At 59.3% G+C, this 268,863-nt stretch overlaps 14 protein-coding genes across 44 annotated transcripts in view; 9 read left to right on the top strand and 5 right to left on the bottom strand.

Annotated features, from left to right (window-relative positions):
* Positions 1-16,049, top strand: part of SCRIB (scribble planar cell polarity protein) — a 20,778-nt gene extending 4,729 nt beyond the window's left edge. Inside the window, exons 14-37 of one of the 7 annotated variants that reach the window (XM_044380217.3) lie at positions 236-379; positions 602-1,009; positions 1,714-1,758; positions 2,206-2,295; positions 2,787-2,864; positions 3,493-3,816; positions 3,914-3,994; positions 4,079-4,333; positions 4,628-4,738; positions 4,837-5,130; positions 5,237-5,425; positions 11,494-11,604; positions 11,689-11,736; positions 11,965-12,039; positions 13,131-13,193; positions 13,898-14,005; positions 14,094-14,253; positions 14,332-14,467; positions 14,569-14,760; positions 14,857-14,999; positions 15,076-15,113; positions 15,225-15,299; positions 15,541-15,592; positions 15,670-16,049. In XM_044380217.3, the coding sequence (XP_044236152.1) occupies positions 236-379; positions 602-1,009; positions 1,714-1,758; positions 2,206-2,295; positions 2,787-2,864; positions 3,493-3,816; positions 3,914-3,994; positions 4,079-4,333; positions 4,628-4,738; positions 4,837-5,130; positions 5,237-5,425; positions 11,494-11,604; positions 11,689-11,736; positions 11,965-12,039; positions 13,131-13,193; positions 13,898-14,005; positions 14,094-14,253; positions 14,332-14,467; positions 14,569-14,760; positions 14,857-14,999; positions 15,076-15,113; positions 15,225-15,299; positions 15,541-15,592; positions 15,670-15,815 (3,366 nt within the window). In that variant the 3' untranslated portion in view covers positions 15,816-16,049. Of the gene's footprint in view, positions 1-235; positions 380-601; positions 1,010-1,695; positions 1,759-2,205; positions 2,296-2,786; positions 2,865-3,492; positions 3,817-3,913; positions 3,995-4,078; positions 4,334-4,627; positions 4,739-4,836; positions 5,131-5,236; positions 5,426-11,493; positions 11,605-11,688; positions 11,737-11,964; positions 12,040-13,130; positions 13,194-13,897; positions 14,006-14,093; positions 14,254-14,331; positions 14,468-14,568; positions 14,761-14,856; positions 15,000-15,075; positions 15,114-15,224; positions 15,300-15,540; positions 15,593-15,669 lie in introns of all 7 variants that reach the window. The other 6 variants (XM_044380218.3, XM_026488902.4, XM_044380219.3 and 3 more) reach the window with 6 other exon arrangements.
* Positions 16,050-16,148: 99 nt separating this feature from the next.
* IQANK1 (IQ motif and ankyrin repeat containing 1) lies at positions 16,149-39,793 on the bottom strand. Its single transcript, XM_044380228.3, has 14 exons — positions 39,700-39,793; positions 38,169-38,257; positions 34,684-34,773; positions 18,901-19,034; positions 18,652-18,816; positions 18,380-18,571; positions 18,184-18,309; positions 17,573-17,729; positions 17,446-17,498; positions 17,217-17,309; positions 16,912-17,020; positions 16,725-16,818; positions 16,515-16,649; positions 16,149-16,452 (listed from the first exon to the last, which is right to left on the bottom strand). The coding sequence occupies exons 2-14, from the start codon at positions 38,251-38,253 to the stop codon at positions 16,149-16,151; spliced, it is 1,737 nt and encodes a 578-aa protein (XP_044236163.2). The 5' UTR covers positions 38,254-38,257; positions 39,700-39,793.
* On the top strand, positions 36,413-49,574 carry FAM83H (family with sequence similarity 83 member H). Of its 5 annotated transcripts, XM_057307927.1 has the most exons (6): positions 36,414-36,803; positions 43,354-43,815; positions 44,640-44,804; positions 44,874-44,998; positions 45,208-47,085; positions 47,119-49,574. In XM_057307927.1, exons 1-6 carry the CDS (start codon positions 36,495-36,497, stop codon positions 47,975-47,977), a joined length of 3,798 nt encoding a protein of 1,265 aa, XP_057163910.1. In that variant the 5' UTR covers positions 36,414-36,494; the 3' UTR covers positions 47,978-49,574. The 5 variants fall into 5 exon arrangements, with proteins under 5 accessions (XP_044236161.2, XP_057163910.1, XP_026344691.1 ...); XM_044380226.3 differs by having other exon boundaries at positions 36,413-36,803; positions 45,208-49,574; XM_026488906.4 differs by lacking the exon at positions 36,414-36,803 and adding an exon at positions 40,054-40,197 and having other exon boundaries at positions 45,208-49,574.
* Positions 49,575-51,008: 1,434 nt separating this feature from the next.
* On the bottom strand, positions 51,009-56,928 carry MAPK15 (mitogen-activated protein kinase 15). The gene is made up of 14 exons (XM_044380203.2): positions 56,860-56,928; positions 55,607-55,705; positions 55,321-55,350; positions 55,121-55,211; positions 54,493-54,623; positions 54,242-54,405; positions 53,878-54,017; positions 53,076-53,133; positions 52,534-52,671; positions 52,289-52,394; positions 51,957-52,160; positions 51,732-51,845; positions 51,527-51,655; positions 51,009-51,395 (listed from the first exon to the last, which is right to left on the bottom strand). Exons 1-14 carry the CDS (start codon positions 56,926-56,928, stop codon positions 51,207-51,209), a joined length of 1,662 nt encoding a protein of 553 aa, XP_044236138.1. The 3' UTR covers positions 51,009-51,206.
* A 14,540-nt stretch (positions 56,929-71,468) lies between these two features.
* Positions 71,469-72,856, top strand: CCDC166 (coiled-coil domain containing 166). The gene is made up of 2 exons (XM_026488878.2): positions 71,469-71,948; positions 72,023-72,856. The coding sequence occupies exons 1-2, from the start codon at positions 71,508-71,510 to the stop codon at positions 72,854-72,856; spliced, it is 1,275 nt and encodes a 424-aa protein (XP_026344663.1). The 5' UTR covers positions 71,469-71,507.
* A 19,142-nt stretch (positions 72,857-91,998) lies between these two features.
* Positions 91,999-116,132, bottom strand: ZNF623 (zinc finger protein 623). Of its 6 annotated transcripts, XM_057308002.1 has the most exons (3): positions 104,105-104,172; positions 99,277-99,469; positions 91,999-95,847 (listed from the first exon to the last, which is right to left on the bottom strand). In XM_057308002.1, the coding sequence occupies exon 3, from the start codon at positions 95,769-95,771 to the stop codon at positions 94,260-94,262; it is 1,512 nt and encodes a 503-aa protein (XP_057163985.1). In that variant the 5' UTR covers positions 95,772-95,847; positions 99,277-99,469; positions 104,105-104,172; the 3' UTR covers positions 91,999-94,259. The 6 variants fall into 6 exon arrangements, with proteins under 6 accessions (XP_057163985.1, XP_057163984.1, XP_026344715.1 ...); XM_057308001.1 differs by lacking the exons at positions 99,277-99,469; positions 104,105-104,172 and adding an exon at positions 116,003-116,132; XM_026488930.4 differs by lacking the exon at positions 99,277-99,469 and having other exon boundaries at positions 104,105-104,201.
* Positions 116,133-116,348: 216 nt separating this feature from the next.
* GFUS (GDP-L-fucose synthase) lies at positions 116,349-121,852 on the top strand. 3 transcript variants are annotated; one of them, XM_026488941.4, is made up of 11 exons: positions 116,350-116,765; positions 117,711-117,867; positions 118,199-118,313; positions 119,490-119,618; positions 119,704-119,777; positions 119,971-120,104; positions 120,203-120,267; positions 120,675-120,741; positions 120,900-120,979; positions 121,144-121,243; positions 121,503-121,852. In XM_026488941.4, exons 2-11 carry the CDS (start codon positions 117,722-117,724, stop codon positions 121,556-121,558), a joined length of 966 nt encoding a protein of 321 aa, XP_026344726.1. In that variant the 5' UTR covers positions 116,350-116,765; positions 117,711-117,721; the 3' UTR covers positions 121,559-121,852. The 3 variants fall into 3 exon arrangements, with proteins under 3 accessions (XP_048068450.1, XP_026344726.1, XP_026344725.1); XM_026488940.4 differs by having other exon boundaries at positions 116,351-116,765; positions 117,702-117,867; XM_048212493.2 differs by lacking the exon at positions 119,490-119,618 and having other exon boundaries at positions 116,349-116,765; positions 117,702-117,867.
* Positions 121,853-124,690: 2,838 nt separating this feature from the next.
* PYCR3 (pyrroline-5-carboxylate reductase 3) lies at positions 124,691-130,003 on the top strand. 3 transcript variants are annotated; one of them, XM_026488939.4, is made up of 6 exons: positions 124,691-124,823; positions 126,538-126,602; positions 127,133-127,312; positions 127,645-127,857; positions 128,174-128,266; positions 128,726-130,003. In XM_026488939.4, exons 1-6 carry the CDS (start codon positions 124,727-124,729, stop codon positions 128,777-128,779), a joined length of 702 nt encoding a protein of 233 aa, XP_026344724.1. In that variant the 5' UTR covers positions 124,691-124,726; the 3' UTR covers positions 128,780-130,003. The 3 variants fall into 3 exon arrangements, with proteins under 3 accessions (XP_026344724.1, XP_026344723.1, XP_026344722.1); XM_026488938.4 differs by having other exon boundaries at positions 128,486-130,003; XM_026488937.4 differs by having other exon boundaries at positions 124,697-124,823; positions 128,872-130,003.
* A 743-nt stretch (positions 130,004-130,746) lies between these two features.
* TIGD5 (tigger transposable element derived 5) lies at positions 130,747-135,041 on the bottom strand. Its single transcript, XM_026488879.4, has one exon. The coding sequence runs from the start codon at positions 135,039-135,041 to the stop codon at positions 133,092-133,094; it is 1,950 nt and encodes a 649-aa protein (XP_026344664.2). The 3' UTR covers positions 130,747-133,091.
* A 319-nt stretch (positions 135,042-135,360) lies between these two features.
* On the top strand, positions 135,361-149,700 carry EEF1D (eukaryotic translation elongation factor 1 delta). 4 transcript variants are annotated; one of them, XM_026488919.2, is made up of 8 exons: positions 135,361-135,647; positions 144,708-144,831; positions 145,217-145,288; positions 148,452-148,551; positions 148,639-148,739; positions 148,911-149,129; positions 149,302-149,496; positions 149,604-149,700. In XM_026488919.2, the coding sequence occupies exons 2-8, from the start codon at positions 144,715-144,717 to the stop codon at positions 149,640-149,642; spliced, it is 843 nt and encodes a 280-aa protein (XP_026344704.1). In that variant the 5' UTR covers positions 135,361-135,647; positions 144,708-144,714; the 3' UTR covers positions 149,643-149,700. The 4 variants fall into 4 exon arrangements, with proteins under 4 accessions (XP_026344704.1, XP_026344705.1, XP_044236198.1 ...); XM_026488920.3 differs by having other exon boundaries at positions 135,528-135,647; positions 144,711-144,831; XM_044380263.2 differs by lacking the exon at positions 135,361-135,647 and adding an exon at positions 141,889-142,985 and having other exon boundaries at positions 144,711-144,831.
* Positions 149,701-150,824: 1,124 nt separating this feature from the next.
* Positions 150,825-154,318, top strand: NAPRT (nicotinate phosphoribosyltransferase). 6 transcript variants are annotated; one of them, XM_026488922.4, is made up of 13 exons: positions 150,826-151,101; positions 151,319-151,446; positions 151,542-151,624; positions 151,882-152,012; positions 152,120-152,235; positions 152,498-152,694; positions 152,775-152,915; positions 153,223-153,307; positions 153,412-153,492; positions 153,584-153,686; positions 153,759-153,913; positions 154,017-154,124; positions 154,206-154,318. In XM_026488922.4, exons 1-13 carry the CDS (start codon positions 150,876-150,878, stop codon positions 154,266-154,268), a joined length of 1,617 nt encoding a protein of 538 aa, XP_026344707.1. In that variant the 5' UTR covers positions 150,826-150,875; the 3' UTR covers positions 154,269-154,318. The 6 variants fall into 6 exon arrangements, with proteins under 6 accessions (XP_026344708.1, XP_026344707.1, XP_044236199.1 ...); XM_044380264.3 differs by having other exon boundaries at positions 151,319-151,407; positions 153,584-153,913; XM_048212658.2 differs by lacking the exon at positions 152,498-152,694 and having other exon boundaries at positions 152,875-152,915.
* An 88-nt stretch (positions 154,319-154,406) lies between these two features.
* On the top strand, positions 154,407-161,610 carry MROH6 (maestro heat like repeat family member 6). Its single transcript, XM_026488910.3, has 14 exons — positions 154,407-156,454; positions 156,570-156,722; positions 156,869-157,023; positions 157,621-157,738; positions 157,931-158,115; positions 158,212-158,349; positions 158,465-158,579; positions 158,685-158,828; positions 158,901-159,074; positions 159,223-159,390; positions 159,642-159,761; positions 160,016-160,118; positions 160,231-160,296; positions 160,455-161,610. Exons 1-14 carry the CDS (start codon positions 156,209-156,211, stop codon positions 160,685-160,687), a joined length of 2,118 nt encoding a protein of 705 aa, XP_026344695.1. The 5' UTR covers positions 154,407-156,208; the 3' UTR covers positions 160,688-161,610.
* Positions 161,611-163,901: 2,291 nt separating this feature from the next.
* GSDMD (gasdermin D) lies at positions 163,902-168,841 on the bottom strand. 2 transcript variants are annotated; one of them, XM_026488925.4, is made up of 11 exons: positions 168,203-168,841; positions 166,993-167,214; positions 166,640-166,832; positions 166,014-166,182; positions 165,820-165,922; positions 165,485-165,547; positions 165,130-165,186; positions 164,839-165,014; positions 164,613-164,754; positions 164,439-164,512; positions 163,902-164,268 (listed from the first exon to the last, which is right to left on the bottom strand). In XM_026488925.4, the coding sequence occupies exons 1-11, from the start codon at positions 168,495-168,497 to the stop codon at positions 164,026-164,028; spliced, it is 1,737 nt and encodes a 578-aa protein (XP_026344710.1). In that variant the 5' UTR covers positions 168,498-168,841; the 3' UTR covers positions 163,902-164,025. The 2 variants fall into 2 exon arrangements, with proteins under 2 accessions (XP_026344710.1, XP_026344711.1); XM_026488926.4 differs by lacking the exons at positions 164,613-164,754; positions 164,839-165,014.
* A 6,330-nt stretch (positions 168,842-175,171) lies between these two features.
* ZC3H3 (zinc finger CCCH-type containing 3) lies at positions 175,172-264,364 on the top strand. Of its 3 annotated transcripts, none has more exons than XM_026488907.4 (12): positions 175,172-175,274; positions 176,935-178,252; positions 179,375-179,571; positions 210,261-210,414; positions 236,329-236,516; positions 241,944-241,986; positions 242,071-242,232; positions 242,344-242,413; positions 244,603-244,734; positions 261,021-261,193; positions 261,790-262,169; positions 263,886-264,364. In XM_026488907.4, exons 1-12 carry the CDS (start codon positions 175,187-175,189, stop codon positions 263,915-263,917), a joined length of 2,937 nt encoding a protein of 978 aa, XP_026344692.2. In that variant the 5' UTR covers positions 175,172-175,186; the 3' UTR covers positions 263,918-264,364. The 3 variants fall into 3 exon arrangements, with proteins under 3 accessions (XP_026344692.2, XP_048068416.1, XP_057163982.1); XM_048212459.2 differs by having other exon boundaries at positions 175,185-175,274; positions 262,103-262,169; XM_057307999.1 differs by having other exon boundaries at positions 175,185-175,274; positions 261,790-264,364.
* The last annotated feature ends 4,499 nt before the right edge of the window (positions 264,365-268,863 follow it).

Here is a 268,863-nt window from a genome sequence, read left to right as displayed (position 1 = left end):
GCTGCCGGCCTTTCTCAGGCTGGCGTTCTCCTGGGAGCTCGTCTGGTCCTTGTTCTTCAGTTATTTTCAGGAAGATCTTTGAGGAGCTACGCCACAGAACTGTGGTTTTGCACAGCCTCTGTCGAGTTAGAGGGCAGCGTGGCCTCCCCGTGGGCTGGGATGGACTGCCCCCACCTGTGCAGGGGTGAGCCCGCCAGGGGCGCCGCAGACTGACCTGCTGCCTGCCCGGCTGCAGGACAAGAGGCTGAGCACCGAGTCTGGTCTGAGTGAGGACTCGCAGGCATCCGCCGGCACAGCCTCCCAGGGTGAACCCGAGGGGCCGCTGACGGAAGCACAGGAGCTGAGCCAGCAGGAGGCCACGGAAGAGACTTACGAGGAGGTGAGCCTGGCCCCAGGGCCAAGCAGACGCGTGGGCGGGACCCGTCAGTGCGCGGCTGGGCCTCCGGGGCCGGGGCCGGCTCTGCCCCCTGTGTTTGGCACCACGCATTTCTGGGCGCTGAGCACAGTTCGGCGCCGTGCTGCTCAGAGCCTCCGTCCCTCTGGGACGCGGGGCTCCTGGGGGTGCAGACCCCACCGCCCTGCTCACACCGGCTTCATCCAGCCCACAGTGCGCTTCGCGGAGGACACGCTGCTGCTGCCCCCTGGGGACGACGGCGAGAACGAGGAAGGGCAGCTGGAGGCGCCCTGGCCCCTGCCTGGCGGGAGACAGCGTCTCATCCGCAAGGACACACCTCACTATAAGAAGCACTTCAAGATTTCTAAGCTACCCCAGCCCGAGGCCGTGGTGGCCTTGCTGCAGGGAACACAGCCAGATGGTGAGAGCCCTGTAGGGTCCGCGGGCTGGCACAACGGCCCCCACACGCCCTGGGCTCCTCGGGCCGAGGAGGAGGCTGAGGAAGAAGAGGAGGAGGCCGAGGAGGAGGCTGAGGAAGAAGAGGAGGCGGAGGTGGAGGCAGCAGTGGCCGAGGAGGAAAAGGAGGAAGCCGTGGTGTCCGCACCGTCCATCAAGGTGGGTTTCTGCTCACAGACCCACTCGAGCAGAGCTGCCCCGGCCCCTCCTCGTCGGGCCGCACTCCACGCTGAGGCCTCTGGCAGTTCGCACAGCAGCTCTGGGCCCCCCGTCCCAATCTTGCTGCCAGGGGAGGGGCCCACCCCCAAGGGCTGCTGACTCTCCAGGGTCCTCTTGGGCTGAGTTCAGACTGGGGCGCTGGGGTCTGGCGGCTGTCCCGTCGCTGCCTGGACTCTTCCTTCCTCTCGGGTCCTCCTCAGAGCTGGCCTTCGGGCCCACTGTGGACCCTCATGTGAGTCCTGTCCCCAGCCGTAGGGTGGCTCTCAGGCCCACACAAGGTCCCGTCTGCTCCCTGGGGCCGTCTTGCCCCCGCAACACTCCTGTGTATCTGATGTCGAGGTTCTGTCCTGAGCATGAGCGCAATGCCGTGGCATCTGAGGGGCCTGGGACAGCCAGACGTGGCCTCAGCCTGCTGGGGGGTCCCCCCCCCGACCAGCCGAGCCTGCCCCATTTGACGGTGCAGCGGCGGTGGTGGCCACCCTTCTGGACTGGTGGGGAGGGGCCGGTGGTTAGGCTGCGGGAGCTTGGTGTGGTTGCTGCTGTCCTTTCTGCTCTCGGCAGGGCCGGGTGAGGCGGTGGCGGGGCGGCGGCTCACCTGCATGCCCTCGCTGGTCCTGTCCTAACAGGGGGTGTCGTTTGACCAGGCCAATAACCTGCTGATAGAACCCGCACGCATTGAGGAAGAAGAGGTCTGTACTCTCCGCTTTGCGCTCCGTGTCCCGGGCTGCTGGCCTTGCTTCCGGGGCTGTGGGCTCTCGCGCCTCCTTCCCCCGCCCCGCACGCCTGTGCAGACCCCTGCCCCGTAAGAGCTTCTGTGCACCTCCTTCGGGTTGGGGCCTGCTGGCCCTCTGACACAGGTGGACAGATGCGGAGTGCAGGCCTGGGCAAGGCGGCCGGGCCTGGTGGCAGGGGTGCTGGGGCGTTTCAGGAACCGCGGGGCTTTGAGGCGGCACCTGCAGGTGGAGGCAGGGCAGGGCCTCCATCCAGGCTGTGCTCTGTCCTGCGAGTGTCCATCCCTGTGCAGCCCCTCTGTGTTGCCTGGGGCCGCCCAGGCTGCTGGACACGACGAGGCCCTCCCCATCCCCTGCCAGGCCCACAGGCAGCCCCCAGACAGCAAGCGTCTGTTCTGTTTCTAGCTGACGCTCACCATCGTGCGGCAGACGGGGGGCCTGGGTATCAGCATCGCTGGCGGCAAGGGCTCTACACCCTACAAAGGGGACGACGAGGTGAGGAGCCGTGGCCACCTCAGGGACCCCTCTCCCAGCATCCCTGCCTTTTCTCCAAGAGGCTTTCGCGGTTTTGAGGGTTGTCGTGCTGCCCCTTCCGACCTCACAGCCCACTTTGTTCTGGGCATCTGCTCGTGCTCAGGGCTCCCTGCTCTCCAGGTGCCTGGCCATGACTGCCGGCCCAGGACTGACCCAGGGAGCTTAGTTAGAGACGGGAAGCGTGCCGGAGCGCTCCTTGGCACTCTGCCTTCCCTCCCGTGTTTACCCCTATTGGATGTGGGGGTGCAGATCGTCCCAGGAGGTCGGCCTATGCCTTCTGGCTCTGCAGCGGTGAGCCTAGCGCCTATGACGGCCCCAAGCCCGGTTCTCTTCTTCCCGTGCCCTTGGGCATGTTTGTAGGCCTTGCCCCACTCCTCCCCAGCAGGTCAGGCTAGGCAGGCCCTCCACGGCCCCTGTCCTCTTTCTTCGCTCAGCTCCTGCTTGTTTCCCAGGGCATATTCATCTCTCGGGTGTCCGAGGACGGCCCCGCAGCCCGGGCGGGCGTCCGAGTGGGTGACAAGCTCCTAGAGGTGAGTCAGTGACGCGTCTCAGGCTCCACACGGCCCCGCCTGTGTCGGGAGCAGAGGCCGCCCTCGGAGGCTGGCCGGGGAGGTGGTCAGCCCTCCAGCAAGTTGGGCGGGGGATTAGTCCTGCCTCGGAACCTTGGCACGTGTGTTGGGGGCTCCTGGGAGACTGCGCTTGTGCTGATTACTGACGCACCAGTTTGGAGTCTGAGGGCCACCGACCCTCTCTCTCTGCGGGGCCTGGAGAGGCTGTGGACAGAGGCTGTCAGGCCAAGCGGGTGTTGGCCCAGGCAGGGCTGAGGGGAGGGAGCCTCACTGAGCCGGGGTCAGCGTGGAGGCACAGGGTCAGACGCCCGGTGACCCTGGGCGTCCTCAGTTGTGGGACTGCTCGGATGAGGGACAGGTGGAGGGGGGTTGCAGGGCTAGGGACCCAGGTGCGTCCCCTTGTTCCCGTCAGCCTGGCTCGTACCCTTCCCCGCCCCCACCCCCAGGGTCACACAGGGTGGTTGAGGGGGTGGTTACCCCGCCAGGAGTTCTGTGGCTCGTTCCTCTTCTGTCTCCCATCTGTGGCGGCGGTACACGCAGAGCCTCGGCGTGGCCGTGGCCGTGTCCTGACGGGTGTCGCGCGCTGCAGGTGAACGGCGTGGCCTTGCACGGCGCCGAGCACCAGCAGGCTGTGGAGGCGCTGCGGGGGGCGGGCGCCACCGTGCACATGCGGCTGTGGCGGGAGCGCATGGTGGAGCCAGAGAACGCAGTCACCGTCACGCCTCTGCGGCCGGAGGATGACTACAGCCCGCGGGAGTGGCGGGGAGCTGGCCTGCGCCTGCCCCTGCTCCAGCCTGAGTCTGCGGGGCCTCCGCGCCAGCGTCACGTGGCTTGCCTTGTGCGCAGCGAGAAGGGGCTGGGCTTCAGCATCGCGGGCGGGAAAGGCTCCACTCCTTACCGGGCTGGCGATGGGGTGAGGCTGATTCGCGGGGGCTGCGGGGGGTGCTTCAGGCAGGGGGAGCTGGGCGGGGACGAGGACTCACTGCCCCGGGCTCTGCTTTTCCCCGCAGGGTATCTTCATCTCCCGCATCGCAGAGGGGGGCGCTGCCCACCGGGCGGGCACTCTGCAGGTCGGCGACCGTGTCCTCTCGGTGAGTGGGGGTAGTGGGGCCTGCTCACTGCCCCATCCGCTCCGCTCACCCCACAGGGCACCCTGACTGGCCGCACTCTTGCAGATCAACGGGGTGGACATGACTGAGGCCAGGCACGACCACGCCGTCTCCCTGCTGACCGCCGCTTCCCCCACCATCGCCCTGCTGCTGGAGCGGGAGGCCGGGGGGCCCCTTCCCCCCAGCCCTCTGCCACACTCCCCCCCACCCCCCATTGCAGCCACCACCGCCGTGGTCACTGCCACCCCTGGGGAATCTGGGCCGCTGAGGCTGGCCCCTAGCCTGCTGGCTGCTGCCTTGGAGGGGCCATACCCTGTGGAGGTAAGATCCTGGGCCTCTCCCTGCCTGTCCCCTACTCCCCCCATGCCCCCCGTAAAGTTTTAGCTGCGGGGTGCCAGTTTCTCCAGGTGGGAAAGTAGGTGCTCACGCTCTCTCTGTTTTGGTGCCGGGTCCCTGGGGCTCTGTGTCATGGTCACTGCGTCCCCGTGTGGTGTGCTTGTGTGCTCTGACGCAGCAGGGACCTGGGGCGCGCACACTCTCTGGGCTGGAGAGGCGCCCCTTTGCTGCTCCAGCGGGTTCGTTCCAGCAGCCCCTCGTGCCCCTCGTTATCCCCAGGAGATCTGCCTGCCGAGAGCCGGGGGCCCCCTGGGGCTCAGCATCGTTGGGGGCTCTGATCACTCCAGCCACCCGTTTGGTATCCAGGAGCCTGGCGTGTTCATTTCCAAGGTAGAGCGGGCCCTACAGGCGTCTCTGTGCTGGGAGGGCCCGGCCTGGGCACGGGGCAGCAAGGTCCCCAGCCCTCTGAGCATCGTCGCCCCCGACAGGTGCTACCACGGGGCCTGGCTGCACGCAGCGGCCTCCGGGTTGGGGACCGCATCCTGGCGGTGAACGGGCAGGATATCCGTGAGGCCACGCACCAGGAGGCAGTCAGTGCCCTGCTTCGGCCCTGCCTGGAGCTGGTCTTGCTCGTGAGGAGGGACCCACCACCCCCGGGCATGCGGGAACTCTGTATCCAGAAGGCCCCCGGGGAGAAGCTGGGCATCAGCATTCGAGGGGGCGCCAAGGGCCACGCAGGGAACCCCTGCGACCCCACAGATGAGGGCATCTTCATTTCCAAGGTGAGGCCTCTCCCCTGCCAGACCCGCCCCACTGGGTTCCTGGGGGAGGGGACGAGGGCCCAGACCCTGGGCCAGTCCTGAAGTTGGAGGCCCCGGTCTCTTGCAGGTGAGCCCCACGGGAGCAGCCGGGCGTGATGGCCGGCTGCGGGTAGGGCAACGGCTGCTGGAGGTGAACCAGCAGAGCCTGCTGGGCCTGACGCATGGCGAGGCCGTGCAGCTGCTGCGCGCGGTCGGCGACTCCCTCACCGTGCTCGTCTGTGATGGCTTCGACGCCAGCACCGCTGCCCCCGCTGAGGTCAGTGTCTGCCCCTGTCAGTGCTCCACCGTAGGGACAGGGTCCTGTCCGCGGCTCGGCCTAGACGTGCGACGAGGGACCGTGTGCGGGCCGGGACAGCTGCTCTGTCTCTAAGCCGTTGTGAGGTGGCATGCGAGGGTGCCATGGGCCATGGGCCACTCCAGGCTGTGCTCCTGGCCGCCTGCTCGAGACAGTGTGCGGAGGCTTTGGCCCGGGAAGAGCAGTGCACGATCGTGCCACGCACCTCCAGGCGGGCGGCGCCTACAGGGCAGGGCCACGAGGCCGGGACGGGGGCGTTGCTCTGAGCCCAGCACACGGCCCCTCAGGACTGTGCCTACAGACACGCACAGGGACCTCCAGCCCGTCCAGGCACTGTCCTCTGCTGGCAGTCCCTCAGCAGCCAGCTTGCTCCCTGGGAGCGTCTGCCGCAGAGCAGAAGCCGGGGGTGGGGGTGGTGGGCACGTGGGGGCCCAGCTGTGCTCCTGCCCGGCCCCTCAGGGCAAGGGCTGGCGGCTAGGACCAGGACTGGGCTCCCGAGGCTCAGCCCTCAGCCTGGCCTGCGTGCTGAGCGACTCTGGCTTCCGAGCCTCTGCGTCCCCACGCTGTCCTGCCTTCTCCCCTGCTGTCCCTGGGGCCCCTGGGCGTACACTGACGCGGCTGTGCCTGCCTGCAGCCCACGCGGGCCTCCGAGAGCTCCTGACCTGCAGAGGGCCAAGGCGGTCCCCGCGGGTCGGCCCGTGCATCAGGTGGGTCTCTGGGGTAGTGACTCACTGCCAGCGAGGGCTCGCCCCTTGTCGCGTGTCGTCTGCTGAAGGGAACAGAGCCTGTGCTCGTGCGCCTCACTCCAGGCCCGGACCCTGGGCTGGGGGCCCCACGCCCACATCTTCCTCCGTCTTTGTGGGAACCCTGGTGGTTTCCAGGGAGGAATTTCTCTTAGGACTTAAGGCTAGACCGAGTGGCCCCAGAGAAGCCTTTATTTTTTATTTATTTCGTATGTGTGTTTAGAGGCGTTTCAGCCAGTATGTTTGCCGATTTTAAAGAGAAAGAAGAAAACAGCTGCACAGGGAAGGGCGTGAACGTGCAGCGAGTCACAGGTGGGGTGCACACCCTTGGCTGTTCCTGGCGGTCCCTCCCCGTGTCACGTGTGTGCTTCCTCCTGCGGGCGGCTTTCCGGGGCTTCCCAGCGCACCAGCCAGCAAGCCTGGGAGCCTGTCTTTGGTTTTTGGGGCGTTCGTGCAGGAAGGCGCCCTGGGGGTACCGGCGGTGGGCAGATGGGCAGGCCTGCCCTGCGGGGCCTCCAACCCCAGCCCCCAGCCTGGGCACTTGGACTTGTCTGTCGTCCCGTAACTGATGGGCGCTCTTTCACCTTCCAAGCGTTGGTACCTGGTTTCGTGGGACGTAAATGTTTTTGTCACTTTCACTTTTTAAGAATGGTTTCGTTGAGATTTTAGAAATCTAAGTTTTCTATGAATTACGTCTTCGGATCTTTTCCTTTGTGTCTTCTGGATTTGGGGTTTTGCTTAGGAAAGTCTTCCGCATCCTACGCTGTCTCACGTTTCCTTGTTGTACTAATGTGACTGTTAAAAGCAGAGCTCTGTAACCCCCCGGAATTGCTTTTGGGTGAAATGATGTGTCACGTCAGCAGCGGGCACTGTGCACCTGTCGTCCCCGCAGGTTGGGGAACTTGGGGCCTGCCTTACCTGTGTGTCCTAAATACGGTCGCTTTCCTGTGTGCTTTGATCCCTAGTTGGTCACATCGCCTGTTTTTCCTATTTTAGAGAAGTTCTAGAGAAGTGTGTCTTCTCTTCCAAAAGAGCCTGCCGAGCTCTGTAACAAGTTGGTTGGGACCCAAGAATTAGCTCTGGTTTCAGAATTCTTTCACCGTGTGATTGCGTTTTTTTCCCTGAGCACGTTCACGATTGCTCTGGTTTCCTTACTAATTCTAATCTGGTCGGAAGCCCTGTGTCCTGTGGACCTGGCTCTCCTGGTCAGGCTCTGCCGGTCTGCTCCGGGACCCCTGGTGCTCGGGGTTGCAGGGGGATGGCGGCCAGCTGCCCCGTCTTGTGCCAACTTGAAGGGGCCGTTTCAACTTGCACTTGGATGTTTGCTGTCATTTCTGAAGGCCCCAGGGAGTGGGGCAGGCGCTCACAACTCTCTGCTTGCCACCCCCCCCCCCATTTTCCTTAAACTCAGTCTGCTTCCTCATCTGCATGCGCGTGTCTGACCCCTGTAGGAACCAGGGCTCGCCGAGTGTCCTCTGAACTTTGCTTGGGTTCTGAAAACCAGGCTTGCTGCTAGCTCGTGCCCAGGCCACGTCTCTCCCCCAGCACTCTCCATGGCGGCGGGAGGCGGGACTTGTGCAGACTTGCCGGCCTGTCCTCTGGGCCCGTGCTTCCTTGGGCGCCTGCACAGTCTCATGGACCTCGGTGTGGTGCTCGGGCAGGTGCCGGGCTTCCAGGGAGGCTCAGACCGAGGAGACAGCACCCACATGCCCGCCAGTCTGCCCGCATGGCGACGCGGGAGCACACTGCGGTCACGTCCCTTCTTGGCCTCCGGCTCACGCTTGCCTCGAGAGCCAGCACTTGGGCCTCGTCCTCGCTCACCTTTCCTCTTCGGCCCTCCCTTACCGCCTGCACGAGGGGGCGGTGCTCCCATCTGTCCTCTGCGCATCGCTCTTCCGCCTTCTGCAGACGGCCTGCGGGGAGGAGACGCCCCCCACCCCGAGCCACGCCACCCCGGACACACGCGATACACGCCAGCTCCCTTCCCTTCATCTTGTCCGTGTTTTCGGGAACAAGCTGCAGCCTTGGAGATCTCCAGAGATGGCAGCTGACGTGTTTTTCTCTTGTTGAATTCACGGGGCCGTGTGTTCTTGACGTTTGTGCCCACACTGTGCCCTCGTCGGGTGTGGGGCTGTCTGTCCAGCCTGATACCTGTCATTCGACAGCTTTCTTGCTCTCTGGAGTGAGCAGGTATCCAGGTGTTTCCTGCCCCAGTCCTGGAGTCGGCTGTTTCCAGGGGCCGCTGGCCCCAAGAGCCCAGCCGGGGCTGGGCAGCACTTGGAGCCTGGGATGTGGATATTTCTAGGAAGAGAGAAGCCATGAGTTTGTACTGGTTTTTTAAGTAGGTTCCACACGCAGCGTGGACCCCCAGATCAAGAGTCGCAGGCCCCTCTGACGTGGGCCAGCCAGGATCCTCCATACTGGCATTTTTATTCATAGTTGAGATTACAGGTTTTTTACTAACTTTTGATTTTACATTTGTATCTTTTTTCTTGTACTGAAATTTTTTTTAAGTAACAATATCGTAATTAATAATTCCAAAGTGCAGTACCAGTATTGCCGTTAATAACAGGACGTATGAGAGCAAGTTAAGATTTCCCTGTGCCCGTAAGTTTTGTTCACTGGGATGTGTAATCAGAATACTGTGTTTTTAAGTCATTTGAAGTAATTCTTTGTGTCATTATGCTGCCAACTTGGTATATGGTTAGGCTTACTTGTTTTCAGTTTTTAGGGATGGTTTTAAAAGATCGGTTTCATGCTAGTGTTTGCGTTTATGCGGTTCCAAAGCCAAAACTACAAACAGTTCCTTTGAGGAGTCTGCCTTTGTCTCCCTGCCCCCTCTTCAGTCCACCATGTGTGTTAGCTTGGGGTTATCTTGCAATTGTATCTTTTTTTTTTAACATTTTATTTATTTGAAAGAGCGAGCGCACGCACAGGGTCAGCAGCAGAGAGGGAGGGAGAAGCATGGTCCCCGCTGAGCAGAGAGTGGACATGGGGCTCAATCCCAGGACCCCGGGATCATGATGCCTCACTGACGGAGCCACCCAGGGGAACCACCCAGGCGCCCCCCCCGCATTATGTCTTTTTGAAAAATAAAACAAATACATAAAATAATGTTAAACTTGGAAACAAGTGGCAAGAACAGGCCGCAGACTCTGTCCCTCAGAGGCCCTGCGTGCACTTCTCCAGCTGCCCACGGCATCCTTCGTAGCAGAGGGTTCGGTCCGGGGGGTGCGTGGGCGTCCGGTTGCCCCGTATCCCCAGTCTCCTTGACCCTGACCTTGTGCAGAGTGTCCCGTGGCTGCTCGAGACTGGTTTCAGTGGGTGCCCCTGTGATGGATCACCGCAGTGGTCCCCAGAGCCTCCCGACCGGGCGCACACGTGGCGGTGTGTCCCGTCACCGACAGCCTCCACAGCGCTGTCCCTGGGTTTCCCCATCGCGAAGTGGCTCTTTCTCTTTTGTTTTGTTTTGTTTTTTAAAGAATTTATTTATTTATTTATTTATGTGACAGAGAGACAGCCAGCGAGAGAGGGAACACAGGCAGGGGGAGGGGGAGAGGAAGAAGCAGGCTCACAGCGGAGGAGCCTGATGTGGGGCTCGATCCCAGAACGCCGGGATCACGCCCTGAGCCAAAGGCAGACGCTCAACGACTGCGCCCCCCAGGCGCCCGGCTCTTTCCCCTTTGAAATCTGTATGTGTTTTGTGCGGGATACTTTGAGAGTGTTTGTGCCATTCGTCCTGACATCCTCACCCGCCAGTGCTGGCACCCGTGGGTGTTTCCAGCATTAGTACCGTGGTCGCGGCTCGCAGCCGTGTTCTCAGTTCATGGCTCCTTCTGCGCTCGGCAGTGGGCTCTGTGCCGCCGCCGCCGCCCCCTTCCCCGTGGTGAGATACTCACCTGTCTGCTGTTACCGCGCCTCACCGGCCTCTGTGTTCTTTCACGGGTGACGGTTTGTCGCTGTGGGTGCCGGTTTCGTGCCCTGACTCGGCTGATGGAAGGGCTTCCAGCTGGCCCTTCTCACGTGGCTCGTCTCACCGTGGGCAGCCTCCTTCCTGGCACAGCCCCGGCCCCCCCACCCCGTGTGCCGTGTCTCCAAGGAGCGCTGGTTCCTTTTAGCGGAAAGCGGTGTTTAGAAGCCAAGATCTGGGCCCTGGGTGTGCTCGCGACCTCAGGACTTCTCAGGGCCGGGCTGTCACGTGTGGGTGTCTCCTGCTGTGGAAAAGCATGAGTTCACGTCCTGCCCCACAGGCCAGCCCTTCCCTGTGCACGTGGCCTTCTCAGACTCGGATGAGAGAAACCAGGCGGCGGCCTTGCCTCTTATGCTTTCCGCTCGGTCCCGCCTCTCTGGGACCTGCCTGTGGTCTTTGGACAAACGTATCCCAGAAGTTGGGAAGGTGGGCTCCTTAGTGTCCGTCGTTAAATCTTCCACTTTTGTCAGAATCCCGGGGCTATTTGGGCCTCCCGCGAGTTCCCGCCAAGCCCGCATCTCGAGTCTTTGCCCGCAGTCGTTGTGTCCATCTTGCGAGCGACACCATTTGTCATGACAGCATCCCCATGTCTGCTCAATATTTTCAGCCTTGAGCTCCCTCTTCCCTGCTGGGGGCTCCCCTGTCCTTGCTTTCCGGGGGGCTGCTGCCCCACTGACCCTCCGCTCATTCATTCTCCCACTCGGCCTTTCTGAATGACGTCTGCGCTGGGTTTGTGTTTCAGCCACACCGACAGCCCCCGTCAGTGGGGGCTGTTCACGTCAGGGGTTCTCCTGTGCTGCCCCCACTCTGGTTCCTGCTGTTGGTCAAGACCGAGCTATCCCCCTCGTGTCTCGTGGGGTTGCAGAGAGAGCCATTCCGTGTTTCCGTCTCTCTGTGTTCACCCTCGGGGTTCACGGTCAAAGCCCAGTTCGTGACCAGACAGCAGGCTGTCCCCTGCTCAGAGCCGCTGGGTTTCTCCTGCATCGTGGCCTTGATTTCAGAGTCCTTGCTGGGCGCTCGTGCTGCAGACTTCAGAAGCAGCCACCAGGCACCCCACGGCTCAGTGTGCACGGTCGACCTCCCCTGCCTCCCGCCACGTGTCAGAAAGGCCCCCAGTGCCTGTGATGTGCATCCGTGACCTGGGGCTACCCCGTGTCGCGGATGGGGTTGATGGCACGGCGTCCCGGGTGACCAGTGGCGCCAGTCCCAGACCTCCACGACCCAGGAGGCTGCCTCGGCTGGGGGGGTTGCCAGCAGGTCCTTAGCTAGGGATCTTGAGGCCGGGGACCCTGCCCTTAGCCTGCTTCTCTCCTCAGGTGTCCCCTGGCGTCATTGCCAACCCTTTTGCGGCAGGCCTCGGCCGCCGGAACAGCCTGGAGAGCATCTCCTCCATCGACCGGGAGCTGAGCCCCGAGGGCTCTGGCAAGGTCAGAGCCACCTGCAGCTGGCGGCCCCCGGGGCTGGGGAGCCTGAGGCTGGCGGTCCCTGACTGGCATCCTCTCTGCCCACAGGAGAAGGAGCTGCCGGGACAGACCCCGCAGTGGGGACTGGAGGCTGTGGTGAGTGTCCGGGCGCTCCTGCCCTACACGCCGGGCTTGTCTTCATGCTCAGGCCCCGGGGCTCTGGGCTCCAGCCGCCCCCTACCCGCTGGGGTGCTGCAGGCCACCAGGGTGGACGCAGCACACGGGGCGGCGGGTGGCTGCAGCCCACGCTCGGTAGCGTCTGCCAGCCCCACACTCAGGTGCAGACACGGCCTCTCGCGCCACCGTGTTGACTCTGCTCCCCAGGGTCGGAGCTCGGAGAGCCTCAAGCTGGATTACCGCACCTTAGCCGCCATGCCCGGCACCACCAGCACGCAGAGGGTCAGTGTCCAAGTCACGTCCCCGGCCTGGTCTCTGTCTGCCCGTCTTAGCTCTGTCCTGCCCCTGCCTTAGCCCCCACTCATTACTGAGACCCCAGGGCACAGAGCTTGTAGGCGGGGCCTGCAGGGGACACTGGCCATGAGTACCCACGCTGGAGCTCTGCCTCCTAACCCGGCACTGCCCGGCCTCATCCTGCAGACAAGCCCAGCAGCGGCAAAGGGCTCAGGGCCGGCTCCTGGGAAGCCCCCCTCCCCTTCAGGCTTGCCAAGCAGGCTGGGGAGAGTGGAGGCCACTGGAGCCTTTGGGGGTCCTGGTGGGATTGGGTTTGAGCCACTGTGGATGGGAACAGCGTGGAGCAGCCTCGAGAAGCCATGGAGACCGGGGCGGGGGCGGCAGTGGCCCAGTGCTGACAGCTGGGGGGCAGGCACTGGGCAGGACGGATGTTTGGGCCTCACCCCTCCCCCAAGAGCTATAAACAGGCCTCCCAGAGGCTGTGCGCAGCCGGCCGAGGCTCAGAAGCCCTACAGGAAGGCGAGTGGTCACCGGCAGGGCTCCAGGAGGCACGAGTACTGCCGAGGAGGGGGGTGCTTGTGCTGGGGGAGGGCCTGGGGGCTGCCAGGGGCTTTCGTGTAGACCTTCGCTCCTGAGCCACGAGCAGCTGAATGGGAAGCCCCCAGGGTGGGGGCCCAGTGTCCTTGGACCAGAAAGGGGCCTGGCTGTGGGGTGGCCAGTGAGAGGCAGGGCCTTCCTGGCTCACACCTCTTCAGAGTACATGGGGAGGGTAGGTGGGGGGGGCTGCTCGTGGAACAGCTGCCTCCCCCCTGCCACCCCCCCGTGTGGGAAGACCCTCCCTCCTGTCCCCCTGGCCCTGTGGGGGCAGAGGGGAGCCTGGCCAACCGGGTCATGGCCTTTAGGGGAGAACTCCATGCTGGCTGAGCGGTGGTTTAGGCCCATCGGGCATCTCCCCTGGGCTGGCGTCGGGTCAGGGAACAGAGAAGCAGCTTTGGGCAAGCACCCATTCCCCAGGAGCTCCTCCTGGTGGGGCCCCAGCCCTGCCTGACCCTCACCCCTGCGTTGCCTGACCCCTGCAGGTACTGCCTGGGGCGACAGGAGGGAAGATGGCTGAGGGCCCCTGCTCCCCCAGCTGCCAGCAGGTGAGTGCCCACCAGGTGGGAGTGAAGGACAGTGCCCCCTCCTCCAGGGAGGTGGGGCCAGGGCATAACGCCTTCCCCCAGCTGCCACTCCTCACCGTGAGGGCACAGCTCACGTGAGCGGCTCCCTGGCCAGGGGTGGTTGGCGATGGGCGGAGGGGCTCCCTGCGGCCCCTGGGCAGACAGAGCTGGGTGGTCAGGGCTGCTTCATCTCACCTGCCCGCCTGTGTATGAGTCCCTGGGGGCCAGCTTGGTCCTACTGAGGCTCCCTGGGTCTACTGCATGGGAGGGCCAGGCCATGGGCACCCCCACTCTTGCTACACTGCAGTGGGGGTAAGCACTGGCAGGGCCAGCTTGGAGGCCAGCTCCTAGCGTCTTTCCCTGCAGATAGCAGACAGGCGAGTGTGGGCCCCATGCCCCTGGCTACCCACCCAAGCCACCCCACTGGCTCCAGGTCTCCTTCCTCCACCGACCCCCTCATCCCCTTACCCGGACCCCAGTCCCTCTTTCTGGCCTTCGTCCCTGCCCTTTGCTGAGAAAACTGGCTTGGGCCTGGCCAGGGGGCTCCGTGGCCCCACTTTGTGAGTGCTCAGATCCACGGGGCACGGGAGTCAGCGGCAGCTGGTGGGGACAGCTGGGGGCTGGCTGGGTGGTGGCTGCAGCCAGGACAGCTGTCCTCGCCCGGCTCACATGCTTCCCCACCCCAGCCCCCATCCCCACCCTCTCCCGACGCACTGCCCACCAACGTGAAGCAGGCCTACAGGACCTTCGCTGCTGTGCCTGGCCCACACCCCCCGCAGGACACCCCTGCCCAGGTACGCGGTGGGCGGCCCGCCCTTCTGCCACGTGTGCCTGTGGGGCGTGCGCCCAGAGAGCCCAGGTCTCAGGACCCGCTTCCCACAGCCCCCCACCCCTGGGCCCATGGCCTCCCCGGAGCAACTGTCTTTCCGTGAGCGGCAGAAGTATTTTGAGCTAGAGGTGCGGGTGCCCCAGGCCGAGGGCCCCCCCAAGCGCGTGTCCCTGGTGGGTGCTGACGACCTGCGCAAGATGCAGGAGGAGGAAGGTAGGTGGCCAGCTGCGCAGGCGGGAAGGGCGCGGGAAGGGGGGCCGGGCCGGGGTCTCACCTATCCCCCCACCCCAGCACGGAAGCTACAGCAGAAGAGGGCGCAGTTGCTGCGGGAGGCCGAGGACAGCGGGCTTACTCTGGACCTGGACGGGGAGGCCCCCGAGGAGGAGGAGCCCGAGGAGCCGCGGCCCTGGGCCGGCCCTGCCGTGGGGTGAGGGACACCCCGCACGTCTCCCTGGATGGGGGTGGGGAGGCACCGCCCAGGGGTCCCTGTGCCGGTGGCACCCCACCCACCTGGTCCTCCTGTCCCAGGCTCAGCCCCCAGTCCCCCCAGCCCCTCGGAGGCGGTGCCCCGGTGCGCACGGCCAAAGCCGAGCGGCGCCATCAGGAGCGGCTGCGCGTTCAGAGCCCGGAGCTGTCGGCGCCTGTGCCCGATCGGGCTCTGTCCCCTGCCGAGCGGCGGGCCCTGGAGGCCGAGAAGCGCGCGCTGTGGAGGGCAGCCAGGTGAGGCCCTGCTGGCCCGGCGAGGCCTTTCCCCCACCCGTCACCGCACCCGCCCACCCGCCCACCCGCCCAGCACCGCCTCCCCTTCGCCCACAGGATGAAGTCCCTGGAGCAGGACGCCCTCCGTGCGCAGATGGTCCTCAGCAAGTCCCAGGAGGGCCGGAGCAGGCGCGGGCCCCTGGAGCGGCTGGCTGAGGCCCCCTCGCCCGCGCCCACCCCATCGCCCACACCCGGGGAAGGTCTGTGGCCAGGCCGGGGGGGCGGGTGGGGCACACAGCCCAGACCTTTCCCAACACCCGCTTCTTGTCCCCCCAGACCTGGGGCCCCAGACCAGCACCTCCGCTGGACGCCTGGTGAGGAGCCTGCAGCTGTTGCCCGCCCTGCACCCCTCCCCAGACTCAGCCCGCCCCTCCCCTCCCCCTCTTCACACTCTCTGCCTTTCTCCCTCACGCTGTCCTTTCAAGGCCTTATCTGGGAGGAAGTTTGACTACAGGGTGTTTGCAGCCCTCCCTTCTTCCAGACCTGTCTATGACATGCAGGTACCAGGCCCGTCCGCAGGACAGCCGCGCACAGCGCCTGCCGCCTTTCCACCTGCGCCTGCCAGCCAGGCTTGTCCCTCTCACTCTGCCTGTCTCGAGTCCTGTTCCGTGGGCGCGGGGCCTCCCCAGCCAGCTGCCATCCTTGGGCCAGGGCTCCGCGGGGACCCCCACCCAGGCTCTGGAGGGTGGCTGCAGGCAGGCCTGGGGTGCCGTCCTGACCTAACGCTTCTTCCCATCGCAGTCCCCAGATTTTGCTGAGGAGCTGAGGTCCCTAGAACCGTCTCCCAGCCCTGGTGAGTTGGCAGGCTGAGCCCCGGGGGTGCGCGCAGGGAGCCGGTCAGCTCACTCCGTGCCTTGCTCTGCCCACTAGGCCTGCAGGAGGAGGACGGAGAGGTGGCCATGGTGCTTCTGGGCAGGCGCTCGCCAGGCGCCGTGGGCCCCGAGGAGGTGACCCTGTGCAGCAGCCGCCGCCCCGTGCGGCCCGGGCGCCGGGGCCTGGGGCCAGTGCCCTCCTAGAGGCTCGGTGCCGCCCTCGACTTGGGGGAGGGGCCCTGCCAGCTGCACCGCACCCTTGACCCAAGTCTTTTAACCTGGGAGTTAGCATTTTAAAGAGACCCCTCAGGCGTTCTGGCCGCTGACTAACTGCCCCCCCTCCCAGCTGGGACCCGTTGGCAAGACTGTAACTAGTGACGTTTGTACAACCAAAGACTCTATTTTGTGGTTTCAGAAGAATAAAATTGACTACGTTTTACTTCCTGCGTGTGCACCTGTCTTACCCAGGGGCCCCTCCCCCGCTCCACGCTCTGCCTGCAAACCCGTGCCCTCCAGCCGGACCCCCACCGCCCGGCCCTACAGGCCCCCGCTGGGGAGCAGCACCCGAATGGGGAGCAACACCCGCAGCTGCTCCGTGGGTGGCCACGGGGCCTCGGTGACGAAGACGACACGGAAGTGTCGCAGGCGCGCCGCCTGGAACCGCGAGGGGTTGTACTCGGGCCCGTCGGCAGGTCGCAGCAGCGACAGGTACCGCTCCTGCTCCAGGAGCTCCTGGCTCAGCAGCTCCTGGGCCAGCCCTGGCCGCACGGCCTCCAGCTGCTGCCACACCACGGGGAACAGGTCTGCCTCACGCAGGTCAAACACCAGCGGCTTCCCGTACCTGCGGGGTGGCCCGGTGGGTGAGGCGCCCGGGGGAGGGGGCCCCGCCCTCCCCCGACTTACCTGAGCGCCCCCAGCAGCGCCAGCCGGATCCTCTCTGGCCGCAGGTGGGCAGGGTTCGCGGCGTCCACGTAGTTGCTGTCCTGGTAACGCAGGAAGGTGGCCGCCAGGCCCGAAGGGTCGATGACAAGAGGCCACCTGGGAGTGGCCACCGGGTCACTGCCGCTCACCCAAATCCTCTTCCCACCGTCCCACCCAGCCGTGACCACCCACCGGCCATCGGCACGGATGCGGTCGCCCACGTCCTTCATTAGTACGTCGTGCAGCTCAGCGACCCGGCACTTGAGCCCTGGCACCTCCTCTTCCCCTGCGAGGGCGTGAGTGGGGCGGGCACCGACGGCAGGACCCGGTGCCCGACCCCTCCCTGGGCCTAGTCCCCCTGCCCCCCAGCCCCACCCACCCTCCTGGCTCTGCTCCCGCAGCTCCAGCCTGGCCATGGCCAGCGTCTCCTCGGCCTCCTGGGCCTCCAGCCGCAGTCTGTCCACTTGGGCCTCTGCGTCCTTGACGGCCTACAGGAGAGGAGGGGCCCCGTGCTCTGTTCAGAGCGAGGCTGTACTCCCTCCTTGTGGAGTGGTCCAGACAACTAAGGAGGGGATAGCGGTCCCCATTCCACTCTGCCAAGAGGCTGCTACTGGAAGGTGACACCCACGCTCGGGAGGGGGACGCAGGCCCTGCAAGTCCAGGCGTGAGAGGGAGAAACCCCACCTGTAGGGTGAGCTCAGCCTGGCCCGGGCACCTCCGTTCGAACTCCTCGTGCTCCGTGACCCTCTGGTTGAGCTCGCAGTAGGCCTGCTGCAGCTGGGCGTGAGGGCCCGGGTGGGGCTGGCCTGGTGTCCTCCGGACCAGCTCCACCCCGCTGAGGGCGCCTCCCTGCCTGTCCCCACCACCCATCCCCCAGGAGCCTCGGCTCCCCGGCAGCCAGGGGGCGGCTCACCTGTGCTTGCCGCTGCTGCTGTGCCTTCGCCAGCTGTTGTACTTTGAGGTTCACTCTGGGGCCGGGGGGGGGGGGGGGAGTGGCCCGGTCATCAGAGGCCCTCCCTGCCACCCCCCACCCCACCCACCTTCCCCCCGGCCGCACCGCTTGGCCTCTGCCTCCTCATGACGCTCAGCCTCCTGGGCCCGGCGCTGCCGCTCGGCCTCCATGTTCTGGAGCATGGCCTCCGTGAGGCTCAGATCCCATGACCGCAGCACAGTAGCCACAGCGTCCAAGGAGGCCACCTAGGGACCGACGGCACTGGCGAGGAGCTCAGAGCGTGGGTTCCATGCTCTGCTAACCTGGGAGGAGGCTCTGTTGCTATCCCGTGTTACGGAAAAAAGGCGCCAACGGGCTGAAACACGGCCCCAAAACCTTGACCATCCTGCTGCAGCTGCCCCCCAAAACGAGACACCCAAGGGTCCTCTGGGCCTCTCCCTACCAAGACCAAACGGTCTCCACATCCGTTTCCGGGATCCCCTCCTCTCCACCCCGACTGGCCAGTCCCTCAGGCCCCCGGCAGGTGTCCACTGCCCTGTTTGCACACCCCGGTCCCAGTCGGCCCTCCCCTTCCCTGGCCGTCTGCACCTGCAGGGCACAGCCAGCCCCCGCAGCCCAAGCCTCCCCACCCCTCCAGGAGTGGTAAGGGGCCCGCCGTCGCAGGGGAGGGGGTGCTCCCGGCCACGCTCACGCACACACCTGCTCCGGGGTGCTGCCGTCTTCTGCGTACACCCGGGGGTCAGCTCCGAGCTTCAGCAGCACCTCCACGGCTTCCAGGTGCCCCCCGAAGGCCGCTCGGTACAGCGGCGTCCGGCCGAAGGCGCCCTGCGCGAGGGGCTCCTGAGCCAGGCTTCTTGGGGGCGGCCGGCGCCCCCCGCCCCGGCCCGACGCCCACCTTGCTGTTGGGGCTGGCGCCCTGCTCGGCCAGCAGCTGGATGGCCAGGGGCTGCCCGCCGGCCGCCGCCTCCGACAGCGGCGTGTTGCCGCTGCAGTCCTCGCTGTCCACCAGCGCCACGCGCCGCCGCCGCCGCCGCGCCGCCCCCGCCTCGTCGTGGCCCACGCCCTCGCGGGTCAGCAGCTCGTCCGCCTGCGCGCAGGCCCGCCGTGAGCGCCGTGAGCGCCGTGACCGCGCGGGCCCCGGGCCGCCCGCCGCCCGCCGCCGCTCACCTCCCGCAGGACGGCCTGGATCTCGCCCACGTCGCCGTCGAAGGCCGCCTCCCGCAGCCGGGCCCCGCGCTGCCGCTCCTCTCGCCGCCGCCGCTCGGCCTCCTCCGCCGCCTCCCGCCGCCGCCGCGCCGCCTCCTGCTCCCTCCGCACCAGGGCCACGAAGGCCTGCGGGCAGACCGGGCGAGGGAGACCCTCCCCGGCCCGAGTGCGGGGGTCCTGGCGCCCCCACGGCCGCGCAGCCAGCCTCACCTCCCTCTGCAGCTGCTCCATTTGCCGCTGGTAGTCCTGCTGCTCCCGCTGACGGCGGGCCAGCTCCTTCCTGGCCCGGAGCCGCCGGAAGGCGCACTGGAGGACAGTGGCCGCTCGGTCCTCCGCAGCTGGCCCTGCGGGGTGGGGGGAGAGGGGCTCTGGGGTCCCGGTCCTCTCCGAGCTGCCGTCCAGCAGCCCCCGGGGCCTCCCGCACCAGGCGCACCGGATCTCCAGGTCCACACGGCGAGCGGAGCCCGCACAGGGCTTTCCACCCAACCGAAGGCCAGAAATGTTCTAAAATCCACAAAGGCTGGGGCACCGCGCGGGCTCAGTCGGTGGCGCCTGCGACCCTTGATCTGAGGGTTGTAAGTTCGAGCCCCACGCTGGGTGCAAAGATTGCTTAAACCTAAAATCTTTAATATCTGCAAATGAGGCCACACTGCATTAATCCACTGGCGGAGAGCAGGGGAGGAGGTAGGAGAACGGAACCGAGAGCGGACGGAGGGCCCGGGCCTCCTGACCCTCCCCAGCCCAGACACAGCTGGGACCCCGGGAATCCCCAGCTGCGGACCCGCTGGAGGAGCTAGCAGGGAGCCTGAGGGATGGGGAGGAAGGTGGCCTCCAGCAGAGAAGTCCCGTGCACCCCCCCCCAGGACCCCTCCCCCTGAAAGCCAGGGGGCCCCCCTCAGCATTCAGGCACTCATGTGTGCAGGCTGGGCTGGCCAGGCTGAAGCAGGGGTCCCAACCCACCAGCCCACTGGGACTCGGGAGAGGGAGCCCAGGGTGTCGTCTCCCTGCACAGCTGCCCCCTGCACAGCAGCCACAGCAGAAGGTCTGAGCAGGACGCCAAGCCTCAGACCCCGCCTGCACCGGACAAGGGTCTGCACCTGGCCCTGCAGGCTCTCTGCCCACCTGAGGTCGGGTCGGTTACCTCTCTGGGCCTCCATGTCCCTTTCTCGGAAACAGGGCACTGATGGCAGTCACACCCCACGGGGCTTTTCAAGTCTAATGCTGGTGCACTGGTGGGCTCCGGAACGTTCCTAACTGCTCCGCGGGCTTGTGGAGTTCTCCGGGCATCACAGCGCTAACCACGCTCAGCGGGAAAAGAAACAGCCAGGGCAGGCGAGACAGACTGCAGGGGACAGCGTGGTGACCGTGTGGTGGCCCCAGGGACACAGGCCACGAAGCCCGCTCTCTGAAAACACCACAAGCCACGGAGGAGCCCCAGAGGGACTCAGTGAGACAAGGGGTCAGAGACCAGGCTAAGGCGGCAGGATGGCACTGGCGCAGGCGCAGAGACAGAGGGAAGGGACGCTGAGTCCCGCAGGCCAGTGGCGGTGTGGCGGGAAGTGGGGGTGGTGACCATGGGTGAAGTGAGCGGAGACGCAGCAGAAGGGGGGACAGGGACGCGAGAATAATTCGTGTCTCTGGGACGCAGAGACTAGCAATGGGGAAAATACAGATGAAATACATAAAAAATTCCTGAAATAAATCTTAAGAGTGACAAAAAATATGCCAGGAATCAAAACCACTAGCATCGCTCACATCCTAACCAGGTTGTTGCACCTTAAAAAAAAAAAAACAAGAAAAGCTCCTCAAGGTCCCAGCTAGAAAAGCAAGCAAGTCGGGCTCTCCCGAATCAGAGCGTACGGGATTCTGAAGGGAAGCAGTAGCTGGAGAAGATTCCGTACGTGTTCTCCTCCCAGAGTGACGCCACTATGACCTGGGCGTGCAAAGGCGGTCGGCGAGCACGGGCGGGCGGTCCCAGCCGGGGGCGGGGGGCTTCACCTGGCAGCACCCACGGGAGGGAGGCGAGGCCGGGGCCGACCACAGCACCAAGCAGACAAGACCTGTGTGTGATGCGGAGCGCTCAGTAAAGCTTTGGGTTTGGGCTTGCCAGCGTGAGCTAATAACAACACAAAACACAATTTTGGAGATGCGCACGGAAAAAAAAAAGGATTTGTTGTTTATCTGAAATTCACATTTAAATGAGTGCCCTGTATGTTATCTGGCAGCCCTATTGGGTAGAAATCCTGAAGAACTCCATTCTTTGGGAAATGAAGAACCCTCGTGGGAAAGGAAGGCCCAGCTGCAAATCACTGAGTCCTTGATGGGCTCAAGGCGATCTGGGGGTCCCCCTCGCCTTGACGCCCGACAAAGACAAAATAAATCCTCTCTGGAGGAGAAGAACGTCATCCAGAACTCGGGCGTATCTCAACAAAAATTTTTTTTGAGAGAGCGTATGCACGAGTTGGGGGAGGGGTGCAGAGGGAGAGGCAGAGAGAGAGTCCCCAGCAGACTCCACACTGAGCGCGGAGCCTGACGCGGGGCTGCTTCACCGGCTGAGTCACCAGGCGCCCCTCCAAAATGTTTAACATGCAATGTGTGGCACCCGAAAGATAATCAGGCAAATGAGGAAACACAATATGGCTGAAAAACGAAGAAAATGGTAAACAACAGAAGTAGACCCAGACAGAGCCGACGAGCGGCTCCGGAACGCGGACTTCCATTGACATGTTCAGGGAATTGAAAGACAGATTAAAAAGTCTGGGCAGAGAGCTGGAAACAATAATAAAGAACCCAATGGAAGTGTGAGAATGTAAAATACAAAACCTGAAACTGGGAGTCCGACGGGCAAGCCTCACGGCGTAACGGACACGGCCGCACACAGAACCTGTGAGCTGGAGAGCGATGCGAATGGACACGGCCGGGCTCGAGGCGCAGAGACGAGAGGGAAGGTCTAATGCCCAGGTCACTCGAGTTGCAAACGGAAAGGGCAGGGAGGAGGGAGCAACACCTAAAGAAAACTTTTCAAAACCAACAGACATCAAGTGACAGCGTTGACATGGGCTATGAATTCCAAGTGGGGCAAGTATGAAAACAAGCAGGGAAACACACACACCCCCCAAAGCACAGCCGGGTAACACTGCTAAAAACCCAGCAGAGCAGGAAAAGTCTTCACGTGAGTTAAAGGAAGGGGCACCTCGGGGGCTCAGCCGGTACAGCATCCACGTCTTGGTTTCAGCTCAGGTCATGATCTCAGGGTGATGAGATGGAGCCCCGTGTTGGGCTCCCTGCTCAGCGGGGAGTCTGCTTCTCCCTCCACCTCTTCCCCCGGTCGTACGTGCTCTCGCTCTCTCAAATAAATAAATAAAATCTTTTTAAAAATTTAAGGTGAGATAAACACACCTTCGGGCAAACAGAACCCAGAGGGGCCTGGCAGCCAGCCTCGCTTGCGGAAGGGACAGGAGGCTCGCTGCTGGCGGGATAGAGCCGCCGAGCCCGGTGCGCAGGTGCGGACAGGGCTGAGGTCCCACAGAGAGAGCCGCACAGACGCACGAGAGCTCAAACACACACAGAGTAAGAGCACGTACGTGGGAAGAGGGTAGGGGTGGTGAAGAGTGCGGAAGTCCGTGCGATGTCAGGACGGCGGGCAGTCACGCTAGACTTGAAAACTCCAGGGCAGGAGGCCGCGAGCTGCTTGCCGTAGAAACGTCGTGGCGGACAGAGCGCGAGGTGGCGCCCTCTCCCGCAGCACAGGCGACGCCCGTGACTTGCTTCTAGCCGCACCAGCACGGCCACAGCGATGGCGCTTCCCGGGCTGACGCAGACTGACTGGCCGTACAGCGGCCCGGGGCCAACCAAGAGCCAGGAGCCAGGCCTGCAACCGCGAGACACGAACCCGCCCATGACCCGAGAGACCCTGTGGTGCGCGCCTCCCACGCGAGCCTCCAGACGCGACTGCGGCCCTGGCCAGCGTCCAGATCGCCACTGCAGGTGCCCGAGACGGGGCGGCCCGGGTCCCACAGGACTGTGCGGCCTTTGGTTGCTCAGTGTAGGCCCGCTCGCCGGGCAGCAGGAAACAGAAAGGACGCCCGACTGTGGGTGGCAGTGAGCCTCGCTGGCACTAAAGAGAAGCAGCGCAGAAGAGAGGCGGCCGCCGCCAAGACAGCCGGGCTCTTGCCAGGCCGCTGCCGTCCAGAGACACGGCTCCAAAACACATCAACACCGCGGAGAGAAACCGAGGGATCTGAACACGTAGCGGGAAAGGTCAGCGCAGGCCTCTTGGTACTTGGCAGAACAAAGAGCGCCGCAAGCCCATGAGGACACGGAAGCCGCCACGGTGTGGCCGGCACAGCCGCCCGGCGGGCAGGGTGAGCGCCGAAGCCAGGCACCGCGGGCGGCACAGACTCGCCGGGCGCACAGGGAAGATTTACCGAAACTGACCAAAACCTGAGCCGTAAAGCACATTTAACAGACATCACGTACTTGAAATCACAGATCACTTTCTGAATGTAGCTGCATTAAGCTTAAGATGAAAGGAAAAATTAACTAGATACCCATATAGTTAGAAATTCTGAAATACATTTTATAACAAGCCCTGTGTCAGAGGAGAAAACACACAAAAAACGATAAAGGCCATGGAAGCGACCGTCCCGGCCACGCCCCGCGGGAGAGCCGCGCGGCACCTGGAGAAGGGGAGGGCTCGTCCGCGGACCCGGCCCGGCAGCACAGCCCGAGAGGGAAATAACCTTTTCTTATTTTTTTAGATTTATGTCTTTATTTTGAGAGGGCCCGGCAGAGGGAGAGGGAGAGAGACTCTCCAGCAGACTCCCCACAGAGCGAGGAGCCCAATGCAGCACTCGATCCCACGACCCCGAAACCACGAGCCTGATGCTTAACCAACGGCGCCACCCAGGCAACCCTAAGCTTTTGTTATTTTAAAGCAAGAAACTTGTGACTTGGAGGCCTGGGCTCTCCCGACCGACTCAGAATCTGGTAGCAGGAGGTGGGCGCCACCACTGCGAGCACCGGGCGGAAACCGGGGCCTGGGCTGCGGCAGGGAGGGGGTGGCGCTTGCAGGCGGCAGGCGGAGCGGCGGGAGGACGTCCTCCAGGCCAGACCGCAGGCGGAGCGGGCATCTCGGGAGCCTGTCGCTCTAGGACGCGGGGCAAGAAGGTGTGCGCAGCAGGCATCAGAGATGCTGGCCGCTTTCCACGAGTTTCTTCACAAAGACGAGCTCAGAATACAACTGGCTTGTTTGCACGGAAAATGGAAAAGCAATCGTGTTGGGAAATTCAAGGACCCCCTGGGTGGAAGCCTCAACTCTCTCAAATCAAAGAGTAAAGGACACAACTGACAAGATCTTTGAGGGCCACGTGCAATGAGAACTCAGCCTCCTGTGGGACAAAGTGAACGGGCTGGTGCCACATCCGCCTGGTGCCTCAGGGGAAAGCCGCCGGCTCCGTAAGCCCCGGGGCCCACACTCAGTGACCGGGAGGAGACAGAGCAGGGGACGCAAGGAGCCAGAGCGGCGTCTCCAAAGCCATGCGGGCGCAGCTGCAGGAGGAACCAGGACACGGAAACAGCAGACTGCCACGTGTCCGCGCGGCCCTGTTCCAGATGGTGAGATAGTGGCTGACTTTCTGTCACGGCTTCACAGTGTTACAAGGCACCGGATTTTGGGGGTGCTGTCTAGTGTCGTGCGTCTGTCCTGTGCTGGCGGAGCCCCACCCCCGCGGGTGCTTCTCTCCCTGTGCTCTTGCTGCTAAAGGGTCAGATCCGCTGCAGGGCCCCCGGAAGACAGCGGCACGTGAAACACCCCTAAATTCCCAGATCAAAGCCTGCGGGGCTTTTTTTGACCTTGTGAAAACCATCTCTTATGGTACAGACGCGAGACTGAGGCAGACAACGCAAAATCCAGGTGTGACTGTGCGTCAGGAAACCATGTGAGCCCCCAAAATAGGGAAAACCACCCCACCTGCTCCCCAGCGTTTGGGCTTGGGCTTGGTTTTCTGATTAATCAACACAAAATACGTAGAGCGGGCTGTGGCGCACAGTAAGCACGCAGCCAACGCTGCTCTCGGGACCCTCATCACCAGGCTCCTGCAGGAAAGGCCAAGCGGAAGAGCCACGCTCTTCCAATCAGAAGAGGGAATCAAAGAAAACGGAGTGCAGGGAAGAGCCTCTGTCAACCGACAGAGAGAACTAACTTCTTCAGTTCTGTTTCTGCCGAAAATGGGTAGTTTTTGGAGGGACTGAACTATTGCAAATTCAGTCGGAAGGCGGTTCGAATCCCAGCTGTGGTCCCCGGGCCGTTTCTCCTCAAAGGGACGCGGAGCACCTGTTACGCCACGCAGCTCTTGGTCTGATCCATATGTTGATTCCATCCCAGGAAACATTCACCACAAGTGGCTACTTTGGTGCGATTCGAAAGATCCAGTTGTCTAGGGGCACCTACTGGGCTCAGTCGGGAGGAAGGACGTGCGGCTCTGGATCTCAGGGTCATGGGTTCCAGCCCCACGTGGGGTGCAGAGATTACTTCAATAAATAAACTTTACTTTTTACAAATATTTATTTATTTGAGACAGCACAAGCGGGGGAGGGGCAGAGGCAGAGGGAGAAGCAGGCTCGCTGCCGAGTGGGGAGCCCAACACGGGGCTCGATCCCAGGACCCTGAGATCACGACCTGAGCTGAAATCAAGAGTCGGATGCTCAACCGACTGAGCCACCCAGGCGCCCCAGTGCAATAAACTTTAAAAAAATAATCCAGTTGTCTAGAACCCAGTCGTCAAACTTGCATAACTCATCTAAGAATGCAATTGGGGCGCCTGGGGGGCACAGCGGTTAAGCGTCTGCCTTCGGCTCAGGGCGTGATCCCAGCGTTATGGGATCGAGCCCCACATCAGGCTCCTCCGCTGTGAGCCTGCTTCTTCCTCTCCCACTGCCCCTGCTTGTGTTCCCTCTCTCGCTGGCTGCCTCTCTCTCTGTCGAATAAATAAATAAAATCTTAAAAAAAAATGAAGTTGACATTTAAAATTTCTCCTAACAAGTTTGAATAGTTGCAAAGGATCCGCTCTCTGGTGTAGTGATGAAATGTTAAAACACTTACTTTACCAATGGAATACGGATGCTGTGGCTGAGCTCCTTGCCACAGGAAGCGAGCTGCCGGTAATCCACGGTGAGAGACAGTATCACAAGGAGCCACATCAGCACCTGGGGCTGAGCGGGAGGCCTGGGTCCCGTCGGGAGGAACCAGCGGCCTGCCGCAGTGTGGACAGTAAACCTGCCTCCGAGCCCCACAAACAAGCTTGTGCATGGACACGGGTGACCGTCCCTGGAGGAAGGGCAGTAGCGACTCCCGAGAACAGGCACTGGGGCCCCAGACACCACGCTGATCCCCCAGTGGGCAGGAGACAGTGGGATTCGGGCCCCAGCTCACAGACCAGGCCTGGTAGTTCTGCGGGACCCCGTGTGGCCATTCCCTCAGCTCCTCAATGTGTAAACTGGATACTGTAGGACGCCCGCTGGAGAGACCCACGTGGCAGGACAGCCCAGAGAAAGCAAGGGTCTCACCCGACGGCCCACGAAGAAGCAAACCCTTCCCCAGCCAAGCCTCGGGATGAGACCGCAGCCCAAGAGAGACCCACGTGGGCTGTGCCTGGACGCCTGACCCGCAGGACTGAGAGAGGACCCTGGAGCCACAAGACTGTGACGCGTGAAGCAGCAACTGAGGACCAACACGTGGCTGTTCCAGCCACAGCCAACACACACGTGTCCGGCCACCAGGAGGCAGAAGCAGGAGCAGCTTCTGCCCCCATCATCCCCAGCGACCCCCCAGCGGTCTTTCTGTCCCTCCTCTCCAGGGCTCGCACCTCTGCGGGGGGAGGGCTCGGCTCCCAGGGAATGCTTCCACCGGGCGACGTAAGAATGGCCTGAACCGCAGTTGGAGGCCTCCGCCCGAGCACGAGTCTGACACACAAAGAAGGGCATTTCTACACCAACGGGGGTGACAGGTTCTGACCTCCCGTGGGGCAGCTCCCTGGTCCTCACGGGGGCCAGGAGGGCGATGTCTGGAACCCGGGTATCCCCTGCAGTGTGAGAACCCACGAGGATTCACACCCTCCAGGTAGGGAACCCAGGCCCACCGACGCCCTAGCTGAGGGCGAAGGGCACGGGGTAGGGGCAGGGGTGCTGAGCAGCAGCCGCGGCCACGATGGGTCTCAGGGACAAGAGTGGGGGTAGCAGGTGCACAACTTCCTGCTTATTTGTCACATACATTTATAGATATTAACTGATATCTTTTTCTACTCTATTCTCTAATTTTTAAAAAAGATTTTATTTATTTTTCTTGGAGAGAGAAAGAAAGAGGGCACGGGAGGGAGGGGCAGAGGGAGAGAGTCCCAAGCAGACTCCCCACCGAGCGCAGAGTCTGACACGGGGCTCGATCCCACCACCCTGAGATCAGGACCTGAGTTGAAACCAGGAGTCAGACTCTTAAGTGACTGAGCCACCCAGGCGCCCCTTAGTCTCTCATTTTTTTACATAAGACTTGTTGATACCGGTAAACTTTACAATTTAGTATTTAAGCTTCAGAAAATCCAGGTTCCCGGAGGGATGTGAAGGTGATGCTGGACTGCTGGAAGGACCCTCAGAATGTCTTCACTCCTCCAGAGGTTGCAGTGCGTTAGGCAGAGGCTCTGCGAGGGCGCGTACGTGTGAACGGCGGTGCGGAGGCCGCAGCCCGAGGGCTGGAGCACGTCCTCCTCGGTTCCGCTCTGCAGTGCTGGGGCCGCGGCCAGAGTTTCCTCCCCTGTTCTGCCAACAGGGGGCACAGGAGGAGGGTTGGAAGGCAGGATGGGGCAGAAGGGATTTCCTCTTTCCCGCCTACACGTTCTCGCGCCTCAGCAGCGACCATGCGGCTAGCTCTCTGCCACAATGCGAGCGGTCCTTCTGAACCATGTCACGACCTCACCCGAGCTAGGCGCCTGGAGAGATGGGGCCCCATCACCCCCCGCTGCACCCAGGCAGGTAAGCAGAGTCAGGGGTTACAACAGGTTGAGCAGGGAAGTGCCAATCGGCTCCAGGAAGAAATAGCCTGCTTCCAAAAAACTTTTTTTTTTTTTTTGGCAGGAAATGGTTAATGTTAGTCTGGAAACCTTCCACCTGACCAGGGTCCTTGCAAAGGGTCAGAGAAGACGCCCTTCGTAGAACCGTAGAACGAGAAGAAAGACACTTGTGAGTGAATGCAGAACTCACTCGGCGGGGGGGGGGGGGGGGGGTGGCCAGATTCTAGAAGAGAAGAGGTTAAGTGGCTGCAAGATGGTGTTGGTGTCCTGAGGGGCAGCAAGCCAGAGTGGCGGTCAGGACGCTCAGGAAGAGCCAAGCGGGAGCTCATGGAACTTCCTCATACCCACCAAGACGGTGAACAAGAGAGAAACAGTACTTTCCTAGAGGAATTGTAGATTTCCACAGCAACGTGAAGACTTGAGGGACCCACATACATATAGTCAGCTCGTCTCTGCAAAGGAGCAAAGAAAACACAACGGAGCACAGACAGTCTCTTCAACAAACGGAGGTGGCACAACGGGTCACCCACACAAAACAACAGTGACTCTGGGCACACACCTTACAGCCTTCACAAAAATCAACTCAGAATGGATCACAGACCAGGGGCACCTGGGGGACTCAGTCAGTGGACTGTGCAATTCTTGATCTTGGGGTTGTGGGTTCGATCCCCACGCTGGCTATAGATATTACTTTAAAACTGAAATATTTTTCAAAAACTGGATCACAGGGGCGCCTGCATGGCTCAGTCAGTTAAGCATCTGACTCCTGGTTTCAGCTCAGGTCATGATCTCAGGGTCATGGGATGGAGCCCTGTGTTGGGCTCTCTGTTCAGCAGGCAGTCAGCTTGAAGATTCTCTCCTTTTTTTTTTTTTAATTTATTTATTTGACAGAGAGAGACAGCCAGCGAGAGAGGGAACACAAGCAGGGGAGTGGGAGAGGAAGAAGCAGGCTCATAGCGGAGGAGCCTGATGTGGGGCTCGATCCCATAACGCCGGGATCACGCCCTGGGCCAAAGGCAGACGCTTAACGACTGTGCCACCCAGGCGCCCCTGAAGATTCTCTCCTTCTGTCCCTCTCTCCACTTCTGCGCGCTCGCTGTCAAATAAAAAAAAATTTTTTAAATGGATCATAGACCTAAATGTAAACGCAAAACTATAAAGCTCCTAGAAGAGGACATAGGAGAAAACCGAGGTGACCTTGAGTATGGTGACGATTTTTAGATACAATATCAAAGGCACCATCCATGAAAGAAATAATTGATACACTGGGCTTTTGCTCTGCGAAAGACACTGTCAGAGAGTGAGAAGACAAGTCACAGCCTGGGACAAAGTATTTGCAAAAGCTGCATGTGATAAAGGACTGATATCCAAAATATACCAAGAGCTCCTGACACTCGACAGTGAGGAGACAAACAACACAGATAAAAACTGCGCCGGAGACCTTAATAGACACCTCCTCAAACAAGATAGACAGCTGGCGAATAAGCATAGAAAAGATGCTCCGCCGGGTGGAGGGAGGGGTAAAAGGGTGACGGGTATTGAGGAGGGCAGCGCGGTGATGAGCACTGGGTGCTGTACGTGACTCGTGAATCGTGGAACACGACATCGAAAACTAACGATGTACTGTGTGTGGCTGACGGAACATAATTTTTAAAAAATATGCTCCACATCGTATGTCATCAGGGAAATGCAAATTAAAACAACGAGATTCCATGACACGCCCGCTAGAATGGCCAAAATCCAGAGCGCCGACGACACAGATGCTGGTGAGGACGCGGAGCGACGGGAGCGCTCACCCGTGGCTGGCGGGAGAGCAGAACGGTGCAGAGACTCTGGAGGAGAGCGTGGACATGTCTCACAAAATTAGACTTGCTCTTGCCACGTGTTCCAGCAACCGCGTCCCGTGGTATTTACCCCAAAGAGTTGAAAACTTACACCCACATCGAGACCCGTGCATGGATGTATGTAACAGCTTTGTTCAGAATCACCAACACCTGGAAGCAGCCGAGTCGCCCTCAGCAGGCGGACAGATACGTGAACCGCGGCCCCTGCGGACCACGGAATGTTTCAGCGTTAGATAGAAATGCGCTCTCAGCCGTGGAAAGACGCGGGGGAACCTGAAACGCACGTTGCGAAGTGAGAGAAGCCAGTCTGGAAAGGCTCCACCGTGTGTGACTCCCAGTCTCCGACGTTCCGGAAAAGGCAGAACCCTGGAGACCGACGAGTGGTTGCAGGGGCTGGGAGGCGGGAGGGACAGTCAGAGCACAGAGGGCCTAGGGCAGTGAGACTGCCCCGTACGACGGTCTGCTGGTGGATACACGTCGTTCCACGTCTGTCCAAACCCACAGAAGGTCCGGCACCTGGAGTGAGTCCTGAGGTCAACTAGATGCTGGGTGATGAGGCTTCATGACGTGTGCCCGCGTGGGTCCATCGACTGTGACGAATGCACCACTCTGGTGGGGATGATGATGATGGGGACATTGTACATGATCGCGGTAGAGGGTATGAGGGAAAGCTCTGCACTTCCCCTCAATTGAAGGGAACCTAAAACTGCTCTTAAAAAAATAAAGCCTTAATTGAAAAAAACAAAAACAAAAAAACCAGACAAACAGTTCTGAGGAAAGCAGGAGTAGTGGTTCCCATCCTATCTGCACGGAGTTCACCTGTCTGGCCTTTGCAGAAAACAAATGAATAGTGGAAGAAGACGGACCACGGTGAACTTGGACAGGTGGCGAACCGCTGTCTTCCCTGGAGCAGACCGAGCCGGCCCCTGGCGCCGTGCTGTGGGTGGTACAGACCCGTTGATCCGGCAGGCGCTTTCCTCCGCATCCTCGCCGCGGACCACAGTCTCACCCCCCTCATCTGGCCAAGACAGCAATACACCTTCACCGTCTTCTCTCAAGAGGACGGCCATGTTCTGACTTCCTGCAATACTACGGCTCATAGGGACCGCGGGAGGCCAAGGGCCACCCCAAAGATGTCCTTGTCGTGTGCCCTGGAGCCTGGGAATGTGCTGTGTGACATGCAGGGGGGATTAAGGCTGCTAATCAGGTGACCTTAGAACAGGGTGATCATCCTGGACTATGCGGGTAGACCCAATGTAATGACAAGGGTCCCTCAGTGTGGGAGAGGGGCAGAGGAGCCCGCAGGGAGCTGTTGCAACAGTGCTGACCTGGAGGCGGCGGGGCCACAAGCCAGGGGACAGGAGCACCCCAGCAGGCGGAGAAGGGCAAGGACACAGGTTTCCCTCTAGAGCCTCTGGAAAGGGTCGCAGTTCCTAAGGCCTTTTCTGTGAGCACTTGGGCCCGTGTCAGACTCTGAACCCATGTATGTGCAGGGGAACGAACAAGCGCTGCTGCAGACTGCTGAGTGTGGGCTGCTCAGCCACAGGAAGCTCACCCGGGAGCCCAGATCTCCCTGCCGTCACGCGGGCCCTCAGACTTCCGGACGGAGGGGGACAAAACCACCAGCCCGGGGCAGCCTTCGGGGTTCATAAATCGAGGACTTGCTAGGACATCGAAAGGTCAAAAATAAGTGGTTGTGCCTCGTACCTCCTTCCATCAAGAAAGCAGCCCAGCGGTGGGCAAGCGCGCCAGGGCTTGAGAGCAGCTCGGCGTACCCGGGAATACCGCCCCGCCCCATTTACTGAGACCCAGAAGGCTAATGGTCCCCGCAGGTATTTGTGGGGGAAGGATGCCCTGTGGAACCCCTGGCAAGCCCCCACGGGACGGGGCGGCATGGACTCCACGCTTCTAGAGTAAGGCTGTGCCTGTCACGGCAGAACGCGGTTCCAAGGCCCTGGTGGAGACTGGGAGTCCAATCGGGGCGAGAGCACGTGCGTCAGGGGAGCCCATCACAACCTGCGGTCCTCACTCCGGGGACTCCTGGCATTGGGCAGCCACAGCGGGAACCCATCGCAGGATAGACATGAAGCAGACAGCAGGGCCACGCTCTCCTCTCTTCTGTAGTATCGATGCCTCTCCTCAGCCCACAGCCACGGCCTCCTGGGACGAGAGGTGGTGGAGGAAGCCTCGGCACGGACGCGCGGACGCGCGGACAGCTGAGTCCACACGGCGGCACTAACTCAAACTGACCGCTGCCACATCACAGCTCCTCCGTCAGGGGACCCTGCAGGGCAGCGGTGCGGGCAATTGCCCAGGGGCACCTGGTCATCTGCTCCCTGTGGATGCGAAGAGTGGCCTGGGGTGCACAGAAAACCGGCCCCAGGACAACGGTGAAAGGCTTGGCTGGTTCATCGGGAGCCGGAAGCGAACCACGGAGACAGGCAGGGCTGGGAAAGGCATGCGCGGGGCAGGCGGCAGGAGCAGGCTCGGGGCGCCAGCGCGTGGGGCTGGCTCTGCCTCTCAATGGGACGGCTGCGGAGAGAGTCCACCGCAGAGGAGACATCGGACACCCGGGTGTATGTCACAAGTGTCCTATGGATGTCGGCCAGCCTCTCTCCCCGGCCACCCAGTGCTGCTGCGAAGGCCAGTGCACGGAGCGGCCGAGGTGGCAGGGATGCTGGGGACACCGGGGCCCAACAGCACGAGCCGCTCTCATCAAGGCCGATCCAGATCAGACACTGCCCAGTGACCTTCTCGTGCCGACCCCTGGGCTCCGGCTGATGCTTTGGACCCGTTGTCAGAAACGCAGGCATTGGCGAGGAGACTGGGGGAGACGCCCTTTGAACGGACTTCTCAGAATAAACCCAGAGTGTGAGAACGGTGTACCCGTGTGATGCTGGCCAGTGTCTCCACTGCAAAGAAGGCTCTGGGTCAGCAAATGGACACAAAGACTTGTTCCCAGGGCTTACAAGCCACGTGGCCATGGCAGCGGGGTGGGGCCCACACACGTCTTCATCCTCTGGGTGTCCAGGCCCGAATGCAGCCGTCCTACTGGACCCCTTCCATGCGAGGCCCACACCCTTTATTTTGGCTGACGTGGGTTCCTACGGGGAGACTCCTACTGGCTTGGCTGTTCACGCTGCCATCTGCACAGACCTACTAACCCCGAATGCACAGTCTGAGCCCCCACCTCGCAGCAGAAAGAGGCAGGGCAGTGGGGCCTGTCTAGCCTCATGCCACGGTCCAGAACAGCTGGCCTTAGAGAAGAAAGGACGGGCCTGCTGTCCTCAGGACAGGACTTGGGACTCCCACCTCATCAGCTCGGGTGCTGTTCTGAGGAATTCGGTGGGAGCCCCCTGTCCAGTACAGAAACTGAAAAAGGGGCCTGGGGACAGATTCTGTCCCTCCTTCCCCAACAATGAGAGGGTGACCTAAGTGTGGACGGCTTCTTCCCGGGAGTAACGGCAGGTCGAGACGGTTCCTGGCGGAGCTGCAGTTGAGGGTACAGCCAGCACTGGCTTCTAGTGACAGATGGGACTTCCCGCTCAGACTCATCTGGGGCCTGGCCTGTGCCCTGCACTCCCTCTCACGTCTGCCTCTTTCCCAGACCAAATCTCCACCTACTGAATATCCTTCCAGCACATTCCATTTCTGCTTAAATTGCAGAGAATCAGGGGCGCCTGGGTGGCTCAGTCATTAAGCGTCTGCCTTCGGCTCAGGGCGTGATCCCGGGGTCCTGGGATCGAGCCCCACATCAGGCTCCTCCGCTGGGAGCCTGCTTCTTCCTCTCCCACTCCCCCTGCTTGTGTTCCCTCTCTCGCTGGCTGTCTCTCTCTCCGTCAAATAAATAAATAAAATCTTAAAAAAGAAAATTGCAGAGAATGAGTCCTACTATGCATAATCCAGAACCACGATTAATACATCGTGTGTAGATAACTTTTCTAAAACCCGTGGGCAGGACTTTACAAACCATCTGTGGTCCACCCCTGTCCTCGGGACAAGGTCAGGCTCCTTGTCCTGGCTGGCAGCGTGTGGGTGGGGTGCTGGGAGTTTATCCTGGGGCAAGGCCAGCACCACCCACACAAGACCAAGCTTGTGTGAGGGTTGAGACCAGCCACTCTGTGGGGGACAGGCCAGAAGTAAAATGGGAGTCTGGAGGTGAAAAGACCAAGGCCAGGGTGGGAGGGGCGGGGAGGAGGGAGAGAGAGAACACAAAGACCTCTCTGTGGGCATGAGGGCTTGGGCACATGATCACCAGGGTGCAGTGGAGAGGAAGGGGATGAAGGGTTTGCACTTGGACGTGCTGGTGAGTGTGAAGACACCCAGGACAGGGCTGGGGGTTGCAGCGGAATATGGATTCAGGGCACAGGACGATGGTTTGCTAAAGACAGGGCTCTGGAGGTCAGTGTCCAGACCACAGTGGAGGACGCCAGCCCGAGAAGACAGCTTGGGGAGCCTGGGGGGCTCAGTCTGTAAGCTACCCACTCTCGATTTTGGCTCAGGTCATGATCTCAGGGTTGTGAGATCAGGCCCCACCTTGGGCTCCCGGCTCGCTCTCTCTCTCCCTCCCCTTGCCCCCCCCCCAATAAACAAATACATAAATAAAGGACGACCACCACCTGCGACAGAGGCCCTGGGCACAGGCTCCCAAGAGTGGGTGGGAGAGGCACGGTGGGACACCAAGGTGGCACCCCCTCTCCAGTCCCCAGGACGCCCGCCAGCGCCCCGCTGACGACCGGAGGGACGCAGCGGGAGGGGGAAGGCCCCCTACGACCACGGCGAGTTAAAGGCGCGAAGGAGAGGGACTCCCGGACAGGCCGCGCCCCTGGAAGGCGGGCACCGGACCAACCCCGCCCAGCCCTCTCCGGGAAAGCACGGAGCTGCAGCCGTCAGAGAGGGCCGGGGTTCGCTCCACCTGCTCCGGGGAGGGCCGCGCGGCTCCGCGAGCACCCGCGCGCGTGCACGCGCACATGCCCATGCACGCACACCATGCGAGTCCTGGCCCGGGGCAGCCCCCTTCCTGCCAGCATACCCCCAGGCCTGCCCATCCCCTCCCGCCCCGAGCGGACGCGGGGCGCGCAGGCTCTCACCTGCGGGGGCCTCTGGGCACTCAGGGGCCGCGGGCTGCTTGGCCGGCCGGGCGGTCTTCCTCGGCGGCTGGCGGGTCTCTCCCGGCTTCCCTGGGGGAGGGGGCGGTCAGTGCGGTGGAGGCGTGGGGCCACCCCTTCCCATCACCCTCGGGAGGCGTTTCTGGGCTACAGGGAGGACAGGTGCTTCTTAGCTGTTACGGAGCGCGCACCCGGGGCGTGTCCTCCACGGCAGTCCGGCGTCGCCCCTTGGGGTGCCGCGCGGGGGCGCCGGTGAGCCCAGCCGGCGGGACAGCCCCTACCCCTGGGCGCTGAAGCCCCAGCTCTAGCGAACGCAGGTGTGGCCAAGTCCCCGGTGGGAGGACCTGCCGCTGCTCTGCCCCACCCCTAACGCGGCCCGCCGTCCTGGCCCGTATCCCTGTGTGTCCGCCTGCGCTCCCCGGTGGTGGCCTGCTGTCGACCACCCCCTGAAGCTTCAGGGACAGGGCTGAGTGGGAGGAGAGGAGGGTGCTCTCAGCAGGGCTGTGCTGGGCAAACCAGTCAAGCCAGTGTGGCAGAGCTGGCTGGGATGGGGCCCTGGGCGTGGGTGTGAGTCAGCGGCCCCAGGCTGGGGAAACGCTGGGGAGGAGGCTGTCTGGGGCCTCCTCCCAACAGGATGCCCAGGGACGCCAGCACTGGGGCCGGCCCTGCACCCCCCCCCCACCAAAGGCCTTTATTTCTGTGGGCAGGGCAGGTGGACCCCCAACCAGGAGGCATGGAGAGCCCCTGCCCCACTCTAGAGCAGGCTGGACTGTTCCTTGCTGCCCCATCTCAGTCCACAAAATGCCATCTGGGTCTCAGGCCCCGTCTCTTCCACCAGCCCCCGGCAGGAGGCCACCAGGCTGGGCGAACGGTTTGGTCCTCTCCACAGAGCACCCCAGGCAAGCCTGGGCCCCTGTGCGGCTCAGAGGAGTGTGCTGGCTGGGGGGCTCCCAGGCTAGCTGGGTTGGGATTGTTGTGGCCAGTGAGGGTCTCTGGATGGTGTGATTGGGATGCCGCTGCTGGGCCCGTGGGCTGGTGAGTTGCCCCGGACCAGGGGCGGGGCGGGGGCGGGGGAGGAGGCGCTGCGGCCCGCCCAGGGCAGGACCAGACTCGTTGCTATACACAGCTGGCGATCTGGTTGCCGAGAGTCACCTCCTCCAGTTTCTCGGTCTCCCTCCCAGTCTGGCCAACGAGGCCCGTGGCCTGTAAAGTCCTGCGCCCTGTGTCAGCACGTTAGTCAGCCCTCGCGCCTGGGTGAGCCACCACGCCGCCGAGTCCCTATAAACTCCCCAGCGTGGCCCAGCCCAACGAGTGGGGCCCGTGAGGCCCACAGGCAGCACCGGGGCCCGGAGCGGCTGCGCCACAGGCACCAGCTGAGGGGCAGGGCAGGAGCAGAGGGCCCACTGTGGCCTCCCAGGGATGCCCGCTGTGCCCGCCTGATCACGGCTGGCCAGCGATGAGCCAGGGCCCCCAGGGAGCTGACACCTGGTAAAAGGCGCCGGATCGGGGCCATGTCGGGGAAACGAAGTCGGGCTCGAAAACCCCGAGGCAGGAGGGCCGGCAAGGCACAGCAGGCCTTGGGTCAGCAGGGCCCTGAGGCCGAGCCCCCGCCCCCCGCCGCAGGGGGCCCTCAGGACAAGGTGGGGGTGGCCCCTGCAGAGCACGTGACCAGCAACAAGCCAGCTGCCCAGGGACACCCCAGGGTGGCCAAGCCAGAGCAGCCACAAGCAGCCGAGGGGCCAGTGCAAGCCACTGCTCTGGGGTCCGAGCTGGTGTTAGTCCCCCCTGCGGACATGGAAGGCTGTGGGGCAGGGGGCCTCACACCGGGCCTGGGTCCCGAGCTGCTGAGGCTCCACGAGGTCCAGCTGTGCCTGGCCCAGGAGCAGCGGCTGCTGGAGGACCGGCGGCAGCAGGTCCAGCTGCAGATGCAGCTGTGGCAGGAGGAGCAGCTGTGGAGGGAGCAGCTGTGGCAGGAGGAGCAGCTGTGGCTGCAGCAGCTACAGGAGGAGCAGGCCTGGGTGCGCGTGGAGGGGCTGGAGCTGGCCATGGCACTGGAGCAACTCCGGAGCGAGGGCCTTGAGGTGCTGCAGACCCAAGGCCAGGTAAGGGGGTGGGGGAGGCTCCGCACAGTCTGTGGGGGTGTGGTAGCCATGCAAGCAACCTACGGATACCTGCTGGACCATGTGCTGAGGCCAGGGTGGCTGTGGGATAACTGTGGGTCCATTTTCACACCGCACAGGGTGACCATGTGACAGCAAGCCCTCCCAGGCTGGCCCAGTGTTTGGAGGGTAGAGAGTGCCCAGAAAGGATAATAGTTCAGGAAAATTGAGGCAGAGGTATTCCTACAAAGGACCCAAGCATCCTGGCCAGGTGGGCCAGGGCAGGGAGCTGCTGGAGCTGTCCAGGGCAGTGTTTGGGGTGTGTAGGGGGAGGGCTGCAGCAAGGGCCTAGGTGGACAGTCAGCAGGCAGCAGAAGTGAGGATCGTGCCCACCCCCCCACACCCCCAACAGGGCTTCCCGGCAGGCTTCCTGGCCACCCACCCCGTCTCCACTGTTTATTGCAGTCTGTGTTCCCAGGGCTTGAGATCACAGAAGAAACATGCGGCCCTGGGACCATCATCCTCATTCCAGAAAGGCTGCTTCCTCAGACGCCGCTGGGGCTATTTTGGGAAACCAAACCGGGTCTAACCCCGGCTTGGCATGGAAGAGTAGTCACCGTCACCCCAGCTGGGCGCGTGATCTGCGAGCCCTCTGAGGTCCAGGGACTTGGGTCAGCCCCCCTCCAAGCAGAGGGGCTGCATCTGGGGAACAAGCTAGGTGCTCCGTTAGCCAACACAGACCCCGGCGCAGGCCTGGGTGCTGGAAGGACCCAGAACTGCAGCCTGGAAGGTGTTGACAGCTTCACAGAGAACTCCTGAGTGCCACGACAGAGAAGAAGTGGGACTCAGAGAAGGGAAGGACAATGGGTGGGGGTAGGAATGAGAGGAGGTGCCCTTCCTGACCCACAGCAGGACTGAACCAAGGGCGAGCTGTCACCATTCACTCTGGGAGTGGCTATGGAGAGGGTGGCCTGAGAGAGCAGCCGCAGGCAGAGAAAAGCAAGGGGATGGCCCAGGTGGAACAGAGGGTCAGAGTGGACCACACACACAGGGCCTGAGAACCCCCAACATGCATTCTGAGTGAGCTCTGTCTCAGAACCTGTGTTCAGTCCACATGGGCCTGCACTCCATCTCCATGTGTTCTAACGCTATGCTCCTCCCAACACTGCCCCTGGTCCCCGCCCAGGGCACAGGTCTCAGGGTCAGGGTCTGGAATGGACTTCTGAGCCTTGAATCCTCAAGATTCAGAGATCCCCTGAAAGCCACTCTCAGAGGGAAGGGTCTTCTCAGAGCACCCCTGGCAGCTGCAGCGAGGGTCTCACAAGTCGGTGTTGGAGTGGAGGTGCTCTGGGGGTCAGACGTACTTACCAGCAACAGCTCTTGGCTCGGCTCCAGGGAGGGATGTCTGCCACTTCCCTGATGCAGCTCTGGGCCCCCCTTTCTTGCTGCTCATTTTCCTGGGGGCAGGTAGGAAAGGTCAAGGGGTGTGTGCTTAGAGTGGCCTGTGTGGACAGATAGCCTCATGTCCTCCCCCACCCCCCACCCAGCTTCCTGCCAGCTTCCAGACCCACCTGCCTGTTCCTGCTTTTTGGCCCAAGTGTGCCCAGCAGCTTCCGGGGGAATGCTTGCAAGGACCCCCAGGGCTGGGTGTCTGGTACCTACTTAGCTGCTCCGAACCACCGGGCTACCAGCTGAACAAGCTTCGTCCTAATACACAGCGCCACCCCGCTCTGCCGAAGCCGCCGCGCTTCCCCACTGCCCACAGCCCACCCAAAACACCCACACTTCTGTGCCCCCAACCTTCTCTTGTTCCAGCCTTGACGCGCGTTGTTGTCAGGGCCTGGAAGCAATGCCTTTCTCCCTAGTCCAGGTGGCTGACCCCAAAGTTTATTTCCCCTGAGAGGCCTCCCTTGGCCCAGGTTGGGCTGGGTCCCCCTGCCTCCCCCACTGCACAGGTGCGGCACGGCAGCATGGCCTGGGCCCCGGTGTGATCCCTTGCCTGTGTGCCCACCACCTTCTGCTGGTGGGGTGTCTCAGAGCGTTTCGGGGAGGAATTAACAAAACAGAAAGCAACCCTGGAAACCTAGAAGATGGGATCATGTGGCAAGAGGGACAAGGAGGAAGGGGACCAGAGACTGACAGGAAGAGTTCTCCAGCATGGACTGGGGAGGGAGAAGCCTTGGGCAGGGGACTTGGCTTGGACACATGGTGGACCGCAGGGTAGGCCCTAAGTGGGATCCAGTGGGGAACTGAGGTTCTGAGCAAGGATCTGAAGTGTTTCGGGGGGACTGAGGACTTCTTGGGGGGGTCAGAGTGTGCTTACAGGGTCCCCTGTCCACGTGGAACGATGCTAGCAGGGCATCGTGAAGGACTCTCCGAGTTCGTGAGGGGTCATGTACATGGGCATGGTTCTGTGGGGGAGGGGCCTGGTGCTCGTGGAATCCTGTGCTGGGGGGTCAGCGACTGTGGGCTTCCCTGTTTGTTGTGTGGGGTTGGTGTGTGTCTGGGTGATAGGCGTGTGGGGCTGCTGTGCACGTAGGGTCCCCTACATGTGGAGGCGTTGGTGTGTAAGGAGGCAGGTGTGTGTGGCAGCCCTTGTGTGTGTCTTGATGTGCCTGTGGGGTCCCATCTACGTGGGGGTATTGGCCTGGAGGGGACTGGTGTGTGGGACGCTCCCTTGTGTCCCAGGTGTGGGCAGGGGGTCTACGGGCGCAGTGTCTCTGTGTGTCAGTGGGGTCCCAGGTACTTGTGAGTATTGTATGCAGAGGTCGGGGGTCCTCTGTGAGGGCATCGGCTTACGGGGTGCCCGGGTGTGGCGGGGGTCCCCGGGGCTCGCGGGGTCCCCAGGCCCTGGCCCGCCACGGGCTCGACGCCGCCCCCGCGACCTCACCTGCCTCACCTGCCTCCCCCAACTCGCCGGCCGGGCGAGAAGTCCCGCCCCCGACGTCGGGCTGACCCGTTTCCTAGCGACTGAGCCGGAACTTCCGAGTCACCTCGACTTCCGGGGCGAGGGTCAGGGGTCAGGCATAGGGACCTTGAGCTTCGGCGAGCGGATGGGCGCCGGGGGCGGCGGGCCCCGGGAGGCGGGGCCTCGGCGGCGGCGGCGGCCGGGGACCCGGGGCCGGGAGGCGCGGCGGGGGCCGGGGACCGCGGGGGTGCGGGCGGCGGCGGGCGGCGGAATGCGGGCGCGCCGCGGGTGGGGCCGCCCCGCCCCCAGGTGCTGCCCGGGCAGGCCGGCGGCGGGAGCGGCGGGCGGGGCGGGGGCGGGCGCGTGAATCAGGCCGCGCGGCGGGCGGGCCGCGACAGGGAGTGGCTGCCGGACCGACCGGACCGCGAGGCCGCTGGGCGGCGGTCGGCTCCTGCTGCCCTTGTCCCGAGACCCCGCGCACCTGGCCAGGTAGGGCCCCCTCCCCCGGCTCGAGCGGGGCGGGGCGCGCCGGAGGGGAGGCCGCGGCCGGGCCCCCTGGCTGGGGCGGGGGCGGCGCGCGCGGTGCCCCTCCGCGCGGCCTCACCTGGGAGGCGCTCCCACCCGCACCTGGGCCGGGAACGCGCGGCGGAGCGCGGGGCGGTGGGGGCGCGGGGCCGGGCCGGGGGGAGGTCGCCGGGGCCGCGTGTGCCGCCGTGGACGCGAGCGCACTCGCACGACGCCGGCCCGGCAGGAGCCGAGTGGGAAGGGGCCCGGGGCCCCGGGGCCAGCCTGCCCGGGCCGTCCTTACTCGCTCCCGCCCTCGCGGCCTAGCTGGAGCCTGGGGAGAGTGCTGGGCCCGGCCTGGACCCCTCCCTGAGGGGACCCCGCCCCGGGCTCCTGGGACCGGGGGTGGCCGGGGAGGCGGAGGCGCAGTCTGGCGTCCTGCGTGGAGTGCCCGGAGAGCGGAAGGCCCTGGTTCCCTCGCGCCCAAGTCCCCGAACGGGGGCGGGTGGATGGGACACCAGGCCCAGGCAGCCGCTAGCTCCTCGGTGCACTAAGCCCTTTTGGCCCCGCGGGGCACGCGGCGAAGACTACAGCTCGTCAGCTTCGGTCTGTGCGTCCCAGCCGGCCGAATCCCGCCCCCCAACCTCGTCCCCGTTGCCCAAGGCTTGTACAGGCCTCTGCGGGGAAGCCTGCGCCTGGCTGTACCCGGTCACCTCGCCTGGTGCTCCTTCCAGTCACTTAGGAAACCCACCTCCTACCCAGGTGGGAGGTCCCTAGTTAGGGGCCCACTAGAACCCTGAGGGCCCTGGAGGCTTGGTCTGCCTTGTGTCAGGGGTCAGAGGTCAGCAGCAAAGGAGCAGATTCCTGCTGAGTCATCCGCCTGGGTGGGATAAGTGCCCCTCCCTCCCTTAGGGCAGGCGTTTAGTAGGCAGATGTGTGAGGAGCCACACTGTTGGGGCCCTGTCCACTGCCCAGTCCACAGTTGAGGGGTGAGCAAGGTGAAAGGAATAAAGGCAGTGGGGGCATGGGGATTACTGTGTGAGGCCATGCAGGGCCACCTGGTGTGGGCACTCAGGATGGCCCCCCCCTTCCTGACGAGTCCTGTCTGCTGAGGTGGTTCCTGGGCACCGTGGCAGGCGTCCCCCCTCCCCCACCTGCCAGCTGGGACAGTTTCTGCTGATTCCCCTCCCAGTGAAGTGCAGGGGACTGCAGGGTTCCCCAGCTTGGGAAGGCTCCCTCTCCACCGTAGGATAGTGCCCGCAAGCCTTGCCTTGTCTGACGCTGACCCCACACAGCCAAATTCCAGTGTCTTCCCGCCCCCCACCCTCTGTGGGACACTGTGGGAGACACTCCCCACGGTGACCAGGTACAGTGGGAGACCCCGCTACAGACAGACCTGCACCTTGTGCCCCAGTGTGGTCCACCCCTGAGAGCAGTGTGGGCATCTTGTATGTAACTGTGTAGGGGATGGTACCCCGATGAAGGAACGGCAGAACAGCTTTCCCTCAGACCGTCCAGCAGGTAGCCTTGCCCAGCCCCACGGCATGTCCAGTCAGCCTGTCACCCCCCAGGGAGAGTGGACAGGAGAGGTTCCTCAGGTCGTCATACACAGCAGTCTTGGCCCTGACATCTTCCCGTTCCCAGCTGCCTCCAACCACCCAGTGACCCCAGCCAGTCCAGCAACCAGCTGCCCCTGCGGACTGGGGCACACTGTGCAGTCTGGCAGGACCAGCATCCGGGAACCCGTGAGCTAGGTGGGATCTGAGTCCGGCTCAGTCCCAGCCCCGAGCAGCAGCTGGGGTGGGGTGGGCAGTGCCTGGCTCTCTCCTTCCAGGGTAGGAGGAGGACAGGTATCCAGGCAGTTCAGGGATTGGAGATTGATGCCCCCTGGGAATCTAAAAGAGGCCCCCATGTGGCCTTCCAGAGCTAATGGCAGCTTCTCCCAGCCTAGGCCCCCTCACAGGCCCTTGGGAGGCAGGTGGACTGGAGCGGACGAGGTGGGGCTTAGGTGTCAGTGTGAAGTTGGGATAAGGTGAGAGGCATATCTGGAGCCCAGGAGGAGCCCGATGGCCACAGCCAAGGATTCAGGCTTTATCTAGAGCACGGGGGGAGCAGGACATGACCAGAGACAGAAGACCACCACTGGCACACAGGGCTGGCTTTAGCCATGCAGGACTCTAAGCTTGTGGAGAGAGGAGGCTGCTGCCCGGATCTTCCAGGGGGTGTGGCCCGGAGAGTTTTTATCTAAGGTGGCACGGTGGCTAGAGAAGTGGAGGGATGGGTCGGAGGGAAGGGAGTGGTCCTGGTGGACAGGGACAAAGGGCAAAGGTCAGAGTTTGCAGGGCTGTGAAGTCCGTGAATGGGTTGTGGGGCTCAGAGTGTGTGAGCCCATAGAATGGGTGCAGGTGTGGCCAGGGACTGCGGACTTAATGGTGAGTCCTGGGACAGAAGTAGTGCCAGGTTTTGTAAGCTGAGCTCACGTTGGGCCAGGCATGGTAGCAGGTCAGCCCTGACAGCTGTATTTTACAGTGAACCAGAGAGGCACAGTGAGCGGCCCTGGCTGCCCCCCCCCCCCGCCCCTGTCCTGTGGGCAGACACACAGGCGGGGGCCACCTGACTTGTTCAGTACACACAACTTCATTCAGGGCCCATGAAAATGCGTTCATGCCAAAATCAGAAGAAAACGAATGTAATAAAGAACAGCCTGGATTATATTTTCTTTATACCAACAGTCATAAAATACTGGTTTTTTTTTATGGAGAAAGGGGCCCACAAAGAAGTAACTGGGTCACAAGGGCCATAAAGAAGCCCTGAGTGGGGGCTTCGTGCAGCCAGAACCCCTGCCTGGAAACCAGGGTGCAGGCGCTCCTGAGGTCCTGGGGAGAGGAAGGGCCCTGCCAGAACGGAGCAACATGAGACCCGGCCAGGGCACCTGTGCCTGGGTACCCTGCTGGCATCCCCCAGCTAGGGGGCATTCTGGGGTCCAGGGGTGCCCAGAAGGCCTCCAGGCATGGCCTGCACACCACAGCCCACTCAAGGTCACAGACAGCCCTTGCTACAATGTGTGTCTACACGTGGTGGGGTGGGGGGAGCGGGCCCAGTGCCACTGCCCCAGTAATGTGTCTCCCTGCCCCTCCCCAGGCCCCTGGCCCCGACATGGCCCGTCGCTCCCAGAGCTCCTCGCAGGGGGACAACCCACTGGCACCCGGGTACCTGCCGCCTCACTACAAAGAGTACTATCGCCTGGCGGTAGATGCCCTGGCCGAGGGAGGGCCGGAGGCCTACAGCCGCTTCCTGGCGTCTGAGGGAGCACCTGCCTTCCTGTGCCCCGAGGAGCTGGAGCACGTGAGCCGCCACCTGCGGCCCCCACAGCATGTTGCTCGCGAGCCCCCGGAAGGCAGCCCCCCCAATGTGGACATGGATGGCTCCTCGGGCACCTACTGGCCCATGAACTCAGACCAGGCAGTGCCCGAGCTTGACCTGGGCTGGCCCCTGACCTTCGGCTTCCAGGGCACTGAAGTCACCACGCTGGTCCAGCCTCCACCACCGGACAGCCCCAGCATCAAGGATGAGGCTCGGAGGATGATCCGCTCTGCCCAGCAGGTGTGCTGATGCGGGCTGGGTGGGCCGTGGGGGAAGGGCTGCCTGAGCTGGACCTTGAAGCGTGAGGAGGAGTGTGCGGGTGAAAGAAAAATACCAGCATTTCCGGCTTAGGGGGCAAGGGTGAGGCTAGGGCCAGCTGGCCACGCCTCTCCAGCCTTGAAGCTACAGCACGGGCTCCCTGGCAGCCAACTTCTGGGGTCACAGAGTGTTTGGTTATTGCAGGCTGTGGGCTCACTGCACAGTTCTGCTTGCTCTTGGTCATGGCCGGTGCCCAGAAACTCAAGGGCTCTGGGGTGGCTGGGCCCCCCTCCTGGTCTGGATTTATGGTTCAGAGGATCCCCTCATAGTCGAACCTTTGACACAGGCTTGACCCCACCAAACAGGTGGCAAATAGCAAAGGGAACCAGACATGGATGGAAGCTGAGGCAGCAGGTCCAGAAGCTAGAGACCCCCAACTGCCCTGTGCACCCTTGACAGCAGTCTCCTCCCAGGGGCAGGGCTAGAGCCTGGGCGGGGCCATTCGAGGTGCGTGGCAGGGTCCTCGTTTGCCTTGTCCCTTCCCCAACAGGAGGTAGGCCCCGTGCCTGCCTAGGGCTCCATCATGGGCCACCCACCAGCCAGCAGCCCCACACCCCCTCTGGCAGGCCTCTTCCTCCTGACTCCCCTTCCCTGGCAGGACCCCTGTCTCCCCTGGGATGGGCCAGAGGGCGATTTGCAGTGTTTGTGGGTGAGCCCGAGGCCCCAGCTGGGCCAGGCAGGAATGGCTAGAGAATGGTGGGGACAGAAGAGGGGTGTGTCCTCTGTCCCTAACGCGCCCCCCGCAGGTGGTGGCCGTGGTGATGGACATGTTCACCGACGTGGACCTGCTCGGTGAGGTGCTGGAGGCAGCCGCTCGCCGCGTCCCTGTCTACATCCTCCTGGACGAGATGAACGCGCAGCACTTCCTAGACATGGCCGACAAGTGCCGCGTCAACCTGCACCACGTGGATGTGAGTGACTGAGGGGTGTGGGGAGGTGGAAGACTCCTCCGCGGAGACCTAATGCCGCTCCCTCCCCAGTTCCTGCGCGTGCGCACTGTGGCGGGCCCCACCTACTACTGCCGTACTGGGAAGTCCTTCAAGGGCCACGTGAAGGAGAAGTTCCTGCTGGTGGACTGTGCCGTGGTGATGAGTGGGAGTTACAGGTGCGCCCAGCCCCACAACCCCGACACCTCCCCACCTAAGGACCCCCTCTGCCCAGGCGCTGGTCCAGTAGCCCCAACACAGACCCCTCCCCGCCCCTCCACCTTGCAGACTTGGCACTCAGAACCACTGGTGTCCTTCCGCGCCCCCCTGGGGCTACTCAGCCCCGCCCCCTCCTCGACTCTGATCTTGACCCCCGCCCCACCCGCAGCTTCATGTGGTCCTTCGAGAAGATCCACCGAAGCCTGGCGCACGTGTTCCAGGGCGAGCTGGTCTCCAGCTTCGATGAGGAGTTCCGCATCCTGTTCGCGCAGTCCGAGCCTCTGGTGCCCTCGGCGGGGGCGCTGGCCCGCATGGACGCTTACGCCCTGGCTCCGTACGCGGGAGCTGGGCCCCTTATGGGCGGCCAGGTGACCGGGGCACCGACGCCTTTCTCCTTCCCCAAACGAGCACACCTCCTGTTCCCACCGCCTCGGGAAGAGGGCCTGGGTTTCCCCTCCTTCCTCGACCCCGACCGCCACTTCTTGTCGGCCTTCCGCCGGGAGGAGCCAGCGCGGATGACCGCGGGAGCCCTGGAGCCGCACGCGGGGCTGCGGCCGCTGTCGCGGCGGCTGGACGCCGAGGCAGGACTTGGGGGAGAGCTCGCGGGCCCGCGGGGCTTGTTCCAGGCCCGGCATCTGGAGATGGACACCTTCAAGCGACACAGCTACGCGGCCGCCGACGGCACCGGCGCGGTGGAGAACTTTGCGGCCGCGCGGCAGGTGTCACGGCAGACGTTCCTCAGCCACGGTGACGACTTCCGCTTCCAGACCAGTCACTTCCACCGTGACCAGCTCTACCAGCAGCATTACCAGTGGGACCCTCAGCTTGCGCCGGCGCGCCCGCAGGGCCTGTTCGAGAAGCTGCGTGCTGGCCGCCCCGGCTTCGCGGAGCACGACGACTTCGCGCTAGGGTCCGGGCCACGCTTCCCCGAGCTCGGTCCCGACGGACACCAGCGGCTGGACTATGTGCCGTCCAGTGCGTCGCGCGAGGTGCGCCACGGCTCAGACCCCGCCTCAGCGCCCGGGCCCCGCGGCCTGGAGCCCAGCGGGGCCCCACGCCCCAACCTGGGCCAGCGCTTCCCTTGCCAGGCAGTGGCAAGGCTGGGCCCAGACGCCGCGCCCGACGCTGAGCAGGAGCGCAGGGGCGGGCCCGAGGGGCGGGCCGGGCTGCGGCACTGGCGCTTGGCCTCCTACCTGAGCGGTAGCCATGGCGAGGACGGGGGCGAAGAGGGCCTGACGGCACCCATGGAGGCTGAGGCCTATGAAGACGATGTTCTGGTGTCCGGGGGCCGAATGGGCCCCGGGGACCTGCTCCCCTCAGCCTCCCGTGCGCCCATACCCTTTCCAGCCAAGGGCCTGGTGCCCTGCCCCGGCGGTGGCGATAGCCCAGAGCGCGAGGGCCTGGAGGAGGCAGGTTTGGCCAAGCAGGACTCCTTCCGCTCGCGCTTGAACCCGCTGATCCAGCGCAGCTCGCGCCTGCGCTCCTCCCTGATCTTCAGCACTTCCCAGGCCGAGGGCGCCGGTGGGGCCATGGGGGCCACCACAGAGAAGGCGCAGCTGCTGCACAAGGAGCAGGCGGTTACCGAGACGCTGGGCCCCAGTGGCGAGGCCATGCGCTCCGCTACATCCACCAAGGTGGCCGAGCTCCTGGAGAAATACAAGGGCCCGGCGCGTGATGCCGGAGGGGCGGGGGCCCAGGTCACAGTCGCCAGCCATAGCAAGGCTGTAGTGTCCCAGGCGTGGCGGGAGGAGGCGGTGGCGCCGGGTGGGGCGGGGAGCGAGCGCCGCAGCCTCGAGAGCTGCCTGCTGGACCTGCGCGACTCCTTCGCACAGCGGCTGCACCAGGAGTCCGAGAGGCAGCCTGGAGCTGCCACGCTTACTGCCACCCAGCTGCTAGACACGCTGGGCCGGAGCGGCACTGACCGGCTGCCCTCCCGCTTTCTCTCTGCCCAGGGCCGCTCCGCCTCCCCACAAGGGCGGGTCAGCCCCCCGCTGGAGGGGCCTGGGCCGCGCCAGGCACCTCACCCTGAGCCAAAAGGGAGCCCCACCTCTGCCTACCCTGAGCCGAAAGGGAGCCCCACCTCGGCCTATGCCGAGCGCAGGGGCAGCCCGGTCCCCGCTGTGGCCGAGCGCAGGGGCAGCCCGGTCCCCCCTGTGCCGGAGCGCAGAGGCAGCCCGGTCCCGCCTGTGCCAGAGCGCAGGGGCAGTCTAACCCTTACTTTCTCCGAGGAGTCTCCCAAGACTGGGACCGTGGAGGAGGCGGCCGGCGGCCCCATGGAAGTCCTGCGCAAGGGCTCCCTGCGCCTCCGCCAGCTGCTGAGCCCCAAGGGGGAACGGCGCACAGAGGAAGAGGGCGGCTTCCCAGCGCCGCAGGAGAACGGGCAGCCCGAGAGCCCCCGGCGGCCGTCGCTGGGCAGGGCTGATAGCACTGAGGCTGCCGCTGGAGACGAGCGGGGCCCGCGGGCGCGCATGGCCTCCGCCACGGCCAACGCCTTGTACAGCAGCAACCTGCGGGATGACACGAAAGCCATTCTGGAGCAGATCAGCGCCCACGGCCAGAAACACCGCGGGGTCCCCGCCCCGGCCCCCGGCCTGGCTCACAGCAGTCCTGAACTAGGCCGCTCACCAGCCGCTGGCGGCCTGGCCCCTGACATGTCCGACAAGGACAAATGTTCCGCCATCTTCCGCTCGGACAGCCTGGGGACGCAGGGTAGGCTAAGCCGTACCCTGCCCGCCAGCGCAGAGGATCGCGACCGGCTGCTGCGCCGCATGGAGAGTATGCGCAAGGAGAAACGTGTCTATAGTCGGTTTGAGGTCTTCTGCAAAAAGGAAGAGGCCGGAGGCCCAGGGACAGGGGAGGGCACAGCAGAGGACGACACCAGGGACAGCAAGGTGGGCAAGTTCATGCCCAGGATCCTGGGTACTTTCAAAAAGAAGTGAGCCTCCTGGCCCCCCAGCCCCGGACCGGGCGCCTGCCTCACTGCCGCCACCACCAGGCAGAGCACCTGGCTCTCCCATCAAGGCAGCGTGCGAGCGGCTGAGCACAGCCGGAGCTCGGCTCCGCCTGGAGCTCTCCCAGTAGCTGCCTTGCCTTTGGTCCTGGCCTCTCCCCGCGCGGGCGCCAGCCCCTCACTGCCTCTAGCTCAGTCCCTGCCCCTGTGTCCTGAGTCTCCCCCTTCCTACGCATCTGCCTCCATCTCCTCTTTGGGCTTCAGGTCCCCTTTAGACCTTCATTCACCTCAGGGCCCCATCTTTTTGTGCCTTAGGGCCCCCACCTTTGGGGGGGCCCATCTCTGTGCCTTGGTCCCCCACCTTTGGGGGCCCCACATCTCAGGGCTTCCATGTCTCAGGGTTCCCCTCTGCTCACTGCCTCCTGGCTCTGCTGCTTCCTCGCTGCTGCCTCTTTTCTGTGTCCTGGCAGCCCCAGCCCCTCTCCCTGGGCCTCCCACCTCCCCTGGGGTCTCCCCCTCCACCTCAGGGGGCTCAGGGCTCACTTCCTGCCCTGCTTGCATTCCTCCTCACTGCCTCCTGGCACCCTCTTCAGTGGCCCGTCCTTTCACTGTGGGGGGCAGGGCTGGCGGCAGGCCATTCGTGCTGGCGGTGGGACCAGACCCAAAGGTTGTTCCTCTCGGAAGTGCTGTCTGCTGGGCTGCTGCGGGGGGGAGGGGGGCCCAGAGGACCCCTGAGAGACTGTCCTGCCAGGAGAACTGAGGCCAACCTGGGCCCCTTCCTGCAGGGCTCCAGCCAGCACCCCAGCACCCAGCAAGGGGTGAGAGCGCCGGGTTTTGCAGCACAATAAAGCCAGGGCTCGATGGATGCTGGGCCTCGGCCATGCCCTGGAAAAGGGCTGGATGGGAAAGCTTATGAACAGGTGAGGGTAGGGGTCCAGTGGGGTGGTGCCTGAGTCCTAGCCCATTGCTCCAAGGGTCCTGACCCTTCAGGTGCTCAGCAGACCCTGCCTGACTCCATCCTGTTCTGGATCCCTCCCTCTTTGTCACCAGCCTGCAAAGTCGAAGTTTCACCACCTATCCTTCCTCTTTTTCACCTCTGGAGAGTGACTTTGATTTGAATAACACGTTTGACACCTGATGCTTAGGAAGTGCCCCGCTGTAAGTGCTAGCATTGTGGAAGTAGTATTTCTGCAACTGTTTGTTTTTTGTGGGGTTTTGTTTTGTTTTGTTTTGCTTTGTGTTTAAGAATAAGAAATCACAATCACTCAGACTGGGAAAGGGTTTAAGGAACAAGGCCGCGGAGCAAAGGCAGCAGTCTGACTCCAAACAGCGGGAGAAGGGAGGGCGGGCTGGGGGCTGGGGGTACTTTGGTTCAGGTGGAAAAGGTCACCGAGGAGCCAGATGTGCTGGACTGTTCCTTGGCCTTGAGGTGCTTGCTGACACGTGTGCTATTGCGTGGCTTGCCGTGGCCCCGTTGCTCAGGGGGAGCCCTTGCAGCCTCCTGTCTGCGTCCTCCACGTCGTGCTGAACACCACATTTCAGATGCGAGTCTGCACATTTTGGTGTTAATAAAACACAACAAAATACTCCAGCACATTCCTATACATATATATGTATGTATGTATGTATTAATCACCCAGTTTATACATTGCCAGCGTTAGTCGGGAACTCACGCTTCCCTCTGGACAGCACCACCCATCCCTGTGGGGGCCACCAGAGACCCCACACACGTCTGTGCTGCCAACACCTGCAGCCACATCTAACCAGGAGACTCCTTCCACCGCAGAGCTGCCCGCGACCCGCTCCCTTCACAGGCAAACTGCTTTCCTCTGCTACTCCCACTCTTCACCCCGCCCGCGCTCCATGCAGGCTCACCACACGGTGCTCCCCTGGGGGCTCCTGGTCACAGAGCCCAGAAGACACTGCCCAGCCGCCCCCCAGACACCGGTGCCCCGGTGTCCGGATCCCTCTCGGGCCACACTGCCCCCCCCCCCCCCGTGTGTGCGCGCAGGGCTGGGCTTCCTGGGGCCCCACCTGCTCCTCTCTGGGCTGTGGCATTCCTTCCCGCTGCCTCATCCGTCCTCCTCCTCAGTCCGTGTTGCCCCCATCAACCGACTACTCCCTCGGCAGCCCAGTCTCCTGACTGGCTCACCTCCAGGCCAGGATTGGGGCATTTCCTCTTGCCTCCTTTCTGGGCCTCCTCCCAGTTTTCTGCTTTCTCCATCTGTCTCGCAGCCACCGGGTCTGGGCCCACCCTCTGCCCAGCTCTCCCTGCCCTTCCCACCTGTGCCTCTCCTAGCAGCCAGCAGCTTTACAGGTGAGCAGAGTTCCTGCTCCCGGCAGCCCAGCCCCCAACACAGCACAGGCCACATCCTTCAGACGCTGAGCTCCAGCCCCTGCCCAGGGTCAGGTGTGGTGCAAGGCACACCTGGAAACCATGAGACAGGTGCCTGTGGGGCCCTTGGATCTCTTCAGCTCCTACCCCCCTGGACCCACCCCCTATCGGGACAGACCAGCTGCCAGTCACGGTTGGCGGCCAGGAGCACAGTGACCACAGTCAGGGGCTGTGCCCTGGGGCCCATCATCTCTTACACTTTTACTCTGGCTCAGCGTCACAAATGATGTCATGTGATGACCGCACTGAGGCAACAGGTGCACAAGTCCCTGCCCACCCCCGGAGCCCCTTGGGGGACAGCCTTGTCCCTCTGATGGTGCTCCTGCACCAGGCAGGCTCCGGAACCCTTGTGGAGAGGAGGGGAAGCTAGCCCCGAGGAGCCCCCAGGCCAGGCATTAGCACTGAAAGCCTCCAGGGAAAGCACTGGGCACTGGTCAGACAGGAGCCACACAGGGACAGCAGAAAGGGTCCACGCAGCTTCTCATGGGCTCTGTACTCGACACGGGGGTCCTCTGAAGGGGGTGGGCTCCAGGCAAGGGGTGGTGTGGCCTCAGAGGGAGTCCCTCACTGGGAATAGAAGATAGGCAGGCAGGCTGGGGATGGACAAGACTTTATTGGAGGAAGTGATTGGGGATGGGTGGGAACCTCATTTACTCCCCCAGAGAGGCCTGGACAGGCTCCCGGGATCTCATGAATATAGCCAGGCAAAAGGGGGAGCAGGTAGAAGGGGGGTGAAGAGCATGGGGAACTTGGGGGCAAATCCGGGGCTGGGAGAGGGGCGAGGGCTGAGCAGAAGAGCTGGGTTGAAGGCGGGTAGGGCAGCTTATGCGCGGGGCCCCGGGAGCAGGGGCAGGTGGCCCAGCGCCGAGTGACAGACGGTCCCGTAGGCTTGAGAGTAGCCCCCGAGAGCAGCCCTTGCGGCGCCCTGGGCCCCCTGCGAGGCCGAGGCGTTGAACATCCTCCTGCCCGGCCGGGGCGCGGGCCGGGCATCCGCAGGAAGCCCGCGAGGGACCTGCACACGGTCGGTCGAGGGGCCGCGTAAGGGGCGGCCCGGGTGGGGGCCCTGCCCCGCGCGAACCCAGCGGCGGAGGGGGCGGGGAGGATGGCAAGGGAGCCGAGAGCCGGGGATCCGGGCGAGCTCACCCGTCGCGCGCCGGTCGCCCTCACCCCACGGCCCGGATTCCAGTCGCTCCGGATGAGGGCCTGGATGGCCACCTGGGCGGCGGCCTGGGAGGCCAGGGAGGGCGCCGGCCCCTTCCCGCTGGGCTTCACCTGGGAAGGGGCGCGTCACGGGGTCACTGCCGGGCCCGCGGAAAGGAGTGAGAGGGACGCGCCCGGGCCGACCTACCCACGAGGGTGCCGAGGGGGCCTCCGCCGTCGCCCCAGGGAGCCTCTCCCCTCTCCCGAGACCTCCTGGGGGTGGAGGCTGGAGCAGGGGGGCCGAGCTCTGCCGCGGAAGGTTCTTGGCTCCGCAGGCCACGCCTGTGGGGTCGCAAGATCAACCCCGGGGTTAGTCCCGCGCGGCGGACGCTCGGTGGCTCCACCCAGAAGGGGCGGCCGTCGGAGCTCACACACCGTGCGCGCGCTGGTAACCGGGGCTGCTCGGAGGTCTACGTCCGGAGTTCTGCGGGGGCGAGCCCGGGGCCGGCTGCGGGACGACTCTGGATTTGAGCAGGGGCGCCTGGGGCCGGGGGGCACTGGGCTGTGCCCCGGGGGCTGTGCCCCCCAGGCCCTTCTCTCTGGGGACGCGGCTGTTGCCCCTGCGCTCCAGGACCATCTGCGGGAAGGGAGGGGCGCTCAGAGGCTCACGGGTGCGGGTGTAGAGGGTCCTGGGGGTCGCTGAGGCAGTGGGAGGGGTCGAGGGTGAGCGTGGGTGGGGGACGGCGGTGGTCGCGGCCGGAGCACCTGGTAGATGCGGCTGCGATACTCCGGGGCTGAGAGCTGAACCCCTTCAAGCACCGGGAGCTGCACAGCCGAATCCAGTGCCCACTCACGGGCCGGGCAGTGGAACCTGCGGGGAGCCGTCGAGGCGGGTGTGGGAGAAGCGAGACTCGGCTGCGGTCCAGCGGGCCTCTCCGACCAAGCCCAGAGCTGCGACCCAACACCCGGCCCCAGCAGGGGAGGAGCTGGTCCACGGGACCCCGCCCTACCTCTGCACGTAGGGGTGCTGCAGTGCCTGGGCCGCGCTAAGCCGCTTGTCCGGGGCAAATACCAGGAGCCTCCTGAGGAGATCCAAGGCCTCCGGGGGTGTGTCTGACGGCAGGAGGGTGTCCAGCGTCTGCCGTGGCCTGCGGGCGCCTGCGTTTTGTCCCCTGTCCAGGTCGGGGGCCCTCCCCACATCCTTATCTGTGGCAGCTCTGCTTCCCACCCTGACCCTCGGCCCAGCACTACTTAGCTGTCTCGGTGCCTCTCCCCTCCCCATGCAACACACTCAGGTAGCCTGGGAGGGTGGCCAGACCCCTCCCTGCCTTGCCTTCTGGTCCTTTCCTCTCCGTGCCCTGCTCGGTTCCTGTGGGCCTCCCACACCTCAGGCCATGCTGGGTGACGCTGGAGATTCCGTATTTTTAGCGTCATCAAATTGCTGGGTTTGGGACCGTCATCGGAAGACCAGGGCCCAGGTCTGGACTGGCAGACCGGCCAGCAAGTTGACAGGAAGAGTGCCAGAGCCAGGCTCCTAAGCAGCCCCACTCACCGGGACCCCAGGCAGGGCAGGATCGAGGCACTGTAGCTTGAGCCAAGAGCCAGGAGGTCTGTAGGGTGGGTGGACGGAAGGAGGTGTGTGATGGGGAGAGCCTGGTCCAGCGGGGCAGCTCGGGTAGGTCTGGGCTACGTCCTCGTCTCCTCCTGCCCTGTGGAGTGCCTGTCTCTCTGCAGGGCTTGGGCCATCTGGCAGGACTCCAAGCTTGACTACCTGGATGTGTGCTATGTGTGCGTATGTGCACGTGTGCCTGCCCTGGCACACTCTTCCACTCCCACTCCCGCACACGCACTCCACGTCTGGGCATCCCCACCTCCCTGGAAGAGTCCCTTCCCCCTCCACCCGGGATGACAGTAGGGCTCCCCCCACCTGGTCCTTCCCCTCACTTTTGCCCTGCTCCTTCCCCCAGGGAAGAGGAAGGACTCCCTAGACTACCTACCCCCATGGCTATCTTCTTCCACCTCTTCCCCCATCTCTGCAGCCCCACTCCCAGCACAGCTGCTGGACCTGCTCCCGCCAGTCCCAGGTCTTGTCCTGCTCTTGTCCTGACCCACCCAGCACTGGGTCACCCAGCAATGGACACTACTTGGCCCTCAAGGACCCGTAGCTCCTCCCTGGGCCTATCATATGTAGGGCCTGCCCTTTCCAGTCTTTCTGAGGCTCTGGACCCTTCCCCCTCGCCCTCATCCCCAGCCTCCTTCCCACCAGTCCTGGCCTGTCATGAGCTGTCCCCGTACAACTGTGTGCACTGACCCTCAGACTCCCTGATGCCCAGCAGGTCCCTGCACACACTCACCCTCCTTGGATGGCGGTGGGATGGTCTCCAGGATCAGCTCCAGCTGGTGCAGCGTGGATGTGCCGGGGAACAGGGGCCTCCCCCGAAGCATCTCCCCCAGGATGCAGCCCAGACTCCACATGTCCACCCCAGGGGTGTACCTGGGGCAAAAAGGGATGGAGGCATGGTGGGGGACACTTGAGGCAGAGGTGGAAGGAGGAAGAGAGACATTCAAGGGGGCAGGGTCTGGGGTACTAGAAGGGAGCCAGTGAGGATGCACGTGGGGGCACAAGAAGGCCTGGGGGCCTTGGCTGAGCAAGAGGTTATGGGGGGGGGTGTTGGGCAGAGGGGGAGGGGAGGGTTGAGGGGGGAGTGGGGCTCTTACCAGCTGGAGGACAGCAGCACCTCGGGAGCCCGGTACCAGCGTGTGGCCACGTAATCTGTCAGGGCCTGGCCCTCAGGCCCCTCAGGGAGGCCACTGAGGGAGCGGGCAAGACCAAAGTCACAGAGCTTCACCAAGCAGCTGGAGTCCAGGAGAATGTTGGATGGCTGCAGGAAAGGAGGTGGACTGAGGGCTCTCAGGTGTGGGTCCCCACAGTGGGGGGACAGGGCCCACGAATGGAGCATGGGCGGCACCTTCTGGTCCCGGTGGATGACACATCCTGAGTGGATGAACTTGGTGGCCCGTAGGAGCTGGTAGATGATGTAGCGTTTGTGGACGTCCCTCAGCAGTTTGCCCTTGCAGATGACGGCGTTCAGGTCAGTGTCTAGGGGAGCATGGGAGTCAGCCTGGGGGCCTGGGCAGAGGGCTTGGGGTCCCGCTTTGGAGCCCTTCGGTGGCTGCAGTGCCCAGGTCCCACTGGCCGCCCTCGAAGCCCTGTCCCTGACCCTGTCCTGGGCACACACACTTCCCAGTGGTCCCAGCAGGCTTCTCAGGCCTGCTTGCTGCCTTTGTTGGTACGGTAGTAAAAGTCTGTGGGATTATTTTTAATACTTTATTTCCTGTTGCCTTGTTTTATAAAATGGGTAAAAAAAGGAAAATACAGCTGTGAACAGTGGAGAAAGCAGGAGCCTTGTGGAGGTGGGCTCAAGGTGGTCACTGCCAGGCCCCGGGGCGGACACACGCCCGCTGTTTGTCCTTGCGCACCAAGGAACCGCCCTAGCTGAGGGCTGGCCGCTGTGGCGACCCCAGCAGCAGAGGGCCATACAAGGGAGGCAGGCCACTGGAGGGTCCTGCACCAGGACTGAGCAAGGCCTCACTCACCCATAGACTCAAACACCAGGTAAATGTCCCTGTCATTCTCCGCCCGGATCACATCCAGGAGGCGGATGATGTTGGGATGGTCCCCAAGTTCCTAAGGAGAGAGCCAGGGGCTGTGTGCTTTGAGGGGCAAGGTCTGGGCCTCCCCCCTTGTTTGGAGAAACTGCACCTGGGGAGGTGGTCAGATAGCCCTGGCCACTCACCTGGAGCAGCATGACTTCCCGGAACGTTCTCTGGAATGAGACGGAAACATGTGTGGGTGTGGGGGAGGAAGGAAGCCCGCTTCGTGAAAGGGTGCGTAGGGATTGATGCTTGTCACCCACATCCACTGGACTATAGGGTCACAGAGCAGACGGTGCTCTGAGCAATGACAGAACCCTTCTGGGAACGGCTTTCAGAGTAACACCAGAGCTTCCAGGCACCAGGCAGCAGGAGTCAGCCCCACACCCCTGCCCTGGCCCCTCTCACACCTCTTCTCCACTCACTCACCTGGGCATCCGTCTCATCTCTAAAGGCATCGAAGATCTTCTTGATGGCCACGACCTCGCCAGTCCTCCTATCCACTGCCTTCCACACAATGCCATAGGCCTGCGAGAAGGGTCGTCAGCTTGCTGGGCGCAGGGCCAGCCTCCCGCCCAGCCCTCCCCTGCCCACTGGACTGCTCGTGGTGCCTGCTCTGGCTCCTGGGAAGGAATGAGGGTGTGGGGAGGGGCTGCGGCTCTGGGTGAGGAGGTCCCTGCAGCTGCAGGCTGCTCAGTCTGTTGCCCAGGCCCCCGGCGTCTTCCAGAGAAGGGTGATGGGAAGCAAGGCCCCAGGAGGAAATAAGGTCACAGATGGGAGAGTCTGGGTGGGAGATGAAGCCTGTTCTGGGCACCGCTCCCGTCTTCCACATCCCCCCTCCAGCCTATCAGCAAATCCTCTTGGCTCCACATTCCGAATTCGTTAGGATCTGACCACTTGCTACCATCTCTGCTGCCCCACCGTCTGAGCCTCTTGCCTCTCGCACATCCACCGTCCCTCCTCTACAGAGCAGGGCGAGTCTTGTGGCACCAAAGCCTGCTACCACCCTCTGCGTCATGCTCACTAGAAGCCCTTGCAGCTTCCCAAACCCGCAGGAGATCGGAGCCCTCCCCCTAGTCACTCCTACCCCCTTCACACAAACTCTGATCTTTCCCCACAGCCAGCAGGTCCTTGCCTCAGGGCCTTTGCGTTTGCTGTCTGCACTGTTTGGAAGAGTCTTTCTTTCCTCCCCCATGACACACCCACACGGTCACACACCCTCACATACACTCTTAAAATCCCACAAGCACATTTGCTCACACAAGGTTCTGGCTCTCGCTTCATGCCCATTTACCCACTCAGGCCCTTCCTGGGCCAGGCTTGGGATCCGCCCATCGCCCTCAGCCACTGGAGTGTGGGCCCGGCCTCCTTAGAGTGTCGTATGGGCACCAGAAGAGGCAGCTGGGAGCAGGGGACGCCGGGTGGGGGCCGGGGAGGGGATTTGTCCGGGATCCCACCGGCCTGAGACCACTGTGGGCCCAGAGCCAGGCGACAGGCTTCCTTGGAGTAGGCGCTGTTAGAGCCCTGCGCAGGACGCTGAGGCCCGAGGGACTGGGGGGCTTGCCCAAGGCCACCGTCCAGTCCGTGGAGGAAACAGGTCTTGAGCCCTGGACCCCAGGCAGTGTCGGACAGAACAGACCTCCCATTGGACCTGCCCCCGCCCTGCAGGTGGCCGGGCTCACCCCCTTCCCCAGCCGCCGCTTAAGCAGGTATCGCTGGGCTACGTGCTGGTCCACCTCCGCGGCGCACATGCCGGCGGGCGGGCAACGAGAGGCCTCCACACGGCCGCTGGGCTGGGACTGTTGAACCCGGTTGCCTGGGAGACTGGGCCGCCCACCCTCTCCCCCGCGCGCCTGCGCGGCGCCGGTGTGGGGCGGGGTGTGAGGCCCAAGCCCCACCCCGCCGCCTCGCCCCCGGCAGCGCCCCACCCACTCGGCTCCAGGCCCCGCCCCTCCCGCCGCCCCGCCTATCCCGCCCCCCCAGCGGGGCCCGGGCCTCTGAAGCCAGGCTGCAGGCGCGGCGCGTGTGTCCGCCGGGTGCCCTCGGCCGGGGTGCTCTTCCCGCTGCCTCCCCGCTCCGCCGATGTGGTGCCGGCGGTCAGGGCGGTGCTCGCAGACCGCCCCCCACTACCGAGCGGGCTGGGGCGGGGGCCGGGCCGTCCCCTGCGGGGGCAAGCGCCAGGGCGAGCAGGTGTCGAGGCGCCCCAGGAGCTGGGGAGTGGGCTCTCAGGGCGGGGGCGTCTCCCTAGCAGCCCAGGGCGGGCCGGCAGGAGGCGAGTTTGCACACACTGTTGGTGGGAGCGTAAAATGCTACACCCTCTTTGGAAAACAGTCCGGCAGTTCTTTTCTTTTCTTTTTTTTTTTTATAAAGATTTTATTTATTTATTTGACAGGGAGAGACAGCCAGCGAGAGAGGGAACACAAGCAGGGGGAGTGGGAGAGGAAGAAGCAGGTTCCCAGCGGAGGAGCCTGATGTGGGGCTCGATCCCATCACGCCGGGATCACGCCCTGAGCCGAAGGCAGACGCTTAACCGCTGTGCCACCCAGGCGCCCCTGTCCGGCAGTTTCTTGAACAGAAATTTACCATGACCCAGGCATTCTTGAGCTGGAGAGTTACTCAAGAGAAATGAAAACAGGTCCACACAAAGAATCATACACGAATGTTCATAGCAGCTTTGCTTCCAGGAGCCCCAAACTGGAAACGACTCCAATGCCACTTCCAACATTTGACACAGAGGAACGGATAAACGAAACGTGGCCTAGGCGTCCAATGGCACGTTGCTCAGCAAAAAGGAAAGAAACTACAGAAATACACCACATGAATGGATCTCAAAATCATTATGCTAAGTCAGACCCCTCCTTAAAAGAATACACTGTATGAACCCATTTATATGGAACTGTAGAAAATGCTACTTACAGTCCAGGGACGGCCGCTGGGGGGAGCAGAGGGAGAGAGGCATTGGAATTTTCAGAGGTAATAGAAATGTTTAATTGCGGGGAAGCTTTCAAGGGTGTATACTTCTGTCTAAGTTAATTAAATCATACACTAAATACGTGGTTGTATTTCGATATAAAGTTGGAGGTCGTGCAGAATAAGCAAGGGAGAGAAGCCAGGTGGGAGAGACTGGTCTTCTGGTCCCCAGAGAGCATCCAGGGGTGCCCTGGACATGATGCCCTCCCCCAGTAAACAGTTGGAAAACTGGACAAAATACTCGAAACAACTTTCTGCAAATTGGACAACAAGCAGTGCAGGAAACCAGGAACAAACAACCTGTAGACTCCAGCGCCAGCAATGTGTCAGGGACGGGTGGGGGGGGAATTTCCACTGGTCCGAGACAGAGAAACTCGAAGATCCGTAAAAATCTGCTTTTTACTCCTTTTCCCGCTTCAATTCTTGCTAGGACCTGCACCTCCACTTCACACAGGCCTCGGAATACACGTAGTGTATGTCCTCCTTGTAAGAGACAAGGAGTTAATGATTTCTCTAGAACAGATAGCGTCTAAGGAAGGACCAGGTAAGAATGACCAGACAAGTCATCATATGCATATTCCAGACCACCAGTGCTCCACACCTCCTGGCTCCCAGGAATAACACCTGAGCTCTCATCTATGATGAGAGCTCCTGGATGCCTGAGGGGACAAGTACACCAGACCACCATCCTCGATAAACACCCCATTCCCCAAAGACCAGACTCATGCTCCTTTCCTTCCGGAGTCTCTCAGATGCTCTGTCTGTATCTGCTCTCTCTATATCTTCAATAATCTCTGCTCTCGCTTCCTGCTGGCTCATGGTTGATTTCTATCCTCCATGAAGCCAAGGACCATCTTGGCTGGTCCTGTGGGACCCCCTGGGTTCTCGGACCTGGCCTGCTGGCAGCGAGTCCATGGAAAGAACAACTTGGTGGCAGGGGGTGGGGGATGGTGTTGCTGAATAATTTCCAGATTTCACTTCAGTAGGGGGGTCATTAAGTGCCGAGGAGCCAAGTGCACACCATAGCATTCAGGAGAGACCCCAGACATGTCACATCTCAATAAAGTGACTAAGCTAGCTCTAGACCAAAGCTTACTCCACACCCATCACGAGTGTGGAGAACAAGCCTTAAAAGGAACAAGATGCTACAAACATAGCTTGACTGCCAGGCGAAAAACTTCAACACTCTTTCAAAGGAAACGCCAACAAAACAACACTCAATCACACAAAATTCAAAATACCCAGCATCCAGAATGTAATAAAAAGTTACTGGATTTGGGGCCCCTGGGTGGCTCAGTAGGTTAAGCTTCCAACTCTTGATTTCAGCCCAGGTCTTGATCTCAGGTTTGTGAGTTCAAGCCCTGCACTGGGCTCCACGCTGGGCGAGGAGCCTACTTTAAAAAAAAAAAAAATTACTAGATTTACCCAGTTAAAAATATGGGCAAAGAATTTGAATAGACACAGCTCCAGAAAAGATACACAAACGGTCAACAGCACATGAAGAGATGCACATCGTTATCATCAGGGAAATGCAACCAAAGATACAGGAGATACTGTCAGGTGACCCGATCAGGTGGAGGCCGGTGGTGTGGGTGGGGAAAGAATTCACCAAAAACAGAACAAAGGAGATAGAAGTCTATTGAATATACCACAAAAGAGCAGCGGGCAGGACAGCAAAGGAGACACCATCTGCCAGGAGGCGGGTGGGAGAGTGGGGGTGCTGTATTTACTGCAGGGGAGTGAGGGGGTACAGGAACATATGGAATTTTCTTTTTTGGTACATGTTCCTGGTTGTCAGTGGCCCATTGGTCAGGGCTAGAGCCTATGGCTATTTTGAGGTAGGTCACCTAATGAGCCTGTTTGCATTCAGCCCCGTGGTCGCAGTGGGCCCTGTTATCTCACTCAAGTTTCCAGTGCTCAAGCCTGTGGCCTAAAAGCAGCCTCTACAGATACTACTCCACATTCACTAGGATGACTGCAATAATAATAATAATAATAATAATAATAATAATAATAGCCAAGTCTTCACAAGGTTGGAGAGAAATTTGAACTCTCATTGATTCCTTGTGGGCATGTAAAACGGTACAGCTGCTGCAGAAAACAGTTTGGCAGTTCCTCAAAACGTTAAACATAGAATTAGCATACAATCCAGAAATTTCACTGCTGGTATGTGCCCAAAAGAATAGAGAACAGGTATTCAAACAAATACTTGCATACAAGCATTCATAACATTCACAGAAGCCAAAAAGTGGAAACAACCCAAATGTCCACCAATTGATGAATGGATAAACCAAATGTGGTCTATCCATACAGAATATAATTCGGCCGCAAAAACGGCTGAAGTGCACGCTACTTGTTACAACATGGTGAGCCTGTGCTGTAACTAGCGTGAGGTAGTGGTTACATAACACTGGGAATGTGCCAAATGCCACTGAAGGGATGCTTTATTGTAGTTAATTTTATGTGAATTTCACCTCAATAAAAAAGTTACAAGGCTTGTGAGAAAGCAGGAACACATGACCCATATCCAGAAAACAAATCAGTTGATAGAACCAGACCTGTAAATGACAGAGACGACACAATTGGCAATGACTTTAAGAAACAGCTGTTATAAGTATGCTCATGGATTTAAAGAAAAATATGAATATGATGAGATGAGAAGTTATAAAGAAGAACCCAATGGAATTTCTAGAGCTGAAAAATAAAGTATCTGAAGTCAAAACTCATTTGATGGACTTAGCATCAGAAAGGATGTCAGTGAACTTGAAGATACAGCAACAGGAACTATCCAAATTGAAACAGGAAAAAAACCAAAATGAAATTAAAAACCTGTGAGACAGTATCAACATAAAATGAGTGATGCAGAAAGTATATTTGAGAGAGTAATGGCTGAAATTTTTGCAAATTTGAAGGAAAAGTAATACACTCTCAAATCCAGGAATTTAAATGAAACCTAAGTAGGAAAAACACAGAGGAAGCCATAATGAGCACATGATAACTAAATTGCTGAAAAAATGATAAAAAAAATACTAAAATTATCCAAAAAAACTTACAAACGGAGGAACAAAAATAAGTATAACCACAGAATTCTTGTCAGAAGACAGTTTCAAGGCAGAGGACAAAGCTAGGACATCGTTAATGTGCTAGAAACAAAAACAAAAGTATACAAATCAAAACAAAAACACTGCCAATCTAGAGTTATATACTCAGAGAAAATATCCTTCCAAAATGAAGACAATACTTTTTCAGACAAACAAACGCTGAGAGTATGTAACATTGTAGACAAAATATATGTATACAAAACATATATTTTTTAAAGATTTTACTTATTTGGCAGAGACAGAGAGAGAGAGAGAGGCAGGCAGAGGGAGAAGCAGGCTCCCCACTGAGCAGGGAGCCTTACACAGGACTTGACCCCAGGACCCTGGGATCATAAGCTGAGCTGAAGGCAGACGCTTAACCGACTGAGCCACCCAGGTGTCCCTGAACTACAAAAAATATTAATGAAATTTTCCTTGGATGAAGAAAAATGATTCTGGATGACAATCTGGGTTGACATAAAAAAAATAAAGAACCCTGGAAATGGGATATAGTAGCTAAATATATAAGACATTTTTCTTATCTAGTAAATTTCACTAAAAGATAGCTGACTGCCCTAGCTAGACCAGGTAACTCAATGATATGATCAAAAGTCTATCTCAAATCCAACCACAACCATAATGAGATACCACCTCACGCCCATTAGGATGGCAAGAAAACCTCAAGAAACAAAAAACAAAAACCCAACCCAATCCAAACAAACAAACAAAAAAAATGGGGGAAAAAAGTGTTGGTGAGAATGTGGAAAAATTGGAACCCTTGGACACTGTTGGTGGGACTGTAAAATGGTGTAGCCAATATGGAAAACAGTATGGTGGTTCCTTAAAAAATTAAAATTAGAATCACCGTATGTTTCAACAATCCCATTTATCAGTATATACCAAAAGAGTATTGAAAAAAGGGTCTCAAAGAGATATTCGCACATCCTTGTTCATAGCGTTATTCACAATATCCAAGAGGTAGAGATAATGCAAATGTCCACTGGTGGGTGGGTGGGTAAACAAAATGTGGTCCATACATACAATGGAATATTATTCATCCTCAAAAAGGAAGGAAATCTTGTTACATGCTACAACATGGATGAACGTGGACATTATGCTGAGTGAAATAAACCAGTCACAAAAAGACACATACTGTGTGATTCTTCTTGTATGAATATCTAAAGTAGTCAAATTCATAGAAATGGAAAGTAGAATAGTGATTAACAGGGGCTGTGGGGAAGAGAGAATGGGGAGTTATTGTTTAATGTGTATCAAGTTTCAGACTGCAAAATAAAAAAGTTCAGGAGATCGGTGAATACGTGACTATACCTAACAATGTAAATATATTTAACACTACTGAACTATACACGTAAAACAGTTAAGGTGGTAACACTTATGTTGTGTTTCTTACCATGATTAAAAATAATTTTTAAAAAGATAGTTGACTGTTTAAAGTAGATATAATGACAATATATTGTGAGGTCTATAACCTGTAAAAGTAAAATGTATTATGCCAATATGCAAAGGAGGAAAATGGAAATATTCTATTGTAAGGTTCTTATATTACATGTGAAGAATGACAATATTATCTAAAGATAGATAAAATAAAAGTAAAATAAAAGTAAAAATAAATAAAATAAAAACAACGAGACATAGTTAATAAGCCCATATTCTAGATAAAATGAAATAATTTTTAATAAGCCCATAGTCTAGATAAAATGAAATATTAAAAATTACTCAGTTAATCAGAAAGAAGTCAGAAAAATAAAGAAACAGAATAAGAAACAGATAAGACAAATAGAAAACAAACGGTAAGATGGTACACTTAAACCCCAGCATCTCAATAACTACATTAAATGTCAATGGTCTCATTACACCAATTAAAAGGCAGCAATTACACAACCTTTATTTTTTAAAAATCAAAATCCAAGAATATGCTATCTACAAAACATGCACCTTAATTATAGAGACATACATAAGTTAAAGGCAAACAAATGATGCCATGGTCTGAATACTGGTTCCCCCCTGCCCACATTTGCATGTTGAAACATTAACTCCTACCGTGATAGTATTAAGAAGTGGGGCTTTTAGGAGGTGCTCGGGTCATGAGAATAGAGCCCCATGCTGGAATTAATGATTTTATAAAAGAGGCACCAGAGAAATCCCTAACCTTTCACCATGTGAGAACACAGACAGGAGCTGGCTATGAACCACAAAGATTGCAACCACTCTGGCTCCTTGATCTTGGACTGTTTTTAAAAAGTAAACTCCACCTCCCAAAGTAGAGCTCAAGCCCATGACTCCAAGATCAAAAGTTGCATGCTCTACTGACTGAGCCAGCCAGACACCTTAATCTTGGCCTTCTCAGCCTCCAGAACCATGAGAAATAAATTTCTGTTGTTTATAAGCCCCCAGTCTATGGTATTCTGTTATAGCAGCCTGAGTAGGCTAAGACAGATGGGAAAAGATACATCACGCAAATAGTATCACAAGAAAACTTCAGCGGCTATGTTACTAATAGACAAAGTAGACTTTAGGACATGGAATACTACCAAGGAGAAAGGGGGACACTTCATTATGATACAAGTGTCAAGTCATCAAGCAGATACTATAGTCCTGAGAGTGTATGCGCCTAATAACAAATTCTCAAAATACATAAAGTAAAACCTGAGAGAACTGAAAGAAGAAATAATCAAATCAGTTGAAGAATTTACACTCCTTTTTCAATAATTAGTAGAGCAAGCAAGCAGAAAATAAAGATGTAGAGACCTGAGCAGTACTGTTGTCCAACTTGACCTCATTGACATTTATTTATTTATTTTTAAAGACTTTATATATTTATTTGGCAGAGAGAAAGAGCACAAGCAGGGAGAGCGGCAGAGGGAGAGGGAGAAGCAGGCTCCCTGCTGAGCAGGGAGTCCTATGCGGGACTCAATCCCCAGGACCCTGGGATCATGACCTGAGCTGAAGGCAGACGCTTAACCCGCTTAACCCGGCGGAGCCCCCCACGAGTCCCACCTAATTAACATTTATAGAACAATCCCCACCACCATCAGAATACACACTCTTTTCAAATGTATATGAAAGTCACCAAGATATGGGGCACCTGGGTGGCTCAGATGGTTGGGCATCTGCCTTCGGCTCAGGTCATGATCTCAGGGTCCTGGGATCAAGCTCCACACCAGGCCCCCAGCTCACTGGGGGGTCTGCTTCTCCTTCTCCCTTTGCTGCTCCCCCTGCTTGTGCTCTGTCTCTCTCTCTCTCTCAAATGAATAAAGTCTTTTTAAAAAAGAAAGTCACCCAAGATAAACCATATTCTAAGTACCATAAAACAAAGATCAACAAATTTTAAAGGACTGAAATAACACAGAGTATGTTTTCGGATCCCACAAAATTGAATTAGAATTAAAAATCAGAGAGATATTTGGAAAATACCCCCACAGATTTGGAGATTAAACAACACATATAAATAAACAGTGGGTCGAACAAGAAATTACAAGGGAAATTAGAAAAAAATTTGAGCTGGAAGGTAATGAAAACATGACGTGGGAATGTGCAGGGTGCAGCCAAAGCTCAGAGGGGAAATTACAGTTGTAAACGCTTATATTAGAAAAGACAAAAGATTTCAGTTTTCACCTTAAAATGCTAGAGAAAGAAGACAAAATTAAACCTACAGTAGGTAGAAAGAATGAAGTAAAGACAAGAGTAAGAATCATCAAAATGCAAAGTGTATAAGCGGGAGAAAAAAAACAATAGTTAAAAGCTGATTCTTGGAGCACCTGGGTGGCTCAGTCCGTGAAGCGTCTGACATAGGCTCAGGTCATGATCCCAGAGTCCTGGGATTGAGCCCCGAGTTGGGCTCCCTAATCATGACCATCAGAGAGTCTGCTTCTTCCTCTCCCTCTGACTCTCCCCCAGCTCCTACTCTCTCACATGCATGTTCTCTCACTCAAATAAATAAAATCTTTAAAAAAAATTAATTAAAAAATAAAAATTAAAAGCTGATCCTTTGAATAAATAGAATAAAATCTAACTAAACTGATTAAAACTCAGAGAGAAATTACCAATGTCAGGAATGAAAGACAGTATATTCCTACAGATTCTTCAAACATTAAAAAGATAACAAGAGTGTATTATGGGGGCGCCTGGGTGGCACAGCGGTTAAGCGTCTGCCTTCGGCTCAGGGTGTGATCCCGGCGTTCTGGGTTCGAGCCCCACATCGGGCTCTTCCGCTATGAGCCTGCTTCTTCCTCTCCCACTCCCCTGCTTGTGTTCCCTCTCTCGCTGGCTGTCTCTATCTCTGTTGAATAAATAAATAAAATCTTAAAAAAAAAAAAGTGTATTATGAACAACCTCACATCAATCAATCTGATAACTTGGCTGAAATGGCAAATCTGAATGAGCGGGAGCATTCCCCAAATATACTCAAGAATAAATATAAATACAGATTGAAAAGCGATATGTCCACTAGGACAAAGAGGAGAAGGCATGTGGATGGAGATGGAGGGAGGACTGGTAGCTCGTTGGCCAGTCTGCAGGAAATGAGACTTGGACGCACTGATGGAGAGCTCATGGCCAGGAGAGGGACAACAGGACCCTTAGTGAGCTCGGTCAGCAAGAGCCTCTTCCCAGGAGAGTGCGGAGCAGCCCCACGCAGCTGCTGAGGACAGGGCGCAGCTGGAGCACCAAAGACAGGGGACAGAGGCCAGCCCCTCTTCTTCTTGCCTTCCCTCACGAACCCCAAGCTAGAGGAGGTCTTGATCCTGCCATTCTGCCACTGAGAATGTAGCCCATAAGCAAAATTATACCAAAATCCATGAACTTCAGCAAAAAAAAATTCTGCAGAGTGGACTTCATTACATTTAATTGTCGAGTCAATTTTTCAATAGGCATTTGATTCACCCATTAGTTATTTTTAAAGCTGCTATTATGTGTTTTCTCTTGGGGCCATATGTCTACGCAGTCCGACTTTACCCTGTCCAAATAACCTCACAGATACAAATTTGGCCAAGAAGATTTCATTTTCTCATCGGTTGTTAGCCAACAATAAATTTTGTTGCATGCAGTTCTAACACCCAGCTTTGTTTTGAGCTCATTATCAGCTGGGGTATTTATCATGCATTAGCTAAAAAGTGGACTGTGTATTTAATTTTTAACTGCTACATGGCAGTTTAGGGAGCCCTTGTCCAGAAGACCCACGGTTGGCAGGCAGCGAGCAAGCGGCAGATCAAAGTCCCTGGGTTGAAACAATGTGGTCAGAACCCCCTGCTTCATCCATCACCAGCCTCCTTGTAACTCAGGAGACCAAGTTCACAGGGTCCCCACCTCCCAGACTGCAGACCGTCACAGTACTTGTGCATGGGCCCCGCCCCTTCCTGCGGGTCACAGTCCAGGTGCGTGGGCCCCGCCCTCACCCCTCAGTGTCAAGGTCTGAGTCCGTAGCACGGCTGTGTCCCCTGCTGCCCACCCCTGTCTCAAGCACAGCCTCTCCACCCTGCGGGAATGGACCTGTTACACTCCTCTAGAACCTGGATCTCTGAAGCCATCATCTCCTCTCTCCTGCTCCTGACGTGGGCTGTGGACTCAGGTGCTCCAGGTCACTCCAGGAAAACACGCTGGGAGTGTAGATGTGGTCATCTCTGAGATCGGGGGGGAGGGGGGGTCCCGGAGGAGGTGTGCTCCTGGCTGGGCTCCTGCTCACAGCTGTCTCGCAGGGGCAGCTCTGAGCCAGCCCACGGAGGTGGGCGTGGGCATCGCCCTCGGGGCCTGCGGGGGGCTCTGGACACTGGGCATCCCTCTGTTTGTCATCGTCTTCCTCACAAACAGAGGTAGGTGAGCACCCCTGGAGAGGGGGGCATGCAGGCTGACCTGGGCCATACCCCAAGCCCCAGCCTTCCCGGCTTGACCCCCTCCAGGGAGGAGTAGGGAGCCAAGCCCACAGGCCCTGGGCTCCAACGAGGCCTTTCAAAGCTCATCAGCCTGCACCAAAGCTGTGACCCTGACAACCCTGAGCAGGCCAGAGACTTGGGTCACCACCGCAGCATCACCGTGGAGCCCCACCTGGCCTTCGGGGGCTCCATGCACACACCCAGGGGCTCCCACTGGCTCCGGCCTGTCTTTGCTCCTGAGAAGCGCTGGCAGGGCCCAGGGCCCTCACTGCACCGTGTGTCAGGGAGGGCAGAGTGCTTCCTGCAGGGGCAGCCGTGGCTGTGGGAGCTGACGCACATCGTGGCCTGGACCTGGGCATTCCACCTGGGGCTGGCCGTGAACCTGGTGTGGCTCTGGCACAGGTTCCAAGGTACCTGGCTGTGAAGGGGAGGCCCTTGCCCGGCCTAGAGCCAGCTCCCTGGTCTGGGGATGTGGGCGGGGGGCGGGGTGGGGAGGGGGGAGGCCTGCAGGCAGTACCCAAACTAGGATATAGGCAAGGGGCCAGATTTGGGTCCCGCCCAGGGCCCAGAGAACAGCCAGGCCTGGGTCACCCAGGGCTTGACCCCAGCCAGAGGACACACTGGATAGACAGACTCTCCTGGACTTTGCTCACAGTCCTGCCCATCGTCCCCTTGGCCGTGGCGATCACCATCAGCGCTGTGCTTCTGATCAAGGGACGAGGTACTGGGCGGGGGCATCCCGACCACCAGACTCCCCAGGGTTCCTGCCTCTGCCCACTGTTCACTATCTGGCTCCCGCCCAGGGCTGAGCTTCAAGATCAGGTCTTGGGTATCACCTGAACCCCCCAATTCTCCACGTCCGGTTGGGCTAGGCAGGTAGAAGGGTCGTGGGCACTCGCCACGTGCTGGCCTCAGGCCGCTGTGGGGTAAGGTTCCATAAAGGTGTCTGGGCGCAGCGCAGAGATGGGGAAAGACTTGACAAGAGGTAGTCTACACGGTGGGAAGGGCCCACCAATGTCCAAGTCACAGCCCTACTGCTTCCAGGGGTCCTTGGACAAGGCACCCTGTGCCTCAGTTTCTCCATCTGTGAAATGGGAGCAGAAGCCGCTGCTTCTGAAGTGCTCACCTCAGGGCCAAGCATAGCCCAACCCCACTAGCTACTCCTGAGGGAAGGGCTCATCCCAAGTCTCAGGAGCTGAGTAGGGAGGGCCATGAAAGACAGAAGGCACAGCAAGATGGGGTCGGAGAGTGGGCCCTTAAGAGGCCTGACTAGGGGGTTGGGGATGTGGGTGTGTGTAGTGGGTAGTAAGTAGCCTGAGGAGTAGTGTGAACTGCCCTCGGGGGTCCACGGCAAGCCCCCAGCACAGAGCTGGGGGAGCCCAGGAGTGGGGGAGGGGCAGCCTTGTCAGAAGCTGAGCGGACTGCTCACCCCCCTTCCTCCTAGTGTCTTTCCAGCTCAGTGTTCCCGCCAGGAGGTGAGTGACCCCTCACCCCAGACCCTCCCCAGCCTGAGTCTGGAGGGACAGAGACCACCAGCCTATTCACGGAGGGAGGGGGGCAGGAACCCCAAGTGTGGGGAGAAATGTCATAGGTAAGGCCTGGCTTTGAATCTGAGCCCTCAGGGGTTAATTCTGTCTCTGTGGGCAGCGGTGGGACCTGGTGAGACACCCCTTTCCCAGCACAGGAAAGGCCCCCGGGGGTGGGGGTGGGGGTGTGGGTGGCGGGTGATCTCCGCGGGCCTCCAAGTCAGGCACTCTCTTCTTCCCGGGGAGAGGGGCTGCTCCTGGAGTCACGCTTGCGCCCCGAGGCCCGCGGCGCAGAGCAAGCGCCAGGAAGCAGGGAAATCAGGGTCCCCGCCTTCCCCTAATCCGCGGCGGTCTGCGGGGAAGCCGGGCACACCGAGCCCACGACTCCAGCGGGAGCAGAGGCGCAGGGGGAGTGGCTGGCGCGGGTGGGGAGCGGCCGGGAAGGAGCCCAGCCAGGCTGGGCGTGGCTTGAAGGTGGTGAGGGCGGGACCCAGGCTGGGGCCGCGCCGGGCTGGGGTGCGCCCCGGTGCACCCCGGGGGCACTCGGGCTGGGCGCCGGGCGGGGGCTTCCCACGCGGCTCTCCCACCCTTGCTTCGAGACTGCAGAATTGGGAAGAAGGAGTCCCGAGAAAACTGGAGGCAGAGGAGAACAAAGCGCTCGCAGGACCTCTGGGAGGAGGCGTTTGTGAGCCGTAAGGCGAAGACAAAGCACCGCGAAATCCCGGAGGCTGGGACGACTTAAACCAATCATCTCTGCCGCTGAGTCCCTCACCTCGCACCAGAAATTAAAAGGCGGAGGCCAACCAGACCCCCTCTCCCCCCGCGACGGCGGTGTGCGGCGCTGGAGCCCGGGGGGTGGGTGGGGTGTGTGCAGGGGCGGCCTGTCCAGCAATCTGGAGAATGGGGACGGTGGCCCCTGCCGGGTCTTGAAGGTGGCCAGACGGAGAGCGCAGCCGTCTGTCCGGGGAGCAGAGGGACCCTGGTTGGAAACGCCAGGCCCTGGAGAGTAGAAGCAAACATTCTCCCTGGGCTCGGGGGAGCCCCCATTGCGGGGTCGCACGCGATTTTCCCTGAGTCTACTTGGTCTTTTCCCAAGTTTCCGTAAGAAGTTAGGCACCAATTTCGTATTAAACACAAAACAAAACACACATGGGGGCCCGGGGGTGGCTCAGTCGGTTAGGCTTCCAACTCTCCATCTTGGCTCAGGTCTGGATCTCAGGGTCTGAGTTCAGGCCCCGCACTCGGCTGCAGGCTGGGCGTTGGGCCGCCTCAAACAACCAAAAGACACAAAACCGTATCATTTAAGGACGACAGTCTGTTGTCTGACGCTGCTTCAGTTTATGAATCCACATTGCCTCGGAATTTTAATGCCAAGTGGAGATCCCTCGTGGTCTTGAGTGTGTGTCATTTTATTCTCACTGATAAACCACGTTTGTTACTATGAGGAAAATGCCTCGTCTGTGCTCCTAATTTGAGGAGGCTCGGCCCCATGTTCCACGTGGGTGCAGCCAAGAGAGCAAGCCGAGAGACGAGGGAATTATCACAGCTCTGAAATCAGCCTCCTGAGACGGGTCTCCACACAAGCCTTCCTACAGATGTGGGTTTCCTTACAGCGGGCTCCTCACCGACTCGCCAGTGGACAGTTCTCAGGTCTCTCCACACTCCAGCAAACGTGGACAGGCCTGCACAGAAGACGGACTGCAGGACGACAGGACCCAAACAGGTGTGGATTGAAGTTGCAGGTCCAAGGGCATAGAGAGGCACCTCTTTCAGGGGCATCGAACACAGTGGGAGGCCGGGCCTGCTAGGTGCTGGCATTGTTGGCACCGCTCACATACCTAGCCAAGACTGGTATGGAGGGTTTATGGTGTTGTTTGCCACAATGTCACGGCAAAAACAGCAACAGCGAAATCCCCGGTGGAACCCTTCCTCTCCAGCCATCCCAGCCATCTAGGAATGGAAGCTGACCAAGGGCCGGTCAGTGCGATGAGTTGAACAGGTGCGCACATGTGGGCTTAGGAACCCCACAGAGGAATCCCAGAGACACAAACAGTGGACAACAGATGGCATCCGAAAGGCCACGATCTGCCCAGTAACCCTAACTCCCATGGGGGCCTCCAGAAGGAGTGAAAAGAATCACGAAGTGCTTCGAGGAAAACCAGGACCCCAGAGAGCTGAAAAGTTGTGGGGGCGCTCTGTCCTGACAAGATAGAGGGAAATTTCACCGGGGAGTGGGGGGCGGGGAGGCCAGGAACTTGGGGAACCCTCTCCCCAAATAGGGCGACGTGGAGGGGGGGGAAGAGTCCACTGGGGGGACAGACAGCGAAGGGCCCAAGCCTGGCACGCGGAGCGTGGGCGCTGCTGCCCCGGCGGCTGCTGCTGCCTCTGCCACATTCGGGAGCCGCGCCCTCCTCCGGAAGCCCAAATCCTGCCGGTCCGCGCTCGGACCTCTGCAGGGCGCACACGCAGGCTGTCACGCACTGACTTCGGGGCGAGGGACTGGAAGGAAAGTCCCGGAGGGAGTCGGCCGTTGCCCGGGCGACGGGGTGGCGGGGCGGGGGGGGGGGGAGAGGGCGACGGAGTTCTGTCTCCAAGGAGACCGTGCAGGCTGAACGCCAACGTTACTAAAGGTGGGCACACCCCGACGGACGGCCAAGGTCCGGAAAGAGCCCAAGAGTAAAGGTTGGAGACGATGCCCGGACCCCTGCCTGACCCCCACACCCCTGATTCTGCCTCCCCCAACCTCGTGGCCGGGGACGCGTTCCACCCCGCTAGAATATTCGGGCCGGGGGAAGGGAAGGGATAGGCTGGAGGAGCGGACTGGGGGCAGTGCCCTCACGCGTGCCGGCGCCCCAGGCCCCAGCCCATGGCGCCCAAGAAGAAGCGCGGGCCCAGCGCGGGGCGCCGGCCGGGCGCGGCGGTAGACGGAGCCGAGCCGCCGCTGTCGGAGCGCGGGCAGTACCTGCAGCGCGAGTACAAGCTGCTCTCGGAGCAGCTGGACGCCTGCGAGGCGCGCGTCGACCAGGTGCTGCAGGAGAACGCCTTCCTGGACCGCGAGGCGGTGCGCTTGCGCGAGGAGAACCGGCTCTACGCCAGCTACGTGAGCGCGCGCGCGCAGCGCTGCGCCCAAGCCATCGTCCGGCTGGAGGAGCAGAACCGCGTGGACCTAACGCAGATCCACTGGCAGCGGGCCGAGCTGGCCTCGCTGTACCGCGGGCGCGAGGACGGGGTGCGCACGCAGCTGCTGGAGATGGAGGCGCGCGCGGCGCAGATGGCGCGGCAGGTGCAGGAGCTGCAGCCCTACAAGGCTAGTGAGCGCGAGCCCGGCGGGCGGGGTGGGCGCGCGCCGCGCCCTGGCGCTGACCCGCGCCCCCGCCGCAGGAGCTGCAGCTGGAGCAATTGGCCCGGATCCGGGCGCTGGAGCGCGAGCTGCTGCACATGCGCGTGGAGCACACGCAGCTGCTTCACCACGTGAAAAGGCGCTTCCTGGAGGACAAGGCGGCCTTCGAGCGCGAGGCGCGTCAGCGTGTGCAGTCCCTGGCGCGACGAGCGGAGCGGGAGGCGGCGCGCGCTCTCGTCGTGCACACGCAGGCCATCAAGGCTGAAAACGCGCGCCTCCGGCAGGAGCTCCTGCGGCTCCTTCGCTGGGCTCAGCTGCTGCATGACACGCGGCGCCAGCTGCTGGAGCAGCGTGAACAGCTGCGGCGCGAGCACGAGGACACTCGGGACCTGGCACGCGTGCATGGCTGGCTGCGCCGGGGCCCCGACGGCCCGCCGCTGTGGCAGCCGCTGCCTCCCGCCTCTCGTCTCGAGTCCTTCGCCGCCCCCACAGCCCCATCGCGCGCGGCTCCCCGGGCCCCGTCGCGCGCGGGCTCCGGGTCATTGCTCCCGTCGCATGTGGGCTCCAGGATCCCATCACAGGCCCCTTCGAAGGCGCGTTCACGGGTTCCATCCCAGCACCCATCGCCGTCGGGCTCCCGGGTCATGTCCTTGGTCTCGTCCTTGATCCCGTCCCGCTCTGGCTCCCGGGCCCCGTCCTTGATCACGCCCCACCGGGACTCCCGGGCCCCATCCTTGACCCTGTCGCGCCCGGGCTCCCAGATCTCTTCGCGGTTCTCATTACCTGGAGCCTCACAGGGCACCACTCCGTCTACTAAGTCTGTCCTGGGATCAGGCTCTTTCCGTCCCCCAGTCGAAGGAGACCGTGGACACTGACGCTGCAGCGGAAGCCGCCTCGAGGAGAGCCGGAACCGACTGGGGGTGGGGGGAGGGCGCGCGGTGCTCAGGTATTTGGTGAATGCGGTGTTAATAAAGGTGTGACTGGCCCACCTGGCTCTGGCATGGCCCGCTTTCCCGCTCCAGGATTCCTGGAGGTACAGGGACCACTCATTCTGGCTTCCGGTTTCCAAACTGCAAAGTAGCCTGATGCGCCCCTCGCCCCGTGTGTCCCTCTAATCCACGGCTGCTCCCAGTTGCTCCCCAAGGGCAGAGCAAGTGGGCCACAGCAGTATCCTCCCGCCAGGGCTGACAGAGAAGGACATCGCCCGCATGGACAGATGGTGCCAGAGCAGGAAAGGAGTCCAGCTGGCCAGGAGGAGCTGGGCAACCACGTGTTGTAGCCGGGAGGGCCAGCGTGGGGGGGGGGGGGCTTCGCTCCCTGTGCCCCCACCACCGAGGGCCATGGGAGGTTTTGTGTTTACCTATTGGGGATTTGGGAGTAATTTTTAATTTAATATAATTTCCAACTTAGAGAAAAGTTGCTGAGTACAAAGAACTCCGTTCAAGATTCGCCAGCAGTTTGCATTCTGTCCCCATGTCTGTATCTGAATTTTTTCCTGAACCACTTGAAATTAGGTTCAAGACACCACGGCTCTTCACTTAAAGAATTTAAAAATCCTTTAGTGTTCCTGAGCACAAGGGTGTTCTCCTACCTTACCCGCGTACGATGATCCCAACCCGGAAATTTAGTACAGAGAAAACAGTATGACTAAGTCACAGCTCCCATGAAAATGTCGGTTGTCCCGGCTCTGCCAGAGCCAGACATCGCATTCAGCTCTCCGTCCCAGTGCGCAGAGGCTGGCCAGGAAGATGTCCCACGGTTGTGGTTGGGGAGGTCCAACAGCTTCTGGGGGAGGCCAGGCCCTGCATACCCTCAATACTGGCCCGAGGGCTAGGGACTTCATCCTGACCACAGAGGGAAGGTTCTTAAACATTCTGGGTCTTCAGTTGCACATTGGGGCCCGGCGTTGGAGAGGCCCAAACAGGAGGTGGTCAAGGCTAGAGTGGCTGGTGCGCTTCCAGCAGCAGGGTGCAGAGCTGGTGGAGCCTTGGGGACACGGCGGGGCAGCCCCCCACCGTGGCGCACGGACCAGGGGTCCAAGCAACAGATCCTGAAGGTCCTGTTAACCTTAAAATAAAACTGCCAATTATTTTACCAGCAGAAATAGGTTTGTTCAGGAATAGCAGAGAATTGCAATCCCAAGACGAGCGAGCCAGGGCAACACCACGGACGAGCCCTCGGAACAAAGCAGCGGAACACTCCTTTATAGAGGAAAGGGGGAGTTGGGAGGGGCAGCGGAACACTCCTTTATAGAGGAAAGGGGGGAGTTGGGAGGGGCTGTTGTAAATTAAAAGCCCATTGGCCAGAACAGAGCTGGGAGTGCAGTGGCTTCTCATTGGCTGAGCTGTTGGTGGGGCGGGGAGGAAACCTTTCTTCCTCTGGTGGGGCTCTAAGGCTGTAGTGACTGGCCAGGTCCGAGAGGGGTCCGCAAGTGAGATGTCGGGCAGTGAGAGCTCCCCCTGGTGGCCTCCCAGCTCCACTCGGCTCCATTCTAAACGAGGTCTCCTTTAATTTTCGCAGCCCACATGGAAGGGCCCTTTGGATGGTCAGGACCGGTGGAACCAGAACTGGACCTGGGCCGGGTGGGGACAGTTCAGATCACAGGTTTAAGATGGAGCTTTTGGTTATCAAGGGCAGTGCACAGTGAGGGTGAACCACCCACCGGAAGTGGGCAGAAGTCCTGTCCTGCTTCGCCTACCTGTATTTGGGGTTCTGTATGCTTTGGCCACCCCCACCCCCCACGGTGAAACTTTAGTTGAAATGTTCAGTTCCTGGGTGGACGGTGCTCCTAGGCCCCTCCCAGCAGGAAACACAAACACTCTTGGGAGAGTTCACCATTTCTCTTTAAAAGGAACTAGGGTTCCTGTGAGATTTGGGGAAGGAAATAATACAAAATGAGTTTAGGATATCTTGTGCCAGAAAGCAAGGTTGCTCCCAGAAAGAGACCTACCAGAGGGGCAGACTGACAAAAGTGAAGGGCTCTGAATGGCCAAAAAGTCAATTTCAGCATCAAAAAGAATAATGGCTGTACTGAATACAAACATACCAAATACATAAAATGCACAAGTTTAAAATATTATAAAAACCCACTCCATTAGTCCTCTTGAAGGTTGCTACTGTAGTAATCCATCATTCTAAAAACTGATAAATGAAGAATCACATCCATTCTGACTTTCCCCTATGAACTGTATTTCAGGATAAACAAATTGGTGAAGGAAAGTTAGGTATGTCATAATGGTAGTGAAAGCCCATAGGTGGAAAATTGATCAACATAATGGAGGATTCAGCTGACCCTCTGAACCCACGAGTGACCCTAACTTCACCAAGAGGTATTAAGTGCCTCCTGGTGTGAAGCAATACAATCTTGCACAGTGCAACCAACAGAGCATTCTTGATGAGAAACAAAACTGATCTAATCAAGTTTCTGAATGTGACTACCACTGTATACAAAACACTGGGGGAAGAGGAACATATTAAAAGATAGAGTAGGGATATAGTGATTCAAATCCTCTCTCGAGCAAATGACTGTTTTTACTCCCCCCCCCAAAAATAAATGGGAAGGAATTTTTTAAAAAGAGGAAATTGTTATGGATGAACAAACTTAGGATACATTTCCACTAAATGCAACATTAGACCTTGTTCAAACCCCTATTCTAATTTGAAGCGTTAAATCAAGATAAAGTTTCTTGGGACTTATGAAGCTAATAAACGGTAGCATGCCCCACACTTCCTCTTCCCAGGTACTCCTTTTAGCAACTGATACTCCAATCTCTCTTCCGCCCAGAAACCCACTGTCCTCAAGATCCTCTAGCCCACTGATTCCCACAAAATAGCTCCCTGAGAGACATCACTCAGACTAGGCATTTGTCAATTTTCCCTTGTAGTTCTGTCATTTTTACTTTATGTATTTTGAAGCAATTATTAATTGCATACGGGTTTAGAACTCTTCCTATAGTTTCTTCCTATAGTACAGGGAAGCCTAACTCTTCCCTGTAAATTGAACCTTTTATCATCTGCAGTGTGGAGGCCCTGCTGTGCGGCTGCTTCTTTTCCATCTAAAGCAGGCATACTTCGACTCAGCCATCTTCTAGGACCCTGTTCTGCTATGTGTTGTGGGTTGAATTGTGTCCCCAAAAAGACATGCTCAAGTCCTAGCTTCAGAATGTGAGCTTATCTGGAAGCAGGGCTGCGGCAGTTAGCAAAGATGAAGTCAAAGATGAAGTCACACGGGTGTAAGGTGGGCCCTCATCCAATAGGATCGGTGTCCTTATAAGAAGATGGCCACGTGAAGACAGACGCACGGACACCCACAACGACGGAGGCAGAGACAGAGCTGCGTCTGTAAGCTGGGGCACATCAGGTTTCCCCCACACTGTCAGAAGCAGGGAGATCCAGGAAGGACCCTCCCCTACAGGCTTCAGGGGCAGCATGGCCCTGCCTCTGCCTGGACCTCAGGCTTCTGGCTGCAGAACCCAGACAACAAATTTCTGTTGTTTTCAGCCACCCAGTCTATGGTAGTTTGTCACAGCGCCCCAGGAACCTGACCCGACCCATGTGCACACACAGCCACAAAGCTGGCACGGAAGTGTCCCTCGGCACGTATTATAGAAGCCCGTGAAGGTGTGGAAAGGATGGGGACAAGGAAGGTCCGTGCCAGACAACCAAACACGTGTGGAAGGACCTGGGGGTTCCACTAGCGTGAGGCAAACAAACCAAAATCACGTGCTTATTTCCACGGCATGCGACAAGCGCTCGGGGACACCCTTCAGCATTAACAGAATGTCCCTCAGGATGGGGCCGGATGATGGGGTCTCCGACTTTCTGCTCCGTCTCCCACAGAGAGATACTGTGTTCAGTGAGGCTTATGTCGAACTGTAACGTGGAGTGAATTTCACTAAAACAACATGCACTTGACTCTCTTTTCTAGACAAAAGTTGCCTGATTGATTGGTCAAGGGACCAGAGCCTTAGCGCGCCCTCCCCTGGCGTGAATGTCCACAGCTTCTCACGGACAGTCTGACCACAGGGCCTCTGGGTGAGGGGTTTCAAAGGGTCACAAAGGACAGGGATGAAGTAGCAACAGCACACCCCCTGCGCTTTCTAGGACCCAAATGGGGGGTCTGGGCGCTAGGCCTTGCGCGGCTGCCGAGAAGGCCAAAGACAGGATCGCAGACAGCGGGGGTGTCGGGGAGAGAACGCGTGCAGAGGGAGGAGTGAGCTCCACGTGGCACCCGGGACCCAGGCCAGCCCACAGGGAGCTCTGAGTGTCCCCTGGGGAGGGGGAGGAAGGCCAGGTCACAGGCATGACTGGCCCGTCAGCCCCCAGTGGCACACGTATTCTGCCCCACATAAATGCAGAGCGCAGAGGCAGCAAGATGGGGAGAGCGCGCTGCCGGCCGGGCTCCGCTGCCCCGACAAGGCTGATACTTCCTCTCCCAGGTCACTCTGCCCCCAGGGATGTGTGGATATTGCCGAAAACGGACCTCCGCGCTCGGAGCTGAAATACAGGGCAGCCTAGAGTTTGCGGATAAAGAGGAACGGGGAAGGCGGCTGCTGCAGGCTGACGCCTCGGGGACACACGACGGAGGGCTCCTCCAGGCCGGCCCGCACAGGAACCTGGTAGGAGCTGCCCGCGCGAGTCCCGTCTGCATGGTGCTGTCGTGACTAGTGCTGGTGCCATCCGAGGCTCTAAGTGGCAATACCAAGGTCCTGGAACAAAGGGTTCTCTGGAGAAACGAGGGAAGGGCTGGAGGAGGCTTCCGGAAGGAGGAAGAGGAAAACGTGCTCAGTGTGAAGTCAAGCTTGCTGAAGCGCTACAGGGTCCATCTTAGAGTCCGTCCGGCTTGCGTGGCTGCACTGGCCTCGGGGACAGAGAGTCCGGAGATGCAGACTTGTGGTGCCCTCGCGTGGCTGCCCTGCACGATCCCCACCCCGGGGCCGCACGCGTACGCACAGGAGCGGCCGCCTCCTATCGCTCGGGTGTCCCTCCCCACCATCTGCCCCGAAGCTGAGCACGGACAACTTCAGACGGGACTGGGCCCACCACTGCGGCCTCGGTCGCCGGCGCAGGTGAGCAAGGGGCTGCGAGGAGCGGGCACTCCCCGTTCCACAGCACGGAGCGCGGCGCGGCGCCCTCGGATCCGTCAGTCAGGGCCGTCAGATGGGATGCAGATGATCGCACGATTCTGTTGTTCCTACTTAATTCCACGCCACTGCATCATGAAGTGACAGACGAAAACACCAGGAACAGGTGAGCCAGACACACGGCCGGCTGGTTTCTGGAGGACAAAGCTTGAGCATTACGAGTGTTGCCCTTGGCGCTCTCGCCCGCGGAACCTGCACCCACGCTCAGGGCCCTTCGAAGGCCTCACAGCTCGGCGCCTTGGGCGGGAACAACCCAGCCGCTTCCCGGCCCGACTGCTTTGAACTGGGAGAAAATACAAACACTGCTAGAAACGTCTGGATTCTATGGATAAAACACACTCAAATACTGCCTTGGGCAGCTTTCCATTTATTCTGGGGCCCTTGGGACCCATGCCGCTATGGCTCTGCAGCGACGCGGGCCGGCACTGCAGGAGCAATGCCCTCCTCCCGCTGGTCTGACCCAGACAAGCTCCTGCCAGGAACCACGTTGTGTTCCCCCAAATTCCTGTGAAGCCCCAGCCCCAGTGTGATGTCTTTGGAGGTGGGGCCGTTGAGAGGTGATCAGGTTCAGATGAGGTCATGAGGGCGGGGCCCCCATGATGGGGTTTGTGGCCTGATAAGATCAGACACCAGAGTTCTCCCCACCAGGTAAGGACACGGCGAGGAGGGGCCGGCTGCAGGCCAGGAAGTGGGTCCTCACCAGAACCCGACCCTGCCGGCAGCGCGGCCTCGGACTTCCCTCCAGAGCTGTGAGAAACCAATGTGTTTCTTAGGCCGGGGGCCTGTGGTGCGCTCTTCCGCGGGCGAGCAGAATGACGGAGCTCTGCGACTTCATGACGTCACAGCTGCTCGCGACCGTCTTCAGGACATATCAATGAGCTTCGAACAGACATATCCAGCAACATGAGAAAAAAGAGAAGACATTTCAAACCCTGGCTTCAACAACTCATTCCGCCAACACCATTTTGTCTTTTTTTAAAGATTTTTAAAATTTATTTATTTGAGAAAGAGTGCACGCACAGTGGGGAGAGGAGAGGGACAGAGGGAGGGGGAGAAGCAGGCTCCCTGCCGAGCAGGGAGCCCGACACAGGACTAGATCCCAGGACCCTGAGATCATGACCTGAGCTGAAGGCAGACGCTTCACCAACCGAGACACCCAGGCGCCCCCATCTTTCTTCTTTTTAATAGAGTTTTTAAATTAATTAATTAATTAAAGATTTATTTATTTCAGAGAGCGAGCGAGCTTGTGAGCAGGGTGGGGGCAGCGGGAGAGGACCTCAAGCAGACTCTGTGCTGGGTGTGGGCTCAGCTGTGCTCCTGACAGCAAAGGGCAGGGGGGTGAAGCACAAGGACGGTGCAGCCCAATGCAGGCCTTGCTGACCATCTGCCGGTGTCCGGCCACATGACACTGGGAGAAACACGGTCCCCACTGCCTGTGTTCGTGACTGTAAACCAACAAGGGCAAGACGCACTATCGGCGGCTGGAGAGGTTGAGCGGGAACAGCAGGGCCATCAGAGCAGGGAGCGCACAGCCCTGTGGACACGCGGGCCCGCACCGCACGGGACGCTCTGTCCGCACTCGGAGGATTTGCGGAGCACAACTCGGGTGTGAGTTCCGGCCGCCAATGAAGACAACTCTCCCGATCCTCTGACGAGCCTGCAAATGACACAGGTGCCGGGAGGGCTGTGCTTCTGGGGGCCACGGGCTGGCCACGGGGTGCAGCTGGAAGACCCAGAAATGAGGAGGAGCGTGGTGGGGAGAGAGGGGCAGAAAGGTGTGGGGCAGGGGCGCTATGCCCGCAGCGGCCTCCTCCAGTGAGGCCACGGTCCTGTGGGGCCGCTCAGGGGCCCGGGGGGGCTGACAGGCTTTCCTGCAACTCCAGGACCAGGCAGGCTGCCTCCCCACAGGTTGTCAGGAGCGACCACAGCGCCCGGCCCTGGCCGAGGGTCGGGGTACATAGGGTGTTGGGAGTCCTCCCCTCTGCTGCCGTGTGAAGAAGCCCAGACGGCGGAAGCCTTTCCCGCAGCGGCCACACTCGTAGACCTCCCGGTCAGGTGCAGCGTCTGCTGGGTGCTGCTGCCGCTGAGCCACCAGAAGACCCTGCCACACTGGGTGCACATGCAGGGTCTCTCCCTGCTGCGCCCCAGCTGATGCCCAGGGAGGTTGCACTCCTGCCCCAAGGCTTTCCCACAGTCGCTGTGCAGGTATGGCCTGCGCTCACGGTGGACCGTGTGATGCTGGGCGAGGCCTGTCCACACACCTCACAGATCCTTTCTCAAGTGAGATGAAACGGACATGTGAGGCGAGCTGGGGAGGTACCGGACTGTATGGATCCCCAGGATGGGGAGGGTCTCAGGTACCTGGTCGGAAGGACGCTTATGGCCTGGAGGGTGAGTGACCTGGAACCACATGGGGCTGCATAGCTTCCGGTTGAGGGAGGGAGATGGGGCTGCCTGCAGGGGAGCATGGAGAAATGCCCTTGGCCAGAGTTGGCCCAGGATGGCCCCTTTATGGCACACAGGACAAGAACTTGTGGTCGCTGTCCTCTTAGCCTCTCCTCGAAGCCCCAGGGCCAGCCAGAGACCAGACAGGCTCTGGAGGCCAACGGCACAGCCCTTACCCAGAGAAGCTGAGCTCCCAAAATTGTCCAGCATCATGTCCCGGGAGAGGGCCTGCTGGTCAGGGTCCAGACACTGCCACTGTTCCCCTGAGAACTGTGTGGACACCTCCTCGAAGGTCACTGGCTCCTGCAACACAGGCAGCTCCCCACCAGGAGCAGGAAGTCAGATGTGGCCACTCCTGAGGCTGCAGGACAGCGGGAAATGAGGAGAAGCTAAAAGTCACAAGTTGGGGCTGGAAGAAAAGAAGGGGGATGGTCTCCAAGGAGGAAAAACCTCAAGAGGTCTGAAACTTAGGTACCAGGAAAGGCGCTTGTTATGGACTGTTTGTGCTCCCCCATTCGTATGTGCAATCCCTGACCCCCAGGATGGCTGTATTTGAAGATGGGGCCTCTGAGGAAGTAATTATGGTTAAAAGAGCCTAAGTGTGGGGCCCTGATCCTCTAGGATTAGTGTCCTTGTAAGAGGAGACACCCCAGAGCTCGCTCCCTCCCTCCCTCCCTCCCTCCCTCCCTCCCTCTCCCTCAGGCGGCCGCTGATGAGCCAGAAAGTGTGTTCTCACCAGAGCCCAACCAGGCAGGGACGTGACGTGGGGCTTGCACCCCCCAGAGTGGGAGAAAAACACATAAAACATGCCTGTGGGACCGAGTTATGGCCGTTCTTGCCAACTTAGTGCCTTGGAAGGCCATTCTCTAGGACACCTACTACGGGCTTTTTTCCCCCAAAGATTTACTTATTTATTTATTTTAGAGACAGAGAGAGAGAGCCCGACATGGGGCTCGATCCCAGGGCCCTGAGATCAAGATCTGAGCTGAAATCGAGTCAGGCGCCCCCACCTACCACGGTCTTAATGTGAACAGATCACAGTCCCCCCAACACCATAAATGAGAACCAGTGAGCGGGCAGCTGCTGATCTCTGAAGCCACCATCAGGAGCCCCTCCCCGTGGAGCGGCTGGGCGCTGGGGGCTCACCTCGGGCACATCCATGGGGAGATGGTGGCGGGGGTGGGGGCGCCTCTGGGGAAAGGCAGGTGCAGAGAAGCAGCTGATCTGGGGAGACAACAAAAGTGAGCGAGGCCGCAGTCCAGAGGCCTCGCCTGACCCGGAGCTGCACCTGCTCAGAGGACCAAGGGGGAGTCGGGAAAAACCTGTCACACGAGTGCTTTTGCAGGGTCTGCTCCAGAATGGAAGGCGAATTTGAGGGTGGGGAGGGGCCAGCATCACTGTAAAAAAACGGGACGGCTGGGCACTACTGTTTTACCCCCCATACGCAAGGGCTCTGACATTCCAGAAAGCAAGCTGCCGCCTGATGCCAAATGATGCCTGAGACCAGCCACCGAGGGCTGAACGCCAACAGCCGTGCTGCAACTACATGCCTGGAGAATCTGGGGCTGAAAGCCCACCAAGGCGGCCCGGGTTTGTCCCCAGGACACGGGGCCAGGACAGCCCGCACCCAAGGCACCGCACGCGGAGATGTTCTCATGCGCTTCCCCACGGACAAGGGCACGTGGCAGCCTTCCCCCAGAACAATGATGGCGCGGCCCATCCTTCCTCACTACTCTTCACTGGGTTTCGGGACTAAGCCACAACCTCGCGTACACTATGCAGCCAGGGTCTGCTCAGCGCCGGCGTCTGCCCTCAGCTCTGTTCAGAGCTGCCCTCCTCAGAGTCGCCGTGTCTCCCGCCACCGGGGGCTCCTGTGTCTTTCCCAAGCAAAGCAGGAGCCCCAAGATACAGCAGAGGCTGGTCCCCAAGACACCCAGAGAAGAGCCAAACCAGCTGGAGGAAGGTGCCTAGTTCCCCGTACCGGGGATGAAAGAAGGAGACCTCACTCCAGGCCGCACACGCACCACCGGCATCACCAAGAGCCACGTGGAGTAAAGGTCCACCAACTCAGCAACTGGGTGAAACGGATGAAGTCCCTCAAAAGCACATTATGAAACAGACCCCCCCCCCCCCCGGAGAAAACAGCAGCCCCAGCGGACTCACTCGTGAATTCTACTAACCTTTAAGAAGGAGCAGCACCAGCCTCCGAAGCCTCAGAGAGAGCAGAGGACGGGCAAATACCTACCGCCCAGCTCGTCCCCTGAAGGCCAGCGAGCCGTGATGCCAAACCCTGATGGAGACATTCCAGGACAAGAAAATCACAGGCCCATCTCTCTCATAAGCACAGAGGTATTATTATTATTTTTTTAAGATTTATTTATGTATTTGAGAGAGGGAGAGAAAGAGCACAAGCAGGGCGGGGATGCCAGGCGCCCCAGACACACATATTCTTAACAAAACACCAGGAAGCCCGAAACAGCAACTCACACAAAGAACTCTATGTCATGACCAAGTGGAGTTTATCCCAAGAGTGCAGAGCAGGTGGACCTTCGTTTGCCGGAGTTAATGACTCCAGGGCTGGAAGGTGCCAGTGGAGAACACAACCACTTTCCGGAATGCCGCCTTCGCCCGGTGCGTTCCTGCGCTCAGCACCTCGAGGTCTGCGGCACTGTCTCTGCTCACGTCTGCTTCCCTAGTCCCGCCCCCCCCCACAGCTACTTCAGTGCAGAGTTCTGACAAACGTTCATTGGGTTTTTCCTTTGGATACTCACGGGTGTTCACATCTAACTATTAAGTATCTTCCTGCATATGTTCTTCAATTGGAGATTTTTTTTATGTTTTCAGGAGCGAGGAATCAACTTTAATCAAAATAGCTTCCCCAACTTTCCCAAGTCATTTAAAAAGGAAGCAACATAATCATCCACATTCACAGGATGAAGGAGGGGCGCCTGGGAGACCCAGTCGGGTAAGTGTCCGACTTCTGATGTCAGCTCAGGTCATGACCTCAGGGTCGTGAGATCGATCCTGCTTAAGATTCTCTCTCGCCCTCTGCCCCTCCCCCACTTAAAAAAAAAAACAGAACAAACAAGAAAACCCAATCAAACCATATGATCACCTCAATAGATGCAGAAAAGGCGTTTGTTAAAATTCAGCATCCAATTGTGATAAAACCTCTCAGCAAGCAAGGAACACAAGACAGTGTCCTCAAGCAGACAAAGCTGCAGCTAGTATCACGGTTAACGGACACTGAACACTGTCCTTCTCAGATCCAGAATAAGGCAAGCCCGCCCACTCTCATAGCTTCCCCTCAGCTTCTACTGAAGGTCCGATCCACTGCAAGAAAGTAAGAAGAATCCAGCCCTCAGGATGACACAGAAAGAAGTAAAACTGTTATTATCCAGGGATGACATGACCGTGTTTCTAGGAAAATCCTAAGAATTCTTCAAACAAAAACTAGAGCTAATAAGTGAATTAAGTGAGATCGAAGAATATAAAAATCCATTATGCTTCTATTAGCAATGAATACTGGGAAAGTGAAATAAAAATTTTAAAAGTAACAACAACAACAAAAAAGGAAAATACTTAGTGTGGTATAAGATATCCCCAGTTCCTGGCAGAAAGCTGGAACCCGTGGAACTCCCTGAACAACTGGACTGTCTTCTGTCCTAAGAAGCCCTTGCTGAGCTTCTGCTAATGAAGTGACTGGAAAAGGCCCTTCAAACCACAGGACAGGGGCAACTACAGGTTGGGACTTTTCGTCGCCCCCCAACACCCCTGCAGGAGACGAGCGGGGCTGGAGGTAGAATCATTCACCAATGGCCAGTGATCTTATCAATCATGCCTATATAATGAACCCTCCACAAACACCAGAAAGTAACGGGTTTGGAGAGCTTCCAGGACGGTGAGTACCTGGAGATTGGGGGAGAGAGGAGTGCTCAGAGCCTATGGGAGCCCTGTGCAGCCCTTCCATCTGGCTGTTCCTGAGTGGCATCCTTTTATAGGAAACTGGTCATCTAGGAAGTGAAATGTTTTCCTGAGTTCTGTGAGCAAATTAACTGAACCCAAGGAAAGGGTCCTGGTAACCTCTGATCTGTAGTCAATCCCATCAGAAGCACAGGACAGAGCCCATACTTGACACTGGTGTCTGAGGTTGGAGGAGGGCAGACTCGTAGGACTGAGCCCTCAATCTCTGTGGTCTGACACTCTCTCCAGATAGACAGCACTGCAACTTAGTTAACTGCTTGGAGCTGTGGGAGAAAAACAAAGGCTGGAATCCATCTAACAAGAGATGTGCAGTCCTCCACTGTCCAAACTACAAACAACGCTAAGCAAACTGGAAGACAGAAATAAACTGAGGGACATGCCATGTTTGTGGGTATTAAGCTTTTGTCCCTAACTGATCTAGAAATTCAACACCACTCCAAGCAAAATCACGGCAGTTTTTTATATAGAAATGTACATGCTGATTCTAAAACGTATATGGAAATGCAAAGGACCTCAAATAACCAACCTTGAAAAACAAAGTGGGAAGACTTACACTACTTGATTCTAGGACGGACGTCAAGCCCCAGTAATTGAGACGCGGGGCACTGGCATACAGGCGCATGGCTGGAAGCAACAAGCAGACTGCACACACACACACAGAGTTAAACGTCTTACAACAACCGCACCAGTGCAATTCAAAGGTCAAAAGAAAGGGTTGTTTTGTCTTTTTAGAGCGCCAGGACAACAGGGGAAGATATTAACCTTAACACCGCTACCTCACCCCATACCCAAAATTAAGATGGGTCCCACAAGTAAATGTGAAAGCTGAAACTATAAAACTTCCAGAAGAAAACACCAGAGAATGTCTGCATAACCTTGAGGCAGGCAAAGATTTCTTTCCTGGGACCTCAAAACACTCAGATTAAAAGAAAAAAAAAGTTCACATTGGGCTTTATCAAAAATAAAATTTTCTGCTTATCAAAAGACAATTCAATGATAAAGCAAGCTACAGACAGACTGGGAAAAAATATTCTCAATACACATTTCTTAGAAAACACGCCTATCCAGAACTAGAAGTCCTATAAATCAATAATAAAAAGAAAGCTTAAAATGAGGAAAATATTTGAACACTTCTCCAAAAGATACAGGATGGCCTACAAACGCATGAAAATGTGCATGGAGCCCGCGGTACAGAGTTTGCAGGGAAGGCCCTGGGTGGCTCAGTCGGTTAAGCATCTGCCTTCGTCTCAGGTCATGATCCCAGGGTCCTGGGATCCAGCCCAATTTCCAGCTCCCTGCAGGGAGCCTGCTTCTCCCTCTCCCTTTGCCCCTCCCCCTACTTATGTGAGCACACACTCTCTCTCAAGTAAATAAATTCTTTAAAATAAAAAAAAAGATAATTGTTTAAAGTAAAAATAATTATGGTATGGCCATTAGAACATATTTCACAGTAAAATGCACAAAAAAGGACACACAAAGGATGGGCAGGGGACATGAAAGAAGGTTGTAAGTTTCTTACATTGTATGTGAAAGGAGACTAGGACACATACGCACTATAAAATGGAAAGCAACAAACAAAACAAATAGGTACAGCAATTAGGGAAATAAGGGAGATAAAACGAAGTACCAAAAACTACTCAACCCAAAAGAGTCAGGAAAATGGGGACAAAGAACAGATGACCAACAGAAAACTGCAGGATGGGAGTTTTAAAATCAGCCATACTGGGGCATGTGGGTGGCTCAGTTGGTTAAAACTCTGCCTTCAGCTCAGGTCATGATCCCAGGGTCCTAGGACTGAGCCCCACATCAGCCTCTCTGCTCAGTGGAGAGCCTGCTTTTCCCTCTCTCTCTGCAGCTCCCCCTGTTTGCGCTCTATGTCAAATAAATAAAGTCTTTTAAAAAATAAATAAAATCAGCCATATCAATATTAAAAGTAAACAGACTAAGTTCACCAGTTAAAATACTACTTAAGGGGGGGGGGCGCCTGGGTGGCGCAGTCGTTAAGCGTCTGCCTTCGGCTCAGGGCGTGATCCCGGCGTTCTGGGATCGAGCCCCGCATCGGGCTCGTCCGCTATGAGCCTGCTTCTTCCTCTCCCACTCCCCCTGCTTGTGTTCCCTCTCTCGCTGGCTGTCTCTCTCTGTCAAATAAATAAATAAAATCTTTTAAAAAAATACTACTTAAGGGCACTAAACGAGAAAAATATGCAGCCAAGAATACTTTATCCAGCTAGGCTGTCATTGAAAATAGAAAGAGTGATAAAAAGCTTCCAGGACAAATAGAAACTAAAAGAATTTGTGATCACCTAACCAGCCCTACAAGAAATATTGAAAGGGGTCCTCTAAGCAAAGAGAGAGCCCAAAAGTAACATAGACCAGAAAGGAACAGAGACAACATACAGTAACAGTCCCTTCACAGGCAATACAATGGCACTAAATTCACATCTTTCAATAGTTACCCTGAATGTAAATGGGCTAAAGGCCCTAATTAAAACACACAGGGTATCAGATTGGATAAAAAACAAGACCCATCAATATGGTGTCTGCAAGAGTCTCATTTTAGACCCAAAGACACCCCCAGATTGAAAGTGCGGGGGTGGAAAACCATTTATCAAGCTAATGCATATCAAAAGAAAGCTGGAGTGGCAATCCTTATATCAAATTAGATTTTAGGGGCGCCTGGGTGGCTCAGTTGTTCAGCGTCTGCCTTCGGTTCAGGGCATGATCCCAGGATGCTGGGATCAAGCCCCCATACGGGCTCCCTGCTCAGCAGGAAGCCTGCTTCTTCCTCTCCCACTGCCCCTGCTTGTGTTCCCTCTCTCGCTGGCTGTCCCTCTCTATCTGTCAAATAAAATCTTAAAAAAAACCAAATTATATATATATATATATATATACACAAACAAATTAGATTATATATATATATGTATTTTTTAAGATTTTATTCATTTATTCGACAGAGAGAGAGACAGCCAGTGAGAGAGGGAACACAAGCAGGGGCAGTGGGAGAGGAAGAAGCAGGCTCATAGCGGAGGAGCCTGATGTGGGGCTTGATCCCGGAACGCCGGGATCACGCCCTGAGCCGAAGGCAAACACTTAACCGCTGTGCCACCCAGGCGCCCCACAATTTAGATTTTAAAACAAAGACTGTAATAAGAGATGAGGAAGGACACTATATTATACTTAAAGGGTCTATCCAACAAGAAGATCTAACAATTGTAAATATTTATGCCCCTAACTTGGGAGTGGCCAATTAGTAACAAAATCAAAGAAACACAACGATAACAGCACAATAATAGTAGGGGACTTTAACACTCCCCTCACTGCAATGGACAGATCATCTAAGCAGAAGATCAACAAGGAAATAAGGGCTTTAAATGACACTGGACCAGATGGACTTCACAGATATATTCAGAACATTCCATCCCAAAGCTACAAAATACACATTCTTCTCAAGTGCATACAGAACATTCTCCAGAAGAGATCACATCCTGGGTCACAAATCAGGTCTCAACTGGCACCAAAAGACTGGGATCATTCCCTGCATATTTTCAGACCACAATGCTTTCAAACTGGAACTCAATCATAAGAGGCAAGTTGGAAAGAATTCCAATACATGGAGGCTAAAGAGCATCCTACTAAAGAATGAATGGGTCAGCCAGGAAATTAAAGAAGAATTTAAAAATTCATGGAAACAGCTGAAAATGAAAACACAACTGTTTAAAATCTTTGGGATGCAGCAAAGGTGGTCCTAAGAGGGAAATCTATAGTGATACAAGCCTTTCTCAAGAAACAAGAAAGGTCTCAAATACACAACCCAACCCTAAACCTAAAGGAGCTGGAGAAAGAGCAGCAAAGAAAGCTTAAGCCCAGCAGGAGAAGAGAAGTACTAAAGACCAGAGCAGAAATCAATGAAATAGAAACCAAAGGAACAGTAGAAGAGATCAACAAAACTAGGAGCTTGTTCTTTAAAAGAATTAATAAGATTGATAACTCCCTGGCCAGACTTCTCAAAAAGAAAAGATAAAGGGCCCAAATAAATAAAATCATGAATGAAAGAGGAGAGATCACAACCAACACTGAAGAAATACAAACAATTATAAGAACATATTATGAGCAACTATATGCCAACAAATTAGGCAATCTGGAAGAAATGGATGCATTCCTGGAGACATATAAACCAAAACTGAACCAGGAAGAAATAGAAAACCTGAACAGACCCATAACCAGCAAGGAAATTGAAGCAGTAATCAAAAATCTCCCAACAAACAAGAGTCCAGGACCAGACACCGTCCCAGCGGAATTCTACCAAACATTTAAAGAAGAATTAATACCTATTCTTCTGAAACTGTTCCAAAAAATAGAAATGGAAAACTCCCAAACTCATTTTATGAGGCCAGCATTACCTTCATCCCCAAACCAAAGACCCCACCAAAAATGAGAATTACAGACCAATATCCCTGATGAACATGGATGCAAAAATTCTCACCAAGATACTAGCCAACAGGATCCAACAGTACATTAAAAGGATTATTGACCATGACCAAGTGGGATTTATTCCTGGGCTGCAAGCATGGCTCAACATCTGCAAATCTGTCAGTGTGATACACCACATTAATAAAAGAAAGGACAAGAACCATATGATCCTCTCAATAGATGCAGAGAAAGCATTTGACAAAGTACAACATCCGTTCTTGATTAAAACTCTTCACAGTGTAGGGATAGAGGGCACATACCTCAACATTATACAAGCCATCTATGAAAAACCCACAGTGAATATCATATTCAATGGGGAAAAACTGAGGGCTTTTCCCCTAAGGTCAGGAACATAGCAGAGATGTCCACTATCACCACTGGTGTTCAACAGAGTACTAGAAGTCCTAGCCTCAGCAATCAGAAAACAAAAAGAAATAAAAGGCATCTGAATTGGCAAAGAAGAAGTCAAACTCTCACTCTTTGCAGATATGATACTTTATGTTGAAAACACAAAAGACTCCAGCACAAAACTGCTAGAACTCATACAGAAATTCAATAAAGTGGCAGGATATAAAATCAATGCACAGAAAATTAACAAATCAGGAAAAAACAGATGTTGGCGAGGATGTGGAGAAAGGGGAACCCTATTGCATTGTTGGTGAGAATGTAAGCTGGTGCAGCCACTCTGGAAAACAGTATGGAGGTTTCTTAAAAAGTTGAAAATAGAGCTACCCTACGACCCAGGAATTGCACTACTGGGTATTTACCCCAAAGATACACATGTAGTAATCCAAAGGGGACCTGCACCCCGATGTTTATAGCAGCAGTGTCCACAATAGCGAAACTATGGAAAGAGCCCAGATGTCCGTTGACAGATGAATGGATGAAGATGATGTGGTCTGCATATACACTGGAATATTACTCAGCCATCAAAAAAGGAAATCTTGCCATTTGCAATGTGGATGGAACTAGAGGGTATTATGTTAAGTGGAATAAGTCAATCAGAGGAAAGACAATTATCATATGATCTCACTGATATGTGGAAGTTGAGAAACAAGGCAGAGGATCATAGGGGCAGAGAGGAAAAAATGAAACAAGACAAAACCGGAGAGGGAGACAAACCGTAAGAGTCTCTTAATCTTAAGAAACAAACTGAAGGTTGCTGGAGTGAAGGGGGGTGGGAAGGATGGGGTAGCTGGGTGATGGACACTGGGGAGGGTATGTGTTGTGTGAGACTGATGAATCACAGACCTATACTCCTGAAACAAATAATATATTTTATGTTAATTAAAAAATAATACTTACCATACTGGATAAAAAGTAAGACCCAACTATAAGCTGTCTCCAGGAAATACACTTTAAATATGCTGACATACATACGTTAAAAGAAAAAGAACAATTATACCCTGGAAGCGCTAATCATAACCCCAAAACAGATGCATTATATATCAGACACAGTGGATTTCAGGTTTAAAAAAAACACCAGAGATAAACATAGGGTCATCAAAAACCCAGCAATTTTAAATGTTTATGTACCGAAAACCAGAACTGCAAAACACATAAAAGTAGACAACATTAAAGGAGAAAAAGAGAAATCCACAACTGCAATCAGCGTGAGTTCAACGTTCCTTTCTCCGTGACAGGAAAGTAGGAAGACAACCAAGAAAGACAGAGGAAACCTGAACAAGCCCATCAGACGTGACCTAAGTGCCACGTGTAGAACATCGACACCCAGACAATGGCCTAACACAAATGCTTTCCAAGGGCACATGGAACAGTCACCAAGATAAGCCATCATGTGGGCCATAAAACAAGTCCTAAATTTGGAAGTGTTAATATACAGAGTATGTTATGTGGTCATATAATGGAATTAAATTAGAAATCAGTCATGAAAATATATTTGACAACTACCCCAAGTATTTGGAAACTAAATAGACTTCTACGTAAGTCATAGCCAAAGAAAAAATCACAAGAAATCAGAAAATTCCTTTTCAGGGGCACCTGGGTGGCTCAGTGAGTTAAGTGTCTCACTCTTGATTTCGGCTCAGGTTGTGGTCTCAGGGTCTAAGATCGAGCCCCACAACAAACTCTGTGCTGGGTATGGAGCCTACTAAGATTCTCTCTCCCTCTGTCCCTCCCCCACCCCCCACCGCGTGCTCTCTCTTCTCTAAAAGAAGGAAGGAAGGAAGGAAGGAAGGAAGGAAGGAAGGAAGGAAGGAAGGAAGGAAGGAAGGAAGGAAATATAAATTAGAAAGGAAGAAGTAAAATTCTTTGATCATCTGCCTAGGAAATACTTAAGAACTTAGAAATACACGGGTGCCTGTGTGCCTCAGTCCACTGTGTCCAACTCTTGATTTTGGCTCAGGTCATGACCTCAGGGTAATGGGATCGAGCCCTCCGTCAGGCTCCACACTCAGCAGGGAGTCTGCTTAAGATTCGCTCTCTCTAGGGGCACCTGGAGGGCTCAGTTGGTTAAGTGTCTGCCTTTGGCTCAGGATATGGTCCTGGGATCCTGGGATGGAGCCCGGCATCAGGCTCCTTGCTCTCCCTCTCCCTCTGCCTGCTGCTCCCCCTGCTTGAGCTGTCAAGTAAATAAATACAATCTTATGGAAAAAAAAAAAAAAGACAACCCCCCCCAATTTAAAAATGGGCAAAAGATGTAAAGAGAAGGCAAAATGGCAATATGCACATGAAAAAGTGCTCAACACCATCACTGAGCAGACAAATAAACTGAGAAACACACAGACCCATCACACCTTACTGGGTGGGTTACATTTCAGGCGGGTTACAATATCAAGCGCTGGCAAGAGATGTGGAGCAACAGGAACAGTCATACTGTGGGAGGAGTGTGAAATGGTACAACCGCTATAGAGAATTTTTGGCAATTTCTTATAAAGTTAAAAACACACTTACAACCCAGAAATTAAATTCCTATGCATCAACCCAAGTGAAATAAAGAGGCACGTCCAAATAAATACTTTTACACAAATGCTCATAGCAGTTTTATTCATAAAAGCCAAATCTGGAAACCCAAATTTCTATCAACAGGTGGAGGACTCACAAAGGTATGCCCATACCATGGAACACTACACAGCAGAGAGCTACGCAAACACACAGCTACTTGGTTGAGTCTTGAAAACATGCCAAGCAAAAGAAGACACACAGAATTACATACTGTACGGGTCCATTCACGTGAAGCTCTACAAGCAAAACTAATCTACACCGACCCAAAGCAGGAAGCCGGGGTGAGGGTGGGATTAACTGGGAAAGGGCAAAAGGCAACATGTTTGGGTGAGAAGAATGTTATTTTTCTTTATTCTAATAGTGGTTACACAAGTATATGGTTTCTCAAAATTCTGTACACTTTAAATAGGTGTTTTTACTGTATGGAAACTAGACATCACTGAAATTGATTGAAATTGTCTGGTAATATGTCTTCTGCACCATTTGAAACATCTCTAGTAATGAGTTTTCCAGAAGATGTCGTGCTATATGCTCCTCTTTATCATTTACCCCCTGAAGCCTTCTAGTGTTGCTGGAATTTAAGAACTCAGAACACGCCCTCACAGGCGACAAACAAACTGGTTCATGTCATTTCAAAACTGGCTGTTTCGGTTAATGTTGAGAAAAGAAAATCAGAGGCAGCAACTGAAAGTTGGGTAGACCATTATCTACTGTATACTACAGCTCCCCAAGGAGGCGTCTGCCTCGCCTCCCGTATCTGCAGATTCCTCTCCCAGGTCACCCTCTTGTCCAGCTGCCATGGCGCTCTCAGTTCTGGGGTCACCTCTTCTGTGAAGCTGGCCCAGACCCTCCACACCAGGTCAGTCCCCTCCTTACCTCTGCTCCTACACAACGTGGGACTTCTACTTCAGCACTTCACTCTGTGCAGTGGTCTTTCTCTTCGCCATCAGACCCAACAATTTCAACTGTTCCCTAAGTGTTCAGCGCTGGTCCTTCTAGATTAATACATTTTCAGATAAATGACAAAATGAGCCAGAAAGCAGGGAAAATGACCAGAAGAGAGGAGGTCGATCATGGAACTGCTGAGACAGAAAACCTTGAGCAGTGCACTGGGATTGTGTGCCCTGAGCGGATCAGAAAGACATGCAGGCAACCAGGTGAAGACAACACTGCCCCAAAACAAGCAGACGGTCACGGGTGAGCTCTAAAGGCATACCTATGAAGCATGCTAGTCTTCTAGCTACTGCTTACAACTTCTGAGTTACAGAAAAGCAGAAGACATCAACAGGGCTGAGAGAGAAGATACTTCCAACAGACCAGTAAATTATACTGTTACACAACAACGAAATCCAAAAATTTAAACTACAGTAGGACGAAGCAAAAGAAAAGCCAATTATACATAGATTTGGGTGTGTTTTATTGCCTTGCACTAGGTACCAGGGACACATAAATCAATCGACTATGACCAGGTCCTTGAGGAATTAGTAGTGTAATAATGAAAGAAATGATAGATAAAAACACGATTTTGATATACCAAAGTAAGTGCAGTAATAGAAGTGCTCGCTAACAACACAAGCACAGGGGCAGAGCTGGCTGAGCCTGACATGATGCCTGAGATGGGTCTTGACTCCTGATGAGGAGTTCACCAGGTGTGGAGTGGAGAGCATTCAAACAAGGACAAAGAGAAGGAGGCAGGTGCAGCCTGGGTGAAGTGGGGACGTCGAGCAGTTAGTGTTGCTGCAGTGCCAACCACGTGGCAGGAGGTTAAGCAGTGGGAGATGAAACTCAAGGAAGCAAAAGGCCTTAGAAAGCAGGACCGGGAACTTGGAAATTATCCTAAAGACAAGGGGGAACCAACTTGTGGTTTTAAATAACAAAGGCCTTTCTCCAACTTGCTTTTTTGATCAAAATTTACCATGTGATATTCTTTTTAGTATTAAGATTAGATACATAGTTCTGCTTTAAAAGGGATTTTTAACTCTGGTGAATTGTAATTGTGCAATAACATACAGAAAGCTTCTTTGAGACCTAGCCCCTCCCCCAGCATTGTTCCAGCTCAAAGTCAGTTGTCCAGTCACGTGGCTCTCCTGACGTCACACGTTCGTAGTGGAGGACAGTAGCCCAGTGCTGCTGCACAGTGGTAGGGGACAGCCCACTTGAAAAGCAGCCCTGTCTAGGACTTTGGAACACACGGACACATCCAAAGTCACATGAGTTAAGACTCATTCCCCTCCCTTCTAAACATCACTCACTGAGCTGGAGAGTAATTATTTTATAAGTTATCTGTATGTTCCACCTGACCTGCGGACTTCTCACCCAAATGTATGGCGGTCTTACTCAAGGGAAGTCCCTCTTGGTGAACACCTTGATTATTTTTAAAGTTTGGGGTTGAGTTGAAGTCTTTCCCATACTGACTACATTCATAGAGTTTCTCTTCAGTATGAATTTTCTGGTGTTGAAGGAAGTTTGACCTCTGAATAAAGCCTTTCCCACAGTAACTACACACATAGGGCTTTTCTCCAGTATGAATAATCTGATGTAGAAGCAGCTTGGAGCTCTGAATGAAAGCTTTCCCACAGTCCTTACATTCAAAGGGCCTATCCCCAGTGTGGATTTTCTGATGTTCAGTGAGATGGGCTTTCTGGAGAAAAGCTTTCCCACAGTCCTTACATTCATACACTCTTTCTCCAGTGTGGATTTTCTGGTGTCGAATAAGGTACGAACTCAGAAAGAAAGCTTTCCCACATTCGTTACACTCATAGAGTTTCTCTCCAGTGTGAATTCTCTGATGCTGGGTAAAGTTTGATGTCTGGCTGAAGCGCTTCCCACACTCATTGCACACATAAGGCCTTTCCCCAGTATGGATCCTCTGATGCTGAATAAGTTTTGAACTCCGAATAAAGGCTTTCCCACATTCGTTACATTCAAAGGGCCTCTCTCCAGTGTGAATTCTCTGATGTTCAATGAGGTCTGAGCGATGACGGAAGGCCTTCCCGCACTCCTTACATTCATACTGTTTCACTTCTGTGTGGATCTGATAATGTCGAATAAGGCTCGAGCTCCTAATGAAGGATTTTCCACACTCATTACACTCATAAGGTCTTTCTCCTGTGTGAATTCTCTGATGGCGAATAAGCAAGGAGCTCTGGCTAAAGCCTTTCCCACACTCCTTGCATTCGAAAGGCCTCTCCCGGGTGTGAACTCGCTGGTGCCGAACCAGGTCTGAGCTGTGATGGAAGGCTCTCCCACACTGCATGCATCGGAATGGCTTTCCTCCTGCATGCGCTCTCTGGTGCTCAGCGAGGTCTGCATAGTGAATGAAGTCCTTCCCGCACATGTTGCACACATAGAGTCTTTCTCCAGTATGAGCTCTCTGATGCTCAGCAAGGTGGGAGCTCTGGCTGAAGCTTTTCCCACACTGCTCACATCTGTAAAGTTTCTCCCCAGCGTGAGAAATCTGATGTCTAACTAGGTCCGAGTTAAATGTGAAGTTTTTGCCACAAATCTCACACTGGTGGGCTTCCCCTTCCACAAGCTCTCTCTGGAGAAGGAGGAGGTTTGAGCTCAGAACTGGGCTTTCTCCTGATTTACTGCCCACCCGAGCTGCCTCTCCTGCTTGGATCTTCCAATGGGTAACCGTCACCCCCCTGAAACTGCCCTCCTGAGGGGAGCAGCTCCGCAGGCTCTGCCCTTCTGGATTTCCCAACAGTCCTCCTAATCTGGGTTCAGGGAATGCCCCAGACTCAGAGGCAGGGGGCTCCATCACTGTAAGTGTTTCTGACATAGTCTTGGGCAGATTTCCATCCTCAGAAATTCAGGCTCCAGAGTCACCCTCTTGTCACAAGTTCCTAGGTCAGAATCTGAAATAAAGGAGAATAAGATCATCTTTTCCCTTTGTCAACAGACAAAAATCTGCTGGAGCGGGGGGGGGGGGGGGGGATTAAACACATCCAAAGAGTGGGATGGAAGAGTATTTCCTCTGACCACACTTTTTACCTCAGTGTGCATCTCGGCCACCTACCTCACCCACTTGAGAAGGCTTCTCTGGGGCTCCACCCCCAACACCCAACTCCAGGGACAGAGTGGCTGGGTGGTAGACAAAGAGGGATGTGGCTTGAACTCTTAAAAAATTAAGACCTATTTCCAAAGAAACACAAACGTACTGATCCTGCCACCTCTTCATTGTCCTCCTTTCCCTTTGTACCCAGCTTAGATCCCATGTTCTATGGTATTATGCTTATTTTGGGTTATATATTATAATCATCCTAACTCCGCCTGCCCTTCCTCTATCATCCCTGCACGGGAAAACCCCAACTTGGATTAAATTCCACTTGCTTCCCATTCTGTGTCTGCATCTATGCCAACTGAGCTCTCTCTACATTTACAATCCCTTGATTAATGGGGCCCTGACAGCCAGCAGCAATCTCTACACTTTCCTCATTCTCCTACAAGACCAGCCCTGCTTTGTCCTCTCCTCTCAAATGTCCAACACTCCCTCCTCCCTCTCAGCTGATGCCCTTGCTTATCTCAACAAGAGAAGAGAAGAAATGAGATGACAATGTCAATTTTCTCCTACCCAATCTACCAACCCACCTGTCCATACCCAGACCATACCCTCCCTCCTTACATGCGTTATACTGTCCTTGATCCAATCTAGGGTGAACACCTCCACCTGGGCACTAAAACCCACCCCTCTCATCTACTCAACAGCACCAAACCTCCCCTGTACAAGTCTACAACATATGAATGTTCACAGCATTCATATCCACCAAAATAACCAACAGAGGGATGGGCAGATTGAGGAATACTTCCAGGGAATAATACGTAGCAATGAAGAACTGCTATACAAAAGAAAAGATGAGCCCCACAGATGTATGTTCAGCGGAAGAAGCTAGGCACAAAAGAGTTTGTGTTGCATGATTCTGTTTATATCAAGTTAAAAAATAGATAAAAGCAATCCATGGTGGGAGAACTGAGACACAGCTGACCTTTAGGGAGAAGATAAGGACTGGCAAGGAGTGCAAGGGCACTGGGCTGCTGTACATGGCACTCTGAATCTCACCGGTGTGTCACTGTGGAAAAGCTTGTTCAGTCAGGGTTATTTAACCTTATCATTGCTGGGGTGCTCTGCCGAGCTCCCCTGCTCAGAGCAATGCCCACCCCTACCCCCCACCCCACCAGGAACCACCTCTAGGTACGACTCTGCCTTCCCCAAGGTCGTGCCCGTCCCCCAGAAGGCCCACCCCTGGCTATCCATTATTGCAGGACAACGCACCACAAAAACAGCAGCAGAAAACAGCACGTCTGTCATCTCACACCTCTCAAGGTCTGAAGTCTAGCCCAGTGTGACTGGGATCCCTGTTCAGGGTCACACAAGGTGTCAGCCAAGCTAAGGTCACATCTGGAAGCGCTGGGAAACCTGTTTCCAAACTCATTCAGATGTTGTAGAAATCAGTTCCCTACAACCACAGGACAGTCCCTGACTCCTTGCCAGCTATCAGCTGCTCTCTGCTCCTAGGGACACCTGTATCACCAGGAACAGCACACAGAACACCTCTCTGACTTCTCTGCCACCAGCTGCAGAAAACTGCTTTCCAAGGGTATGCATGATTAGGTCAGCCCACTGGAGAGCCTTGCCACTCTATGTCAACTGACTTGGGACCTCAATTACATCTACAAAATCCTTCCATGGCAGCTGGGAGGAGGTGTGTGTAGCTTAAGGGCCAGGAATCTTGGAGGGCCATCTCAGATACCTACCATGCCACAGCCAATGCCTGGTCAATCACAGGAACCTAGAGTGCCCTGGGGGCAACTCTAGTTTTATCTCAACCCCAGAGCTCCACTGGGACTGGCCACAGCTTCAGTTTTGATCCCACTATCCAATATGGCCTTCCTTACAGATGTATCACCTGAGAACTCTACACAGCTAAGTCCACTTCCATGGAGCCAGGGAGCTCCATCCAAGATGACCCCAAACAGGGGGCGCCTGGGTGGCTCAGCTGGTTAAGCGTCTGCCTTCCGCTCAGGTCATGATCCCGAGCCCCATGTCAGGGTCCCTGCTGAGCAGGGAGCCTGCTTCTCCCTCTCCCTCTGCTGCTCCCCCTGCTCATACTCTCTCCCCCTCTGTCAAATAAATAAAACCTTAAAAAAAAAGACTCTAAATAACCAAATCTGCACCAGTGGGAAGCAGACACTGCTGTGTACCCCCATGAAGGGATGCTTTCCAGACCCATTTCCAACGTGGCCATCAAGGGTAAGAACCTGTCTCTGAGGGCAAAGCTGGGGGCGCGGTGAGGCAACAATGGGAGAAGCAGAGGGAGTGACCAGGTAACACGTGTTCTGTGGCCCCACCAGGGCATCCTTTCAACACATTTCTTTTTTATGTGAGCTAGAACTTGCATAAAGCACAGATATCTTGATGAACTCCTTGTGACACCTGTTTAACCACCACTGGGCCAACACAGAACATTTATATTACCCAAAAGGCTCCCCCTCCAAGGGCAACCACCTCTTTTATTATAGATGAATTCTGCCCATTTAAAAAATTTCATTTAGGGGCGCCTCGCCAGCTCAGTCAGCAGAGCATGCGACTCTTGATCTTGGGGTTGTGAATTCAAGCCCACGCTGGGCGTAGAGCTTACTTAAAAAAAAAAATTAAAAATTAAAATTTCATTTAAACAGAATTATACATGTTTCTGTGCCTGCGTTTTACTCATCACGTACCCGTTATTTATTTGAAAGAGTGTGCACGGACACAAACAGGGGGAGGGAGATGGAGAATCCCAAGCAAACCACGCGCTGAGTGCAGCACCAAAGCATGGCCCGATCTCACGACTCACGACCCTGAGATCATGACCTGAGCCGAAACCAAGAGCCAGACTCTTACCCGACTGAGCCACCCAGGCGCCCCAACATGTACCCATTTTTTGTTGAATTATAACACATACCATAAAACTCACCATCTTAAAGTGCACAACTCAGTGTTTTCTCAAATATTCCTATGACTGCAAAACCATCAGGACTATCCACTTCCAGAACATCTTCATCACTGCCCCAAATATGTACCTGCTTAGACTCAGTGCCCCACCTGCGAAAGTCGTCAACGCTGCAGGCACTGGCAGCTCATGCTGTTCACGGGTACACAGCACACCACTGCATGACCAGATCACGGTTTACTGCTCACAAACACCTGAGCTGTCTGTGGTTTGGGGTGATGATTAAAGGTGCTGTGAATACTCCCGTACTCGTCTTTTGGTAGATGAGGGTCCTCGTTTCTGCTGGGTGTATACCTGGGAGTGACTGCTGGGTCCCAGGCCCCAGGTCCGCTTCACTTTAGTGGTCACCTGGTCAGGATAGTTTTGCAAACTCCATTGGGAACCAGGACAGCTGTGGGCAGCGATTCTGCCCCTTCTTGAGTGGGCGAGTCCATACAGTCACGCTCCTTTTGGTGGGTGCTGAAGACAGCATTCAGGGAGGCCAGGGCTGGCATGAGTTTAGAGTATGACTGTGTGAAGCTGCACTGGCACCTGGTAAAAAAAAAAAAAAAAAAAAAAAAAAGCCACACCCCACCCTCCGGGCCAGAGGAAGTAATTGGTGTAGGACAAAGAGTAGCCAGTGGGGTAAACTGTGGCAGACTGAAGACTGCTCAGACTCTCTGTTCCCTCTGAGTGACAGAAATGCCACCTAAAATTTGAGTAAGCGCACGGCCAGCCAGCAAATTACTACACTTCCTAGAGTCCCCTGAAGTTGAGTGTGACCTTGTGACTGAGATCCGGCCAATGAGCTGGGAATGGAACGGATGCGTGCAGGGCCCCAACCTCTACATCCCCTTTCCCTCCCCATGGTGACACGTGGATGAGGCAAAGCAGCCAGGCTGCCACACGGCCTTGATGGCCAGAGCCACCTAGATAGGCAAAGTGGAATTAGAAGTTAAGTTTTTTGTTAGAAACACTATTTTCAATCTCTGTTACAGCAACTTTAATCATGCTTAAGTAATGATAAGAAACAGGCTGATTACTCAGAGTAATCTTCCCAGTGATGAAAAAGAAAGAACCACACACCAATAACTGGCAATAAGGACAAGGAGCTGAGCACAAGTCTGTGGCAGGCATTTCTGTCTGTATGAAACCTGCCTGCTATTTCATCTGCCCACACAGCCCCCTGGCGCGGAGACCCACCCAGCGGAGCCGTGACCCGCGGCACAGATGAGGCCTGCCTCCTGGCATTCACTGAGGACGTTTTCTGGAGCTAAAGGCTCAAAAACTTGGTTTTTTTTTTTTTTTTTTAAAGATTTTTATTTATTTGACAGAGATAGAGACAGCCAGCGAGAGAGGGAACACAAGCAGGGGGAGTGGGAGAGGAAGAAGCAGGCTCCTAGCGGAGGAGCCTGATGTGGGGCAAAAACTTGGTTTTTAAAAATCTTTCTGTTGCTTAAAAAAATTACTTATTTTTTCAAGCTATAAGGTAAATTATGCCAATTGAGAAAATGGAAACAACAGAAAAACTGAAAAAAGAAAAACAAAATGGCCTTAACCCCACCACTAAGATTACCAGTGAACATTTTCCTCTGGTAGTTTTCCTGCACCAGAATTTTTATGAAATCGGGGCTATACCACTCAGTTGTACATCCTGCTTTACTTTTCTATCTTTTTAACCCTTAGCCATTAGAAACATAAGGTATGCGTCGTAAAAATATTTCAAATAATAAAGAAGTGTAGACAATATAGACAAAACTTAGACACCAGAATCCCCACCAATTCAACATGTTACCACTGTCAGCTGTTTTGGTAATACATGTTCACTGACACTCTGCCTGAACAAATACAATTATACACATACGTTCACCCACAGAAACTTGATTTTCAAAAGTAAAAATGGGATCACACTACAGTCATCCATCTGCAACGTTTCCCCCGTGTTTCCCCCGCTTATAACATATCCTGGCATTCCTCAAGTTTATCCACACAGATGTCAGCCTGGTTCTCTGAACGCTGTCACCAGCACAGATAGTCACTGAATCCCTACTCGGACCAGACACTGGAAGGAACATTTGTCCCTGTGCCTCTGGTGTCACAAGAAGGCATGTTCCCTGAGGTATTCTGCCCACTTGCCTGACCCTTTCTCCTCCCCAGACACAGAAGGAGTTAGCAGAATGGAAAGTCTGGGTAAATAACAGGCTGGCAGCGCACAGCCTCCTCCACAGGGGCTCACGCGCTGCTCTGCCCCTCTACGCCGGCAGGGTCAGCAGAGCAGCCTCCGAGGGGCCCCAGCAACCCCTGCTTCCTGTGAGCAAGCCCCGGAGTCTGTCTGATGCTGTGACCCAGCCTTTGCCCAGAAGCAAGGTGGCAGTCTGGCCATGTGCTTCACTGGTTCAGAACTCAGGAGGAGAGGTGGGAAACTGCTTATTAGGGCCCCTCAAACCCCAGCAGGCAGAGAGCTGAGCAACTGACTCGCATTGTCTCACACACTCCTCTAAACCTTCTAAGGCAGATGTTCCCTCCATTATTTACTCTAGATGAGAAAACGGAGACTAAGAGAGACAGTCAACTGCCCAAGGTCGCTAAACTAGTAAGAGGCAGCACTAAGGTTCAAACCCAGGTCTACCTTCCTCCAGTGCCCATTTCCCCACTGTGGAAGACTTTTTCCCTTCCCAAGTGTCACCTATCACTGTTACAGGATCATATGGGGTATTATAAAAGTAAGCTGATAGTTTAAGCCTCATTTTTCTTAATTAAAAAAGGGCGGGTAGGATGTTGGGTTTTGTTTTGGAAGTAATATCTTCTGATTTTTATGTTTAAAAAGACTGTTGTACTCCTTGCAAACAAGCTTATACGCGTCTACAAGAAAATAGCTTTAAAAGTATGTGTCTTTTATGGGGCGCCTGGGTGGCTCAGTCGTTAAGCGTCTGCCTTCGGCTCAAGGCGTTACAGGATCGAGCCCCGCATCAGGCTCTCCCGCTGGGAGCCTGCTTCTTCCTCTCCCACTCCCCCTGCTTGTGCTCCCTCTCTTGCTGGCTATCTATCTCTCTCTGTCAAATAAATAAATAAAATCTTAAAAAAAAAAAAAAAAGTATGTGTCTTTTAATGGTTTTCATAATTTTCCCCTAACTTCAGAGAGTTATACCTGGCTTTGAATAAACATTTATCTGAAAATCAGCCATCTGTCAGTGTTTGCTTAGCTCCTTGTTTTTTGTGAATTCAAACAAAATTGAATCAATACTCTTTCATTTAAAGAAACCTCAATGAAATGAACAAAAGGAAGTAAAAATACACCACACCTGTGATCCCACAACATACTGAGCTACCATGGCCCACCTTTCTGTTCTAACACATAGAATCTGCTGGATAAAATGTAACATGAAATTGTGTAAATACACAGTTGATGTTGAGAGAGATGGGGCAATCCTCCATGCTGGAAATGAAGTGGGAGATCTTAACCTGGAGTGGGACCCTGTGAGCTCGGGGATGACAAGCGGGGGGAGTGCTCGACACAGACATTAGAAGCTTTTTCTCCTGTGCACTGATAAAGGACTCACAGACCGGCCCGAGTCACTGTCGGTGGCTTACAGCCTCAAGGAAGCAGGAAGGTTTCTGAGCTTCACCCTTGGGAATAACAAGAGCAAGGGGCACCTGAATGAGACCCGAACCAGAGCTATGTGCATGAAGATCTGACCTGCTCCTGCCACCACAGGGATGAAGGGCACTGAGAACCTGGTGTGTGTCAGTCACTAGGCAAGGTGTCTCGTTTCTCATTTTCTCATGTTCTCCTCACAAATATCCATGAGGTTCAGGGAGGTGACTTGCCTAAGGCCAAACCAGCTGCTTGCTGCTGTCTCCTCCCCATCCCACCCCACTGCACTCTAGTTCCTGCTCCCAAGGATACTGCCCGCCTTCTCTCCTGACAAGTCCAGTGTCCTTTCACCAGTCGGCTTCTGTGACCCGAGGCAGCATGGACATGCCTGACAGCTCCTTGAACCACTTCGATGGCACGGCCGGATTCTGGGTCAGAGGCTTCCCTGACCCTAACCCTAAGCCTAACCCTCCCTCTGGCTCATGAGTGTTGTCTGGGCCTTCTCAGCTCTGCCCTCTCTCCACATCATCCCCAAGACCTTTCCAGGAGTCAGGAATCCATCACCATCACCATCACCATCACTGCAAAGGAGGCTGGAGCCGTGTGTGCAAGCTTGTGAAAAAACACAGCAATCCCTCCCCCCAGTTCCTCTCTCTTTCTGCCTTAAGAGAGAGGCTGTGGTTACTGCTGGCATTAACATACTATGAATGCTACGTCTATAATACGGAGAAAGGCTCCCTCTCTGCGTATGGGAGCAAGGCACCACCTGAAGCCTGGGGGACAAGGGCATCTCAGATCCTAGGTGGGCAAAAGACACTTATTTCTATCGCTCATCGGGTCTGGGCCCCAGGGAAAAGACGGGATGGTGATGAGCACAAGTCTACAAACTGCCCGAGTTCCAAGCCCGCCTCCAGCTAACATTCCTGAGGAATCTCAGGCCGAGGATCCGGCGGCCATGACGTAACCGGTGTGTGAGGGGATAACAGGTACCCGACTTCGGCGGACTCAGCCACTGGGATTGATAAAGACTTCTAGGGGGAAAGGGGGCCTTTAGGAAAGCGCCAGAACAGCGCAGCCAACCCCCTCTCGCACCTGAGAATTCTTGGGGCCCAAGGTCTGGAGGGCAATCTGTTCCTCCCAATTCCCTCCCCACCCCCACCCCGGGCACCTCTCCTCCCGCACCAGGGGCTCCATATCCCGGGCCGTCCGCCGTGATCGTCTGGAGCGCTCCTTCGGGCTCCAGACGCAGGAGACAGGCCCGGAGCAAACAGCAGCGCTGCGCGCACCCGTACTCGTCACCTCCGCCCCGCAGCTCGGCCCAGAGGGGCTGCGAGCAGCAGAAGTGAGACGCCAGGAGCTGGGGCCAGGCGCTCGGCGGCGTAGGCGCGCGTCCCCGGGCGTCGAGCGTCCGCGCCCTGGGCGCTCCCTGCGGAGACAAGGTGCGGGCCGGCCCGCTGCCCCGCGAGGCAGGCCGCGCCCGCGACACCCGCCCGCCCGCACGGCCCTGCCGCCTCCGCCCCGACCCGCGGCCGGAAACGAGCCACTCACCCGGACACCAGCCGCGAAACGACTGTCCGCCGACAAAGCCCGCACCGCCGCCCTCACGCCGCCGCCGGAAGTCGGCCGAGGCCCAGCCCCGAGAGCTTCCGGGGCCGCTCTAGCCGCCCCGGGGCCAGCGGCCTCTCGGTGGTACGGGCTTCCGCCGGCCGGAGTCCGGCCTCTGCGCTCCCACCGCCGGAGTGCGGCGGGTCCCCGAGCGGACGTGCACGCGCGGGGTTTCGTCTCCGCCGAGCTGCAGGTGCCGGGCTGCCGCCGGGCGGAGCTCGGGGATGGAGGGGGGCTCCGCGGGCAGCGGCTCGCGGCCCTGCGGGCTCCCCGGGGCCCCCCGCCGGCCCTGGAGCCGGCTCGGGGTGGGGGCCGGACCGGGGCCTCCTCTCCCCGCCGCTGGCGGCGTCGCCTAGGGCGTGCCCTGCACAGCCCCGCGGGATGGTCCCCGAACGCCGCCCTTTGGCCGGCGGGGCCTGAAGCCGGAGAAGTCGGGGCTCGTCCGCGAGCTCACGCAGGTGGTGAGCGGCCGGCCGACCGCCCCTAGGGCCACGCCCTTACCCTGGCTGTCTGGCTCGTCCCACGGGTGCAGAAGAAGCCTCCGCACACCGGCGCCGCGCGCCGGAGCAGATGTCGAATTAGGCCGCTCTTGGCGGGGGTGGCTTGGTTGGGAACTCCCGCGCTCCTGGTCCCCACCTGCAGGGGATGCACAGGACACTTTGGACGACTCCGGGGCCCTGGTAGCGAAGGGAGAGCAATGGGAGGAGCGTGCAGAAGCGAGAGAGAACCCCCCACCCCACCGATCCACGGGGGCCGCTGAGAAGTAGGCTGGCTCGGCGGTCCGCGCCACCGACCCTGGCTACTGTGGCGTCTGCGGCAACACTCGGCATCGTTCCGTGCGTGCGTTTTAAGCCTTCAGGCGGCAGGTGCACCTATCACCTCATTGTGCAGTTGGCTGTTTTTACTCAGCACTGTTTTAAAATCACCCCATGTTAACGCACACAGTTGGTCTGGTCCACCCACTCAAACTCCCTCTACCCCTCCTTATTAATGAACGTTTCGATTGTTTCCCTCTTCTCTATTGCAAATAGTGCAAGAGGGCAGATCCTTGTACAGCATTCCCATGTCCGGCAAGGATTTCTCTAGGCGACAGGCCCGGAGACGGGATTAAATGTGCGCGTTTTAGTTTACCATATTGCCAGATTCGCTTTTCAGGGACTGTCATAATTCATACTCCGTCTGTGGGAGTGACGGGATTCGTTTCCCCGCATCGTCACCAACACTTAGTGTCCGACTTGCTGAAACTCGCCCACCCAAGGGGTGAAGAGCAGTACCCTGGTTCTTGTTATCAAATTCAGTGAGACGCCATTTGCAAGCAAGTGCAATTGTTTTTAATAAATAACCTGTGATAAGTCGTTTTGCCAGATGTATCCTCCTCTGTGAGCCCCACAATGCAGAGAACATCACCATCTCCCCAGACGCTCCCCTGGGCTCCTCCCCGACCCCTCCTGCTGCTTCAGTGAACAAATCTGATCGCTAATCAGGCCAAACCTCCATATTTACTAGTCACTTGAACTGATTAACTCTGACTGAAATGACCTTGCCCCATTTTCCCACTGGGATGGTTGTCTTTTTCCTTGTGATTCAGTGGCTTGTTTATTAGCCTGGATACAGATTATTGGCCTGTACCATGTATTGCAAATGTCTTGCCTTTATTTGCTCACAGATACATGTGCCCTTCACGAACCAGGCCTGTCTTCTCCTTTGTGATGCGTACTCTGTTCCTCCCTCTGTCACAGGACCCTCAGGGTGCTGTCTTTTCTCAGCCTTAACATTCTTACTCTCACCCATTAGGCCTTCCAACCACCTGGAATGTATTTCTGAATGTGATGAGATGTTGGAATCTGATCCTTTTCCATATGATGAGCCAATATCCCCATAAAGTGAGTTAAACAACCCCCCCTTTCACACACTGCCTGTTCATAAAAAAGTGTCTTGAGAAGAATGGTACTGAAAAGAAATGAGTGTTGCAGCCATAGTGAGTGGAGGCATGTGTGGGTAAACTAGGAAGTGATGGGTCGTGATACATGGGGCGTTATATACAATGTGATTGATTACACATGATATGTGTGGTCCACAGGGGAGGACTGCAAAGAAACTCCCACCCATCCCTACTAAGACTTAGAGGGGCTCCTGGCTGGCTCAGTCGCAGAGCTTGTGCCTCGATCTCGTCGCGAGTTCTAGCTCCACATGGGGGTAGAGAGTATTAAAAAAAAAAAAAAAGTCTCAGAAATAGGGCGGTGTTGAAACTAAGGGGTCAGAACAGAGCTGGACCCCTCCCAACCTTCGGCACAGGCCTGGGGCTGCACCCGTGGAGCAGGGCTGGTCAGTGGGAGGCTGGTTGGCTGGGAGCAGAGCCTGCCCTGGATCGGATCTGCAGGTGCCGTGGGGGCTGTCCTGGCTGAGGCCTCCAGAGGTGGCACTGGAGAAACCACGTGCTTCATCTCAAGCCTACGAGAAAGTTTGCTGGGGCTGCATGGTTTCTCTTACAGGGCCTGTCTCCTGGGGAGGACGCGGCTGACGGTGCCCAGGTGTTTGTCACTGTGGGAGGGCCACCTGCCTTTGCCCACCAGGCTCCTGCAAGAGTTAATACCTGTTAACCCCTGGTAAGAGACTTGCTCTCTAGTGCTTGAGTCAGCTTGCAGAGAGCGGTTGCCATGAGAACTTCGTGCTGCCCAGGGGGACCAGTTGTGCTGCCTCAGAGGACCGCCCTCTGCTTAGCTGCTAGTGCGCTGCCCCCTCCCTGTATTGCACAGTGGACCCCAAGCCCACATCTGGGTTGTGATGACTATTATAATAGCCCAGTCGGAGCAAGGTTTTGGAAGCAAAACAAAATCTAATTGGAGTTGGGGAAGGACAATATTCACAAGGGGTGAGATGCCGGGAGCATGGGAGGATTCACAAGGAGCTGTTATAATCAGCAGTGCGAAAAGGGGCCCTGGGCCCTGAGGACATGTTCCTGACCCCCCTCACCCTCAGCATAGCCCAGGAAGCTTCCTGGAGGAGGAGGCCTCTTACAGACGCCTGAGGGGAGAGAGGACAGCCTCTCTTAAAACATGGGCAAGATCTGGGGCACCTGGGTGGCTCAGTCGGTGAAGCGTCCACCTTCAGCTCCAGTCATGATCCCAGCCCCATGTTGGGCTCCCTGCTCAGTGGGATGGGGGGATGGGGAAATAGGGGATGGCTATTAAGGAGTGCATTTATCCTGATGAAAAAAAAAAAGATATCAAATCTCCCAAAATTAATCTAAAAATTTAATGCAATTCCTATCAAAATCCCAGAAAGAATTTTAGTAGACACAGATAAACTTATTCTTAAATTTATATATGGACAGGACAGGCCCTAGAATAGCTAAAAATAATAAAAAATAAAATAAAAAACCTTGAAAAAGAATAAAGTGAGAGGCTCATTCTACCCGATGTTAAGACCTACCACATCGCTACTGTAATCGAGTATGTGTGGCACTGCTGGGGGGACAGATGCTGAGATCCGTGGAGTGGAATACAGAGCCCATGTCCAACTGATTTTTGACGTCATGATCAGCACAATTGAAGTAAGCCCCCCCCCACATGACACGTAGCACAAAAAAATGCTTCTGGAGTTTTGGCCAAAAACTCTGGTTTGGGGGCGCCTGGGTGGCACAGCGGTTAAGCGTCTGCCTTCGGCTCAGGGCGTGATCCCGGCGTTCTGGGTTCGAGCCCCACATCAGGCTCCTCCGCTGTGAGCCTGCTTCTTCCTCTCTCACTCCCCCTGCTTGTGTTCCCTCTCTCGCTGGTTGTCTCTATCTCTGTTAAATAAATAAATAAAATCTTAAAAAAACTCTGGTTTGTTTGTTCACTTTTCTCCACCCTTCTCAGTGCCAGGGTCATCTTCTTGCCCTCAATAATATTTTAAATCAATGCCTAAAATTGTTTGTTGCTTTTTTCCAGTCTTTTCCTTAAGTCAAATGCATGTTTCACCTAGACCTACGTATATACAAATTCAGGAGATTATGAATTAATATTGCAAAATATTCCTCACCCGCTATTGCAAATACTACATTAATTTCCAAGTATTACTGGAATCACAGATCAAAACGGGAAGAAAAGCAAGAAGCATCAGACCCGTTAGTTAATTTATCTTTTTTCCTCCGCAAGTGCCTGCACCACTCAACCCCCCCCCCCCCCCCCCCGCACAACACACAGACCTTCGTGGTCCTCAGGAAGCCCCACTAAGAGGATGAAAGGGTAGGCTAGGGAAAGAACCCCCACAAGTGCGAGAAAGGACTTGCAAACCACATATCCAACCAAGTCTTTGTATCCAGAATACATGAAAAATTCTCTAAACAAGGAAAACAAATAATTTAATTAGAACACAAACAAAAGATCTGAACAGACACTTCACCAAAAATATAGAAAGACGGCAAATAAGCACACAAAAAGATGCTGGCGGTGGTTAGCCATCAGGAACATGCGAATGACACCCATGATGAGGTGTCTGTCAGAAAACACCTGGGGCGGGGGGCGGGGGCAAGATTAAAAAGCCGTGAGAGCACGAAATGCCGGCGAGGCAGTGGTCACTCCTGTGTCGCTGGTACAGCACGAGGCAGGAGCTCCATCCAGAAGCCTGGCCTTCCCAATTGTTAGAAACCCCACCTGTGCAGGACGCAGTGTGGACATCTGTGGGCTCGGGGTCAGAAGCAGCTGCCAAGGGGGTGGCTTGGGCTGCATAGCCCAAGGGCTGTGAGCTCACGGGGGCCTAAGGAGGATGCCCCAGGGCCGCCCAAGCAGCCAGCATCCCAGCGAGGGCAGTGCGGGGACCCAGACTGCCTCTCTGCACCACAACGCCGATCAGTCCAGCGGTCCCAAGCACCACCAGCAGCATCCTGTGGCCTGCTCGGTCCGCCCCACTGTAGCGCGAACCTGGACAAGCTGAAGCTCTGAAAGCTACCATTTCCAGATGTCTCCGGACTGTGTTTTTAAAACCTACGTCACTGTCTGTATTTGCAACACAGGTGGGTTCTGAGGGTCCTTTGAGCCCAGATGGGCTCTAGAGCTTTTGGATGACCTTTCACCCCACAGCACACTACGAGCACCTGGCAGAGCCAGTCTGCAGGTGACAAGGTTCTGGTCCTCATTCGGTTCTGGCTTTTTATTTTCAGATGCTGATTTGTTGCCCCACATTGGGCAGCTCGGCCCCTGACACTGGCAGGCGCTGACCGCCGGCGGTCACTCTGGCGGGTGCTGCTTTTTTGCTTAAGTCAGGCTGTACGAAATGTGAAAGGTGTGCACTGTGTTTAAACTTTTCTTCTTTAGCTGATCGTTCCACAGAGACTGAGTCTGTACGGTACGAATGTTTTCCATACGATAATAACATTAAAAACGATGACAACACATGGTGGAAACAGCAGATGAGAGCCCTAAGTCAGAGGTCATGAAGCCCATACGATGCACGTGAAAGTTGGGTGGCCAAGGGGCGTGTGACCCCCCGTGAGCCCCCCGCGTCCCTGGCTGCTCACACTGCCACTTCGAGGCCAAGTAAGGGTCACTGCAGACAGAGAAAGCCTGAGCGTGTCCAGCTGTTTGCTCACAGACACCGGAAGAACTTAATCACAGAAGCAATCAGTACATGGCCATTCGAGGAAATACAGAAATGCAGAAACTTGAGGTGCAGTGTAAGGCATTACTTTGGCCCTTTAGGAATCCTCGCCCCGCTAGGTAAACGGACAGGGAAGTGGCCTGGCGGGTTTCCGAGTTGGCCCCAGTGCTTCCCGCGAGCTGTGGAGACTCCAGTCCCACAGAAGGAAACCTCCGTGAACTGAAGGACGACAGGATCTCAGAGCTGAAAGGCCTCCTGTGTACTCAGCATAACTGAGAACACCGACTCTAATGGAATCCCTGAGCTTTGAAGATAAAATACTACACACACATCCAGAAACAAGTAGATTGCTCACAGAGGAGAAAATCCGTTTGCCTCCGACTTTAACGGGAACTGTAGCTCTTTCCGTATTTATGTCCTGAATGTGTCGTAGTCATACCTACGTTGTGCTATGGTCGTACTTCGGGGGCCCTGGCGGGCTCAGTCGGCAGAGCATGCCATTCTTGATCTCAGGGTCATGAGTACGATCCCCACATTGGGTGTGGAACCTACTTAATAAAATGAAATAAAATCCGAAAAAAAAATGAAGTTAATTTCCTTTCTTTTTGCTCTACCTTTGTCCTACTAGGGAGTGATCTCGATAGTTAAATTCAACATTAAGTCCATAAGATGCGAACAGATGGTGGGATCTCGCCCGAAAAACTGGAGAAGATGTGACTCAGAAATACTAGATGTGAGACAGGGTGTAGCCAAGAGCCCGACATTGGGTTCTCTTCCTTTGGCCAGGGATGGGGGGCAGCGTGATAATTGCACTATGCTGGAAAGGGCTGAGAGGGAGTTTTTGAGCGCTGTAGGGGAAGATGGGCTTCTGCGGATACTGGGGAGTCAGGGAGTGGACTGTAATGAACATCTCTGGTTTTAGCCTCACACCCATCCCCTCCCTGTTTCTCTTTGGGAAAGTACCTCGGTTTTGGTTTGTGGCACTTCCCGTGATCCCCTGCAAGCCGCTGTCATGGTATTGCCAACCTGGGAGCACCACCCTCCCTTGGCCACCCAGTCCACACGTGACTGAAGAAAAGGCCATCAGGCCCTCCTCTCCGGGCTCACCCTCGACAGTAAATGGAAATCAGGTGACGTCCAAAGCCTTCTTTTCTTCTCAGACCATGTATTCAACAACAGGGTTGCAACACTATTGTCTTCTCTGCCCTGACCTCGTACCTTCCTCTCTCCAGATGCTCAGCCCCAGCTAGCCACCTACTAGAGACCCTCATTTAAGTGTCCTGGAGATAACTCAGATTCAACAGAGGGAGGACCCACCTCATTTCTGGCTTCCCTCCCACCTCCAAACACACCTGTTCATCCTCCTACGGACCCTCTTCCCATTGGTACATCCCCCATCCCCCCAACGTACATGCTTTACTCTCAGCCTCAACACCCTTCCCTCACTGCCCACATCCCAACTGCTGCCATGTTCTGCTCTCCTCCTTAGAAATGGCTCTCAAATCTATCACCTCCTCTGTCTGAGACTGATTTTTTTTTTTTACTGAGTTGAAATTCACATAACATAAAATTAACCATGTTAAAGTATAGAGTTCAGGGATACATTCACAGAGTTGTGCAACCATCACCACCATCTGGTTCCAGAACATTTCCAAGCCCCCAGAAGCGACCTGCACCCATGAAGCAGTCCCCTCACTCCAGCCCATCTCCTGGCAGCCACGCGTCTGCTTTCTGTCTCTGTGGATTCGCCTATTCCAGATATTTCATATAAATGGAACCATGTAGTAATGATCTGCTGAGTCTGACTTTTCTCACTTAACAGAATGTTTTCAAGATTCATCCGCGCCATAGTGAGAATCAGTACTTCATCCCTTTTTATTACCAAAGAATATTCCACAGTATGGATACACCACATTTTGGTACAGACGAGTATTTGGGTTACTTCCACCTTTTGGCTGTTATGTGTACTGCTACTATGAACATTCCTGTCCAAGTTTCTGTGTGGACATAGTTTCATTTCTTGTGGACACATACCCAGGAGTGGAACTGCTAGGTCATATGGTAATTCTATATTTCACTTTTTGAGAAACCACCAAACCGTTTCCCACAGTGGCTGCACCATTTTACATTCCTGCCAGCAGTGCACAGGGGTCCCTGTTTCTTCTCATCCTCGGCAACATTTGGTTTCCTGTTGGTATTAGCATTAGCATTACCATTGCGGTGGGTGTGAAGTGGTATCTCCTTGCGGTTGTGATTTGCACCTAATGACTACAGGGGTTGAACATATGCTTGTTGGCCACTTATATATACTTTTGGAATAATGTCTATTAAAGTCTGCCCAATTTTAATTGAGTTGTTTGTCTTTTTGTTATGGGGCTTAAGCGTTCTTTGTATGTTCTGGATACCAAGCCCTTATCAGATACATGATTTGCAAATATTTTCTCCCATTCTGTGGGATGTCTTTCCTTTGTGTTTTTTTTTTTTAATATTTATTTATTCATTTGAGAGAGGGGGTGGGGGAGGGGCAGTGGGAGAGAGAGAATCCTAAGCAGACTCTGTGCTGAGCATGGAGCCAATACAGGGCTCCATCCCACAACCCATGAGATCATGACCTGACCCAAAACCAAGAGTTGGATGCTCAACCAACTGAGCCACCCAGGCCCCCGTGGGATGTCTTTTAATTTTAAAAACTTGATAAAATAAATTTGTCTATTTTCCTTTTGTTGTTTATTGATGTCATATCTAAAAATCCATTGCCAAAACCAAGATCATGAAGATTTACCTCTGTTTTCTTCTAAGATTTTTTCAAGTTTTAGCTTCTACATTCAGGTCTTTGATCCATTTTGAGTCTTGTATGTGGTGTGAGGTAGGGGTCCAGTTTCCTTTTGCGTGTGGACGTGCCGCTGTCCTGGCCCCATCTGTTGAAGAGACTCTTCCTTCCCTGTTGAATGGTCTTGGTAATCTTGCCAGAAATCAACTGAAAAAGATGTATTTCTGGACTCCTAGTTCTATCCCACTTGTCTCTATGGCTATCTCCATGCCAGTACCACAGTATTTTTTGTAGTAAATTTTGAAATTCAGGAAATGTGAATCCCCCAACTTGGCTTGTCTTTTTCAAGACTGTGTTGTCTCTTCTGGGTCCTTTGCAATTCCACGTGAATTTCAGGATTGGTGGTGGAGTGCTGACCACACTGACTCCATCTTTGGCCCTCCAGCTTGCTCATGCCCACAGACTGACCTCCCTCAGGGCTGGTCAATGCAGGCAGGTTAATGCAGATCCTATTGGGAATGTGGGAAGGCTTGCTCTGACCTTCCTTAAAGCAGTGCGCAGATGGCCCCACTTTAGATGACTACCCTTTGTTGTTTGCTTATTCAAGGTTCAAACCCTCTGCCCCTCTTTCCTCCCAGCCCAGTAGTTCACAAGGATTGAGGGGGTGGTTTTCATCTGGTTTTAAGTCAAGAAGTCACAAACATTTTTTTTTTTTGATTAAGGAAAAAACCTCCCACTTTTTGACTACTGTGAAAAACGCTGCTAGGAACATGGTACGCAGATATCTGTTTGAGTCCCTGATCTCCATTCTTTGAGGTGCACACCCAGACACGGGATAGCAGCAGCCGCCCCATGTCAGAACCCCACCACCAGGGCCTGAGGGCTCGGATATGTCCACATCCTTATCAATGCTTGTTGTTTTCTGTGTTTTTGACAGTTGCCATCCTAAACAGCGTAAGGTATAAATGCATGGTTTTTTTAAGAAATAAAAACTGGCATAAGTCGTTGTTTTGTGTTACTCAGTAGTCCTCTGCTCGACGCTCCCCCACTCCTTGAAACAGACTCTCCCATGAAGTAAATGCTGAGAGTATTGTGAGCTGGAGCCAGCCGAGCCAACACCTAATGACTGGACACACAGTGCACGGACGCAGACCGGTGACTGTTACAAGCACATTTCATTAGACTGCACCAGGGCAAAGACACAAACAACCAATATTTATTGCCTATGATGATGAATTTCCAAAAATGAAAACAAAGAAAAAAACGGGTATTTCACTGATTTTGCTCACTGCAAAATGATACAGGCTTTGACTTAAGTGAAAAGCTTTTAAGAAAAAAAAAAAAACAACATTGGGGAGACACGTGGGTGGCTCAGTCGGTTAGGCATCTGCCTTCAGCTCTGGTCGTGATCTCAGGGTTCTGAGATCGAGCCCCACATGCGGCTCCTTGCTCAGCGAAAAGCCTGCTTCTCCCTCTCCTCCCCACTTGGGCTCTCTCTTGCTATCTCTGTCTTTCTATCTCAAATAAATGGATAAAAATCTTAAAAAAAAGAAGAAGAAGAGGAAGAAGAGGAGGAGGAAGAAGAAATAGGCTTAGGCGGAAACTAAATTAAAAAAATAAAATTAGAAATAAAAAAAAATTAAAAAAAAACATTGGGGCACCTGCGTGGCTCAGTTGGTTAAGCATCTGCTTTCGGCTTAGGTCATGATCCCAGCATCCTGGGATTGATTCCCACATCAGGCTCCTTGCTCAGCAGGGAGCCTGCGTCTCCCTCTCCCTCTGCCACTCTCCCTGCTTGTCTCTCTCCCTCTTTCTCTCTCTCTCCGACAAATAAATAAATAAAATCCTAAAAAAAAAAGAAAGAAAGAAACACACAACAGTAATGTTCCAATAAATATGTGAAATTGAAACAATGAGAAACAAAAATGTTTGTATGACCATGAAGGCGAAAATTCTCACAATCATACACCCAAATGTACAACTGCCCCCCAGTGCTTAGAGCAGCAGTGTCCACAGTAGCCAAGCTATGGAAAGAGCCCAAATGTCCACTGACAGATGAATGGTTAAAGAAGATGTGGTCTATATATACAATGGAATATTATCAGTCATCAAAAAGAATGAAATCTTGCCATTTGCAATGACATGGATGGAACTAGAGGGTATTATGCTAAGTGAAATAAGTCAGTGAGAGAAAGGCAATTATCATATGATCTCACTGATATGTGGAATTTAAGAAACAAAACAGAGGATCATAGGGGAAGGGAGGGAAAAATAAGATGAAATCAGAGGGAGAGAAACCATAAGAGATTCTTTTTTTTTTTTTTAAAGATTTTATTTATTTATTTGACAGAGAGACAGCCAGCGAGAGAGGAAACACAGCAGGGGGAGTGAGAGAGGAAGAAGCAGGCTCCCAGCGGAGGAGCCTGATGTGGGACTCGATCCCTGAACGCCTGAACGCCGGGATCACGCCCTGAGCCGAAGGCAGACGCTTAACGACTGCGCTACCCAGGCGCCCAAGAGATTCTTAAATCTAGAGAAACCATAAGAGACTCTTAACTCTAGGAAACAAACTAAGGGTTGCTGGAGGGGAGAGGGGTAGGGGGCTGGGGTAACTGGGTGATGGGCATTAGGAGGGCACTGATGTGATGAGCACTGGGTGTTACATGCAACTGATGAATCACTGACCTCTACCTCTGAAATGAATAATACACTATACGTTAATTGAATTTAAATTAAAGATAAAATTTTTAAAAAGACCAAGAGTAATTTTAATAAAAATGACTTTCTGACCATTACAGATGAAAGCATAATGCCAATTAAAAAGGATTGTAAATAAATTGAGGTTTTCTTTATAATATTCCAGTATCCTAAAATGTGAAAGAACTTACGAAATAATGTACCGCTGCTGTAAGAGATAGTAAATGACACTCCATGGGGGTGAGGATTTTAAATTTGAATTAAAATATGTGCTACGATGTTTTGCAACTTCGGTAAACCATATACAGCCCTCTCACAGTGTGGGAATGTGATGTATAAAATCCACGGTTCATTTCTGGATCTAAGTACTGCTTTCGGGATTTATTGACAATTCCAACTGCTACTACCTCAGCAAAGCAGTTTCTCCAAATTGAAGCAAAGTAAAAAACAAAAAAGCAAAACCAAAAAACTATAATGACTTAGGAAAGACTGTCTAATTTGACGTTGTGGTCAGTAGAATACAAACTATGTGACAAATTCTGATTGTAACAACACAAGTAGTAACTGGTGAAATGAACGCAAGAAAAGGAAATCACGTGGGAAGAACACACAGCAGTTTGGGAACCAGGTGTCTTCACCGTCCGGCCGCCCCGCCTTCATCACCAGAGCGCTCAGACCTGCTGGTACGCGCTGACTTCCACTCATATCAAAACCCTAACTTCAGGGATAGTTTAAGTGGAATCTATTTTCCTTATACAGTGTGGTCAAGATCGGAGGACCGTGCGCTTCCTACTTACCAGTGTGTGAGCAAGGTCGGCTTGCATTTAGAGCGAAGGCCCGTGGGTCCAGGGGACACCATTCACCGGGGGCCCTAAGTTCCGGGCAGACCAGTCACGGGGGAGGGGGGGAGCGAAGCCCGGGGCACGGCTGCCACCGGGGGCCCGAGGGGCGGGGCAGGGCTGTCGTGGGGGGGGGGGGCGAGGGACGCGGCAGGGCTGTCGGGGGGGGGGGGGCGAGGGACGCGGCAGGGCTGTCGGGGGGGGGGGGGGCGAGGGACGCGGCAGGGCTGCCACCGGGGGACCAGAAAAGGTCCGTCATCCCTTCGGACCCGGCAGCTGGCGCCTCAGCCCCCGAGGCCGGCCCGCGGACCGCGGCTGTCCTGGGAGACACCGGCCGGCGCCTGCTGGTCCCAGGCCTGAGCCTGCGGAGTGTCAGCGCCGCGCGTTTTCCTCTGCTCTCACACCGCCCACCCTCCCCGGGGGCGTGGGGGTGGGGCGAAGGGGGTCTCTGCCCCGCACCCGGAGGCCCCGGCGGCGGGACACTTCCAGCCGAGGCGGAGCCTCGAGAACTGCATTTCCCAGACTGCCCCGCGTTCCCGGACTCCACTTCCCAGCAGCGCCCGGGACGTCCCCCAGGACTGCATTTCCCAAAGTGCCGAGGGCGGGCCCGTCGGTGCCCTCCCGGTCCCGCCCCCTCCACCTGGCCACGGCACGCGGTTGGAGACTCGAGCCCCTGCCGGAAGCCGCTCTTCGGGCTACGGGCAGGTGGAGCAGGGCGCAGGTAAGACGGTGCGGGGTGCCGGGGGTCCCCGCGGGAAACCCGGCGTGGCGAGCCGGGGCCCAGGCTCTGGCTGTTCCGTGACAGCCGGGGAGTCCTGAGGGGTGTCGGGACTCCGAGGGCGTGGAAGGGGACCCGTGGGCAGGAAAGTGGTGTGGAAGGAGTCCGAGTGGCGGTGGTGTTTCCTCGCCGGCCTGCTGCTGGGCTGCCCACGCGGTCGGGAGCAGCCGATGTCGGGGCAGTATCCCCTCCCAGCGATGCTTGCCATATGGGGCCCTGCAGCCGGGTCAGATCCTGCAGGGGCCTGAGCAGATTTTCAGCCCCGAGGATAGAGTCCTCAAGGGTGGTGGCGCCCTGAGGCCTGTCCAGTTCTGAGCCGGAAGCACCACATGCCCCGGAGGAACTAGGCTGGTGAAGGCTCTCCTGGACCAGCTGGCGGCGGGTGGGCACCCAACTACAAACACAGGGCGGTGCTCCTTCCTTGCCTGTGGCATGTGAGCTTTGGCTGGGAGTCACCTTCATGATATGGGCCCGGAGCCCTCAACCCCAAGATTGTCTGCCTCCCCACTTGTCAGCCCAAGGTGTGCCGACTGTCCCCTTTCTTGGCCCTGTGTGGGTCTTGGGTTGGGCCTGCAGGGCAGAGTCTGGGACTAGGCTCTCTTGGCTTTGTGGGAGCCCTAAGGCCCTTGTGCAGATCTATGCAGAGGGCTCCCTAGGGAATGGGGCTAGGAGGAGAAGACTCAGGCCAGCTGGGTCTCTGTGGTTCCCAGCAGGCTCTGTCTCCTCCACGGGGTGGGGTGGGGGTCTCATCCTATTTCACTTGCCACAGGAAACCGTGGACTAGCCCGTGGATGGTTGCTGTGGGGTCCAGTGCTAAGGGTAGTGCCCCAAGCAGGGGCATCTCCATGGAGTGGGGTTCCGTCTGCCTCCCACTATTAGCCCCCACAGGTGCAGCCAACATGAGTGAGCCTGGGGGATCAGTACGAATCCTAGTGACAGGTGGATCTGGGCTGGTGGGAAGAGCCATCCAAGAGGTGGTAGCAGATGGAGCTGGGCTTCCTGGAGAGGATTGGGTGTTCGTCTCCTCCAAGGACGCTGATCTCACGTGAGTGGACCCATCCTGAAGCAAACCCTCCGGACTCAGAGCTCCAGACCAGCCCTGTCCCTGAGCCTGGTAGCCTCATGTCTGGGTCCTTCCCGCCAGGTGGCTGGCCTGGCTTGGGTGTGTGCAGCTCTGCTTCTAGGCAAACATCCTCGTATCTGTTCCTGGAAGCCCACACCCTCATAAGACCTGGTGCCTGAACTGGCCACTTTCCTTTTTGGCAGCCCCTCCTGCCATCAGCCCTGCCCACTCCTGCCACCAGTACCCCAACCCCAGGGTGCTAGTTCCTTCCCTCAGGCCTCCAGGGGGCCTCTGATGGCCTGGCTTCTCCCAGGGACGCTGCACAGACCCGAGCCCTGTTTGAAAAGGTCCGGCCCACACATGTCATCCACCTTGCTGCAATGGTGGGGGGCCTTTTCCGGAATATCAAATACAACCTGGACTTCTGGGTAAGTGAGAGGGCCCTATGGAGCACTGGGAACTTCTTGGTTGGCTTGCCATGCTTATGTTTTGGCCCCAGGAAGTTCCTAAGGGTCAGGCTTGGCACAACCTGGTGCGGGCAGTCCCTGTAGAGTCTCCAGTGATCCACACCTGCTTGGTAGGTAGATGGGCATGCAGGTGGGCCTGGGGGTATTTGGCCCAATAGGAAAAGCCATGGAGCTGACCAGGGGGCTGGGGGAACCGAGAGAAACCAGGATTTGCTGTTTGACGTAGGTATGGTTGGTTCGTACCCCTGAGCCCTCTGGGCCTCTAGACCCTCCTGCTCCTGGACCTCTCTGGTTCCAGCTGCACCGAACCAGGCCCACCATGCATTTTGGGGTGCAGAGATGTGAGCTGGGCTCTGGGTCTGAGGCATGTGGCCTGGGGGCGTGGGTTATAGTGGAGGGGGCAGGAGGAGAGCAGGGCTCTGCCTATAGCCCTGCTCCTGCCAGGCTGTGCCCTTGAGGGTTGGCCCCACCATCTCTGGGCATCTGGTCTTGGTGTGATTCAGCCCTGCATCAAGTACAGGGAAGGCTGAGGCTCAGATCAGATTCTGCCCAAGGCCCCTGTCACCCCAGGGCTCTCCTTGTCTCAGTAGCAGTCTTCCCAGAAGGCTGCCTACTTGCCATCTCTCCCTCTCCTAAGAGCGGTGCAAATGCCCAATTTCCTCCCAGGATTCACAGAAAATGGGGGTCTGGGTAGGAGTGGGGCTGGCCAAGACTTCTCTGCTACTGGGTAGGCTCCTCTGGGTCAGGGGAATGGAGGGGGCCCCTTTTCCCCATCCCTGCCCCAGGCCAGATTGGGCCTGCCCTCAGCAGCCTGTGTGGGTGAGGTCCAGCCCCGAGCTAGAGGGTGTGCTCCTGTCCTCCAGCCGGCATCTCAGAGCCCCAGGGGTGGGGTAGGGGTCGAAGGACTGCCTGCTAAGGACGTAACAGGCTTGGAGGAGGCCATGGTTTTCTGGAAGGTCTATGCTGGGAGGTTTTGCCTTGTCCCAGGAAGCAGTTAGGATAAACTGGCTGAGGTGCTGCCCTCGTGGGAGGGGCCGGAGTGTGTCCTGCTTCTGGAGGGGCAGGTAAGGTCCAGGGTCCTGCCTAGAGGGGCTTGAATCTGCCCTGCCCGCCCTTCCTCCCCTCCACACACACCAGAGGAAAAACGTGCACATCAACGACAACGTCCTGCACTCAGCCTTCGAGGTGGGCGTGCGTAAGGTGGTCTCCTGCTTGTCTACCTGTATCTTCCCGGACAAGACCACCTATCCTATCGATGAGACTATGGTGAGGGGCGGGGGCATCAGGGGCGGGGCCAGCAGGGGGGGGGTGGGGCCAGGGAAGCAAAGGCCTCCCCTGCCTGCTCCCCTAGATCCACAACGGGCCACCGCACAGCAGCAATTTTGGCTACTCCTACGCCAAGAGGATGATCGACGTGCAGAACAGGTCCTCTGCCCACGTGCCCAGCTGAGACCTGACCGGAAAAGGGAGGAGGGCCCCGTGGGTTCCCCCAGCAGGGCTCCCACACTTCATGGCCCCTGTTTGAGGGCCTCTGGTTCTTCCATCCATGAGGCCAGGGAGGGTGTGGTGGGTCAGTGGTCCCAGGACAAGGGCCAGAAGAAACACTGGGACTTTGCAGGGCCTACTTCCAGCAGCATGGTTGCACTTTCACCGCTGTCATCCCCACTAACGTCTTCGGGCCCCATGACAACTTCAACATCGAGGATGGCCACGTGCTGCCTGGCCTCATCCACAAGGTGCACCTGGCCAAGAGTGAGTGCCTGCTTGTGGGGCCCCAGGGCCTCAGCTGGGAGGAGGGGTGGTGGCTGGCACAGCACCCCCCAACACCTGCCCCGTCCCTAAATCTGCAGGCAGCGGCTCCGCCCTGACGGTGTGGGGCACTGGAAAGCCACGGAGGCAGTTCATCTACTCACTGGTTGGTGTGGGACGGTGCCTAGCTCTCCACCCAAACGTTTCCTGGCCTGCCATGCTGGTTGTGGGGTAGCTCGAGGGGGCATGGTAAAGGAGTGGGGGTTCAGGCTGAGCCTTTGGGGGAGCAGTCACTGGTCCTCACTGGGTCGCTATAGGCACTTGGTCCTGTGGGAGTCTCCACTTGGTCCCGTGGGAGTCTCCACTTGGTCCCGTGGGAGTCTCCAGGTGCAGCACTGAGCTCAGGAGAGACTCCACTTTGTTGGGCTGAGCTGGATAAGAGCTGCCCAAAGGGAGAGACTTCTGGCCCCAATGGAGCCTGGGCTGCCCTCACTGAGCAGGAGCACTTAGGAGGGGTGGCCTGTGGCCCCATGTGGCCATAACTTGTGGCCTTTGACCCTGTTTGACTTCTAGGACCTGGCCCGGCTCTTTATCTGGGTCCTGCGGGAGTACAATGAGGTGGAGCCCATCATTCTATCAGGTGGGCACCCTTTGGCCCCACTGCCACTGCAGCAAGGCCAAACCCACGTCTGTCCTGCGAGCAGCTGGGGTTGGGAATGAGAGTATCATGGGGGGCTGGGTGCCGCAAGGCCAGGCGGAGGAGGCCTGACCTGGCTGTTGGCCCCCGGCTCCCCACAGTGGGTGAGGAGGATGAGGTCTCTATCCAGGAGGCAGCTGAAGCCGTGGTGGAGGCCATGGACTTCCATGGGGAGGTCACTGTATCCTTTCGCTCTGGTGCACCCAAAATGGCTCTCCCCCTGGCAGCTGGAGAGGAGGGGTGGTGCTCTGTCCCCAAGGCTCCCTCTGGGAAAGGCAGAAGAGGTTCAAGGGCAGGCAGGGGCGGGGGGTACCCCTTCTGCTGTGGCCTTGACCAGGCACCTAGTTTGATACAACCAAGTCAGATGGGCAGTTTAAGAAGACGGCCAGTAACGGCAAGCTTCGGACCTACCTGCCTGACTTCCGGTTTACACCCTTCAAGCAGGGTGAGCCCCCTGGTCCTCCCATGGCTCTCCCAATCCATATCTCAGGACCTCCTATCCCCTCCTTCCTGGCTTTGGCTTCCCTACTTCAAGCTGTGGACACCCTCAGGCGTTAGTGTCCAAACCCTTATCGGGGAGGCAGGACACAGAACGGGTGACTGCCTGTGTTGCTGGGGCCTCTGCCCTCCCCATCTCCTCCAGTGGAGATCAGTGCAGCCCCAGCCCTCACCTGCCACCACTTGTCACCTGCCCACCTCTGCAGCTGTGAAGGAGACCTGTGCCTGGTTCACCCACAACTACGAACAGGCCCGGAAGTGAAGCACAGTGTGGGAGCAGGTGCCGGCCGCCCCCGAGGCCCCGGACGCAGCACCCTCAGACCCTGCAGGGGAGGAGGGCACTGTCCAGCAATCTGGACCCACGTTCCACTCCTCCAGCAGGGCAGCTCTGTGCAGCTGTGCAGTGGGGCCACCATTCATGTCTGTCCTCAGGGAAACCAAGGCCTGGCCAGACCCAGCACCTTGCTCCCCGACACGAGTCCCGGGGTCCTGAGTGTGTCCCCTTCTGATCCTGGTCTCCCACTCCCTGGGAGTTAATAAAGTCCATTTTCCCAGGCCTGGCCCCAGCAGCTCTGTGCCAGCCCCTGCCCCCCCCCCAACACACACACACACACACACACACACACACACACAGGCACTATCTCCCTGAGCCTGGCTAACCCCAGGACCTACCATTCACCTGCTGATTGCTCAGCTCTGGAGAGCTGCTGGGCCAGGGGGGCTGACTGGCCCTGGAGTAGAAGGGCAGCAGTGGTTGGTAAAGCGGGTGTGCATGCTGGCTGCAGGGTGGAGGCGGGGGACGGTCAGCCAGTGGAGATGCAGGGCAGGGTAACTGTAGCAGTCCCAGCGGGTGCTGTGGCCACAGCTTAGCCTTTCCAATGAGGTCATACGCAGGCCTGGGTGGCCTGAACTCCCTGGGCCTACCTGTCAGCGCAGGGACTTTGCGGGACAAAGCTGTTTCTTGATTTGGACAGGCTGAGGAGGCATGTGGATGGATCCAAGGGGAGGGTGGTGAACGGATGGATCCCAGGAGAGAGCTGTACCAGGCCTGGCCCCTCATCTCCCTAGCCCTCAGGTGGCCACTCGTGATGGGGCCTGGCCTGCCCTGCTCCCCTGGACAGTAACAGGTGTCACAAAGGAGGGCCTACTGGGCCTGGTGGGTAGGGGTGAGCAGCACAGACCTCCCCATTCTCAGCAGGAATCCAGCCAAGTACCCAGGCAGCCAGTTAGTGCTGGGGTGTGGACCCAGGAGTGCCCAACTCCAAAGCCCTCAGATACCTTCCCTGGCTCCAGGCCCACCCTCCTTTCAGGTCCTGTCTCTCCTGGGTCACCCTTTGTCATCCTCATGCTGGTGGCTCCCAGCTTTCTTCTGACCCCAGGGGTGCCTGGCATCATGTTGATTCTGTCCTCCGTTCAGGCAGTATTGGCTGTCTTCCCTGTGCCAGGCACGACTTCCAACCTCTGTCCCTGTGCCCAGCTGGCCTTTCTGGGCATTTGTCTCCACCGTCTTTCTCCAGCAAGCTGCAGTGTTTATCCCCCGGGGCTGGCCCAGGACCTTCCCGTCTGTGCCTCCCCCGCCTTTTCGGTGTTGCTTTCTCTGAGGGTGCACTCTGCTGCAGGATTCCTGTGTGTTTCTCTGGGAATGCCCAGGAGCCTCTCCCTCCTCCCAGGACTTGGGAGCTCTAGGACCTGGGTCAGCCTCCACTGTGTATTCGCTGGGCTCCAGCCCTTTGTGAATGAAGGATCTGCTCCTGTCAGGGTTCGGGCAGGGCGTGGTGCCTGAGTTGGAGCTTGAGTCAGCCATGTGAGAACACACGGAGGGAGGCCCAGCATAGCAGAGAGCTGGACACACCTGGCAGGACACAGATAGTGGCTGTGTGTCCCGATGAGCCTCCGTCTGTACTGTCATGAGTGTGTGTGTGTGTTGCAGAGGGGCCGTGTCCTCAGCCAGAATGCTGGTCCTCGAGTGTGGGTTCCGCTGCCTGTGCTCTGCGGCTGCCTGGCCTTCATCACCTGCCCAGAGCAGGGCCCACACGCTGTGGGGGCAGTGTTGAATGAATGAGGGGATTTTATTGTTGAAGAGCTTAGAATGTGGCAAAGTAGAGTTTAGAATAACAAAACATTCTTTAAATGCAATCTTTAAAAAACAAAAACACAATCTTTGATCTTCAAGCCTTATTTTTCCCATGTCAGTTAAAAATTAAAGTTCTCCCACCCCTCCGCTCCCCTCAGTTTCAGACACGGCCCCTTGCCTGGCCAAGCACTCCATCAGCGCCCCCCACCCCCCAGGACCAACAAGATGGGCCAGGTCCCCGCGGGGGGACCTAGGCGTCAGGAAGACCTCTCCTGCCTTTTTTCTTCTTCTTTTTTTTAAATTTTATTTATTTGACACAGAGAGAGAGAGAGAGAGAGGGAATACAAGCAGGGGGAGTGGGAGAGGGAGAAGCAGGCTTCCCTCCGATCAGGGAGCCCCATCAGGACCGGGGATCATGACCTGAGCGGAAGGCAGACGCTCCACGACTGAGCCGCCCAGGCGCCCCGACTCCGGCCTTCTCGCAGCAGCCTGGGAGGCCCAAGAAAATAAGGGTCCAGGCTGGCGGGAGGAGCTTCTTTAACCCAGTAGAGCGACAGGCCCCTGCTCACACACTTCTCTGGCAGTGCCCACGTTATGCGCTCACCCGGACCCGCTGCAGCTTGGAGAGGCGCTGACAACAAGCCCCGACCAGGCAGCCCTGCCCTCCGCGCCTGAGTCCACTCCCAGGCTCCAGAGAACCAGGGCGCCCTGAGGACGCGGCTTCCACCCAGAGAAACTGGCCTAAGGCTGGCGGGGCTCCGCTCCCCAGCTCCTGACAAGTCCCGATGGTGGGCCAGGGTCCGGACCTTGCCTGCCCCGGTCTTTCATCAGAATCAGGGCGGATGCTTCCTCCTGGAAGCGAAGCTGCCCAGCGGCCACCCGCCAGTGCTTTCCCGGGCTCTGCAGCGTCCCCGCGAGGGACACCCACCAGGCACCCTCCAGGGCGCAGACCTCCGGGACAGTCAGAGGAAGCACCCACCCTTTCCGACCCTTCGCCTTTTAAGGGAGTCTCTCAAGCTGCCCTTTGGAAACCAGTGTGATCCACGCACCCAGGGTCCGGCCATGGTTGGCTCTCGCCCTCAGCACTGAAGCCTCGTCTTCGGCCATTCTTGCCGCAGCGCGCGGACCATCGGGTGCCATGCTCCGCGGCACCCCCGCAACGCCTCGCTCTCTCGGACCAATAAGCGGCGGGAGGAGGGACTCGGTGCAGAGCGAGCCTAGAGCTCAGAGCCCGGAAGGGAGTGGGCGGAGAGTAAAGTCCTGGCAGCCAATCGACGAGGACAGGGGCGGGGCGGCGTAGCCCATTGGCGGGGCCAGGACGTGGGGCGGGGCAAGATCAGGCGGGGCTGTGGCAAGATGGCGGCGGCGGGGCAGGGGATGGACCCTCTTCGCGTGGGGTTTGTGGGCGCGGGACGTATGGCGGAGGCCATCGCGCAGGGCTTCATCCGAGCAGGTGGGGCGCGTGGGTCCCCGGGCCTGGGAGCCAGGGGCGTCCGACGCCCGCGCGGTGTGCGAGGGGAGGGTTCACCTGCCGGGAGCTCACCTGCGCGGAGGGATGCGTGTCGCAGAGCCCCTGGGCGAGGAGCGGGGGCCACAAGGGAGCCCTCCGCGCGGGGTCGTCAGGGTGCGGCGGGGCGGGCCGGCCGGGCGTGGGCCAGGGCGGATCGCGGACGCTGCCCCTGCGGACTGCTTGCTCAGCACAGCGGCGAGGGGTGTGCGTGGGAGGAGCTGGTTGTCCCCAGGGGGGCCGTGAGCCACGTGGGGCACACAGCACTTGATATGTGGGTGGTCCGAGTTGAGATGTGCTGCGAGTTTGTAGAAAAAAATCTGTGTTGGGTTTGGAAGATGTAGCACACACACAAAATGAGCAAGTAACGTATTTGAGTAATTTTTAGTGCTGACTAAAACCAATATTTGGAAGGATAGAGTTTTGTTTACATTGGGTTAAATAAAATATATTAGAGTTAACTTTGTCTTTCTTACTTGCTTCGTGTGACTGCTAGAAAATGTGAAGTTAAGTATTTGGCTCTGGTGATAGTTCCTCGCTCAGCGCTACCTTAGAGCCCGGGATCTCCCACTAAATTCTGGTCTGCTGCCTGGGTCGAGTGGGTTGACTTTTGAGACTCCGATTCTATTTCCCGTTTGCCGGCTCCACTGCGGTGGCGGGCTGCAGGTTTTCTCCACGTCGGCGCTATGGACGTTTGGGGTGGGACAATTCTCCATCCTTCACATTGTAGGGTGTTTAGCCACTTTCCTGGTCTCTCCCCACTGGATGTTAGTAGCAGCCCCCAATTATGACAGCCAGAACTGTCTCCAGAAGTTACCACATGTCCCCTGGGGTTGGGGGCAGAAACTTTCCGGGGGGAGAACCACTGATTTACAGCAAGGCAGGACAGTGCTGTCCTAGTCTTTAGAAACCTTTACATGCAAGTTATGGGCTGGCTTTCTGCCTTCAGCCACAGTCAAGGTTCAGAAGGGTCAAAATCATCAGAAAATAGTTGACTGCACATCTCAGGTGTTTTACCTGTAAGACCTGGCGTTACCTCCTTCCTCCCAGGACTGGAGAGATTTGGTGTTGAACACAGTGCTGGTATGTGCAGGCATGCGTGGCGGGTGTCGTTGTCCTAATTGGCTCTGTGTGCAGGTTGTGGGGTGCACTTCTGCCTTCCTGGTAGACCCTAATCTCCCCAGCCCTGTGTGCCACAAATGCACACGATTTCTACCAAATGGGCACTTAGCCTCTGCTTGGACATCCCAGCATAGATGCACCCCCAACACCCAGGGAAGCTCAGCCCCTATTGGGCCCCCTCTCCACCGTGCCCCCTCCTCCACCCCAGCCTTCCTGTCCCTGGAGGCTGTGTCCTCGTGAGACTGGACAAGCTCCTGGCCCTTGCGTCTAGCCCCCCTGTGGACTCAGCAGCAGCAGGCAGGTAGTGACGACTGACAAGCAAAATAGAATGGAGCTGAGTGCCTGGTCCTGGGTGCACGGAACACCCCTGCCAGGCACTTGGGTTCTCACAGAGTGTCAGGCCAGCTAGGGGCCAGGATGGCCCAGGCCTGGCTGAGCATGAGAGGCCCTTCAGTAAGGGGCAGGCCAGGCTGGTTTCCGCACTTCTTCCTTCCATCTCACCTCCTCACTGACCCTTTTGCTTTGCCTTTCTCTCCAGGAAAAGTAGAAGCTCAGCACATACTGGCCAGTGCACCGACTGACAGGAACCTCTCCCACTTCCGGGTGAGCTGGGCCCAGCTCTTCTGAGTTGAGGCTTTCCTGGGGACTCATGGTGGCTCTTGGCCCCTGTCCCTCTGAGACAGTTCTTGGGGCCAGGAAGTGCTGCTTATTTGGCTAAACTTTTGAGACTGGCTGGGCTGGGCAAGGGGAGGCCAAAGACCAGAAGGAAGGTCAAGGTTGTGGAAGGTTAGGACAGAGTGAAAGGTGTGTGTGTGTGTGTGTGTGTGTGTGTGTGTGTACACTCATGTGTACACGTGTGTTGGGGGGGCAGAGATGGTCGTGGGCACTCACTGGGGTCAGAGGGCACAAGGAAGTGCTGACATCAGGGGTCCTGTGAGGTTCAGGGTTGGTCCTGAGCAAGAATGGATGGTCTGGGTGAGTCCTGGTTATTGGGAGTGGGGTTGGTGCAGGCATTTGCAATGGGAGAGACCCATGAGGACCCCTGGGGATGCAGGGTGGCCTCCAACAGGAAGGGCTATGGTCTGGGAGGCTGTCCCACTTACCCAGCCCCGATCCCACTGTCCCCATTGCAGGCTCTGGGCTGCCGGACCACCCACTCCAACCAGGAGGTTCTGCAGAACTGCTTCCTGGTCTTCTTTGCTACCAAGCCCCACGTCCTGCCTGCTGTCCTAGCAGAGGTGGCCCCTGTAGTAACCGCTGAGCACATCTTGGTGTCTGTGGCTGCCGGCGTCTCTCTGAGTACCCTGGAAGAGGTGAGTAGCCTGTGGGGGTTATGTGAGACCTGAGGCTCTGACCCCAGAGTCAGTTCTGCTGGTCAGAACTTCCCACCCTTTGCCATCCCAGACTGGTGCCAGCCTGGGTTCAGCCCTTTAGGAAAGTGGGATGGGTGAAACCTGGGACAGACAGCCTCCCAGACCAACCCCAGCCTGAAGAGGTGGCCAGGTGGCCAAGGGGGCTGGGATTCAGGTTCCTGCTGGCACCCCACCCACGACACATGGGAGGGAGCCCACAACTGGCTGAGGCATGGGCCTGCCTGGCGGGGCCAATCCCACATGTTTCCTGACTCCAGCTTCTCTCTGACCAGCTGCTGCCCCCAACTGCACGGGTGCTGCGGGTCTCACCCAACCTGCCCTGCATGGTTCAAGAGGGGGCCATGGTGATGGCACGGGGCCGCCATGCTGGAAGCAGCGAGGCCACGCTCCTGCAGACCCTGCTGGAGGCCTGTGGGCAGTGCGAGGAGGTGCCTGAGGCCCACGTGGACATCCACACCGGACTCAGTGGCAGCGGCGTGGCCTTTGTGAGTGTTGTCTCATCCCCCACGGCCCCAAGGCCAGCCCTTGGCAAAGCGGAGACTTTTCAAGTCCCTGCAATGACCCCGGCTTTTGGGATTTGGTGACTTGGTTCCCGGGCTGCCTGTGAGCTCTACTCTCCGGTTCATCGTTGCCTTCTGGCCTTTGTCCAGTCAGATCCCTGGGCTCAGCCCTCAGCCCTAGTTCCTGCACTGGGGGCCAGCACTCTGGGCTGTGTTCCTGAAGGTTCTGAGCTTTGTCCAGACTGGGTGCTGTGTGCAGGAGAGTGTTGGCTTTGACAGTCTCTACCCCCCACTGCTACAGGTGTGTGCCTTCTCTGAGGCCCTGGCCGAAGGTGCCATCAAGATGGGCATGCCTGGTGGCCTGGCTCACCGCATTGCTGCTCAGACTCTGCTGGTGAGTGAAGGCAGCCCCAGTGGGGTCATGTGAGAAGGGATGGGCTGCTATGTCTCCCAGGAGCAGCGGGAAGGGGGAGAGCAGGCCCAAGAAGCCTGGATGAAGATCTGGGATGGAGGTGGGGGGTGGACACATGATGAAGCAGGTTACACCGTGGGGCTGAGCTGGAGAAGGGGCTTCCCACCTCCCTTAAGTCACCCCCAAGGCCCCTCTCCCCAGGGGACAGCCAAGATGTTGCAGCAGAAGGGGCAGCACCCGGCTCAGCTGCGGACAGACGTGTGCACGCCAGGCGGCACCACCATCTACGGGCTCCACGCCCTGGAGCAGGGTGGGCTGCGGGCTGCCACCATGAGTGCCGTGGAGGCTGCCACCTGCCGGGCCAGGGAGCTCAGCGGGAAGTAGGGAACAGGCAGTGGCTGCGGGCTGCCCCCAGTCCCTCCTTCCCTGCCCCTTCCCCAGGACTGCAGCTCCCCCACCATGCAGGAGCCCCCTGACCTCCACACGAGGAAATGAGAAGAAACAGGACAGGAGTTGTTCATTCGCAGGCAGGGGATCCCCTCACCATGGGAACCTCCGCCCCCCTCCCTGCCCCCCCCGCCCCACAGGGCAGAAGGCACCATGGCAGTGGTCTACCATCATGGGTGACTTGGGTTTGGAGGGCCGGAGCGCTGACACTGCTGGCCAGGTACCCTGCGTGCTCAGCTGGGGGGTTGAGGGCAGGAGCAGAGCTGCTGCTGGAGCGGCTGGGTAGGCCCTTCCAGCAGCTGTGTGACTGCGGCCAGCTCAGGGTAGGGGACCTGGACACCGCGCAAGAGACAGGCTGCTCCTCCATGAAGCCAGCGCTGGTAGGCCACCACATTGGTCTTGTCCCCGGGTTGACCTGCCATGGGGTGGGGGGTGTCACCCACAGGGAGCTAGGCCCCGACCTTCCCAGCCCCTGAAGAAACAGTGGGGCTGGTTGCTCTTTCCCTGGCTGAGCAGGAGCTGCACCGGGTCCTTCCGTTGGGGAGCCCCCATGAACAGAGCCCTAGGTGGGTGTGCCACAGTGCTGGTCAGCCGTAGGCCAGCGGAGGTCCAGGAGGACGGGCCTAGCTGGCTGTGGAACGAGCACTTGGCTTCAGCCGGTGCGGGCCCTTCCCCCACGAAGCTCCTGGCAAGCAGCAGGTGGAGCCGGCCTTGATGACCGTTCACTGGGTTGTCCTGCAGGCCCTCCTGGCCCCTGACTGCAGGACATGCTCTTTGGCACATCCCTGAATGGAGCACCTGGCCAGGAGAGCCAGCAACTCAGGTCCTAAACCAAGGCCATGGGGCCTTTGGGTGGTGGGCGGGCTGCCTGCGGCTCTCCCTGCCCCTCACTGCCTCTGGGGCTCCTGGAGCCTCCCCACCCCACGAAGGCCCTGGAGTGCTGGAGCTCCCCTCACTTCCCCCCAGTGGCCTACTGAGACTGGGCCAGCCACAAGGTGGAGCAAGCCGCCTCCAGTTACTAACTGAGACTTGAAGCAAATCAGTCCCATCTGTGCGTGGCTGATGAGACCCCCAGAGCACGCTCCCCCTGCTCACGCTTCCGCCCTCCATCGCCAGCCTCCAGCCTGTCCTCCCAGGCACATCCCCAAACCTGCCAGCCTCCCACCCTGGTCCTTCCTTGGCCGACTGCCCCTTCCACCTGTTAGAAGGGTCAGCCTGAGGCCATTTCCCCACCTGACTGATCTGAGATGGGAATAAAGGCGCGATCTTGTAGCACTGAGTGACCGGTATTTAAGCTGATAAAGCAGATTCCAAGGGCCTGGAAGTACATCTCGGCCGAGGCTTGGGACCTGGGAGCTGGTAGGGTGCAGAGGTTACCCACCCTGGCAGTAGGGCGCCATCATTGGAAAGGTCTGCAAGGGTAGCACCTTTGGCTCCCTTGCTGGCCCAGCCTCACCCTCCAGGGTGGGCTCAGCGGTGCGTCTTCCATACAGTCCCCGAGAAGCTGGATGGGTTGCTTTGTGGGGCAAAAGATGCACCTTGGCCAGCCCTGCCGTGAGCAGGCCACTCGCGGAATGAGAGGCGCCTCAGTGCACCCCTAGCCCAGCTGTAAGGGCAGCCGTACCCCAGATGGTGATGGCCCTGGACAGGACAGGAGTAATGACAGTGGCTTTGGGCGTCAGGGCTGCAACCTGGTCACTGGCTGGCCACAACTCACCTTGTAACATAGCGCTCAAATTACTTTTCCAGGAGACTGGTGGATAGAATTTCTCCTTTCATCAGTGTTCATATCTCCTCACATTTTCAAATTATGAGGTGTTCTAGATCTAAGCATTGGATCAAAAATTACAAAATTAAGACTTTGGAAGTACGTGGTTGGCTGAGGCAGTAGAGCGTGAAACTTGATCCTCAGGGTCATGAGTTCAACCCCATGTTTGGTGCAGATTATTTAAATAAGTAAAATATTCGCCAAAATCCAAAGAAATATATTAAAGTAAAACTTTAGAGCAGGGTTGCACATGAAGTTGACACAGACCTTTATTATAAAGCACATCGGGCCCATCCGACTGGGTGAGTTCCCCCATCAGCAAGGGTGGGTGTGAAAAGGCCCCTCAACAGAGCACGCACCCCAAAAGCCCATGGTCCTCTCAAGGACACGCCCCTGGAGTCAAGCCTCACCTGTGGAGACCCTTATCTAGGGACAAACAGCACCCAGCCCCCCTCCTAGGGCTGCCTGCGGCAATCCTGACTTGCTGGGCCGAGACGGGCTGGGGGTCCCTGGAGGGCATGCCCTTCCCCTCACCACATGCCGCCATTGCACCTGCAGCCCACCGGCTGTCTGGCGGTAGCTTCCCGGGCACGTAGCCCGCCTGGGGCACGGCCGTGCCTCTCAGACGGGCTCTCTGCTGGCTGCAGCTTGGTCTCCTCCCCCCAAAACGTGCAGGTCAAGGGTGGTTTTAGCAGAACCTACACACGAGTTCGTCTTCATCCGTGGCGCCTCCCTTCCCAGCAGCTGCCAAGCCCACCGGATGCCCTAGCGATGACCCTGACCAAGAGCCACTTTTTGGAAAAGCAGCAACCTTTGCTGCTTTGAGTATTCAGCCATTCCGCAGGGAGAAACTCTGGGGCCCCAGGTGCACCCTTGCCTAGTGCCCACGTGGGCCCTGAGGTCTGTCTCTCCAGACGCCCCTGTGGGCAGGCCTGGCAGAGTGGAGGCCGGGGCCTCCCAGCCCTAGGTCCCTGAGTTGCCATGGAATGTTATGAAATTAAGACTTCCTGAAGCCCTGTGCCACCTGCTCAGGTTAGAGTCCCAGGGCCAGCCGCAGACGGCCAAAGGCGCCTCTAGGGGTGCGGGCTTGAGACCGCTACTACGTGGAGAGGCCAGAGGGGCCCCAGCTAGGGGCTGCTGCCCTAGGCCTGGCTAGGCAAGCCCCTGCTCCCACATTCTTCCCACCTTCCCTCAGCTTTTGGATTTGAGATATATGTATGCAACACACACACACGCACTTTTTGACTGGGGACCGTTCCACGAAACAGTTGATGTTCTCAGACTTGTGGGGAAGGTGCTCTGGGGGCTCCCTCCAGCTGCCCCCCAGTGCATGGCCACCCCTCCCACGAACACACCACCCCTCTACAGCAGGAGGATGTGGGGCAGGTGGAGGTGAAGGGAGGGCAGACAGGCCAGGCAGGCAGCACCTCAGACCTGGCCCCTGCCTCTCACCAGGGCTCTGGGCAGCACGTCCCCAAAAGCCGCCCCTGGGAGGCACGGGCACCGCTGGGCCTCAGACCACCAGCCGGACTCCAAACCTGGAGCCGGGCAGTAACACACGAACACTTTCCTCCTCCTCCTCTCAGACGGAGCTGCTCAGAAGCCCAGTTCCTGGGGCTGTGGGAAGCGGCTCCCTCGCCACACCCTCGGTAGTGCCCGCAGGGGTGGGGCAGCCGAGGAGGAGCACTAAGGCACTGTACGGTTGTCCCCATCTGGCTGGCAGCACTGCAGCCCCGCTCCAGGTAGATGGCATGGCTCTGGGCCAGGGGGGCTGGACAAAGTGGCCTGTGGCTGGTCCAGGGAGCTTGTCAGTCATTGGTCAAGTCACCAGGGGCCCAAGTCTAGAAGGCTGCTAACCCATAGAACAAGAGCGGTTTTGGAATGGAATTTTCCTAAGGAAAACTAACAATCCCAGTGGAACAGAAATATCTACACTCCCTGCTGCGTCCGGAGCCTCCGGATCCCCAATTGCTGGGCACCATCCTCCCTTCCCAGCCTCCACACAGGGAACCTCCAAGACCAGCCCCAGGCTGGGGAATGAGATACCACCCTGGCCCCCAGGCAGGGTATCTGTAAAAATGGACTTAATGGAGATGACTGCATGGCTGTGGCATGGGAACCATGAAGCATCAGGGCTCCACACTCACAGGAGTGCCGGCCCCTTGTCCAGTGCATGTGCTGGGCCACCCGGGAGGGCGGGAGGTACAGACAGGCACAGCCCGCAAGAGCCAGGGCAGGAAAACTGAGAGCTGCTCTGATTAGCGCGCTATGTTGTGCGGGTGGTGGGTGTGCATGGCAAGGGACCCCGGCTAAAACCACAGACCCCACAAGTGTGCTTGCCCAGGGAGCAGGTGTATGGGCCCGAGGCCCCTCTGTTGGCTCCCCTTCAGGAGAATGGGACCAGTGGAGCAGGTGACCCTCCACCAACAGAGCCCCTTCAAGCCAGCCTGGGGGCCGGAATCCCTGGAGCCCCCTGAGCCATCGGGTGGGGCCATCCCAGGGGAGGGAGGGAGGGGAAATGGAAGACTGTGCGTGTCCCCTCCCTCCAAGTGCAGCAGAACAGCCACTGGGGGGCCACTCAGGCTGACTCCGTCACACTCCATCCTCAGGGACTGCAGGAGAGGGACCAATGCCCCCCAGCCTCCGGGCCATGCTAATCAGTGAGCGCAGCTGCACCAGCTTCGGTGGCCCCACCTCCCGGGGGTCCTGATTCTCCAGCCACCGAAGAGCTGTCTCTAGACCCCGGACAGCCTCCCCAGCAGTGGGCACGGAGGCCTCCTCCTCCTCTTCTCCACTCCCCATGACAGAGGGTAGGCTGGCGGGGGGTGGAGGGGCCGCAGGGGCCAGCACAGGGGGCCGGCCAGGGCCTGCCTCCTCTCTGCAGCTGTCGGGCAGCCCCCCATCATCGTCCAGATGCAGCCACTTGGCCACCTCCTCAGGCGCCAGGCGCTTGTAAGCCAGGGCTGCCAGGTGCGTGAGGTCGCTGAGCACCCGGCTGTGCTCTGCAGCCTCCTCAGCCTGGCCAGCCGGCTGCCCAACACACTCCTCCGGGGGCCGGGGCTCGAAGGCGGCCCGCAAGCCCAGCAGCCAGCAGCGCTCAATGCTGCCTGCCTGCACCAGGTCCCAGGAGAGGCCCGCCAGGTAGAGCATGTCCTTGAGCATGAAGCTGCGCATGAAGTCCAGCGGCGAGCCCCCGGCACAAGACACAGCTAGCCGCAACAGCTCCCGCTTGTAGAGCTGTTTGAAGGCGGCCACAACCCCCTGCTCCAGCGGCGCAGGGATGTGCGCCCGGCTGCTGCCCTTGGACAGGAAGAGCACCCGGACGGCACCATCCGGGGTTTGCAGCTCTTCCGGGGGGCTGAGGGGCTCAGGCCGACACGGCCGGAGGGTCTCCTCGCTCTCCTCCAGGGCGGGCATCCTGGCAGCCGGGCTTGGGCAGGGCGGGTGGGCAACCAGCAGGACAGCTTTCTGCTGCAGGCAGCTGCGGCGCAGGTAACGCCTCACGCCGGGCACGAACTCCTCGAAGAACCAGCCCCGCAGCAGGGGGCGACTGAGCCAGGCATCCGGGCTGTAGCGGTAGGAGGCTGGGAACTTGTCCTGGTTGTGGTGGCGCAGGCTAGGCGGGTCCGGCAGCTGCCCGATGACCAGCGGCTTCAGCTTGTGGCTGCCGGTCAGGTTGGCGGCCAGCAGCACGGTCACCCGGTCACCCCGCCAGCGCCGGCCGCAGCCCCCCGCCCCGGGGTCTCCCGCGCCCAGGGGCGCGGCCTGTTCCGGGAGCAGCTTCCAGTAGAGGCCCGTGACGTTAGCGTTGTAGATCTGCTCGTCGCCGTAGCCGCCCTCGGCGGGGGGCGGCGGGGCCGGGGCCCGGTCGGGCAGGGGGCCGGGGCTGGAGCCGGGGGGCTGCGCGGGCTCCTGCTTGACGGGCGGGCCAGGCGCGGGGCCGGCGGCCAGAGGCTCGGCCTCGCCGTAGATGCGCTGGCTGGAGATGCCGTGGCGCTTCTGCCAGCGCCAGAACCAGCCGTGGCTGGCCTTGAAGGTGCACTCGGGCCCGTAGATCTGGCGCGCGAAGGCCTCGGCCTGCGCCTGGATGAGCGGCCCTGACAGCGGCACGCCGTGCTGGCGCAGCGCCAGGAACCACGAGTAGACGGCGCGGTCGATCTCCTCCTCGTTGGCCAGCCGCATCTTCTTGCGCTGCGTGCCCACCTCGCCGCCCAGCTGCTCCAGGAACCAGCGCAGCTTGGGCTCGTCCTTGAGCCAGCCGCGCAGCGTGCCTCCCGGCACACCGAAGTCTCGGCACACGCTGGCCTGCCGCTCGCCGCCCTTGACGCGCTCGATGGCCTGCAGCTTGTCCTTGATGGAGTAGGCCTTGCGGAAGGCCATCTTCACCGCCACGCGGGGCCGCGGCCCGGGCGCCGGGGGCGGCGGCCGCACGGCGGGGGCCGGGCTGGGCGCGGGGAGCCGCGGCGACTGCGCGGGGCGCCCGGGCGGGGGATGGCGGCCGCGGCGCGGCGCTGGGCCGGCCGGGGGGCCCGCGGGGTACATGGCTGCGGCGGTGGCGGCGGCGGCGGCGGCGGCGGAGGCGGGGGCGCGGGGGCCACACGCCGGCCCGGCCGGCCGCGCGGGGCGGGGCGCTGGGGGCGGGGCCGGCCGGGCCCTCCCCTTTGTCTCGCCAGCTCTGGGGACGCAGGCGCGCAGACCCCGACACCCGACCCCGCCCCGCGCACCGCCCGGCCCCGCCCCGCCCCGCGCGCCGCCCGGCCCCGCCCCGCGCGCCGCGCGTCCTCCGGCGCGTGCGGGCTCTTCCGCCCCGCCCCGGCCCGACGAGCCCACTGCGCCGGCAGCGGAGGGGGGCGGGCGAGCTGCGGTCCCGGTGCCGGCTGTCCGCTCCGGCTCCACGGGGACGCAGCGAGCCCCGTGGTGGTCTCCCACTGCCTTCCGTTTTTCCGGCCGCGGGGAGCGTAGAGTGGCGCGGAGGGCTCTGGCGGCGAGGCGGGCCGTGTGCGGGCGCCGCCTCCCCTGCGTGCGCGCTCCGCGGCGCGTGGTACATCTCGCTGCTTCATTTCCCGTGCGCGGCCTGGCCCCTTCTTCCTTTTCCCGGCCGTCCCGCGCCACGAGACCTTCTCCTTGGTCGCCGCGTCCTTGGCAGGCGTGAGTACCGCAGCCTGCGCCCACAGGAGCCGCACGCGCCGCGGAGGCCCCCAAGGGCCGGGGCGGCGGGCGCCCGGGGTGCGCCCGCGGCTCTGCGGCGTCCGGGCCCGGGCCGTCAGTGCGGCTAGCGTGCGGGCGTCGGGGCGGGGGGCCGAGTGCTGCGGGCGCAGAGGGGCGGGGTGCGCGGGCCACGTGGCCGGCCGGGCCCTGCCGCAGCCCCCGGCGGGAGGGCGGCGGCCGGGGGTCCAGGGGCTCTTCCTTGGTCCGGCACGCGTTGTTGGGTACCTGCTGCGCGCCGGTACTGGGGGACAGGCTCCGGCCCAACCCTCGTGGAACCCTGACGGTTCGTGGACGCGGGAAAGAGCAAGGACGTGTCTGCTGAATGACTCAAAAGGAACTCGCAGGGTTCTCTGAGTGCCCGGGAGTCATGGTTTGGATAAGGTGGCCTTGGCAGGAGGCTCCGTGGAAGTCAGCCTCTGACGGGGTGTGGGTGATTTCTCCCCGAGACAGGGGCACTGTGAAGGAAGAGGGAAAGGATCCTCCTGGAGCCAAGGGGGTGGTGTGGGGTGGAGAGTGAATGTCAGGGTTCCCAGAAGGAAGGGCCACACCGGAGCAAGAGAAATCTTTGGCTAAACTCGGGGGGGGGGGGGGAGTCCCTGCCCGAGGGAGGAGCACTTCTTAAATTGACCCTGGCATGTGCCTCCCCAGAGGAAGTGGGCTTGGCCTTCGGCTGGGAAGGACATGCCTTAGGAGGCGTCCACTGGAGCAGCGCTGACACCCCAACCTTTCCTGGGTACTCTGAGCCTGTAAGTGGGCTGGTTCAGATGGGATCTGATCTTGAACCTGTGCCCAGCCCCGTGGACAGCATCGTCCTGCGGAGTGACTGGCACACAAACCGGTCACCGCTGTAGGACAGTCACTGTTCTGGGCCTCCTGCCAGTCCTGGGGAGTGCCCTCCGGGCCGGCCTTTCCTTCGTCTGGAGTGGGGCTTGCTGTGGGGTTCATGGCCTGGGGACAGCCCTTGATGGGCCAGAGACAGCTGCCGTCCTGAGGATTTGGTGCAGGGCCATCTCCTCAGCGTTGCCCCTGGGGAGCCGGGTGAGGCTACCAGGGTTCAGCACAGGTGGGCAAATGTGCTTGACTAACGTTTTTGTGAAAGCGGTTTTCTTGAAGGTGATTTTTTTTTTCTTTTTAAAGATTAACCAAAAACTTCTCCGGTGTCTGATGCAGTGGTGTGTTTCAGGGCCGCAGAGATGCTGGTGCGGGTGTGTGTTGAGCCCCGTCCTGTGCTCAAAGTGGGTGGTCACGTGGTGTTGATGTGCAGTAAGACTCGGGTCCCCAGCTCTTCCCCTCACTGACTCGGGCTTCCCTTCCCCACTCCAGTCCTCCAGCTGTGTGTGAGGCCTGGGGACCCACACACGAGGACTCAAGTGTGCGCAGACAGGTTGGGGAAGCATGTGTGGTACTGGGATCACCCCGAGGGAGGGACACAGGGACCAGGATGGTTAGCTTAGACTGGGCTCTGGCAGCTAGGACAGAATGGAACGGACAGGCTGCGGCATTGTCGTGCCTGCCTGGGGTGATGCGGGCAGCTGCAGTGGGAGCCCTGAATCTGACGGCATAGGGGCCCCCTTTCTGCCAACAGGACAGGTTGACATTTCTAAGTGGGGCTTGGTGCTCCCCCCTGCAAAAGGCAGGTGGCACCCGTGCCTCGCACAGCTAGCGTTTGTGTGGAGCGGCGCTGTCCTGGGCAGCGACCCCTGTGCGGCTGTCCGTGTTGACTCAGACGTGCCAAGAGCTCGTCACTCCCTCAGACACGGAAGGGACCACGGAAAGCTCTGTTGTGAAGCGCTGGTCTGACTCGGGGGGCCCAGTGGAGATGCAGCTGGCATGCAGTGCCCTCCCTTCCCCATACACCTCGTGTCGGTTCCCACTTCCCTGGAAGGTGGGTGGAGCTCTTTGACCCCTGGCTGGACAGTTGGGGAGCTCCTCCGTGTGTGTGACTGGTGGGGTGGTATCCAGAGGATGGGAAAGTGGTGTGGAGGGCAGAGCCTGGGAGGGGCCAGCCCTTCCCAGAAACCGTCCCCATTCACCCAGGCTCGTAGAGACTTACAGGTGTCTGGCACCTGGGTGGGCACAGTTGTGTTGTGGCAGGCCACATCCTCCCCTTCCTTCAAGGTCCTCCAGCCAGGAGTGTCCTTTGGGGGGCGGCTGCTGCCAGGTTCCCCTCCTGGCTCTGAGAAGAGCTCTGCCTGCACTTCGGAGCACGTATTCACTTCCATGCAGTTGTGAACGCAGACGGTGCTAGGGTGGGATGGTCGCAGAGGGGCCGCCTGTAGCCGGGACCAACTCTGCTGCATTGGCTGCCTTTTCCGCAGTCCCCAGTGGCTAGATGGGGCGTGATCCCTCTAGGGCCTCCCAAATGTTGGGCCCTCGGGAACCCTGGGCAGCTCAGAGGGACTGTGCCCCCTCTTACGGGAGAGGTCTAGGTGTGCCCGAGGCATTAGGGCAGGGTCTTAGTGGTGAGCAGCCGGGCTTTATTGCCGTGCAGGTGAGCAAGCAGGTAGAGCCTGGCAGCTGGCAGTCCAGTCCGCTTTCAGGAGCAGAGTGTAGGGACCCCTGAGCCCCTTTCCTTCTGGGTCTTCACTCTGGTGTTCTCAAGTTTTCCTCCTGTCTCACTCTGCTACTGGCTAGCCTTTGCTGTGCCGTCTGGAGAGGTGGTAGGAGAGGAGGGTCCACCTGCCCCTCTGGCAGCATGGGGTCCCCGCTGTATGGCTGGGGGCTTGCACCTTTGTGTTCTCTAAGGGGATCATTCAAACCCAAACTTGCTTTTCTCCTAGAAGAGATGGGTTTTGAGTTCAGCAGCTCTTCATGGAACGTGGGAGCTCTCAGAGACGAGGGACATCAGGGCAATAGAGGTGGGCTCTTGTATCTGCGATGGGGGGAGTGGAGTCCTCTGCCAGCTGTCCTGGGAGATGCAGTGGCTGGGCAGGGGGAGCCAGGAGCCTCCTGCTGCCTGGTCCTCCCGTGTCCCTGTGGGTGTAGTTGGTCCCAATATTGGCTTCACTAGCTCCGAGTGACACTGCTAGCAGGAGTGGCTCACCGCCCTGTGTGCAGGTAGCCTGCCCAGGAGTTTTCGTGTGCTTCTGTGGGCAGCTGCCTGTCCTTGTGTCTGCCTCGCCCCCTGAGGCTCCCATGGATGTCCCCGTCTGTCAGTGACCTGATACTGGTGCTGTCGTGCTTCCGCATGTGAGGCCGAGTTCCTATTGGGGAAAGGAGGCCCATCTCCAGGGCTCTGGTGACTGAACCGCTGGGCGGTTCTGGGGCAGGGCGGGCAGGTCCATGTCGGCTGCTTCAGCTCCTGCGCTGCCCCGTTGTTGGATTTGGGTTGGGGCCCATGGTGTTTCTGGTCTGTTTTCCCATCTGTGGCCGGGCTAAAGCCCTGTGCTTGTATGCGCACCTGGAAGACTGTCTTTGTCCAAGCCTGCTGTGATGGCGGTGCCCTGTTCCAGCGTGGGCACTGGGGCTCGGTGGCCTCTGAGGCCTGTGGACCGGTCGTGGTTGTCTTGTGCCTTGTCCGGTAGCCTGGACTTAGGGGCGGCATGACGGCGGGGCTGGGCAGGGATCCCCTGTATAGCTCCAGGGGGTCACTGGGGTGCTGGCTGACCGCTCCCCAGGTCGGAACAGGGGAGAGGGTGCTCGGGTGGTGTCCCCCAGGGCCTGCCTGGGCTCAGATAACGGCAACCCTAGGAGCCGCTCGTTTCAGGTGTCGGCGGAGCAGTGCCGCCCCGAGTGGGTAGGGGCAGACTCCGTCGCCTTCTGGGGTTTTGGCCGTGGGTCTGTGGGTGCTGACCCTCGGCTGGCCCCACCACTCTCCTCCAGGCCACCTTCCCAAGCACCTTCTGCAAAGGCCTTCCAGCCTGCTTGTGCTGCCCTTTCTGACTGCCTCTAACCTTGCTGCTTTCTCTTCATGCCGTCCTAGGAGACCGGAGTGAAAGTAAGTACCCAACTGTTCCTGCCGCGGCGTCCCCTTTGCCTCAGCCAGGGAGCCCCTAGTCCACTTGTCACAGCATGCGGGGCTGTGTCCGTTTCCTTGTCTCCAGCACAGAGGTGCTGGATTTGCTGTAGTCCGCTCTGATCCTGTGGAGTAGGGCAGCGGCGGGGGTGGGCATCCCGGTGCTTCCCTGGACTAAGCCAGTTTCCGCCTCCGGGCAGAGCGCGGAGCTGCACCCCAGCTAGCCCCTGGTACAGGCGACATTCCTCACTCTCCCGAGATGTCCTAACAAGTAGTTTCCCCTCCCCGAGCTGTGGCCCCAGAGCTCTGAGCAGAGCCTGGTATCATGTCGGAACACAAGGACAGCACTTAGGCCAATAGGGTCTGGCAGGGCTTCAACACTGTGGGGTCAGGTTAGTGGGTGCAACTGAAGGGGCCTAACCAGCCCAGCCCTGGGCTGTTCTGGTGAGGGTCTGGCAGGGGCTTGGTGCCAGAAAGACTGAAGGGCAGACAAGCCCTGCCCGATTGGCCTGCCGTCCCCTCAGGGACAGTGGGTGATGTCACAATGCCTTGCCTCCTGGGCACACGCTCCCACCTCCCACCACTGCCTCTGCTGCCAGCCTGGCCTTGGTAAGTACTGTTGCTGGCCTGGGGAGGAAGACACAAGGGAGTGGCCCAGGGCTCTCTCCCAGCCTGGGGCTTCTGTCCTGTGGCATGTGCCATTGGAGACCCCCAGTATGTCCCTTCACAGTGCAGGGGAGACTCTTCCCCCAAATCCTGGTAGGTGTGGGGCTTAGACAGCTGACATGTCCCACTGGCTAATGAGAACCAGGTTTCAGTTTTGTTTGGGGGTGTTAGGAAAGGGATTTTGATCCTGCTACAGGTGGTGGGAAAGGTTTGCTGTCCTCCCTGTGGAGACCTGTCTCCTGGAGTTGAGGACCCAGCAGGTGGGTGCCCTGCGTGACCCCACAGAAGCAGGGGACAGCAGGGATGACCTGAGGGAATGCTGCTCCGCCACCTGGCAAGTCAGCTCCTGGGTGTTGGTCAGTTGGTGTGGACACCTCTGCTTTGGGGGAGCAGGGCCTGGAGTCAGATCTGTGGCTGGAAGGAATCTCTGTGCCACTTAGAGCCCTTCCTCTAGGAGCCAGCTGAGTGTGAGCTCAGACCACTGGGTAGGCCCTAAGAGACTGGTTTCTGGGCCTTTCTGGGCTTGAGCTGCTCCCGGCCAGAGGCTGTGGTGGTGGCAGTGGCCCTGACCCCTCGGGTCAGGTGACTGTGGTCTCCAGACTGGAGGGAACACCGCCTGTAGGAGAGAAGCTGAGGCTTCGGGGGCAAGGGCTTGTCCACTGTAGCAGATGGGACCCAGAGCCCCTGACTTGCCTTCTTCCACCATCCTGGGTCAAATGGCACTGAAAGGAGGGAAGGGCATCCTAACACCCTTGGGGGGCCTCCTCTAGCTGTAGGTGCAGCCAGAGCTGTGAGCTGATGGCCTCCAGTGCAGAGGTGGCTGCCACTGACCAGGGAGCCAGGTGTCTTCCCCAGTGTGGCCCTGCAGGGGCCGGCCCTCCACCCTCTGCCCCCCACTGCCCCCCCGAGAGGCTGTCCCTTGCCTGAGACCCTTGGCAGCTCCCCTTGGAGCATGCTGCTTTGGACGGTGGTGTGGCCGGTGGCGGGTGTGTGCTGCCACGGGGCAGGTGGGCCACCCTCAGAGACCGCCAAGTCTGCTTCCGGAAAATGGAAGCAGCAGGGCCACAGGCAAGGGGGCCAAATGTAGCAGAATCGGAGCACGTCAGGTAGGACATTAGATGAGCAACGAATAACGTCTCAGCACGAACGTCTTCAGACGTCTCACGGAACACATTCATTCTAAGTGCAATCTGTTTTTGGTAGACGTCGTGTGAACTGAGCAGCTCTCTGCGGCGGTTCCGTGAGAGAAGGCGTCTGCGGCTGAAGTTCGCAGACCGTGTTGGCTAGACCCCTTTGCAGAGCCTGGGTGCCTGAGATTAGTTTTACAGTTAGAAGAACACACACACACACACACACACACGTAATCGTTGTTTGCTTTACCGAGTTCCCCGTGGACTTGAGTCTAGGTCCTTGCTTGTTACCACATGGCACCCCCATTGGGGAGCACGCCCGGCCCAGCCAGCCCCAAAGTCAGGCTGGGGGGGGTGGGGGCGCCATCCTCCCGTGGCCTGCTGTGTTGCAACTGCCCTCTTGTGCTTGCTTTTTAACGCTGCTCGGAAGATGAGGAGCGGGAAAGCCTCCTGTGCCCTGGAGACTGTCTGGGAGGACAAGCAGAAGTATGGCGAAGCCGAGCGGCATTTCTACGAGCAGGAGGCCACACAAGCTGCCGCCACCCAGCAGCTCCTGGCTGAGGGGCCAGCTGTGAATGGGCCAGGGCAGGAGGAGGCCCAGGATGCCGAGGAGGCAGACGGCCCCGGCAGCAGCGGCACGAGTGACCCCGGGAAGAGCCACGACGGGAAGAAGTCTGTGCAGAAGAAGAGGAAGTGCTCCCCGAAGAGCCGGCTCGGCCAGGCGGACCTGGCCCTTGTGGGCCTCTCAGCCGACCACGTGTGGCTGGATAAGCCGGCGTTTGACCAGGCGGAGAGTTCCTACCGCCAGAGGCTGGCAGATGCGGCTGCCCAGGAAGCCCAGGCAGCCCAGCCAGCGGCCCCGCGGGGTCCCTGCACCCACGGAAGCCAGGTGGCCTGCCACCACGTGACCTGGGGCATCTGGGTCAACAAGTCTTCCTTCGACCAGGCCGAGCGGGCATTCGTGGAGTGGTCTCAGGCCTTGCTGTTGGCCGCCGAGGGGAGCGGCAGGCAAGGGGCGTCTGACACGGGCCAGCAGGCAGCTGCCCCTGACCTGGTGCTCCCCCGCCAGCCCAGCCCCCCGGCCCACAGCCAGTCCCCACTGGGCAACCTGCAGGCTCTGGTGCAGGAGGTGTGGCTGGAGAAGCCCCAGTACGACGCAGCGGAGAGGGGCTTCTACGAGGCCATGTTCGACGGCCACCCCCCCGGGAAGGTGCGCCTGCAGGAGCGAGTGGGCCAGGCTGAGGGGGCCAGGCGGGGCCGCAGAGACCGGCGGGGCCGAAACGCCGTGGGAAGCAAGCGGGTCGGGCCTCGGCGGGTTGACGGGGAGGCCTCCTCTGCCCTGCCCTACTGGTACTTCCTGCACAAGGATGCCGAGGCCCCCTGGCTCAGCAAGCCCACCTATGACAGCGCGGAGTGCCGCCACCATGCTGCTGAGGCCCTCCGCATGGCCTGGCGCCTCGAAGCCGCTTCCCTGGCTCACCGACCCAGTGCCCGGTCTGGCCCGTCCGTGTCCAGCCTGAGACCCAAGTAGGAGAAACATGCCGTGCGGGTTCCTGGCCTGGGCTTCCCTGGGCTGGGGCCCTGCCTGCTCTTCTCCCCACCCCTGCCCCGGCGCAGCTCTCCCCGACACCCTGGACCCGGCTCAGTTGGATACAGGAGTGGGTTGGGCAGAGGTAGTTCTGGGTTAGCGCAGCGAAAACCTCCCAAGGTTTGGGACTATTGGGGGCGGGAGGGGTTAGCACAGGGCCGAGTCTGCCTTGTGTAGGGTTTCCCCTTGACCGGTCAGCGCCCAGAGTCCCCTCTGGCTGTCACAGGCCAGAGCAGGGGAAGTGTCGAAGGCTCCTGGCCCAAGCCCCACTGGGGAAGACGTGGGAGCCGGCATGTCCCCCCTGCCTCCCTCGTGTGGAACCAGCTCTGAGGTGAGGTGAGTGTCCCTGGGACACCAGCATGCTGTCCACTGAGCAACCTGTGTCTGAAGGAGACCCCTGGACGAGGCTTACTTGCTTTCAGCCTGGGGACCGAGGGCTTGCCCCAGGATGATTCCGTGCGGCCCCAGCAGTGGTGTGTGGGCGCCAGGGCCTGGAGAAGGGCAGGGGTAGAGGCGGGCGGCCCGGCAGAGATGGCCGGCTGCGGGGGAACATTGCATGTGCAGCCGCGGGAGGGCCTGGGGTGTGGGTGGCTGTGCAGGCCGGACCTCAGGGAAGCCGCGCCACCCTGGCGCCTCGTGCCCATCGGTAGCCTCGCACCTCCCCGGTGGGGTTGGATTTGCCGGTCTGACAGAATCCAGACCTTGGTGTGGGACCCCTTGTGCAGGAGTGTCCCCATCCGGCAGCGTTGGGGGGGCATGGAGCTGAAACTGTCCGCAGTGGCCTGGCTCCTCCTGATGGGGGTACAGGGGTGGGTGGAGGAGAGTCATGGGACCGAACCCCCTTTCCGTCACCAAGGGCACACTTGGTGAGGTCCAGTGATAGCTTGGGGCCCTCGGCACAGAGAATTGGTGACATCAGGTCCATTTCTGTGGCCCTGGGTCGGGAACAGGAGGGGCCGTCCTTCGTGGAGAGGGCAGCCGGCAGGCCTAGTGTGGCTTCTGGTGGAGAGCAGTAGCTCTCAAGCTCAGTGGCCTCTGGACCCCACAGAGCTTTTCTCGTATCTGTAGATTTTGGTGTTAGCACTGTTAGCACGTTGGCACTGAAAACAAATGCTGTAAGTACTTTATTCATTGAAAAATAAGTTTACTTGTTACTGTTAATGACTCGTTCTTACGAGCGACGGTTTTCCCGTTAACAACGGTTCAGTGGCTCGTGCGACATTCTCTGCAGATCTCTAGCGTCTTGCTTAACAGGAGGGAGCTGGCTTCTCACACTTGATTCTGCATTCAGTCTGTTGGTGTGAATTTGATGGACATAAATTGAGCCTTGCACAGATGCGTGGTTGGAAAGGAAGGACCTTGGGGACCCCCAGAAGTTCCTCACCCCAGTTTGAGAGCCACTGGTCATGGGGACAAGCCTGGGAACTGCCAACCTGAGAAGCAAAGGGGTGGGAGCAGGGATGGTGTGTGTTTGGAGGGGGTGCTGGTTACAGACTGGGTTCAGCCATGCCAAGACCACCCGTGCTCTACCCTGGACCCCTGGTCACCCTGTACCCTGTATCTGGGCTGTTGGTGGGGTGCTCGTGCAGGCCAGGCCTGGGGCCTTTGGGGATACACCCTTTCCTTCCAGCAGACTGTCTTAGTCTGTCTCTCCTTCCCAGCAGGAAAATGGCTACAAACTTCCTAGTGCATGAGAAGATCTGGTTTGACAAGTTCAAATATGATGATGCAGAAAGAAGATTCTACGAGCAGATGAACGGGCCTGTGGCCGGCTCCTCGCGCCAGGTAGGGATGTACTCGGCGCACTGGGGGATGGTGCCCCACGGAGGGCAGAGGCTGCTCGGCCCAGGTGGCGCTGCTCCAGGTGCTGCTGGTGGGGTCTTGGGAGGTGTGGCCCTGGAGGCTCCCAGGGTTCTAGATCTGCTCGTGCGCTGGCACAGGATAGACACTTCATCTCCACCATGTCAGGTGCCCATCAGGATGGTATCTCAGGCCCTGTCGTCACGGCAGCTAGACTCTGGCAGACTCTAGCACCTTGCGCCCCTCACCGTGCCGCTGAGCTTTCACTCTGCGCAGCTCTCGCTTGGCCTCCGTAGAAGGGTTTCTCTCTTTTTTAATTAAAATTGTTTTAATGAAAACAAAAGCCTGGTTCCTTGTGCCCTGTCTGCAGGAGAACGGCGCCAGTGTGATTCTCCGAGACATTGCGAGAGCCAGAGAGAACATCCAGAAATCCCTGGCCGGGGTGAGTACCCGCCGGCTCGCACTGGCACTGATGCCCTCGTGCTGAACGGCGCGTTGGACTTGGCCCCCGGTCCTGCTGCTGAGCGTTTGGGGCCTTGGAGCAAAATTAGGGCGAGGCGCACAGCGCCGTGTTCCTACTGGGACAGGAACCCAGACTCCCACCACCACAGAAGCCTTCCTGCTGTGCCTCTTGCCTGCTTGCTGGCGGTCTCCGGGGACTCCTTCCTGCCCTCATCCTGGCTGCAGCTTTGCACCCTGCTTGGGGAGGAGTGCGAGTGGCGCCATCTGCTGTCCCTTCTCGTGCTCCCTGGGCCCCACCGCCCCAGAGAGATGGGTTCACAGGCTGTGCGGGGTCCCAGTGATGGAATTTGAGGACCAGAGAGGGGCCGTGCAGCCCGGTTCGGCTTCCAGGTCCCAGATGGCATGGAGAGAGGAGGGCAGGGCCATGTCCAGCTGTGTTCCCAGCCTGGCTGGGCAGGTGTGTCCCTGGGAGGAGACAGACTTGCCGCTCTGCCTTCCTGGCGCTGCAGGCAGGACCTGATCCTCCCTCTGGGACAGCTGGTAGCCTGTCCTTGAAGGCTGAGCATCATCAGAGTTGTGTTCCTTCTGGAGACTTTAGGAAAGACGCTCTTTCATTGCCTTTTCCAACTCGAAGAAGCTGCCCGCATCCCTTGGCCTTTGGCTTCTGGCCAGCCGTGTCATGCTTCGTCACGTTTCCTTCTCTTCTGCCTCTCGCTGACACGGGGCCCACCCAGATAACCCAGGAGCATTTCTCTGTCTCCAGAGCCTCCACTTCATCCTATGGGCAGAAGGCTTCATCCTCTTGCCATCTGAGGTCATCGTTTTATCGCCTTTGGTGATTAATATGTGGGCAAGTTTGCCTGCCGCGGCTGGTCTGGACGTTCTGGCTCCTGGGCCGTAGGCAGGACGGTTCTCGACAAACCCCAGGGGCTGTTGCCACTGCTTTCTGCCTCGGGGGCCCTGCTTTATGCTTGGCCTCACATGCGGGCCAGCGTGTGGGATTCCAGCCCCCCAGAAGGCCAGGGTCGGGGAGCGAACCAGGCCACGGGAGCTCTTCCTCTGGCCCTCAGGTTGCCCTGGCTGTTTTGGGGGTTGACTGCTAGGACTTGGGGGCTGGTTTGCTGGGGTTGCTGTAACAAAGCACCCCAGATCAAGGGCTTAAACAGCACACTTCATTTTCTCAGTCTGGAAGCTAAAGTCCAAGGTCAAGGCGTGGGCAGGTTCTGAGCCCTCCCCTGGGCACGTGCGTGGCCCTTGTTCTCCTGTGTCTTCACATTGTTTTCCCTCCGGGTGTCTGTGTCCAAATTCCCTTCCATAAGGACACTAGTCAGAATTAGGGACATCCTAATGACCTTATTATAACTGGATTACCACCGTAAAGCCCCCATCTCCAGATAAGGTCCTGTTCTGAGACAGTGGCAGGAACTTGAGAGGCGTGTCCTTCAGCCACTAACAGGGACCCAGGAAGGACATTGCTGGCCCAGCTCCAGGCTTGGATTTGGGTTGGAGTAGAGCCCAGCAGCCACTGGGACTTTAGAACCCAGAGCTTCCTGGGAATTGTGTGTGGTGCCAGGGGCAGGGTTGGAGGGATGGAAGGTGGCACTGTCCCCTGTGGCCCACTGTCACAGGCTAGGACTAGACAGGGTAGCCTAGGTCTGCCTCACAGGCTGGGGTTGGGGGCCCTAGACTGCCTGATGTCCTCGTTCCTTGCTTGGGTTAGAGTCAGGGTGGGTGAGATCGTCCCAGGGCGTAGACTTCAGTGAGAGGCCTGGGGGCATGGGGGGCCAGTGGTGGTAACCCTGTGGCCACCAGCACCCTTGTCTCCGCCCACCACTTCCTTAGGCCTTGTGGCAGGTGGGGCCTTGCCTGGAGCTTGCACCCTTGGGACCTGTCAGCAGGCAGTCCCCACTCAGTGGTGTCACTGGGGCAAAGGCTTGAGGCACCAGCCTGCGTCTGGGCCGTGATGCATTTGCTCAACAGGTGCTGAGCCCCCAGGAGAGGAGGCGGTGGGAGCTTGCTGAGATGGGCGCTGGGCCTGGGCGTGCGGGCTGGTAGAACAGGAGGAGGGTGGTCGGGATTTCGTCCCTGTGTGACGGAAACTGTTGGGAAATGCTAATGAGAATGGCATTGGGAGCTGAGTGCTGGAGAGAAGACCACGTGCCAGGTGGTGGCAGCCAAGACTTGGGCGAGTCCAGCACAGCTTTCCATTGGCGAGGCGAGGGGGTTGAACTGAAGGGGAGGGGGTTGCTGTGAGCAGAGCCCACCCTGGTGCTAGTGCCCCTGCTCCAGCGCCATGCTGTCCGGTCCGCCTCTAGCCGGCCCTGCTAGGAGCCAGATGTGGGAGCTAGTGGGTCTCTGGATAGATAGTGTCGGCCTTGCATTGCTCACTGATCCCCAGCAGGGAGCCGGCGCCTGTCAGCCTGGACTTTCTGGGGGCCTTTAGCCTGTCTGTGATTTGGGGTTGTGTCAGGCAGAGGAGGAGGCCATGGGGCTTGTCCTCACGAAAGGGCCGAGTACACGCTGTCCTCCCAAGCCACTCTGTTGGGATATGCGTGTAGGCCCCCGGGCTGTAACTCGGGCTTGAGCTGCGGTTCCCTGCTGAGTCAGATGACAGGAGCTCCAGGTCAGGGAGGAACCCGAGGGAGGCTGGCAGGCAGCTGTGAGGCCCCGGGGTCACCTAGAGCCTTCAAGGGTCGGCTCCATGAGCCAGGTGTCAGGTGTATGACGTAGGGGAGGCAAGGTGCTCCTTTCTCCTTTGTTCACTGGCCCCTGAACCCTCTTCCCTCCTGTGTCCAGTTCCAGGCAGTGCTGCCTGGCCCCACTGTGGCCCAGGCTGCCCCAGGGCTGTATGCGGTCTGCTTCCTCCCACCCCGAGGGGCAGTAGCAGGCAGGCTGTGAGTTCTGCACTACCTGCATGCCATGGCTCCCCTGGGCCCTGTGTTTCTTGCTTGGGTTCGTGTTCACAGGGCCTCCTCCCCACTCTCGGGGCTGGAATGTCCCAGGTGGACCCAGCAGGGCTGACAGGAGCCGCTTCCAAGTGTCCCGCAGGTCTCTCACCTGTGTTGGGGCTCTGAGGCTCAGTGGCTGTGAACAGGCTGGGAGCAGGCTGGGGTGCCACATCCTCACCTTCCCCTGCCTTACAGAGTTCTGGCCCTGGGGCCTCCGGCGGGCCCAGCGGAGATCACAGTGAGCTCGCCGTCCGGATCGCCAGCCTGGAAGTGGAGAATCAGAGCCTGCGAGGTGGTAAGTCCTCGGGCCTAACGGCTGGGATTCCCCACCCTGGTCCCCCACGGCCCCCGCCCTCTGACCAGCACCCCTTGGCTCCGGCAGTGGTACAAGATCTGCAGCAGGCTGTGTCCAGGCTGGAGGCGCGGCTGAGTGTACTGGAGAAGAGCTCTCCCGCCCACCGGGCCACAGCCCCGCAGACCCAGGTGAGTGCCTTTCTCAGACCAGGGGCCCTCCTCTTGGGCACTAGGGGCGGGCGGCAGAAGGTGCTCCTGGCCCCTACCCCCCACTGGGGCCTGGCATCCTCGGGGCCCCTAGCTAGGGTGCGTAGCTGGGGCCCTGGTGGCACGGGCCTCAGCCTCCCTCCCCAATGGCAGCACGTGTCCCCCATGCGCCAAGCGGAGCCCCCTGCCAGGAAGGCGGCCACGGCCGCGGAGGACGATGAGGATGATGCCATCGACCTGTTCGGCAGTGATGAGGAGGAGGACAAGGAGGCGGCGCGGCTGCGCGAGGAGCGGCTGAGGCAGTACGCGGAGAAGAAGGCGAGGAAGCCCGAGCTGGTGGCCAAGTCCTCCATCCTCCTGGACGTCAAGCCTGTGAGTGGGGTGCCTCTGCCCCCATGTCCCAGTAGAGCCGTGGGCCGTCAGCCTAGACTGTGCTCCGGGCCCTGTAAGAGCTGTTTGCTCTGCTGTGCTCTGGGGGAAGCAGGGGACACTCCCTGGGGTCTGCAGGCTCCTGACCCAGCCTCTCCACCCCTTTACCTCCCAGTGGGACGATGAGACAGATATGGCCCAGCTGGAGGCCTGCGTGCGATCCGTCCAGTTAGACGGGCTGACCTGGGGGGGCTCCAAGCTGGTGCCCGTGGGCTATGGCATCCTCAAGCTGCAGATCCAGTGTGTGGTAGAGGACGACAAGGTGGGGACCGACCTGCTGGAGGAGGAGATCACCAAGTTCGAGGAGCACGTGAGTGGCCAGGCCCCCAAATGAACCCCTGGCCTGGCAGGTGGCGAGAGTGGGTGGGTCTTTGGGAAACTGGGCCCCGTGTGACCATTGACCTCCTTCCTCCTCAGGTGCAGAGTGTCGACATTGCTGCTTTCAACAAGATCTGAGCCCAGGCACCGGGCCTGGGTGTGTGAGGCCCTGTAGCCATTAAAGACCGAGATTGCACTCTCTGGCTCCTGTCCTCGTCTGGGCCCAGGGGTGGGCACATTCAGCGAGCAGCACTGCCCAGCTCCCGGCCTCACACTTGGCCTGCCTCTCATTAGTGACCCAGCCAGGCCCATCTGTCCTGCTCCTCCAGCAGGGGCCCCAGAGGCCAATGCCACCCTCCCCTTTCCTGGTCTCCACACAGGTTCTTGTGGCTGTGTGACCCTACTCCCCGGCTGCCCACCTGGTGTCACTCAGCCCTTGGTTACAAGTAGCACACCCAGTTCAAACTCCTAAACCCAGAAACAGCACGCATGGTCTCCCCTGCGGGGCTGCTGGTCGCTCTGAGGCCCAGGCGGCCTCTCCACTCCACCCCATCTGGGTTCCATTCCCTGCTGAGCTGACCCCATGGGAGCAAAAGTGTCCAGGGAGGGAAGGTTCCAGTGGCTGTCCTGGCTCTGCTGCTGTGACTAGTCATGGGCCCCCGACGTGTGACCTGTGAAATGCTGCCAGGCCTCCCACTATGTCCAGGAAGCCTGGCTGATCCCTTAGACGCGGCCCCTGCTGCTCCAGCCCTCTGCGCTGCCCGCATCAGCTCTGTGGCCTGCCGCTCACTCACTGGAGACCGGGCCCTGGACAGGCCCGTGACGAATCTCCCTGTGGAGTTGTGCCCACGGTCCCGTCCGGGCAGTACTTGGCACTAGTGGCTCGTCCCCTGGACTGTTGGCCAGCGAGGCTGGTGAGACAGCCATTCTCTGAGTTGGGAGAAAGGGTCCGGCTGTGGTTACTTCTGGTCGGAACTGGTGTCTTCAGGGGCCCGGGCAACACAAGAATGGATTGCTCCCCTTGATGGTGGGGGGCCTGGGTGCCCCCTTGCTGTCAGCGCCACACTGGTCCCTGAGCCGTAGTGTGGCACCACCAGATTCTAGAGTCCCCTGTGTACCTGCTGCCCCTTCCCTCTCCGCCTGCCCGGTGGGCGGGGCGGACCGGAGTCCGGACGCGGGGGGCGGGGCCTCAGTCAGACTTCGCGGCGTCAGGCGGGCCGGAGTCCGGGGGCGGAGCGGGGGGGGGGGGGTGCGTGGGGCCCCAATCAGACTTCGCGAGGCGGGCCGGAGTCCCCGCGCGGGGCCCCAATGACGTCGCTCCGTGGGCGGGGCGGGGTAGGGCGCGGACCGGAGTCCCGGCGCGGGGGCGAAATGGCGGCGGAGCAGGACCCGGAGGCGCTGGCGGCCGCCAGGCCGCTGCTCACCGACCTCTACCAGGCCACCATGGCGCTGGGCTACTGGCGCGCGGGGCGGGCGCGGGAGCAGGCCGAGTTCGAGCTCTTCTTCCGCGGCTGCCCGTTCGGCGGCGCCTTCGCCCTGGCCGCCGGGCTGCGCGACTGCGTGCGTTTCCTGCGCGCCTTCCGCCTGCGGGACGCAGGTAGCCCACCCCCCGTCCAGCCCCCGCGACCCTGCTGGACACCTGCCACCTAGACGCGTCTTTCCCTCCCCCACCCCCCGCCTGAAGAGCCCCGGGCGAGACCCCCGCCCGACCAGAGTCCCCAGCAAGCCTCCCAGGACCCCCGACGGTCCCAGCCCCGCCGAACCCTCCACGGCCTGCGCTAGCACCAGCCCACGAGGCCTTCTGTCACCCCCAGACGTGCAGTTTCTGGCCTCCGTGCTGCCGCCCGACACGGAGCCCGCGTTCTTCGAGCACCTTCGTGGCCTCGACTGCTCCGATGTGACGGTGCGGGCCCTGCCCGAGGGCTCCCTCGCCTTCCCCGGCGTGAGTGCGGGGTGAGCTGGGGGCAGAGCGCGTGGGCCCGAGCATCCCGGGCGGCTCCGAGCTAACAGCTACCCCGTCCCCCCTCCCCCGCGCAGGTGCCCTTGCTGCAGGTGTGCGGGCCGCTCCTGGTGGTGCAGCTGCTGGAGACGCCCCTCCTCTGCCTCGTCAGCTATGCCAGGTGGGGCCCTGCCCAGGTGGGACCACGCCGGCCTGGAGGCGGACCCGGGGGTGCTGGGCCCCCGGACGTCGAGCGGGGACTTCCGGGGGGCGGGCCTTTGGGATGGGGCGTGGTTGCGCCCAGGAAGCGGAGCCCGGGGCCCCAGGGCCCTGGACAGGGACCTCCCGCTCCCACTCTGGGGGGCCGCGAAGGGGGCCCGGGTTCGCGGTGACTTCGTGACCCTCAACGCGGGTCCCCCACTCCCTTGTCCCGGACAGCCTCATCGCCACCAACGCTGCGCGGCTTCGCCTGATAGCGGGTCCGAAGAAGCGGCTGTTGGAGATGGGGCTGCGGCGAGCCCAGGGCCCGGATGGAGGTCTTACAGCCTCTACTTACAGCTACCTGGGCGGTAAGAGCCGGAGGTGGGAGGCAGGGGCCGGGGTAGGAGGACACCTGCCAGACGCCCTCCAGCCCCGCCTGATTCCTGCCTGACACCCTGCGGACCCTCTGTCGCAGGCTTCGATGGCAGCAGCAATGTGCTCGCAGGACAGCTGCGGGGCGTGCCCGTGGCTGGAACCCTCGCTCACTCTTTCATCACTTCCTTTTTGGGCACTGAGGTGCCCCCCAACCCGGTCAGTACCCCTCACTCCCCCGCTGCGCTCCAGCGGGCTGTCCTCAAAGCCAGTCCTTGCCCAGGGGAGGGATGGTTCCGCTGCTGCTTTGCACAGGCAGATGCTATGCTTGGCCCACCGGAGCCCCCTGGCAGGTAGCCCCAGTGCTGTGCTGGGAAGCTGGCAGTGGTGGCATTACCCCTGCTCAGACTCTCAGCCAGGGGTTAGCCAGTTCTCAGCCTGCACTAAGGGCTGCCCAGCCTTCACTGACCCCTTTCCATAGATGTTGGCTCCAGCTGCCAGTCAGGGCCCCAGGGTGGATTTGGCTGCTTGTGTGGAGGCATGGCTGGATCGCGTGTGTGCCCATCTGGGACTGGGGGTGCAGGAACCCCACCGAGGGGAGCGGGCAGCCTTTGTGGCCTACGCCCTGGCTTTTCCCCGGGCCTTCCAGGGCCTGCTGGACACCTACAGTGTGCAGAGGTGAGGCCCGCGTCCTCCCCTGGGTGGGCTCTGCAGAGCAGCTGTGGCCCCTCACCGACCCTTCTCGTTCCTGCTGGCAGGAGCGGTCTTCCTAACTTTCTGGCAGTAGCCCTGGCACTGGGGGAGCTGGGCTACCAAGCAGTGGGTGTAAGATTGGACAGTGGTGATTTGCTTCAGCAGGCCCAGGAGATCCGCAAGATTTTCAGGACCATTTCGGCCCAGTGAGTCCCCTGGGACGGGTTACGTCCACTGAAAGATCCTGTCCGGGGGCAGGAACGTTGGGATGGGGCAGAGGAGAGAGCAGTTTGTCCCTCCTGAAGTGAGGAGGTCTGATGTGGTTGCTACCGCAATAAAGACATTGGGACCTTGGCAGGAAAATCAGGGGTGGGTTCACCCAGGGGCTCATAAGGAAAAGGCCAGGGCCCATGTGTCTGAAGGCAGATTGTCAGGTTGGGAGGGGATGCATAACCGGGGAGGGAGAGTGACCGGGTGCATTAGGAAACATCTGAGGGACTGCCCCCGTCACAGGTTCCAGGTACCCTGGCTGGAATCGGTCTCCATCACCGTCAGCAACAACATCAACGAGGAGGAGCTGGCCCGGCTGGCCCAGGAGGTGGGGCAGGGCAGGGCAGGGGCAGGGGCAGGCCAGAGGGGGGCTAAGATGGCCCTGGGCCTGCAGACATTAAGTTCAGTCCCACCTTCTCTGACCTCGTCCAGGGCAGTGAGGTCAACGTCATTGGCATTGGCACCAACGTGGTCACCTGTCCCCGCCAGCCTTCCCTGGGCTGTGTTTATAAGGTAGGGATAGGATCTGGGACCCAGCGGGGTGGGCCAGAAGGATCATGGGTTGGGGGAGAAGAGTCCAGCAACCCCACACACGTTTCTGCAGCTGGTGTCCGTGGGGGGTCAACCACGGATGAAGCTGACCGAGGACCCGGAGAAACAGACGCTGCCTGGGAGCAAGGCCGCTTTCCGGCTCCTGGGCGCTGATGGTGAGGCCCCTCCTACGCCCCGTGGTCCTTCTCAGGTCCCCAGGCCCCCCGCTTTATTCTTGGCGCACACAGGGTCTCCGCTGTTGGACGTGCTGCAGTTGGTGGATGAGCCGCCGCCACAGGCTGGCCAGGAACTCAGGGTCTGGCCTCGAGGGGCCCAGGAAGCCTGTACCGTGAGGCCTGCCCATGTGGAGCCCCTGCTGAGACTCTGTGTCCGGCGGGGACAGGTAGCCGCCTCCACCTACTGCCTTAGTCTGCACCTCCACCTGAGTTGAGCCCTGGCCCCGACCCTGACCACTGACCCAGCCCCTGCCTTCCCTCTTCCCCCAGCTGTGTGAGCCCCTCCCATCTCTGGCCGAATCTAGAGCCTTCGCCCAGCTGTCTCTAAGCCGTCTGAGCCCGGAGCACAAGCGGCTGGAGCAGCCTGCGCCCTACCGGGTAGGTGCGCACCCACCTGGTCCGCTCGCCCCAGTACCCGCCGTCCCTGTGGCCACCCGTCATCCTCTCTTCTTCCTACAGGTGGCGCTGTCTGATAAGCTGCGGGCCCTGGTGGACAGACTGTGCGCGGGAGGACCCTCCTGAGCACCTGCTGGAGCTGCCTGAAACCAACATGAGTCACTCGTTGTCCTGCACAACTTGTCATGTGTCCTTTCTTCACCCAGCCTGCCACTCACTTGACCCCCCAGGGCCTCCAAGGGTGGGCGGGACTTAGGGGTCAGAGCCTGGGTTCATGTTCCCAGGAGAGGCCCAGGCTCTGCCCGAGTAGGGAGGCTGCCCTGTGCTGGGGTCTGAGGGTGGCCAGGTGCTAAGCCAAGGCTGGCAGTCGGAGGCTCGTGCAGCTGGACTGCGGGGCCAGAGCTGAGGCTGGAGGGGACAGGGCTATGGAGAAAGGGAGGCGTCTAGTGCCCACCTAGGAGTTGGTGGAATTACTGCAGGAGGCTAGGGAGGGGGAGCCACGGGGTGGGGATAAGGTACCAGAGGGAGGGTCTTGGGGATTTCCTGTATCCAAGCATGGCCCCAGACTCCCACAGCCACCAAGGGCATTGCCCCGAGGGGTCAGTGGGACACTTCAAGCTTGACAAGCCAAAGAGAAGCCCCGGTGTCCCTGGCCACTGGGGCCGCCAGCCCTGTAGGACTCTGCCACTGGGGGGCGCTGTGCTCACGGTTTCTGCCATCAGTCATGGGGTCAGCCAGGCCTGGGCCTTGGGGGAAGCCAGCTCCTGATCCAGGAGCCTTACAAAGGGAGGGGAAGGTTCAGGGGCCAGTGGAGAAATTAACGGTGCTGGGCTGGTCCTGCCTCTGTGCGGACAAAGCTAGTCACTCAGGTTTCCACTGGCTTTGGCGACTCGGGTTCCACAGAAACCATCCGGGAGAGATGTTCTCGGCTCTGTGGGACATGGGGCAGGGGGGCTGGGCCTCTTGGATCCAGGCAGCACAAGGAGGCAAAGGCAGGCAAGGGTGTGGAGGGGTGCTGGCTTCCTGGGGTGCTTCCCAAAACACTTCTGCCTCTTCAAGTATCTGGCCAGACTGGCTCTTCTGGATCCTAGGGCTTAGTTAGGCTGGGCAGTGCCCCGTGTCACTGGGTGAGGGTGACAGAATTTGGGGCAGAGGCCTGGTCAGGCGAGCCCTAGGGAGCATAAGGCTTGGGGAGATACAGACTCACAAACACCCACATGGCAGAGTTCACCAGGCCCCAGGTACCCCCAGATCACCACTTCTCAGCTGCACACTTCCTCCCTGCCAGGACCCAGGAACCTTGTGGTCCAGTGTTGGGTGGAGGGAGCACCTCAGAACGGGCCAGGACCCAGAAGGCCCACCCCAACGATAGCAGGCCCCTATAAGGGCACCTGGGTGGCAGCGGGGGCACTCCTCTCGCCTCTGCTCCACCCCAGGCCTGCCTGAGCTTAGAGGCGGTGACACCTTTCTCAACCTTCCTCATCCCCAAGATGTCTGGCTGGGTCGGCATGCAGTGGGGACAGCCTAGCTCCTGACCCCAGGCCCTGCCTGGACCCAACTGCTTCTTTAGGGCCGAATCAGGCAGGGCCTTAGCTCAGGGTTGAGCCCTGACTTCTGGACCCTGGACCCTGCTGGGGTCTCCTCAGGGCTGTCCACAGCTGCCCGGGGCCTCCTTGCCCAGAGGGGTTGGATGTCAGGGTGAAGGGCCCTTCTCCCCCTCTTCTTGCACACCTACCATCCCAGGGCTCTCATCCCTTCCCCAGGGCCCTGGTGGGCAGAGCCAGACCCCACACGCTCCAGCTTCAGGCTGGCAACTCACTGCCGGCAGCAAGGGCAGGAGGGCCCTTCCCAGGCCCCTGATGCGCACACCGGGGGGTGCCTGTGTGGGACGGCCCCACCCCTACACAGGAAGAGCATGAGCGCACACGCATGCGCCACCACGCCTGTCCCTGGTCCTGCCTACCCGGGGCCAGCTTCTAGGTCAGGCCTGGGCACGACCTCCCCGGAGAACCAGGGGCAGGTGCTGCGGCTGGATCCTGCTGCGCAGCTCGGGGCGTGCGGTGGCCATGGCTTGGGGGGTGTGGGGCCGGGCCCGCGGGGGCCCTGTGGGGGCTCTGACCCTGACGGCTCTGGCTGAAGGGATCCGGGCCAACCAGGGGCAGACTCCGGGTCGCTCTTCCATCGGCCCTCAGCCGGAACATGGGCTTGAACCCGAGGTGGAGCCTAAGAGTGCAGCCGCCGTCCCCACCGTTGGTGGTGAGACCTGCTCCCTGCCCAGCAGGACAGAGCTGGCCCCTGAGGGACCCTATCAGGTGAGTGGGGAGGGGAGGGAAGCTGAGGGGACCACATGGAGGAAGTTGGGGGGTGCTGGGGAAGACAGCTGGGAGAGGCAAGGGGACTTTGTACTACGCACCCACCCTGCCCTAGAACCCCCAGAGCTCCTGGGAGGAGGGGGCCCTTGCGGACCTGGCGGTGTACACGGCTGCCTGCCTGGAGGAGGCTGGCTTTGCGGGGACGCAGGCCACAGCGCTCACGCTGTCCTCCGCTCTGGAGGCCCGGGGGCAGCATCTGGAGGACCAGGTGAGTCCCCCCCCCTGCCCCCGAGCTCCTGCTGTTGGGGGATCAGAGCGAGCAGCCCGAGGAACACACAAGCCTCAGGCCGCGCCTGCCCCGGGGCGGGGGGGGGGTGCGGAGTGATATGTCCTGACGTCTGCTCCCCCTGCCAGGTGCACGCCTTGGTGCGTGGGCTGCTGGCACAGGTGCCCAGCCTGGCCGAAGGGAGGCCGCGGCGGGCAGCCCTCCGCGTGCTGAGCGCGCTGGCCCTGGAGCACGCGCGGGAAGTGGTGTGGGCGCTGCTACCAAGCTCGCTGCCCCCGGACCGGTAACCTGCCTCGCCTGCGCCAGCAGCCACATCCCTGAGGCCCCCACGCAGCTTCCTTCCCCCTTCCTGATTGGCGGTGGAGTCTAGCCCTGGTGGGGCGGGTTGTGGAGGGGGCAGAGCCTCTGAATTCCCTCCGCTTAACTCCGGTCCTCCATGCACTCCCCGCTGCTCACGCCTCAGGGTCCTGGTGCTGGGCTCCTGGCTGGGGGGCCTGCCTTCTCCCTCCAGGTCACACCGGAAAGCCCCGCCTGGGGCTCCGAGGTGGGGCGAGGGAGCCGGGTGCCTGCTTCTCCCCAGCGCCCCTGGCTCTTTGGTCAGTGTGCAGGGGAAGGGATCTCTGGTTTCGCTCCGTACGTGACTGTGTCTAACGCCAGCTTGTTGCGCTGCTGCCAGCCCCGCCGAGCCCGGAGCGACCCCCGCCCGGCAGCGGCGCGTCGTCCACGCAGACAGCAAGCGCTCTGTTGCTCTGGGGTTAGCGGGTGGAGAGCCGGGGGATGGTCGACCGACCCTTTGCATGCTGGAGTCCTCGTGGCCACCTCCGACCCTGGCCCGGGGACCCCCCATGTCGGACCCTGTCTCAGGTGCTCCTACCCCCAGGGCGGCCGCTGAGCTGTGGCGCAGCCTGAGCCGAAATCCGCGTGTGAATGGGCAGGTGCTGGTCCAGCTGCTGTGGGCACTGAAGGATGAAGCCGGGCCCGAGCTGGAGGCGTTGGCGGTGGGTGACGAGCCGGTGCCGCGGGGGCCGCCCCTGGGGCCGAGGGGGTCGGAGAGTCTGGCCCTAGGGGCGTGGGGGGCAGCAGGTTCTCACCGGGGTCCGACGCATTCAACCCGTCCCTCAAGTGTCCGAGGCCCTGTCCCGGCTCTCTGTCCGCAGTGCCCAGAGCCTGACCGGCCTCTTCTTCCGCAGGCCACTCGGGCCCTTGGGGAGATGCTGACTGTGTCGGGCTGCGTGGGTGCCACTCGGGGCTTCTACCCACACCTCCTGCTCGTGCTGGTCACACGGCTACACCGGCTGGCACAGCGGGTGCACTCCCCTGACGCCCTGAAGGTGTGGGGCCCCTCGCACCGAGGGCCACCACACAGCCACGCCAGGTGAGGGGCCCACCCCAGAGGGAAGAGAGGGCTAGGGCCCGTTCCCTCCCAGCCCCCAGCTCTCCCGACCCACCTGCTGCCTGCCCCCACCTCCAGCTGCGCCGTGGAGGCCCTGAAGGCCTTGCTTACCGGGGACGGCGGCCGCATGGTGGTCACATGCATGGAGCAGGCTGGAGGCTGGAGGAGGCTGGTGGGAGCCCACACCCACCTGGAAGGCGTCCTGCTGCTGGCCAGGTGCTGGCGGGGCGGCTGGGGAAGAGGCAGGGGCAGGAGGCTGGTCTGGCAGAGGCTTCTGGAAGGGTGAGGCAGTAAGAGGAGGTTGAGGATCCCCATTTGTGCCCCATCCCAGTGCCATGGTGGCCCACGCGGACCACCACCTGCGCGGCCTGTTTGGGAACTTGTTGCCCTGGCTGCGCAGCCCCGACGACACGCAGCGCCTCACGGCCATGGCCTTCTTCACCGGGGTGAGCCTGCTTCCGCCTGGGTGGTGGCGGGCGCCACCCACCTGGCCCCTAAGCCGCGCCCCCGGATGGGGGCCTCGAGCCTGCTGACCCTGGGGCCCCTCTCAGCTGTTGCAGAGTCGGCCCACAGCACGGCTCTTGCGGGAGGAGGTCATCCTGGAGCGGCTCCGGGCCTGGCAGGGCGACCCCGAGCCCACGGTGCGCTGGCTGGGTCTGCTGGGCCTCGGGCACCTCGCCCTGAGCCATGGGAAGGTGAGGGACAGGGCTGGGGGGCAGGGGCTGGGCCGGGGCGCGAGGGGCCGCCCACCAGTCGCTGCCCCGCAGGTGCGGCATGTGAGCACGCTGCTGCCCACGCTCCTGGGGGCTCTGGGCGAGGGCGACGCGAGGCTCGTGGAGGCCGCGCTGGGCGCGCTGCGGAGGCTCCTGCTGCGGCCTCGGGCGCCCGTGCGGCTCCTGAGCACCGAGCTGGGGCAGCGCCTCCCGCGGCTGCTGGACGACGTAAGCTCCGCCCCTCCGGTCTGCCTACCCCCCCCATTCCGACCCGTCCCTCCCCGCCCAGCCCCACCCCCCCCATCACCGTCCAGACTGCAGCCCTCCCCAGACTCTCCCAGTTCTCGGTCTGCCCTGACCGCGCCCTCGCACGCAGGCCAGGGACTCGGTCCGCGCCTCGGCCTTCGGGCTTCTCGGGACGCTGGTGCGGCGGGGCCAGGGTGGGCTCCGGGTGGGGCTCCGCCGCCCCCTGCGGAAGCTGGTGCTCCAGAGCCTCATCCCTTTGCTGTTGCGCCTGCAAGATCCCAGCCGGGATGCTGCTGAGGTCAGCTGCCCCCCAAGACTGTCCCACTGCTGTCCCCATCCAGCCCTACCCATCCCCACCCTGCACACCCCCTAAGATTACATAGATCAGGAATTTCTGCAAGGACCTCGGGTGCGAGTGTCAAGGGCTCCCGGGGTTCCTGGTCTTTCCTGGACCACTTGCCCTGGGCTTCTCCATCCCTATCCCGGCCACACCCCAGCTACCTCTTGCCACTTTCTGGACCCTAACCCTGTTCCCTTCCCTTGTCCTAGAGTTCAGAGTGGACCCTGGCCCGCTGTGACCAGGCCTTGCGTTGGGGCCTGCTGGAGGACATGGTCACTGTGGCCCACTATGACAGCCCTGACGCCCTAAGCCGCATCTGCCACTGCCTGGTCAGTAGAGGGAGGACGGTGGCAGTGATGGGGTGTGGTCAGCTGCCTACTTGGTCCAGTATACACCAGGGCACTCCCCCCAGAACGGAGTCTTCTCACTCTCCCAGCCGAGGTTGTGGCAGATCTAAGACCTCCAGTCCTGGTGCCTTGCAGCAGGGCGGGGGAGGGGGACCCCAGGCCCTGGGCTCATGTCTGCCGCCCCCTCTCCATGTGGGACAGGCCCTCCTGTACTGCCATGAACCCGTCTGCCCCAGGTTCAGCAGTACCCAAGTCACGTCCCCAGCTTCCTGAGCCAGAGCCAGGGCTACCTGCGGAGCCCACAGTACCGCTTGCGCTGGGCAGCTGCCGTGCTCCTAGGTGAGGTGGTCCTGCTGTCTGTCCCTCGAACTCAGAGAGAGCTCTGGGAGCTGGACCAGCTCTTCCCCAATGGGGGCCTGGGGCCAGCGCTCACAGGCATGTCTTGGTCCAGGCTTCCTCGTCCATCACACCAGCCCCGGCCGTGTCAACCAGGACCTGCTGGACTCCCTGTTCCAGGGTAAGGACCCGGCTCGCTCACCAGGGTGTGGGGGCCTGGAGAGGCCGGGGGTGCTAGGACGGAGTGGATGGGAATGGGTAGGTGGAGGGCCAGGGACCTGGGTTACGTCGTGGTTCTGAGAGCCCTCCGACCCTGCCTGAGCTGCCCTATCCCTGCAGACCTGGGGCAGCTGCAGAGTGACCCAGAGCCCGCTGTGGTCGCCGCGGCTCACGTGTCCGCCGGACAGGTGGCTCTGCTGGCCGGCGCACGGGCCCCGCCCCGCAGCCTGCGTCTCCTCCGCCCAGGCCTCCGGCACCACACCTGGCCCAGCAGGCCCCCACCAGTCTATGCCAACAGCCCGTTCCAGCCCCGGAGCTTCATAGGCCGCTGGGGCAGCTTGGGACCTGGCTGAGCCTGACCCCCAGCTAGCCCGGAGGGTGCCTGTGGTCTGAGTCCGGCCGTATACTGCTCTGTGGCCAGTCCTGGCAGGGGCAGGTGTGCAGAAGCGGCTCTGCGTGAGGGCCCCCCAGGCCTGGTACTGGATGCGTACAAACCCTCTCTCTCTAGGAACGCGCTGCCACGACAGCCATGTGACCTAGGACAGCGGTGCCTTCTGTCCGAGCACCATCTTGCCCTCGGCAGCCCCCTTGCCTCTTGCACCCATGGCCCCTCTGTCCCCACTCAGGCCTGTTGTTCTCCCAGCTCCCTGGAGTGTGCCCCGCCCCAGCCTGGATGACACCTGGCCTCCCGAGCTGGGGTCGGGTGGGGACACCGAGAGACTGGCCCGACCCTGTGAGCTGGCCCCATGATAGGGTGCCTGCTTCCTGGTCTTTGCACACAACCTGGCTCAGCTTCCCCGCCCGGTCTGGGCTCTCCTCCCCAGCAGCCTGAAGTCCCCCATCGCGTGTCCCACTCCTTGCTGGCCTGTCCCCACTCCCCCCACACCCATTCCTGTGCCTCGTGTCAGACCTCACTTGAGCCTTCTCCAGGTTTCCCCACTGGCGGCTTGGGATGGTTCCTGTGCCCCCGGTGTGGAGTGCCACCATCTGCGCCCACAGACTGAGCCCTCAGCCGGCTCTCCAGCACCCTGCTTGGGCTCAAACGAGGACAGCATGACCGCACATGCCGGGCGGGAGCCTCTGTGGGGGCTGTGGCCGAGCCTGGCTGGGCCCTGGCTGCCTCTACCCACAACGCCTGCCTTGAAATGTTCTCTTGCCTTTCAGGGCCCAGCCCCACAGCCATCTCCTCAGAGAGCCTTGGCTCACACAGCCTCTTGCGGGGCTGGGTCCAGCCCCCCAGTCTGGGCCCCCCCCTGTGGAAAGTGTTTAAAATAAACACAGGGGTATTAAAAGGTCTGGCGTGTGTCTGGGGACTGGGTCTGGGCCAAGGGTGGAGTCCTGACGACCTTGGCCTGGTCCGACATCCGGCTCAGGTTGGGGTCATAGATAAGGCAGTGTGTAGACAGGAGTAAGGGTCAGCCTGCCGGAGGGTTAGAGCCCGGCTGGTTCAGGGTCCAGGTTTATGGCCAGGGTCAGGCAGGGCATCGCCTGAGACCAAGAGAAAGCTCCAGAGCTGAGGCAGGAAGGAGGTGAGGTTTCTCTAGGCCCAGGCAGGGTCAGGCCAAGGGCACGGGTCTGTGCGGAACCAGGGGCATGGTGCATTCCTTTAGACCCTCCAGAGCAGGTGCCAAAACAAGATGAAGCTACAAGAAATGTACCGCGGACACTCTGGACAGGCAGGAGGCCCTCAGACTCCCAGAGAAGGATGGGCGGGGGAAGCCAAGGATTGCTTGGGGTGTCCGGAGGCCATGCTGGCCTGGGGGCTCTCAAGCCAGACACCCCCCGCCCCGGGAGGACTGCAGCTCCCAGGCTGGGGGCGCTGTGCAGGGCTGGGTCTCCCTCTTCAGTTTCCTCGGAGGCAGCTGGCCTGTGCAGGGAGTGTCCTCAGAGCCCCTGATTTGGTCTGGGCCCGAGGCTGGGCCAAGCCCGGGCCTCCCGCCCCCCACCGTGATGGCCCCTGAGGGCAGAAGCAAGCCGGGCCTCCCCACGGCTGTAGCCCGGGAACCGGAACCTGGGCTGAGCGTCCGCTGCCCGCTTCTGCCACCGAGAAGAGCAGACTGGGCAGTGACCCCTCTCGAAAGTGGGCCCAGGCTCGGATGACGGCTCGGCAGGCAGCACGCGGCCCCTTCTCACCGCACCTCCGTGGTGCCCACAGCCCCCGTTAGCAGAAGTGCAGGCCGTCTCTTGCACGATGCATCTGCTCGTGCTCACGCGTCCACCCCTACCTTGCTATGCCCCCAGTGCCTGCAAGCCCCACTCGCCTCCCTGCCCGCCGGGTGTGGGTTCACCAGAGTCCACGTGGCCCAAAGGCCCAGACGGTGGCTGGGCCCTGGGAGTGTGAGTCTTCCCAGGGACTTCTCTGCTGGGCTGTCCCGCCCCATGGCGATGCCACGGCCCTATGCGTGTGTGTCCAGCCTGGGGGGGTCTGCCTGCAGAGGGCCCGCCAACTTGCTGCTAGGGTTGGACCACACTTCCAGGTGAGGTCCTGCTGCCCTGGTCTCAGTGCTCAGATACTCTCAGGGCAGTGGTGGCCTTGGAACGTGAGGACCAACGGTCCCACGCCGCAGCTGGGGCTTGGTGTGGCCGCCCGGGACCCGCCTTCTCCCCGGCCTCAAGGGGGATCCCAGAGCCCAGGGGCTTCCGCTTGATGAACACTTCCTAAGACCAGGGCTGTTCCAGTCCTGCTCGTTCACCTTGGTTTCCCTTTTATGTGCCCCTGATAGGGGTTCCCCAAAGAGAAGTGTGGGCCCTGGAGAAGCCAGACGGGCCTGAGGGGCATCGAGCTGCTTCCCGCGGTGTGTAACCTGGATCGAGTCGTTTGGGGTGCAGTTCTAATATTAATTTCGCTTTAGGGCTGGGATGCTAGATATTCTCAGGGGTTAATGTCCTAGCTCCTGCCAAACCTACCGTCCCTCCTTTTCAGTGAGTCTAGAAGCCTCCTGTCAGCGGCCGGCCATGACTGAACCGCCCCTTCCTCCACCTTCCTGCACACGGCAGAAGGCTGACTGCGGTCCCCACCAAGGAGAGGCAGATTTCCTGGCCGTACACATCCCTGGAGAGGAGGCCGCATCAGCTACCGCCTGTGCCTACTCCCGGGGCCGCCTCTGCCATGGGGGCCGAGGCCCGCTGAACGCCCAGGGATCTGCAGCTTGGGGGCCAGGCGGCCCCGCATCCAGGGATGCTCTTCCCTTTGAGCAGATGTGTTCAGATGAGGTCTCCACGCGCAGCCGCGGGAGGACAGGTCTGCGTGCTTCGGCCACACCTGCTCTGGTCCCGTCCGCACCCGGGCTGCAGTCGCAGCTCGTTCTCAAGTTCCCTGAGGCAGCCCCAGACCCGTCCAGGTCAAGTCGCTCTGCCCTGCTCTCTCACAGCCCAGCACGTGGGGGAGGGGCTGGGGGCCCAGCCACAGGGCCGGTCACTCCAGAGCGGCCATGTCCCCATCCGGGGCAGGCCCCCTTAGCCCCATGGCACAACAGCAGGGAGACCACGGAGGAGACACCTGTGCTCAGCCCCCACCTCTGCTCCCTACCCAGCTCTGGGGCCCCCTCAAAAACTCGGTGAGCCACATTTCTTTTGTACATCACGTGTATTGACTTTCCCCAACTCCCAGCCCCAGGATGAGCTGGCCACAGGCTGGGCGGGGCTCCTGGCCTAGCACGGTTGGCGGCTGGGGAGCAGGGCCAGCTCAGCCCTAGCAGCAGTCCCGGCTCAGGCCTAGCAGCAGCGTCAGGCAGGCGTAGAGTGCACACGTGCGGCCCCGGGCCTCTGGCTCCCAGCACACCTGGGGAGCGTCCGCCTGCACCTCCAGGCCGCATTCCTCCAGCAGGACCCAGGCAGGTGCCTCTGGGCCCCAGCTGCTCTCCAGGAGTCCTTGCGGCAGGGACACAGCTCTGCGCTCCCGCCAGGGGGTGCTCTGCTCCAAAACGCTCCGCACCTGCCAGGACGGGGTGGGAGATGTGGGAGATTGTCAGTGAGCTGCTCTTCCTCTGCCTCCCCCCCCCAGCATCCAGCACCCGCCCGCATCACTCCATCCTAGGGGCACCTGGGGCCCCACACCACAGGCCCGGCCCCTTCCCCTGCAACCTGCATCCCGAGCTCTCTTACCAGCTCGAACTGCCTGGACCGGTCTGCTGTCTCCAGCATCTCCGTGAGCAGCCCATGCTGGGTCTCACTCAGCACTGGGGGGAGACTTCGGCTAAGAGGAGGTTCCAGAAGGCCCATACCTCTGGACAAGCCCATAGCCCTGACCCCACCTGGCCTGCCCCAGGAGCCTCTCACCAGCCAATGCTTCCACCAGGTAGAGGACAGGGAGAGCCAGCTGCTCTTCCAGCTGTCTGGAACTATGCACCAGGCACTCAAGGAGGGCCCCCACCGGACCGTCCAGGGGGGCCACCGACCCACAGCGCAGGCCCTGTTCCAGCTGGGGACACGTGGAGGGGCCGGTGAGTCCGAGGGGCCTGGGCGCAGGCCCCGTCCCCGTGGCCCGCTCCCCCGGGCTGCTCACCACATCCTCCAGGGTTTGCAGGGCTGACTCTTCCCGTAGAACCTGCCCCAGGCCTGCCAGCAGCCGCCCGCACAGCTCCCTGGACAAGCTCTGCAGGATCTGGGCCTGGGCCCCCACCTCTGCCTGCAGGCCCTGGAAGTCTCCCGTGACTGCTGACCAGTTCTCAGCAAACCCGTCTGCGGGGAGAGGACTGGGACTGACCCTGGAGAGCTCTGGTTGGGAAGGGCAGACTCCCAGGGGGCAGAAAGGGGCGCCCGCCCAGGTTCCAAGGGTGATCGAGAAGGTACTGACCTGACTCTATCTTGAGGCATTTGGAGAGCAGCGACTGGCCGCCTGTAAGCTGGTGGCCTGGGCGGGGCAGGGTGTGTCAGGGCGGGGAGCAGGCCCCGGGCCTCGCCTCATAGTCCCTTACCACCACCGCAACAGGGGCATCCCGGGGCAGGGGCGAGGCTGGGCCAGGCCGGTGGCAGTGTTGTCTTATAGCCTACCCGCCTGCCCTGCCTCTGTGTGTGTGTGTGTGTGTGTGTGTGTGTGTGTGTGTGTGTGTGTGTTGACTCCAGCGCCCGGTCCCGGTCCCCAGGAGCCTCCCGGCAGAGCAGGGCCGCACAGAAGGGCCCCGTCTGGGGAGGAGGTCCACAGGGCTCACCTGCCTTGGGCAGCCCGAAGGTCCTCGGCTTCTTGTGCTTCTTGTCCCAGAAGAGAAGGACATCTGGCAGCCAGGTGAGAGCAGAGACGGGTGGCAGGTCGTCCAGTGACCCCGGCCTGTCCCTCACCGTGCCCTGGGGCCACCCTGCGCCATTGGCTCCGTGCGCCCCACCTCCTCACATGCCAGAGCACGGGCTCCTCAGCCACCCAGCAGGCTGTGCGGCCTGACGCCTGTGGCACCCCCAGCATCCCCAGCCAGCCGGCAGCCCTCCCTGGGCTTGCCCGCCTCTCCGCCATGGAGCCTGGGCACCAGGACGCACCCCAACCCCAGCTCACCCCAGTCAGAGTCGATAAGCAGCTGGGCCACCTGGAAGGCAAGGGTGCTGCCTGAGGGGATGGTGACTGTCTTCTTCCGGCTCCGGTGGCCCTGGCCTTGGCCCTGAGGGACGGCGGTGGGCTCAGGGCGAGTTCTGGGCTGTGGGGCTGGGTAGGCTGGGTGCTGGTGTGGGGGTCCCGCCCCTGCCACACACCTGGACAGATAAGGCTCCAGGCAGCGCAAACTGGCCAGAGCCCTCCTGCTTCTGGGTGCGGGTGACCTTCACCTCCTTCTGCGTCTGCAGCACCTCTGTCACCACGAACACGTCGTTCCCACAGTTCCGCAGCTGCTGTAGGACCTTGTGTTCTGGCTGCCGCAGGCGCCTGTGGCGGGTGGTTGGCCTGGAAGCTGAGGGGGCGTGTCCTGCACCCCCCAGCCCCGGGCCGCGCTGCTGGGGGGCCTGACGCAGGATTCCCACCAGTGTTCGTGGGGGTGGGCCACGGTGGGGGGAGGGACAAGATCCAGGGGTGCTAAGTGGACGCCCGCAGACCCCTGGAGACGCCCACACCCTCGGCCGCTGCTTACCTAGCTGCTCCTCCCTGGGTGCAAATTACAAATCTCTGCCCTGAACTAATGGTCCTCCTCTCCCGTCCTGTGTCTGCTCTGCTCCACCCTGGGCCCCGGGACGCAGGCCCCCATTACCTCTGCGGCCTCCTTGCCCCCTGCCAGGCTCATCATGTCTCTGGGGACTGCCCCCACCCCCCGCCGCTGTGCTGACCCTTGGCCTGGACAGGCACCTGTGACTCCTGACGCCCCGGGGTTGTGACCCTTGGGGCTCACCTCTCTTTCTTCATAGCGTCCCAGATGTTGGGGTCCACTCGCAGTGTGCGCACATTCATGGAGATGCTGAAGTTATCGAACACCGCTGCCCCGCCTGCGAGCCTCCCCTGCCCTGGGGCTGCCACCTCACCGCTGCCCTGCAGCTCCCCGTCCATGGAGTCGTAGACGTGGATGGGCGCGCTCTGCTTTACGGCTAGAGCCAGACCAGAGCTGAGGCCCCATCCTCCCGCCCGCCACCTGTCCCACCTGGGCAGTGGGCCTTTCCAAAGGTCTGTCCTTTGAAAGCAGAGAGCGCAGAGGCCCAGAGCAGGCAGCGGGCTGGCCAGTTCCCTCCCTCCCAGCAGGCGGGGTACCTGGCTCTGGGGCATCAGGCTCCAGAATGTCCCTGATGGACAGGTTGATGCACTTGTAGCGGGGTTTCCAGAACCACGACCGCGAGAGCTTCCTGCCCAGCAAGCAGTAGGGCTGGAAGCTGGTGGAGCTCTGCAGGCTGTCCACAGGGATGAGGTCGCCGCCGTGGTCCAGCTCCCGGACCACACTTCTGATCACACCCTCAAAGGCAGAAGCCATTGCTCCTGAGGAGACACATGGGTCAGCCACACTGCCCTCAGGGCTAGAAGAGGGGGCAGGGAGAGGGGGCAACAGTCGCTGCTTGGATGCCTCCAACGGCAGGGAGCTCTTTCCCTCCAGAGGCCAGTCCTGGGATGCTCTGACAGGCAGAAAGCGTCTGCTCCTGATCGAGGCTCAGCGCACCCACCCCACTGTCCCTGCACGGGGCTGGTGAGCACGTCTAGGCTGGGATGGCATTCGCAGCCCTCAGTGGGACTCAGGCTGCTCACCCCCTCTGTACCATGGCCAGAGTGCCCACAGGAAGCCCAAGGAAGCCCTGGGACTCTCAGTGCTTGCAGGTGGGGGGGGGCAGGGCGGGGCAGCCCTCAGCCACCCACAGAGACCTTTGTCACTTCGTCAGCCCAACAAGGCTTAGCACCACTCAGGAAAAGCAGCCCCCAGTGGAGGGCAGGGCAAGCCAGGGGCCTCAGGGGGACCCCCAGGCCAACGCTGTAGCTGCTGTCTCCCTGGCTGAGGTGTTCAGAGGGCAGGAGAAGAAGCAGGAACCACCAAGATTCTGGGGACTTGGCAAGGGGCCCACAGTAAGGCCCAGCCACAGTGTCCCCAGCTTCCAGGTACGTCCTCTAGGGCTTTTTCTGTGCCCAGAGTTCCACGAGCCACCAGTCCAAGGCTGAGGCTTCAAGGACCAGAGGCCAAAGCAGGCCTGACCCAGGACCCAGGAGGCCTGGGCCCCAGGCAGAGGAGCCGGCCTTGCCCAGCCACTCCGGTCACTAGGAAACCTCTGAGCCTCGGTGCTGGTCAAAATTCGGAGCGGGCCAAGGCGTCCCCGGAAGGGCCCCCCAGAGTCAAGCCCAAACCCAGATGGGCTTCCCTAAGCTGGTCTGGGATTGTGGGGAGTCCTGGGAAGGTGCTGGGACCAGGTGGTCCCCACTCAGCGCGAGCTCCCCACCACCAGGCAGTGGGGAACGGCATTGGGCGCGGGGTGCAGCTCACCGTGATGGTCGCCCCAGGTTCCGGGCCCACGACGGGAAGCAAGTCTGCCCTGCAGACCCGAGTTGTGCTGCTCTGCCGGACGTCTCCGAGCAGGCGCCCCGCTGCCGGGTGCCCACACCCAAAAGTGAAACTCCGGTTTAGTGACGCTGGCCAGCCGGCACTCCTGGGAACGCCCCAGCCCGCACACCCCGTGGGGCCCTCTGCCCGCCCGGAGTGGGACGAGCCACCGCGCCCACAGCCTCCCCCTCCAGCTGGCGGCACTCCCTGCGGCTTCCTTCTTACGGCTCGAGTCCATCAGACAGTTCTCCAGAGAGAATGTGCAGACAGCCCGCAAGCACTGCCAGGATGTTCACATCGTTCACCAGCTGAACGCTGCGAACCCAAGCATGCCCGCGGGCGGCTGTGACAGAGCCCACCGGTGCTGGGGGGGACCGAACCCTTGCAGGGTCCCTGGAGAGCCACCCCCAGCCTCACCCACTCCCCTCCTAGCTGCACTCAAAAGAAAAGAAACCATATGTTCGTACAAAAACCTGCCCCGAATGTACAAACAGCATTATTTGCAAAGAAAAACAAGATGTAGAAACAACCCAAATGTCCATCAGCTGAGTAAAGGGCACGTGACATCCGTCCACTGGAAGACCTAGGGTCATCAGCCGGCGGAAAGGAGGAAGTGCTGACGCCCTGTGACCGAATGAGCCTGAAAAGCAGGCAGTCCGTAGAGACAGAAAGCAGAGTGGCTGCCGGGGCAGCGGGGGCGGGGTGACAGCTAACAGGTACATGGTTTCTTCCGAGGTGACAAAATGCCCCAGAACGAGTTCTGCTGCTGGTGTCCTGACTCTGGACATGCTGAAGCCTGTGGGGTTTTCCACTTTACGTGGGAGCGTTGTCTGATATGTGAATATCAGTAAAGCTGTCATTGAGAAAATCTGCAGCCGTCACCAGCTCCTCAGCACCCCTATTGTCTGGGTTGCGGAGAATCACATACAGTGCAAGAGCCCCACACGCTCCCCTCCGCCACCACTTCCTGCCTGGCTCTGCCCCGTGACACTCTGGAGCCCCCGCCAGGGCCCCTCTGGGCGGGCCTGAGACACCCTGAAGGCCCCACCACATTCACTCACTGGGTTCCCGCATAAGCCCTCCCTGGGGGGCAGGGTCTGCGAGGCCACTGAGGCTGCGTCTGTCCCCATGCCGGAGCCTGGGGTGCAGGCCTGAGGGCTCTCTGGGGCTGTGGGCACAGACTCTGCTTGCTGTGGGCCCCCAGCTCCAGCCCGGCCCCAGAGCCCCTCTGCTGCTGTGAAGAGGGTGCCCTTGCTGGTGCAGCAGGAGGCTGCAAGAGCCTGAGGAGGGCTGGGCGTGTGTATGGGCGTGTGTATGGGCGTGTGTAGCACGCACACGCATGTGTGCGTACCTGTGCATAGGTCTTCATATGTGTTTGTTGCATTGCTGTTTGTGCGTGCACATGCGTGTGCTTACACACGTGTGTTTGTGTCGGTACATGTTTGTGTGTGTTGTGTGCGAGCATGTGTTGGGGAGGCCACGAGGCCCATGCTACGCCCATGGCTGCTGATGCTGCAAGGCTGTCCTCCTGGGGTCCTCTCTCCTCCAGCGCAGCCACCCCTGGGGACCCGGGTCTGAGGCAGACGTGCCAGGCAGGAGCCATCCGTAGGGCAGGAGGGGCAGCGCGCCCGCCACGCTGGCCACGGCAAGCGCAGATGGTGGCACACGGTGCCCACCTGCCTTGAGGCAGTTCCCTGGGGCCGCCACACCTCAGGCTGGGGGGGGGGGGCAAGGCGTGGCTGCCGCAATTCCCTGTTCCGTGCTCAGTTCTTCAGCAGTAACCAAAACAAGAGGGACTCGCCAAGCCCGGTGCCTCTCCCCTGGGCTCCGGAGTCTTGTCAGAGGACAGAGGTCAGCCTGACAGCCTGCTGGCCCTGCACCCTATCCCCTCCCTGGCTCCCATTCAAGAGGCGAAGTATGACCAACAGGACATTTCGAGGCCCAGGAACTCTGGGGCGACATTATGTCCCCCTCGAGCCCACCCTGTGCTACACTGAGGTAGGTAAAGCTGCCCTGGCCACGGCCTGGGTGAGCCCTGGGGGTCCACAGCTAGGGAGGACACATGTCTCTGAAGGCACGCTGTGACCCCAGACTGGGAGCCAGGGAGGGCACTAAGGTCTGTGCGCCTGGAGGGGTCAGCCGGGCTGGGCCGCCCAAGGTGGAGGAAGCTGGCTTCAAGCAGGGACTCCGCCCCGTCCCCGTGGGTCCGAGGGGCTGGAGCCAGCGGGTCAGCGGTAACCGGGGGCAGACCCTGCCCTGGGGTGCCCAGTCCCTGGCGAAGACACAGGTCATTAAGAACCCAGAGTAACCCAAGGGCTCTGGAGGGAGCGGCCCATCATGGACGAGATGGGCAAGTGCCCTGAGGCAGGCACACAGGGCAGGCGCCAGGGGCACCAGGGTCCGCAGGGTCCGCGAGGGGTCCGTGCAGCAGCCCAGGGCCGGCTCCACCCAGTGCCGACCCTTCCAGCGACCATCCCGCTTCCCACTCAGCGCCCACGCCCTCCACAGCCTCCCTCCGGGGCAGGCTCCCCTTCCTCCTGCCGTTGCCGCTCCCCCTGCCGCCACCCCTTCTGCCCTGCGCCCACGTCTCTGTCCCGCCCTCCGGGGCCCGCAGGGAGCCCTTGCTCTGAAAAGCGGACGAGGTCAGGATTGGAGACGTCCGTGCCGGCTGCTGCTGCTGCGGGGCCAAGAGAGCGCTACCCAAGTCCCATCTTCTGGGGACTGAGTCCCCCACGGGGCAGCCCTCCCGCTCACCACAGCGGCCACCCCGTCGGTAGCCCTGGACGCTGGGGCCCAGCAGTTCCGCCATCTCTGGGGGATGGGTCAGCCCCAGAGCAGGGTGGTCTCGGCTCAGGGGCGCCCCAGGAGTCAGGAGGGCTGTGGGCGGCAGGGGGGCACCCCCGCCCTCCCTGGGGCTGCTGCTTCCTTTTGGAGTCCCCTGCCCTGGGGCCTGCTAGGATCTCTCCAGTCCCCTGAGGTTTCTGCCTGCTGGGCGGGGGGGGGGGGGGCTCAGAAGCCTGTCCCACCCCAAAGGGGCCTCTGCTGGAGGAAGCAGCCCCCTAGCTCTTGCTTCCGCTTTTCTGAGCCTCCCTCACTCTGCCCCAGCTGGGAGAAGCGCTCCTGGCTGGAGTCCAGGCATTGCTGGGGCAGGAGGGGAGTAGGTATGCGCCGGACACTGGTACTGAGGTTTGCTCAGTAGTAGGCCCGTGGAGGGTGGTCTTCGTGACATTCATCCGTCGTGGTCCCTGAGAGCTTTGCGGGAATGCTGCGATTTAGGGAACAGTAGACCGAAACACTTCTCTCCCAGAAGCATCTGGCTCAGACAGCCTGCGGGTCATGCTTTTTAGTGAGGGTTAGGCGTGGGGTGTGATGCTGGGGTGAAGCAGGGATCCACAGGGTCCCTGAGGTCAGTTGCCTTCCACAGTAACTTGCTGCTCCCTTCCCTCTGGGATGAAAGGTGGGGGGCATTCATGCGGTAGCGGTTCCAGCCTGCCAAACACCTGTTCCCACCTGAGGACTCCCACCTGCACAGAGGGAAGGAGATGGCAGGAGGGTCCCCAAGGGGTGGGTGTGCAGGCTAGGTGGGTGGAAGGAGGAGGCAGATAATGCAGGACAGATTGGACATTTTGTGCGTATTTCCTGATAAAAGCGCGTTTGGAATGCCTACACTGCATTCCCTTTAGGGGCTGGTGCACCTGTGGGGGTAGCTTTGTGCTGTGGGGCAGGGCGGAAGTGGCTGGGGTGGGGTGCTCCGGGGGGAGCTCAGGAACAAGAAGCCTGCCTGCGCTGCAGGGTGGAGAGGAAAGGGGAAGCTGGGTGTGGGAGAAGGCAGGGGCCGCCAGGGGCTGGGGAGAAGACAGCCCTGCGAAGAGAGAGAAGTCCCTCACAATGGACTCCGGCAGGGACGGTGTCTGACTGTCGAGGCTTGCTTGTGTGCTGAACGTCTGTCGTGGAAATCCTTCGGCTGCCCCAGCCCGGCACCTGGGCAGCCCTCTGGGAAGGAGCACCTTGGGGTGGGGGGAGAGGACCGGCAGAGAGAGGCTGCCGGGAGTGTGGGTGGTCAGCGAGAAGAAAGCGCTGTGGGGGGAGATGGCCACCCAGCAGCCGGCCCAGGATGTGCAGGACAGGGGAGGCCCAGAGATGGGCCGCGACCCTGAAGACCGTTGTTGTGGGAGCGGAGTGTGCCGACGTCTTGACACCGGAGCAGGGCCTGGCACGCTGTAAAGAGCTATAAACAGGCTAAATATTTTTGTCTGGTGTTTTGTCTGTCATTTGAGGGGAATTCCTAAAAATGAAATTACTCAAAAAGTACTCAGGGTCTTGGCACACGTTGCAATTTGCCCTTCAGAAAGGCTCGCCGAAGTCCAGAGCAAGGAGCGTGAGTTTCCGCCCCCGAGCCACGCCCCCTCCCGGCCAACAGCCGAAGGCAGATTTGTTTTCATTTTTGCCAATCTGGTGGGAATCAACGAGTTTTGAATGTAACTGTTAAGATCAGTTTTAGTAAGTTAACTGTGACAGCTCTTCCATCCTATTTACGGTTTCTCAACCCTAGCAGACAAATCTCCAAACCCTGCATCCTCTTGGCAAGTGGCTGGGCTCTCCTGTCCACCACCCCAGGACTGGACAGCTTGCCCAGCCGCGGAAGAGAACAGGCTCAGTGCTAGACTCACGAGTCTCGGTTTGTGCTGCGTAAGAAATCACCCCAAACCTTAGTGGTGTAAGCAGCACCTGCTTATTTACTCATAAATACGTGAGGTGCCCTAACTTATGCCATTTAGGCTGGACATCGCTGCTATGGATCATCTCTGCTCCACGGGTGCTGCCTGGGTTCCCAGCTGTGGAGTTAGCTGGCAACGAGTCCTCTCACGTGTCTGGCTGATGGCTGACCGTCAGAAGGGTCAGCGGTATAACTGGACACATGCTGTCCATCCTCCATCCGGCCAACCCTGACTCGTTCACAAGGTGATGGCTGTAGGACTCTCAAGAGAAGTTGCACAGGGCAACTTTTCAAGATCCCTCGTGGGAAATTCCATCTCACGCCTTCTCTGAGAACTCCCCTCCCCTGCCCTCAGAGTTTTGCCAGGGCCTCAGGACCTTACACCACTCCTGATAGATAAGTTACCCTGAGCCTGTCCACACGGCCTCCCTCCTAGGGTTCCTCTAGCTGCTTGTGGGAGAGGAAGAGGGAAAGCTAGTCAGGGTTCAGCCAGGGCAGTGGCAGGGGGAGAGGAGGAGGGTAGGACAGAAGATTGACAGGCCTCGGTGGTACTTGCAGAGGGACCAGAAAGGGCACAGGAAGCAAAGATGGTTCCAGATAGATTGTGTCTCTCCTCGAAGACATCTGGGTTGGGAGGGACGCCCAGCTGGGGCTCTGCCCTGTGTCAGAGCCGGCCGGTGCGGCTGGTCTTCTCAGCCTGGCATCCACCAGTACAGAACAGGCCTTCAGAGTGGGCATGGCTGTCTGTGCAGCAGCACTCACCCCTGGGGGGGTTGAGGCGCTAACCTGGGAGGCGGGTCGTGGGTGGCCACCACCGCAAAGCTTCATGAGCTTGCGTCATCCTGGTGCAGGACCGTGCTCATCTCTGCTGCGGTGAGCACTGGTGGTACGGTATCATTGCGATTATTTACATTCTCACTATTTTTGCTGTTAACTATTTCTTTTGGAGGAGATAAGAAGGGAGAATCAACATTTACTAGCAAATTTCCCACTTCGTGCCCTCTTCATGTCTTTGTTTCCGTGTCACATCTTCTCCCATCGGCCTGAAGAATTTTCCGTAACACTGGCTATTGTGCAGGTCTGTGGCAAACACGTTTTGTCTGTTTCATCTTATTGCGGTAAAAAAAAATCACAACATCTAAGTTGTCCTCTGTCTATTTCTAAGTGTCCAATTCAGTGGCGTTAAGTACATTCACAATACTGCAGTCATCATCATTTCTGTCTACACCTTCTCCGCGGCTCCAAGCAGAAACCCTAAGCACTTACTCTCCATTCCTCCTTCCCGCAGCCCCCGGTGACCTCTAATCGGCTTGCTGTCGGTAGAAGTTTGCCTGGTCTGGGTAGTTGGCATGGATGGAGTCGCGCAATAGCTGTCCTTGTGTGACCGGCGTATTTCACTCAGCGTCGCGTGTTTGAGGTTGGTCCCTGGGGTAGCGGGGGTCAGTAAGCAGTGCATCCCTTTCCAAGGCTCACAGTGCGCGGCAGGGGTGGCGCACACGGACAGCGGGGCGAGTGCGAACGGGGCTCCCTGGAACAGGGGCGTGCAAGCGGGACGTGCTCCCTGCTCTCCTCCCTCACTTCTCTCGGGTGCCCGCCCGCAGGGAGACGCTGGGCCATGATACTCCTGCTCCTCACTTTCTGAGGAGCCTCCAGATTGCTTTCCCCAGCAGAGGCGCCCCTTTCCGCCCCCAGCAGTGCTGCAGGGCGTGCGCATCTGCCTGCACACTTGTTTCCACGGATCGACCGAAACCTTTCATGCTTTCGGAGGCTCCCGATCCAGGGACTCCTCGTTCTCGGTCTTCTCCTGTCCTGGCCCGCGGAGCGGCGTTAACAGCGCCACCAGATCGCCCCCGCATCGCCTCCAGAGCCTAATTCTCCGCGAGTCCAGGGCTCGTCCTACAGAGAACCGCAGGCGCCCCGGGACCCGACCTCCCCGGCTCAGCCGTCGCCCCGCCCCGGCGCGCTTGCGCCACTGGCCGGCGCGGCTACTGCCGTCGCCCCGCCCCTCGCTCTGCGCGCGCGGGGCCCCGCCTTTCCGCAGGCGTTGCCAGGACGACGGCGCGTCCCTCGCGGCCCAGCCAACGCCCGGGCCTGCCTGCAGTGCGCAGTCTCGGTGCTTCCGCGGGCCCCGCCCCGTCCCCGGCCAGGCCCGGCACGACTCCGCCCCGCCCCGCCCCTCCCCGCCCGCGGGGAAAAACAGTCGCGCGGCGATGACGTCGCGGGGGCCTGGCCGGGCGTCGCGGACTCGGGAGATGGAGGAAAAGGAGCAATTACGGCGACAGATCCGTCTCCTGCAGGGTGGGTCGGGTCGGGCCCGGGTCGCGCGTCCGTCTCTTTACCCTAACCTCACGGCGGGCCCCTATCCGCCTCCCCGAAGGGGGTCGCTCTCCGCCTGCGGTGTCGACGGCCCGGTGGGGTCGGGTGGGGAGGGGGTAGGGTCGGGGAGGCGGTGGGGGACCTGGACCGGCATCTGGGCGGGCCAGGGTTAGCCCCTTGCGCGAGTTTCGCCAGACGGGTAGTGCGGGTCCTTCAGGCGCTGCGGCGGGTGGCGGCGGGGCCGTCGCTTAGTAACCGACGGGAGGCGGCCCCCCCCCACCCCCACGGGCGGACACTTCCTCGGCGCCCTCTCGCTCCCGGGGCCAGACAGTGGGGCGGAGGGCTTGGCCTTGGTGCGGCGTGGCGGAACCCCTGGACGTCTCGTTTGGCTGCTTCCCTCCGTACACCCACACTTCCCTTGATATTCCAGGCCCCGACTCCCCAGGCCTCAGTTTCTCAACTTTTCCATTTTTAGACCCGACTTGAGGTTTCTATACTTAAAAAATTTCCTGTTTAAAGTTATTCCCATTAATGGGGCGCCTGGGTGGCACAGCGGTTGAGCGTCTGCCTTCGGCTCAGGGCGTGATCCCGGCGTTATGGAATCGAGCCCCACATCGGGCTCCTCTGCTATGAGCCTGCTTCTTTCTCTCCCACTCCCCCTGCTTGTGTCCCCTCTCTCGCTGGCTGTCTCTATCTCTGTTGAATAAATAAATAAAATCTTTAAAAAAAAATAAAGTTATTCCCATTAAGAGAAGACTTAAGGACTTGGAAAGCGTGTATGAGGGAGAGTCCAGGCGGAGGTCGAGCCTGTCCAGAGGCTTCTTGGGCTCCTATCATGTGCGCGCTGCGGTGTTACCGGGTCAGGACATGGCTTTCTTTGGGTCTGGGGACAGGACTTGTGATGGGGGAGTGTTGTAACTGAGGGGCTAGCTACTGGTTTGTTGGTTGAGTTCTAACCCCCTGGGTTCCCCCTGAGGCCTCTACCTCTCCTGCACCAGGACTGCTCTCCAGGAGCTTCCTGGGAAAGCCTGTGGTGGTGGTGGTGTCAGCCCACTGTTGGGGCTCCAGGCAGGCCTCTTCTCCCCTTAGAGGAGGACAGTGTGACATCCTTGTCAATGGTGGATGCGCACAGGTGTCTGTTGTCTTACGTTCATTGTCCCGTGTGCCAGGCAGGGAGATGATTAAGGCGTATTCCTGCCCCCCCCCCCCCCCCCCCCCCCCCCGTGGGCAAGCCAGAGGGCCCCTGTGGCTGACTGGCTGCCTTGCTGAGACATTATACCATGGGAGCTTGCTGGTTTCTTCGTATCGAGGGACACATCCCCTTAAAGTACAGTGGAACCAGCATGATAATATTCCTGGCAAATTAGGGATATTATGCCACAGGAGTGCATCTTTAGGATAAACAACCAGAAATAGGACTGAAGTAGAACCGGTGGGAAAAGACTCATGGAAAAGATGGGCTGAGGGCATGTCCATGGTTCTCAGGCTCCAGGGGCTGCCTCTTCTGTGCTGCGGCCCGGCACGGACTCAGGAATGAGGTGGGGTCTGTGGGGCGTCTTGTCCGCTGATTCACTTCCTGGGTACTGTTGTTGATTTTCCGTTCACCCTCTGGTTAATTGAGCCTGTGATTCTGCCTTCTCAGGTCTGATCGATGACTACAAAAACCTCCACGGAAATGCGTCTGCCCCAGGCACCTCAGCTGCTTCCCGGTGGCAGCCACCTGCTTACAACAGCAGCAGGGCCTTCAGTGCCTGCTACCCTCGCCCAAGCCGGAGGGGCTTCTCCCCGAACCACGGGCCTGGATGGCGCAAGAAGTACTCCCTTGTGAATCGGCCCCCAGGATCCTCAGACCCCCCCGGTGACTGTGCTGTGCAGCCGCCCCTCGGGGCTGGGGGAAGCCAGGGCCCTGACCCCCAGCAGTATGTCCTGGAGAGGCAGGTGCAGCTTAGTTCAGATCAGAACATGGTCATCAAAGTCAAACCACCTTCAAAACCAGGTTCAGCTAGTGCTGCAGGGGTCCCTCGGGGCTCCTTGGAAGAGTTTGGGCCCCCCCCCTGGAGTGACCACAGGCCTTGGGAGGGTGAGGGCGAGCCTCCTGGTGGGCAGCGGCAACCCTCAAAGCCAGGAAGAGTCAAGGGGAGCTGCGGTGTAGAGGACCCCCTTCTGGTCCGCCAGAAGGAGCCTGGCAAGCCTCGGGTGGTGAAGTCCGTGAGCAGCATGAGTGACAGCCCCTCAGAGCCCCGGCGGACGGTCAGCGAGAGTGCGGTTGCAGTCAAGGCGCGCTTCCCATCGTCCACCCTGCCCCAGCGCAGTGGCACGGCTGTGGGCCGGAAGGTCGGCTCGCACTCTGTGGCCAGCTGTGTCGCCCAGCTCCTTGGAGATGGGAGAGTGAATGCTGGTCACCCAGATCAGCCGGCTTCGTCTGGTGTGGTGGCCGGCCCAGCTAGACCAGCTTCTGGACCCAGGCAGGCCCGAGAATCGTCACTGCTTGTGTCCTGTCGAACCCACAAGTTCCGGAAGAACAACTACAAGTGGGTGGCTGCTTCCTCCAAGAGCCCGCGGGCCGCGCGGAGGGCCCTTAGTCCCAGAGCAGCCTCGGAGAATGTGTGCAAGGCCCCCTTTGGCACCGCGGAGCAAGTGGAGAAGACGCAGCTCAGAGCCGATCCAGATGCCAAGCCCCGGAGGTCGGCTGCATCCTCCACGGCTGGGGCCTCCCCCAGCAAGTACAAGTGGAAAGCGTCCAGCCCCTCAGCCTCCTCCTCCTCCTCTTTCCATTGGCAGTCGGAAGCTGGCAGCAAGGACCATGCCTCCCAGCTCTCTCCAGTCCCATCCCGGTCCCCTCCGGGGGATAGACCAGCAGTGGGACCTAGCAGTTTGAAGCCCCTCCTCAGTGAGCCCCCACTCTCAGCTTACAAAGTGAAGAGCCGCACCAAGATCGTCCGGAGGCGAGGAAGTGCCAGGTAGGTGCCCCCGTCACCACCCCAGGGCTCCGTCTGGGCAGGCACGGGGCAGGCCTGCGCCTCCGCCGGCGTGGAGTGCAGAGCCTGTGCGAAGGCCCACCTGCGGGAGTGTGGGAGGGAGAGAAGCAGCATCCCCTGCTACTGGGTCAGGCCTCGGTGTGTGTGGTGACGTTCCTGTGCCCAGTACGAATGAGGCTGGGGTTCCTGCTCTCCCTTACAGCCGAGTAGTGGGGGCTTGGCCAGTGAGGCAGGTGGAGGCGGGTGCCAACAAGCCTCCCGTCTCTCCTGCTGGGGAGAGACCAGCGGCTGCCGGAGCAGCTTTTGCTCTGGGCCCACAGGGTTTGTGGATGATTGCTTTATACCCAGGCCAGACTTGGGGTGAGGAAACCGAGGGTGCACCAGGGAGGAAGTCTGCCTCCTTGGAGGCCAAGTGACCAGGTGAGTCACTGTCTCACTGAATAGGTGTCACTTCCCTGGCCGTCAACCCTCAAGGAGTGATGGGAGGCTAAAAAATGTCACTGTGGCTCAGTGCTTGGTCTGGGGTCAGGGCCTTAGGGCAGCTGTTAGCTGCGAGGGCAGACAGTCATTCCCGCTGCGAGTCCTGCTCTGGAGCTCTTTCCTGCTGTCTGACCTTGGTCTTTGGCCCTGCTCTCCCAGACAGGTGTGAGGTTACGTGGGCTCCCCCACCTTCTCTGGACAGTGGCCCTCCTCTGTTTCAGCCAGTGTGGAAAGGGTTGCTGTGAGAAGTTGCTCCTCGCGCCGAAATGGCCGGGGAGGCGGGGGGCAGCTCCTGCTCTGCCGTGGCTCCGTAGGGCCTCCCCCAGCCCCACTGGAGAGTTCGTCTGGCCTGGGGAGCCCGAGGAGACCTGGTGCAGATGCACCGGGTGGGGGTCAGCAGTTGGGGCCACTCTCCCTCTGCCCTGGCTCCAGGCTCTGCAGGGCGGGAGGGCGACAGCTGTCAGACAGCCTCTGCTGATGAGGTGGGAAGGCTGGGTCCTGCGGGGGCAGGCTGCCTCCTGGGGTGGATTACCTGGTGCCGGGATCCAGGTGGGCAAGGGTGGAAGGGGACAGCCGCCCCACGGGGGGAGCCCATTGGGAGCTGCCTGCTTTTTGTCTCTGCAGCCTTCCTGGGGACAAGAAGAGCAGCCCCCCACCTGCTGCTGCTGCTAAGAGCCAGTTCAGCTTGCGGCGGAGGCAGGCCCTCCGGGGAAAGAGCAGCCCCGTTCTGAAGAAGACCCCCAACAAGGGCCTGATGCAGGTCACCAGGCACCGGCTGTGCTGCCTGCCTCCAGGCCGGGCCCACCTCCCCACCAAGGAAGGTATGACCAGGAGGAGGGGTTCTGGAAAGTTTGCTTAGCCAGGTGTGTGAGTCTCACCTCCCCGAGTCTGTGCTGGCTCTGCTCGCCTGTTAGGAGCCACCTTCGGCCTCCACCTTGTCCTGCCAGTGCTCCAGCCCAAGAACGCTCAGCCTGGTGGGCAGTGGGTGGTTTGGGCAGGAGAGCAGAGGAGAAGGACTGGGCCCTTGCACCCTGCGCTCTGGGTGGGGGAGATGCCGCTGGTCAGACGCGTCGTGGCCTTTTTAGCGCATCTCTCCTGTAGACCCAGTCACGTCCTTCTTGGTGAAAGGAGTCAGAAAGTGGATGAGGAGGTGGCAGCCATGCAGGCCTGCAGGGAGAGGAGGGGTGGTTTGTGCTCCCGGGGCTCCCCTACCCTAGGCCTCTGCTGCCTGTCCTAGGCCTGCAGGCTGGCAAGACCACGGGTGTACCCTCCTCTCCCTGTTGGTTGCTGCCTTTTCCTCCGGAATCCTGAGGTGGCCTGGGAGGAGTCTGTGTTGCCCGCTTCCTGAGTTGCTGGTGTTTAGTGATGGGTGAAGGGTTGGGGACCGTTGCGGGTTGTGGTCCCCTTCCTGAGAACGGCCCCCACTCTATGGTGATGGCAGCACACAGGGAACTGGCACATGCTGGTGATCTGGGGTGGGGGGTCGGACTCGGAACTTGTGCATTAATGGCTGTTTTGTGCCGGGCGTTTGGGGAGCCCGCCAAGGGGTCAGCAGGGCTTTGGACACATCTCCAGAGGAGGCGGTGCCTGGGCAGAGCCGAGTGCCTGTGTGCAGCTGGTGGTGGGAGAGTGGGGCACTGGGGCCACGAGAAGGTGTGAGGAAGTGAGGCTGGAGGGTGCTGGCCACACCCAGCTGCCACAGCAACTGTGGACCTCTTCCCACGTGGACAGAGCAAAGGGAGCCCCATGGTGTTCCCTGGTGGCCACGGCGAGGGGGCTGGATTGGGGGTTGGGCTTCAGCTGCAGGACTGACTGGGAGCAGACAGAAGGCTGTGGATGAACTGATGGCCAGGCTGTCCCAGGCCTGACAGGGGAGGATGGGTTGAGAACGCTCCTTGCTCTGGGAGGCTGGCAGGGGGTGGCTGAGTCCCCAGGGAGGTTGGGGCAGTCTGGAGAGAGGTCAGGAAGTAGTGCCCGGGGGCATCCGGGCCTTTGCCAGGATTGATGGCTCCCGCTCAGCTCCTGTGTCATAGTGTTGTCACAGCGGGCAGAGAAGTCTGGGTGAGTGGAGAAGGTGCCAGTGGAGATCTGACCCCGCAGGTAAGCGATCACACAGGGACGGCCACCTGTGGGCAGTGACGGCACTCAGGCCTGGCTGTGGCTGGTGGGCGTATCCACGGGCCTCTTTGCATCCTGCCTCAGGTGCTGGGGCTCCAGGAGGCATGAGGCTCTCCTGAGGCCTGCATCCTAGCCCACGGGGCACTTAGATATTTCAGTGGTGACTTGCCACAGGGAGAGTGGGTTGGGGCGGACGGAGACCGGATGGCCGGGCCAGAGCCTCGAGATGGTGGTGTTTCAGTGAGTCTTGGATTACAGGGATGTGGTGAGAGGATGTGGTGTGAGGCGGCTTGGGGAAGAAGTGTCCCCGTCGGAGGCTGCTTGCCCTGGCACCAGGGCGCTCTGGAGTGCCAGCTTCCTGGAGTGCTGCTGGGCATCCACTGGGCACCCGCTGGGCGTCAGGCCTCCTCTCTGGGCCTGGAAGGAAGTATTTGTAGAGGAAGTGCTGAGCCTGGCGTCGCGTGGGACAGGGTTACAGCAGACAGGGCCCGCCAGGGGCTCCTTGTCCTAATGCTGGGGTGGCACCGAGGGGGTTGGTGGGGCATCCCAGGTGGGCACACGGAAGAGGTCAGACTCTTCGGTCTGTGTTCTTGGTGTTGCCACCCTCCAGGAGTTGAGAAGAGCTGCCTTGACTGTGACCTGGCCAGGCCTGTCCTATCCCTGCCCCCCAGGGAACCTGGTTTGGGGGTGGACAGGCCTGAGCCAGACCGTTGCCGTCCTTTAGGGTGGGCGCCTTGGAGGAAGGAGAGCCATTCGTTTGAGGAACTTCTCCTGTCTAGTGTGCCGAGGGCCTGCAGCTGAGGACCCCTCTCCAGATGGGGCAAGAGGTGGACAGCACCTGAGACCCTCCACACACAGGCGGACTTCTGTGCTCTTCTCACCTGCTCTCAGCAGGAGGGCCCTGGTGGGCCCGGGGCTGGAGTGGGGGCTGCCCGAGGCACGGCTTGCTACAGGAGCCACTGGGGAGAGCAGGGCCCAGGCCGCACGGGCAGCATCCTGGGGCCATGGCCTGGGGCTGGCATCCTCACGCAGTGACACAGGCCAGGATGCTCTAGGACACTCACTGGCCACCAGGTGGACAACGGCATGGAGAGTTAAGGGGCTGGCGGGAATGCTGGGTCTGCAGATCTGGGGGGCCGTGAAAGGCGGTGTGCGTCCGCCCTGGAGCTGTGCCTGCAGGCTCAGGCCCTGCTTGCTTGTGTTCTGTTCTTGTTGGGCCTGGGATGCCTGGTTCTCTTGTGAGCTGTACGGGTCCAGTCCGAAGATGTGCAGGCTGCCTCCTGCTGGTAGGATGGGCGCAGTGCGGGCGCCAGTGCTGAGGGAGCCGGCAAGGTCCCTGCCTTCCTAGTTCTCTCCACTAGGAGGTGAGCCGGTCAGCTCGTAGTTACAGACGGATGTGATAGCCAGGGCACAGAACGCCCTGGGAGGACTGTGGAAAGGTGGGGGAGAGTCCTGTTGGGACAAGGGTTTGGAGAAGGCTGCTACTCATTCATCCACTTGCCCATCCCCTCCATCCATCCTCCACCCATCCTTCCATCTATCTGTCCATCCGTCCGTCCACCCTCCATCCACCATTCATCGTACATCTATCCAGCTGTTTATCCGCGTATCCATTCCCCCATCTGTTCTCCCTTTGTCTGTCCTCCGTCCATCTGTCCTCCATCTACCATCCGTCCATCCTCCATCCATCCTCCATTTTTCCTCTGTCCACCGTTCTTACTCCCATCCCCATCTGTCGCCCCCATCCATCCAACAGGCAGGCGTGGAGTAGGTCTGGTGCAGGAAGGCGTGCTGGCCCCCGTGGGTGCTGTGCGTGCTGCAGCCACGTTGCCGTCATTGACAGCTCCCTGGGTACTTGTAAATAAGCTGAGAAGATACTCTCAGGTGGTAAATGTGCTCAGAGGGAAAGGAAATGGGGTCACGTAGCAGAGAGCTGCGGGGAGTGCGGGCAGTTGGCATTTCTGAGGAGGTGACCTCCCAACTGAGACCTGCGTGAAGGGAAGGAGGAGTGAATGGCACGCCCCTCTGCAGGTGAAGGGCACAGGCGGGGTGAGCTGTGCCGTGTTGCAGGAGCAGAGAGAGGTCCTGTGTGGCAGGCGTGGGGAGGGGCGGTGGCTGAGGCCAGATGGAAGGCGGGACCCGTGTGATGGGAGGGTCCGGTGGGCCGCAGTAAGGGGAAGGGGGTGGTTCTGGATACGTGAGAGGAGGGACCTGGGGGCCGCATGAATGTGCTCAGGGACATGACGTGGCTATGTCGGGGGCCCAGGAGTGTCCAGCAGGCCTGAGTCCTGGCAGTGAGCCAGGAAGAGCCTTCAGTAAGGTCTTGGATGCTGGGCCAAAGAGTGGGGTCCTCGTTCTCAGAAGTGGGCCGGGAGCTCGTGGAAGATGCTTGTGCACAGGCCTGAAATGCTGGGCGGGCGGCTCCAGCCACACCACCTTGAGAGCCTGAGACTGGTGGAGGTGGCAGTGGGGGGGACAGGAGTGAAGACGAGCGTTTCCCTGGGCTGAGGGCTACTAAGGAGTCAGTGGGTGGCTCCCCCAAGCACCTCCTTCTGCCAGGTCCACAGGCTTCCCTCTCCTGTCTCCCTCCTTTCCCTGCTCCACCACCTGGGCAGGCCCCAGCCGACTGCAGCTGCCTCAAACACAAGTTTTCATTTGATGCTGTGGACATTTGGGGTGCAGACCCTGGGCTCCGGGGCTCTGGGCCGGCCACCATGGCCTCCCTGTGGTGGACAGGCTGCTTCGAGGCTTCTCTTACCCGTTTTCCCTGACAGATCATTGACCCAGGTCCAGACTTCTGTGGAAGCTGTGTAGGGGAGGGACCTGACCCCTGGTGGGCTCCTGCCCAGTGGAGGGAGGGAGGGGGAGGGGTAGGTCCCTTCCCAGCCCCGCGGAGCCGCCAGTGGCCAGCAGAGGGCGCACTGGCCCCTCTTATCTCTCAGTCCACCTCTTTCTGGTAATTGATTGCCTAATTTCCTCTTTATGTGAAAGAAAGCAGATATCCAGTAATTTGCAGCAATAACCTGCTAATGCTAGGCCAGTATCAAAACTCCCCTGTTCATTTCAAGTGGCAGATAAAACACTAATACATAATTATCCTTGCAAATTGGATTGTTTTAAATAACCAAAAGGCTGTGGCCAGGAGAGAGCGATCCCATCTCCCTGGAGTTCCTGTTCCCGTGTAATTGCCCCGCTCAATCAATTTCCCTGGCATTAGAAATTCCATCACAATCAACATTAAGCTTTATTCATTGTGATGGCTAAGAGCCGGGCCATTTCTCCTCTTTTTCTTAACTGGCAAAATTAATCAGGGAAAAGATTTTAAACATTTACCCGTGCGAAAGAGGTCAGCTCTGCCACTATATTGCTCAGCAGATAAGGGGGCTAATAAAAAGAAAATTGAATTACTAATGATCACCAGGAACAGAGTATATAAAACCTGGCAATCGCAGGTTCAGGAAAAGGGAGAATCAATTTTCTTGGGACAAGGTGCGCTCATTTTTTATTTTAGCGCATATTATCAGCAATTTAATTTGAGAGCGCATAAACAGGAGGAAACAGTTAGGGAATAATGAGCCCGGAGGTGTAAAGTGCCGCGGGATATATGCTGTACACAATTTATTTGGCACAACAGATAATCGCTTTAATTGAATTCAAAACTGCATCGTTCAGCAGCCGTGTGGCCGCTGGTGCCTTGCGCCCGGGGACTGAGCATTATGAAGATCTGGCCTGACTCCTCCTCCTGCTTTCCCCTCTCTGCCTCCCCTCCCCAGCTCCCCTGCCCACAGACCCTCCTGCCCAGTTCACCTAGAGTCAGACTTTGGTTGGGAGGTGGGGCAGGTGGCCCCTTGGGGACACCATGTGACCCCACCCCCACCCCTGTGTTCCCCGCCTCTGCCTCTAGCCTTCCTCCCCTGACTTTTCTCCTGGTGGTGAGTCTGTTGGCCGCTGGGGGGATCAAGAGATGACACCCGAGAAAGGGCCCCAGGGAGCTTCGTTTGCTGAGGACTGGTGGGGTTGACTGCATTTTGGCTGCACAGAGACCCTGCTTGATGTGTCTCAGGGTGGACAGACACTGGAGAAAGCGGAGAGAGAAAAGCCTTTTATAGACCTCAAAAATGGTTTCTGATTTACCACCCATGTAATTGTGGCAATTAGTGATCTCAGCTTGTGGTGTTTACAGTGCACACAGCTCACGTTGGCTCGTGCTCTGGTGCAGGGCCTGGCTGTCCTGGGCCTGTTCGGCTTGTCTCCATCCACACGGGGCCCAGTGCCAGGACTCGGGCCACCCTGAGGTAGAAGGCTTCTTATATGCAGAGTGGGTACTTCCCGGAGCATCTCACCTGTGCCCTAGTCTAGGGGGCTTCATAGTGGCCACAGGTCATGGGATTCCTACCTGCCACTTGGAAATGGTGGCCTTTGTGTGCCAAGAAGAAGCTGTGGTTGGGTGGACAGGTGTCACCTTCCAGACCTCGCTCGGGTGGGAGGGCCCTTCTAGCTCACCTGGCTGGGACGGTGGTAGCCCCCCTCCTCCCCTGTGTCATCTTGAGTCTGGGGCCTGGCCCAGGGTGCCTGAGATGGCACAGCTGAGCAGCTAGTGCGGTGGGTGAAGGTGTGGGTCTGGGAGAGGTCGCTCAGGGCTGCAGGGACAGGACTGTGGGGGGGCCCAGTTTTCACTTGAGCCGGGCCTTGCATTGCCACTTCGCCTCTGGGTGAGAGCTTACCGCCCATCGCTCAGGCCACCGTATCGGCCATGTGGTCTGGAGAAGCTGCTGTCCCCTCTGTGCAGACAAGAAGTGGACTGTCCACTCACCCTAGGTCACTGGCAGAAAAGGCAGCTGTGGTCTTGGCCCCTTATCTGGGTCTTACCAGGTCTTCACCGTGCAGCTCCCAGTGACAGTCCCTGGTGGTGGTGTCCGGCTAGAAGCACCTCTGGCTGGGATCGCCCAGTCTTGGGGGGCCACCCTGCCGCTCTAGCCAGAATTGGGACACCTAAGGGGGACCCGTCGGCTCAGTTGGTGAAGCGTCTGACTCTTGATTTTGGCTCAGGTCACGATCTTGGGATCGTGGGATTGAGGCCCACACTGGGCTCCGCACTCAGCATGGTATCTGCCTGTTCCTCTCCCTCTGCTCCTCCCCTCAGCGCCCGCATGCGTGTGCTCTATTTCTTTTCTTTAAAATAAATAAATAAATAAAATCTGTTTTTTTTTTTTTTTAAAGATTTTATTTATTTGAGAGAGAGACACACACGCAGAGAGACAGAAGATGAGCAGGGGTGAGGAGCAGCGGGAGAGGGAGAAGCTGAGCAGGGAGTGGGACAGGGGACTCGATCTCAGGACCCCAGGGTCATGACCTAGGCTGAAGGCAGATTCGTCACCGACTGAGCCACCCAGGTGCCCCTAAATAAAATCTTTAAAACAAAGAAGTAGAACACCCGCTCCCTATGTCCCAGGTTTCTCCAGGGAAGTACGCAGGGAGTTTCTCCCCATGTGAGCTCCTCTCGGACCCCCCTCCACTCCTCCTCCAGTACCTGGGCCCCTCACCAGGTCTCTTGGGTGGCCGTTGTGCCTTCCCCTGGCCCCGGAACAGGGCCACACAGTGCTTGCTCAGCGGTGGATCTCCCCATCTCCCCAGTCCCTGGGTGGAGAGTCTGTGGGCCGTCTTGCTCCTTGCCAACCCCCTCCTGGCTCCTTAGGCAGGTACCCCTGGCCGGCTGTCCTGGGGCTTGAAGGGCCCATGTTGGGGTTGCCCCCTTGTTCCTGGAGAGGTCACAGCAGGCCTCTCAAGAGTTCTGGGCATCAAAGCCTGTCTGGACATGCTCGGTTTGTGCAGGGACATTTGTGGGGTTCTTGCCGAGCAGGCACCAGTGGATGGGGGGCTCGGGCTGCCCCCACTTTTGGCTCTGTCCTCTAGCTGCCCCTTGAGCAGCTGCCAGGAGGGCCTTTTACGCAGTTCTCACTTGGCTCCCTTCTCTGAGGGCTCCAGGTGCGTGGAAAAGCCCAGCTCTCCCTGCCTGCTGGGCCCCACCCCCTCCAACCAGGCCTGTGCTTCTGACCAGGGTACCCAGTGATGGGCAGGGGGTGAGCCAGGCCACAGCACTGCGGCATCGCTCTCAGGAGGCAGCCTGAGACCCCGCTGCTTGCTGCTCAGCGGGCCCGTGTGAGGCCTGTGATGGCCTCAAGGCTGTGGGCAGGTCGGGGAGCAGAGCAGAGCCTCGGGCCTTGCCCTGGGCCTCCACAGGAAGGGGGCCTATTCTCACCATGGACGTTTGCAGGGTGCTCTCGGATGGCTGGGTGTGGCTGCACCCTGACCCTGCACTGCGGCCAGGCTGCTGGATGGACCCTCTGATCTGGGGGCCTCCCTGGGAGGCTGGCCGTCGTGGAATGCATGCTGCTGGGTAGTGCTCAGACTCCAGCGCACGGTGCCCGGAAGCCTGGGGGTGGGGGTGTCACTGCCTGCCCAGGGCCAGCCTCTGGGGCAGGACACGGTGCTGGCCTCGGGGACCTTCTTGGGCTGGCTAGCTGTCCTCTACTGATTTAGGCAAAGGCCACCGGTTGTAGCCTGTGGGGGAGTGGGAGACTTGCAGGGGACACCAGGGATGCCTCTCTCAGGCCCCATGTTGTGGGCAGGGCTGTGTGGCAGCCCTGGCCGCAGCCCCAGGAGGGTCCTGACTCCCACCACACAGCTGAGAGGAGGATGGAGGGGGCTTCCTGTGTCATCACGGCAGGGGAGGATGCTGGGGAGGGCCAGGGCTGGGTGACTTCCATGAGGCGCGTCCCTCCCGTCCCCCTGGGTGCTGGGATCTTGCTGAGGGGCCCTGGTTAGGAGCCTCACTCGCTTCCAGTTTCCACATCTGTGACGGGGCCAAGGGCCACTTCCGGGGCCGCTGTGCTGACCACAGGAGCCAGGTGGCCAGGGGCTGGGGGCAGGGCTTGGTGGAAGCCAGCCAGGTTGGCTGCCGGGGGTTCCCGCCACGGAGGGCTTTGCCTTCCGTGTGGCTCACTGGTGCGCCTGGCTCTTTAGTCTCACCAGGGCGGACGCGGCAAGAGCAGTTCCATCCGGAGCCCTGCTTCCATACGGGAAGGAGAAGGTGCTGAATTAGGTGCTGCGAAAGGCAGCCACAGTGATCCATGTGAGCCTTGCATGAGTTGTCAGGCGCATCGGAGGCCTCGACTTAGTGATTTAGTGCGTCGTGGCTGTGGTAATGAATTACTCCGCGAGAACCGGGGTGGGAGGGCACGTCTGCGTGCGTGCATGGCGTTCCCGTGGCCCCATGGGCAGGTCAGAGCCTCTAGGGAAGTCGCGGCCACTGCCGAGCTGCGGACTCCCAAGTGGTGTCCTGAAGCTGAAGCCTGCCGGGCCGGGGAACGGGAGCGCCCTCTGGTGGGCTCGGGTCTCCCCTGGTTGGGGACGGCGTGGGCTGCTTCTTGTGTCTGATGATCTGATGATCGGGATGCGCCGAGGGTGGTGCACCCCCAAGTGCAGTTTGAGGGTCCCTCTCAGCCTGGTGGGCTCACGGGTGCCTGCCCGTCAGCAGGCACTGGGGCGCAGGACGAAGGCTCAGCCCTTCCTGTCAGTCCTGCTGTTCCTCCTGCTGCCGCCCGTCGGGTGCTCTGTCCTAGCAGCTTTCTTGGGTCTGACCCCTCCCACCTCTGGGAAGGGGGCCAGCTTCAGTGGCCACCTGGTGAGAGGGTGTGGGTTGGCCTACCTCCTGGAGGTGTGGCCTTCCAGGTCTCTGGAAGTTGGCGCCTTCTCTGCGCGGCTGTCAGAATGTTGCTGGGCACCCTCTCCCAGGCCTGGGGTCCTGTTCCTCCTGCTGGAGTGCCCACCTAACTCCTCTGTACCCTTGCTATGGGCACCTGCCGTGGCACTGGGCCCTTGGTGTGCTCTGTGCTGGGGGATTCCTCCAGGGCAGGGCAGGGCTGCGTGTGGCCAGGGCTTCGCCTGGATATGGGTCCCCATCGGGGTCCCCGTGTTCCCACCTGACCGGCAGTTTCCCGTGGCGCATGTCCGTTGGCATGCTGGGGCGAGGTCCTAGCAGGAAGGAAGTGCCGGTTCCTTTGGCGTCTCCTGCCCCGTGCTGGGCTTGCACGGCAAGGGCAGGGGTTGGCCAGGACGGGGAAGGCCCGTGTGAGAGTTAACAGCTCAGCCGATGCCACCCTGCACGTGGGGCCTGTTGTCTTCTTGCTACTCATTCCTCTATGCCATTTCTGCCCCCGATAAGCAAATGTCACTGAGTGTCACCGAGCCCTAAGCAGTGCTAGGCATGTGGCCCCGGCAAGGCCCAACGGCATAGCGGTGAAAAGAAGTGACGGCAGCCCGGATGTGACTCTGTGGCAGAGAGAAGACAGGGAGGGACTGGCCCGCTGGCAGGGAGTTGGAGGGGGCTCCTGCCTGGGCCGGGCTTTCTAAGGGCCAGAGGGTGGAGAGGAAAGTGCGCACGCCACGAGGGGCACTCTGAGCAGAGAGAACGGTGTGCGCTCAGGGCAGGTGGCAGAGCACGGCTGCGGCTTTCTTTCACCTGGACTGGCCTAGAATGAAGGGACACGGGGATGCCCACAGGTGGCAGGAGGGCCCGCAGCGATCTGACACTGCTGCCTCTCCCAGCCCCCGGGAAGGGTGGTCACGAGGTCCTGGGGTGTTAGGGACATCTACCTGTGCCGCGTCTGCTGTCTGCTGCCAGGCTCCTTCTGCCTGGATGGCTGTGCCCAGTGTAGACCAGAGCCATCCTGGGTGCTGGGCTCACAGGGAGGCTACCAAGGGAGGGGACAGAGCCAAGTTAAGTTTGCTGAGTGACGGCTGTCTAGACTGAGCCCGGGGTGAGCCAACGCCCAGAGGCAGAAAGTGAGGCTGGGGAGACACTGGACCTTCCCCTCTGTGGGCAGCAGTCTGCACCTGACTGGGCCTGGGCCCCCTTCTGTGGCCTGCAAGCCTCACCTCCAGAACGTGTCAACACTCTGGGCCCCGTGCTAGCTGCAGAGCAGATGCTGGGCCTCCCCACGAGGCGGGGCCAGGGCTGGAGGAAGCTAACGGTCCAGATGGGGTTGGCAGGCACGGGCGTTGCTGTGTGACCAGCGCAGTCCAGCCGGGGGGGAGGGAGGTAGGCCGGGAGAGGATGTGGGGGCACAATCTGCCCGCCCCCAGCCCTGTTCTTGTCCTCAGGCCCTGCCCTGGGTCCTTGGTAAGAATCTGGTGCAAGCTGATGGCCAGGTTGTGCCAGGATCCTAGTGCAGCGTCCAGGAGCAAAGCGGGCACACTCCTCGTAGGTACAGGCAGATGAGGGCACAGAGGTAGGTGGGTGCGTGGGTGGATGGCCCCGAGGGGCTTGGGCGTTGGTTTGTCCGTTCACTGCCAGTGGCCTCTCAGTGCCCTTTTTGTCCTGGGCTCACTGGGGCCAGTGGCAGACTCCTGCCTCGAGGGGTGAGGGGTTATACCTGGCCCTGGGAGGGCTGGGGGCTGTGGACCCTGTGTGCTGTCTGCTGCTCCCTATGGCATTTGGGGCTGGAACCCGGGCACTGGGCTGGGGGGTATGACCCAGCTGTCCCCTTGGCACCTCCTGGCCTGGACATTTTGTGTAACGGAGGAGGAGCAGGAGTGTGACTTTGGAGCTCCCCAGGAGCACTGCCGGACGAGCCCCGTCCCGTCGGGGCCGCTGAGATGCAGAGCGGCATCAGGCTATGGCTCAGGGACAGTAGTTCCAGGGAGTGGTGCTGGGAGCTGCCTGGTGCCTCAGGTGGAATTCTTTCCTGCTGAGGACGGCTGGGCGAAGGAGGAGGACACATGGAGGGACACGATGTCCCCAGGCTGGGTCTTCTGGTCCAGGCCTCTGGGGAGGGGACAGGAGCTGAGTTTGGTGGGGGACAGCAGTCCTGGGGTCTGTCCCCTTCTGGGAACTCTGCAGCTGGAGGATTGTGTCTTTGGTGCTTGGCCCCATGGGAGGAGTGGGGCAAGGCGGCTGTGGCTCCCGAGGACCTGCACAGAGAGCCCCCTCCCCTGCCTACCTCAGCCTGGCCCTGTGCCTACCCAGCAGTGACACGCTGGACTCCACCTGTGAGACTCCGAGAGCCAGCAGTGTGTCCCTGAATCAGGCCTGAGCCGCCCTTCGAGGTTCCTCTGGTTGGCATGGGGCTCCGAGGGGCCAAGGTGGGCATCTCACAAAGGAGGTCTAGAAACATGTCTCTCCTTTGGGGTTCTCTGTTGCCTGGCTTTCCTTACTCCTTGTGCTTTAAAGGGGAAAGAAAAGACCCAGGTGGGGGGGGCGGTTCATTGTCTGGATCCGGCCCATGCCGTGTTGTCCCCTTGGCTTGTGAAGGGTAGGGGAGTGGCTGGAGGCCACAGAGTCCCACCGCCCCTCTGTCTGTCCCGGGCAGTAGCACTGGCTGGCGTGTGTGCCCTCAGGGGAGGGACAGCAAGTGGGGAGCAGAGGCTGGGGGGTGGGGGCTGCTGTCCCAGGTCAGAGCCACTCCCACAGACCACAGCAGGCCTGTGTTTGGATGCAGTGTCCACAGGTGCTTGGATGAGTGGCCCTAGGTCTCTTGTGAAAAACAGGCAATTGTACAGTTATAAATATGTCCTAAGCATAGCCGTATCCCGCAAGTTAATGATCCCGGTTTTCCTCCAATTTTTTTTCTAATTTTTTTTGACTCACGGGTTTTTTAAGAAGGGTATTTTGTTTCATTTCCAAACCTCTCAGCACTTTGACGGTATTTGTAGTTACTGTTTTCCAGCTTCACCCCACCTTGCATGCAGTGTGTGTGATTTCGGTCCTTCTCGGTGTGCTGACACTTGCCTTATGACCCGGCTTGTGGTCAGTTCTGGTCAGGCTCTCACATGCTCTTGAAGAGGACGGAGTTCCAGCTGCTGGGTGTGGGGCTCTGGAAGGCACGTGGCATTGGCCGTGTGGCTCCCATCTTCTGCGCACTGACCGATGGGGGCAGCAGGGAGGAGGTCTTGCCCCCACCCTGGTCCCTGAGAACGGGTGTTAGAGTCTTCCGCTGTGCTCGTGGTCCCTCGTTTCTCTGTCAGATCTGCCTTAAATAGTTTGAGGCCACTTTGCTGACGGCAAACCAGTTCGGAACCGTTACATCTCCCTGGTGGATAGAATCTTTTGAGGTTACGAAATGTTCTTATTTCCGGTAATGCGCTTTGCCTTAAAGGCTGTTTTCTCTGATTCAAGGGGAGCTGCGTTGGTCTTGTTTCAGCAGGTCCCGTAGAACGTGGGTGCGCACAGGCACGCGCGCCCGGCGGACACGTGAACGTTGTTTGTATCCTACGCAATCGTGTGTGTACTTTCAGCTTCTCCGTTATGTTTAGATATTTTTTCTATGCAGTAAATAGTTTTAATTGCCGTCTGAAAATGTCTTTCTAAAGAAAGATTTAGTGTGTTCACGCTTACTGTAATTACTAATGTATTTTGGCTTAAAACTCCTGACTTCCTTTTTCTTTCTTCCACTTTTCTGTGCTTTTCTCTCTCATCTGTTTTAAGAAGGCTCCATCCCCAGTGTGGAGCCCAGTGTGGGGCTGGAACTCAGGCCCTGAGACGGAGGTGTGAGCTGAGATCGGGAACCACCCCGGTTCTCCTCTGTTCTTTTTTTTCTGGATTTTTTAATTCCGTTTTTTCCTCAATTAGCTTACTATACATTCCTTTATTTCTTTTTTTAACCCGGAGGTTATAATGTGCGTTTTTTACTTAGTGTTATTGATACTGAGAGATTGACTGAGTGATGGCTTCCCAGGTAGCGTATGCTGCTTGGAGCTTGTGAACTCCTCCCCCTCCCACTTTCTGTGCTAGACCTGTTGGGATCTTAGTTCTCCCTGTATTTGAGACTTCACGAGACCATTTATGTACAGTCAGCATTTACCGGAATTTACCTGTGTGTTTCTCTGCCTTTTGTCTTCGTTCCTCTTTCTGATCGAAGAACACCTTTTAACGTTTCCTTTAACGTTGCAGGTCTGCTGAGGACCTTTTCTCTCCACAGATGTCCGTCTGAACAGTCTATGTTTCTGCCTTCATCTCTGAACGGTTTTCATCGTGGAAAGCCATTGGGGCTGGCGGGCGTTCCCTTGCAGGCCAGGTGGCCGTGCTCTTCTGCTCTGGTCATGACTGGGCCCCTCCTCCCTGGTTTTCAGCAGCGGGCCATGGTGTGCTTAGTGTGCTCATTATTATCCTGCTTGGCGTTTGTGATATTTCTTGAATCTGTGGACTGATGGTTTTCATCAATTTGGGAAAATTTTCAACCATCATACCTTCAGTACTGCTTTTGCTCTATTCCTTCTTGCTTTTTGGGGTCTCAGCAACAATTCTACTAAACTTCTTCACCATAGTCTGTGTGTTTCCTCGCTCTTTTTTTTTTTTTTTTGAAGATTTTATTTATTTGAGAGAGCGAGAGAGAGCACGAGGAAGATGGAGAAGCAGACCCCCCCCACTGAGCAGGGAGCCCGATGTAGGACTCAATCCCAGGACCCTGGGATCATGACCTGAGGTGAAGGCAGACGCTTCTCCGACTGAGCTGCCCAGGCGCCCCCCTATGCTCTTTATTAATCATATTTAAAGTCCAGCTTCTTTGCCGGAAGCTGGTGGGCGGGTGGGTAGGCAGGTGGTGGTGCTTTCCTTGGAGACCCCAGGGCTCTGTCCCTGCAGTCAGCCCCGCTGCCCGTGCCCTCAGAGGACCATGTTGACACAGATGGAGCCCCCTCAAGATGGGCACCAAGGATCGGCCTCCCTTATTCGCTGGGGTCTGCGCTGAAACCCTTTGCTTCTGTCCTGCTGGGATCCTGAGGGTGGCTCTGCCAAGGGAGAGGTGCCTCAGTTGTCATAGAAAGGGTGGTCTTACGTGGCATCCTCCAGAGGGCCATGTCTCTTCAGCTGTCAGAGCTTCTAGACCGGTGGTGTGATCCTGGAAACGGTGCCTGTGTCCGTGGGACCCCTGCTTTCTCATCCCCGTTCTTGGGTCCTTGGGAGGTGGTAGTGGCTTCCCTCAAGACCCGTTGACAATGACCTGTTTACTGTAAGGGCCCTTGCTCCCGGCTGGCACCTTTTCGGGGGTGGTGGCAGGCAGAACATTTTTCCAGGTGGAGCCCAGGCTGGAAGGGGTTGGGCTGTGAGGGGCCCAAGAGAGCGCCGCAGCTGGGCCTTCTCTGGGGCCTCCTGGGATCGCGCGTGCGGCCTAGGGCTCTCTGTGCTCACACAGGTAGCTTTTCAATGACGAGATTTGGTGTGAATGCACAGAACGGATGGAATTTGCGAAGGAAATCTATAGGCGCACACACGGACCATAAATCCTGCAGTCTCTGGTCACTAAGCGTCCGGTTATTTGTTGGTTTGCCTGAGTGTCTCCCAGGCCTGGCAGGAAGGAGTCCTGGCCTCGGATAAGCCCCAGAGCCCTGTGCCCTTCTGGTGTCTCTGGCCCAGGGGGCCACAGGGGTCTGCATGATGCCAAGGTCTTGTCCCTGGCACACTTGTCCCCTCCCAGCTCATTCAGGTTTTGGGGTGTGGTAGGGACCTAACAGCAGTGTGGCCTCTTCCTGCCCTGCCCGTCTGTGGACCTCCCAGTGCTCTGGGTGCCTCCATCGGAACAGACCAGAGCCGTCCCCCCCCCACCTCGTGGCTGGGCTCCCCCTGGGCCTGGTGGCTGTGGGCACCCCCCCACCCCAGCATTCACTGGCCTGTTTGCTGTCACTCTGCGGGGCTCTGCGCTTTCTAAATTAATTCTGGAGCTGTTGTGCTTCCTTTTCTCTGTGTCTTCCGAGCCGCACGGATCCGTGATGGGCTGTGGCAGCTCCTCTCCTAATTGCCCTTTCCGCATCAGCGGCAGAGCGAGGAGGTGGCGGGGTGCGTGCAGGAGCACGGTGGGGCGCAGCAGCCTCGGGGAGCGCGCTCTCAGTGGTGCGACGTGCTCCCGTGGCCACCGCTCTGCAGCTGGCCCGCAGCAAGGCGGCCGTGGGAAAGGGCTGTGGCCGTGGGGCAGCAAAGGGCCCACCTGAGCTGGGCAGGAGCCGTGGGCCCTCCCCCCGCCCCGGCCCTGTGAGCGCAGAAAGCCTGTGAAGTCCCCACGCTGGGCACATACCAGCATGTGGACAGGGCTCTGGGAGAGGTGTGAGCCTTTTGGGATGTGAGCCTCTTGTAGAGTGAAGGATGGCCTGTTTCACAGGTGCCTCCAGGGCCAAGAGCTGGGCCGTTCCCCTCCCCTCAGGCCAGCTGTTTGCAGCTGAAGCTGAGAGCCTGCTCCCACCTCTCCGGCCCTGTGTCTGGGTGGAGGCGGCCCTGTGCGTGCGTGGGGGGCAACGTGGTAACAAACTTGGTGGCTGGGCTGCTGCTTCCTCTCTTGGGGTGAGGGGGGGCAATGCTGGGTCCTCTTGTATTGGGGGAGATTGCAAGATAGGATGAGGGCAGGGAGTTTGAGTGAGGGGCCGTGTGAACATGAGGCAAAAGACCCCCCAGATTCAGCTGGGCAGGGGCCTGGCGGTGGTGTCTACTCTGGACCTGCTGCCTCCCCGTTTCTCCATCGTGGGGGGTGCCATGTTGGCCAGCAGGGCCTGACGTATCTGGGGGAATGGGCCTTATGTCACAGTGTCTATGAAAGATGGAGAGATGGACCTGGGGCTTTGGAAAACCCCAACCCCCCAGCCCTGGGCCCCACCTCAGAATCTGAGCAAGAGTGGGTAAGGGAAGCTTGCTCTGTGTCTGTGTGTCGCTCAAGTGGGAGGTCTGGGGGAGCTGGGACAGGCCCTGGGCCCTAGCACCTCGCCGTGTGTCTGGGGGTGCCCTGCCGAAGCCTGGGGCAGTTCCGAAGGTTGCTCGTGTCACTGTGCTCCCGTCACCCCCGAGTCCGTGCCCTCGTGGCTGTCTGGCCTGCTGGCAGGGGGCCAGCTGGACCGCTGGCTGCTGCTGCGCTGGGGCTTCCCTGTGGCTCCTGGGACCTGCTCTGCCCCGGCTGGCACGCCGGCACTGAGCAAGGCCACCTGCGCGCTCCTTTAGGACCGTGTCCTGCTTCCCTGTCGCGGTTCTGTGGATTGCTGCTCACAGCTGCCTTGTCCGCAGAGCTGGCCTCCGGGTGCGTGCGCTACCTGCGGGCAAGGTAGGAGGCCTTGCGGGCGCTTCGGGGGAGCAGCAGCCATCGGGGGGCCTCTTTGGGGGCAGCACGCGGTGGGGCATCTGTCAGCCTATCCTTGCAGCTGCCCATGAGGCCGCAATCTGACAGCAGCCCCTGTGCGCTGACGGGGCTCGGCCGCTGCCTGCCCTGCCCACCCAGCCTGCCCCCGCGGGCCCTGTGCCCGCGGCCCCTCCTCCCCTTCCTGCTCCTTCCTTCCTCCCCTGCTCCCCCGTCCTTCCCGCCCACAGAGGGCTGAGGCCTGTGTCTTTAGGAGGAGCCCCCTAAAGCTGCCCCTCCGCCCTTCCGTCGGCTCCTGCAGGGCCTCTGCTGGCCGTGTGCTGGGGAGCCGTCATGGAGGCGGGCAGCGCTGCCGGCTCCGGGGCTTTCGCCAGGTGCTGTGCCCGGAGGGCCCCGGGCAGAGAGGTGGGCCATCTTCGAGCATGACGGGGTGCCACCCGCCAGGCTGGGACCACCAGTGCTAGTCCAGCTAAGGCCAGCCTGGCAGCCTGGGTTTTGTGGGGGGGCATATGGTTTTCTGTGAGCGGTTGCTTGTTCTAGAGGCGTTATTTCCAGGCTCCCCGGCAGGCATCTCTCTTTAGCCCTGACTCTGAGGAAGCAGTGGGGAGGGATGCTGAGACACGGCCCGGCCGTGGTGAGCAGGTCGCTGTGTCCTTGCGAGAGGCCTTGCGCTACTCTGGGAGCTGGGACCGCAGGCCACCCGGCAGCTCCCCAGCTCCCGTGGAGTCTAGCCAGGCCTTGCCCAGGTGAAGTCCGGCTGGAAGAAGGGCCCCCGTGCCTGGGCAGGTGGCCCTCACGAAGCTGCAGTTTCCTGGGACGGCTGGAGCCCGGTGCCGGTCATATGCCCGTGGGGCTGTACTGGCCACCCTGCGGGCTGGGTTTCTGTGTCTGCTAGGGCAGCTCGGCCTCTGTGTGCTCCCATCCCTGTGGGAGAGGACTGGGGGTCGGCAGGGGGAGGCACCTTCATGCGCGCCCTTCCTGTCCCGCGGGCAGTGTGTCTCCAGTGGCTTGGCTGTCAGAATCACTGTCGGGAGCCACAGGGAGGACAGGGTGTGCTCTGCACCTTACCTACCGCCTCACCCAGGACAGGCAACTGACTCTTTCCCCATAGATCATGGCTTAGAATGTGGGGTCGTCTGTCTAGGAGTGGTGGGCACTTTCTAGTACTTTCCTGCCCACCCAGAAGTACTCCAGCAGCAGCTACCAGGGTGGGGTAGGTGGGCCAGCCTCTGTCCCTTTAGCTGGACTGGCCCGGCTAGAGTAGCCTTGGTGCTGTTGGTGAGAGTGGACATGGTCCCTCACCTCTCTCTGAGGAACTTGGGACCCCCCCCACATTGCTCCCTGGAGCCTGGTCTCCTGGGGTTTCAGCGTGGCTGAGAGGGAAATGAATGACCTTGTACCTTCCAGGCTGTTTTCCCTGGGCTTCCTGGCCCTGGATGGGCCAGGCCCCCAAATGGAAGGGGATGCAGAGACGACAGAGGACTGGCCATTTTGTGAGGGCAGAGAGCACACACTCACAGGCCCACTGTGCGCTTAGGTGTTGGCTGACACCTGGTCCTGCCTTGGCAGTTAGGGCTGAGGCCTTGGGCCACTGCATTGGGCATGTGAGCCCTAGCCATGGCATAGGCAGGAGGCCTTGGAATGGGACCTTGGCCTGCTCTAGGGCCTCTCCTGCTGGGCTGGCTTCAAGTCCTGTCCCCTGGCAGCTGTACGGAGCCAGGCTGAGCATCGTCCCTAGGGAGGAGGTGCTGGGGTCAGCTCTGTGTTTACCTGCACAGGGGTCCCGGCGGACAGCCCCCAGCTCCGTGCTTGGACCCATCTGGATCACAGGTAGGACAGGCCGCCGGCACTGGGTCCTGCCAGGCAAGGAGACCTGCAGTGGATGGGAGGGAGAGCAGTTGGCATCAGGCAGGCAGGACTGTGGGATCATTTGAGCCCTGTGTCAGGCACAGATTGGGGCTGTCTCGAGAGGAGTTCAGTACTTCCTGTGGTGCTGGTCCCCAGAGCCCCTGCAACTCGGTGGCGGGGGGGAGGCCTTGTATAGGCTGGGCCCTGGCAGGGACACCATGGGTGCTCAGGATTGGGCTCATAGGTGCTGCCGCTGCCTCTTCTGATGTGTGCCCTGGGGGTCCCTCCCTTCCTGGCAGGGGCTGAGGGGAGGCTCACCTGCCATGGGAGGGATGGGCCCTCTGTGCTCCCTGTCGTTTTCCCAGTGCGTAGTGGGTCTTGCCAAAAATCTGTTGAATGAATGAACGAGCAAGTTCCTTCTAGAACTTTCTGCAGGGACAGGACAGTGTTAGCGCTTCCTGGGGATGGCCTTTCATCAGAGGCTGGTCTGCGTGAGGAGCGGGGAGCCGAGGTCTGCACCTCTGGACAACTTTCCCTGTGCCCAGTCCATTCCTTCTCAACTCTCTTCTCTGGTTTTCAGTTGCCTTTAAAGCTTTGTGTTTTCGGTGTTCTCTTCTGAAGCCTTTTTGTGGCCCTGTCCACTTGGTCCCATGTGAGTAGTACATGGACCTCAGGCCGCAAAAGCAGGGGCTGAGGGTTGCACTGGCCTGGCTCAGTCTCTGGCTGTGGACGACTGACCCTGAGTACCATGGGCTGAAGAGAATCTGCTGAGTCGGCCTGGGGGCTGGTCCTCGTGCTCCGGGGGCTCCGTGGCGCTGGACCAGAGGGCTGCACGCAGGCAGTAGCAGCTGGCCGGCCTCAGAAGGGTTGTGGGGTCCCCAGAGTCACCAAGGTCAGCGCTGGGCTCTGAGCACAGGAGGGCACAGGCCTGTCCTGTGACCCGGGGCCAAGAGGAGGAGGGGCGTGGGGTGGGTCCCTGGTCATGAGCTCTGCACCGTGATGCTGGAGCCGAGCCCCAGGACCCACCAGGCAGCAGAGTGGATTCCCAAGCTCTGATGGGATCCGGAACACTCCCTGACGTGTGCGTGCCTGCCCCCGCGTGTGCAGCCCAGAGGCGCTCATGCAGACACACCCACATACTCCCCGCCTGCTGTCCTGGGGTGCTGTGGTCCTGCCAGGGCTTGCTGAGCCCGAGGAGGGTCTGTCCTTGGTCCTGTGCGGGACGTGGATTCGAAGTGCTGGAACCTGAGTGGCTGCAGACAGGTTAAGGAATACCTGGTCCCAGGACGTCCTGGCCTAGCTGCTCTGACCAAGGTCAGCTGGGGTGCCTCGGGGAGCGAGCTGCCTGGGTCTGCTGGCGGAGGGGTTGAGCAGCAGCCAAGCCTGCACCAAGGCGCTGCGTCATGGTCCCCAGCATGCTTCCCAGCCGTGTTCCTTCTCTGTGAAGGAGGGTCCTTCCCTGTGAAGGAGGGTCCCGGGGTGGGTGAGGCGTCTTCGTCGTGCAGAGCTGCCACCCTCGCTTGGAGTGCCTGGCCTGGAGGTTCGCTCCCTGCCTGGATTCCCCTAGCTGCCTGCCACATGGCCACCTTGACCTTCCTGGTGTGGGGGAGGGGTGCTTCCTGACCTCCCAGGGATGGGTGGGGCTTCCCTGCCCCCTGAGCCCCATGCCCGTGGGTGGGGTGGGTGGTGAGAAGTGCTCACTTTCCTCCTTCCTCTCCGCAGCACCACGGTGAAAAGGGGAGGGACGACCCACCCCCATAATCTATAGCAACTGTCATGGAGCAAACTACTCCCATTTCATACAGACGGGTCAGGTGTCGGCACGATCGATGGCTCGCACACAATAATTATAGGAACTAGCGGCTTGTGTTGCTTGAGTGAGTTTGAGAAGAGTAGGGTCTCAATCTTCCCTCTAATAGGGCCCTGACAGTCCATGGCGGCGTTGGCGCCGCGTCTTGGGCTGACGGTGTCGTCATTAAACACCAGGTAGTGTGGGACAGCAGCGAGTGCGGCCCGCTGGGGGACAGGCAGCTGACAGGGGTTGTTTGTCATCAGCGAGCTGCCCACGTTACTCGGGCAGCAGTGCCGCCGGCTGATCGCTGACGTGTGGCCTGTCGGGCTGCCTCTGTGATTTGATAATCGGTAACTGTTGTCAGCGGCCGATCCCCGGCTCGGAGGTGACAGTGCTGCAAGAAGGCTGGTGGCAAGCACCTGCGGGCCACGGGGTGCAGATGGGATGCCAGCGGGGCCGGCCAGGCCGCTACCCATCAGACCCCCTCTCCCAGGTTCTGGGGTCCTCTGCACCTCGGTCCCAGAGGTGTGCGTGCTCAGGTCCGCATGTCCTCCTGGTGCCACCGCATGCTGGTTCTAGCTGGGACGCCCTGCCTGAGGGATTCTGGCAGGGCCTTTCTGCGGGCTGGTCTCTGAGCAGAGGGGAGGCAGAGCCTTCTGGAGAGCTTCCCGAGGAGCCTGTGGTAGCGCTGACCTCCAGTGGCCTTCCGGATGCAGAGCAGGGGCATTCTGGGTACCTGGGAGGGTCTCCAGCCCTCCCGTTTCCTTGTCCGTGGCCACCGCTGAAGACAAGGGCCGGACCATCTCATTGCAGCCTGGCTTTTCTAGGATTCGAAGGTCTGGGAAGCATCAAACACAGGAAAAGTGGAGTGATTTATTAGACTCATAAAAATTCATACTTTGTGATTCTAGTCATCCCACTACTGAAGCTTGTTAGAGCTCCGTCCCTGGCAGCTCCTGCCGTGAGAGCGCGGGGCGGGGCATCCGCCGCCTTCCGCCTGGGCTGCTGTCACGCCTCATTTGGAGAAATGGACGGGCCCCTGCAAGCACACGGATAGCTGTTCACAAGGCGGGGGCTTTGTTATGTTACAGCTGTGCTCTCATGGGTGGGAGCACGAGGGCCAAGCCCTGTCACCTGTATGCCCCCTGCACCTGCGGGGCCTGGGCTGGGCCCATCCAGGGCCGGATGGACACCAGGCACCACCAGGGGAACAGGGCACCTGTGTGAGAGGACAGGTGAAGGTCTGAAGGCACATTTCTGGCAGTCTTCACGGGATGGAGGGACGTGGGCCTCCCGGGAGCCGTTTTCCTGGCTGGTGTCCGTGGGAGTTGAGCCTCTGTTCTGTCTTTCCTGAGGGACCCTGGGCAGAGGCCCCTTGGCTCCCCGGCCTGGGCTCCTTCCTGCATCCGTGCACCGAGGGGCCGACACGCCCCGTCAGCTCTGCCACGCCCTGGGCATCGTGTGTTCTGTGTGGAGGGGATGAGGGCATAGAGGCTCCCCACTTCTGACAAGGATGTTCCGCCCAAGCTGGCTGCCACCAACCCTGCCTGGGTTCTGCCCTGAGGACAGCAAACGGGGCTGGGAGCTGGGGGGAGACCCTGAGCCTCTCGTGGAAACTCTTGTGTCGGCTTCCATACAGGCAGCAGTGGGCTCCCCGGCACCTGCCAGCGCTCGCCCTCCTGGCTGTGTGGCCGCCTGCCGGCAGTTGACTTCACGCTCCATGCGTGGGAAGTGGTGCTCATCAGTACTAATCTCCCGCGTGCCCCTGCTGCGCCCTGGGGCCGAGCGCGACCCTGGCTGACTCGGGGCAAGGCGGCTGGGAGGCAGCACAGCAGGAGCGTGTCCCCGGCACGCGCGTGTTCCTGCCCGGGGCCTGTTAGAAGAGCAGCTGGGAGCAGCCTGCTGCGGGCCCGCCTGCGCCTGGGGTGCTCTCTAGGCCACCGTGTCTGAGGCAGTGCGGGGGGGGAGGGGGCAGAGGTTCCCAGAGTCCAGGGGAGGGGTGTGCACTTGTGGGATGGGTGGCAGACACCACGGCTGAGCCTGGCTGCAGAGGGGCCTAGACGGATGGGCAGGGAACGCTGACCAGAATGACAGATGGAGGGAAGCTCCCTGCTTCTTGTCTCTTCACAGAGTAGCGTGCGGACGGGGCTTGGGGAGGCCAGTGCCGCGGGTCCGCTGCTGCTCCGGTGCTGGGGCCGCTGGGTCTGCGGGTCCGGGAGGCCCAGACGGCACCTGGTAGGGCCCGGCGGCACTTGAGAGCGCTGCACGCAGGTGTGGTGAGGTGTGGGTGTGGACTCAGGCGTCCTGCTGGCTGCACAAGTGCGCCGAGCTAGCGCTCAGCTGGAAGGCGAAGCCCGTCCGACCGGAGAGGAGAACGAGACCCAAGCACATGCAGAATTTGAACAGCGGGCCGTGGCGAGGTGGAGAGCAGCGGCTGAAAGAACCGTCCACAGGGAAGCTGCCTCGGGTAGAGGCCACCCTGGAGACGAAGAAGAAGCCCTTCAGCTGGGAGGTCCAGGCCACCAGGAAGAGGTCTCTGCACCACTTTGCTCCCGGCCCTTCAGCATGCGCGCTCTTGGGTGGGTTCCCTCGCCCGTGAGCCCTGGGGGTGCTTGTACAGCTCACCTCTGGGGCAGAGAGACCTGTGGTGGGGCTAGCGTGGGTGCTGCCGTCACCTGTCCAGCACCTGTCTCCTGGGGAACCCCGGACAAGGCTTGGACCCTCAGGGCCGGGAGGCCTTCCCTGTCTGCTGCCCACCCAGCCAAGTCCTCTGGGGAGCTCCCCTTGGGGCCTGCTCTGTTGGCCTGGCCTCCTTGGCAAACGTCTTCTTCAGGAGCTGGCCCCAAATCCGGGGCGGGGTGAGCCCAGGCCGGGTGGAGAGCCCTGTGGTGGGCACAGGCTATGTTTTCTTTCTTCTGGAGGGTTGGCTGCCCAGCAGGCTGAAGAGGCGGAAGTCCCAGGGGCTGTTCCCCGGACGGGAGCTAAGCACAGTCCCGACTCTCCCTCTTGTCGTCAGAGCCTACCGCGCCCTGTGGGCACCACATCCGCCCTGTTCCACAGCAGTGGTATCCCTGTCTGAAGGGGACCCAGCTTGGTGGGTCCTGCCTGCGGCTACCATAGTCTCGCTAGGAGCAGGCTGAGCATCCCGGTCTGCAGGAAGAGCCCAGTGGGTTTCCTGGGGTTGAGCTGCCTGCACAACTGCCTGGGGCCCTTTGCTGAATCCTTGCCATGTGGTAGGGCTGGGGGACAGGGAGGGAGAGGGGCAGTCCAGCCCAGGGTGGGGGACATGGCCAGATTGTCCCTCAGGGTCCTGGCAGAATGCTGCTGCTCGCCCCTAGCCAGGGGCAGGTGGTGTTGGCTGTGCCCCTACCTCACCAGCGTCAGTAGAAACCGGGCTGTTGGTGTCTTTCCCCCAGGTCCCAGGGCTGGATCCCATTCTAGCTGCTAATTTCCCAGTAGCATGGAGACGGGACCGTGGCCCATCCATCCTGGAGGTTGTGGCATGAGAGCCCGGGTGGGTCTGCGGGGGGCTGGCAGCCAGGCCACGTGAGCAGGAAATGACCACACATGGTGCGCACACACTGGTGCCACAGTCAGAGCTGGCCATGCTGGGTGGCGCACTGTCATCAGAGAGGGGGGTGCAGAGTTGCTGAGTAAGCCCCCGGGCCGGCTCTCCCTCGGCAGCTTCCGCAGAGACCGGGGAGAAACTGGCCTGAGCCTCAGCGGGCTGGGGAGTAGGAGGGCGATCCTGGGAACCCCCTCCCTAGCCCCTGAGTACCAGAGCCTGCTCCCCGCAGGGCCTTTGGCCACTTCTGCAAGTGGCATGTATCCACAGAGCCTTTCCTGGCAGCCTCTGAGGCTTGCCCGCCCCTCCGAGGAGTTGCAGGCCCTTTTCACCCCCAGATGCAGCTCCGGTGTCACCGTCTCCAGGACCATGGGGGTCACCGAGGGGACAGCTCAGATGAAGTCCACTATCAGGAATGCCCTGGTGGATGGGCAGTGTCTGGAGAGGAGAGGCACACCTCACCGTTTACTCGGACAGCCCTGCACCCGGACCAGGCCTGCCGTGCCCAGAGGTGCTGCCCGGGCTGCCGCGCCTCCCGGGAGGTGCTCTGGGCCCTAACCCTCGGCCGAGAGGTGCAGGGCGTCTGTGCTCCTGCTGGCAGAGCCTCCCCCACCCAGGGAAGACAACGTCCTGCTGACTCGCTCTCTGGTTCTCCCGGGGTGGGCATGGCGGTCCTGCCAGGCTCCAGGCTCTGCAGACAGCTCAGATGCATGGGAGGGTTTCAGATGGGAGAACACCACTCCCTGTTGAGGGCTTCTCAGAAATGTGTGCTTGCTCTTCTGTTGATGTTTCTGTGGCCGTTTTCCCAAGAGTGCAACTCCACGGTTGTCGGGAGGGGCTGCCCAGCCGAGCCCCAGCCCTGCCCCACCGGGATCCTGCAGGGTTGCTCTGGCACACGGTCTGGGGTCTGCTGTGCGGCCCTCCTGCAGCCAGGGGGAAAATGGTCACGTGGCACCTCCTGCTGCCCAGAAGACCAGGGGCCTCGGGGCCGACCTGCCCCTCACCTGCCCCTGCCCCCGCCCCCCGTCAGATAACATGGGAAGGTAAGGGCCTGGAGGGCTGGGTGATGCATCTTGAGCCAGGTACCAGGAGCCTGCCTGGGCTCAGTCCTCCCACTGGCTCTCTGGGGACCCTTCCCCAGCTCAGGCTCTGTGGGCTCCTTGTTGCCCACCCTCTGTCTGGACCCACCTGTCCTGCTTGGCCCGGCCTGTGCCCACGTCCGTCCCTGTCACTGTCCCTGGGCTGGCGCAGAGTCTGGGAGCAAGGTGAGGCCTTGGCTGCAGGTATGAGCCTTTTGCCAGCCTTGAGGCAGTGCAGGGCGGGCCCAGACCCATGCTAGCCAGCTCCTTCCCAGGTTCCCAGGAGCCCTGGCCAGTCCACCTCCCCACTTGTGCCGGGAGAAGCCAGAGCGCTGCCTCCCTAGAGCCTGTGGCCATGCTGTCCCCTCTCTTTGGACCCCGGTCAGTCCCCTCCTCCTCCTCTCAGGCTGGTGATGTCACTGCTGGGTGTGCTTCCTGTGGGTCCTGCCTGTGGTATGCACCTCTTTGCACACTGATCACCACCCAGCGTCGTCACAGCTGTGAACCGGCGGTTCACCTGAGAGCCTTGCTCTTGCTGGAGGACAGGATTGTGGCCAGGGTCCGCCCTGGAGGCTGTGGGCGCTGACGGAGAGTGCCCGAGGAAGAGGCCTTGCAGAGGAGGGATCTGTGAGCGTGGCCCACCCCATCAGCTTTCAGCTTCCCGCTTCCCGGGCACTCGCAGGGGCCTCCTGCCTGCTTTCTGGGGCGCACCAGCAGCCCCACTGCCAGGTGCTGTCCTGCATCCTTGCCAAGGGGGGCACTGGGCTGGTTCCCATGGCTGGACACCCAGCCTGCTCTGTCCCCTCTTGTCTGCCTGATGCCAGAACTCCCTCTCCCAGGGTCGAGATCACCAGGGCCAGATCCTGGGCTGGGCCAAAGTTGGCACCTCATAAAAACTGCCGTGGAAGAAGGACCTTTCAGACTGCGAGAGAGCAAGTCTGGGGTATGGAGGCTGCCCTGGTCAGGTCGGGGCCCTGGGCCCATCCCTATGAGGGGCTGCGGGCAGGCGGGGGCGCTCCTGGCCGACGGCATGAGGACAGGCCAGATGTGACCTGAGCCGACTGGGAGTGGAGGACGGTTTATGTGGCAGAAGAGCAATCCATGTGGCTTCTGAAACGCTGAGCCACGACGCGGCCTTTTAGAACAGTCTTCAGCCAGCGAAGGGCGTGGGCTGTTTGGAGGTGCTGACATGTCAGCGTTGCCGTTGTGGAGAGCGGACCAGGCAGTATGCACAGGGAGGTGGGTCTTAGCAAATTGTGCACCAGGGAGCTGGGACCAGTGGAAGGCCCTCCCCATCCTCGGTTAGAGGGGTCTCTCTCCCCCACCACGCTGCCGTGGCCCTGAGAGGCTGGGGGTCTGGGGCTTGGCCTGGTGCCCCTCCTTCAGGAGCAGAGCTTGGTTTCTAGGCAGACTGGACGCTCTGTCAACAGGTCTATCCAGTCCTGCTCCGTCAGCACAGGTGTCTTGTGTGGCTGATTCTGGTGAATTCTGTGCTCAGGTACTGGTCACTGGCTTTTTGCTCGGCGGTCCCGTCCTCCAGCTGGGGTGAAGGGCGGGAGGCAGCCATGCCCTTGGGCTGTGCCTCCACCAGCAACACCCCAGTTGCCTCCTCATACTGCCTGGCCCTCGGAGGCTCAGGGGAGAGGCTTCTGGAACAGGGGGTGGGAAGCCCAGCTGTGGATCGACCTGTTACTTTCTTATGGCGTCCTCAGCCTGTTGCTCAGTTGGCCTGTTTCTGGAGGCTCCGGCACCCCCATTTATGGCCTGTTGCTAGAGTGTGGGGGACAGGAAGCTGTGGGACCTGGGACACTTGGTCCCTGCCCTTCCCCACCAGGCCTTTCCCGAGGGAGCCGGACATGGACAGCCGGATACTGCCTGGGACACTCACGTGGCCCTGGGTTGGCTGGGCCCATTTTGGCCGCTCCCTCCCCTGCTGGTCGAATCTTCAGGCAGGTCTTTGCACAGAGCCTTTATCTTCTCCTTATTCATTAAACAATTGTGAAATTAGCAACTCATTTTCTACCTAGTTATTGCCGTTTGAAGTTCCATAAAAATCTGAACTCCACCTCAACTCCTGCTCTGCACTGAAACAGAGAGAGCGCCGGGGCCTCTGATGGGCTCTGTCTCCTGTGCTGGCTTGTCTGAGCAGGGGCTGGGCGAGCTGGGGCCGGGGATTGCTGCAGGCAGGCTGGGCCGTGGCCCTCCCTTCTCTGCCGTCCGCCCAGTGCTCAGCGGCCTTGGGAGGGGCTGGCCAGGCGCCGGCGTGCTCCCCGTTTCCACAGCTGGATCACGGAGGACAGTACACGCCTGGGCTCGGCCACCGGACGGGTCCCAGGTGCTCTGGGCCTTGGTGGCCTCCCTCCCTGACAGCAGGCCTGCCCGTGTGTGTTGCATCTGTGCTCGCGGCACAGGAAGGCCCCTGGTGGCACCGTCGTCTCCCCCACCCCGCGCAGGGCCCCTGAGCATGGGAATGTGGGGAGGCTGGCCCCTGGGCTGACTGCAGGCGCACAGGCTCTGCTGATAGATGGGCTCATATCCCACTCAAATATGATGCCAGCAGTTTTTTTGTAGTTTGTCTTCCATTGCGGTAGTAAAGTTTTTAATTAGGAAAGCTAATGAGATCGATTAGTCATTAGAAGTGACCTCTGCACGGCAGGGCAGGGAGGGCTGTGTGTGTGGGCCTGATAACGCAGCGCCCGGGCCTCGTTGGCAATAAAGGCGCGAAGGGTTTGATTTGAGTGAAATGTGCCACAGGGAATACATCATGCGGAGAAAAAAAATTACAACCCTGGGAGCCTGTAATGAAGGGAATTAAACCCACATCCTATCTAAATAACATGATTATCTACACAAACCCTCCGCCAGCCGGGAGGAATGGCAGGCTGCTGCTGGGGCAGCCTTTCTAGCCACAGGGTCGGGGCATGGCCCAGGCGCCTGCACCACGGGGACAGTGCCTCTCGGCCTGTCTGTGCTGGCCACTCTACCTTTGTGCTGGAGCAGGGCCCTCGCTCCCTCCTGCCCCAGCTTCCTGGTGCCTGGGCGCCAAGCACGACTTCAGGACCCCCGCGCCTGTTGGGCACACCGCCCATCTCTCTCTCTGCGCTCGGCAGGGATGCCCTGGACGGTTCTCTCCTGGGGTCACTGTCATGAGCACTTGCACTGCCTGTGTCCATGCTGCCTGTGGAGGAGAGACAGGGACCAGGAGTGGCCTGCAGGCCACTGTGGGGGCAGAGCTTGGGCTGGTGTGCCCTCCCCTCCCCTCCTCTTCTCGGGACCATGGGGGGTGGAGGCCTAACGGATGGCAATGTGAAGGAACTGGCACCAGTTGGCCTTTTAAGAGGAGGTCTGCTTTATTACTTTGTGTTTTCCTAGAAATGGTAATCGGGTACTAGTAAGTAAAATGTAGTAAGTTCAGCAAAAAATTGACTTCGCAATAGGCCTATACTGTGCAGGAATGTATTACAAGTACTGCTGCCTGTTAACTTGAATGCAGAGTCCAGGCCTTTGGGCATGGGGGCTGGGGGCTTCCTGGAGGAGGTGGCAGTGTTGTGCATTTGGAGGAGGGGAGCAGAGTTGGGCCAGGCTCAGGGTTCCCTGTGCTCAGGAGGAAGGGGATGAGGGTGGTGAGGCAGCAGTGCCCCCAGGCAGGAATCTGGCTGCAGAGTCAGGGCTGTGTGGCTCAGGGGGGCGGGGGGGGGGGGGGCGCCACACATTCCGGAGCAGCAGGTGGTGGTTGCCCTGGGAGGCCCTTGAGCCGAGGTCAAGGGCTACAGGCAGGTGTGCTGTCCAGATGCAAGCAAGAGCTGCAGGAGCAGGAAGGCCGTGAGGTGAGCTTGGGGCTTGGGTGACTTAAAGGAAGTCTCTTAGTTGGGAACAAGCTGTTATTGATTTTCTTTGGTCTGTCCTTGCTTGTAAGACGTTGAGAATTCAATTCAGCAACATTTATTTACTGCCGTCCACTGTATGCTAGGCTCTCCCCTGTGTCCCAAGTGCATGTGGGGTGCCCGGAGCTAAAGATCTGCTCACTTTGGCCGCTCAGTAGGACCAGGTGTCCCTGGTGATGACATGTTGCCATTTGCTTTTGCTGAGCTTCTTCGTGCTCCCTGACCCCCCCGGAGCTGCTGTTTTGGAGAGAGGGAGAATGAAGGGGAGACAGAGAGAGAGACAGAGATACGTGGGGGAGGGGGGCCTGTCCTGTTGCTGGGCTGTCTGGCCCGGCCTCAGCTGCATGTGTCGTGGCTCCCTTTGGTGGGCAGCTGCTATGGGTCTCTGCTTCCAGTCTGGGGACCAGAGCTCTGCCCTGTTCCTAGCACTCTGTGGGCCTTGAAGCCCCATGTCCACCCCCTGACAGGTGCAATGGGCTTCCACATCCTCCTTGGTCTGGCAGCAGGGGTAGACCCTCTGGTCTGGGGGCACTCCGGAGGACTCTGAACCACGCTGTGTCCTGGTCTTACCATGTGGGTGGATGGGAGCCCCGGCAGAGTGTGGGAGGACACCTGAAGGGAGGGGCTCGTCTGACATCTGGACCAGGAGGCACGGTGCCAGTTACCAGCCAGCTACTGGCTGTGTGGGTGCAGTGGCGCCTACAGGGTCGGCTGGTCCTGCTTGCCCCCGGCTAGGTGTCCCCTAGGTACAGTGGGCTCTGGCAGGTTGGGCAAGCTTAGAGAGCTCTGTGGGCCAAGGTGCTAATTTGGGGGTCCGGCTGTGGGCGAGAAGTCTGTTGGGTCCAGGGCTCCGGAAGATGATTTTTAGATGCTGTCTGTAGATCCATAATAGCTCCTTGTTGGCAGGTAACGGGGAGGTTCCCAGTCCGGGTCGGGATTTGTAGGTGCTGGAAGGGTGCATCCTTGGGGCTCAGGGGAGCAGGTAGAGGTCACGGAGCCCTGGCTCGTGCTGTCAGAGGGGTGGAGTGGCTGGCACTGGGCAGTTAGCAGGGGGGTCTGTGGGTTTGGGTCCGCCGTGTGCCTGCCCCGCTCCCTCTCCTGGGCCATCCTGGACCCCGGGCACACTTCATCCAAAGGGTCACGGGCCCACCCTGGTGCTGATGCTTGGGCAGCGAAACCACGTGTGTTTTCCTGGTGGCCTCATGTGATGCACCCCCCGCCCACGGCCTGGCCGCCTGGTGGGTGTCTGGGTCAGTTCCTCGTGTGGGTGTCTCTGTGGGTGGGAGCCCTGGGAAACCACCCACTGCTGGGGTCCTGCTGGCAGCCTCCCTTCCGAGCAGAGCTCCTGGGTGCTGTGCAGGCAGGTTGGATGGAGGAGCCCGCAGGGAGCCTGGGTCCAGCGCCCATCCGAGAGGGGAGCTTCCGGAGAGGCTGCTGGCCGTGGGTGCGTCATGAGAGGCTTCAGCGCCTGCGTCCTGCACTGCGTTTGCTTTAATTATCTGGGCAGTTAGAGCTGTATATTATGAGAGCCGGGCAATTAGGTACATTCCTCGAAGCTGTGGAGAAATTGCCGGCTATCAAGTGGAAGGGAACTCGGGCAAAACAGATCCCTGTTAATTGCATGAAACATTCAGCAAGAATAAAAGCTGTGGCATTCATCACCCCGCAAGATGTTATGAAAACAGTGGTGATTAAATACATAAATCTGTGTGAGCATGTTGGGGGGTTGTCCGGAGAGGGAGGTGAGCACTCTGCACCCCTGGCCTCCCGGACCCTCCTGAGGTCCCCTCCTCGCTGCTCACGGGAAGCTCTGGGGACTGGGGCCAGCCCCGAGTCTGGGGGCTTTGATGCTGCCTGCAGAGGGGCGCCAGCCCGTGGTGCTGCTCTCGTCGGCTGGCCTGGGGTGGCTTGGCCGCTGCTTTCCCTGCCTCAGTCACTGTGCGTCCCCAGTGCCCTGCGTGTCCCTGGTGCCCCACGTCTCAGGACTCCAGGCCCGGGCCCAGCTCTCCTGCAGCCCTGGGGATGTGTGTGCACTGCGGGGGGAAGGCCTGGGGGAGGCGAGAGGAGGCCCTGCTGACCTCCACTGACCACCTCTGTGTGGGTTTTCTCTGCAGCATCCAGTCTGCACACCCTGCGGACCCCTTCCACCAGCAAAGTGATCAAGACCCGCTACCGCATCGTCAAGAAGACCCCAGTACCTCCTCTCAGCGCCCCCCAGTTTCCCCTATCCCTGCCCTCCTGGCGGGCACGGCGGCTCTCCCTGTCCAGGTAGGAGGTCACCGTCCAGGCTGCCACGGGCCCAGGGCTTGGTGCGGGCTGAGCTTGCCACATGGAAGTGCTGGGTCCAGTTTGGTGGCTGAGGAACAGGCTCATTTTTCTGTTCCGCAGTCTCTGCACCAGACATACAGCCAGCCTGTGTGGGCCGTGTGCACAGACACATGCGCCCCCCGCCGTTGTCAGGAAACCGTTAGCTGGCAGGAGACGGCCGAGGGGGCAGCCACCGTCCAGACCACTGAGGCCACGACGGGAGCTGCGCCCGGGCATCCTTCACGGAGAAACTTCTGGTTAGAGTCTGGGCTCTGAGCAGCCCTTTGGAAGCAGTGACATACTGATTGTTCAGGGAGGGAGATGAGACTATGGCCCTCTCCGTGCCACCCCCACGCAGGTCCCGCCTACACCCCCAGCTCTGCAGCCTTACTCCAGGCTGCTTCTGGCTGACAGCATGCAGGGTGGGGGCAAAAAGAAGGGGTTCTTTTCTGGGTGCCCTGGGCCCAGAAGTGGGAGGGCTATTTGGGGCAGCAGCATTAGGGGACTGAAGTTGGGGGCCCCTCTCATGAGCCTGCTCAGCCTCAGGGCCTCAGGAGACCCAGTGTGGGGGGTGTGGCCCCTTCCTTTGATGGGGTGGGGGAAGGGGTGACTGCTCTGGCTGGTGGGTGGGAACCAGGCAGTGGCAGACCCCCTCCCTCTGTCCTGTTGCCACCCCCTGGGAGCCTGCTTCCTGGGGGAGCAGTGTGGGAGCTCCTTCTTCCAGCGTAGGCCTTCGCCTGGCTGCAGTGGGCACTCTAGGGCATATAACTTCTGTCCAGAGGCTGTGGGGCCAGGGATCGTTGTGTTCCAAGGGCCTGGACCACCTCTAGTCCTGGGCAGAGGCCGTCCTGCTAGCCCACCATGAGCCCCCCCACCGACAGTGGCGGCCGGGCTCAGGGGCTGTGAAAGGTGGTGCCGCCCGCCGGCCAATGGCACGTGCACTGGGCGCCCAGCCCCCCAGGCAGGCAGCAGCACCCACTGCCCTCCTCCCTTACCACGGGGCTGCACTAAACGTGGCCCTGCGGCCGATTTTTCTGGAGGCAATAGCTGGAAGTATATTTTAAATTAATTTTACTGCACTTTTTGTAATATTTTTGTTTTAAATAGATTTATAAGTATCTTGGGGGCTATTTCTACAAATTTATGAAGATAATTTTCACTCTCTCGATAAGGTTAAATTTACACCTGCTATTTCCATATTAATTCACAGTGCTAAGTGGGTCTAATTTTCTTCCGTTCTCCTATCTAGTGAGCATGGCCTTTCCTAATGCAATTTCCCCCTCACTAAATCACTGTGATCGGGAGTCATGATCGAGCTAAATTAACTTAAATTAATTTACTTAATAAGAGCCCCAGATCATCGTGAATGAGGTTCAGATTTATTGATTCTTGCTCCTGCCTCCCCTCCTGCAGTCTGCATTTGGGCCCCACATCCAGCCCCGGCAAGGCCCCACCTCTCCTGGGGGTGTGGCTGGGGGCTGGGGGTAGCTTTTGTCTCAAGTGCCAAGGAAGCCCTGGGTTTGGGTTCAGCGAGGCCAGTGCTGAGCTTGCTGGGCCCTGGGGGGTCATCGAGCAGAGACAGGAACCAGGCCCTGTGGGGCGAGGGCTACTGGAGGGGGGGGGCTGGGTGCGCTCCCTAAGCAGTAGCCACTTGGTAACCAGCCAGAATGTCAGGCCCACTGGGGGAGAACAGCCCAGTCAGCGGCAGGACGGGGAATATGCCTTCGCCTCAGTGTGGGAGTTGAGGAGCAGGTGGGGACTGAGAGAGCCTTGTGGGTGGGTATGTGAGCTCTGACCCTGGGTCAGGTAGGTGGGGTGGGCTGTGAGGGGAGGCCAGCCTGGGTCTGTGGATGCTCTAGGCCAGGCCGAGGATGGACTGAGAATGGACAGGCCCAGACCCAGCTGCCAGCCCCGCATGACCACTGTTGCCCACAGGCTCCTCATCCCGGCGAAGACGGCACTGGGCCAGCTGCCTTGCCGTGAGGGCCATGGCTGTCCGGGTGCCCTGCAGAGGCCCACCTGGGGGTCTGGTGGGTGGGAGTAGTTAGGGAGTTGCCCTGGGTGGCTCTGTGCAGCCCTCTCCCAGGCCGTGCTGGGTGCCAGATGGCTCAGGTCCCATAGCCCTGGCTTGTGCTCGGTGGCTGCAGGCTCAGGCCAGGCCCCTGGGTGCCATAGGCCTTAGAGCTCTCACTGTGCATGCAGGCGTGGCTGAGCCCACCCTCAGGATGGCTGCATACTCGCTGAGCCGTGTGTGGAGGCTTTGCTCAGTGGGGTCTCCGTCTGCCCTGACCATTTTACCCCAGGCACAGAGCCCTAATACTTGGGGGGCCAGGCCCCTGGACTTGGTGGGCCTGCAGGCTAGGGTGTGGTGGGTGCTGAGGGCTGACTGGCTCAGGTCCTAGGAAATGTGTCTGCCGGGGGCTGGGCTTCCTTCGCCCAAGGTCACCTAGACCCTGGGGGGCTGCCTCCTCAGCAGAGTGGCCGTCCGCCAGCTGCCTGGCCTCGCTGTCGGCTGCCTGCACTTGGGTTTGGCTTGTCAAGGCAGCAGAAAGAGCCTGTCTCCAGGGCCGGCGGTCAGTCTGCTGCCCACCCACCTGCTTCCTTCAGCTCCCTCAGAGCTGGGGGCTGCCTGTGTGTGGTCAGTGGGTCCCAGGGAGGCTCTGGCCAACTGGCCTTGGCTGTGGCCTTGACCTCTGCCCTGTGCATCTGCAGGGTCTTCAACTTTTCCCTGGGCAGAAGGAGGGTTGGGCTGGTGCCTGGGCCCAGGCCAGCATGGATCAGGGCTGCAGTGGTGAGCAAGCCAGGCTTCTTGCCAGGTAGCTGGCCTGAGCGCAGGGACCGTGAGCCCTCCTTGGGCCTCCTGAACTGTACCCAGCTCAGAGGGGAACACCCCTGGGGGGTGTGGCAGACAGGCCCCAACAGTCCTAGAAGTTTCAGTCAGTGGTGTTGGGGGCTGGTAAACACAGGTGGGAAATAAGGCAGGTGACCCGATGGCCAAGAGCGCCAGTGTTGGCATGGGGTGGCCCCAGATCTCACCCTCCTGCAGACACTCACTGCAGGGAGGAGGCTGTGTGTGCGTGGAAACACTGCCTTCCTGGGGGAGTCTGCGGAGTGCCAGTGAGTAGCACATGCTGTGTGACCCTGGGCAAGCAGGAAGGCCAGGGCACAGGGCTCTCAGCCTTGGAGTCTCCAGGCATCCGGAGTGGGGCCAGCTCAGAGCCTGGCTCAGCACCGCCCTGCTGCTGATGGCCAGCGGCCTTGGCTAGTGCCTGCCCTCCCTGTCCCGAGGGATGACACCCCTCATTGTGGTGGGGGGATTGCCACACTTGATCCTGTGCCGCAAGGGGCCTGGCATGAGAATGACTGTGGAGGCAGCAGGGTCACTGCCACCTTTGTCCCTGGAGGATGGGACTGGGATCCATGACCCCCTCTCTGCCAGTGGGGTTGAGGAAAAGCAGGCCCCTCCGGGCAAGGACTCTTTTTTTTTTTTTTTAAGATTTTATTTATTTATCTGACAGAGATAAAGACAGCCAGTGAGAGGGGGAACACAAGCAGGGGGAGTGGGAGAGGAAGAAGCAGGCTCATAGCGGAGGAGCCTGATGTGGAGCTCGATCCCATAACGCTGGGATCACGCCCTGAGCCGAAGGCAGACGCTTAACCGCTGTGCCACCCAGGCGCCCCCTGGCAAGGACTCTTAACTGCATGGGGGGAGGCTGTGTCCGTGGTGCCAACTGCTACCCCCTGGCTGGCAGGCTTCTGGCCTCGGGCCGCCTGATCTCAGGGGCAGCGGCTGATGGCCCCAGAGGCTGCAGGCCACATCGGTTCGGGGCCCACAGGAGGCCGGGCCGGGCCCCTAGCGCCTTGTGCCACTGGTACCCAGAACTGGCCCCGGGGTGTGGGGTGCCTGGGGGGGCGGCAGAGGGTCCAGTGGGCGCCCTGGAGGGCTGAGGCTTGTGCTGAGCTAGGATTTAACATTTTTGTTCTCAGATTTGTGGATCTGCCTGTGCCCTCGGTGGCGGCTTCCAGCAAGGTCATTAATCTGAACTGAAGCTGAAATGTGACTTACATCCCTAAACTGCCCGTCACTTGTTTTCTCTTTCCAAATTCATTGGCTGCGAGCCGCGGAGTGACGGGAGCCGCCGCGCTTCAGGAGCTACGAACGGTGCCGTTGCAGGGGCTGCAGCGTGCGGGGCCGCCTTACTTTATTGTAGTGTGTGCTCGGGTCTGTGCGGTAAACCCGGAGTCATCTCCGGGTGCTTTCGCGAGGTTTGGGCTGCGATTTTGAAGGCTCCAATGTGCTTTTCCGAAGTGATGTCTCATTAAAGAGGAGTTCAGCCTGAGGATGGGCAGCATCCCTTTGGGTGCGGCTGTGGGGTCTCCCGTGCTCCCCTCACGCCCACCCCTGGGGTGTCGTGAACCAGCCGCAGCCCCGCTCTGCCATCCGCCTGCCCCGAGACCGGGCTTTCGGGCACAGCCCTCAAGCGAGGCGCGCTTAAGCAACAGACGAGTATCCTCTTCGTTCTGCAGGCCGGGCGTCTGAGGTCAGGGTGCCGGCGCAGCGGGCTCCTGTCTGGGCTGCGCAGAGCTGCTTTCTCACCGCGCCCTCGCGCTGCAGAGACAGCGCTCCGGTGTCTTTTCTCTTTTTGTAAGGGCACCAGTCCCATCGTGTGGACCCCATCTTCGTGACTGTCCAACCCTGAGCCCTTCCCAAAGGCCCACCTCCAGACACCATCCCATTGGGGTTAGGGTTTCAACAGAGGAATATGGGGGGCACAACATTTGATCCGTTCAGGGAGTGTCTGCTCATCCCCAGACCTTCCCTGACCAGGCCAGTGGAACTGGGGCTCCCGCAGCCTCCTGACCTGTCCCAAAGGCTGTGGCAGTAAGAGGAGCTCTGCGTGAGCCCTCACGTGAGGGGGCTGCCCCCTCCATGTCACGGCCACACCCCAGGCCCTGCTCTGTGTCTGGCGAGGGCCCTGCTTGGTGATGTGCTCATGGGCCCCTCCTGCTCAGCCCAGGCCAGGACCTGTGATGGGGCTAGTAGAGAGCCTGGTGCTAGGGAGCGGGGCTCCCCACAGATAGAGGGGTGACACCATCCTGTGCCAGGGGTCCACTTTGCCCAGAGTACTCCCCTCCCGGAAGGAGGCAAGCAGATAAGTGAAGCAGGTACCTCCACGAGGTGCTCAGTGCTAGGAAGGGTGGACGGGAGCTCAGGACACCCAGAGAAGGCCACTCTAGGGGTGGGACAGCTGTGGTCAGTGTGGGGCATGCTGCGAGGGCCTTTCTTGGGGGCCTGGGGAGGGAGCCCAGAATGTGTTGCTCAGAAGGCAGAGGCTGCCTGGAGGGTGGTATTGAAGTTGGGACCTGGAGCCCTGCTGCTGGGCTGGCAGGGGTGTGGGGATGCATCAGGGGGGCTACAGCCCTTGCCTGGCAAACCCCCTTCCCAGGCTGTGACCAGTGTGTTTGGGCCCAGGGCATGTGCTGTGGCCAACCTTGATCTTGACCTGGCTGGCATGTTCCTGGAGGTGCCCGCCTGCCCCCTGCCTTCCCTCTGACATGGAGCCTGGGAAGCCATTCACCGTGCCCGGCTCCACCTACCCCCATGCCCCCAGCTGCCCCGTGAGGGCAGCCTCTGTCCCAACAGCTTGAGAAGGGTTCCAGGCCAGGCACGGCTCCCACTGTCCATGAATGTGCTGAGTGACTGTGGCCAATGCAGCAGGATTTTGAGTGGGTTCTGTTACAAACAAAACTGTCCACTTCAGGTGAAGAGAGCTGTCCGGCTGCTTTCACATGGGAGCCAGCTGGGGCATGGGTGTGGGATGCACACTCCAGGCCTGGCCTGCTCTGTGCAGCGGGCCGTCGGGGCTGTCCTGATTTTCTGTCAGATGCAGGGAAGGCCTGGCCTGGGTGCTTCTGGGGCTCTGCCCTGCTGGGTACGCCCGTGGAAGGGAGAGCGCTTTTTCCAAAGGGTAAGAGCAGCTCGGGAGGAGCCCCCGCTGTGTGCTGCAGGGACTGCTCTCTGCCCCACACGGGCCCTTCCTTGCTGGACTGAGGTGTGGGTATGTGCCTGCGTGTGGCTATCTGGGCTACATGTGTGTGACCCCCAGGAATGGCCTGTCCTGTGGGCCCTGGGCAGGGGCTGCTGCCCACTTTTCTGCTTGACGGTGACTGGAGAGCCCACAGGCCCCTGACCCTCTCCAGCCAGGGAGGATAGGGTGGGGGCATCACCATCCACATCTGGGGTTCCTAGTACTGATGGGGATGGCCAGGCCTGTGTGAGGTGGGGAGCTGCTCCAGGGTCCGAGGGGGGCACCTAGGGCTGAGCCTGGCAGGGTGACCTGCACCACACCAGCCCTCCTGGCCCCTGTTGCTCACCTCTGTGTCCGCAGTCCCCTCAGAGGGCAGTAGGGAGAGTGAGGTGAGAGCCACCCACCTGGTGTGGGCCACACGGGTGGCTTGTTGACGTCCAGGTCAGGAGCTCTGATTACACAGTGATCAGGGGTTCCTGACCACACCGATGGGCTTCTAGGCCCTGCGTGCTGTGGGAGATGGGCCTCGACCCAGGCTGGAACTAGGGGTGGTTTGAGGCCTGGCTCTGAACCGGGTGGTACCTGAGCGGTCTCTCTCCCTGGTTCCTGGGTGTTGAAGTACAGGCCAGTCCCTTGCAGGATGGGGAAGGCCCCCAGGCCGGTGGCTCAGGCAGCTCCTTCTCTGGCCACAATCTGAGGTCTTTGGAGGCTGCCCAGGTCAGGGCCCTGCCTGTCTGGAAGCTGTGGCCCAGGAGGGGACAGACCCTGAGTGGGCAGTCGCAGAGCTGTCCCGGAGCCAGAGTGCTGAGACGTCTAGCAGGCCTGGGAGGTGTGCATCTCGCCCAGGCCTGGCTGTAATGGATGGGAGGTGGCCAGGCCTGGGCAGCGGCGGGGGGGGGTCTCCCCTTGGTGGAGGAAATGGCACGCACAGCATGAAGCCTGAGCAGAGGCAAAGCAGGTCTGTCTCTGGCCAGCCTGGCAGACGCTGTGGCTCAGCTGCGCCTTGCCTGAGGCACATGGGCTCTGTGGCTGGTGGCTGGGTTAGTTTCTTCCGTTTAGTTTTTCTTGGTAACTTCGTTTCGATATACTTTTGTATGTAGGGAAGAGTTGCAAGAATTGTATTCCTCACCCAGTTCGCCGACTCCTTATACTTTGTCCCATCTGCTGTATCATTCCCCTCTCCCTTTGTATATGATCGTTTGTGTGGAAACTGGAGACATGATGCCCCTTTACCGGCCCCTGGAGTGTGGTCCCCAGAGTAGGGAGTGCTGCCTGGCAGCGGAGCTGGCTGTGCACTCCCACGGCATTTGGGGGTTGCGTTTTTTCAGAGTCATGGAGTCTGGAAACGGCCCTCAGCCTTGCTCCGTCTTTCGTGACCCTGATGATTTGGAGAACGGGGGCCAGGTGCTTCATACAGCCGCCCCTGGGCTTGGAGGCCTCCGTGTGTGTGGAGACTCCGATTCACCATTTCAGCAGGAACGCCGTGGAAGTGCTGGGCGGCCCCTTCCTGCGGCCTGGGGACCCTGGCGTCTGGCTGCCTGGTGGTGGTGTGAGCCCGAGCACCTGGCTGACGGCCCGGGCTGGTCACTCCAGGTGGTTGTGGAGAGGCCTGTCGACCCTGTGCAGAGCACCGCCTTCTTTACTGGGCCTCGCCCACGCCTTCTAGACCCTTCGTGATTTCTTTTCTTTTTTTTTTTTTTAAAGATTTTATTTATTTATTTGACAGAGATAGAGACAGCCAGCGAGAGAGGGAACACAAGCAGGGGGAGTGGGAGGGGAAGAAGCAGGCTCATAGCGGAGGAGCCTGATGTGGGGCTCGATCCCAGAACGCGGGGATCACGCCCTGAGCCGAAGGCTTAACCACTGTGCCCCCCAGGCGCCCCCCCTTCATGATTTCTGACCCTTTCTCCTTTTGTATTGGCTGGAGGGTGTCCTGCTGGGAACCACTGTCCCTTATCCCCCATTGCTTTGTACATTCGTTTATTTATTTCTAACAGTGCGGACTCTAGATTCTTCCTTTATCTGGTAGGCTATAATCTGTTTTCATCGCGGTTCACTTTGACCTTCCGTTTGTGCCACACGGCCTGGGGGCCCCCTTTGAGCGGCCCGGGTCCTTTCCACGTGGCTCCCTTGTGGCTTCTGGAATTTTCCCTCTCCCCCAGCTCGGAGCCAGCCACCTGTCTGCAGAGCCTGGCTCCCGGTAGTGCAGTGGCTCTCGGCAGCTCTCAGTCCCCCACCGCTGAGGTTCTCATGGCCCTGGGGTGACAGGGGTGCGTGGAAGGCGAGTCCCAACGGGGGCTGTGCATCTCTGCTTCCAGCCTCTCTTGAGTCTGAGTCTTTGCGTCCACGCACACAGCTCTCTCTGGGTTGGAGCCCTGGAATGCCTGCCCATACCGCCGGTTCTAGCTCAGCGCCGCTGCTCCCTTCTGCTTCCCCTGGGGCGTACTTGGGACTCTTCCCGACCGACCGGTGACACATGGTCCCTCATCCTCAGTCTCTGCAGTTACTAGAGCTCCACGTGTGTTTACAGTTCTTTTTTAGGTAAAATTTAGACCCGATGAGATGGATGAATCCAAACGTACGCTGGCTCTTTGAGTTTTGACAAGTGCATGCACCTGTGTGGCTTGGCCCGCCGTCGTGCTCAGGACGTTCGGCCGCGCAGAGCGCTCTCGCGCTGTCCCCGTCACCGGCCCACACCCAGGGTGCCTGTCTGACAGCCTGCCCCACGGGTCCGCGGGGCGTGACCCGGAGCAGCGCGCCCCTCGTGTGCCTTGGCTGCCCGCCTCTCCCGTGCGGCTCGGCCCCGTGGCTCCCGCACGCCTTGTGCACCGGCACTTCACCTTTTACTGCCGAGTGTCCTCTGGGGTCTGTCCCGCACTCGTTTACTGGCTCTCCTGTCGGTGGGCGTGCGGGTTAGTCCCGCTCTGGAGAACCGTGGGTGAAGGCTGCTGACTGTTCCCGCCCGGCCCTGTGGAGGCCAGTGTCCTCACCCCGGTGTGCGCCCAGGAGGGGGGCTGCGGGGACACGAGAAGGTGCGTGTCTGACTTCTTCCCAGAGCGGGGGTGCCCTTTCTGTCCCCATTATGGCGCTTGATGTTAGGGTCTTTCCAATTTTCCTGTTTTCCGTGTGGTGGCATCTCGTCGTGGTTTAATCTACGTTTCCCCGACTGGCCGTGACTGCCGACTGCCAGTCTCAGCCCCTTGTGCAGAGGGCAGAGTTTAGGACACCCCCCCTCCCTGGGGGACTCTATCCTGGCTCTGGTCTCTGTCAGCACTGCTGTGCCCCCATCCCAGAAGTGCCCCCAGGAACCCTGTAGGCTGTGGTGTCCCTGGGGGACCTGGAGCTCCCCGGGGGAAAGCCTGGCCTTTCTAGGCCTCTGTGGTCCTGTGCAGGGCAGCATGGGCTCCTGCTTTGTGCTTTCTGACAGGGCACATTTGCTGGACCCCTCCTCCACCTTCACTCACATACGTCCCTTGCTGGCCCCTGGCCCTGGCCTGGTTAGAGAACAGCCTTTCCTCCACCCATGGGGGACACCCATCGGCTACTGCCTGTCCTGTCCCCTTGCTGGGTCAAGAAATGAGAGCAGGAAGTGGGCCTGGGGGTGACAGAGAGGGTGGTCGCCAACTTGGAGGTGAAGCTCCTCTGGGCCTCCATGCTGATGGGCCCCACCCAGGCAGGGTTCTGGGGGAGAGCCCGTGGGGGTGACCCCCGGGCCCCACCTGCTTCCCCATGTAATGCTGAAGCAGGTCTCCTCCGGCAGGTTTTTTAGAATTTTATTTTATGAGAACAGGCGGTTACGGCTCCCCAAGTGCTGTAAAAGTTAATGTGATGGCCTCCCTGCGCCTCTGCTCATTTTTATAATTTTTTATTTTATGAAACAGGACAGGGAGCTTAGTGACTTATTACTATTCATTTCGTTTCAATGCAGTAAATATTGATTCAGTTGGGGGTTTTCAATTTAAACCACTCGGCGATTATATAAAATATTACTGGCCTCTGAAATTATGCTTACCGATCCCTTCGGCTGCTCATTAAGAAAGGAGTGCAATTGTAGGTCCCTTTGCCTTCATCATTCTAATAAATGGGCTGAGGTGCGTTTCTGCTCGGGAGGCGCCACAGAAACTGCTGGCGGGGGCCTGACAGCAAGGATGCAACTCTTAATTTGGAAGTCAGTTCAAAGCACGCCTGCCTTATTTATTTATTTCTGTGTCTGTTTGAAGCAAGGCCTTTCAGCTGTCAGCAGCCCCGTGGCAGCAGGGCTGAGCATGTCCTCCTGAGGTCGGAGCACCTGCCTGAGCTCCTTGGTGGGGAGGGGAGTGTGGGGAGGAGCCAGGGCTTGGGTGGGGACGTGGGCCTTGACCCCTCACCCCCTCGATGGAAGGTAAGGGAGGGGGACCAACCTTGCCACGGCCCCGTCGGCCCCGATGAACACTGTCAGAGACACCTGATCTCCCTCTGGAACCTCATCCAGAAGAGGTGGGCCTTTTCCAGGTGATGCTAGTGCCCAGCCCCTCGCTAGCAGAGCTGGGCCTGGGATGCAGACCCTGAGGAGTGAGGAGAGGGTCCCTGGGTGGGGGGTCTGGCTGGAACACAGGCTGAGATGGGCCCTGCTGCCTTCCTGCCATCTGCGCTCATGGTCAAACACCTGCCCAGTGTCGGGTGGCACATGGAAGCCCCCTCTGGCATCAGGCCCTCAGGACCCCAGCAACAGTCCAGCTGGTCCCTCTGGGTCCAGGGTCTGTTCACACATTTGGTCCCTGTCCCCACCTGTGTGGACACCTCTAGGACGGCCCCATGAAATGATGGAGGATAGTGAGAGGGTCAGGAGTGGGGGTGCGGGGCCTCCAGGGGAGGCTGCGCTTGGCTGGGCCACCAGAGTGCCACGTAGCCCCTGTGCTCCCGGGCAGGGGTGCACCGCAGCCACACTCCCAGCTGCTTCCTCCTTGGCGCTCCCACACATGGGCACTGGCCTCAGTTGGAGGATGTTGGCATGGGGGGGTACAGGTGTCTGGGATGGGGGGCCAGGATGGGGCTGAACTGCCATCTCCCTGTCAGTCTGAGCCTCTGGCCCATCCTCCTTATTGATCACATGGCCCCTGTGACAGTTGCCCCCCTGCCCCCTGCCCATATGGTGTTTGTGTCACTGCTTCCTCCCTGGCTATGGGGACTGCTGGCATCTGGCCTGGGGTAACGGGCATTGTAGCCAGAGTATTTGTGGTGAGACGGTGTCAGAGGTGGCAGCCAGGCTCTGTCTGTGAATGGCATGGGATGGGAGGGGCCCCAGGACAGGCCTGATGCTGAGGCCCTCGTGGGAAGGGAGGGGGCAGACATTAGAGCCTCCTCCCCTTCTTTGCTCCGTCTCAGGCTGGGATCTGCCCATCATGTTGGGCTGGTCACCTCCCTCTCTGGGCCCATGGGGAGCTGGTCCCTGGTATCTCTGTCCCAGAGGTAATGCTGCTAGGTAGGAGACCCTCGTGGGGTCAGAGCCACAAGTGGGAAGGCCTGGGAAGTCCAGTGTGCTGTGCCATGAATCCCTTCTGGGAAGGTCTCTGGCCCTGCCAGCCTCATGTCTGTGGCTGTGTCTCTGACCTGCTAGCTTCTGGCTGCTCTGTTTATTGTCTGCTCTTCCTCTGTCACTGCCTCCACTGTCTGTGTCCTTCCCATTGCTGCTCTCTTTGTCCCTGTTTCTCCACGGACGTGTGTGTCCCCCTGTCTTGCTCCCATTGCCTCGTGCTCTTTGTCTTTTGATGTGGGGCACGGCATCCTGGCACTGTGGGCATGCCGTGGGTTCCAGGAACAGGATTCCCTCCTTTGCCAGGAAGCCAGGACAAGTGGGTACCCTGGGCTGTTGGATCTCTGTTTTGCACACGGACTTTGCGGTGGCTGTGAGGCGGGTTCCAGCCCCTCTGGCATCCTTCCTGCCTCCCCGTTGCTGTACCAGCCCTGATGGGCCTGACTCTCCCCGACCACCTCCCATTCCTGACGTGCGCAGGCCCTGGGCCATATGCCCCTGGACGGCCGTGCTGGCTGGCTTGCTCCCCCTCGCCTGAGCCAGCCTGTCTCGCCTGCTCTGGTGCCATGTCTTGATCCATATGACATACAGATGGCTTCTCTGCCCTTTGGGAGTTGGCTTGAGTGGCAGAGGCCTGCCAGGCAGCTTTCAGGCCAGCCCACCGGGGGAAGCAGTGGGAAAGGGGCCAGGCAGGCAGGCGTCTTGCCCAGGCCTCACCCGTGGGGGCAAACCCCGAGGGGGACAAGACCCTGTGAGAGCTGCCACCGCTGCGACAAAACCACAAGCCATGGTGTGGCCTCCTGGGGGCCGGTGGCTCACAGAGGAAGAGACCCATCGGCCAGGGCTGGAGTTTCAGGACAGAATGAGAGAGAGTGTCCCTTTGGTTTGCTGGACGGAAGCTTCATTCTGTAAATAGCAGGACCGTTAGGAAGGAAGCCTCAGAAGGTCCTGTTAAGTTTCTCCCCATGGAACCCTGGGAAGATGACCCTTAGGCTGTGCCTGGGCCCCCTGGCTGCCACACCTGGCCAGCACCGAGGGCTCTCCTGTGACAGCACCGGTGACCCCTGGTGTCCCTGGAGACAAGGAGCAGAGGAAGCTGAAAATACTGCCTCTGACAGGAAGAAATAAAACGTCCTTGTCACCCAGCAGTACCTAGGTGCCTTACACAATCAAACAGCATTTTAAATACCACTTTTATCCTGGTTTTAGAGGGAGTAGTAAAGCATCGCTCAGATAATCAATATCATATTTAACTCTTTGCATATATCAACCTTTCAGCCTGCTCTTACCCCAAAACATGATTCCCCTCTCAGGGCTGGGCCAGGGACCTCTGAAGGCTGGTGAGGGAGACGTTGCTCTGAGGGTTTCGGGAGCCTCACGGCTGCTGAGGACCGTGGCTAAAGAGCCCCTGCAAGCAAGTGCTCGCTCAGGCCCCACTTTGTGGTACCAGCATCCACCCTGCCCTGTGTCATGGGCAGGTTCTCTGGGCCGGGGCATCCAGAGAGATGGGCCTTGGGACAGGTGTCTTTGCCCTGCCGTGATCCTGGCAGTGAGCCTTAGCCCCCTGCTGCCTACCTTCTTTCTGTACTCACCTCTCTCCCCCAACTGTGTGGCCCTCCATGAGCCCCTCCTAACTGGGGCCTTCCCTCACCCTTAGCTCTTCACCCTTTGCCCTTCGGGGCTCTGACCAGGGTCAGAGCTGCTGAGCCAGGCTGTAGCCCATCCAGTGCTAGGGCCCGTCCACCTCCTCCATCTCTCGCCTGGTACCTTCCAAGGCTGCCAGAGGGCCCCTGCGCCACTTCATGTGCAGACTGGGGACAGTTCAGGAATCTTTTGTTTTAAATGTTATGTCTTGAATGGGTGGGCGCTGCAGTTGCAGAGACCTCCTTGTGTTGGGGACAGGCCCAGTAACCCCTGCCCGCAGGGTTGCCGCCGTGGCCGGGGGGCATACCAACCCCAGCTTCCACTGAGCCTGGCTCTTCGGGGCCCCTCTCCCCTATCCGAGAGCCAGCAGGCAGGTGCAAAGTGGTTTGATTTTCCTGTGACTTTCCTCCAAGTCAGCAAGGTTTCCCCGGCTGCCCCGCCCACTCCCCAGAGTAAGGAGCCCTGGTTTAATTTGCGGTTAGATGTCTGTTAAGATTGCGTCCACTTCCCAAGTCAGCACTTAATTGGCAAGGCACTTGATTTAACAGCGTGGGAGCCTCCACCGGAAAAATGGCTTGAATAAATCACCGCCTGACGCCAGAAAATAGATATAATCTCAGCATTAACTACATTAATAGTAGCAGGAGCCGAATTAAGAAAGCCATAAAGCATAGGCGGGGGAGCATAAATTATGGCCCGAGCTCTGTCCCCTAGGCGTGCCTCTGGCCTGGGGGCGGGGCGGGCGGAGAGGCGGTCCAGTCCCGGCCCCGCCCCACCCGCCCTGCCCCGCCCTCTCCCCCGCCCGCCCCGCCCAGCCCGGCTCCCCCGCTCCTGGGCCTGCTCCCCCCGTCCGCCGTGCTCCCCTGTCGGAGTCTGACGCGTTGGGCGCCTGGCACAGAACACCCCTCCGCCCCCACTCACACCCCTCCGCCCCCACTCACCCCACCCCTGGCTCCTACCCTCGGGCCTGGCTTTGCCTGCGTACGTGCTACTGGGCGCTGGCCAGGGTGCTAGAGCGAGTCAGGACACGAGTGTTGGAGCAGGGAGTGCGCTCGCCTCCCACCCCCTCACCCCCCCACCCCCCCACCCGCCTTTGCCTTCTCCCCCTCCCTGCTGCGGGCCGCGGACTGGAAGGCTTCTTGGAGGAGGCAGACACAACTTGATCACCAGTTCGTACCCCTCAGGCCTGGCAGTTGAAAGTCGCCTCTTCATTGTTGCTGTTCTGTCTTCTCCAGTTCTGGCTGCCGGGGCAGTGGGGGCGGTGTGCCCTGGGTCTCCCCCACCCTTCTCAGGGGGAGTCCCGGCTGCCACAGACGTTTCCACACTTTAGTGGAGGAGGATGCTATCCAGTTTTAATTTTGGTTTTATTCATATTGTTAAGTTCAACATTTTTTATGTTTACTGTTCATTTGCCTCCGGCCTGTTTCTTACAAGTTTGCAAGACTTGTAGGTATTCAGGGGGTCACCCTCTGTTTTCTCAGAGATGATCATTGTTTCTCAGTTTGAGTATTGCCTTCCAGTTTTGTTTATGAGGCTTTTTAGCAGATCTTTTTGCTCTTCTGTGTACTTAGATCTGTCAGTGTCTGAAGACTTAGTGTCTTGATTTGTTCGCAACAGCCTCCCCACCCCAAGGTTATAGGAGTTCAGTTATATTTTCTTCTAGTGCTGTGGTTTCAAGTTGTACATTTAAAACTTTAATCTACCTGGAATTTATTTGGGGTTATGGTGTAAGATGTAAGTTCAAAGTTCATCTTGTTTAATAGTTATCTGGTTGTCTCAAGCCCACTTATTAACTATCAGGCTTTTTCCATTATTTAAAAATGTCGCCTTTATCACGTACAAATGCTTGTTCCCGAACTTGGCTTTTTGCACAGATCTTCCTCTCTGATTTTCCCTTTGTGAAACGTTTGTAGTTTGTATCTTTGGTGGTCAGTTCTGTGGACTTTTCATCCTGCGTACCCACCCCCCAGGTCGGGCAGGGGGTGCGCACTTCCTGCCCGAGCTCCAGGTCTCTCTCGCGCCCCTCCCAGCACCCCACCTCATCCCACTGATGACCACTGCTCTGGCCTTTCTCAGTCTGGATGGGCTCTGCCTTGAGGCTCTCAGTGGACGGAATCATACGGGAGGTACTGTTTGGTGTCTAACTTCATTTGCTCACCATTTGTTACATGAATCGTCCGAACAGACTCATGGGCCGCGGCCCTGACCCCTGTGCGGCTGTGCACGGAGAAGGGGCCTTTGTAGAAGTGGTCAAGGTTAAATGAAGTCACTGGGGTGGGGCCCTAATCTGATAGGATTGGAGTCCTTATAAGTAGAGGAAGAGACCAGAGCTCTCTGTCAGCGTACGGGAAGTCCCATGTGAGGACACAGGGAGAAGGTGAGCACCTGCAAGCCAGGAAAGACACATGCTGGCACCTTGACCTTGGACTTCTGGCCCCCAGAACCATACGAAAATCGGCTTCTGTTGTGTAAGCTGTCCCGTCTGTGGTGCTGGCCATCAGCCCAAGCTGACTGAGACCCTGTTGTTCCCCGGGTCCAGGTGCGCCACTGTGGCTAGCGGTGGTGTGTTCTTTTCCCTCCAGGTGTGTGGACATGCCACAGTTTAGTCACTGTGCTTGATGACGCGTTGATGGCATAGTTCTAGTCTTTGCTGCTCCCTTGTCTTGTTGGGCATGTCGCCGACTGACTCAGAGCCCTGGTTTCTGTGGACTTGCTCCGGCAGAGGTGTGGGGTGCCGTGCTGCGGTAGGTAAGGACGGTGCCCTCCCGCTGTGGCTGTCCTCTCCCGCACTCCCTCAGCGGGAGGGCACGTCAGCCTCCTGTGGCCTCGGCAGCACGTGCTGTTCTCTTGTCTTCCCCCTGTAACCATGCCGTGGGAGTGAACTGGCGTCTCACCCAAACCTTCTTTATAGAGGGGGAGCCAGGGCAAGGAGGGGCAGAGGGAGAGGGAGGGTCTCCAGCAGACTTCACGCCCAATGTGGAGCTACTGCAGGGGTCAGAATCAGGACCCTGAGATCACCACCTGCGCTGAAACCAAGAGTCGGACGCTCAACCGACTGAGCCACCCAGGCACCCCAGAGCCATTTATTGAAATGAGCACTCGGCCCTGCCAGTGTCCAGGGACTGGAGGCAGTGCTGTCTCTGGACTCTGTGTCCTTACTGCTGACGGACGTGCCTTCATCTCTCACAAGCATATGTTCTTCCAGGTGAACGTTAGAAACACTGGCTCAGTTTCTCAGCCTTCCCCAGCTGGTCGGCCTCCAGACCAGCCAGCTGATCTTACTCTTCTGCCCCGCCCGCTGCAGGGGGCCTGGCCGGCCGCTGGGCTCCCTCAATATGGAATTCGTGCTGCCTTTGTCCTTACGTCCCAGCCAGGTGTAGCTGGGGTCTTGGAAGGCTGTCGACTCTGCTGTATTTTCATCTTGCAGTTAGCCGCCTGTTCACTTTCCGACGCTTGGGAGCTTTCACTGTTGAGCTCGTGGGCCTTTTCCTGATGTTTGTGTGCCGTCTGCATGGCTCACTGAGGACCCCAGCCCCTTTCCAGGGGAGCCGGGCCTCACTAGCAGTGTGAGCGCCTTTGCAAGGTGGTGATGGGGGCCACCGGGCTCTTCCCTCCCCTCACTTCATGAGTCTCCTTAGGTGGCCCTGATGCATGGGGTCCCCGATGGCCAGGGCTCGTGGCATTCTGTGTGGCTCTTGTTATGTTTTCACTTTGTGACATGCCCGTGGTGTGAGCTGCGCTCCTGTGACCTTCAGCTCGGCTGTGTCCAGATGCTAGGGCCCCTTCCTGACATGTGCATGGGGGTCACCAGAGGGGCGGTGGTGACTCCTGTGGGAGAGCTGGGGGTGGGGAGGGCATGCCGTTGCAGGCGGAAGGAGGCCATGGTGCTGGAAGTGAGGGGCACCGCACAGATGAAGCTGGAGAGGGGGGGTGCAGGTAGCTAGGGCCCTCTGCCCCGGAACAGAGAGGGAGGGCGGAGTGGCACGGTGGGGCCAGGCCCAGGGCCGGCCCCTCAGCTCGGAGCACGGAGTGTGAGGGTGGAGGCCCTGAGCTGGGTTACCACGCAGGCAAGAGGAGGCCTTGTGAGGGAGGGTGAGGCACCTGCTGCCAGAGGCCAGGACGTCCGGGCTGGTCAATGGGGCCTGGTCCGTGGGGCTTGATCATACCTGTCCCTCGGGGGAGTGTGGCAGGCGTGGGCTGCCAGGGCTCAGCCGGGGCACTCTCCGGCCTGGGTTCCTGCATCCCTGGTGATGCAGGTCAGAGCCACAGACACCAGAGTCTCCTGCGGGGAAGGCACAGGAAAGGGGTCGCTGTGTGGACAGTGTGCAGGCAGCAGGGGTGTTGAGGAGGTCCAGCCCAGCCAGCTCCCGCCAGGGACACAGGCTGGAGGTGGAGGCCGTCTTGGCAGGTCCAGCTTTGAGGGAGCCTGGGGAAGTGTCCCCAGGGTTCAGACGTGCAGAGCTCTGGGTCTGGGGGCTTGGGGGGATATGGAAGGAGGGTAGAGGTTCACCTTGGTTTGAATGTCCCTGTGGGTGTCCTCAGTCCTGGGCTGTTGTCAGGAGGGTGGTGGACAAGATGGGCCATGTGGCTTACACAGGGCTCCCTTGGGGGCTCTCAACCAAGGAGCCATGAGCCAGGTGGGGTCTTGACCCCCCAAGTCTTCCCAGAGAATGCTAAGCAGGAGCTACAATGGATGTGCTGCGGCCTGAGTTCTGCCCCTCTGTTGGCTTGTCCCTTGCATGGAGTTCTGGGGGCAAGGGCCGTTTCAGGGCTGGAGGAATGTTCAGCCGGGACTCGATGTGCATAGTGAACAGGGTGAAGGGGGCAGGTTGGGGGAGGGGGGGCAAGAGGAGACAGAGGGAGGGAGGGAGGGAGAAAGAGGAGAGACACAGAAGGAGCAGGTAGAGAGAGACCTGGGGCGTGGGCAGGAGGGAAACAGAGGAAGGGCCAGCCCTGCCCCTCATCAGCTGTCACGGGCCAAGGCAGTGCTGGGCTGACAACCCAGCCCGGAGGGTGACACCCGGGCGCAGAGGCTGGAGCGCCCTGCCAGGGCCACGCAGCCTAGTGCCCGCCCTCTACCCCTCGCGAGCTGGACGCTGTGCTGCACGGTGGGGCCGCTGCGGCCCGGTACTACGTGGTTTTTGCAGCTAACATACAGAACACCAATAGCCGCAGCTGAAATGGATTTTTAAAAGTGTCATTTTATGGAGAATTTTACTTTCCATCTTGTTGTTTATTAGGCTCTTAAAGGGAAAGCTTGTAATGCATCCATTGATCGAAATACCAATTGAATAGATGTGCGCACATAAAACAGTCCCAGCCCCGCATAATGGGGCCGCGGCATTTGTAATGGGGACGGCACAATTAGTGTTGCCCGCCAGCATGCTGGCTCGCCAGGGGCGCCCTGAATCACTTCTGCTCATTCCTGGGGGGCCACGGGACAGGGGGTCCCTCACGATGCAACAACAGCCTCTGTGCTGAAGCCTTTGGGTGACCCTCCAGGTCAGCCCAGGAGCCGGGGAGTCAGTCCCCCCCCCCCCAGGACCATGGTCAGGTGCTCAGCCTTCACTGTGGGCCAGCCCCTGTCCAGGCACATCCTGTCCCTGCTGTAAGCCCACCCCTAGGTCACACAGCCCCCCAGGCCTCCGCTCCCACCCAGGCCCGTAGCCCCTCATCTGCTACCAGATGTGCCCTGGAAGGCCGAGCCGTGGGCTGCCCTGGCACCAGGTGGCCTGGGAACGTGTGGCCAGCATCCAGAGCCAGCTGCAGGGTGGACGGCCCCAGCCAGGCATGGAGCCCCAGCCCTGACTCATTGGGAGCCTGGGGTCCTTGGAGCTGGCTGTGTGTGTGTGGAGGAGGGTCTGAGGAGGGCAGGTAGCCACAGGCGTCATGATGCCAGTGCCGTGCACTAGGTCCCTGGCCGCTGAGCCCTGTTTCTGACACCCTTACCTTAGGCCGGCCCTTTGGCCATCCTCTCCCCTCCTGCCCTGCTGGTCCTGCATGGGCCCCTCCCCCCAGAGCTCTCCCCACAGACTGCCCAGCATCACCAGCCCCCCGCCCCCTGCACCGGCTCCAAGCTGGGTCTTGCTCTGGGGGCAGAATGGGCATGGGCTGGGGGGGCCGGGCCCCTTGCACGCATGTAGGGGCGCACTCACACCCTCCGAGCGGAGCTGAGGTGGCGCCCGTCAGCGTTTCCGTGGAAAGCCCACTTAAGCACTTTGCAGCCTGTCACGGTGGCGGCTGAGCCTGACCTACTTGGGATTCGCTGTGCAGAGCCGCCTCCCCCGGGCACTCTGCTTCTGCTGACGGCGCACTCCCTGCTCGCCTCGAAGCTTCACAGAACCGTGCTCCATTTCCTGAAAAATGCTTCCCCGCTTGTTTTCTCTGCTCCCCAGCCAGCTTGCCCACCTCCTGCACTGTCACCACAGGCTTGCATGGACTGACCTAGAGGCTGCTGGGTCCTCGGCCATGCACTGCCCCTGCCCCATACACCGGGGGTTGGAGGTCAAGCTCTGGCCAGGAGCCTGGCTGAGCCCCTCTGCCCTCCACCCATGACCTCTGCCCTCCACCTCCCCCACCTCTGCCTGCCCAGCCCTGGACAGTGGCCGCGGCCTCCCTGCCTCAGTTCACCCACCCACCGTGCTCACGCCCGACGGTCTTTCCGACGGTCCGGGCTCCCGTGTGCTTCCTCCAGCAGCACGGCCTGTGTGTTCAGGCCCCTTTGTTCCCAGAGAGCCTCTGCTGCCTGGTCTCCTTGCCCGTTGTACGTGTCCTCTCTGCATCTGTCACCTGACCTGAACCCCAAGAGGACCAGCGTGTGGGTCCCCAGGCAGCACCCAGCCCCCCTCCTGCTGCCCGTTCTCCCGGCACATGTTCACACAGCCCCCCACAGCAGCGTGGCTCCCGGGTCAAGGGCACTGCGGTGAGCCGCCCCAGGTGCTCCGGGCGCATTACTACACGGTGCCAGGCTGGGGGCCTGTGACAGCGAGCTGTCGGGGGGTCAGGGAAGGCTTCCCGAGGATGTGACGTCTGAGTTTGGTCTCAGGGGTGACCCTGATAACGGGCGTTGGGTGTGCATGGCAGAGGCCCGTGCAAGGCCGAGCAGGGCACACACCACACTCACATAGTCCACAGTGCTTTCCAGGAAGCAGAACTGCCCAGTGTGGCTGGAGTCCTGGCTGGTGGGGGCGCGTGTGGGGACAGTGGCCCATGAGGGCCTGACAGCCCAGCCTGCGGGGTCTCCTGACAGAGCTCCCCACGAGGAGAGTCGGGGCCGCTGCAGGGTGTCAGCAGAATGGGGACAGAACCTGGTCAAACATGCTGTTTTCAAACCAGCTGGTGGGATGGGGTGCAGGGACCCCACGAGGGAGCTGGAAATCAGGGTGGGGGGCCCCCCAGCCTGCATCTCGGAGCGAGAGAGTGGGCCAGCTTTGGTGAGGTAGGTTTCCTTGCTGACTCTGGTCACTGGCTGAGGGTCCCAGGGAGGGGAGGGGTCTGTGTGAAAGGTGGGGAGCAGACTGTGGGCACATCCAGGGTCCAGGAGCCCTCCCTGAGGGGTAGGGAAGAACCCACCAGCAAAAACGCCTCTGGGTGCCTGGCAAGTTCCTGCCAGCGACTTCTTTGGTCCTGCACATAGATCTGTGCCCAGCCTTCGTGTGGCCCCTTGGCCTAGCCCTGTCCCCAGGAGGAGGGTCTGTCCCACCCTCTCTGGGTCCACGTGGCCTGGGATGGGCTGCCTTAGGGCCACGTATGCTGTGCTGTGTCCTCAGGAAAACCTGAGGACTGAGTGAGTCCGAGTGGGGGCTGGGGTCCGCTCAGTTCCAGTGTGGCTGTGCAGGGCAGCCTGAGGCCGTATTTGTTGAAAGGTGCCGTTGGACCTGGTGAGGAGGCCTGGGCATCTGGACACCGCTCCCAGTTTCGGACTTGCCCTACCCAGGGCCTCCCAGAGGTTGGAGCCACCTCGCTTACCCCTCGTCTATTACACCTGAGTCTGCTCTTGATCAGGAGTGAACCACTCCCTGGGCCGTCACCTGACGTGGCCCAGGCAGGCTGCCCATCCTCACCTGCGGGTCTGGGGTGCAGAGAGCAACACCCACCACGGGGCCTCAGGAGGGGCTGCTGTTTGTCAGCTCCTGCGACCAGGGTGGGCACGGTGCTTTTGCTCTCAGGTGCACCTGTGTTTGGGAGCTGATCTGCCTGCCGGGCCTCTCGTTCACACCCATGCCCCTGCTGCCAGGCTGTGTAGCCGACGACGCCTGGGGTGGGCCCTTCGCACCCTGTAGCCTGAGAAGCAGACCCAGTGGGCAGGGGCACCCTGTGTACAGTGTTGGAGGCTGTGGACCTGCCGTGGGCAGTGGCCACGGGATGCTCGCAGAGGAGAGAGTATGGGTGTCCAGGGTTGGCCCTCAAAGCCCTTGGAGGGCGGGGGAGCCCCAGCAGACTGGGTGAGCGGGCCCTGCAGGCCGGCAGGGCACACACCACACATATCCCTGGCTTCTCAAGGAAAGCCTCCCTTGGTCTGGCCCAGACCCTGACGACCCCTCCTCTTGGGCGCCTTTGCCCTAGGACCGTCAGCACCCGGCATGGCAGAGCACCTTGCCGCCTCGACGGCCGCGGGCTGGTACTCGCCAGCTGCTCCCCAGGCCCAGACCCATGGACAGCTTTTCTTTTTAAACCTACTTTTGTGGTGTGTGTGTCTGTCTCCCCATTACCACTGCTATTCATTTAAAATGTTATCTCCCCCCACCCGTTCTTCTTGCCCCCCGGGGGGGGGGGGTGAGGGGGCCCAGCCCTCACCCTGGTGTAGTCAAGGTTATGGTGATAAATCCTGGGGCATTGTCACTTCTATTCGGAGTAAATTGGCTGCCCGCTTTCGGGCTGAAGGAAAGATAATTTGCTGTAGTATTTCAAATGGATTAGAAATGGATTTGAAGGGAAAGTTCATGCCTCCCATTACAAAGGCGAGAAAGAAGACTATCTTAAGGCACGGTTCCCTCCCTGGCCTTCATTATCCACGCTTAATACCTTTCCTATTTTCCAGCGTTAATGAAATTTCCTGGCGGCGTGGGCCTGCCGGACGGATGGGAGAAGCCTTTAGATCGGAGGCTCCTGTTGTAGAAAAGGAATTACAGGGCCCTCGCCGCGAGGGCAGGAGCGCTCTCCGGGTCCTTGGCCCGGCTATTATCTCATTAATTTTATCCCCTCTTCTCAATACAGTTGGTTTCCAAAGCCTGTCCTCTCCATTAGGGTAACAATTTACCGGAGTGCCGTGACACCTATGGCACTGAAAAGCTACAAGGCAGCCCCTGGCCCGCCTGGCGCCCGCCTGGCCACAGGTCCCGAGTCAGGGAGCGGGCCCCTCAGGGGTGAGGGAAGGGCAGAGATGGTCTGTGCAGCTGCAGGCTGGGGTCGCTTTCCCTGGGCAGGTGGGCCCTTCTGCAGCCCTGGCTAGCCCTCCCCAAGTTCTGTGGGTATGTCCACCTCCTCCAAATAGCCCCGCAGCACCGCTGGGGGCCACAGCCCCACACCCTCGGACACGCAGGGTCCCTCGGGCATGCGTGTGTGCAGAGGCCGTAAACACTGGGCCAGGGCGTGAGAACAGGAGAGCTGCTAGGCCTCGAAACTGCTCCCGTTCCCCCCCCCCCCAGGGGCCAACAATCATCCTGTAATGGCCCTGAAACCCAGGGGGTGGTTTTTGGTGGGAGAGGGGGACAGATCTTTCAGTCCTGTTCTTCCATAAAAATAACTGTGGCGATAATCAACAACATGCAGGGAAAGAGGTGTCGCCTGAAATACGCCTCTTGGCCAAAACTGTAAATCATGAAAGGTGCTTCTCCGAAGAAGGGCATAGGGTATGTCTGGCCCTAGTGCCTAGTCTGGGAGCCAGGAGGGCATCCCTGGGGCTCGCTCTTCAGGGCGCACTGGTAACAGCCCCAGGCTGAGGCTCCTCACCGCACGGAGCTGTGGGATGGGCCTGGACGGGACCACCCTTGGGGCCAGAACATACTCTATGCTGAAGCTCCTAGCTCCTCCTGCACCGAGATCCTGTCTGCCTCCACGTCCACAGGTCCCTCTCTGGGCTCGGCCACCTCTTGCAGCTTCAGCTGTGTGGCTCCCCTGGGAGTGGTGGTCTGTCCCTGTCTGGCCTCAGCCAGCGGCACGTGCCCACGGGTGAGTTTCCTCACCCCTCGGAGGGCTGGGTTTCTGGGGATGTGGGGTCCTGAGACGCTGGGCCGAGGTGGGTAGGTGGGGCGGAGGTCTGGTTGCCCACCTGCCCCTCATGCTTTGTTTCGTTCTGTGGCGCAGATGGGGGGATGGGTAGGGGTGGTGGCCCAGGAGGGAAGGGTCCATGCCCCAAGGGAAGAGGCAGCGAAGAGTGGTGTCCTTGGTCCTGTAAGCGGCTGCTGCATCTTCTCACTGCAGGGCCTGTTGGGAGGTCTGGGGTCTGGCCCTGAGGGGTGAGTGTCTTACGTGCATGGGCTGGGCTTGCTGTCGGTCCATTCAGCCTCCAGGGCTGCAGGAGTGGAGGCTTTGGGTGCTGGCCCTGGCCCACATGCGTGGATGAAGGGGCAGCTGCCTCATCAGCGGTGAGACCCCTGAGGGCTCTGGACACCATGGGGCTGGGCGCTGGGGCTGTAAGGGGCCTGTTGCTTTCCGGCTGAGCGAGCTGAGGTGGCCCCTGGCCCTAGGCTCAGCTCTCAGTTGTGGGGATTAGGACTCTCGGGCCAAGCTGTGCCATGTGGACAGTGACCACAGCTCCCACAGAGGGCTCACAGGATTCTGCAGCAGGGCCAGAACAGAAGGCGACCCTGCCTGGCCCCACCCTCCTCATACCTTGGCCTGGCCTCTGAGGGAGCCAAGGGGAAAAGGCAGGTGCTCACTGGACACAGATACCCTGGGACCAGCGTGGGTGGAGCTGGAGTCCCAGGGTCTGAGGAAAATCTGGAAGTCTGTCTGCCTCCCCCAGAGGATCCCTACCCACCCCCCTTCCTGCTGAGACGCGCCCTGTGTGGGGGCAGCCGGAGCCTGTAGGGTGTGGACAGCACGAGCCAGGCCGGCTGGGGTCCCTTGGCAGGACTTTTTCCCAAGATTGGTGTTTGTGAACTTGAATTTTAATTAAGGGAAACTGGGTTAAGTGCCGTTGGGCTGCGGCGTCCTCCTCGGCACTCCCCGCCTGGCCTTTGTCCTTACGCCGCAGCTTTGGGTCCCCTGAGCACCCGGCTCACTTGCGCAGAGTATCTCTCTAACGTGCCCTCAGAGGCTCTGCGCTGGCAAGAGCACCCCCAGCTTGCAGAGATACCAAGGCCCGGGGGACCCTGGGGCCGCGGGGTTGGGGTGGTAGCCGCACCTCAGGTCCGGGCAGGCCCGCTGTGGGCAGCCCCCACCAGCAGCAGCCTGTGTGCCAGGATGCCCTGAGGCCTGTCCTGGCCCTGGGTGCCCCGATGGAGATGGGGACCTGTGCGCTGCCTAGGGGGTGGGCTGCAGGGCCTTGGGGAGACCCAGAAGGGCAGGTGGCATGGCCCTGCATGGGGCTGATCACCGTCCTGCTTCAGCCAGGTCCCGGTGGCCGGTGGTGGTGCCTGCAGTGAGGATGGCTCTGCTCACGCCGGCCCCTCCTGCTGCTTGGAGGCACCAGCACGCAGAGGCCGGGACTTGCCAGTGGGGCACGGTGTGTACTCTTGGTGGTAATAACATAATGAGCAGAGTCTGAGCTAATATGGAATTAAGGTCAATTTGCATAAACAAATTACTGCTCAAATGCGTCCTGAGGGGGAAAGGCCCCACGCCCTTCTGGAGTCATGAAGCTGGCTAGTCTCCATGCCAGGCACCCTGAGTGGGAGGGCCTTGTCCCCTCGTTTCAGTGGCAGCCTGCCCATGTGACAGCTGGGGGAATGGGTCAGCCAGGACAGCTGCAGGCCCACAGTTGGTGCTGGCATGGCACCCCCAAGCCTGGGGGCCTGCAGCCACAGCCCATTGTAGCTGTGGTGTTTGCAGGGGGATGTTTCTCGAAGCGGGGGCATCTGGGGCCTCCTCCCGACCCCCTCTGCCCTTGGCTTCCTGGTCCTGGATAGGGCCCAGGACCTGGTCAGAGGAGAATTGGGAGGGAGGGAATGGGCAGGCAGCCACCGGGGCTGTCCAGGCACAGGTCTGCCTTCCCTGCCTGGATCATCCACTCAGCTAATCCCAAAGGCTTTCCCGGGCCTCTTCCAGCCCGTGACTTTAAGGCATCTCCAGTCTTTCCCCCAAGCAGCTTGCCTGGATGGGGTCTGTGAGGCTGTCCCTTCCCACTGTCCATGCTGAGTTCCCGTGTGGTGGACAGAGGGGACAGGCAGTAGAGCCCGCTGACCCGAGAGCATCTGCCATCCCAAAGGCCTGGGTGGTGTGCGCTGGGGCAGCATCTGGTGGAAGATGTTCCCGGGCAGTGGTGATGACCAGCAGCTGTGCTGCGGACCCTCAGGGGACTTGCCCGAGCCGTGGAGCTCCCTCAGGATGCCCTGCCAGAAGGCCAGGGCCCGGACGGTCCTGTCTCAGGGGTGTATGTGCTGGAAGGGGGAGGCTTGTCCCCTACCTGTGCCTTTCAGCCCGGCTAGTGGGGTTGGGGGGCCCCCCGTGCCTGGGGGGGTGAGGAGGGGAGGGGACAGACTGGGGGCCCATGAGGCCGGACACACCGGGCTCTCCCTGTCTCCGCAGGTCTCTGGTGTTGAACCGCCTGCGCCCCGCTGCGGGGGGCGGGAAGGCCCAGCCCGGCTCTCCTCGGTGGCGGAACAAAGGCTACCGCTGCATCGGAGGGGTCTTGTACAAGGTGTCGGCCAACAAGCTCTCCAAGACCTATGGCCGGCCCAGTGGCGACGGTGGCAGCAGACCCCTCCTGCGCACAGGTGAGGCTGCTCAGGGTGGGGGCCCTTAACTCCCCAGCGGCATCGTGGACGGCGGCAGAGGCGTGCCGGTGACCTGCGGCAGGCAGGCCTGGGGCTCCTACGGAGCCGATGCGAGTGAGTGCTTCCCACACGGCCCCGTGCCAGGCCGGGAGCTCGTGTTAGGTTCCCTGCTTACAGAGCCGCTGAGGCTGTCCCCGCCAAAGCTGACGGGGTGGCCAGAGCAGGCAGGGCACACACGGGGAGGCCTCGCAGCCTCCACGTCCCCAGGGGAAAGCCCCCCCGAGCGCACCACCTCTCGCTTGGCTGAGCAGCCCTGATTTTCCATGTTTCGCTCCTGGACAAAGGAGATGAGCCGGGTATGGTAAACACGGCCCTGGCGAGTGAACACCTGGGGCCGCGGCGCCCCCTAATCTCATTGGCAATGCCTCCCAACTGTGGAGGCAGCCGCCGCCACTGCACACGCCCCCGCGGCCTGGGGAAACAGGCCGAGGAGAAGGAAATGCTTTGGATTCGCTTATTATACAAATTAACTAGAAAATATTTTGGTTTCAGTCCAGTTTTACCCCCATCCTTTTCTGTCAAGAAAAAAAGGGTGAGGTTGCAGGCAGTGTGGGGACTGCAGAGGCCCAGCTGCTCCCAGCCCCTGCCCTGCGCACCCAAGGAGGCAGGAGGGAGAAGAGGCCAGGCCCAGGGGAGAGGCGGGGCTCTGGGGCCATCTGTAGGTTGGGGGCCCCTTCCCGGAAGCCCTTGCCCAGCTGTGTCCCCAGGGCCTCTGTCTGTGGGACTGCAGGGAGGGAGGCATGGGTGACTGGCTGCCTTTTTCCAGACAGGGTGCTAGGCTCCCCAGGAGAGGCAGGAGGGGGCCCGAAAGCCATGGCTCTGCTCTGCCTCTGTGCCTCAGTTTCCCCGTCCCCTTCCTGAGGGATTGGGCTGTGTGATCTAAGGGCCTTTCCACCTTGGCTTCAGCTGGCTCATCTGGTGGAGGAGCAGGTCTGCACTGGCTGGACCTTCTCATGGGGCCCGAGCCTCTGACCCCTGGGCGCAGCAGGCCCACGGCATCGGTGTTCGTGGTCTATGAGGCCCCACACGGAGCTGCTGTTTCTGGCCAGGCCAGTGTGTGGAGTGGACGGAGCCATGGAGGGCTTCCGGGCAGCCTCTCTGCAGAGAGATGTTCTGCGCGGCCCCGACTGATGCGGTCTCTCTGTGGGTCACACGCCCTGGCCCCAGCCTCCCCCAGGCCTTCTTGGTGAAAGGCACCGCCTGGCCTTTCCCATCCATCATCCTCTCTGTGCCCGACTGCCACCCCTGACCCCATAAGCCGACTCAGCAGGCAGGACCCAGGCTCTGTTTCCTGTTGTTCGCCTTTGGGAGCTGGATGGAGCTTACTGGGGGGGGCGTCCATTCTGCTGACATTTTGACGGCCAAGCATGTCACGGAGCCACACCCCCTCGAGCACCCTTCTCTCCTGTTAGCCCCAGCAGTGCTGTTTGCTGCTTATTCATGTCAGGTCTGAGGGACTCCTCCCTGGCCTGGCCAGACATCATTGGCCGTCCTGGCATTCACACTGTCTACATGCAGGGACCCAGAAGTGCATTATGGTTTGGGGCCCCCTGGCCCTTGCTGGGACCCTGCTGCCCGTGTGCTCTGCGCTGCGTGGGGGCCCCTCCACATGGACCCTGATCTCCAGTGGGCTGGATGGGCCCTTGGGGTGGGGTTGTACCCACCACCTGGCTCCTCAGGTCCACGGTGGGAGGAGAAGCACACGGAGATAGAGAGGAAGAGGCAGGTGTGAACCGCTTGGCAGTTGCTTGAGGGGAGGGTAGAGAGTAGAGCCAGAGCTCCTGGGAGAGCCCAGGCTGCCACCGCCTCAGAGCGGTAGAGCAGGCGGTGAAAGGGGCCAGCAGTAGGGGCTGTGGGGCGCTCCCTCCCTCCACAGCCCACGCCTCACCGCACCTGAGCAGGCAGCTGTCCCACGTCTCACTGTGGAGGACACCTCGCCAAGCCCACCCCCTGCGGGTGCTGACCTCCACGCAGTCACGGATTCCCCTTGTGCAGGGCGCGGTGCGCGGAGGGATGCCCTGCTGTGCACGCTGCCCGGGCCTCCAGCCCCTCCTCCCCCAGCCTCCTGGTCCCAAGCAGTACAGGCAGGACAGAGGCCTCTGGGGCCAGGCGAGTTCCCAGGAGGCCCCGCTCCTCGTCGGCTGAGTCCTGGGGCTCAGCCCTCCCCACTTGAGGGCAGCCAGGGGCAGGTAGGTGGGATTGGGAACACGGACCGTTGGGTGGCCTCTCTCAGGTATGAGGCAGAGCCAGAGCCAGAGACCACCAAGAGACCACCCCCCGCCTCCAGCTGCCTGACCCCCATATGGGCGGCCAACTCCTTGCTGTGAGGAAGGTGGGGTGTTTCCGGCTGCGTGAGTGCCCGCTGACCAGTGGCCTCCTTAGACAAATTATAATTAAAGGAATAAATTTTCTCCTTTGGTGTCAGCACAACTTTGACCTGGGCAGGAAAGCACAGCCTGCCCCTCCTCGAGAGGGGCAGGGGCTCCACCTCCTCTCCCCCTGACTTTTCCTCGGGCTCCTCCTGGCTGCTGGGCTTCTCTGGGACAGTGTCAGCCCCTGTGTGGGGTACGCGAGCCATGGGGAGGTGGGTATCCGGGAGAGAAGAGCAGAGCCTAGTCCCCACCCTCCTCCCCAGGGATCGAGGACTTCCCTCCGGGTCCAAGGTCGGCCCAACCAAAGGGCCCAGCCCTGGGACCTCTCCCGGCGTGCAGCCAGGTACGGGCTGTGACGCGTGCTGCCTGGGGCCGGGAGTCTGTCTCTGTCGCTGCTGTGGAGCAGAAGCCCCAGGTCCATCTGCTAGAGCCATCTCCCCCAGCCCAGGCTCCAGGGCTGGCTCCCAGGCGTGTTCAGAGCCCCAGGCCCTGGAGCGAGGCGGATTTGTGGTAGGCTCCTGCCACTCACTGGCTGTCACACACCCCTGGGCAGGTCACAGGTCCCTGTGCCTCATCTCCTCGTCTGTGACCTGCTGACCCCGCCCTGTGTGCTGAGAAGTCACACAGAGTGGCATGAGAGGGATCAAGAGAGGGCTCCCCGCCTCCCGAGCTGTGCGCCCAAGGCCCTACCCTGCTGTCTCCCTCCCTTCCCGATGTCTCTTTCTGGGGCTCCCTCTGCCCAGGGCCATGATTTCCTGGGAAGGAGGAGTCCCGCCGGGGTGCCGTGGGGCTGCAGACCTGCCCGGCTGCTCCCCCTGACCCCAGAGCCCCTGACTTAGGCTCCTGCGCCTGGGGAGGTGAGCCGCTGCCTGGCGGGGCGGGGCGGCCGAGCCGAGCTCCCAGTGTCTATTTTGGGAAGGTCCCCGGGCAGCGCAAGCGCTCCGAAGGCTCGCGCCTCCTGCTCCGTGGCTGCTGAGGGTTTTCAGCTGAACCCGGTCGCACCCTCAGCACCTCGCGGCCTCTTTCCCAGCCAGCTACTTGACGCGCATTTTTTAACACTGCACAGCAGTCGAGTGCCGCCTCCCACTGCGAGCCCCACACTGGCAGTGTATAAGAGCAAAAGGTGGCGAGGGGAGAGGGAAGTAAACCCGCCCCGTCCCCTCAGCAGCCAGGCCAGGGGCCCAAGTCTGACAGGCAGACACATGGTGACCACGGTCCCTGGCGGAAGCAGCTGGCGCCACCGCGGCACCGGCAGCCTGGGTGACAGCCTGGGAAGCCATGCTCACCGGCCGCGATCCGATGACACTGTCAGCCACGGGCTGGCAGGTGTGCGGCACCATGTGCCACCTGGACCGGCCTCCGACGTGGACCCCCGATCGGTGTCCCCAGCTTGGGAGCCAGGACACCCCTGTGGCCTGGGGCTAGCCAGCTGCTCCTCGGCCCACCCCCCACCCCCGCACCAAAACCAGCCCTGTTGGTGTTTCAGCCCCCTGGGCCACCGAGCAGAGCACCTCCCTCCCATCGGGGGTCTCGCTGCTCAACCCTGGAGCCACCCCTTCTTCTCAGCTTGAAGACACTGAGGCTCAGAGGGGCGGACACTGGCCAGAGGGCGGCGGCCCGGGAGGGACTCGGCAGCAGGCTGGATGTGGAGAGGAGTGCCTGAAGGTCCAGCCTGGGGGTGTGGGGGAGTTTGGACGTGGACAGGCTGCGTAAGGTGTCAGAATGCTTGTGTGACCAGGTCTGGAACTCATGAGAGGGGACTGAGCTGCCTGGGTCCTGGCAAAGGTCGTCCTGGGGAGGTCGAGGGAGGCGCCTCCAGGTGGCAGGAGGGCCACCTGCCTGGGCCTCCCATGCAGCTCTGATGGGGCGGCTCAGGGCCAGGCAGTTTGGGGACATCCCTTTTTAAGCCTGGAATGCTTTGTCATTGCCTCAGGTCCCTAGAATTTCTGAGTGATGTCACTTCTGCCTCTTACCACCAGATTCATTTCAGCAGCTGCCTGAGGGAAATTGAATCTGGCCTGAGAAGGTTCATGTGTGTGTGTGTGTGTGTGTGTGTGTGTGTGAGAGAGAGAGAGAGAGAGAGGAACCGTGGGCCTTCGTGGCCATCTGAGCAGCCTCTGGCCCCCACCTGCCCACCTTGGCTCTGGGGGGTGGTGACCTTGTGCCTAAAAGGGAGGCAGGGGGCTGTACATCAGTCTGGACTCCCTCCACCTTCTCATGCAGGACAAGCATTGCCCACCTGCCCCTCGTCTGCTACTGCCCTAGCCCCAGCCCCCCCCCCAACCCCAACTGCCCTGTCTGTGGGCATCCTGTCACCTGCTCCCTTCTTGTCACCACTGTCCATCTCATGCACAGCTCCCCCTTGGGCCAGTCAGTGAGCTCAGAGAGCACCTGATTAGTCTTTGTGCTTAGGGTTTTGGGGAATGGGCACCTGCCATGGCCCATGAGGGCCTCAGAGCCAGATGTGCTCGTCCAGGGCCTATGGAGGCTGAGGTCAGCACGGAGGTCCCTGTAGAGCCTGAGAGTGAAGACCTCAGGCTTTGCAGCTACGTACTCACTGTGATGTTTTTGTCGGATAACCCTGTCAATACGTAAGAATCACTACTGGCTCCTACGAAGCCAGGGGGCATTCGTGGACCCCCCCCCTCAGGTCCCATATCCCTGGGCCCTGTTCCTGGCAGAGGGACGTGGTGGGGAGATCCCCCCCCCCAGCCCACCTGCCGATCCTGGGACCACCTGCCTTGAGACGAGGCCACCAGCCAGCTGCCAGATCTGGTCCCTGGACAGGCCGCCACCCTGCACCGGGTGGGGGTCTGGTAGGGTCCCAGCAGTGTATGCGACCCAGGCTGAAGGGAGCATAGGCGGTTTCCCTTAGGGGGCAGCAGTGCCTGCACCGAGAGTGGGAACCCTGACAAGGCTGCGCTGAGCAGCTTGGTGGGCAGCGGAGAGCCTGGGGCCCGTGGACCTGCCATGATGTGGCCCTCTTTCCCCACAGGCCGCACGGACCCTACCAGCAGCTGCAGCCGCTCCCTGGCCAGGTACGTCCCTCAGGGTTGGGCCTGGGGCTCACGGGTTGGGTGGGAGGGTCCCTCAGGCTCACAAAGCTCCACCCCCATCCACAGCCGGGCCGTCCAGCGCAGCCTGGCCATCGTCCGGCAGGCGAGGCAGCGGCGGCGGAAGCAGCAGCAGGAATACTGCATGTACTACAACCGGTTCGGCAGGTGCAACCACGGCCAGCACTGCCCCTACATCCACGACCCCGACAAGGTGGCCGTGTGCACCAGGTGCCCTCCGTCCCACCGGGCCGAGGGGGGGGGGGGCGGCGCAGGGGGCCATGCAGGCGCCCTGCCTCTGGCTTCCCCTGCGCCTCTGACCCTCTTCCCTCCTTTGCACAGGTTTCTCCGGGGCACGTGCAAGAAGACAGATGGGACGTGCCCCTTCTCCCACCATGTGTCCAAGGAGAAGGTGAGCTCCCCCAGGCACCCGGCCTCCCTGCAGGCCCCGCCCCACGGTTCACCCCAGGCAGGGCTGCTGGCTGTGTGACCACCCCTACCCCGTGCCCCGGGGTGGCATCCCCCAGCTGCCACCCAAGCTGGGACCCAGCCCAGGCTGGGTGAGAGGTTGGCGGGGTCAGGCAGGGTGTGCTTAGAAGGGCAGCCGAGGACAGGTGGGCGCACTGCGGGGTCCCTCTCTCGCAGGCCCCTCCCCTTAGCCACCGTGAGCATGGGGGACCCCCTCATACAGTGCCCACCGTGGGGGCAGAGCCAGGGCAGTGCTGGGGCCCTGGCAGCAGCATGCCAGGAGCCCTGAGATGGGGGCTTAACGCGGGCTGGGCTGCCTGCCACCCACCCCCACTCTGGGGCCGCAGCAGGGTTAGAGGAGGCGGGATCGGGCCGAGGCTGCCGCTACAACAGCTTTTCCCCTTGAGGAACTTGAAAAGAATCAGCATTTTTCTCCCTAATAGAGCTTCGAAACTCTGTTGTGAGCAATTTGGAAATTCACGTCGAGTTTCAGGTTCATTAGCTCCGGCTCCGAAGCCGGTGCACATTCTGAGCTGTCTAATGTGGACGCCGCACTCGCGCCCTGAATTAATGTTATTGTTATTTGTGTGGACGTGGTGGGTGCAAACAAGGTTAATTGAAATGAGAATGCAGTTTCCTCTCGATAACGGCCGTGCTGACAGCTAGGAGGAGTTCCGTTTGCTGTAAGAGTTGGCTTTATTATCCCTTTTTATTAGGGCTAATTTGGGCTCTATATCAAAAGCCACATTAAGGGAATTGTTTGCAGCCGCACCACCGCAAGCCCCAAACGGGCCAGCCCTTCTCCCCTGTGCGCTGCAGTTAAAAGACAATTAAAAATAAACTCTTCACGTTAAATCACCCTTTGTTTCTTTGCTTTCTCCCTCATTCCCTCCCTGGCCTCCCCCCTGCCCTGCCCTGGAAACCCCTGCATGGGGTTCCTGGCAGGCCGGCCAGAGCTCAGTGTGGAAGTGTGAGGAGCCAAGCCCTGGGGTGCCCACTAGTGGAGACCCCCGCGGGGAACAGGGGCTGCAGTGGGGTGCGTGAAGGCGGGTCTGACAGGAGAGAGGAGGAGAGGCGAGCTCCCAGAGAGGCTCCTGCAGGGGTAGCAGGCCTGGGGAAGGTGGGAGGCCCAGGGAGGGGCCCCAGAGAGGAGTCGCCTGACAAAGTGGCAACTGCAGAGGTCAGGGTGGGCAAGATCAGAGATCCTTCCTCGCTGGCCCTCAGGCCTCAGCTTCCTCCAACGGGGGAAGGTGGGCTTCATTTCTCTCTCTCTCCCCCAGTCTAGGGGCCAGGGACTGCTGCGCTGCACAGCCCTGCCCAGGCTGCCCATTGCATGTTCCCTTCCTGCCCCCCGCCCCCGCCCAGGTCTTCCCTGGGCCCACCTGCTGGCAGCCAGGGCACTGGAGCCAGGCCCCCTGCCAGGCCTCTGCAGTGCCAGCCTGTGGTCAGTGCAGCCCTGGGCTGCTCCAGGGCATTTCCCTGCCTACCCACAGTCCATCCCTAGGCTTCCCTGGGTGGAAACAGGTCACCAGCCCATGGATACTGCCAGGTGTCCAGGCAGCTGGGAAATTGGCTGAATCTCTAGGCCCTGTAGGCTGTCGCCCTACCTAGAGCCCCCATGCTCTGTGTCCCCCTTGCGCTTCCAGACAGCAGCCCCTCCTGGCCTATCCCGCCATGGCCCCACTGCCTGGACACTAGGCAGTCTCAGAGCAGCTGACAGAACATCTGGACCTCAGCCATCCTGCAGGGATGTCTTCACCTGGGCTGTTTGAGGGCACGTGTGCCTGCCCAGACAACTTTGCCTTCTGGGGAAGCAGGGGGTCTGCCTTTGGGGTGGGCAGCCCTCACCTGGCATGGCCCCAGGTGCTCTTGGCTCCTGATGGCCCCCTCCTGCTGGCCAGCAGTGTGTGTCCCTTTCTCCCTAGGCGGGGGTCTCTGTGTGGCTCACACCTGGCCTTGGAGCCCCAGGCAGGCCCTTCGAGTCCAGGCGTTTTACCTGTGAAGTGAGGTGCAGGCTCCTGACGGAGGGCTGCTGGAGGCGGGGGCCACAGTAGCACTGGGCAGACTGGGCCCATGTGCCAAAGGAGCCGCGTGGGTCTGCTGGCCCTCACCACCGTCCCCTTGCCCCTACAGATGCCCGTGTGCTCCTACTTCTTAAAGGGGATTTGCAGCAACAGCAGCTGTCCCTATAGCCACGTCTACGTGTCCCGGAAGGCGGAGGTCTGCACCGACTTTCTCAAAGGCTACTGCCCACTGGGTGCAAAGGTGAGGGGCGTGGGGGGTCGGCGGGCAGCACCCAGTCCCCAGCAGTGGGCCGGCTGTGCTCCTCAGGATCTTCCTCGGAGGTCGCGTAACCCCAGGGTGACGGGGTAACCCCCGTGGAAACGGGCTGGTGCAAGGGGAATGAGGAAACCGGGTCGCGAGGGCCGCCTGCGAGCTGGCAGCTCTGCTTCGCCTCCTCTTCGCGGGCACGTCACTGCGCTGTTGCCCTCGCCTGTCAGCGAGAGTGGTGCTGTGGTGGGAAATTCCCGACAGCCGAGCACGCTGGCTCCTTCCCTTCTCAGTTACCGTCCTGCTCTCCAGAGGGGACTCTGTCGCCCTCCTCATCCCCACGTGGGCCTGCGGGGCGGCAGGGCCCTGGGCTGGGAACCCCAAGACAGGCCTCTTTAGTCCCAGGGGCCGCTGGGGCCTGCAGTCTGGATTGGGGCGACCGGAGCTGGGGCTTCCTGGGGACCCCCAGTGGGCAGGGCAGCAGGCCGGGGCCTGAGCAAGGGGAACACGCATCAGTGCGGGGACAGCCTGAGACCTGACCATCCCCCACCCCCCACCCCCATTTCACACCGTGGGGCCCGTGTCCCTTCCTTCCCCACGTCCTCTCCCTCCTGCCACAAGGCCAGGGTCTGGGCCTGGCCAGGCTTGGCAGACCTGGGGACCCAACCTGGAGCCAGCGGGTCGCCTTGAAGGACGCCCAGAGCCCTGGCAGGGAGGCCCCTCCCCGGGAGGTGGGGCCCGGGTAGGGTGGGGTGGCGGGACCCCCGCGGATGCTGTGCGTGATTAGTGTAAGATATTCCAATGTAAATGAAAATATCAAAGTGATATTTAAGTCCTGCTTCTATTAGTGGAAGTGCTTACTGCGTCCCTTTCGGCGTGTTGGCGCTGCGTGTCTGCCGCATGATGGATAGCGGCTTGTAATTATATATGGGGGAAAGCGCTGAGCAGGCCAGATCCAGCGGGAGGCGAGGCAGCAGCCTGGGCCGGTGAGGGTTAATTTTATTCTCTAAATAATATAAAAAGTGCTGAGTCGTCGCCTTGTGCCTGATGTACAAGTCCTCAAACGGGCCCCAGAGAGTTTATAATATTCCACTGAATCAAGTGAAATTGTTAACCTTGCTTCATAAAGCCCTGGCTTGTTAAAGAGGCGCGCTCCCGTTTCTTGTGAATCATTTAGGCCGGCAGTAAATCTCTGCTCCTTTCCCTCTTCGGGGGCCACACGTCTGCTGCGGGACCTGCCGCTCCGGCCCCCCGGCCCGTCTCCTCTCCTTCCCTCAGGAGAGTCCCTTCTGTCCCTCAGCTGCTCAGGACACATGGGCAAGGACAGGAGTCCTTCCGTGGGATGCCCGCCGCCTCGGGGGGCCTGACGCCGGGACGCCATGGTTCCAGCAAGGGCCGTGCTCCCCGTGCTCACTTGACAGGGTGTCCGCTGAGGGGCCTCCCCTTGTCCCCTCTCTGGCTAATGCATGTTTGAGGGAGACACTTGGAGACTCCGGACGCCCTTATGCTCACCTGCTAGTTTTCATAGCCCCTGGCGATTCTCGTCTGCCACCTTCTCTTTCCCAGCACCCACTTGTTCCCATTGAGGCCTGTGTGTGTGCACGTGTGCGTGTGCGTGTGCACGAACGTGTGTGTGCACGAGCGTGTGTGTGTGCGTGCATGTGCGTGTGTACTTGTGCGTGCGTGTGGCTGTGGCCCTGGGCTCCTGCCGTGCACAGTCCGCGTCCTGCTGAGCGAGGCTCCCGTGACCCGCGACGTGTGCTGCGGTCACTCCGTATGCTCCGGCTCCACCAGAGGCTGCTGGCCGCCAGCGTCCAGAACTGGGAGATGCCCGTGTGCGTGTGGTGTCAGTCCGTCGCTGCCCCATATCAAACCCGGGAGTCCGCCTGCCACCGCCCTTGCAGCCCAGTGCTCTCTGCTGAGGCCTCTGCCGGCCTGCGCATCAGTGCATGGCCTGCACGGGGTGCTCTGGTTGCTAGCGGGGCTCCTGGCAGTCCGCTGAGCTGCTAGGGACGGCCCTCCACGGCCCCTGCTGTCCTCTATGTCGTCCTGCCTCACACAAGCTCTCATGTCCTGCCAGCATCACCCTTTGGCTTCAAGGTCCCAGGCCGAGTTTGTATCACTGGTTGGCATTGCTGGTGGTGTCCTTCCTTCGGCTGAAATCCTTCCTGTGTTTGTGGGGGAGAGTCCGTGTGTGTCACCCTGCGGTCCTGTTCCCGGACCTGCCCCGTCCTCCTCAGTGCAGTGGGCCTGAGAGGAGGCCCCGGGGCAGGGGCTCAGACCCTAGCCCAACCCCGTCCCTACCGCATGAGACCCACCGCACCTCACTGCCTCACCCCTTGGGGCCTCCACTTCTTGTTCAGTAAAATTAGGCTGATGGGAGTCCCTGCCGCAGCGGGGATGGTGGCAAGTAGAACTTTCTTTGCCGCCTTTGGAGCAGGCCTTGGGCAAGTGTTAGCTCTTGTTGAGTTGGCTGTAGTGTGAAGTCGGATACCACTTAGGCTTCATCTGTGGAGTGGGCCCTGTCCCTCCAAACTGCGTACGAGACTCCCCTGCTCTCCTGTCTGCTTCGGGTGCCTGTTTTAAGAAGCCCAGCTTCATGGAGGTGCAGCTCCAGTGTCACCGGTTCAGCGCAAAGGCGGGGTCGCGCAGCAGTCCCCAGCATCCAGTTCCAGAGCACGTCTGTCACTGCAGACACTCCTCCACTCCCCTTGGGGTCAGTCCCATCTGTGCTCCCCCCAGCCAGACAGTAGTGATCTACCCGCCGTCTCTGCACACGGGTCTTTTCTGGACGTGTCCCACCTGGAAGTCCTGCAGCGCACAACCTTTGCGGTCCGCCCTCTCCCTTCTAATCTGGTTTTGAGGGTCAGGCCCACGCTCCTTTTCATGGCTGAACAGTGCACCATTATGGGCAGAGAGCCCGTTGCGTTCGTTCATTCGTCAGGGGGTGGACGTTTGGGTTGTCCCCAGTTTGGGGCCATGTGAACGTTGGTGTGCGAATCTGTGTGAGCACACGGGCTCTCGTCCTCTGGCGTAGACACCTTGGAGTGGGGTTGCTGGGTCACGTGGTGGCTGCAGGCCTCACTACGTGGTTTCTCGTGTGGCCGCGCTGCTTATGGTGCCACCAGGAGCGAATGCGGCTTCATTCGGTCACGTGCTTGCCAGCACTTGTCACCATCTGTCCTGTTGACCTCGGCTCTCTGGCGCTGCGAGGCGGTCTCACTGTGGCTTCATTTTGCGTTTCCCTGACAGCTAATGATGGTCAACGCTGCGTGTTTCTTGGCCATTCCTTTATCTTTGTTTACGCTGTTTTATTGAGGGGGAGCTGTGTGGCTCAGGCGATTGCGCTTCTGACTCTTGATTTCGGCTGGGGTCATGATCTCAGGGTTGTGGGATCGAGCCCCCATGTCAGGCTCTGCGCTCAGTGGGGAGTCTGCTTGAGTTTCTCTCTCCCTCTCCTGCCTGCTGCTCTCCCTGCTCCTTCTCTCTCTCACTCTCTCTCAAATAAATAGTTCTAAAAAAATTTTTTTTAATAAAATCTTAAAAAAAACCCACAGTTTTATTGAGATAAAATTCATGTAGCATACAATTCACCTATTTAAGTGTACAATAGAATGATTTTTGGTATATTACATTATTAAATTTTTTAATTGTGATAAAATAAATATAATGTAAAATTTTCCGTTTCTTTTTCTTTTTTAAAAATTTTTATTATTTGAGAGAGAGAGAGTGAGCACAAGCAGGGGGAGGGGCAGAGGGAGAGGGAGAAGCAGGTCCCCGCTGAGCAGGGAGCCCGATGTGGACTCGATCCCAGGACCCTGGGATCCTGACCTGAGCTGAAGGCAGACACTCAGCTGACGGAGACATGCAGGCGTCCCCGAATTTGCCGTTTCTATCTGTACAACGCAGTGGCATTGCTCGTGCTCACGGTGTTGCACGGCCACCACAATGGTCTATTTCCAGAACTTTTTCATCACCCCAGGCGGAAGCCGTAAGCATTCAGGGATGACTCCCCACTACCCCTGCTCCTCAGCCTCGGGCCCCGCCGAGCTGCACTTTGTCCCTGTGGACCGGCCTGTCGGTAGGTATTTAATAGCGGTAGACTCCTTGCGTCTGTCCTCTTGTGTCCGCTTCTCTCACTCAGCGGGCTGTCGGCACTCGTCCACGTGGTAGCCTGTACCTCACTCCTCTGAGGGCCCATAACATCCCATTTACATCCGGACCACACTCGGGGGGACGCTTGGGTTGTGCCTTCTGGGTCCGTAGCTCATGCTGCTGGGGACGTGGTCGTGTCAGCCTCTCTTCAAGTGCCTGCTGTCACGGCCTTTGCATGGATAACCGGGAGTGGAACCGCAGGACCATCTGGCAGTTCGAGGTCGAGCTTTCTGAGGAACCGACAAGCTGTTTTCCGTGATGGTTGTGCTATTGTACGCCCCTACCAGCAGCTTACCTCCTCGCCAGGTCTCTGTTACCCCCTTCTTCTAATAGCCGTCGTAGTGGGTATCTGGTTGTTTAAACTTGCATCGCCCTGAAGACTAAGGATGTGGAGCACCTTTTCGTGTCCTTGTTGGTCATCGGTACATCTTTGCAGAAATGTCTGTTCACCTCCTTTGCCCATTTTTGAATGGGGTTGTTTGGGGGTGTTTTGTTGTTGAGTCATAAGACTTCTTTATATGTTCTGGAAATTAAACCCTTGTCAGAAGAGGATGTATGACTCTTTTCTCCCATTCTGTCTTTTCACTCTCTTGACAGTGTACTTTGATGCATGAGTTTTCCATTGATTAAGTACAATTTATCTGTTTTTTTTCCATTGCATGTGTTTTGGGTGTTATATCTGAGAAACACTTGTCCAACGCAATGTCAGCGAACCTTTTCCCTGTGTATTCTTGTGAGAGTTTAATAGTTTCAGTTCTTAAGTTTAGGTGTTTGATCCATTTTGAGTCAATTTTCGTATGCGGTATAAGACGAGGGCCCAGCGTCAGTCTCCTGTGTGTGGGCAGTTTGCCCAGCACCATTTGCTGAAAAGGCTGTGCTTCCCCCACTGGCACCTTGTTGAAAGTCTGTTCGCCATGTATATGGTGGTTCGTTTCTGGGCACTGTGTTCTGTCCCATTGGTCTCTATGTCTGTCCTTAACCAAGCATTTTGATTATGATAGCTTTGTAATAAATTTTGAAATCAGGAAATATAAATCCCTCAATTTTATTGTTCTTTTCCAAGATTATTTTGACTATTCGGGCGTCATTTGAGATTCCATATGAATTTTAGGATGGGCTTTTTCTTTAAAAAAACAAAAAACGGGGGGTGGCTTTGGAATTTTGGTAGGGATCGCATTGACTCTGTAGGTCATTCTGGGTGCTTTTGTCATCTCGATAACAGGAAGTCTTCCAGTCCATGAACATGGGATGTCTTTCCATTTATTTAGACTTTCTTTAATTTCTTTCAGCAGTATTTTGTAGTTTTTAGTGTGTAAGTTTTTTGCCTCCTTGGTTAAAATTATTCCAAAGTATCTTACATTTTTTGATGTTATTGTAAATGGAATTTTAAAAAATTTCCTCTTTTAGATTGTTCTTTGCAAGTGTGTAGTAGTAAGTTGATTTTGTGTGTGTGTGTTGATTTTATATTCTGGAATTTTGCTGACTCCATATATCAGCTCTGACAGTTTTTTTGTGGGTTCTTTAGGGTTTTCTATATGATCATGTCATCTAACAGAGATAATTTTCTTCCTTTTAAACTTAGGTTTTACATATTTTTAAAATATTTATTTAGCCTAATTGACTAGAATTGCTAGTACTGTGTTGAATAAAAGTGGCAAAAGGGGGCATCCTTGTCTTGTTCTTCGTCTTAGAGGAAAAGCTTTTAGTCTTTCACCATCATTGAATGTGATGTTAGTTGTGGGCTTTTCACGTATGATTTTTATCCTGTTGGGGATGTTCCTTTCTATTCCTGGTTTATTTTGTGTTTTTATTGTAAAAGGTGTTGAGTCTTGTCAGATCTTTTTTGCATCAGTTGAGATGATCATGTGGTTTTCTTCTTCCTTCATTCTGTTAAGGTGGCCAATCAGTCATATTGACCACCTTGAATTACATTTATGCTGATTGATTTTTGTATGTTGAATATCCTTGCTTTCTAAGAATAAATCCCATTGCTGGGGCGCCTGGGTGGCACAGCGGTTAAGCGTCTGCCTTCAGCTCAGGGCGTGATCCCGGCGTTCTGGGATCGAGCCCCACATCAGGCTCTTCCACTATGAGCCTGCTTCTTCCTCTCCCACTCCCCCTGCTTGTGTTCCCTCTCTCGCTGGCTGTCTCTATCTCTGTCACATAAATAAATAAAATCTTTAAAAAAAAAAAAAATAAATCCCATTGCTGAGTTCAGTTTTTTAGTATTTTGTTGATGAGTTTTTGCATCTATATTTATGAGGAATTATTGATCTGTAGTTTCCTTTCCTGTAGTGTCTTTGGTTTGGTATCAGGGTAAGGCTAGCCTCATAGGTTGTTTGGCTATTTGGAGCTGGGAAGGATTCCTTACACTTCAGTTTTTTGGAAGGATTTGAGAAGAATTGGTGTTCATTCTTCTTTACGTGTTTAGTAGAATTCACCAGTGAAGCCCTCTGGTCTCGGGCTTCTCTTTATTGGTAGGTTTCTGATTACTGACTCAGTCCCCTCACTGTAGAAAGAGCCAGTCAGAGTTTCTGTTTCTTCTTGAGTCAGTTTTTGTGGATTGTGTATTTCTAGGAATTGGTCCATCTCATCTAAGTTGTTAAAATCGTATGGGTAGAATTGGTTGAAGTACGCCGTAATTATCTTTCTGATGTGTGCAGGGTCTGTAGTGACCTGTTTCATTCCTGATATTGGATATTTGTGACTTTTACCTTTTTCTTTGTTCGTTTTGCTAGAGGTTTGTCAATATTATTGATCTTTTTAAAGGGTCAGCTCTTTGTTTCATTGATTTTTCTCTTATTGTTTTTTTTTTTCTTTTTGGTTTTATTGATTTCTGCTCATATCATTACTTTTTCTTTCTGTTCCTTTGGGTTTATTTTGCTCCACCCCCCCCCCTCCCCGCCCCAGGTCTTGAGGTGGGAATTTTGACTATTGATTTGAAATATTTCCTCTTATGTATGAATTTAGTTAGCTGGATCCTACAAATTTTGAGATGTATTTTCATTTAGTTCTGGTTGTTTTTGTTCGTTGTCTCCGCCCACCCCTTGAGACTTTCTCTTTGGTCCACAGATTATTGTTTGGTTTCCAAGTGTTTGGAGATTTTCCTGTTATCTTTCTGTCACTGATTCCTAGTTGTGAGTCTGTGATGGTGAAGAATATACTCTGTATGATTTTAATTCTTTTTTAAGTTTTTTTGGCTTTGTGTTATGGCCCAGGATATGCTTGGTATATGTTCTGTGGGCACTTGAAAATAATATATACTTGACCCTTGTTGAGTAAAGTGGAATGTGTTATAAATATTGATAAGATTTTGCTGGTTAAAGGCATTTCTGAATTATTCTGTATCCTTGCTGATTTTCTATTTAGTTGTTCAGTCAGTTGTTGAGAGGGGGGTGTTGAAGTCACCACCTATAACTTTGGGTTTGTTGCTTTCTCCGTTCATATCTATCAGTTTTTACTTCATGTATTTCGTAGCTCCTATTTTGTGCATGTAAATTTAAGATCGCTAGGTCTTCTTGATGGAGTGATGCTTTTATCAGTATAAAATGTTACCTCTCTGTAATTTTCTTTACTCTGAAGTCTGCTTTATGTGGTATTAATGCGGCCACTCCTGCTCTCATTCGATCAGTGTTTGCGTGATATAACTTCTTTCCCTCTTTCTGCTTTGAGCTCACCTATCACACTGTATTTGAAGTACCTTTCTTGTAGACAGCAGATAGTTGGCTCATCTTTTAAAACTGACTTGTCAGTCTTTGTCTTTTAATTGGTATATTTAGGCTAGTTACACTTAATGTAATTATTGCTATGTTAGGGGTTAGGTCTGCAATTTGATTTCTGTTAGTTTCTGTGTTTTGTTCTCTTCTTCATTTCTGTCTTTTTGTCTGTTACTTGAACAATTTTATTGTTCTTATCACTGGTGTTGTCATTTACCAGTTCAGTTGAAGTGCAGAAACCTCACCTTCCTTTATGTCCCTTTACCCTTCTCCATCCGTACCTGCCTTGCATATGTCTTTCACAGACATTTAAAACCACAGCAGACACTGACAGTTTTTGCTTCAATATTCAAACATAATTGAGGAGACTCAAGGGAAGTCTGGTGTGTTTACCCATATTTTGGTCATCTCAGTCTGCCCTTCTGGTGTTCCAAGGCTTTGTCTCTTATTGTTTCTTTTCTGTTTAGAAAACTTACTATAGCATTTTTAGGGCAGGTCTGCTGGTGACGAATTTTCATGGTTTTCCTTCATTTAAGAATGTCTGGATTTCCCCACATTCTTGAAGGATTTTGTTTTGTTTTGTTTGCTGCATATGGGCTTCTGAGCTGATGGTTCTCCGTCTCAGCACTTGTAAATGTTATACGACCTCCTCTGGCCTCGATGGTGCTGAAGGAGAAATCCACTGTCATTTGAACTTTTCCCCCACAGGTAAAGTGTCACTTTTCTCTGGCTGTTTGGAGGATTCTTTGTAGCTTTTACAAGTTTGACTGTGGTGCAGTTTTTGGTGGATTTCTTTGCTTTTTACTGTTTTGGGTTCACTCAGCTTCTTGAATCTGTAGGCTTATGTTTTTTGGCAAGTTTGGGATATTTTCAGCTATTACTCTTGTGTTCTTTCTCCTCTCCTTCCATAGCTCTGATTGCATGAATGTGGTATTCCCACGGGCTCTTGAGGCATTCTCCATGTTAGAAAGTCTGTTTTCTTTCTCTGTCAGGCAGATTGGTTAATTTCTGTTATTCTGTCTTCCAGCTCATGGAGTCTTTCCTTGGTGCCTCCCTTCTGCTGTTGAGACCATACACTGAGTTTTTTTTATTTCAGTTATTATACTTTTCAGTTCTAAAATTTCCATTTGGTTCTACCTTTTATTTTCTTTTTCTTGGTTGAGACTTTCTATGTTTTCGTTGTTTTAGCAGGTTTTTAATTGCTTGTTGAAACACACTTGTGGGGGGTACCTGGCGAGCTCGGTTGGCGGAGTGTGAAACTCCTGATCTTGGGGTTGTGAGTTTGAGCCCTGTGTTGGGTATAGAAATTACTTAAGAATAAAATCATAAAAATAAAATAAATAAACACATTCATGGTGCCCCTTTAAAATCGTTGCCACACCTCTGCTACTTCATGCTGCCATATGTGCTGTTGTCTGGAATTCCATTCAGTTCAAGGTCTGTACATTTTTCTGTTGTGATGAGCTACTTTTTATTGAAACCTGGATGTGTTATGAGGGTCTGGATCTTATTTAAACCTCCTATTTCAGCTAGTGCCCTGTGACACTGTGGGTGCAAGGGGAGTAGAGATCCAGGCCCCCCAGTTGGCCTCCACTGACGCCTGAGGAAGGGTTTCCCTGTTCCTCCTGGGTGGGTGGTATACTTACTTCCCGCCAAGCCTCCACTGGGGCTTCCCTGACTGGGAGGGGAAGGGGCCCCCGCATTCCCGCTTCTTCAGGGCCGCCTCTGGCACCACCCTAACAAGGCAGGTAGGGGCACTGGGGGCCGGGTCTCCCCACCCAGTCTTTGCTGGCCTGGGTGGGGTGGACAGTGTGTCGAGGGATCTGGCTGGACTCCCTTATCTGCACCTGTGGACACTTCCAGGTTGCTTCTTCAGTTCCATGTCAGGAATGACAAAGCAGAAGAAAGTTCCGGGGACCCACTGCCACACTGGCCTGTAGGTCCCTGACAGACCCTTCCTGTGGTCGTCACCTGTGTGGTGCCCAGTGCCCCCTGCCTCCTGCTTCACTGCTCCTCTGGGAGGCTTATTCACTGCAGGGAGCCCGGCACGGACTGTGCTCATGATTTATGTGTTTGATAAGCTGCTTGTTTGTAAAACTGTGGATTTATGGAGAAGTTGCAAAGCTAGTGCAGAGTCCCCACACACCCCTCCCGCAGCCCTTGCTGTGGCCGGCCCCCACCAGCAGCAGGCTAACCGTCCACATCGGAAGAGTAGCATGGGTGCATTCCTGCCAGCCTGACTCCAGGCTCGGTCTGCACTCTGTCTGGTTTCCCACTAATTTCCGTTTTCTGGGGCAGCCCATTGGATTTGGTTACCGTTTTGGAGTGAATGACTGAGTGAGGCCTTGACCCAAATGACCGCAGGAGTGGACGAGGATGGGCGCCTCCAGGGGCTGCTCAGAGGGAGAGTGGTTGAACACAGTTAGAGGAGGGATGGGGCGGGGGTCCGGGACTGTCTCCAAGCTGGGGAAGAGGTAGCTGTGGTGTGGGAGCATGGGAAGGAAGACGGTGAGTCACTGGGCACAGGGGACGTTGATGAAGCACCCCACTGGCACTGCGGGCAGAAGAAGCGGGAACTGGCCCCCAGGAGGGATAGGTGGCGATGGAGGCCAGTGTTTGGCCGGCTGAGGATGGAGACGAGCCAGCGAGACCGGGAGGAGTGGGAAGGCCAGGGCCCCTGCACAGCACCGTGTTGGGGGCTGCCGTGGGAAGGCCAGGGCCTCTGCACAGCACCGTGTTGGGGGCCGCCGTGGGAAGGCCAGGGCCTCTGCACAGCACCGTGTTGGGGGCCGCCGTGGGAAGGCCAGGGCCTCTGCACAGCACCGTGTTGGGGGCCGCCGTGGGAAGGCCAGGGGCCTGCACAGCACCGTGTTGGGGGCTGCCGTGGGAAGGCCAGGGCCCTGCACAGCACCGTGTTGGGGGCTGCCGTGGGAAGGCCAGGGCCTGCACAGCACCGTGTTGGGGGCCGCCGTGGGAAGGCCAGGGCCTCTGCACAGCACCGTGTTGGGGGCCGCCGTGGGAAGGCCAGGGGCCTGCACAGCACCGTGTTGGGGGCCGCCGTGGGAAGGCCAGGGGCCTGCACAGCACCGTGTTGGGGGCTGCCGTGGGAAGGCCAGGGCCTCTGCACAGCACCGTGTTGGGGGCCGCCGTGGGAAGGCCAGGGGCCTGCACAGCACCGTGTTGGGGGCCGCCGTGGGAAGGCCAGGGCCTCTGCACAGCACCGTGTTGGGGGCCGCCGTGGGAAGGCCAGGGCCTCTGCACAGCACCGTGTTGGGGGCCGCCGTGGGAAGGCCAGGGGCCTGCACAGCACCGTGTTGGGGGCTGCCGTGGGAAGGCCAGGGCCCTGCACAGCACCGTGTTGGGGGCTGCCGTGGATGAGCTAGATGGAAGATTCGGGCCCGTTCTTGGGCAAGGAAGAGCGTGCTGTGGAGAGGCAGGCGGCCCCCCTGAGTCCCGGCAGACTGGCCGGCCTGGAGCAGGCAGCCAGTGGGGAAAGGGCCCTGGGAAGGAGGTGGGGACCATGGGAGCCCCGGTGGCTGTGGGGGCGAGCACAAGTGGGCATTGCACTTGGTCCTGGCCTCTCGTGGCCTCACGCCTCTGGAAGGTGCTTCATGGAGGTCCGCTGACGGCCTGTGGGGGTCAGAGCATTAGCACTTGTCGTTAGCAAGGTGCAGGCCACCAGTCTGGGGGGTAGGCGACCTGCTGTCGTAGATGCTGGAGATGGTTTCCGGGTGGCTTATGCCCACTCACACTTGTGGACCAGTTTTCTTGCCAGTGCTTGGCGACATTCAACCTCTTTTTTCCTCTTTGAACGATTGAAGGACGAAAAGTTACTTCACTGTATTTTTTAATTTGCCTTTACTGGACTTATGAGGCCAAATGCCTTCCCTGTGTTTAAACCTTTTGGGCCTTTCCTTCTGAAAAATACGTGGGATTTTGTTGGTTTCTTTAGGTGAGAGTGGGGACAGTTTTCCACTGGGTTGGTTTTCTCTTGCTGATCACAGGGAATTTATAAGGTATAAATATGAACATAAAAATACATAAATATAAACTATTCTGGACATTAGCCTTTTGTCAGTCACATAAGTGGCAAACATCTTTGTGGTTTATTTTTTCCCTTCTTCGTGGTGTTGTTTTGAAGAATGGAAGTTCTTAATTTTAGTGAAAATGATTGTATCAATCTTTCTTTACAGCTTGCACCTTTGTGTCTTGTATGAAAAATCCTGCCAGCTTCCAGAAGTTTGGAGGGCCTTCCAAAAGCCCCGTAGGCTGGCCTTTCACACGTGGGCCTGTCTCCTTTGATCTAAGTGTCTGATGTGAGGTCGGGGTCCAGTTTCATTTTGCCCAAGCACCTTGCATTGGAAGGCCCATTTCCGGTAGGGTTCGTGGACGGGGCTCTGTCTCGGGGCTCTCGACTCCGCTCTGTGTGTATCCTTGAGCCGGTTCCGTGCTCGCCGGAGTCCTTGAGCCTCACGGTAATTCCTAAATACAAGGTAAATTCTTTCACCTTGTTCTTCTTCATAGGTGTTTTCACCTTTATCCTTCCAGAACTATGTTTTATTTTTTTTATTTTTATTTTTTTTTAAAGATTTTATTTATTTATTTGACAGAGACAGCCAGCAAGAGAGGGAACACAAGCAGGGGGAGTGGGAGAGGAAGAAGCAGGCTCCCAGCGGAGGAGCCTGATGTGGGGCTTGATCCCATAACGCCGGGATCACGCCCTGAGCCGAAGACAGACGCTTAACCGCTGTGCCACCCAGGCGCTCCCAGAACTATGTTTTAGATCCAATGTAACTTAAAAAAAAAAGTTAGAAATTTGATTGAGATTGTCTTGAATCGGGGTCTCTGGTGAGCGCTGGTCCCTGTCTTTCCAGGCAGTCTCTGGGCCTGTGAGCCGGCATCCGGCTCTGCTTGCACAGGCTGCACCTCGATGCCTTTTACTGAAGCTCTTCTTTGTCTCCGTGACATTTGTTCCTGTCATTTTTATTTTTATTATTATTATAAATAACGTGTTTTGAAATTTTATTTTTTTCACTGTTCGTTGGTGTGTAGACATGCAGTGCTTTATACTGATTTTGTCTCCAGGAGCCCTGCTAAACGGTATTAGTGATTGTTCCACTTTATCCACAGACTCTCCGGTTTGCTACATAAATAGAAATGTATCTTTTGCAGATAATGGCCATTTTCCCTCCTTTGAGCTCAAATGTGTTTTCTCCCTTTTCTTGCCTCTGCCCCAGCTGTGGTCCCAGCACCGTGCTAGTTAGTGATGGTAGTGGGCTTCCTGCCTTTCCCCGCTGTGAGTGATGCTTTCTGGAAGGTTCTTTCAAGAAACCCGTTATATTGGGCCACCTGGTGGCCCACTTGGTTGAGTGTCTGACTCTTGATTGTGGCTCAGGTCGTGATCTCAGGGTCCTGGGATCAAGGCCCAAGTCAGACTCACCCTCCCTCTGTCCCTCCCCCCACTGGCACTCTCTCTAAAATAAATAAGTAAATCTTTTTTTTTTTTTTTTTAAGAAACCCTTTGTATTAAACTAAGGAAGTTCCATTCAACCAGTAATCTGCTAAACTTTGAATTAATGCTGAATTTATGAAACACTATTTGTATCTGTTGAGGCCACGGTATGATTCCACCCGTGTAGTCTGTCAGCATGCTGATTGCCATTTGTTGATTTTCTCAGTTAAGCCGACCTTGCATTCCTGAGGTAAGCCCAGCCTGGTCCTGGGGCGGCAGTGTGTCCGTGCCCTGCGGGACTCTGTCACACCTAATGTAGCCGTGGGTGAAAATGGCCTGAGTGCCCTTTTGTGGTCTCGTGTGGTCAGGTTTTGCTCTCAGGGCCGCTGCAGCCCTGAGACAGAGTTGAGAGTCGTCCTCTCTGCCCCCGGCTGCGGACCGCTTCCTGCAAGGCCGGCTTACTGGACGAGCAGTGGGGCCCCAGGAAGACCCTGGGCTGCAGCTTGCTGTGTTTCTTAACTAGTGATTCACATGCATTTATGGTCCAAGGAATATTTGCTCACGTTTTTTTTTCTTGTCAGTGTTTCTAGAATTTGTCAGTTTCATCTGCGTTTTCATGTTCGCTGGCGTGGAGGTTGTTGGTTCTGTTGCCCTGGTGGCTCTTCCTCTGCAGTGCCAGTCCCAGGGCACACTTGTCCTTCCTAATGCTTATGTGTCCCTCTTTATTTCCTGATTCATCTTACCAGAGAGCCGACTCCTTGCCCTCGGTTTTGGCTGCTCGTTCGTGTCTTCATCTGTGTCTGCTCTGACCTAGTATTCCCTTCCCTCTGCTTAGCGTGGGGCATTCTGCTGTCCCCCCACCCGCTGAGCCGGGCCTGCTCCCTAACCCCTAACGGAGCCTGCAAGCCTGAGGACATCTCTCCGTGGTTTCTTATTTGACCTGCAATTGCTTAGTAGTGTTTTTGCTAATTTCCAGGCGTTTGGGGTTTTCTGGGGCTTCTGTTCGGTGGTTTGGCCTCGCTCTTTCCTCAGTGGGCCGGGTCTGCATGAAGATGTGAGGCCCTTGGAATTAGAGACACAGTTTGTGTCCAATATCCTTCTGAGTAGCTTTCTGCCATCATTGTACCTTCTTGACAGCTCTTGGAGGATTCAAGAACATTCTTCATATCCGACCCTGGATGTGTGGTGGTTCTAGGGAGGAGGGTTATAGCTCAGACCAGCACTGCCCAGTAGGAAGGTCTGCCGGATGTGAGCCACATGTGGGATTTTAAATGTTTTAGTAGCCACCTTAAAAGAGCAAAAACGGAACAGGTGAAATAAATTTCAGTTATTCTGCCCCACATTTCCACATGCAGTCAGAGAGGAAACATAACTGTGGCCTTTTACGTTCTTCCTTCTTGCCCAGCCCGGCCTCCTCTGATCTGGCAGCCCCATGCTGCCGCAGAGGCTCGGGGTCACCGTGTGGCTTGTGGCTACTGCCGTGGACAGCCCAGGGGCAGACGCCCTCTGGCCACCTATCTGCGTGCACTCGGCATCCCGGGAACTGGCTTCTCTTGTCTGGTGCCAGGTCTTCTCCACGCAGAGACCCTTCCTGTTCCCTCCCCCTGCCAAACTGCCCTCCTTCCCCAGCAGACCCCACCCTCTGGACCTCTTTGAGCAGACCTCACGAGGCTTCAGCTCTGTGTGAAGGGCACAGGGGAATGAGCAAGTGAGCAAACATTAGCCTTCTCTTGGGGGCAGGGATGGGTCTGGCCCCACCACAGGGCAAGCTGGCAGGGGGGTGCCGTGGGTGTTCAGGGGTCCTGCTGCCTGCCCAGATGGCCCTGCCAGTTCCAGCCTGCTCCCGTCTGCATGCCAGCCCCCAAGCACCAGTGTGAGGGGTTTCTAGTCTGTTGGTGGCAGCTGGGGGGCAGGTGTGAGGCCAAGAATTGGGCTGGTGCTCAGATTCTGCTCCAAGAATGGGCACACGCTCCATGGGGTCCTCAACCAGGCTGTCAGTGCTGGGTGCTGGGTGCTGGGTGCTGGGAGCAGGGCCAAAACCGGGGCTCCAAGGACGGGCTCCCAGGAGGAGCTTGGCCGGAAGTGGCTTCAAGGCTGTTCTCCGAGCAGTTCAGCCGGGACACAGCCCCTGTGCTGGGTGTGAGCGCCATGGCCACTCCAGCGCCCAGGCTGGCTTTCAGCTCAGTTCTGGGTGGGATTGGCAGAGACTGTGTTGTTCCTGTCGCCTGATCCAACATGAGGGGCAGTTGCTACATTCCGACTCTCCCAGGTCATGCCCACTGAGCCAGCTGCAGGGGTGGGTGGAGATCAGAGCACCCCTCCCCTGGAAGGGCCTCAGGCAGGAAGTAGGTGTGGAGCAGGCCTGGAGAGCTGGGCCCGATCACTCCCAACAGCTCCCGCCCCGGAAGCGGGCAGGCCAAGGAAAGGCCAGCCATGGGCAGAGCTCCATGGCTCCCTGTGGGCCTAGTGGGCAGCGCTGAGGCCTCGTGCTGCCCCGAGCACCTGCTGGGCGGCACGCCCCAAACTGGGTATAATTAGCCACCGTGACAGGTGTGGTGGATCGGGTGTGCGCTGGCCTCGGCCGACCTGGGCACCCCTGGGCTTGAAGCCTGATCCCCATGCAGTAAGGTCCTCCCAGGCACTGAGCCTACCCCCACATCCCCATCTTCTGCAGTCAGGAGGGGGGATTAGTGCCCCAGGAATCCCTATCCCAGCCGAGCAAGACCCCCCCCCCCAGGCCAGCCCGGTCCCTGCCTTCTGTCCAGGCCCAGGGCCCGTCTGGGCAGCGCTGGCCCTCGCCCTTCTGATTGCTCAGGGTGCATGGATGGTGGCAGTGCAGGCTGCTCTGGCCTGGGGGGCCTCAGGCCCGGGGGGGAGGGAGGCAGAGCAGGTGGGGCCACCCCCCAGGGTGCAGAGGCCTGGACGGGCTCCCCCAGCTGCGCCTCTTCCCCCCACAGTGCAAGAAGAAACACACACTGCTGTGCCCTGACTTCTCTCGCAGGGGCCTCTGCCCCCGGGGCGCCCAGTGCCAGCTGCTGCACCGCAGCCAGAAGCGCCTCGGCCGGCGGGCGGCCCCAGAGCCGGGTGGTGCACCTCCCAGGGCCAAGGCCTCCTCCAGCCACGGAGCCAGGTGACGGGGACAGCGGGTGCTGTGTGCGTCAGCTTGGGGGGGGGGGGTCCTGAAGCAGTTCCTCCCTGCTCTTGGAGACATGCAGGACCTGAGCGGGGAGCCCCTATACCCCTTCGCAGCCCTTAAGTCTTCAGACCCAAAAAGAAACCTCAGTTCAAAGTTGGGGATCAAGCTGAGGACCTCCCTGGCCCAGACTGGCCTATGTGGGCCTGCCTGGTCCCTGCCCCACAGAGGAAGGTGGGGGCTTCTCAGCTACCCCACTCGCACCCCCAGAAAAGGGAAGATCCTGGGTGAGGCTCGTGGCTGGGGCCACGTTGTGCTCACCTGTCCTGTAAGTGGGCTCTCTGGCAGGTGAGGACAGGGTCGGTGTGGAGCCGGGGCCTGCTGGCCAGGCTCACCCCAGCTGCCTCAGGTCAGAGGACCCATGTCGTCATTGCCTGTCCTTTGGGACCGAGGGCCGGCCTCAGACCTGGATGGCGATGCCCCGTGGCTGCTGGGACAGGTGCCGCACAGCTGGTTGGCTAGCGCCCTCTGGACCCCAGCCCTGCGGAGCAGCCGCCCACCCTCACACTCCTGCTCCCCTTCCTTTCCCACAGGAAGTCCTCGGCTGCCCAGCGCCCCACCAGACAGACGCCCATCTCCCCTACCTCCGTGGCTGCTGGCTCGGCCTCCCCTCCCTCCTCCCCACGGGTGTTAGCTGCAGCCTCAGGCTCTCCCCTGTCATCAAAGCCTCCCTCGTCCCCCTCTCCCTCCTCCTCCCCCCTCCCCTCTCCCTCCTCCCCCTCCCCCTCCTCCCCCTCCTCCCCCTCCCTGTCCTTGGACCAGGAGGAACTGTCTCTCCAGGAGGAGGCTGTCTCGGCGGCGGGCTCCGGCAGCCTCTCCAAGCTGCCTTCCTTCATCTCCCTGCAGTCCTCGCCGAGCCCAGGAGGCCAGCCCAGGGCCCGGACCTCCAGAAGCCCCCCAACCAAGGACTCAGGTAGGCAGCTTGGCCCCTTGGGGCCCAGCATGGCACAGCCAGGGGCTCTTTTTTCAATGCCCACATCAGACCCACCGAGTCAGAATTCCCAGGTGGGGCCTGGGCTGGGTGCTGCTGGGCCACGCCCCCTGCTGGCAGGTGCTCGCCTCCCGCCCACAGGGGCCAGGCCGGCCGAGGTGTGAGCTCCGCAGCCGCCTCCGCACAGACCACCCCAGCCGAGGGCTGATTTAATTAGAAAGCACCCATTTCTGTTAATTTGTTCTGGAAGATCACCGCGCACTCCTGGAGAGAACAGATGTTCCCTCTCCCCCGATGAACATTTGGGGCTTGGTAAATGGCTCCACTCAGCCTTGTTTAGGAGAGAAAAGAGGATTTTATGGCTGCAAACGACCCTTTCTGTAAACATTTTACAGCTCTCCGCGCGTTTGAGTGACGATAAACCCCACGCAGCTCGGCGGGCTGCAAATTTGCGACCATACGGCTATCATTTTATTGTCATATTTCACGGTCGTAACGTTAATGGAAGATGCTTGCCGCAGCCTTCTCTAACGGCTCCGCTGAGCACGCTCAAACGCCTGCCTCCGAGGGGCCGGGACGACGGTGCCTGTGTGCAGCCCCCACTTCAGGGCGCAAAGCTGCGGCCAGGCCTTCCACCTGCCCGCCTGGGACCAGGACACCAGCTACTTCCATCTGGGCAGGCTGCACTGGGGTGGGGAGGGAGCAGGTGGGGGCCCCAAGGCAGCCAACCCCAGGGTCACTGGAGGCCGGCAGGGTGGGCAAGGCCTAGGAGAGGCTGCAGAGACCTCCGCTGGCCTCCGAGGCTCCATCAGCCTTTATTTCCTGCCAGCCCTCCCCCGACCTGGCCAGGGCTGGGAGCTAGAGGGGTAGGTGGAGGTGGGCCTGGGAGGGCTCCGGGTCAGGAGACCGGGCTGCACCCACCCAGGCAGCTACCCCGTGGGGGCCATGGCCTACAGGCAGAGGCCAGTGAAGTCTGTAGGCCTGGAGCCCTGGCTGGCTGGGCCTGGCCTCTGGGTTCTGGCTTGGCTGAGCAGGTGACTGGAGTCCTCAGTCCTGACATGGGGGGCCCAGGAGGAGCGGCAGGCTCACGGGGACACGTAAATGGTGCCGTGCCCTGGGGCAGCTCTGTGGTCAGTGGGGACGGCAGCCTGAGAGGTGGCCTGGAGCATTCATAGCAGAGGAGAGGCATTGAGGCCCAGTGAGCACAGGGCACGTGGGGCAGGAACCCCCCCCTCGGACGTGACTTTCTGTCCTCAGGCCCCCTGCTCTGCTGTGGGAAGCCCTCCCTGCCCCCAGGCCCTGTCCTTCTGCACAGGGACCCAGGTCCCTCCACCTCCCCAGCCAGCTGCTCGCAGGTGCACACGGTGCGGCTTCTTCCAGTGAGCTGGAAGGCACGGCGTAACCGCCACGTGCGGGTCTGGCAGCCTCGCCGCAGGTGTGAGCGTGCCCCGAGTCGTCGGGCTGCATGCAGGCAGCACGTGCCTGGTATTTATGGCCACACCGGCAGATTGCCGTGGCTCCCTGCACCCCAGGGCAGGCGGGGCCTGGAAGGCGGCCTGATCAATGCCACTTCCCCCCACTGCGTGGGCCTGGGCTGGATGGAGTCTCCCCCATCCTGACCCAGAAGCTTTGGCAGTAGGGGCGCTCCTCCCTGGCTAGGGGGTTCCTGGCACCTGACCTTTGCCCCTCTTGGAACAGGGAAAACTCTGCACATCAAACCCCGTCTGTGAGGGTCCAGGGGGCCGGCCCGCGCCTACCTCAGCCCCTCGTTCCCGCAGAGGAAGGAGGCTCCACCTGCCCCTGCCCCGGAGGAGGGGCCGCCTGCCACCGAGTCCCCCCCGGGAGCCCCGGGGTCGTTGCTCTGCCCGCCTGGCTTTCAGCCTTCCGTGACCAGTGTGCACCCAGGGCCTCGCCTTGTCCTTGGGCCGGGCTCCGCCCAGCCAGCCCCTCTGCACACCCACCTTCCTCCCACCCCCACCCCTGGGTCCTCAGCCTCGCACCCAGGATGTGCTCCAACCCCCAGCCCAGAGGGGTGCCAGGCAGGGCTCACCGCCAGGCCTGTGCCCACTGTGGGTGTGAGAGCAGCTGTGCCACGCACCCCCCACCTTGCCCCAGGACTCCTGCCAGGCTCCCTGGTGGGTGTTTTAGGTTCAGCAATAAAGGTTCTGTCCTGTGTCCGCTTGGCTCTTCTGACTGCCGTCACATCGCCGCCCAGCCCCCCTGCACCAGCTCGGATGGACACACGCTGTCCACAGACCCCAGAGGTGCCCCCTCCCAGCGGTGCCTCGCGGAAGAGAAAGGGCTGCCCACAGATCTTGGCGGCTGCAGGGTCTCTGTACAGGAAGGTCGGCCCTCCTCCCCACCTCCCTGAAATGGCTCAGAGGGCTGGGGCAACCTTTCCCCCATGGCCTGGGCCCGAGAGGAGGCCCTGGGGACGTGTTGGATGCAACAGGCTGGAGCCAGGGTCCCTCAAGCTGAGGTTCCATCCCCAGCCCCTGCTCTGGGTGTCGGGAGAGTGGCTGGGCCGGGGAGGGGGAGGGCGGGCAGCCGGAGGTGTGGGCGTTGCTGGAGGGACCCGGGGGGGGGGGGGGCTGGCTGAGGATTTAGCCTCCCCTCAGGGGCCCGGGACAGGGTTTGGGCTGACAGGGACCCTGGGAGGCCGGGGCCAAGGATTGGAGGGACACAGGAGCATCCTGGAGATGTCCCCTCTCACTGCCCCATCACTGCACTCGTGAGTGTGTCCCAGCACCGCCCTCCCCGGCTGGCCACAGGCTCCACGTCTCAGCCCGCAGTAGGGTCTGCTGCAAGACCACTGCCCCTCTGCCTGTCCCTGTGGGCCCCGCTTGCAAGGCCCGGCACTGGCCGGCACTGGCCGCAGCATGTGAGGGCCTCCTGTGGGTCCAGCGCAGGCCTCTGCCCACACCACGCCCTGGAGGGGCCCACCGGCCAAAGCAGATCCCTCCTCGGCCCAGCCCCACGCTCCACCCCCACAAGGCCATGATGGGAGCAGGGAGCGGGAGGGGTCCTGCTCCCCGCCAGCCAGTCCGTGACTGAGGGGTGGCGAGGATCCCGCTGGTTTGCGGCAGGGGGCCTGGCTGCCGAAGAAGGAGAGCAAGAGGTCGCAGTCAGTTGTGGCAGCGATGGCTGCTGCCCCCGCCCGGGACCCCACGCTGGCAGCCCTGGGGCCTGAGACCTGTGATTGGGCAGCATGGTGGATTCTGGAGTCAGGCCTGGCTGGAAAGAAAGGGACTCCCATTTCTCCCCATCAATAAACAGTGGAGTCCCCACTGTGGGCCAGCTCTCGTCCCCCAGCCGCCCCTCAGCCCAGGCCTTCGGAGGAGCGGGGTGGACAGCGCGGTGGGGGCTGCACAGCTGGGGGCTGCAAGCCGCAACGGCAGGCAGTCCCTGGGGCTGGAGCCCAGGCCGCGGGCCGCTGCCCTGTCTCCTGCCCCCTCCTCCCTCGGGGCTCCCTCTCAGTGCCCACCATGACCCCCCTACAAAGGCTGACCTTTGATGAGGGGAGTGGCCGGGGGGTAAATTCTCCCTCCTCTGCCTGGACAGATAGACAGATGGCTGGAGACACGGTGGTTGGTCGGCCTGATCTGAGCTGTGGCCCCTTCAGACCCTCACCTCCCGGCCTGCCTGCTCTTCCCTTCACAGTGGACAAGGGGACATGCACCCCAGGCTGCGGAGTGGGCAGCTGTGTGCACTGTGGGTGGGCTCCCCGCTGGGCAGCTGGGCCACTGTGTGCTGGACGGCCGCCGGGGCCGGCTCCTCCCAGAGCCACACTTGCTCTAGCTCGGCCAGGGTCTCCTGACTGCCCTGGAGCCACGCAGCCCGTGCAGGCCCCATGTGAAGCCCACCACCAGAGCAGCTGGTCTGACCGCCGTGGGCCAGTGTGGAAGGCTCAGGAAGGGCTGGCACTCTGGGAAGCAGGAGACGCCGGGCCAATGGCTGCCCTGTTCTGGGCCTGGGCCCAGCTCCCCCACACTCCCTGTGACCCACTGGGGACCTTGTTGGCCCGGGCTCTGCCTTTTCAGAGTCCTGGCTCCTGGGCAGGCCGAGGGGTGGGGGTGAGGGAGCAGTTCCTCTGAGCAGACTGCACCCACTGGTCACTCTGGGCTTCTCGTGCCAGGAGCAGGCCAGCAAAGACCCTCGGGGTTGAAGGTGCTGGTCACTTCACACCACCCCAGACTAATCAAGCTGCCGGCTGAGGGTGACATGGATTCCAGGCAGAGACTCTGGCCTTTGCAGAGAGCACAATGTGGGCTCCTCCGGACCTGGGAAGAGCCACTCCCTCTCCTGGATCCTACCGTCTCTGGCCCCAGGCCCATGCCCTTCCGTGGACTGTCCCGGGGTGGCAGGTTATGGGGACTGTCAGAGATTGGCTGCACAAGGATGGGGGGCCCCACGTGAGGGTGGCAGGCTGGCCCTGGGCCCCTGGCGCTGGCTCTCGCACACAGCAGCCTCCTCATTTTAAGCGCACGTGAGTCCCCTAAGGGGGGAGGGCACTGGGCCCTGTGGTCACTGAGCCCAGACAGGGGGTGTGGGGGAGATGGGACCCCGTCCGGGGGCTGAGCAGTGGGGACCGGACAAAAATGACCCATCCAGACCCCGTGCAGCACCACACTTTCTGCCGGAGCATTAATTGACATCGAGGGTCCGGAGCCCCGGGCAGTACGCGCGGCCTAGGCCTCGAACAAATGCGGGGGCTGGCGGCGGCGCCCCCCACACCCTGCAACAAGCTCCCACAGCCCCTCCCACTGCTCCTGGCCGGCCTCTCACCTGCTCCCGGGGCTCCCGCCTCTCTGAGACGAGCGGGACCTGCGAGCTGCTTCCAGGCACAGAACCTGACTGACTGTCCCCCGCTGATGGAAGCCTCCAAAGGCTCTCCTCCTGCGGCCCAGTGGGGGCAGCTCTGGGGCCTGGGGGAGCCCAGGGCATCCACCGGCCCCCAGGCAGCAGACTCTAGGAGACGGCCCTGCCAACAACGGGCCGAGCTGGCAGGCATCCTGCACTGAGGAACCTGCCCCGTGAGACCCTGAGAGGGAGGCTGGGGGCCGGCGATCAAGGCCCGCAGGACTTCAGACCACAGACACTGTGATGGAGTCGGTAGACTCGCGGAGTCTGCTCCGTGGCGACAGGAGATGCTGCCACACTGCGTGGTTTAACGATCGGGTTACTGCGTGGCTTATTTCTGCCCTCAACCAGAAACTCGCACTCTGGCAGCCCCGCAGAGATGCTGTAGCCCTGTCGTGTCTCGGGGTGGGCAGACCACCGCCACACCTCGGCTAACGGCTAACCTAACGGCCAACCAGGCACTCGCAGAAATGCCAGGCGCACCCCCCCACCCCGCCGCTCTCTTGGACCCTCCCCCGGGGAAACAGCCTCCACGCTGCGAGGAAGCCCGACCAGCCCACGGAGCGACCGCGTGCAGACACTGTCCAGATCCCGCCAGCAGCCTCCACCCTCGGCCAGGCCTGGGCCGGAAGACGCTACCAGTGGCTCCAGCCATCAGCTGTCCCATCGCCCCCGCCTCCACGTCCTCCCGGCTGTGCGGCCCAAGCCCGGGTCAAACCACCCAACACGGAGCCCAGGCGCGTAATGAAAAGCCGCATTACGTCCTCACGCTGCACCAGAGATCTCTGGGCCACCTTCCTGACGAAAGATGCCCCCAGGGCAATGCAGTAGGTACTCAGCGAAGGTTTGTGGGGTGCGTTTAAGGATGAGCCACGGGCGGCGCCTTCTCTGGGGCAGCTCGGGGCTGGCGGGCTCCTCTTCTGGCTGCAAACGGGCTGTCGAGGGAGCCGAGGGGATGGCGGTGCTGGGGCTGAGGGCACCCAGCACGCCTGTCCGCTTTTCCTGGGGCGGATGGGGGTGGGCCTGGGTCCTCACAGACTCCGCTCCCCAGCCCCTGCTGAGGAGAAAAGGAGCGGGCTTGGAGCCTGCCCCCGAGCCCGGAAAGGCCAGCACCACCCCTGGGCTGAAGAAGCCCATCCCGCCCACTCGGCACAGTGCCCGCGGGGGTGACCCCTCCCGAGTCTGCGGGCAGGGACTCTGGTGCCCTTTCCCACCAGCCTGACCCGGGACCGACTGGCGATGAGAGTTCTGCAGAGGCCGTGCCCGGAGAAGGCAGCAAGAGGGGCGACCCTCTCGGGTTCCCTCTCTCTGGGAGCTTCGTACCATCACTCAGTGAACTTCGCTTCACTGTCGCTCAGTAAACCTTGCTTTGCTGCCACCCCCCCCAAAGGCAGCAAGAGGCTGGGGGGTCATGGGCCTCCTGCTCCTGAGGCTCCCAAGCCGCCAAGAGCTGAGGGCAAGCCTGCTGGCCTGTCTGACCCCAAGGCCAGTGCCTGAGCCGGTCAGGGACCCAGGGCCCTGCTTGGCCCCAGGCCGCCTCTTCCCCAGGGCAGTGAATGAAGGAGTGGATGTGGAAATGAAGTGCCAGGTGACTGAATCTGCATGTGATCGAAGGGGGCCCAGCATCCCTGAATTTAGGGGGACCTGTCCCCACTTAGCTAGACTTGGTGGTGGCTGAGTGTGGCCTCCCTTGGAACGCGGGGTGGGGGGCTCTGAAGGGAACCCCAAACCCTGCAACGCGACTGGCAACCCATGTAGCTTGGAGCTCAAGCACCAGTCTTGCTTCTGCCACTGGCTGAGCCGGGTCCCTGCAGGG

The sequence above is a fragment of the Ursus arctos genome, unplaced genomic scaffold, assembly GCF_023065955.2.
Source record: "Ursus arctos isolate Adak ecotype North America unplaced genomic scaffold, UrsArc2.0 scaffold_6, whole genome shotgun sequence".
Lineage (NCBI taxonomy): Eukaryota > Metazoa > Chordata > Mammalia > Carnivora > Ursidae > Ursus > Ursus arctos.
The sequence above is the reverse complement of the archived record's forward strand: the minus strand, read 5'-3'. Positions and strand labels throughout refer to the sequence as shown.

What these genes read in the sequence shown, in the direction of transcription:
- FAM83H (XM_044380226.3), top strand. Translation starts at nt 36,495, where the DNA reads ATGGAAGGCTGTGGGGCAGGGGGCCTCACACCGGGCCTGGGTCCCGAG. An exon ending in TGCTGCAGACCCAAGGCCAG is followed by an intron (nt 36,804 to 43,353) that starts GTAAGGGGGTGG and finishes GCCCCTCCCCAG; the next exon opens with GCCCCTGGCCCCGACATGGC. An exon ending in TCAACCTGCACCACGTGGAT is followed by an intron (nt 44,805 to 44,873) that starts GTGAGTGACTGA and finishes CTCCCTCCCCAG; the next exon opens with TTCCTGCGCGTGCGCACTGT.
- IQANK1 (XM_044380228.3), bottom strand. Translation starts at nt 38,253, where the DNA reads ATGAGCAGCAAGAAAGGGGGGCCCAGAGCTGCATCAGGGAAGTGGCAG. An exon ending in GCGCCAGCCCCAACAGCAAG is followed by an intron (nt 18,310 to 18,379) that starts GTGGGCGTCGGG and finishes CCCCTCGCGCAG; the next exon opens with GGCGCCTTCGGCCGGACGCC. An exon ending in GCGCTGCTGGGGGCGCTCAG is followed by an intron (nt 16,453 to 16,514) that starts GTAAGTCGGGGG and finishes GCCACCCCGCAG; the next exon opens with GTACGGGAAGCCGCTGGTGT.
- MAPK15 (XM_044380203.2), bottom strand. Translation starts at nt 56,928, where the DNA reads ATGTGCGCCGCGGAGGTGGACCAGCACGTAGCCCAGCGATACCTGCTT. An exon ending in GAGATGAGACGGATGCCCAG is followed by an intron (nt 55,351 to 55,606) that starts GTGAGTGAGTGG and finishes GTCTCATTCCAG; the next exon opens with AGAACGTTCCGGGAAGTCAT. An exon ending in CCCACCGCCATCCAAGGAGG is followed by an intron (nt 53,134 to 53,877) that starts GTGAGTGTGTGC and finishes CCCACCCTACAG; the next exon opens with ACCTCCTGGCTCTTGGCTCA.
- CCDC166 (XM_026488878.2), top strand. Translation starts at nt 71,508, where the DNA reads ATGGCGCCCAAGAAGAAGCGCGGGCCCAGCGCGGGGCGCCGGCCGGGC. An exon ending in AGGAGCTGCAGCCCTACAAG is followed by an intron (nt 71,949 to 72,022) that starts GCTAGTGAGCGC and finishes CCCCCGCCGCAG; the next exon opens with GAGCTGCAGCTGGAGCAATT.
- ZNF623 (XM_057308001.1), bottom strand. Translation starts at nt 95,771, where the DNA reads ATGTCAGAAACACTTACAGTGATGGAGCCCCCTGCCTCTGAGTCTGGG.
- GFUS (XM_026488941.4), top strand. Translation starts at nt 117,722, where the DNA reads ATGAGTGAGCCTGGGGGATCAGTACGAATCCTAGTGACAGGTGGATCT. An exon ending in GGCAGTTCATCTACTCACTG is followed by an intron (nt 120,268 to 120,674) that starts GTTGGTGTGGGA and finishes TTTGACTTCTAG; the next exon opens with GACCTGGCCCGGCTCTTTAT. An exon ending in GTTTACACCCTTCAAGCAGG is followed by an intron (nt 121,244 to 121,502) that starts GTGAGCCCCCTG and finishes CCACCTCTGCAG; the next exon opens with CTGTGAAGGAGACCTGTGCC.
- PYCR3 (XM_026488937.4), top strand. Translation starts at nt 124,727, where the DNA reads ATGGCGGCGGCGGGGCAGGGGATGGACCCTCTTCGCGTGGGGTTTGTG. An exon ending in GGAACCTCTCCCACTTCCGG is followed by an intron (nt 126,603 to 127,132) that starts GTGAGCTGGGCC and finishes TCCCCATTGCAG; the next exon opens with GCTCTGGGCTGCCGGACCAC. An exon ending in GTGGCAGCGGCGTGGCCTTT is followed by an intron (nt 127,858 to 128,173) that starts GTGAGTGTTGTC and finishes CCACTGCTACAG; the next exon opens with GTGTGTGCCTTCTCTGAGGC.
- TIGD5 (XM_026488879.4), bottom strand. Translation starts at nt 135,041, where the DNA reads ATGTACCCCGCGGGCCCCCCGGCCGGCCCAGCGCCGCGCCGCGGCCGC.
- EEF1D (XM_026488918.4), top strand. Translation starts at nt 141,889, where the DNA reads ATGAGGAGCGGGAAAGCCTCCTGTGCCCTGGAGACTGTCTGGGAGGAC. An exon ending in TCCAGAAATCCCTGGCCGGG is followed by an intron (nt 145,289 to 148,451) that starts GTGAGTACCCGC and finishes CCTGCCTTACAG; the next exon opens with AGTTCTGGCCCTGGGGCCTC. An exon ending in CCACAGCCCCGCAGACCCAG is followed by an intron (nt 148,740 to 148,910) that starts GTGAGTGCCTTT and finishes CCCCAATGGCAG; the next exon opens with CACGTGTCCCCCATGCGCCA.
- NAPRT (XM_026488921.4), top strand. Translation starts at nt 150,876, where the DNA reads ATGGCGGCGGAGCAGGACCCGGAGGCGCTGGCGGCCGCCAGGCCGCTG. An exon ending in GCTCCCTCGCCTTCCCCGGC is followed by an intron (nt 151,447 to 151,541) that starts GTGAGTGCGGGG and finishes TCCCCCGCGCAG; the next exon opens with GTGCCCTTGCTGCAGGTGTG. An exon ending in TGCCTCGTCAGCTATGCCAG is followed by an intron (nt 151,625 to 151,881) that starts GTGGGGCCCTGC and finishes TGTCCCGGACAG; the next exon opens with CCTCATCGCCACCAACGCTG.
- MROH6 (XM_026488910.3), top strand. Translation starts at nt 156,209, where the DNA reads ATGGCTTGGGGGGTGTGGGGCCGGGCCCGCGGGGGCCCTGTGGGGGCT. An exon ending in CCACCACACAGCCACGCCAG is followed by an intron (nt 158,116 to 158,211) that starts GTGAGGGGCCCA and finishes CCCCACCTCCAG; the next exon opens with CTGCGCCGTGGAGGCCCTGA. An exon ending in GCCGCATCTGCCACTGCCTG is followed by an intron (nt 159,762 to 160,015) that starts GTCAGTAGAGGG and finishes CGTCTGCCCCAG; the next exon opens with GTTCAGCAGTACCCAAGTCA.
- GSDMD (XM_026488925.4), bottom strand. Translation starts at nt 168,497, where the DNA reads ATGGACTCGAGCCGTAAGAAGGAAGCCGCAGGGAGTGCCGCCAGCTGG. An exon ending in GCTTATCGACTCTGACTGGG is followed by an intron (nt 165,548 to 165,819) that starts GTGAGCTGGGGT and finishes CCTGGCTGCCAG; the next exon opens with ATGTCCTTCTCTTCTGGGAC. An exon ending in GGTCCAGGCAGTTCGAGCTG is followed by an intron (nt 164,269 to 164,438) that starts GTAAGAGAGCTC and finishes CCGTCCTGGCAG; the next exon opens with GTGCGGAGCGTTTTGGAGCA.
- ZC3H3 (XM_057307999.1), top strand. Translation starts at nt 175,187, where the DNA reads ATGACGTCGCGGGGGCCTGGCCGGGCGTCGCGGACTCGGGAGATGGAG. An exon ending in ACCATGTGTCCAAGGAGAAG is followed by an intron (nt 242,414 to 244,602) that starts GTGAGCTCCCCC and finishes TTGCCCCTACAG; the next exon opens with ATGCCCGTGTGCTCCTACTT. An exon ending in TCCTCCAGCCACGGAGCCAG is followed by an intron (nt 261,194 to 261,789) that starts GTGACGGGGACA and finishes CCTTTCCCACAG; the next exon opens with GAAGTCCTCGGCTGCCCAGC.